Genomic DNA, 288,358 nt, shown 5'->3' with positions numbered 1-288,358 from the left:
AAACCTGCTTGCAAAAAAAGGTGGGATAGTATCATATTTTTCTTGAGAAAATTTACATTAGGGCAGTGCTACGTTTTTATCATAAACTCAATATTGACTCGGTGATTTTTAAAAAGTATAACTTATATATGGCAGTATTGATATTTTTAGCCCACCATCATCAGATGGTGGGCTATTCAAATCGCCCTGCGTCCGTGGTCCGTCGTCCGTCCGTCCGTCCGTCCGTCCGTCCGTCCGTAAACAATTCTTGTTATCGCTAATCCTCAGAAAGTACTGAAGGGATTTTTCTCAAATTTCATATGTAGGTTCCCCTTGGTGCCTTGTTATGCATATTGCATTTTGGGACCGATCGGAAAACAACATGGCCGACAGGCAGCCATCTTGGATTTTGACCATTGAAGTTTGTTATCGCTATTTCTGAGAAAGAGCTGAAGGGATCTTTCTCAAATTTCATATGTTGGTTTCCCTTGGTGCCTTGTTATGCATATTGCATTTTGGGACCGATCGGAAAACAACATGGCCGACAGGCAGCCATCTTGGATTTTGACCATTGAAGTTTGTTATCGCTATTTCTGAGAAAGAGCTGAAGGGATCTTTCTCAAATTTCATATGTTGGTTTCCCTTGGTGCCTAGTTATGCATATTGCATTTTGGGACCGATCAGAAAACAACATGGCCGACGGGCAGCCATCTTGGATTTTGACCATTGAAGTTTGTTATCGCTATTTCTAAGAAAGTACTGAAGGGATCTTTCTCAAATTTCATATGTAGGTTCCCCTTGGTGCCTTGTTATGCATATTGCATTATGAGACCAATCGGAAAACAACATGGCCGACAGGCAGTCATCTTGGATTTTGACAATTGAAGATTGTTATCGCTATTTCTCAAAAAGCACAGAAGGGATCTTTCTCAAATTTCATATGTTGGTTCCCCTTGGTGCTTAGTTATGCATATTGCATTTTGAGACCGATCTGAAAACAACATGGCCGACAGGCAGCCATCTTGGATTTTGACAATTGAAGTTTGTTATCGCTATTTCTGTGAAAGTACTAAAGGGATCTTTTTCATATTTGTTATGTAGGTTCCCCTTGGTGCTTAGTTATGCATATAGCATTTTGAGACCAATCGGAAAACAATATGGCCGACAGGCAGCCATCTTGGATTTTGACCATTAAAGTTTGTTATTGCCATTTCTGAGAAAGTACTGAAGGGATCTTTCTCAAATTTCATATGTAGGTTCCCCTTGGTGCCTAGTAATGCATATCGCATTTTGGGACTGATCGGAAAACAACATGGCCGACAGGCAGCCATCTTGGATTTTGACCATAGAAGTTTGTTATCGCTATTTCTGAAAAAGTTCTGATTGGATCTTTCTCCAATTTCATATGTAGGTTCCCCTTGGTGCTTAGTTATGCATATTGCATTTTGAGACCAATCAGAAAACAACATGGCCGACAGGCAGCCATCTTGGATTTCGAAAATTGAAACTGGTTATCACTATTACTAAGAAACTAATTAAGGGATCTTCCTGAAATTTCATATGTAGGTTCCCCCAGGTGCCTAGTTATGCATATTGCATTTTGAGACCAATCGGAAAACAACATGGCCGACAAGCAGCCATCTTGGATTTTGACAATTGAAGTTTGTTATCACTATTTCTCAGAAAGCACTGAAGGAATCTTTCTCAAATTCCATATATATAGGTTCCCCTAGGTGCCTAAATCTTAAATTTTATATATAGGTTTCCCTTGTTTGAAAAGTACTAGAGGTTTCTTCTGAGTTTACACAGATTAGTAAGACTTAGAAGAAGAGAAAAGTAGAGAAAAGATCAATCTGACATGGAACCTATGAAGAACATTCAATGGTGGGCGCCAAGATCCCTCTGGGATCTCTTGTTATATTTCGGGTACACACAAGATCGGTGTTTAGGTCGATAGTCGATGCCAGCTTCTCATGCTTCGTATTTTATTTAAAATTGGGTTGTTTTATTGACCACCGTGTGTCACATGTGTCACCCAATCTTTGAATGGACGTAGCGTTCGGCTCGAGCACATTATTTCTTAATTGATTTTAATCAAGCCTCAAACATTGTACAAAGAAGAGAATTTCTATCTGGAGTCGTCATTCGGATTCTGAAATAAAGTTCACGGCAATTTTATTATCCAATGAAAAGTTCAATTAAACTGTTCATGTCTGCAAGTATTTTATGGTTTTTCATTTAACAGTCAAGAGTTTCTGTTGGCGTCTAACAGTATGGCTAACATGTTTTATCGTTAGAGGCTTAATGATTAGTGTAATTAAAGCTTTATAAATATAAAAACAGAACCTCAAGCTCTGTGCCAACGTAGCAAATACAAATACAGCCGTCTGCACAACTGGTATTTTTTTTAATTTTCTACGATGACATAACCTTTTCGAATTGTCAAGGAAATCGCTGAAATATTACGAATGGTAAGCTACATTAACATATACTCCAGTGTACAATTACACTGATATGTTTAGTATTCACTTGTAAACAATGGTATATTGTACGATAGTCCGTGTCCTTGTAAGCCATAACATGTTTATTGATATATATTGTTCTCCTATATCCATACAAACTAGACTTGTGATCAGAATGCTAGGAATGCCTGCTTTGTCCAGTTGGCAAGAACTTTATTTATGAATGCCATCAGCCAAATGCTGTTCATCAAATTGTTTAGATTTTGTCTCGGGTTTTTAACTTTCAGGGGTTGAGGTCTGAGTTAAACACGCTGTGCTGTCTTTGCCCATGAAACATTATATGTTCGGCGTCTATACCCCTACAATACATGTTTAAACATGATTGAAGCAAAGATACATCTAATTTTTCGGCATAGCCGTATAATATTCTTTTGGCCCCGGATATGACGCGAAAGGTGGCTTTACTTGTCAAGATGTAGTATGTGATTGGTCAATGTACCGGTAAATGCAAAATGTAGATATGCAGTTAAAAACGAAACAAAGTTAAGATTGAATGCAAGCTGAATAAGTAGGTGTATCATTTCAAATGACACATTGATAAAATTATATTCCTGATTCAAATGCAGACTTATTATCACCAAAAATGATTCAAACTGATATTATTTTGTTATCCGTGCTGAAACGCATTAGTTCATTATTTTTTTCACCAGCAGTTTTACATTATAACCACCAGCATAAACTATGCCGTTTATCTGTTTTAAAGATTTTTTCTTGTTAATTTCGAATAAGGTATCTCATGGGGTGGGACTGTACGATATTGATAAAGTGAACGAAAGATAAAAAGAAATATCATCAGATTACTTACGTGAATTTAACAATATCTTTATTGTCCACAATGTTTTTGCTAAGTAGCACTAATGAATGATGAAATCTACATCCAGACATTAACCGTGACACACGTAATAGATCCTGACATGCGTATTAGATGTATAATTCAGGACATGACACTATTCCGTATCAGATTCCGTCAGTATATATAGTTGTTATGCACTTACAATCCTGTTTACGTGCATACCAGTTGTTGAAAGCTGACTATTGTTGCTACCTTTGAAAACAAACTTAATAAGTGTTGTGGTGTCTTTCATTACGCGACATATAGTGCAAGGTGAGGAAAATCGAATAACGGAAATTAAAGGATGCTATGTATCGCGTATTAGCACATTCTAGGAAGCGACGTACGGATCTGGAGTTACAAATGTATCGATATTTCACTTTCTACGGCTGTAACAATACTGTATTGACCATGAGATAAGTAAGTCTTAGCAGGTACCATCTGGAAACGCTATTTAGCTACCGGACCATAGGATAGACAACAGATGTTGATCGAGCTGAGTTCACGGGTCCATTCAAATGTTATACAATTACAGAATGGCCTCAAATAACGAGGGCATGTATCGTAATTTGTGGTTAGTTTATGACTGATGTGGTTTTTATTTTTGTGGTTAGTTTAAAGATGTCTGGTTAGATATACAATGTGTGGTTACTTATGGAATTATGTGATAATGTTTGGACTTGTATGGTTAGTTATGGAATTATGTGATAATGTTTGGACTTGTATGGTTAGTTATGGAGTTAAATAATAAGATTTTGGACTTGTGTGGTTAGTTATGGAATTAAATAATAAGATTTTGGACTTGTGTGGTTAGTTATGGAATTATGTGATAATGTTTGGACTTGTATGGTTAGTTATGGAATTATGTGATAATGTTTGGACTTGTGTGGTTAGTTATGGAATTATGTGATAATGTTTGGACTTGTATGGTTAGTTATGGAATTATGTGACAATGTTTGGACTTGTGTGGTTAGTTATGGAATTATGTGATAATGTTTGGACTTGTGTGGTTAGTTATGGAATTATGTGATAATGTTTGGACTTGTGTGGTTAGTTATGGAATTATGTGATAATGTTTGGACTTGTGTGGTTAGTTATGGAATTGTGTGATAAGATTTTGGACTTGTGTGGTTAGTTATGGAATTGTGTGATAATGTTTGGACTTGTGTGGTTAGTTATGGAATTATGTGATAATCTTTGGACTTGTGTGGCTAGTTAAGGAATTGTGTGATAAGATTTTGGACTTATGCGGCTAGTTAAGGAATTGTGTGATAAGATTTTGGACTTATGTGGTTACTTATGGAATTATATAATAAGAATTTGGACTTGTGTGGTTAGTTATGGATTATGTGATAATCTTTGGACTTGTGTGGCTAGTTAAGGAATTGTGTGATAAGATTTTGGACTTATGCGGCTAGTTACATGTATGGGCTTGATTGGCTATTTTTTGGCTTGTGTAGTTTTTTTCGGACTTGTTAGTGGTTAGTGACTTGCTTCTTGCATGCTCGATATGGCCTGATAGGCTATCACATGGTGCCGTCCCCTTGCGAATACGGCCTCACAAATAAATGATAACAATGTTTCAGTGGCATGTTTGAAATGGCATAGTTTAGAATAAAAAGAGGAAATTTAGCAATATCTACATCAATCGACATTTTCTGTGAAATATCTAGACGACAATGATTAAACATCCCTCTAAATCGCCACAGTATTTTGAATTTTCTGCACCAAAAGTTGGTATCATTACTAAACCGTTGGTTCAAATATCAATGAAAAACTATCATTAGTTATTTGTATTTCAAGTTAAACGGGATCACAAACTTAAGGTTTAGGCATTTTGATTCTAGGCCTTTTCTGTTAATCAAAAGATTAACAAAATTGACTCCTGTTACTATAGGGTTACGGTAAAAATTTGGCGATCCAAAATGACATCTTTTGATAAACAGAAAATGCCTAAAATCAAAATGCTTAGATGATATATGTTCCAATGATGAAAACCGACAAGGAATATCCTTCCAGGACCTCTCCTTACTTCCTGCGCGAGAGATTCTGCTAGCCCAGATAGTTTCGATGAGGAATTCATCTACAGAAAAAATAAAATATCAAAAGCGCTATCAATCAAAAATAAGAAGTAGTCGTTCTAATTACAATGCATGCTGTAAACATAGACATATACTTATATATGCACAAAGGTATACTAAACCGATTTATCGATACAATAAAACGATTTATAGTGTGATGTTGTGTGTAAGTATTTGAAAATCAATGAAATATTGTTTAAGCTAAATCGAACTTGCTGGTACAATTATAAAACCCAAATATTGATAAAATAAAACCTACATACAGGTACAGGTACAAGACAAAATAATGGCTAAATGAAGTAAAGGTATATATTTAGACGAGGTAGAAGAAAGGTGTATTTACAGACTACAGGACCAAAGCATACTACATGTATTTATATCTGTAAAACAATCTGTCATAAGGGTAGTAAAGTCTGATAATTCAGCGCTCAAAATTTACATAGGATAGAAAATAAGCAGCCATTTTTAACCATTCCTGAAAAGCACCGATGTTTACCTGTAATTTGTTCAAAGGAAGCTTATTATTTAGAGTACACGCACTGAGATGTCATGTAAAATATAATACTACAGAATGCTTAAATGGTTGCTTGACTAACATGCAAAACATATTCTAGGTGATATACCACAAAATATTACTCGCCTTCATCGTTCTCTTAGATAAACCACACGAACGCTCAGCGAACAGTTAAACACCATTAAGTTTTGTTTCTCTGCCTGTCTTTACTATTTCTAGTAAGTGGATATATTTAATGATCAAATTAAATGCGCTATGTCATTTCTAAAGATCTTTAGATGGTAGCACGCTACTCTGTACATAGGAGAGATATTTCGATCTATCCATTTGACATGGATTTTGTTGTTCTTCTTGCTATGTCTAAATACACCTGAAAATATTAAAATAAGCAGAAGATTTTATTTCAGTTGTACAATAATTTTCAAATCCGTATAGTTCTATAATGTGATATTCATGAAGCATTGCTATGCTTAGCTATTAAAACGGGTACACACGGACGATGCCTGCAGTGGGCGTGGTCGTGTGGTTGTCGCGTTATATCACAATGCGCATATGGTGTCGCCATGTCGTCACTGGAGGTCGCGGCATCTCCTGGGTATGTTTATTGCTGTCGATCACTCTTGCCACAATAGACTTCCGTCGCGTACCGAGCACAGCAAATCGACCATTCTATATCCAAAGGACACTTGTCATTGTCTTCGCTCGCTGTTCAATAACGGGTACACATCGCCTCTACTGATGTACCGCTTAATTGGTTAGATATAAATACCACCGCCGTATGTGCTTTGTGTTTGGAACTGTATACGTGACTGATGAATTATTGTCTTTTTAATTGACAGATAATTTCCTAACGTATACACTGTATAAGATAATGGTGTTGTATAGTTGATAGGTAATCACTATTTTATGAACAACACATCACATCTATGTACGATTGCTTATTACTGCATCGGTGCATTACAGATCAATGTTTTTTTTACATGTACAGGGCCCTCTAGCTTCTATTTGGTAAGCGGTAATTACACACTTGGTAACCAAATCATGAATATATACATATAATGTCTTAACTTAATTTTATTTTCAGAGAAAATTAACTACACAAGATCGTCTGATTAATATTGTATCTGGATCTAAATTGCTGTTTTAACTGAGATCATATACACAAACAATTACCGCTGGCCTATAGATTAATGTCAGATAGAAATTGACTCTGATACTATGTGTACTAATGTATGTACAATATATCTCCACACAATTACATGACGTCTTTCACATTTTCTCATTTCAGATGCTTTCGATGATTTCTTCATGATCTGTCCGTGACAGGGTCAGTTTGGCTTCGGTGCATCACGATGGGAAAGACACCCCCTGGGGCAGACCTACTCCAGCAGGACTGATTCTGCGCATGAAAGCACCTGACATGGATTTCTGTTTGAGGTGTCAATGTACCATCTGTGGTCGTGACCTTCGCCCGCGGTGGACCTGTTTTCAGCCACACGTCATAAGCAGTAAGCGCGTGTGAATTTGACTTTCTGATCACTGTATTTAGCGGCGCTCACCCTTGGACTGACTCTCAAAAGTTAAACAATTCACGTGCGGAACCAAAATGGCTGCCGATGCGTGTTGAAATGTGCTATATGTGGAAGTTTCTGTACGGAAGCTACGATTTCAAGTTTTCTCATCAGTACAAAGAGCGAAAACTGCAGGAACAAATTTAATAAAAACCTCCGGAATTTAACATCGACCTTCACGCGGACACGGGAAACGTTACCATCAAAAGTTACAAGGATAATTAGTCGGCACATGCTAGGACCACGACGAGAACGCGTTTGTTCAACACACAATTTTGAAAGCGAAGCAGTTTTATTTTCATGAAAACGAAGATTGATTGGTCATTAATCGATGACTATTGAGAACACATAATTTTATTTGGGGAAAGTTACTGTGCACTTTGACAAATCTCATGTGATATTTATCGAAATCAAACTTGGGGTGATGTGTTTGGTGTGTAATGTCATTTCTCAGCAGGGTCTGAAATTGAGCTCAAACAATTCTACAATTGGAAGTTGGATACGCTGCAAAATCTGTAGAAACTAATTTATTCCCATTTATCCCCACAAAAACATTGACAAAGCATCGAACATTCCCTCTTAATGGAACATCAGTGCAGGTGTTGGTAGACATTCTGATTTAGAGAATTTGATTACTCTGCTATCGGTCGCAAACGCAACCATGTTTATAATGGGATCTTTGCACCAGAATGGTGCCAACGCTTCCATACTGGGTGTGGTCGCCAGTGACACCTATTCAAGTGTCACTTTGTCCACGGTCCCTGGCCAGAACGAGAGCACTACCGGAACGGAGTTTAATTCTACAGCTTATGATCTGCTCGGTGGCAACAACGGAACGTCCGGATTCCAGGGGTTCGGCCCACAAATTAAGAGTTTAGAGCACCTCATAACGACCTCTATCATTTTGGGTCTCATGATTCTCGCGACAATCATAGGTAACGTGTTTGTCATAGCGGCCATCATCTTGGAGAAAAATCTTCATAACGTCGCTAACTATCTCATCCTTTCGCTCGCCGTGGCCGATCTAATGGTCGCCACTCTCGTCATGCCAATCAGTGTCGTTAATGAAATCAGTACTGTGTGGTTCCTCAGACCGGAAATTTGTGATATGTGGATTTCGTTTGACGTTTTATGTTGCACTGCTTCTATCCTCCATTTGGTAGCTATATCTGTGGACCGATACTGGGCTGTTACAAACATTGACTATGTAAGAAACAGGAGTGCAAAGCGGATACTCTCTATGATAGCGCTCTCTTGGATGGTGGGAATGTGCATCTCGATCCCGCCATTGTTCGGATGGAAGGAGCCGGCTAACAGCCCCGTTCTGACGGGCACGTGTCTCATAAGTCAAGACATCGGTTACACTGTCTTCTCCACGTTCTGTGCCTTCTACGTTCCAACATTAATTATGATGATCATATATGCTAAAATATTCCAAGTCGCACGGAGACGAATACGCAAGAAGAATTTTAATAAAAAAAGTTTGAAAAAGGCTGAAGAGAAAATCAAAGCTGAGCACTCATCTAAGAGCAAGCTGCTCTTCAACTCGCCTAAATTCAACGGCCACAATAGCAGTGAAAATACGGAGATAACTGTGGCTGAAACATCTTGTAACGGCATGGAAAATTTAAATGATAAGAACGAAAACTCTAAAGTTAACACAAATGGATCGAACGGATTCGATGATGCAAAATCGGTAATGCTTCCAAAAACAGTCATCAAAGAGAAGGACAAACCAAAAAGGCAAAAAGAAAAATTAGAAATGAAAAGAGAACGGAAAGCCGCTAGAACTCTAGGCATCATTACGGGAGCGTTCATTATTTGCTGGTTGCCATTTTTCATCATTGCACTTACTGCTCCCCTCGTTGGCAAGGCCGCTGAGGACATCCCCGGGGAACTATTTAGTTTTGTACTTTGGCTCGGATATGCTAACAGCTTGCTGAATCCGATACTTTATACAATTTTCAGTCCGGAGTTTCGTAATGCCTTCCAGAAAATTCTGTTCGGAAAATACTCTAAAAAATATCGGAGATGAAAATCCGGAGGGCTGAAATATCTTATTACTAAGTGCTGTTCAATGGAAATACGGTGACAAATAGCTGAGGAATTGTAGTCTTCAGTCAGGCTCTTCTTGGAAGTAACGGATCTGGTCGGATTATGCAGAATGCCGGAGCACTTGTGTTTCTGGTTCAGTTGATGCTGGTTCAAAGTACATGTGATATGAATGATAATGTATCCTAACGGATTCGAACTTGTGTAGACATACAGGTCTATAAAACTCTATAAAACAATGGTAAGATTACTAATATATATATATAACATGCAATATTTGATGTATTATGTCACAGAGGAACTCTCGACCTTGCAAATGTGGTTCTTGTCAATGTCTGTCTCCCTTGTTTACGTGGTAACAGTGCTATGAATACAACTGTGTTGCTGTATACACCGCCTTATTGAGTTCGAAATACCATTGCCGTCTATGACAGACACCCATAGATGGCGCTACGTCTGTCATTCGAGTCACAGGAATCGTATTGTATTCTCGTAACGTCATGACATCGTAACAAGTCATTTTCACACGAGAACGAGTTCATATTATCTTCTAAACATTAATAGTCTCCGCTTATATTTGTTTGGCTGATTTATTTTTAAGATGATTTACTGACAACTTTACCTCTTTCGTTAGGGTATTGTTGGATTGTTAAAATGTTAACAGTAGTATATTTTTGTCTGGACGATATGGCGTTTTGGATGCACGCTTGATGGATTTAATAGGTTTTTTGGGGCAATGTTTTGTTTAAGTTAAGTTGCACGCTGAAGTTATGAATGTAGACAATGTCGTGATATGACGCTGCACAATGATATTTTCCCTTCGTGCTTTGTAATTTTTATTGCTATTGTCAGGTTAAGCTCCACATTTAACTATTGAATCATTATTTACCATTGTCGCATTCTAAAGCTATTTTATGATTTGTATAGGTAATGTCACGTACACAAACTACGAATCAAAGTAGAATGTGTTTGTTGTTATATGACCGATATCGCGTTAGGAAATTATAATTTGCAATTCGTATCTGCAAATTCGCATTGTGACAAAACTAAAGAATATAATAATATTGAAACACACAATTAATATGTCATTAACTTCATCTCAAGGTAAAGCGTTAATTGTTAAAAGTTCTAAATTACATATTCTAATGTATTGTGGCATAAGATATTTATCTTAAGCAAGGTTACGGGGTCCAAAATCTATTCTCTAGAAATAGCAAAACAGCTTTATGAATACGTTATATCGATTTTATTAATCTAACGATAAACGGAAATATATAAAATCATATATACAATTGTTGTATATTTGTCTCACCCAGGACATTTTCCTATTCTTCAATATACATGTTTTATTGATTAAAAGTCGTCTTATTTTTATTTTGAAAATAGTAAGTCGATTTGTACCGACTTGTGTGCCAAATGGGGTTGAGTTTTCAATGTTGCATCCTGCTAGTATATAATACACCTATGGAGCTGTGTCGTGATGTTGATGATTATATTCGGAAGGCCTCTGTTGTTGACTACACTGTTGTTTGTGGGCTGCAGTTACACATGGGTAGTTTTGTTTGAATGCACAAAATAAACAAGTATTTTTTTCCAGAATAAAACGTCATCGGAATGATGTCTTCCGAGTTGATTATCATGTTGGTGCAAATTTGGTATCACTTATCACCTTGGGGTATATTACCGATTATCATTGTCCTATATATAGGCCAAGCCGACCTTTCACTGTTAGATATTATTACCCGAACGCTTGTTGTCCTCTTTCAGTTTCAATAACATCACTACTTTGAACATGTATTTCAAAACAAACCGGATACATATACTGATAAATATTTAGGATGTTTGATGAGTATAACGGTAATTACATATGATTTTATCGCAAAGAAAATCATTCGAGCTGATAATTAACCTTTAATACAGCGATACGTGATATTGTATCCGCCTCGGATATGATTATACGGACCGGAATTGTGTCCGGATGTTTGGCCTGAGACACTGTTACCGATTACCTTGTCTAGACGAAACAGCCTTTTCGTATTAATTAATTATATCTTAGTTATAGTCGCATATTATGTCATAAAATAACATCCATCGTGACGTTGATATTTTTACAGCGCTTTGTAGACATGCCATCAGCCCCCCCCCCCCCCCCCCCCCCACCCCCCCTCCTTTTTTTGCAAAGAATTGTTCAGATGAATTCTAAACCTAGACTATTCCTTCTTTATAGAAACCGAAATTATAGAGCTGAATTGTATTTTTTATTTCATAATCTAGAGATAGTTGACCAGTCTAAGTGCTCTGATGATTGGTTCTTCCATGTTTGCTGTTTGGGTAAAAATAAACCTTTGATGTATTACATCGCCAACCTGAACATCATATGGTTATCAATAATGGTCATTAAGGGTTAACAGCAGTGTTGTGTGTACAAATAATTAATCATGAACAGATAATCAAAGTCCGGACTTAATGCCATATCTGGACAATGACCTCATCAGGTCTTACTACCAACACAAACATGAAAACGAAATCAACTGATCACTTGTTTAACAATATTTTTATTCAAAATTCATTCAAATATACACACATTTCCATAATTAGGGATCGGAAAGTAAACTTAAAGCTTATATTAATTCCTTTCAACTGATCATTTCTGCAGGGGTTTCCAAAAAGAGTGGCATTTTCCGATGAAAGAACATGTATTAATGCTATATTATTCGACCTGCACGAGCATAACCTGTATGGGAATACTCTTACCTTACTTTTATTCGTATTAATGGTGACACAATAGGTATTATGTATCGATATGCACAGGAACAAATACTCAGAAGGAGTCTTCCGATTGTAGCAGTTGCTAAGCGATCTATGGCTGTTGAAAGTATATTCTTTTACGCGAACACATTAAGCAATAACTTCAAAATGATACTATATAAAATATTAATAAAGGTTTCGAGTTTGATAGCAATTACATTTAGAAGGCAGTTATTTCAATTTATTTATTTGTTTATTTATTTAGACTTTTTTAAATTTTGTTTGTTTTTTGTCTTCTTAATTTCATAGTTACGTAGCATTTACGACAACCAATACTATTAAAGCATACAAAAATGTTCTGCAAAGTTATCATTTATTTACGGCATATGATAGACTAGAAACTTGGTAAAGAGGTCGGGATTTTTTATTTTTTTTAAGTTCAGTTGAAAATAAACAAAAGAAAAGAACAGCAAAGCCAAATCGAAATAGACATTAGAATTTATGTATTTCATTATTCCATGCTATCAGATATACTGGTATTTGACATGACGTATTGCTGGTACTTGGACAGTAAGCAGCGTGGTGAGTCCTTATATCGTTTTAATATGACTACTGTTCCGGGTCAGGAAGACAAAAACCATGTATAGAACAATAAGATGACGCTAGGTTATTGTTTTCCTGTCACGTTTATAAGAGGTTATATTAGAGTTTATAACGATTTTTCCTTGCTGTTATTAGAAACTTTAGAATCACAATAAAAACATGACATGTTTACCACGCATTCCTACCTGACTTCCTGTATATATACATGTAAGTAAGTAGCGAAATGTTGCCATTTCATACTTCAGCCAGAATCATGTTTGGTCGGGGTGTAATTGTGACCCGAATTAAACTCATTTAACAAAAGTCGAAAGTCTTCATGGCAATAGGCAACACCAATATGATTAACATGTATCTGTTTATAATTTGTGTTTACTTCGATGAGTTCAGGAGTAGAATTGATTCATTAAAACGCGATTCCAGTGAAGGGTACTCGATTGGTTACTTTAATACATTTTTCACTATAAAATTAATTGGACTCGTCCACATCAAATCATGTTTCTATGGTAACACTGATTATGTTTTATGGCAACCTTGTTAATATTTCTATGGTTACTTTGTTTATGTTTCTATGATTCCCGTGTCTTTATTTCCATGGTAACCTGGTTGTTGTGTCTATGGTAAACCTGTTTATGTTTCTATGGTAACCCTGTTTATGTTTCTATGGTTACCCTGTTTATGTTTCTATGGTAACCCTGTTGATGTTTCTATGGTAACCTTGTTTATGTTTCTATGGTAACATTGTTAATGTTTCTATGGTAACCCTGTTTATGTTTCTATGGTAACCTTGCTGTGGTATACAGTATTACGTTGGTATTTTTTTTCTGATTATGTCATCACACGTGCCTTGTGTTAGTTATGTTAACACGAAACATTCATTCTGCATTTTTTTCAGTTTGCTTACTTTTTTGTTTGTTTGCATGTTTGTTTTTAAACAACTATTGATAGACCTGCTATCTTAGTATATAGTAGCAAGTTCCGAACCAATGTCGTGTACCCGTTAGGGAATGGTCTTTTAAAGATGGTGGGCACGCATGATCGCTGAAGATAGTAGTGCACTTTAAGCAACCAAATCACTTATTGATATGAACGATTTGACTTTGACAAGTACTCAGAAATAGTTTGAACTCATAATACAACATTTATCGGATGCTGTATAGTTCATAAACAACTGTGAATAAATAATAAATAGTATGTCCCGGTATATTAAATAGACCATTTTATTACTGGTAAACGACAGTGGTAATAGTGTTTCTGCTGCTAAGCTAGGCTGTTTTATTCAGTATATATATATATTTGGTCCGTTTTAGTGTAAATGTATATATCTCTTATGGAACATCACGATATAAATTGATTTTTTCATTATCAATCGAGTTGAAAACTTGGAGTGGTTCTTGGTTAATTATAAACTAAATGATCTGATTAAAACTAAATTAATAGTCTATAGTAATGATGATACTAATATAAAAATCCTCGAACAGGTGGTAGTTTATAGTTGGTAAATACTTTTTTTTTAAATCAGGATTTGTTATTGGAACGACCACCCTTGATGATCTTCTGTGTCACACTGGTTTCCTGTGTCATTTAATCTTAATGCCACGTGACAATCCTCACACGAGTGTATTTAATTCGGTAAACTTCAAATTCTATATTTTATTTCGGTACCCGTTACATCTCACTAGTGTATCAGACTATGTACAGTTCTTTGGAGAGCAAGGGGAGGTAACCTGAACAGAAAATTTAGACCTGGAGCTAAAACGGGGGAACGTTTCCTGTTTTTGTTACTAACAAGATAATTTGTTATTTTGATGCAAATACACACCTCATTGCTTAATACATTTGACCATTCACTGCTACAGTTTGTCATGTTTTGTCAACTCATTACATTAGTGGTACATCGGGCTGTAAGTAGCATTGTACTTTAGTATTGTTTCGACTGTCGACCAGGATCAATAACATCACACCATCAGTGCCATGCTGTTCAAGCCATCGCTAGTTTATTGACTTGTTTACATGTTTACAACGTTCCTCATATCATTTCAGAATATTTGTCAAATAATGTCTACTTCTGTTTTTTTTTTTTTTTTATCTTAGCAAGGCCCTTATTTTATATTGAATATTTCAACATTGAATATTAGCTGTCGATGTTCTCGTTAAACCATATGCACTTAAGGTCATTTGGAACAGTAAACTGAATACTTTATAAACTTTGTACGTTCCAGTAATGTTCTTGTGACGTTATTACATCAAACACAATCTTTGTACGATCACGGAATACTCATCATTAAACCCTGTCTAGCGTGGTGTGTACCTTGTAGGACGGACAAGGTGTCCGATACGGACACTCAGACGGACGGAGAGCAGAGCGTTGCGTTGTTTGCGACTCCCCGTCAATGTGTCGGTGCGCAGCATGTTCTATTTTTGTACCTGAGAATCAAAGAACCTCTGTATGTATATACCACTGTACGTAGAGATAATAAAATATCTATATATATATTGTAATTTTCTGGATTATGACAAATAAAATATACCTAACTCACTATCAGCTCCTGGTTTTTGTTATTCTATTGTATTCAATTATTTCTGCTCTTGGATTGTACATTAACAGATAATCGACATCGATAAACGTAATTATTAATCTAAAAAGGAATCAACATATGAATTATACATACATTCACACGAAAACCTTTACAATAGTGCACAAATAACGCGACCACAAGTTCCGGAAGGCTGACAGTTAGTGTCCATGGACAAAACTTGCAATTCAAAGCAATGTTTACTACATGTATGATGGTAATGTAGGTCAATTTCGATCTTATGTTTGGTTGATGATAGTATTTGATGTTTTAGTTTACAAATTGGAAAATTGTTGTACTCGTATGATGGTGTGTTTGTTCAGTTTAATTTGATAACATATCCTAATTTCTGATATGTTAGCCATCTTGAAATTATAGTAACAATTGATTTAAATGGTTTATGTTGATTTAAATGCCAAAGAAAAAAGTCTATTTTTTATCTACTGGTTCAGACAAGAAAAAGCTGATATCTTTTTTTTTTTTTTTTTTTTTGCGAAGAAATCCATTTTGGTGATGATAATTCTGTAGCGTTCCACTCGGGTATACACGAGACGCTATTAATAAAAGTTCGAGATGGAAGCTGACTACGGCAGGGACAACTATGACACCAGACTAAAGTTCACATAATTTTATTTACACATCTATGAAGTTCAACATATCATACATTAGGTTCACATAAATCCCATTCAGACGTACACATGTACACACTTCGCATCGAATATACACTGTTTCACATAATATCCACGGGTGATAACTTCCAGTAGTCTTATGTATTCCATAGTGAGACTAACACACTTAGTACATCCCATAAAAGTGTAAGTTAAATCCAAGTATCAAATCTTATCACAAGTTGCGTGGAGTATTTCCCAAAGCAAAACTTTATCTCCTTGTTTTCGTCACTTTCACCCCTTATATACCACTTTCATACTGCATTTTCATTGGCTAACATCTGCTCCTCCGACCTATATTTGGCTCCTCTGTCGCTCCTCACTCACGCTGATTGGTTAAGACCTGCTCCTCTCGCTCCTCCGACCTACTTACAGCTCGCTCCTCACTCTCTCTGATTGGTTAAACACTAGTTATAAATAGGACCTGTTACTAAATTTACACGGGCCTTATGCAACCTGTCAATCAGGTTGGGCCCTAATACACAGCTCCACGATGCTACAGAACGTAAACACTCCTTATAAGGAAAACTAGCTCCCTGCTGCCCCGTATATACACACACACATATATAGACCCTACACACACCCTATGTAATACATATACATAGCCCACTACTATATTACCCTAAACAATAATACAATTAAACTACATTTCTAATTTAATAAACATAAGCGTGAAATATATTTCCACGCTACAATTCTTTATTTAGATGGAAAGGTGAATGGAATTGTGAAAACCACTGGTCAAATGGTTTATCACCATCGAGGAGTGTAGCCATTTTATTTAGAAAAGGCTTAATTACATATAAAACCTAAAACATTATAATAAACTATCAAGATGGGTTACAGTTGTGTGATCGCACAACGTTCCAAAAACATCGTGCGCACACCGTGCAGACATCGTGCACACAAATGTTTACTACAGTAAAAGTATGATATAAGATGGTCGCTTTTATATATACGTGCTGCATAACAATTGTTTTCATTCATGGAACATGTATGACCTGTTAATTTTTGCCATTTAAGTACCGTCATTTTGTCTCGCAAGTATTCGTGATGTTTTCGACGGCCTGGTGATACATCTACATGTACATGTACCAGAATGGTAGACGGACATCACTACGATTATTTATCTTACTTAATACATAAATTACATATATTATGTATTTTTAAACACAACAGAAATGTTTCTATTCATAACAAGTTGTTTTATCTTTTGATTAGTTCTACATGTATTAAATAGCCTGTATGTAATCTCGCTGAATACACATTTCTTCGACTCGCCAAGGCCTAGTGGTGTCCTCGACGACGTCCGAGCAAATTATATAAATCATTTAGGTAACTTATTTAACTATACATCGGTGTTTAGTTTCAATCCTAATAATTATTGCATATATTTCACCATAAATATGGTAATTAGCTGCCTCGTAAAATGTTAATCGTTGTATATCTTTTACAATCGTTCCACACGTTTGAATAATTAGATGACGCGTTCCTCATTTTATATCGACCACGATACATATCACACATGTACCGTTCCAATCGCCCATCGTGCGCACATTTTCCTGCACGATCCGTATCGCACAGATCGCACATTGTGCGCACATCGTGCGTGCGCACATCGCACAGCGTGGAACGTTGTGCGATCACATAACTGTATATGGTATACTCAAATTTCAGCGGGATTATTTTTATAATACAAGTGTTTAACATCAGTTCATACATTTGTACCCATATAGGAAGGCTTTGGGTTCTGTCCCCTTGCCGAGACATACCAGAGTCTTTAAAAATGGTAGTTGCTACTCCTTCTTAGCGCTCAGCATATTTGGAGTGGGACGACTGGTTCGCCCGTTGTCAGTATAATGTGACCGGGTGGGGTGTGCTGCTGGGTGTCTTCGGCAGTATGCTTCAGTGAGGTAGCACTATAAATCGGCAAAAGTTCCGGCCTATCACAAGGAGACTTAACACGAACATACTGCAGCCTCCCAAAACACACATACGCACTCACCACACGCATGCATGTCGCAATCACGGGAGGCCACCCTTAAATGACCTTAGCTGTTAATAGGACGTTAAACAAAATAAACCAAACCAAACCAAACCAAATGTACCTATATAACGATACTGTAAGGAAAACATAACTTTTGTATGGTCTTATTAAACAGGAAAAGTAACCACAATAAAAAAACGGGTAATTATCTGGGGAGATATTTTAATTTTGGGATCAACACAAGGACTGCAAAAAGATGTAGCGGAATAAGAACAAGAAGATGTGGTAAGTGAATAAGACATTGAAGATATACGCAGAAGATTGTTGTTACATTAACACTTGAATGATCAGTGATGTCTCGGAGGCTCTGTTATTTGAAATCATGTCTTTTTTTTTCTCTCTTACATATTACGCAGGAAGACACACACAGGTCAAGAAACCATGGGATTCTTCCTAAAAACAATGGCATAGTGTAATTATAATCTTAACATTTTCAGCTTCTTCTTTTATGTATGCAGTTTATTAACTCGATATTACAATTCAGTAACTTTAACATACACGTTACTTATATGACATCATAACTCCCAAATTGCACCAAGAACAGCATATTCCATATAAAGAATCATGCACGTCAATTGTCACGATACTGGGAATGTGACAATGGAACCACCGGGTAGTGGTCATCACTGACCGATACACCCATACCGGGGATGTGACAACAGAACCGCCGGGTAGTGGTCATCACTGACCGATACACCCATACCGGGAATGTGACAACAGAACCGCCGGGTAGTGGTCATCACTGACCAACAGAACCACCGGGCAGTGGTCATCACTGACCAACAGAACCACCGGACAGTGGTCATCACTGACCGATACACCCATACCGGGAATGTGACAACAGAACCACCGGGTAGTGGTCATCACTGACCAACAGAACCACCGGGCAGTGGTCATCACTGACCAACAGAACCACCGGACAGTGGTCATCACTGACCGATACACCCATACCGGGAATGTGACAACAGAACCACCGGGCAGTGGTCATCACTGACCAATACATAAATGCTGGGAATGTGACAACAGAACCACCGGGTAGTGGTCATCACTGACCAATACACCCATACCGGGAATGTGACAACAGAACCACCGGGCAGTGGTCATTACTGACCAATACACCAATACCGGGAATGTGACAACAGAACCACCGGGCAGTGGTCATTACTGACCAATACACCAATACCGGGAATGTGACAACAGAACCACCGGGTAGTGGTCATCACTGACCAATACATAAATGCTGGGAATGTGACAACAGAACCACCGGGTAGTGGTCATCACTGACCAATACACCCATACCGGGAATGTGACAACAGAACCACCGGGTAGTGGTCATCACTGACCAATACACCCATACCGAGAATGTGACAACAGAACCAACGGGTAGTGGTCATCACTGACCAACAGAACCACCGGGTAGTGGTCATCACTGGCCAATACACCAATACAAAGATAACACAAAAGGAAGGAGTGTAATATTTATAATTCCGCTCAGTTTTGTGTGTTTTGGAAGCATTACAACAATCTATAATTCACTATACCTATTTCCTGAGTTTTTTTATCAACAGGTTATTGCCTCTAAGTAATTTAAGCAATGAACGTTGTCTCGAAAATTCGACAATTTACTTGTCTGTACTGTCTTTATTACTACTTGACAAATTATTTAAGCAATGTGAACATTGGTTTTAATGTTGTTATAGTCGATGTGGCAGTAAGATGTATGGTGGGCAAATGGCATGGGAACCCGTTTACATTGTTTTACAAACTTTGAAAAAAAAACCTAAACCAACACACAAAAAATCCCGCCCTTTTTTAATGTCACATGACCCACTGGGTGTTATAGCCTGAGGCACTGGGTGTTATAGGTGTATGGTGGCAACTGCCTCTAAGCATTGTGTCAATGGGGAAATGCGGAGCAAATGTAAAGATAAATATATATAGAAACTAGAGTGGATTTTTTGGGTAAAATGTACCTGCTGACATTCCGTCAACAAAGACCTAGAGTTGTATTATATGGTAGATATAATGACTAAGTTTCCATTCCCTTTTGTTTACGTTAGCTCTTTTGACAAATTGGAATTACTTGGCTATTAACATCACACATACTGACATAATTGAAATAAATTACCCTGTATAAGCAAATTATGTTTTGCCTTTATACTTTGTTGTTATCTCGACTTTTCGTGTCAATATAGAGGTGCTTTTCACAGCCACTTGTAACAGTACTGAATTATATCCGACCCAATCTGCTGTAATATCACACATCTCATACGAAGATGAATGGCACTTTTATCTAAGGTCGTGTAAGGTAGATGTATATAGATCTAGCCTGCCTTTAAACACAATCTTAACACATAATTCATCAACAGGGTACATCTGTCGCTAGGTCTGTTTGTTATAGACATAATATGTTTCCCAAAGCGGCAACAAACGTCTGTAAAGCAATGTATCAAACGTAATAAAAGTCTGATAGATAGTTTGGGACACTTTCCTCGTGGCACTGTATCATGATGCATTTGCACTTCTGGAGTAACTTTTTGTGTTTCTAAATAGACAGGCCAACACGTGCTGACCTTGTTTTAGAATATTTGAAATCATTTATCATGTGAAACAATCAAGATTAAAAAGAGGAAAAAATCAATCACCACGCCGAAGAAGTTATAATTCTGAAGAATATCTCATGCGAAAAGATTTGAAAATACTCGAATAAGTTACTCTTTGGGACATAGATCTTAGTACTAGTGTATTATTCATATACTCAGTAGCATTATAGTAGATTTGATAACAATTAGGCAATACTGTTTTCAGTCTCGACTATCCTGGTTTTGCTCATAGCAGGTTTCGTCTAGATCTAATTAACATAATTAAAGAAGTTTAAATGTGTCCTTTACGAAAAGTATGATTGCACAGCCATGTTATAAAATGGCCGCCATGGCATTCATGTTGGATTTTAGAACAAAATTAAATTTGAAAAATAAAAACACTTGATTAAGGCCATCTAAGAATCAATACTTACACTTTTCTACTAAATCCAACTTGTGGATCCGGAGAAGAAACTTAAAAAGTGTTTTTTATTGATATCGACTATCTCTTTTTTGACCGATCAAAAATTAATATTTGATCAAGACCATGTCAGCATTATTTCAGGTCTGTTTGATCTAAATCCCGTTAGTCGAACGTGGCAGGAAATTTAAAATATATGCTGTTCATGATATCGGATATGAACTGGCCGACGTATTTGCGATGTTTAACTTTTGACGGGTCCGGGGAATGTTAACACTCTGTTAGTTTTCTTTCCTGAATTTCTTCATATCTTTTTAACTCGATGACGTCATTAGAACTAGAGAAGAAGCTTAAAACGTTTTTTTTTCAAGTTTTCGGTCACGGTGGCCCTCTTGGATTTCGGACCGGCCCGAAAAAAAACATTTAAAGATTTAGAATAAGTTTGAAATGGAAAAAGTTTACGTATGCCAAGCGAATACGGACGATCATCGTGGCCCTTGCGGTTCAAATGACATACTAAAAGCACTTTTTTTTTTTTACTTTAAACCCGAATTTGAACATTTTTTCAGAACAAGTATTCAAAACCAAAAACAACGCTAAATATCTTCATTTTTAAAGGCGTCAGCCGTCAGAAATGTCCTAAAATCAAACAAAAAAGATGTGACAGTGGAATTGCAATGCAAACTAACAACTAAAATAAATAGGTTGTTATTATCAGGAAAGAATAATAAAATTTGATCCCGAATAGCAGCAAGCAATGAGAACGGTCAAATTACTAATTGAAATGTCTTCCTAATTATGATGACAATGCCATGGAACCGGCTACTGACACACCTGTTCGACCAAATTGAGCCTCTCTCTTGACAAACGTTGCTGTTCGGTTTTTTTTTTGTCTCCTACCAGGTTGAATTTTATCTACGAAAATATTTGACCTCTAAATAATAATCTAGCCAAAGAAACCTGGTTGGATTGAAAAATGTGCATGTAAACAATTCACTCAACGTCACCGTTAACTGTGTACCGGCCCATGTAGATGCGGTCAATGTGAAGGATGATGTAGGCAATGAGCTTTGCCTCACTTTAAACCGTATAATTATTTGGCGATTGAAACAATTAACATCGCGTCATCTTAGCGTATGTAACTGAATATTCACTCTCACAGTATGCTATCATTCTGAATCGCCACGTGTTCCTTCGGGCCGTGTCCGTTTTATTAAGAAGGACGAAACAACTGTATGACCCAGTTTAATTTATTTTGACTCTACTTTAACTAACCCCCAGCTTGTTTTGAATACGTGATTATATCTTGTGTCACTGTGGCTCCCGTACAATCTCTTGGGAGTTCAGGTGGTAGACGGTATATGTTTGCATAAACCTGAATATCGCGCTTAAATTCATTTGAATATTTACCTTACATGGTTTACAATATACACATATTGAAAAATAGAAATACATGTATTATAGAATAATGAGGCTGTTGTATATCTCCGTCTTCACTTCTGACACGTCTGTCTGTTGACCACTGTCCTTCACCGCTTAGTAACCAACCATTGGGGACATGACAACCACTGACGAGATCTTATAGGACGAACGGCTGTATGGTGCAGTTTAATTAATTTTGGATCCACAGTCTCTAACTCTCAAATGGTATTGAAATGTGTTAATATCGTCTTTTGTCTTCTGTTCATCTTTATATGGTACAAATAAAAATATCTCGAGGAACTGTCAAACATTAAGTTTTTGCGCCAACATAGGGAGACGGACTGTAAAACGGCGGCAAGCTACACTACAATACTAAACTTCCATTAATTTGTATTCAATAAAGGTTAATGTCGACAACATTTATCAGCTAAAATGTCTCGCTGTGAGTAATTCCTAAATAGAAAATCAATTTTACTCCCTATTTAGTAATAAACTTTCAATTTAGAAAAGAGATATTCTCTACCATTTGACGGAAGTCTAATTGGTTCATGAAAGTTCTGCTCTCCTTCAGGGTCGCATGCTATCGATTGCCTTTTTAAACGTTTTCTTATACAAGTCGAATTGAAAACCTCCATTGGGAATTGTGGTGGTCCTACATGCAATCAGAAGCAAGCGTAATCAAATAAACGTCAGCATGACCGTGTCCAACGATAATGTAGTTGTGACCTTGACATTTAAAATATTGTGTGGCATTTCAGTCGGGGAAAAATGAAAAGATGCACATGTTAAACAATATTAGGGTATTGGACGGCTTTACCTTCAGGCAAACAAAAAGAGAAACTGACCAGGCGTTCCGGACTAGTAAGCGTCTTCTACTTCAAAGACGACACCCGTCATACAAATCTAGGTCACGGCGACACCCATCATACAAATCTTGGTCACGACGACACCCGCCATACAAATCTAGGTCACGACGACACCGTCATACAAATCTAGGTCACGACGACACCCGCCAAATAAATCTTGGTTACGACGACACCCGCAATACAAATCTAGGTCACGACGTCATCCGCCATACAAATCTAGGTCACGACGACATTCGCCATACAAATCTAGATCAAATCCGGATAAAGTCACATTTTCAAAGAGAGAGTTATAATGATGGAAACGGTAAACTAGGCATATCAACAAACATTTAACACATCTGGCGTCATAAGGTCATAGAATATTTGACCCTAAAATTACCCCATGTTGTTCACAACACTGCATCTATACCTTGTCAGTCGTCGACATCTGTCGCGGATATCGTGAATCAACTGGAGCATCTCAGGTAGGGGAAACAGGATGGTACTATCAAGAAACGGAAAATTAATAATTGGAAAATTGAAAATAATGTTTGTTTAGGCCGGTACATGTATCTCCTCTGATGACTTTCACCTCTAGCATCATCTAATAGAATCGCACATGGGCCTACTCTATGGACAGGGATATAACATCCCGAATGTGAGAGTTTGGCGCTGGCTTGTACAAGGCTAGCTTACGAAAGGTTTTCCTTGCGCCTTCATCAATTTCCCATAAATGTACGTCGAAATAAGCGACGTCGTCAATTTTCGAAGTACGATACAATAGATGTTACGTTTAGATTATGGTGTTGCCAAACCTGTGGCTTGCGGTTGTTTGGCAGCTTAGTTATATTCCCCCTTTGGTAAAGCTCCCCCTGTCTCGCTTCCATGGGGGTAAATGATTATTTTTCTTTTACCTGTTTACCCTCTTAGGTATGTAATAAGGACGTTGTATCAATGAAAGTATCGAAGAAATATTGACGTGACGTGATTGATTTATCGACTTGCCGTCATTATATTGTCGCCGTGACGTCATGGTTTTGTTGACGTGACGAAATGCAATTGGTGAGAACGTGCAAAGAACACGTGTAGCTTGTTTCAACCTTGGGTGAGATTTATAGAATCTTTCAACCCTTTTAGGGTGAGATAGGGGGATACAAAACGTATCAACCCGAGGGGGGGGGGGGGGGGGGGGGGGGGGGGGGGGTGGAGAGATTGCTAAATTCCCAAACAAGAGGTTTGCCGAATGTTTTGGATCTTAGCAATCCCCCCCCCCCCCACCCCCTCCGAGGGTTGATATCCCCCTATCTCATCCCAAAAAGGGGCGAATGATTATTTTTCTCTGGCCCTGTTTTCCAATCGTAGTGTGAACCGAATCCAAACGTATGTAAATAACAACACGTGGACGGCGGATGACTGTTGTGATAAGGCTGCACCTTACGATGATGCATGATTGCAAAATATAGTTCAGATAAGCTTGTCAAAAAGAACACCAAACACTCAGTTAACTAATTAATTAATACTTATTTCTTATTTTATTTTATTTTGTGAATAATACTGATACATGCACACAGGTAAAAAAGCAGACGAATATATGCATGTGTGTGACCCCGTAGAGTAGTTCCGGATCATGTCATAGTGACGTCACCCTATCGAGAGAAGAGCATGTTGAAAGAGCACGTGTAGCTTGTCTTTTCCCTAGCGCGAGATAAGAAAATCTCACCGCGGTAAAACTGCGGATATCCCTGTCCAGGGTAAGAGAAAAGAAAATCCCAGACCGGTAAAATTGTGGACACCCCTGTCCAGGGTAAAAAAAAAGATTTGCCCAGTCCATGACAACCACGGGATCACCTTGTGAAGTATGTAAGAATGATTTGTCATATTCATTACAACGACGCCGATGTCTTGAGTCCTTCTCCATTAGAACAAAGCAATTATCTGTCTTCTGCCAACATGGTGGTAACTTTCCCTTCTTCCACACTTTTCCTCAGTAACTTCCACAGTCTCCTCAGCAGCCGTGGACACGTCTTGTAAGTTTATAAAGAATTCCTTTTGGGCTTAGAGATTATCAAATTTTTGCCTTCTTAACAACATATTGGATATCCCTTCAAGTTGGTTCCTTGGTGTCAAGTTGACAATATGAAGGCTCCCCTGCTTCTATCCGTGGACAGTCCTCAAGTGGAATGTCCCTCTCTTCGTCACCATGCTCTTCCTTTAGGTGTTGCTCTATAGCTGCTATCGAACTATTCAAACGGCCTGATATTTCTCCTCCCAGCGGTCACGATGTCTTTGTGAACGAATAAGGGCCCTTCATAAAGGACCCCCTCTTCTTTGCCCTGTCCTTCCTGACCTTCTTTACCTCCTCTGCTGTTCTGAGTCTTGCCAGGTTCTCCCTGATATCTTCTCGAAACTAATGTTTTCTTTTCCTCTCTACATCACCTGCTTTCTTCTACTGTAGAGTGGCTCTTTTCAGTTTTTGTCTGAGTCGTTGTATGGGTCCTCTGTCGTTTGTTTGTGATACGTTCGTAGAATTGCTCGTGTCCGTGTTCATGTCCGTGTTCATGTCCGTGTCCGTGTTCATGTCCGTGTTCATGTCCGTGTCCGTGTTCGTGTCCGTGTTCATGTCCGTGTTCATGTTCGTGTTCATGTCCGTGTCGTTTTCGTTATATCTGTCCTTATAACCAATAATGCTAAATATCTAAAAGATAAGTAAAGAGCGTCCTTAAATTAAGGAACATTGATGAAGCACAGACGAGATATGTTATGATTGTGCCTCAAAGCACTTAGCCTTATATTGCAATATTGAAATAAAGCATTTTCAAACATTAACCATTAGGTATATTTGCGCTACGAAAAGAGCAGCAAAATATTAATTGATGTAACAGAAACAGAAAGTTGGTGTAATTGAGGTTAGCGTAAGTCTGCATGCCTTGGATACCTGATTGAATGGTACAGGCCAATGTTTCTTTTTCTTTCTTTTTTTCTTATTTGAAGCTGCTTATTCTCACTTGAATGATGTATCTCACGCAGAAAGCTTGTTCAATTTCAAAATGTTCTCGTTTCGAATAATAGTAAATAGAATTTATAATTGTCTAATACCAGAATACCTTTAATTAGAGAGGCCTACGAGTACATTTATAACGAAATATCAACAATATTTAAATCGTCAATACTGTGAGTGAACTTTATATTTTGTGCTATGAATAGCTGTATTAACCCTGTCTGGCGCCGTTGACTGTTTACCATGTACAGGCGCTGTCATATTATAGCATTTCATTTCCGGTTATGTTATTATATCTTTATCCTGCTGAGGTAACTTTATACTCTTTATTTCCTTTGTAACAGAAGATTATTTTATAGTGTTGTATAAGATATTAATACAATAAGAACAGATACAGAGGTTACTAGTACTTTATGATTATGCGTCTGATTCCAGCGACGCAATAAAGACAGTTTCGATTTTGAGGTAGACGTATTACGTAAGTTGACTCAGAAACGAGCTATTTCTGAATTGGGGGTCGTCTCAAACATTTTTTAGATTGATATTGACTCTGTGACACCGATTATTCGACGCGGGATTCGTACACAGAGTCAAAAGATACAGGTATATACGATATTACTGCAGCACACACCTATAACAAGTATTCGGTCCCTGTGCAATTATATATGTGGCGCAGCGGTATAAGCTGCGGGTATTTCTGGCTAGGCGATTGGGTGCCGTAGATCGTGAGTTCGAGGCCCGGTCAGGGCACGAGTCAAAAAGTTGTCTTCCTTCGTCATTTGTGTTGCTAAGTTAACATATATATATATATATATATATGTATATGTATTCATCTTTTAGACGACCCCCACTCTTGCAGTAGGTCGCGTCCGAGTGCGCGTTTGTAGTCCATCTACCTGAAATCGGAAATGTCTATTAATAATGGCAAATGATACATCATGGACACCTTAATAATTATTTGTAATACCGCCTTGTAGAGCCATTGTAATTTAGATATACAAACGAATAAACTCATCACTCTCGTACATTTTTTATGATAGGTGAGACAATATCAACATTCAGAATAGATTTTTCCCATAAAAAAGTATTTCACGGATGATGATGCCCGAATGTCACAAGGATATTTAAATACATATTTTAATATAATTGTCATAATGGTGTATAAATATTAATAGAAGATACTTGATAAGTCGAAATTTATTAATAATGCATGGGTAATTTAAATAAAAGTGAGACTGAATAACGATAACATGTCATTCAAACATCACTTTTGTATGTTGAAGACGATCGCCAGGAAGGAGATAAAACACAACAGTTCTATCAACCACAAAGGAAAATACTGTCCTACAAATGCTATCACGATAACACCTTATCTAATGGGACCTCTGGCGATAAGCGAATGTCAGGAGTGATTTCAATTAAGATCGGAGGTTTAAAGGCGTTTGAGAAACAAATGCCTCCGCCTTCGGGAGAAATAGATAGAAAAAAAACGAGAATATCTAATGGTAATCTTGACTACAACATGACACGTGATATCATCAAGCTTAACATGAAATTTATATCACTTGGCAAATACATTGTAAGTTCTTTTTTTGAGGATCGGATCTGACATTTGAATTTGTTTTCCTATCTTTAAAGTACCTCATGAATGTACCTTCTTTGATAATTCCTAAACAAAGCAGAGACAGTGATTGTTGATTCGATATCCAGAATCACGAATGAATTCTAATTTTATTTTTCCACGGGAAAGTTATTCTTTACACATAACTGTCTAACTTTGCTTACTTACTAACATTTCCTCACATACATTGATAGGGTTTTGATTTCAAATTGCACTTAGTGTTTGTATATATAATTTGCGTCTCTATTGTGTCGTTGACAATCGCAATCGATTCCATGTTTAAACCTTTAAACATTACACTGCATGTTATTGAGTAGCTTTTAATTATAAGTTTTTCCTCAGTGCACTGTCATGTAAACCAACACGACCAACTCTCCGCCCAACCTCTCCGCCCAACCTCCCCGACCCTCTTCAATATAGTGATAGAACGGCTGTTAGGAATCTTAATATGGGTCATTTTACTTTTTGCCGAATGCCTGAACGAAATTTTTATTTTAATTTATGCGAAACCCTCAAAGGATACGATTGGTTTAATCATTAAATCATAGGATGAGTAAACCAAATCCAATTTTACTTATCGTTTATTAAGATATATTAAGATATCTCTACTGTCCATCTGGACATCCGAACATTTTTCAGTCAAGCAAAAAAGTCATACAAGATGGGAGTGTAACGCTTATGTACAGCTTACTTTGGATCAAGTGCTCAAGTTCTTATTTCATTTGTGGTTAAAGTGTGCTATAAACAGATATGTCTTAATTGAAATCCCTTTGGATTGGTCTAAATGTGTTATCAACTTGCATGTCTAAATTAAAATCCTTTTGGACCAGCTCTCTTGTGGTTTATTAATTTAGCCTGGTTATCTGTATCATACGTTTTAATCATTATCGACAAAGAAATTGGGTAGGAACATAATTTATCTTCTTCGTGATATTTGAGAAATATTCCGTATCAGAACATTAGTTTCGTAAACGTTCCTTTGTATTGTGTATGCCTATATTGATATTCCTAACTCTGTTATACAGATGATTTTTTGGTTTGGTTTGGTGTATTTTGTTTAACGTCCTATTAACAGCTAAGGTCATTTAAGGACGGCCTCCCGTGCGTGCGACATGCATGCGTGTGGTGAGTGCGTATGTGTGTTTTGGGAGTCTGTGGTATGTTCGTGTTAAGTTTCCTTGTGATAGGCCGGAACTTTTGCCGATTTATAATGCTACCTCACTGAAGCATACTGCCAAAGACACCCAGCATCACACCCCACCCGGTCACATTATACTGACAACGGGCGAACCAGTCGTCCCACCCCAAATATGCTGAGCGCTAATTTTTGTGGCCCTAGCATTACGTTTAGAAGGATGATGTACACAATATATAATAAGTTTGATATATGCATGATTCAAATATTTTATAAAAATGTTAATAACGTGCCAATTTCCGTATTCAAAGATGATATTCATATGCATTGTTCTTTTACTTTCATTTTTCCCAAAACAGCATTAAGACGTCTAGGATGAAGAAGAGGTTAGATTCGTTTATTTAAACTTCGTTAGTCGCCATCAACAGAATCTTTTACTTAATCAATAGAGATTACCGACCTACAGACTGGTTATCTCATCTGAATCGATAAACCAAGGTCACAGAGAGAAAGTATAAAGATAATAATGTAAGATCGTTTGTTCTGAATAGGCATGCATTGTCTGTTACATGGTAAACATCTTGTAAATCTGGGTCAAACCCGGGTATCATCACGTTCTTAATATTTTGGTAAACCAGTATAAGGAGGGTATCTTTATTCGATGTCTATTCCAAATTATATGCGTAGTCCGAGTTTCCTCTGGCCCTGATACCTTGTCTGGTGTAGGGCCAGAGCGTACTACTATATGAAAACGTGGCATTTTCCGACACCGTTTGGTGTCGCTAACATGTTGGTGCTAGGACAATAAAATCGGGTGTGACATACCACCTACCTTACATATATTTTCATTTCAACATATTTTATTGGAGATCAAATGAATTGAACACCAGGCTAAGCCTATATTAAAGTTCTCTTCATAACATATTACATTTATTTCAAATAATTAGTATCCGGTTATTAGTCAATAATGGAATTACCTTACATATCAGATAAATGAGATATTTATTTACCCCAAAACACCCTTAAAGCCCCATATCGGTGTTCTATTCTGTACGTGTAGACCCTCGCTAACCATATGCGGTGATGAGGTATACTTTCTATCCATTATTCTAAATGATATTCCAATTACATATACCTACAATTTCTGCACTCTGTAAAAAAAATCCCTAACGCTTGTGTGACTTCGTAGATTCCAAAACAATAGGCATGTCACGTGCTCGTTCAGTTGTGATAAAATAAGTATAAGATAGCGATAAGGATCTTTAAGATTTCTTATTGACACTTCCGAAGGATTTTGATTAAAACAGATTTCTGATCTTTGTAATAATTAAAGGGATAATCAGAATCATTTTTCTGTAGTATGTAAAGGATTAATCCCTCCCTCACTGTCTGGCTCATCTCTATAGTACATCAACAGCCATCAAAAGGAAAGCTTAACAGCTAATAGCTGTCAGTGGATTTGATCATACTTAATACAAATTATTATTCCTACATCTGCCTTTCGTTAAATGTCTCTGACATTGTCGTAATATTTAACATTCTGGTATCTATACAAGAACGCTGTAAAATACTATCATATGTAGCAGGTATGTATCCATAATAACTTGATATTAAACGTTTATTCTGATATCATACATATTGCAGTAACAATATGTCTAGACTCTGTTGATGAACTTTTTTGCACTTTTATCAGATTAGATTAAATTAGATAAAATTAGATTTATTTTCTGGTGCAGGATATAAATCGTCATTACCAGACTCAATGCATAATATTATGGTTATAGATTTTGCTACAGCACTGAATAGTAACTTAAAAAGTTGTGCAGTATTTATTGATTTTTCCAGTGATTATCCTGACTATGTGTATACTTTCCGCCGATGTCACTTCATCTGATAGACTGTTCCATCCCCTGACTGCCCTGACAGAAAGAAACATTCCCGTTCACATAAAGGTTTGTCCTTTTTTCAATAAAAAAATGTCCTTTCACATAAAAAAAATGCCCTTTCGCATTGAATTTTGCCCGTTTACATAAAAGATTGTCTTTTTCACATAAAAATTTGTCCGTTCACATAAAAGTTTGCCCTTTCAGATAAACTTTTGTCCTTTCACATAAATGTTTGCCCATTTTACTTAATAGAAGGTATCTATACCCGATGAAAGCACCATCACAACCACCGAGAACTTAAAAATACAGATACCGCGGTTAGACACCAAGGAAAACTTAAGCTGAGAAATATCCTAATTTTATTCTGTGTATGAACATTAATTTTAATATTTGCATTACTAATTGTAATTCATATTCAGAAATTATATGACACCAACGTAACACATGAGAAATATGGATTAACTATTTTGTATATGCTGCATTATTTATAAACTACATCAGCGTGATGATAAGGTGTGCAATTACAATCTATGTATAATTTATAGGTGAATTGCTGTATTTTAACAACCCACTATGATTCAGTAATTGATTGAAATGTTATATCCTGGTAGTTTAATGCTTGGGCACACACCAGATGAATTATCACATGAAAACGAGAAAAAAAAGACAGTAAGTCGAAATCAAAATTCTAATTCAAGTTCGACAAATATATGGCACCATACTAGAATCTAAATGAGACTCTTGAAAAAACACAAGGATAATGAGACCACGTGTTCATGAAGTGAAAGCGTTTCCTGCTTTAACATCCCATGGTAATTTGCAGGAACATACATATTTACATACCTCTTCGCTCGCTCTCCTCATTGAAGTAACTAAACCCCATCACCTCTTATCCCGAGAGTGTGTCTCGCCTTGCTTTTGTTCTGACTGGCAAATCATGTATTTTGGTATTTTGATCTATTTTGGTCTTTTCATTGTCCTGTAAGCAAAATTTGTCTGAGGACCTACTTTTATTCGCCTTCTTCGGTTAAACATGTTATACATCTCAAAACTGACTAGTATCATCTAGACACTGTTGCTGACGGTTATTACAAGGGAGCCACCATCATCACCTCACGTGACCTTGTCGCCGATAGTCGGTTCGTTCAGCACCTTATTACTTAATGAAGCTAGATTAACCAAATCACAAATCAGATGATAGGCTATTCAAATCGACCTACATCCATGGGCCATGTTTCGTCCATAAAAGATCTTTGCTATCATTATTTCTCGGGGGATGCTGGAAGGATATTCCTCAAACTCCTCATGTATGTTCCCATTGGTCCCTAGTTGAGCCTATTAAAATTTGAATCTCATCGGAAAAATAAAATATCCGACAGCTGTCCATCTTGGACTTTGATAGTTGAAGTCTGTTAATTATTTGTTGTAAATGAAAATTTATCTTGCTAATGAACGTTTTACTTGTAGGTTATCAAATATATCAACATTAAACGGTTCGAAGCATTTTAGGAACTTGTTTGGTGTGTTGCCTATGCGACCAGAGTAGCTGGCTCACTGCTTCTCCGCAGATGTGCAGACATATCACATATATAGAACAATGTTACAAAATGACGTACTCTAATGCTTTGTCCACTGATTTTACGACCTGATGACGGACATTAAAAATTGGTTACCGAAAAGAAAAGGTTTGATTTCAGTTTTGTTGCGTTCATGGAGTGATGGAGGTACGGAAACCGCGTGCAAATTGTAAATGAACTGCAAACGGCATTTGCACGATGTTCACTTCCCTTCATCAGTCATGCAAACACCAAAATTGACAGTCAATCCTGAATTATTTTCATTACCCATCGTTTGTATCCTAATACATTTCCGAGCTTTAACGATCTTGTGCACATGTTCTACTTGTCCGAACTGACAATTATACTGCACGTGTAGGCAACATTCCTTTTCAAACAGAATACATCCAAATGAAGTGATGTGTAAGTAATTAAATTTATCGCTTTCATTTATTGGTGTTCAACAAAGATAATAAAAACAAAAGATGCAATCAGGCATTGTAATGTGTGTTTATATTACGTCATCGTGACGATATCTTTACATTTATGTGCACGTGATCCACGTGCGTTGACGTGTCCCTGTTGATAGCTGAAATTACATTGCCTCTATCTCGACTAATTTATCTGAGAAACTAACCAAATTTCCTTGAACATTGCCGATACAAATAAACAAGAAACGTCCGTTTTTATTATTTCGTATTTACGGAACAATATCGAGGAGATATAGCGGATACATGTTTACGTAATTAGATGATATGAAGCAGATAATATAAACATCATCTGTTTCGTCGTATCCGCGTGGTTTCGTGTTTTCGTTTTTTGTTACCTTTGTTAAAAATCATCAATTAGTGTGTTCAATTAAATTCGTACATATCCGAGACATATATGAAACGGCTTATAACGTTAACGGCTCTTCAGATCTGTAAAAAAAACAGGTATGGATTACATAAAAGATGCGGTGTCCAAATATTTCAGAACCTCCATAACATATATCTAATATGATTTATATAGGATTAATTTTTTGGTTCAATATACAGCAGATGGGCAGAAGCATTATTAACGGGTAAACATTGCACTAGATATTGCCGTCGGGCTGTTCCCTTAACAAAGGTCTCGCGATAGAAAGCAAGACATACTGTATATCAAAATGATTATGTTTTAGTCACGGCATTCCCAAAGTCGATCAGATATAAACAACTAAATTCAAATTAAATTTCATTTTTAAATGTTTTAAAGGATGTGATGTAATTTCAAGTCTTCTTGAAGTTGAATTTGTTTTCAAACTAGAAATGAAAAGGATTTATCCCTAGCACGCTATTCGTACCCTAAATAACACAAACTGAATGTCTGCACATGAAAGGAATCTTCCTATCAAAGTCACGGAACCGGATCCGGAACGGTATTCGTCTTGCAGCTTAGATTTATCGAGTTATTTCCGGGGCTAAAAACAGACACACTAATGACAAGTGATTTTTTTTTACGGAATAAGTTATTGCCATGAAACACATTATAAAATCGTTTGGGCGTTTGACAGCTGACGTCACAGGCCCAACGCCGATCACTGTTAGGTTGATATACGAGTGCAGCAGACCCGCGAGGGGTATCCGTTTACAAATCATCAAAGACGATAACGAGAAAATTCACAGAGAATAAGATACTTCCTCTACCTAAGTACCATTCATTATAAAACATCTTTTGGAAATTGAAATTTGATTGCAATGTACTCACCATAACTGAGTTAGAGTGTACATATGACTAAATCAAAGGGCTCTGTCTGTAGGGTGGTGACATCTAAATGCATACTGGCATCAATGCTGGTAATGTTTCGTTAGATATCTATTTACCGTTGTAATGTACATGCAACAATAAAAACCATTGTTAGATGAATCATGGTTCACGATGATAACACTTAATTGTTTCCTATTAATAAATGTATATTTGAGGTTTCTGATGCCCATAGCTGTTTTGTACTTTATGATTGTAAATAAAGGTTTTAGTGGATTGTTGTTTATTGACTGTGAAATAATATCGGAAAACATGCTACCATGCACAGTATGCTTTTACGGCAGGCTTGCATTGGATTTGCGCCTATCGGAGAGGACAAATCATACCTTACGTACAGAGATACACTGGCTACCAGCCGTTTTTATAAAGAATCGACCAGCTTATTTCTTACATCTCCATCTAGTTTTAGGCCGCGACTATAGCACCAGACATATCGTAGAGACCAGCATTATAAAGCTTAACTTTATTGTATTGATGATGATTGCAATATTTCAGAGACATGGACTAGTATAGTGCAAAGAACTAAGTCGGAAATATGATGACCAAATAAGCCTCTCATCAACGTGTGTGTATCATGATTTTTTTTGTTTATTTCTTATTACTTTTGTGTTTGATTCCCGTGAGTTTATTTACAAATGTTGAAATGTTGTAAGGTATTCGCTGCATCGAATCGTTTCCAATGCGGACATCTGTTCTATATAAACTTCTAAGTGAGCTGATGTTTAAAAGCCACTAATGAAACACTTGCTGTCCTTAGAGTGATATGATTGCTACCTTTTTTCGACCTCTGCCACCTGCAATACCAGTATTTCCCATTCACGCCATAATAAATGTATACCAGTAACCTATAAACAATAGCGCCTATAATTATACCCTGACCTTACTCTTCGGAAAGTAGTCCTTTGCACACATGGCTTCCATCAGACACACTGGTTAAAACATCTGAAGTCATTTTGAAAAAAATAATAATAATAATTTTCTAAATTTTGTCGTCCTTCCTTAAGCTGATGAGAGTTAATTGTGAATGCTGATATTATTTAGACATAATTTGTAGAACAAAGTACACGACTGAGGTGCCTCGATTGCTCACCGTTACCTTTTGGCACTATTTGCTGTTTTTAATCTGGCGTGTCTGATATTTTTTGTGATGATTATTAACAGTTAGCCTGTAATATACACCTGTTAGTTTGATCTCTCTGCATTAGTCTAACAAACAAAACCAGGCCTAATTCATTACATTAGGGTTGTTGGCTACATAATGGTTTGAGTTGATAATGAGGGAAGCTCCATTACAAGTGAGAAAGGGTACCGCTCTCATACATGTCCATACACACGCATATCTTCAATTAAAACGTCCTATAAAAACACATGCCAAATTGCTTATGTATCAACTTAATTGTATCTATGCTGACGATGCCAAACAACACGTCACTCTTTATTCCAGCTATGCAATGAACAACTGAAAGCATTGCAGATGGTATGCGATATTTAGTGATGATTGTACCCTAATATATTAATTGTTACATTAAATCATACACATTGTTATATCAATGTAAATAATACCATAACGACATGGCTGTTTCCCTCTGTAGAATACAAATAATCTAAATTTAATCTATGTCTAAATTTCATTAAAACTTTTGTTTATCCAAACGTATGTCTGAAAATATATCTAATACGCCGTTTAAGTGATACAATTTCCTTAATAAATTTTTTTTTCAGTGTTAATACTATGGTCGGGTATTTCATCATTAACCTAATATAATGAGTATATCAGGAGTAACCATCATAATGTTATACAGCAGATCTATTAAATGTCTTTGGAAGTTGTTTTCTCTATAATATGAAAATAAAGAATAGTTGAAAGAAATTTTTTACGGTATTTATAGGGCATATATTCATGACAACTCTTTCCTTAAAAAGTATATCCCAGAAATTTGTTTTGTGTAGAAATACACGTGTTGCTGACATCCAGTATGATAATGTAACTAATGACACAAAACGTACGTAGTGCGATAGTTAAACGATTTAAAAATATCAGTAAAATGTTGAGCTACTTACAGTTTATCTGTTAAAATATCAGTAGAATATTGAGTTACATACAGTTTATCATTTAAAATATCAGTAGAATGTTGAGCTACATATAGTTTATCAGGCAAAATATCAGTAGAATGTTGAGTTACATATTCACAGATTCTTTGACCAACATATTCGTTACATAATCCACAATATTAGTTGAACGTCAACTAATCATTCTGCAAATATCAAATTACAATACATGTTTCAAAACAAATGTCAATTTTGGGATATTCTTTACAAATTCAACATGTGTCCAACAGAATAACGCTCAAATATCCGATAGGAAGATTACATACAAATATCAGTCCTGGGTATCAGGTATCAGAAATAGGCGAGAGAAATTTACAGGTGTTGGTAATATGGAAATATTGGCAGACAGCTTTGTTTACACTGATCAATTCAGCATGTCGACCATGATAAATAAATAACACACCAAGGGAGATTTGGAATAAAACAACATTGTTTGCTTGAAAGTTTTCTTTTAATAAAGATATACCAAGTCGTTTTGGCTTTGCAATTAAAAAAATATACATTCTTATCGTTCTTTAGGCATTCATAGATAGATTCACAGTTGAGTCGCAAACATCTTGCTATGTAATGATATATATGTGTAAACAAGTTGATGACAGAAAAATAACTATTTTGTTATGGTTACATGTTTAATCACGTTTTATGTACATTTAGATGTATAGACAATGCATCTAATGTATTGTTTACTACCTGATCAGTTTTGAAAAGTATGTACGACTAATATTTCTTTTTTAAGTATTAAAAATCAATTGTAAATAATAAAACAACAGGGATGCTATGAACTATCCAAAAGTAAAGAAATACATTTATATGTAAATTAATCAAATTAAAATGAAAACTCAAAATACTCTAAGTTTTAGGCGATGTTTTACATGACTATATTCAGCTTGATCGGAGGAAAAAGACACAATACACCTCCCGGTACAACGATCTCGTATACCCTTTACTGCATAACATATGTTTGTGTTAATTAGAATTTAATCGACTCTCAAGCTGTTTGTGTGATCAGATAACAAGTGATAGCTGTATTGTTTAAATTGACTGTACATTAGTCACATAATCAATAAATTCTAAGGTAAAATAAATTGATATGTAATAACACACCACTGGGTCCAACAGTTTGGAAAGGCCGTATTGGGTATCGTATTCCGCTTGTTTTATTTTTCTTTGTGTTTCAATAGGACATAAATCGTGTTTAAATGTATTGTAAAGTTACTGTTAATAATTTGTTGTAAATTGAAATTTAATCGTCGCACGAGCTGTTTTGGTGATCACAGGTGACAATCAATGGACTAAACAATCGACTGCCAAGAACACGTGTCTAAAGTCACCAGATATCTCTACATATGAATATGTTTTGTATATCAGATTTGATACAAAATGATCAAAGAGATTGATGAGTTAGGATAGCAATTACAATATGTAAATAAGCATGTCGTACATATTGAATAAGTATTGTTAATTGTTGCAATGCAAATTGATATACACGTACTTGTATGTAAAAAAACAAATATATCAGCGTTGTAAATTCTTACAAAGTTTGAATATAGTCAATACTACAAAGACAGTCAAAAGACAGTGTTTATAGAACGTGTTGCTCTTCATACTGCTAAATAAGAATACCATCAACCATATATCTTATATAAGAGAAATACTTCTGTCACACATTAACGATTTACTGGACGTATGCCGATGTGTGAATGCTGCAGCTGTTTCTAGTTTCTAATGTTGGCAAGAGTATTATCTAATGAGGCGGTAGAGGAAAACAAAAAGTACGCCGAAAAAAATGTCAAAATCTTAACGGGAGTTACAATAAAGTTCATAATTTCCAAAACTGGATTATTAACAAAACAGTAGCATAAGAAAAGTTTGTTATATAGTCATTTTTTTTTCCGTGACATTGTGTTGTAATTGCTTTATTTAAAAGAGCTAGTGATTTTTGACAACGCAACGTATTGTTTTTTTTTTTTTTTTTTTTTTTACTTTTTGACGCATTGTATTTTTCGAAGAGGTCTTATACGTAGAATTTCTAAGACCAACGGACCAACGGCTATTTACAGAAGGCTGTGACTTATATCAAAATAGAACATCTGCGGTTACAGGGAGTGAAATCATCAGATTGTGACACACTGAACCCTGAAGCGTAACATCACTTATTCAACACCAACAGTAAACTACATTCAATAACTTATAATTTCCACTTAGTTAGCATAGTATCTCTTAGTAATATCCTATCCTTGCTACATGTATACTGTCGGCGTTGTTAATAATTCCATATGTTTGTTTTTATTTATGTTTAGGGGTCCAACGTCCACGCAACAGCCAGGGCCATATGAGGACAAGCGATAAGGAGACACCTATAGAGGAAACAAGGCGCAAAAGGACAGAACAGTAAGACAAGAAAGGAAATAATTAAGATCCCAAGTGTTGCAACGGGACAGAATCCTATGTTTCTGTGAATCTACCCAGGTCCGCATTAGAAAATGTACCGTAAACTAGGCAATAAAGCCATTAACATGAGAAGGATCATTGATAAATCAGATGATATCAAACCTTTCGGAACACAAGCTCATCATGTAGTGGGAAGTAGAAAGGACTTCTTACAGGAACAATGGAATTATGCCCATTTCACATCAATCAATAGATTTTATTGTCAGTTTTTCACAAATGGATATTTTGCCATGTCTCTTAACAAAAGTCTCTACTTACAGGTAGCTTTCGGCAACTTCATGGTTGCCTTCTTCATCCCTGACATTGCTCAGTGAGAGTTCCACACTAATCTAAAGGATAACCCAATGTTACTAAGGGGTTATCCGATGGTATTTTGACTAAATAATAGTGACGGGGATTTGTGTGTTGTTTATAAAACAGATCACATAATTAGATACCTTAAAATATAGATCCAAATTTAGCCTACTTAAATTATGCTAACAAGACGTACCAGCTGATGACTTTACGCACAATAACGGCTGTCTTTCCAATTTGGCGGGGGAAACGAACATATGGATTTCATTGTGACAACGTTATCCCGCGGGGACATTTATCTGTCCAGTATAGACATAATGATATATGAAATGGATACGATTTGTCACCACAATCGGATTGCTACAGCACATTGCTAACGGCACCAACTCCACCCAAGTCCCGACCTCGAGGGAGGTCGCTTAACGCAGAATTTCAGGATAGTTTACAAAGACAAAATATTAAATTATTTTATGATAAAGAAACAATTTGTCTTGCAGTTTGTGGTGTGGTTGACATGGCCTCTACCTCTGTCATGACTGTTGTCGTTGGTATTTCCCGTGTTCCTCATTACATCTGATAGACATTCATGATTGACGTATCTACGGCGTATGTTGATAAGTTTCGCATTGTAAATGACCCAAACTAACGCAGTTACATACCCATTCTGGTATAAGTAAATCACCAATATATCTAGCCGTGAGGGCTGATGTAGATTCTATTATTATCAAAACACAACAATATTAGTGAATAGTTCGCATAGACATCTTCCATACACAAAACGATAATGACGTTCTTGATTTTATCCCCAAATATCTTATTAAGATGTTAACAATAATGATTGCAGTGAGAAATCGCTGGACCGAAACGAAATATATAAAAAAAAAAAACAAACGAAAAACCAATTACTTATTACTGCAGACCCGTCATTTTGATAAAACATGTCACTTTTCAATTTCAAAATATAATAAGGAGCTTACTCTATTATGATTTCTGTATTGAAACGATTTCAACTATCAATTAAAGGTCTATTTACTCTCAGCAGAACGAATCTATATTGGATATGAGAGAGTAATTACAAAACTTGACTTGTGATTTATTCCTATTCTCTGCTGCAACAAACATATTCGTTAGGACACAATTATTAGCTGAGTTTTGTGATTATACAGTAAACTCTTTGTTCTCAATTTTAATTTCAAATTTTATTGACATAGAAAGAAAGTCAATAGAATTAGACATCAGGCATAGCGTGTTTAACTCTTTGTGCTGAAGTGAATTGGATATAGACTATGTGTATAGTCAAAGCACAGAGACTCTCCAAATAAGACATCAATACATGATATCTGAAACATATAGCCATATCTAGCTCCCTTTAATTAATCTGAAGACCCAAATGATAACCTTAAGTACCCTTTCGTCTACACCAATGTCTCAATCAACAAATGTACTTTTAAAATGTCAAATTAAACATATTGTTATCTGATTGGTTGCTTTTTCTTTTCACCTGTCGATTGGATTTCATAAAGCCTTACCAAAGCACTGATTTAAGAGGTAAAATGCCGCTTTCTGTTCTTGGACGGACATCCAATATGGATTCACTGACAGTTACCCGTTTCTATAGGCTGATTTACACTACGAGATGGCAGCATGTGTGTTTATCAAATGCCAAGTGTCTGGCGTCCATCTTGTTCCTCCTAGGTATTAATCCATCGGGAAAAGTACTCGGCACACTTTTAACCCCATTTGGCACCTATGTCTGTCAGAGTATTTACGGCATAGAACTCTTTAGTTGTTTGGGATAACTTGTATATGACAGGTTACAAAATGTAATAATTATCTGTAACTAATGGATGTAATATTCATTAGCAATCATATTATACAATGCTTCGATAAACATGATTCTTAATGTTCTTAATGTTTGGATCATGTGCTTTTAAGAATTATTTACGACTTTTGAGATCTTCATACTTTAATAGTATGGGTAGAAAAGGTGGAACATACACATTAATTATTACAAAACACTTAGTGTTGGTATGACACCGCAGTATCAGTAGTAACAATCAAGAATGACTTCTATGAATAAAAACGAAGTCGTGGTCGTCTGAACGATCTAATTTACACACAATTTAATGTAGCGCAAGGCTCTCAGGAAAGAATTCTTCAGTTTTGTGGAAGATATTTTAATATATTTACATTTGCTCCACATTTTCCCATTGACACAATGCTAAGAGGCAGTTTCCATCATACGCCTATAACACCCAGTGCCTCAGGCTATAACACCCAGTGGGTCATGTGACATTAAAAAAGGCGGGTTGTTTTTTTTTTTTTTTTCAGTTTTTTTCAAAGTTGACGAAAATGGTAAGACAATTTAAATATAAGTATTGAACAGCGGTATTAATGTTGTTATAGTCGATATGGCAGCAAGATGTGTGGTGGGCAAACGTAACATGGGAACTCTAACGGTTCCCATGATATTTGCCCACCGTGCATCTTGCTGCCATATCGACAATAACAACATTAAAACCACTGTTTGTTGCTTAAATGACACTGGTAAAATAAGAACCAAGAAACAAACGACTGTAAGATTTGGCTTAAGACAGGTGACATTATGGAAGGGGACGAAAAAATGGATTGATGAAAGGTTAGCAGACCGAACGACGTCCAGATAAATGTGGGCTGTGGCGATTCTCACAAATATCCTGGTAAGTAATCCAGTAAAAAAAGAGTTACATATGCATATACTCTCGGCAACTCCCAAGAGGTTAGAAGAAGGCGATTTACATCAGATTGATAATCTCTTAGCAGCAGAATCTAATTAAAAATTGCTTCCATCGACGGGGTGGCACAATGTGTCAATGAACATATCCAACTGGATATACATGCGGTGTGAAAAGGGGCTTCTTGAAGATTCCACCTATCGACCAACTTCTGAAAAATGATTCAAAACAGATGGCTTTGGCTAATGACATATGTTGAAAGCCGTTTGGGTTTTTACCCATTTAATTCAGATTCTGTATTAAAATAAGATATATCTCTATCTCTAGCTTAGATATATATCTAATTTGAATATTGATAATCATATGATATACATGCATCAAACAGATATATCTATTAATTATAAAGATGTCTATTTTCTAATTAATACATATACATCTTTTTAAATGAAACATATTTGTAGTTCAATACAGAAATGTTTGTATTCAAAATACAGATATCTCAATTTAAATACAGATATTTGAATGAAAAAGTAAAAATCCAACAGTTTGCAAATCTAAATGTTAGTTTTTTTCAATCGTTTAATTAATATATTAAAGATACCTCTGTTTCTTGAAAAAATGTACATATCTGCATTTGAATTAAATATATCTCTATTTGAAATAAACATATAACTAATTAGCTGATATTTGTATAATCAGAATAGATATTTATTTATTCTTAACAAAGATATATGTATTTGATGCTTTAAATAGATATATTTAATTTAGAAATGTTAATATTTCAATTTTGTATTAAATACAAATATCTATTTTTGTATCAAAAGAAATCTTTACCTGAAATTCTGATGATCGTATCTAAAATATAGATATATCTATTCTTAATATACAAACATGTACTTTTTAGTATATATATATATATATACATTTACATAGCGTTCTATCATTAAATATGGCCCTGTACATGTCACGCTAGCCAGAGCCTTCGGCCCAAGCCAGCCGAAAGGTTCATGCCTGTTATTTCAACTACTACCAAAAATACTAATCTTACTGTATCTTATTGTATTTTCTAGTACTGTTTATATATCATGTGATTGTATTTGTATTATCTGTGTCTTAATAAAGTGGCGGATTGCCTCGAACATTTGACATTGTTCATGTCCACACTTTTAGAATTAGTTATTTGCCCCATATTAACATTTCAAGTAATTTTTATCCTGCAGAAAAAACCTTTGCAAGGATCCGGTGTTACACATCTCTAATTATTCAATTCATACAGATATCTCTTGATAAAAAAAAAGATGTCAGCTCTAATAAAGATATATCTCTATTGAAAATAGAGATATCAGTCATTGTATACGAATTTCTGAATTGAATAGGTCATAAGCCAAATGATCTGCCAAAGACATCGGCTTCATATACTCTATTAATTAAAGAAATACAAGACAAAAATCTTAATGATTTTTACCGTGCGAATCGCTATCACATGAACATAGTTGTATCTGTATCCAGTTATATGGTCGATGTGTGTTTTTTTTTTCTTTTTTTTTTTTACTCGATATGTTCTCCGAATCTATTTCCGAATGGAACCAACTCAACTTGACACTGATTGGTGAGGTGCATTGATCGCATTGTAATTACATCTTGCTCTTAATTTAAGAATAGTGTCAACTCTTATCATGTAAAACCATATATGTTTATTAAATGTACACTGTATGACATCGTAATGACATTTTGAAATTTTCGGTTTTTTCATTATATGACTGATATTTGATTCTGATTTTTAATTTGATATTAAAGATATAACTTTTGAAAAGAAATCTTCTGTTTTAAATTTGTTGTTTAGAATTGATTTCATGGAACTGAAAAAACCCATTGTTCATTCTGAAACAAATTACAGAGAAAAATCGTTTATACAAATAAACAAGAGTGTTACAGTCGCGTTTTTGTCAAGCTAATGTAGCTTTCTGTAAGCATGCTGCGTTAAATATTTATACATTTAGTTGTTGTCTTCCTCCCTGCACATAGAAACGTCGTGCTGGGTGCTAATTTAAGTAGTGTATTGGAAGGCCGGGATCCCCGCTAAGATGAAATGTCACACCTTTTTGTTTTAATTGCTCGACGTAAGCGTCTATAACTTCTCCACGTGAGGAAAATGCCACAAGTGAAGGTCATAAATGCAATTTCTTAACACGTGCAAAACATTTTGGCTGGCATTTACAAATAGGTAGTGATCTAGCATTTCAAACGTTTATTGGAAAACCAGCAGATCAAAATAACGATGCTTAAGCGACAGTGTCTTCCATGAGAATGCTACACTGATATAGACAAAACACAGTATGTTTGAGTGAAACGAAAAGGCTATATTCGGAAAAAATGTGGGCATACGTAAAGGAACGGTTTGAAGGGCTGATACAAAGGGAGATAATTTACAGATGTAGTATAGGGTATGATGTTCTATATGGAGGAATGCTGTGTGAATCGGTATTGAGGGGTGCAGCTGGGGGTAAAAACGGTGGTAAAGAGGGTTATAAGGAAATGCAGTGAGGAGTTAAAAGGGGTGGTAAAGAAAGGGTACAGTGAGGGGTATAAAGGAGTGGTATAGACGGGGTACAGTTAGGGGTATATAGGAGTGGTATAGAAGGGGTACAGTTAGGGGTATATAGGAGTGGTATAGAAGGGTACAGTTAGGGGTATATAGGAGTGGAATAGAAGGGGTACAGTTAGGGGTATATAGGGGTGGTATAGAAGGGTACAGTTAGGGGTATAAGGGTGGTATAGAAGGGGTACAGTTAGGGGTATATAGGAGTGGTATAGAAGGGGTACAGTAGGGGTATATAAGGAGTGGTTATAGAAGGGGTACAGTTAGGGATATATAGGAGTGGTATAGAAGGGTACAGTTAGGGGTATATAGGGGTGGTATAGAAGGGGTACAGTTAGGGTATAAAGGAGTGGTATATGACGGGGTACAGGTAGGGGATATAGAGTGATATAGAAGGGGTACAGTTAGGGGTATATAGGGAGTGGTATAGAAGGGTACAGTTAGGGTTATAACGGAGTGGGTGGTATAGAAGGGTACAGTAAGGATATAAAGGGGGTGGTATAGAAGGGTACAGTTAGGGGTATATAGAAGTGGTATAGAAGGGGTACAGTTAGGGTATAAAGGGGTGGTATAGAAGGGGTACAGTTAGGGGTATGTAGGAGTGGTATAGAAGGGTACAGTTAGGGGTATATAGAAGTGGAATAGAAGGGGTACAGTTAGGGGTATAAAGGGGTAGTATAGAAGGGGTACAGTTAGGGGTATAAAGGATTGGTATAGAAGGGGTACAGTTAGGGGTATAAAGGGGTGGTATAGAAGGGGTACAGTTAGGGGTATATAGGAGTGGTATAGAAGGGGTACAGTTAGGGGTATATAGGAGTGGTATAGAAGGGGTACAGTTAGGGGTATATAGGGGTGGTATAGAAGGGGTACAGTTAGGGGTATATAGGGGTGGTACCATAAGGGGTACAGTTAGGGCTATATAGGGGTGGTATAGAAAGAGTACAGTTAGGGGTATATAGGAGTGGTATAGAAGGGGTACAGTTAGGGGTATATAGGAGTGGTATAGAAGGGGTACAGTTAGGGGTATATAGGAGTGGAATAGAAGGGTACAGTTAGGGGTATATAGGAGTGATATAGAAGGGGTACAGTTAGGGGTATATAGGAGTGGAATAGAAGGGTACAGTTAGGGGTATACAAGTGTGATATAGAAGGGGTACAGTTAGGGGTATATAGGAGTGGTATAGAAGGGCACAGTTAGGGGTATATAGGATTGGTATAGAAGGGGTACAGTTAGGGGTATATAGGATTGGTATAGAAGGGGTACAGTTAGGGGTATATAGGAGTGGTATAGAAGGGCACAGTTAGGGGTATATAGGAGTGGTATAGAAGGTGTACAGTTAGGGGTATATAGGAGTGGTATAGAAGGGGTACAGTTAGGGGTATATAGGAGTGGTATAGAAGGGGTACAGTTGGGGGTATATAGGAGTGGTATAGAAGGGGAACAGTTAGGGGTATATAGGAGTGGTATAGACGGGATACAGTTAGGAGTATAAAGGAGTGGTATAGAAGGGGTACAGTGAGGGGTATAAAGGGGTGGTATAGAAGGGGTACAGTGAGGGGTATATAGGAGTGATATAGAAGGGGTACAGTTAGGGGTATAAAGGAGTGGTATAGAAGGGGTACAGTGAGGGGTATATAGGAGTGGTATAGAAGGGGTACAGTTAGGGGTATATAGGAGTGGTATAGAAGGGGTACAGTTAGGGGTATATAGGAGTGGTATAGAAGGGGTACAGTTAGGGGTATATAGGAGTGGTATAGAAGGGGTACAGTTAGGGGTATATAGGAGTGGTATAGAAGGGGTACAGTTAGGGGTATATAGGAGTGGTATAGAAGGGGTACAGTTAGGGGTATATAGGAGTGGTATAGAAGGGGTACAGTTAGGGGTATATAGGAGTGGTATAGAAGGGGTACAGTTAGGGGTATATAGGAGTGGTATAGAAGGGGTACAGTTAGGGGTATATAGGAGTGGTATAGAAGGGGTACAGTTAGGGGTATATAGGAGTGGTATAGAAGGGGTACAGTTAGGGGTATATAAGGAGTGGTATAGAAGGGGTACAGTTAGGGGTATATAGGAGTGGTATAGAAGGGGTACAGTTAGGGGTATATAGGAGTGGTATAGAAGGGGTACAGTTAGGGGTATATAGGGGTGGTATAGAAGGGGTACAGTTAGGGGTATATAGGAGTGGTATAGAAGGGGTACAGTTAGGGGTATATAGGAGTGGTATAGAAGGGGTACAGTTAGGGGTATAAAGGAGTGGTAAAGAAAGGGTACAGTTAGGGGTATATAGGAGTGGTATAGAAGGGGTACAGTTAGGGGTATATAGGAGTGGTATAGAAGGGGTACAGTTAGCGGGTATAAAGGAGTGGTATAAACGGGATACAGTTAGGGGTATATAGGGAGTGGTATAGAAGGGGTACAGTTAGGGGTATAATAGGAGTGATATAGAAGGGTACAGTTAGGGGTATATAGGAGTGGTATAGAAGGGGTACAGTTAGGGGTATAAAGGGGTGGTATAGAAGGGGTACAGTTAGGGGTATAAAGGAGTGGTATAGAAGGGGTACAGTTAGGGGTATAAAGGGGTGGTATAGAAGGGGTACAGTTAGGGGTATAAAGGAGTGGTATAGAAGGGGTACAGTTAGGGGTATATAGGAGTGGTATAGAAGGGGTACAGTTAGGGGTATATAGGAGTGGAATAGAAGGGGTACAGTTAGGGGTATATAGGGGTGGTATAGAAGGGGTACAGTTAGGGGTATATAGGAGTGGTATAGAAGGGGTACAGTTAGGGGTATATAGGAGTGGTATAGAAGGGGTACAGTTAGGGGTATATAGGAGTGGTATAGAATGGGTACAGTTAGGGTATATAGGAGTGGTATAGAAGGGGCACAGTTAGGGGTATATAGGAGTGGTATAGAAGGGGTACAGTTAGGGGTATATAGGAGTGGTATAGAAGGGGTACAGTTAGGGGTATATAGGAGTGGTATAGAAGGGGTACAGTTAGGGGTATAAAGGAGTGGTATAGAAGGGTACAGTTAGGGGTATATAGGAGTGGTATAGAAGGGGTACAGTTAGGGGTATATAGGGTGGTATAGAAGGGGTACAGTTAGGGGTATATAGGAGTGGTATAGAAGGGGTACAGTTAGGGGTATAAGGAGTGGTATAGAAGGGTACAGTTAGGGGTATATAGGAGTGGTATAGAAGGGGTACAGTTAGGGATATATAGGAGTGGTATAGAAGGGGTACAGCTAGGGGTATATAGGAGTGGTATAGAAGGGGTACAGTTAGGGGTATATAGGAGTGGTATAGAAGGTGTACAGTTAGGGGTATATAGGAGTGGTATAGAAGGGGTACAGTTAGGGGTATATAGGAGTGGTATAGAAGGGGTACAGTTAGGGGTATATAGGGGTGGTATAGAAGGGGAACAGTTAGGGGTATATAGGAGTGGTATAGAAGGGGTACAGTTAGGGGTATATAGGAGTGGTATAGAAGGGGTACAGTTAGGGGTATATAGGAGTGGTATAGATGGGTACAGTTAGGGATATATAGGAGTGGTATAAAAGGGGCACAGTTAGGGGTATATAGGAGTGGTATAGAAGGGGTACAGTTAGGGGTATATAGGAGTGGTATAGAAGGGGAACAGTTAGGGGTATATAGGAGTGGTATAGAAGGGGTACAGTTAGGGGTATAAAGGAGGTGGTATAGAAGGGTACAGTTAGGGGTATATAGGAGTGGTATAGAAGGGGTACAGTTAGGGGTATATAGGGGTGGTATAGAAGGGGAACAGTTAGGGGTATATAGGAGTGGTATAGAAGGGGTACAGTTAGGGGTATAAAGGAGTGGGTATAGAAGGGTACAGTTAGGGGTATATAGGAGTGGTATAGAAGGGGTACAGTTAGGGATATATAGGAGTGGTATAGAAGGGGTACAGCTAGGGGTATATAGGAGTGGTATAGAAGGGGTACAGTTAGGGGTATATAGGAGTGGTATAGAAGGGTGTACAGTTAGGGGTATATAGGAGTGGTATAGAAGGGGTACAGTTAGGGGTATATAGGAGTGGTATAGAAGGGGTACAGTTAGGGGTATAAAGGGGTGGTATAGACGGGGTACAGTTAGGGGTATATAGGAGTGGTATAGAAGGGGAACAGTTAGGGGTATATAGGAGTGGTATAGAAGGGGAACAGTTAGGGGTATATAGGAGTGGTATAGAAGGTGTACAGTTAGGGGTATATAGGAGTGGTATAGAAGGGGATACAGTTAGGGGTATATAGGAGTGGTATAGAAGGGGTACAGTTAGGGGTATATAGGAGGTGGTATATAGAAGGGTACAGTTAGGGGTATAAAGGAGTGGTATAGAAGGGGTACAGTTAGGGGTATATAGGAGTGGTATAGAAGGGTACAGTTAGGGGTATATAGGAGTGGTATAGAAGGGGCACAGTTAGGAGTATAAAGGAGTGGTATAGAAGGGGTACAGTGAGGGGTATATAGGAGTGGTATAGAAGGGGTACAGTTAGGGGTATATAGGAGTGGTATAGAAGGGGTACAGTTAGGGGTATATAGGAGTGGTATATAAGGGGTACAGTTAGGGGTATAAAGGAGTTGTATAGACGGGGTACAGTTAGGGGTATATAGGAGTGGTATAGAAGGGGAACAGTTAGGGGTATATAGGAGTGGTATAGAAGGGGACCAGTTAGGGGTATATAGGAGTGGTATAGAAGGGGTACAGTTAGGGGTATATAGGAGTGGTATAGAAGGGGTACAGTTAGGGGTATATAGGAGTGGTATAGAAGGGGTACAGTTAGGGGTATATAGAAGTGGTATAGAAGGGTACAGTTAGGGGTATAAAGGAGTGGTATAGAAGGGGTACAGTAAGGGGTATATAGGAGTGGTATAGAAGGGGTACAGTTAGGGGTATAAAGGAGTGGTATAGAAGGGGTACAGTTAGGGGTATATAGGAGTGGTATAGAAGGGGAACAGTTAGGGGTATATAGGAGTGGTATAGACGGGGTACAGTTAGGGGTATATAGGAGTGGTATAGAAGGGTACAGTTAGGGATATAAAGGAGTGGTATAGAAGGGGTACAGTAAGGGGTATATAGGAATGGTATAGAAGGGGTACAGTTAGGGGTATATAGGAGTGGTATAGAAGGGGTACAGTTAGGGGTATAAAGGAGTGGTATAGAAGGGGTACAGTAAGGGGTATATAGGAGTGGTATAGAAGGGGTACAGTTAGGGGTATAAAGGAGTGGTATAGAAGGGTACAGTTAGGGGTATATAGGAGTGGTGTAGAAGGGGTACAGTTAGGGGTATAAAGGGGTTGTATAGAAGGGGTACAGTTAGGGGTATAAAGGGGTGGTATAGAAGGGGTACAGTTAGGGGTATAAAGGGGTGGTATAGAAGGGGTACAGTTAGGGGTATAAAAGTGTGGTATAGAAGTTGATAAAGACAGGGTATACGTGTATATAATTGTAGTATGGATAAGGTATAAAGGAAGCCCTCATAAGCAAAAAGGAGTTGTATCGATAGAGACTACACAACTCGTGATTGTGTATATGATATTTCTTTCACTCGTATTATTTTTCAAAATTGTTCGTTTGTTTGTTTGTTTATTTCTTGTCACGTTGGAATACCATAAAGGTTAAAGGTCATCGTATTAACCAATCAAAACGCATTTAGAAACTGAATATCATTTACACTTTTAATGATAATTTCATGCTTTAGGGACTGAAAAACATCCCCACTCATCATCCCCTAACCCCACTCACAAATATTGGAGTAGAAATGGGGATAAAGCTAGGTGTTCCGCAGTTAATCATAGCCAAGGACACCATATAGTTATCAGTGATAAACATACATTATTTACTGTGCAATGTTTGTGAAACACAATGAAAAAACACACATATGTATCTCTAACACAATGGATATATAGATGTTACCAAAAATTGATGTGATGTCTGTAAAATGTGTTGGTTTTCATGACTACAACTACGTTTCCGTTGAGACGTGAATGCATGTTTGACTGCTCCCTGGACATGACAAATTTCCTACAGTATAGGTCGGTTTGGTGAACGTGGATGAGTCAGCAGAGCGAAAACTTTTGCTACAATGTTGTCAATTGTAAAGTGATACATGTAATTGTTCTTTATATCCAATGAGGTTGATGCAATCATTGATTCACTGTCAACTCGACCACGTCTTATCTTTCCACCAGCATATTAAACAACACATACCACTCTGTTATTTATGGGGATTTGGTTTTTGTATTGTTTTACGGCACATCGACCATTTTAGTCATTTAGGGACAAATAACACCATATTACAAGTAAATAGAAACCAAACTCAAACTGGAATGGTTAAAGATAAAAGTTTAAAAAGAATCGGCGACACCACACAAAATCACGAGATCACGAATGCGTGGGAGCGAGGAGATGAAGACATTCAGGCATGGGAGCGAGGATATGAGGACACTAAGGCGTGGGAGCGAGGAGGTGAGGACATCAAGTCGTGAGAGCGAGGAGGTGAGGACACTAAGGCGTGGGAGCGAGGAGGTGATAGCATTAAGGCGTGGGAGCGAGGAGGTGAAGACATTAAGGCGTGGGAGCGAGGAGGTGAGAACATTAAGGCGTGGGAGCGAGGAGGTGAGGACATTAAGGCGTGGGAGCGAGGAGGTGAGAGCATTAAGGCGTGGGAGCGAGGAGATGATAGCATTAAGGCGTGGGAGCGAGGAGGTGAAGACATTAAGGCGTGGGAGCAAGGAGGTGAGGACATTAAGGCGTGGGAGCGAGGAGGTGAGAGAATTAAGGCGTGGGAGCTAGGAGGTGAGAGCATTACGGCGTGGGAGCGAGTAGGTGAGGATATTAAGGCGTGGGAGCGAGGAGGTGAGAGCATTAAGGCGTGGGAGCGAGGAGGGTGATAGCAGTAAGGCGTGGGAGCGAGGAGGTGAAGGCATTAAGGCGTGGGAGCAAGGAGGTGAGAACATTAAGGCGTGGGAGCGAGGAGGTGAGAGTATTAAGGCGTGGGAGCGAGGAGGTGATAGCAGTAAGGCGTGGGAGCGAGGAGGTGAAGACATTAAGGCGTGGGAGCAAGGAGGTGAGAACATTAAGGCGTAGGAGCGAGGAGATGAGAACATTAAGGCGTGGGAGCTAGGAGGTGAGAGCATTAAGGCGTGGGAGCGAGGAGGTAAGGACATTAAGCGCGGGAGCGAGGAGGTGAGGACATTTAGGCGTGGGAGCGAGGAGGTGAGAGCATTAAGGCGTGGGAGCGAGGAGGTGAGGACATTAAGGCGTGGGAGCGAGGAGGTGAGGACATTAAGGCATGGGAACGAGGAGGTGAGGACACTAAGGCGTGGGAGCGAGGAGGTGAGGACATTAAGGCGTGGGAGCGAGGAGTTGAGTGCATTAAGGCGTGGGAGCGAGGAGGTGAGGACACTAAGGCGTGGGAGCGAGGAGGTAAGGAGATTAAGGCATGGGAGCGAGGAGGTGAGGACACTAAGGCGTGGGAGCGAGGAGGTGAGGACATTAAGGCGTGGGAGCGAGGAGGTGAGTGCATTAAGGCGTGGGAGCGAGGAGGTGAGGACACTAAGGCGTGGGAGCGAGGAGGTGAGGACATTAAGGCGTGGGAGCGAGGAGGTGAGGACACTAAGGCGTGGGAGCGAGGAGGTGAGTGCATTAAGGCGTGGGAGCGAGGAGGTGAGGACACTAAGGCGTGGGAGCTAGGAGGTGAGAGGACACTTAGGCGTGGTAGTGGGGAGGGGGGGATATTTTAAAAGGCGTGGGAGCGAGAAAGTGAGGACAATAAGGCGTTGGAGCGAGGAGGTGAGAACATTAAGGCGTGGGAGCGAGAAAGTGAGAACATTAAGGCGTGGGAGCCAGGAGGTGAGAGCATTAAGGCGTGGGAGCGAGGAGGTGAGGACACTAAGGCGTGAGAGCGAGGAGGTAAGGACATTAAGGCATGGGAGCGAGGAGGTAAGGACATTAAGGCATGGGAGCGAGGAGGCGAGAACGCGAGGCAGGGAGTAAACAGGCGAGAACGCGACGCTGGGGTGCGAGGTTCGCCCGCTACATCGCCGTCGCATTCTCGCTCTGTCAACCTGAGGTCGAGAGAACGACATTTTAAGGTTTCCTCTTTGCCTATACTGGTCACTACATTGGAAGTTGTTTGTTTTTTTCCTTTTTTCAAATCAGAGCTTATGGGTGATGGGATAATGTTCCTGATACGATCGCATGTTTGTCGCGGCGTATCCACTTGCTTTTATAGATAACCGAGTTAAGGAACTATACATACCAACTATATTGATATCACAAGTATCCTGTTTCGTAAATTAACATATCTATTTTGACAAGTATTGTGATTCTGTTAAACAGTAGTACTGTTTCAATGTTAAAACAATAATTAGGATCCACATTAAAAGTTAACAAACAAATTAAGTGTAAGTACAACTCCATGTCGAGGTCCAATTTGATTTCCCCTACTTCCCTTCTAGATTTCCATCTGTTTGACTCCTACGTTCACGTTTAGTCCTAGAAAGAAAAACACCTACGTGATGGAATTTTATATTCATTTTTCGGTATAAACTCCAAGTTACTTATAATTTGTGTATCTTTTGTCCAATCTTGTGATCAATTGGATTTATTGTAGCAAGTTCATATTTAGTAACTTTGATAATGTGTAGTTTAGAAATTGTAGGTGGAAGACACTAGTTACTACCCAGGGGTTTGCTGTAACCTTAATGAATTCCATTTGAATAGCGACACGGACCAAGCATACAATAGAAATTAAATAGTAAAATTATGAAACATATTGCAGTATGGGGTAATTGAACCTCCTGTAACATGTTTTGTTTATTTCATCGACTGTATAACTGATAATATGTTTTTTAAAGCAACTTCGTTTTTTGTTGTTTTTTTTTTCCCCGTAACTTTTCTTATGATATGGGTTACAATGCTGTATAACTATACTACCGGAGTAGTATGATATTATGAGTGGATCACATCCATATTTAATGTCTATGTATAAAGATTAAAGTCATTTTATACACAAGGAACATATATCACATTACCACTATCCCTCCTACTAAACAAGGCCATGCATCATCCTACTCCCTCGGGAACAATACTTTATGTATCCAACTTCCAAAAGAATGTGCCTGTCCATTAACAAGCCTGTTAGAATAGCTCCGCTCTTTTGACATTCACAAATAAATGTACGTCTGCATTGTGTTACTGAATTAATCGTTATCGGTATCATTATTACCTATTTTTCTTCATTGACCTCGAATGCGCCTTATTAGTTTTCCTATCTCCATTTTGAGCCCGTTCTGATGAGATTCGTGCTATAGAACGTAGCGTTTCCTTATTAACTCCTACGCTTGAAACTGCTGCCTCTATCACACTATATGATTTTTTTTTAAATGGAAAACCATTCAATATCTAATATCATAATGTTGTACGGAGTGGTTTTGAAGTTTGTAATTCAAACAGACCTTCATTGTATTATTGAATAAACACAATGACAGGATGTTTTTGAATATTATCAATGCCTGTATGTATATTTTAAATGTCCTTTTGTAAATTGTTAGGATACAAATAAACATTCTCAGGGCTTATATGCAGTATGTAACTTTTGCAATGTTCGCTTTAAGATATCCATTTTCTGCTCCATCTTTTCTTGTACATGTCTTACATTCCTTCCCCGTCGATGTCTTCAAATTTGTGTTCTGGTCAGATTTTGATCTTAAACATTTGTATGGCCATTTGATATTGCCGACATAGGGTTGGATTTATTCCACATAAACCTACATTTGAACATTAAATCTGCATACACGACAAACTAAAACAAGACTATTTTTTTTTTTAGATTTTCCTTCCCAACGTAACACACAAATACATTATCATTAACGAACTTGATACTTAGTAGTTTTTTTTTTGTTTGGTTTGGTTTTATTTGTTGAACGTCCTATTAACAGCTAAGGTCATTTAAGGACGGCCTCCCGTTTATGTGATACATAGGTAGGTAGGGGTTGTACAGGCCATTTAGACTATCTGCAAGTATTGCATCCTCAGTGTGAGGCGTTGGATGAGGATGGCCCAGCAAACAACACGAGTTATTCTGGCTAGCCAGCCTTATTCTGATTATTTATTGTTAACACCCCTACTTATATATAGATCTCATTCCGTTAGCTTTCTGTTACCAAACACAACGGCATCAATGTTTTAGAAAGTAACAAAACAAATCATTTATAGTTTTACAGAACTACATTTTGATTTGAAGCAACGGGTAGCAGACATGCTAAAAAAAAACAACAACAAAAACTTCCATTTATCTTATGAAGTCTTCAACTACATATTCTACCCCTTAGTCTTTTGTATCCTAAGTCAGCTTCTAATTGATATGCAACGTTTGGTTGTTTTTACATTTGTAATAGACGTTCTGGTGTTTATCCCCATATGCTTAAATAAAAGACAACTTGCTGGCTTCGTCTTTCCCAGAGGCGTACGCGTCGGTCTACCCTGCAGATAGGGCATAAGAATTGTACCTGATTTGCATGATCGCAAGAGGCGACTAGATATGAAAGTTTCTTTCTTCACGTTCTTCTTCCTAATGTCTCCCTTGACACTGCCTTACTTGGTTCCAATCACCTGGCCGAGGCATACCAATCTATAAAATTAGTAGTGGCTACTCCTGCTTAGCGCTCAGCACTTTTGAAAAAAAAGGACGACTGGTTCATTTGTTGGTAGTATGTGACCGGGTGGGGTGTCCTGCTGGATGTCTTCGGTACCATATGCTTCAGTGAGATCGCTCTAACAAGTTTTCAACAGTTCCACGCTGTCACAAATAGACAAACACATACCGAAGTCTCCCAAAACACTCACACATTTACCACATGCATGCAACTCGCAAACACAGGTGTCCGTCCTTGAATGGCCTTGGCTGTTGACAGGACGTTAACCAATTATTCAAAGCAAACGTCCACTTTTGAGGTTCAGCTAGTTTTCTTATTATTTTTTAAGATATGTATGACAAATACATTATTATAATGATAATAAATTGTCTATATTTGAATGTGCATTTTGTACAACCTAACTTTCTGATAGAATACCCTACAAAATATTTTTGTATCAGTATCTGTATTATGTATCATGCTTTTACAAAAATTAAAAATAAAAAGAGAAAAAAAACCTACCATTTTTGCAAAGCAATATTTACCTGATGGAGATTTAGTAGATAATTATGTATTTGATCTATGTTCCCTTTGTTCTTGAACACGAAGATGTGTTCTACCCCTGAAACCATATAGATCGCAGTCCCTCGTGTGTTCCTATGTATTTCAATGTTCGTGTTTACAATTATGTTTTAATCAATTACCTCTCTTTGATAAATAATATGATTTATCTTTCTCTTGATTGCATCAGTTCCCGAATACAGCTTACTCAATAGTGAAAAGCAAATACCAAAACACATATAAATCGCCAAATGTCGTGTAGGCTGCACGTGCTCTAACTAACGACACCTCCCCCAGCGGAGGATCATCCATCAAGCGCGCGATATCAAACTCCAAATGTTTCGGAATATCGTACAGGAACATCAAAGGAATCTTTGACGTAATGTATCTTGTTTGTAAAATTTAGCCTCGATCCTTTCGTGTTTATCGGCAAATCGGTCTTCTTTAATATCAGAAGTGGACAATTAGGAGAATGGAATTGTGAGTTATTACATGTAAGTGATCTCCCTTGATGACCGGGGCAGGGTATATGTGTATATTTTGTTATTATGTATTGCGGTTTTAATGTTTTAATCCATGATCTCACATGCTTTACAGGTATTCCGATATGTGTGCATGACTTGATACCGATAGAGTTTTATGAGTGATTCAAAAAGCAGGACAGATTCGTTTAGTTAATGAAAACTAGAAAACCAGAACTGACCCGGATGAACAAATAAGGATCAGTATCAGTTGTGATAGTGAGCATACAAAATATCACGCATTTTGTGAAAGGTTTCAGAACCCGATATTTCCACTTTGTGGTGAAATACGGGAAATGACATGACTGCTGTGACGAACGCGACGTGACGGACAGGATGTGAAGTCACCCGATATATGAACCGCCATTTTGGATATTTAATTAGGTAAGGTCAGAAAACAAACTACCGATAGACTAACATGGTCTCGCCTGCCCGCCTTGTTCGGCATTGTATACTAGCGGAGAAATATAAACGCAAGTTTATTTTTGAGAGTAATTATTTTACATGATTTCTTGATGATTATATCATGGTGTGGGTTTCTCGATTATTTTACTATTACCGAATACATTTTGATGATTTTGTGATCCTATGACGAACGGCATTTGCGTGAATACCGTTTAAACAAGGGTATCCTACGTCATTTCCTGATCCAAATCAGTAGCGCGTGTGCCCTCCCCTGGCATCAGTCGCCGCTCTTAGTCTCCTTAACAATTACTCCATCAAGGTGTTTATTGCCCTTTGAGAGATATTATTCCACTCCTGAGTAAGGGCCTTCGTGAGTTGAGCGACGTTATGGTGGCCGTTTACACGCTTCCTAACCTTTTCTGTCAGGCACGTCCCACAAATGCTCGATTGAGGACATATCTGGACTGTATGGTGGCAAATCAAGAACTGGAACGTTGCTTTGAGACTCAAGCAATACTGGGCTTCGCGGTGCCCTGCTATGACGGGAGGTTACGTTGATGGACGTAAGGTTACGTTGATGTATGAGAGAAAGAACGTGTGGTCTCAAGACCTGATTCCGATATCTTACTGGTGTAAGACTACCATCGATAACCACAAATGGTGTGTTCACTCCTTGAGATATCCATGCCCATACCATAACAAACCCACCCTCGTCAGTGAACAACACATGTCTTCAATGTGCAAAACGAAACCGATTAGGTGCATATGCAAGCAGCTACTGTATATGACGTTAACGTCGCCTGAACATAGTGACGTCGTGACCTTAAATTTGGTTTGGTTTGTTTTTGTTTAACGTCCTATTAACAGCCAGGGTCATTTAAGGACGTGCCAGGTTTTGGAGGTGGTGGAAAGCCGGAGTACCCGGAGAAAACCCACCGGCCTACGGTCAGTACCTGGCAACTGCCCCAAGTAGGTTTCGAACTCGCAACCCAGAGGTGGAGGGCTAGTGTTAAAGTGTCGGGACACCCTAACCACTTGGCCACCGCGGCCCCTTCGTGATCTTAAATGAAACTCCCGAAACCGATTTATAATCAATTGCCGACAACTTGATTTACTGCCTCCGTCTGAAATTGGTTAGGGAGGTGCGAGAGACGTATACATCTATCTTGATGTCGCGACGTAATGCGCATGCGTCCGTTCCTTGGACGGTCATCAGATCTCCCTGTGACTCGGAGACGCCCAAGTAAACGGAATATTGCTGTCTGGTGTACACCATATTGCAGGGATACATAACGTTGAGAAGGCCCCTACTTATCAGAGCAATTGTCCTATCCCTATCGACTTTACTTTGTTGTACAACGCTTCGAAAAGAAATGTTTCGTAACTGATATGTACTGTTTCAATGTTCGATGAGTTATGATTTACCAGCACATACACTGTATGGTGCAATAGTACCCCGGATGCACGCTTTCTTGCAAAATTTGCTAATATGATGCAGCATCAAGCGGGGTCACCGTCGATTGAATGTTAACTGAAAAACATTTGTACATTGCCCGGTGTCAGCTCACTGTAAAATTTAATTGAATTTAGATCCACATGTCTTAAAATCATATTAGGAAACTTACGTTTCTTTTTTCCGCTAGTATATATTTCAAACAAATTCCAAACACTGTATATCTCCTCCAAATAAAAAAGTAATGATATGGAAGTGCCCTTTAAAATATGTAGACGTTGTAGGTATGGGAAAATATTGATTTACTGAAAAAAAAATTCACAAAAATCATCAGTTCTCGAAATCAAACAAAATTCTTCTCGAACAATGAGCAGAAACTTTTCTGATATATATTACAGTAGTTGTTATAATTTAATTAAAACTAATTTTTTTTATCAATTTATGAAGCATAAATATAAGGTATGTCGCAAAAAATAAAAGGAAAAAACAAGCAAACAAACAACCCAAAATATGCAATTGCGCTATCTAGCGGACAGTACTACATTGAACTCTATTCCAGGTTTAAAAACTGGGCTTAACGTAAACGTTAGTTTGGTTTGTTTTTGTTTAACGTCCTATTAACAGCCAGGGTCATTTAAGGACGTGCCAGGTTTGGAGGCGGAGGAAAGCCGGAGTACCCGGAGAATAACCACCGGCCTACGGTCAGTACCTGGCAACTGCCCCACGTAGGTTTCGAACTCGCAACCCAGAGGTGGAGGGCTAGTGATAAAGTGTCGGGACACCTTAACGACTCGGCCACCGCGGTCCCCAATAGTGTTTAAGGAACCATCAATCATTGCTAACGGATAGGTGTCCTTTATTGTAACCTAATAAAGTTTGCGTAAACGTTAGAGTCCTACAACTATACAGTATGCTGTATCTGTAAATGAAGAGTATGTTCAGTTGTCCACTGTGTGATCTAGCTATCTCCTAGGTTTGGTTGAAGTAGACTTAAGCGACGGATCTTGACAGAGAATGTTGTCGCCATAGGAAAAGTAACCCCACTGTCACGCTTTCACGACCATTTGTCGAAGGCGATAAACCAAGGGTCAAGCGTTCTGTGATGGTCAAGTAGAAAAAGTAGACTACCGGTATAGTGAGGTATAGTGACCAACGGGGATAGCCAAACCTTATTAAATTGTAAAGAACTTTAATTTCATGAAATGTTATTGATTAAACAAAAATTGGGGCAAATATATTTGCTAGTAAAAGCCATGTGTTCCTTCATGCCCAGTTAATGTTTTACAAAAATAAAATACACGGATATTGCTTTATAATAAAAATAACTGCACTATCTGTGTAATAAAGATAAACATGGACTGTATATTAGGTACAGATTCATGTAACCAATTACAATTAAATCATTGGAAGACAAGAATGTTGTTTACAGACTTGTGTAGTTTTACCCCGCTTCGGTTCGGCAACGAGTATAATGCATTAATATCAGTTTCGAAGATTGTCATTATACAGACATTTGTACTACAGTAAAGAACAAATATACCAGAACGGAGGATATGTGTTTCAATTCAATAAATATGAAAAATATGCCCGGTAGCTATCGCAGACCAATGTAACTACAATAATTATCATTGTTATGGTGTGTATGACGGATATAAATGTTGAGACCCGCTCGTTTGAAAATGTAGACTAATATGTGTATGCTTTAATAGCTTTTGCAATGCTTTCGTCGTTTATATACATCAAATATATAACCTGTGTGAAGTTTACTAACATTGACATACGACATTCAACATTCAGTATTTTAATGTCATATGCCGAACTGTCGCAAATTATGCTACAAATCCTTCCAAATTAATGTGCGTTTACAGTAATGGTTCTACATCACATCGGGTACTGAAACTCGGTAATGGTTCTAAGTCACATCGGGTACTTAAACTCGGTAATGGTTCTACATCACATCGGGTACTTAAACTCGGTAATGGTTCTACATCACATCGGGTACCTAAACTCAGTAATTGTTCTACATCACATCGGGTACTTAAACTCAGTAATTGTTCTACATCACATCGGGTACTTAAACTCGGTAATGGTTCTACATCATATCGGGTACTGAAACTCGGTAATTGTTCTTCATCACATCGGGTACTTAAACTCAGTAATTGTTCTACATCACATCGGGTACTTAACTCAGTAATTGTTCTACATCACATCGGGTACTTAAACTCGGTAATGGTTCTACATCACATCGGGTACTTAAACTCGGTAATTGTTCTACATCACATCGGGTACTTAAACTCAGTAATTGTTCTACATCACATCGGGTACTTAAACTCGGTAATTGTTCTACATCACATCGGGTACTTAAACTCGGTAATGGTTCTACATCACATCGGGTACTTAAACTCGGTAATTGTTCTACATCACATCGGGTACCTAAACTCGGTAATTGTTCTACATCACATCGGGTACCTAAACTCGGTACTGGTTCTACATCACATCGGGTACTTACACTCGGTAATTGTTCTACATCACATCGGGTACTTAAACTCGGTAATGGTTCTACATCACATCGGGTACTTACACTCGGTAATGGTTCTACATCACATCGTGTACTTAAACTCGGTAATTGTTCTACATCACATCGTGTACTTAAACTCGGTAATTGTTCTAAGTCACATCGGGTACCTAAACTCAGTAATTGTTCTACATCACATCGGGTACTTAAACTCGGTAATTGTTCTTCATCACATCGTGTACTTAAATTCAGTAATGGTTCTACATCACATCGGGTACTTAAACTCGGTAATTGTTCTTCATCACATCGGGTACTTAAACTCGGTAATGGTTCTACATCACATCGGGTACTTAAACTCGGTAATTGTTCTACATCACATCGGGTACTTAAACTCGGTAATTGTTCTACATCACATCGTGTACCTAAACTCGGTAATGGTTCTACATCACATCGGGTACTTAAACTCAGTAATTGTTCTACATCACATCGTGTACTTAAACTCGGTAATTGTTCTACATCATAGCGGGTACTTAAACTCGGTAATGGTTCTAAGTCACATCGGGTACTTAAACTCGGTAATTGTTCTACTTCACATCGGGTACTTAAACTCAGTAATGGTTCTTCATCACATCGGGTAACTTAAACTCGGTAATTGTTCTACATCATATCGGGTACTTAAACTCGGTAATTGTTCTAAGTCACATCGGGTACTTAAACTCGGTAATTGTTCTACATCACATCGGGTACTTAAACTCGGTAATGGTTCTACATCACATCGGGTACTGAAACTCAGTAATTGTTCTACATCACATCGGGTACTTAAACTCGGTAATTGTTCTAAGTCACATCGGGTACTTAAACTCGGTAATGGTTCTACATCACATCGGGTACTTAAACTCGGTAATTGTTCTACATCACATCGGGTAACTTAAACTCGGTAATTGTTCTTCATCACATCGGGTACTTAAACTCGGTAATTGTTCTACATCACATCGGGTACTTAAACTCAGTAATGGTTCTACATCACATCGTGTACTTAAACTCGGTAATTGTTCTACATCACATCGTGTACTTAAACTCGGTAATTGTTCTACATCACATCGGGTACTTAAACTCGGTAATTGTTCTACATCACATCGGGTACTTAAACTCGGTAATTGTTCTTCATCACATCGGGTACTTAAACTCGGTAATGGTTCTACATCACATCGTGTACTTAAACTCGGTAATTGTTCTACATCACATCGTGTACTTAAACTCGGTAATTGTTCTACATCACATCGGGTACTTAAACTCGGTAATTGTTCTACATCACATCGGGTACTTAAACTCGGTAATGGTTCTACCTCACATCGGGTACCTAAACTCGGTAATAGTTCTACATCACATCGTGTACTTAACTCAGTAATTGTTCTACATCACATCGGGTACTTAAACTCGGTAATTGTTCTACATCACATCGGGTACTTAAACTCGGTAATGGTTCTACCTCACATCGGGTACCTAAACTCGGTAATAGTTCTACATGTACATCACATCGGGTACTTAAACTCGGTAATAGTTCTACATGTACATCACATCGGGTAGTTAAACTCGGTAATTGTTCTTCATCACATCAGGTACTTAAACTCGGTAATGGTTCTACATCACATCGGGTAGTTAAACTCGGTAATTGTTCTACATCACATCGGGTACTTAAACTCGGTAATGGTTCTACATGTACATCACATCGTGTACTTAAACTCGGTAATTGTTCTACATCACATCGTGTACTTAAACTCGGTAATGGTTCTACATCACATCGGGTACTTAAACTCGGTAATGGTTCTACATCACATCGGATACCTAAACTCAGTAATTGCAAGTGATTTAAGTTACATATATCACTTTTATGTAATTATTATATATTTATACTTAAACGGGTTAGGAATCACATTTAAGAGTACATCGAACTAGCGTACAGCTAAAACGTGTCAACAGCTTCAAATGCAGTGCAACGTCCTGGAGCGTTTAATAAAGACTGCGGCACCGCGGACTTTGTTATCCCCTTGGTCCGGACGGTCACGCATTACGCTGGGCCATAAACATGGCGTCACGTCGAGCAATGTGACATTCTATCTTTGACTAGTGAACTATGAACTGACATTGGACGTTTCAAACAACAAGTTGTCGTGTGGGTTCGCCATTAATGTCCAGGAAACGTGTCATTTGCTTCCCTCTGGGTGTTCATTTCCGGCATCACAGTCGCCAAACAAGCAATGGGAAGAGTTTCCGTCAAAGTACAGCCTCCCCGTAGTCCTACTGTTGACGGCTGTTGTTACCGAATCCGATCTCATGAGATTAATCCGTTTTGTTTATGTTTCTTTTGTATGTGATTCATGCACGTGCTGGCACATTTATGAAGTTAATTGATGTTCATTCACGCATGTCGTTATACGCAGTATCCGCTGTCATCAGGATAAGTTCAAACAAGTTCAGCAAACTATAACAAGCGATATGAACGACTTTGTGTTGACACGAGTTTTGTCGTTAAGGGCACCAGGGACATATCACAGACAGCTATATAAAATAATTGCAAAGATGATGTATATTTAGATTTTTAAATCATATGTTTTATCGTTGTTCGATGCACACACATGTATATATTTTATAAAACATCACTTGGATTTGTTCAATCTTTTCATGACCGGTATCGTCAATGAAACAGGAAACTATCCTAAATTTTTGAAATGCATTATTCTTGGAAAATTCATGCAATATTTGTCGGATTAATTTAATTACTTCTTAAAATTTTATTTAGTGGAAGCGGGGAAATTATATGCCTGTGGTTACTCACTGCATATCGAAAGAGACGACTAATCTGACTGCATGTTGATCGTGAAAGGCGACTATAAGTGGATATCTTGAAGAATCACGTATTTTCCTCCATAACTTATATTTAGGAGACACTGACACTAAAATATATCTTTGTCCCCATTGAAACACTTGAGATCTTAAATACTTCCTTTCTGTCCTCACTGCTCTGTATTTCTGTCCTTTTATTTCGTAATCTAGGTGTCACTTTGACACCCGTCCTCATATGACTCTGGCTGGACTTTAAACCCCTAAAACAAAACAAACAAAACATTTCAGTAATATCTCATTGTTTGTTCATATATGCTATAGAGAAGAAGGAGCGGCACGTTCGTAGAATGAATACTGGTGTTTAAAAACACTTAGCTGATAAACCATTCCTAGAATTAGTGTTACTTTTTCCATTCTTAAGTTATAAACATCAGCTAAATGTAATTTATAGTTAGTTACGATAATAATTCTCCCTGTTAAGACAGCAATGTTAAAGTGCAAAGTCTTACTGACTCCGATACAGTAAACTACAATGTACTAGTTAACTATCACGAAAAATAAAGGGAAAACAAATTTTCAAAAGCGCAACTTTAGGTTTCAAATAACAGGTTTGTGAACTTTATACAACATAATGATAACTCGGCCTACCTGAACCTTATTATATATTTTTCCTCTGGAATTTACCTTTTATGAATGTAAGTGCTGTATCTGTGATATTGACCACATGTATCGTTCCCCTTGTTTTGGAACTCTCCGAGCCTAAAGGAGATAAAGTTTCTATGACTGGATCTCGACGATCGCACCTGCTATCAGTACAGATTTAGCATATTAGGGACTGTGTCCGGAAAGGCGGATCTCTGTGGCCTTCATTTGTTTATGTATTTATGTGTTTCTGTATAATAAGTTAGTTATAGATTACTACATTACTTATAAAGAAACCAAGTAAATCGAAGCAGAAGACGCTAATATAGCAGACTACAGTAGGACAGCCTGGCAATGGGCGATTTTTTTTGTTAAGTAAATAACTCCTGTATTATGATATGCATAAACAATGAAACAAAAATAAATGTACACTATAATTGGTATATTCAATGTGAAGTAGTACATACAGGCTTCACATTTATTGAAACAAAATTTAATAAATTGGTTCGGGATTTTTAATTTCCGGATTTTCCGAAAGTGTGTTTACACAGTAAATTTAGTTTTGCCTACAGCGAAAAATGGAAGCCCACAGAAAAGGTAAGGTAGCAGGAAAACTTAATTGATAACATATGTTTAAACAAGATTGATTCTGTCTTTAGGATAGAGATATTTAATTTTGAATAGGTTTCAGAAAAAAAATTGTGCAGAGAATTGTGTCATTTTGGGTCAAATATCATAATATTTTGCAATTTTTGAGCACTTTTTAAGCTGTTACCATGGTATTCACAGCTCTAAAAATCACAGAAAAAATAAGTTAACTTATCCTTCAGAGCTTTATTAAAATTGCAAATGTTGTAAAGATTACAAATATATATACTTTATTAGAGGTAATATGTAAGGTTAACTGGCAATGTTCACATATCTAAAACATGTGCCATATTTTTTCAGAATTGGGCATTTTTACTGTACACTGCTACCTTACCTAACCGAAACTTTTTTTCTTTTCTTTTTCAAGAGTCTCCATGCAGATTTATATGCTGTTCGTAACTTGACCTTATTTTGTCGATTTTGAGTTAGAATCTCGGTTTCGTTTCAATGTCGGTATTTTTTGTCCTTATAGTACAATCAATGTGCACTTGAACTTGACCCGATCATAACGCTTCTACAGCACATACTTTGTTAAACCAACATGGCAACAGGTCACGGAGATGATCTGGATGTTTGTTTAATACATTATCATATTCCCTTGTTTCTACTACAAGTACTCTTACTGGTAGCATGTCTCATCAGATCCATCTTCCCACTGCCCAGTACCGCTAAAGCATGGGATTTAATACCGAATGGAAGACGTTGTCCTCCGCTGATTGATAAAATTTACCATTCCAGGCCAAGCCCTGATAATCTTATTTAGATGCTTGATTACACTTGGGTGGGATTAAAAGCTCTGGGAAACAATAGCGGGCGTTGTACCTTGGAGATATTGTTATCGTAACACGACACAATGAACATCCCGGCTGGGATATAGCATGGCCTTTTGTTTTAATCGATTATGTATCTACTTGTTTTACTGGTCTTATGCTTTCTGTAAAGTTTGTTGAAAAAACTGAAATCCTGAAGAGAGGTTTTAAAACCACTTTCGATTAAATCAGCTTGCATACGTTTGTTTATTTTTTTGTAGTATCACACTTGAAGGCAATCTGCATGTTTTATTCTTATCATAAGATACTTAGAAATATAAACCAAACATAGAAAAGGTGGAATAATTATAAAGAATGACTAAAAAGACAAACTGAAAGTCTCTGTTCTATCAATTATGCTTGTCAATGAAAAATCTTGGGATGTTCCTAAAAAGAAAACCGAGGTAGTTACCCTCGAAGTCATCAGCCTTTATATGTAGAAAACAATATTATGATATTACACAAAAGCATTTCGAGGAAACAGTTAAATAGCAAATTATCTGTTTTTAACAATATTGTATAAAACAGAAGTTGTAAGTAATACTGATCTCTATAGATAAATAACACATAAGGTGTCCTATGATGTAGAACAAAAACGTAAACGGACATTTGGGAACTTAATAATGCATGGAAGATACGCACTTTAACATATTCATTCCTTCAATATAAAGTCGTTTGTACACGGGGTTAATATCAAACTTCGCAATCCAATTCAATTAAATTAGTATATTAAACGTATACTGGCAAAATGTATTCATGTCAATCCAGGTCTTTTTTTCAGGTCAAATTGACCTCAGGACATTTTGTCCGCGTACATGTAATTCAACTGTATGTAAATTCTAACTAAAACACTATGTGATATGATTCCATTACATTCCGATAGTTTGTTTGAACTACATGCCTCATATCGGTTACATTGCATCTTATTCATTTCATAGTGAGATGGCCACCTTACATCATGCAATCAAACTAAAATAGATTTTGCTTTAGCGTTGGTATAATTAGGTTTTGATTTGTTTAACGTCTTATCAACAGCAGAGGTCACTCAAGAGTTATCTATGTAGCAAAAAAAAAAAAAAAAATGTTGAATTTCAAACCCGAATACATTATACCAAAATTTTGTTTGGAGATGTAGTTTCTTACAATGACTTTATGTACGTATAAATACTTGTTTTGTTTTGACCTTGAAATGCAAATGGCAACTGTGAATAGCATTACACAAATTTGGCATATATAGAGGCGTTCCAGTCAATAACAATGCTCCTATATAATACTTTTAAGACATCTGATCATAGTAAGAAGTACCTTTTTAAGACAAATTGTTAAAATAGGGGAGTTTGTGGCCTTGATTTTAGAAATTAGCAAATTTTAAGTCTTTATACCATACAAAAACAGTTCAACGCTTATATTTACATTCCTTTTGCTTTTCTATTTTCAAAATGCTATAATTCATATTTAAAATTCAAAATTCCGGCCTTACCGACACTCAGCAGATTTTTTTGTCAGTTGTTGGAACAGCCGGAACATGGTCGCGTGCTTTTTTGGCAAACAAAATAATACATGGAAAATTTGGAAAAAAAACAACTCTATTTTGTTAATCATTTTATTATCAACGTTATGGGTAAATTGGATATGTTTTATAACAAACAATGTAGACAAAATAATTAGTCGTTAAACTTAATTATCCTGGATATTGTAGTTCCGGTTTGTGTTGTATTAATACGCTGATAAGTGTAGCGCGTGATGGATGGCATTTAAACGTACATTAATGCCAGAGCTCTCAAACAGACTATATAGTGACAATGCCAGACAAATGTAAATGATGTTGTTTGTCTCCATATGGTAGCACGGAACTGATGCCGACTTTAAAGTGCTACCTCACTGAACACCAAACCCGATTACATTATACGGACTACGGACGAACCGATCGCTCCACTCCCAAAAGTGTTTTGAGCTAAGTAGGAGTAGCAACTATCATTTTTACAGACTTTTGTATATTTCGACCAGGGGACAAAGCCCAAAGCCAACCTCACAGGGGCGAAGGTTCAGCTAAAGGCCAAAAGTAAAGCAGTGTCAAGGGAAACATCAGGAAAAATTAAGCCGCTGAATATGCATTAGCCTCTTGCTTCATTTGTGTATAAAAACATAATAAGCATATGATTCACATTCGTATTACTATAGCTTCTGCAGCCAATTGTATCCATGTCCATGTAACATGATTGAGTGCTTTAAATCAAGCACATTTGCATGCATACTGTATATCCTACCAATTCCAATTACGACGTTCACTGATATAATGCGATGTCGTACATACGTTATCTCAAACCCTAAACTGGTGTCGTATTAGGAATCCCTAAACCCGTAAACAACGTCTACCAAATAGGGCAGCGTCAAGGGATATATTATCGAGTGACACGTGCGCATGTTCGAATGAATAATTGATAATCTGCTTCAAATTCTGTATGTTTTATTTTCAGTGAAGACATGTGTTGGTGTGTTTATTGCTGTAACAACAAAAGCATGTCTGCGCGTGGTGTTAAGCACGACCGTGAAATCTACTCCCACAGGAAATGGCTATTGTGTCCGCGTATTATACCACCTGATTGTTAACGCCATAAACACGGACTACCTCAGGACAGATAACCTGGAATTGGACACAGAGGAAATTAATATAACGTAGTCACATTTGTGTGTAGATAAAATAGATATATATAACCTTTATACTAATGGTGGTGGAAAGCCTAACAATTTATTTTAAATTTTGGCAAAACCCTTTTATATAATAAAGTAACAACTAAAGACCACCATTTTGTTGTACGACGTAACCCCGACTGATTTAATTGGACACTCTGTCATAGTGTATTTGTTTACTCCCTCCTTTACAGATATATAAACTTATACCATGAACACTTTTTTTCTGGCTCTTTTACCATTTTTGCATCAGTAGAAGAGTCCTAAATATATATATTCATTATCAATTATCATGATATTATCATGATAATTGATTAATTTCCAAATAAACTAGGAATATAGTATACCAGTACGGTCAGTTAAAAGTTGTGAATTATCGGGAAATAGCTTACCGAATTTAAACGCAGTACTTATAAATATTCGCATTATAAACCTAAAAAATAATATAATCTATCCCTGTCTTTTATAAAGGGGCTCAAAGACGGAAAATGGAAACGGTTTGAGCTCATTCCATGTCCACCTTTTGAGCATATTTTATCTATGATCAGTTCTAATCTCATTATTTATAACATACATTCTGGAACAATCAGCATGTATTTACATTTACAAGATAAACACAACACACCTCGTCAATATAAGGAAAATTCACCTGTGTTGACCACGCGTACTGCTATTCCATAAAACACCATAGAAATATTTCGACAACGCGTCAGAAAAAAAATATTAATGCATGATAGCTATAATTGTTTGATATGTGATACTATAAATAGCATAAGACTTTTTGATATACCAATCTGCGCTGATCCTCTGTTTAATTAACTGGTTGCACTCTCGCAATTTGCGTTAAAAATGTAAGATTCTAGAGACATGGACCAATTTTTGTACTTTAACTGCATAATTACGTCTCCAAAGTTCTCCTTTAATCGGCGATTGCTGAGCCAGGTCAAGATCTGTGTAACAGCAGACAAGGCAGCGACACTTCAATTATCGAACCTACTTGCGCAATAAACGAATAGAAAATCCAGTGGCGATAAATTGGCTGATAATGTTATGATTAGGGCCGAAGTAATTTGACTAAACCGTCTGTTGTCTAGACCTATAAGGCGTATGGCTAGTGTCCACTTGTTTGTCCCGTTCAGTTCGTTCTCGTGTTACAATGTTTTATGATATATGCTATCGTCGTCTTTAGTCCTAAATAGGGTTAACATTGACCTTTACAGATTTAAGAAAGATAAAAAAAGGCACTAGTTTATCTTAGACCTTAAAACACCAAATAAGGATGTACAATGTAATATAAGAAAAATAAGACATATAGACCGGTTGTACCAAAAGTACAAAGTACAATTGGTTTGTTTTTGTTTAACGTCCTATTAACAGCCAGGATCATTTAAGGACGTGCAAGGCTTAGGAGGTGGAGGAAAGCCGGAGTACCCGGAGAAAAACCACCGGCCTACAGTCAGTACCTGGCAACTGCCCCACGTAAGTTTCGAACTCGCAACCCAGACGTGGCGGACTAGTGATAAAGTGTCGGGACACCTTAACCACTCGGCCACCGCGGCCCCACACGGTACAAAACTGACTGGATAAAATGGAATCGCTCAACAATGTTCAATATATTACAGTTTGCTTCAGTGAGGTAGTACTATAAATTTAAAGTCGGCATTATTTCCGTGCTATCAAAACCAGACAACTTCTAACATACCGCAGCCTTTCAAAACACAAAAATTCAACACACACGTGCATTTCGCACATAGGGGAGGCGTCCCTTAAAATGGGCCGAGGTGGCCGAGTGGTTAAGGTGTCCCGGCACTTTATCACTAGCCCTCCACCTCTGGGTTGCGAGTTCGAAACCTACGTGGGGCAGCTACCAGGTATTGACCATAGGCCGGTGGTTTTTCTCCGGGTACTCCGGCTTTCCTCCACCTCAAAAACCTGGCACGTCCTTAAATGACCCTGGCTGTTAATATGACGTTAAGCAAAAACAAACCAAACCAAACCAAACCCTTAAAATGATTTTTATTGTTGATAGGACATTAAATAATGCTAAACCAATCAGTGTATTGCTGATAGGACGTTAATAATGTTAACCAATTAGCGTTTTGTTGATAGGACGTTTAACAATGTTAGCCAAATAATAATTTAATGCATTTGATGTACAGTGTATTTTTGTTATATATATTTACTATTTGGTTTTGAAATGCCACAATATGTTACTAAATACAGTTAACTGTTTTTCCGTTGTCTCGTTACACGAAATGTTTGCATTTATTGCTTATTCTTTAAAAAGGCATTTTAAAGGGTAGCATTTTGATTTGTTTGATATAAGCTTCTGTTGACTTGAGAAATAGTATCCACTGAGGACTTCATGTGGCTATTTTTAATAAAACCATGTAACGACCTATCAAAAGCCTTTTAAATGGTAAAAAAGACGGTTAAAATGAATTGCATTGTTTCACTGCCATTCGACAATTAAAGTCATTAAGAATTAAATAATACCAAAATAAAAAACACCCACAGAAAGAAAAGACATAAAACTCTAACTTGTTAAAAGGTAGAAAATCTGAAAACCACTGATGTCAACTGGTATTAAGACACATTGTATTTTTTGTGAAGTTCTATTGCATGTTAATAATCAAATATAAGCGATTCAGATATTGTATGGAATAAACATTTCATAGAGGCAACGTAAAATAAAGTGACCGAAACCTGTGTTAACAACATTCGACAACCATCGAATGTATAAAGATATAATACACATTTTATTAAGTTAACATGAACACTGATTCACCAACAATACGTGTGGTAGACTTTATTATTTCAGTTCCGTAGTATGTCGGTAACTGACGACAAGGAGAACTCCCAGTCATCTTTAACAATAATGGACCTCACTAGATGACAATGACAATACATCTTCAGTTAAAAAAGCTAGGATAGAAACATAACGATACAATTTACTCAAATACTTTCACACTTCATATTAATATCAAAATTGGAAGTTGATAATTCAGTCGTTATATCGTTAAATTCATGTGCTGGAAATGACAATAATGTAAAGATCGTGTGATTAAAGGCCATAATGTCACCAATAATATGAGTCCAAGATTAATCAAGTATACCATTTCCCATTTTAATGACCCTGCTGATTTCCCCGTCTGGCCACGTTTTTTTCTGATAGACTATCACATGACCTACAACGCGAGTGTCATCTGGCAATGCATTATCAGAGGACACCCGATAGCCCCTTTGATCCAGGCTGGTATAATACTGTAACACAATATTTCGTTAGAGCTTGACAATGCGTTAACACGGTGTTCAGTTACAACACGTCAAGTATTGTATCTGAATCCTCGACGTCACCGAGAAACACTCGACAGCTTGTTTGTCATTACGGTAGATTGTCATACTAGTGTTTAAGAGATGCCCAGATGATGATATGAACGAATATTTGATTAAAACAAGAAATATCTTTAAAAAAGATAAACGGCATGGTTTTAATGCTGGTGGTTATAATGTAAAACCGCTGGTGAAATATATTAACGAACTAATTAATAAACGGGTAACAAAATTATATCAGTTTGAATCATTTTTGGTGATGATAAGACTGCATTTGAATCAGGAATATGATTTTATTAATGTGTCATTAAAAAAGATAATCTACTTATTCAGCTTGCATTCAATCTTATCTTTGTTTCGTTTTTAACTGCATATCTGCATTTTGCATTTACCTCTACATTGACCAATCACATACTTCATCTTGACCAGTAACGCCACCTGTCGCGTCATATCCGGGGCCAAAAGAAATTATACGGCTATGCCGAAAAGCGTAATTTCTATGTTATAGACAATGCTTTGAATATCCATTATACCCGGAACGTAAATTGTAAGCATTTGTATGTTATACGGATTTTGTTGTTACTGAAGGGCACATGATACTAACATACGCTTATAACACCCAGTATGTCCGGCCCCAGTTGGTCATGTGACATTAAAAAAGGCAGTATTTTGTCCTTGTTGATTCAGTTTTTAAATTGACAAAACAATGGGAAGGAAATGTAACTCTAAGTATTGAACAGTGGTTTAAATGTTTAGTCGATATGATAGCAAGGTATGTGGTGCTGCCATATAGCATATAACAACATTAAAACCACTGTCCATCGCTTAAATGTTAGGTAAGCAAGTATATCATGATCTGTGTCAAATTGCTCAAGAAAACCGTTTTTTTTTTGTTTTTTTTTGTAGACAAAAGTTATCTCCCGTTGTAACGTAGAAAACGAAATATTGGTCGGGTTTGGTCAGGGTATAAATTAATTCTGCCATGTATTGGTTTCTAATGTTTGATCCGGGGGCAGGGTGGGGATGGGGGTAGGGATATCTAAATTCTTATTTTGATTACAGAAATGTTTGTGGAGGGCTTATGGATATAATTTTGTCAACTAAAAATAGTCAAGGCAGGGGACCAACTAGAGTGTACCACGTGATCAAAGTCAAAGATGTTCCTTGTCATTCTCATATGCAAGACCATCTGTATTACTACAGGTAAAACAATGGGGATCCGTTTCTCAGTTGTTCAATGCTAAGTGCCACATGCATTTTACCGCAATCATTATTTTCGTATTTAAATGATTTTATCACCATTTCATAAGAATATTTACATCATATTAGAATATGCTATAATTAAGATATAATTAGTTAAATACAAACATTCTTATTCAACGTTCTTCATATAATGTATATATTGAATAAATGGATATTTAAGAGTGGGTTGTCATTTATGCAGTCTTTGTCTTCCTCATTTAGCTATAAACAATCAATGCTTAACTGCGATTTTATATGTATAGTGCCAGAATCAATAGCAATTAATACATGTTTTTTAAACTAATGCTTTTCATCTGATATGTCTAATATTATTAGCAATGCGTTATATATGATGCAATGCTTTTGATCGGTTATTAACTGTTAGCAGATTGTAATAACTTACCCACAATTCATTACTTCATCCTTACAAGTAGCAATAATCATTAATTCACATCCTCGCATCTTCTCCCAAGGTCACAGTAATTAAACAATTAAAACTCGTTAAACATTTTCAAATACTTTTTTCATATTCATTCAAATTAATTATAATTTAGTTTTTAACATGTTAAAGTATTTTTCATTCAGAAAAAATGTTCAAAAATGCATCAAACGATGCAGATATTAATAAATTCCGTATACACTGTAAAATGATTTCCCAGTGGAAAACAATCAATACAGAAGGAAACCAAACAATATTTATCACAACTCTATAAATATTCTTTAACCTTATCCGGTAAGATGCCAGACGTGTTTCATGCTTGTTGATATGCCTAGTGGGTTTGTTGTCAGCACTCTAACTCTCATTTGAGATTTTGACCTTGATTTAACCTAAAATTGTGTATTGGGTGTCGTCGCATAAGACGCTTACTTTTCCGGAACTTCTGTATGTTTTCTCCCTGAACTTTTTCATGAGGTTTCATGAATTTTGTTTATATTTGCCCCTCGCTTAATCGATTTCGAGCTTGAATTTTTATTTCGTTATTTTGTCGGTATTCACCGTTTTTGTTCTAGAATTGACAACAATTATTGAAAACATAAATTCGAAGTTTTGGCTTCTCTTTCTGTTTTGAATAATAGTTTCCCTTGATTCTTAATTCAAACATACGTTATTGTCTAAACACTTTTATTGAACAACAGGCTTATGCCTACATTAACATTTTCTTCAAATATTTTCCGAATCATTTTGAGTAGTAAAAAGAAATTGAAACATATTCAGTATGTGTTGAATTAACATAAATATCCGTATATGATTATGCTTTATTCTAAATTGTAATGATAATATTTTTGCAATTGTAAAATTGACAATTTGGGAAGATATCCGTACTTGGTAGAATGGGAAGTGGCAAAACCATATCTTTCTACTTCATTGTCCATCAGGTAAATACCCAGTATTCAAATCATCAATTAATTGAAAAGTCACCTCCCTGTCGCATATATACAGTTGTACAATAATTTTTCGAATAAATAAGGCCAATCATCCAAAATAGAAATGTAGAATGGATAATTTATCAAGGACAATATTAGTGACGTGATAGTAAGGTGTTAAGCATATCAAATCGCCCGCTCTCATTTATTGTGCAACCCTGCAAGGCATACGCGTGATATAAAGAGTATACTAGCATGTAGTATAACAATAGTTGGATGCTTGCTTGTAACGATAGAAGGATATGATACCAAATACATTCATTAATACCTAATAATTAACTTGGTATAATATGATGTATGATTTGGTTTAATATTTAATTAATTACAATAAACAACTGCAACTGTTAATGTTACGATGGCTGACGAATATTAACCGCTCCCCATTATGTCATTTGTCACACTCAGCCCTCTTATTAATAACTTTAATAAGGATGCCTAGTGCCAATTAAAATATCAAACTGATAACCACAACCCTAATGTAAACGAGTGATAGAAACATAAAGGGAAAACTGCCTTGATATGGGGATCTTTCTTTTTAGTTTTGTGCCCGATATCAAAATAACGTAATGTATTATTACTTTGTTACTAGAAAATGAAATAATGCAGAACCTTCTTTAATTTGCAAATGTATCAAGTCCCTCAAAAAATACATAAAGTGAAATGAGTTCCGTGCATCAACATATGTATGTCCCTAAGGAATCGGGAATATTTTCTGTGTCTTTACATTGGAGAGATCAAAATAAAACTTCTCCCTCAATTGCAATTATTTGGATCTCAAATCTGGCCTTTCCTTCCTCACTACCGTATTCCTGTGCTTTGTTCTCTTGCTCTAGGTGTTTCCTTGACACCCATTCTCATACGGCCTGGGTAGTTGCGATGATTTAAACCCATCAAAACAAAACAAACCTATCCTACACAAAACATAGATTAAGCTTCTCCGACAATGGCAGAAATGGAAAAAGAAAAATGGCTTTATCAAAAATAACTTTCCTCCCCAGACATTTACAAATGTTTTCAACAAAATTTAGACAAGTGTCTTTGTCTCAAGCAGAAAAACAATTAACCTGGAGACATGACCGCTGAACTGTAGAAAAGTGTATCTGTCTGAACAATGACATCTGCAGAAGACAAAAACAAATTGGTGTTCCCAGAGAATATTTCAGGGCGTCACAACGACCGAGATCGTATCCGTCGGCTACATGGTTGACACGCCATCACAAACAGCCGTATATCAACACCGTATATTCCAGACAATCCATTTGATTGTTAGACAGTTTTCATTATCAGAGAAATTATATCCATTTAAAGAAAAAACACACTCGATAGACATCCTCGGATAATGTCTAATGCATGGCGTAATTGTTTTGTGGACAGAACAAGCACCCTAATACAAACTGTCTCATAATTTAAGTTTATTGCCCTATCTCAAACACGACATCCGATTTATGTAGGTCTGCACGCACTGCATCACATCATTATCTACATCTATAAGTAGATATTTATCTACAACTTATAAGTCTTCATCCAAAATTTACAAGCTTATATTAGCAAATTATTAAGAGAAGAAGGAAAAATCCTACTGTTACAACATCTAAATGCCGCTCTTTGATAACAATGGTTTAATTTAGACATTAACGTCTTTGCCGGCACATTGCGAGAGGAAGTAGTATCATTAAACAATGTATAGCTGGACGTGTTAAACAATGTGTGCAGCCGGACGTGTAAGCCAATGTGTGTAATAGGACGTGTTCCGTAATATGTGTTATTGGACGTGTTCCATAATGTGTAACTGGCCGTGTTCCATAATGTGTGTTATTGGACGTGTTAAATCATATGTGTAACTGGGCGTGTTCCACAATGTGTAACTGGGCGTGTTCCATAATGTGTGTAACTGGACGTGTTCCACAATGTGTAAGTGGACGTGTTCTATAATGTGTGTAACTGGACGTGTTCCATAATGTGTGTAACTGGACGTGTTCCACAATGTATAACTGGACGTATTCCATAATCTGTAACTGGACGTGTTCTATAATCTGTAACTGGACGTGTTCAACAATGTGTAACTGGACGTGTTCCACAATGTATAACTGGACGTATTCCACAATCTGTAACTGGACGTGTTCTATAATCTGTAACTGGACGTGTTCAACAATGTGTAACTGGACGTGTTCAACAATGTGTAACTGGACGTGTTCCATAATGTGTGTAACTGGACGTGTTCCATAATGTGTAAGTGGACGTGTTCTATAATGTGTGTAGCTGGGCGTGGTCCATAATGTGTGTAACTGGACGTGTTCCACAATGTGTAAGTGGACGTGTTCTATAATGTGTGTAACTGGACGTGTTCCATAATGTGTAAGTGGACGTGTTCTATAATGTGTGTAGCTGGGCGTGGTCCATAATGTGTGTAACTGGACGTGTTCCACAATGTGTAAGTGGACGTGTTCTATAATGTGTGTAACTGGACGTGTTCCATAATGTGTGTAACTGGACGTGTTCCACAATGTATAACTGGACGTATTCCACAATCTGTAACTGGACGTGTTCTATAATCTGTAACTGGACGTGTTCAACAATGTGTAACTGGACGTGTTCCACAATGTATAACTGGACGTGTTCCACAATCTGTAACTGGACGTGTTCTATAATCTGTAACTGGACGTGTTCAACAATGTGTAACTGGACGTGTTCCATAATGTGTAACTGGACGTGTTCCATAATGTGTGTAACTGGACGTGTTCCATAATGTGTAAGTGGACGTGTTCTATAATGTGTGTAGCTGGGCGTGGTCCATAATGTGTGTAACTGGACGTGTTCCACAATGTGTAAGTGGACGTGTTCTATAATGTGTGTAGCTGGGCGTGTTCCATAATGTGTGTAACTGGACGTATTCCACAATCTGTAACTGGACGTGTTCTATAATCTGTAACTGGACGTGTTCAACAATGTGTAACTGGACGTGTTCCATAATCTGTAACTGGACGTGTTCCATAATGTGTGTAACTGTACGTGTTAAACAATATCGAAATGATACGACAGTGCTTTTAAAACACATAAGGAATAGTCAGACGTGTTTGTTGGTCTTTAACATACCTACTTTTCCATTACCACCACCATAGTTTTCAATTAGGGTGTTTGACCTAGTCCAGATAGTGTCCATCTCGATCCTCAAGGGGTTACATTCACCCTCGCTCTCAACTACACTTCGAAAAAAGTCACGTAAAGGCATCTGACTCGGTAATTTATTGCCGCAAGTAAAACAAGAGGCCAATGGCCATGTGCCTCCCTGGGCATACTATTTCGACGACGAAGCTATGATTTTTGTGACAAGTAAAGTTTGATGGACAGTTTGATACAGACCTTTGATAGTAATATACGACCTGTCAAAGGCAGACATATAAAAACGTTATCAGGGTACTCTTGGCTTTGCTCAGTTGTCAATGACGGAAAACCTTAAATCATCTTACCTGAAGTTTTGCTGTTTCTTGCAAATTTCTTTTTCCATTAATTATTTATAAAATATGAATTGGGTATTAAATTAGTTAAGATAAGAAGATTCTAAGCTTTATCGTATTTGACCCGTGTGACTTTGGAAATATGTCAAATGTCATTGGTATTAGAGACTTCAAAAATATGCATGTATTTACTGGTAAATTATTACGCTATTTCTTCTAGAACTTGATAACCTTCTCAAAGACCATCACTACGCCATGAATTAAATTTTGTTTTGTGATTTAATAAGCTGCGGACCTGTATGGGCAGAAGTCATCACAATCTAATTATTTACACAAGCTATCATAAACACTGTGTTGTTGGCCCTGTGATGATATCAGATTTGGCCTGACCTCAACCTTAGCTTACTCACAGACTATCTAATTCCCAGACATAGCACGTCTGATAGAAATGTACTTTATACCACTGCAATTGATAGTTTGGTCCTGTATCATGTACTTTGTCAGGGATGCAAATGGATTGGATGTAGATACGACTTTATATTTTATTAATCTGAAACAGTCACATCACATACATAAAATATCAAACAGACTGTTACCAACTCTTATCTAGTAGATTAACGTCGAGTGCTATATATATATATATATATTATTAATTGTCAAGTAGTAATAACGATAGTACAGACAAGTAAATTGTCGAATTTTCGAGGCAATCTGCCCCTTTATTAAGACACAGGTAAATTACATACGATCACATATAGACATAGAACATAGAACAGTTACACAAATATAGTAGGGTATAAACAACAATAAATATCGTTATGTTGTAAAAACGATCCCCCTCGGCCAATAATTAATTCGCCGAGGGCCTATTATGATTAATTAGAAAACATCTTAGGTGGTGTACAGATGGTAAAAGTAAATGAATAAATAAATAAATAAATAATTTAATTAAAAGGTTTAACAAAATAACATCGCGAGTTGATTCGATGTGATGGCAGCGCGTGCTACATTGTATGTAGTGAATGTTTTTGTTTTTCTACGCGGTATGTTCAATTCGTCCCGCAAATCTCGGCCCAAACAGCGGGTAGCAGTGACAATATCGGGTGGTAAATCCCATATTACTGACTAAAATATTATATTTTTGGCTTCCTTCGTCACTTTTTTCCTAAGTTTTAAGATATAACAAGGCCAAAATATTATAATTTGTTTTCGCACAGGGAAACGTCAACGTTGAGTGTGTGTGACCCCAGAGGCTATTAACACAGGAGACCTGTTACCCCGTCTGTGGTCTTTATCACCAATACGTGCTCTACATAGGATATGTAGTGTCTATTTATAGTAACACGAATACATGTTTGCCGTAATTACTTGCTAATGAATGAAGTTGATGTCGTCATCGAGTTTAGCATAATACGTTTCATTGCATTTAAGCAATTGCTTCCTCTATGTAATAGGAAAGCTGAAATCATTGACGAAAGACAAAATTCCCAAAAAATGCGACCGATGATTATATCTCCCTCGGACTACGTCAAGACAGGTAAAAACCTGACCAAACGCTCAACTGACGCATTTCCTTTGAAGCTAAAAGAGGAGCGACAACCACGTTCAAAGTTTTACAGTTTGGCGACCGGCGATTCATTTGACATACATGAATGGATCAGACTAGTCTGTTTGTCTTGTCCATAAGGTAGCGTGACTGATCCTTCGGTGCATTCTAGGTATGAGGGAACGCATCCAAAAATGATAAATAGCCTGTGTTGTAATTTATTTTGAAAATTGGATATAAGAAAAGTATTTCCAGATATATTTCCAGAAATTCATCCACTTGAGAAACCTTCTTTTCTACATTCGTAATATTGCAGTCATTGTGCAGCAATTATTGACCAAAGGACACTCAAACTTTTGGGATTTTTTTTTTATTAAATAAGTAATAAATGCAAATGCGTTGCTAACAACAAAGGACGTTTTGCCACGTTTATAAGACATCCAATATGATGACACACACTTAACAATTCCCATTTCCATATCTTTCTTGGCGATCAGGTATTTCATTATTATACTATTCCTTGGAGACATCTTGATATATCTCAGTCTGTAATGGCCTAACACATTCTTTATACTTAATCCTTTTCTTAAAAGTAATATCTGCCTAATGACCCATTACGCAATTTGTTTTATTGATATATATGCACCTGCATTGTGCAATTCAATAAAACATAATGCAACACACTGATGGATGATGTGATTCCTCTAACGCTTACTTCTTTATGATTACTGATTTTGCTTTGCTTTCAGACATATGAGACAAAGTTAGGGTGAGGATATCTCGTGAGAGGCTATGTTATGTATTGAGTGCGTCCAATGACACTTTAGTTTCGGTTGTAGACTTGGTATAATAGTCATCATCACATTTATTGTTTATTTACGATCATGTTAGGTAATATGAATCCGTGTCTTTATAGGCTGATAATTCTCTTTGCTTCTGTATTATCACTCACGATAGGTTAGGAGTACACATGACTGGGGTAGTAATCTTAAGAGTCACACTTACTAAAATCTAAGATAATACATACAGCTAAATCAATCTGCTGCGCATTTGATGTCACTTGACAAAGATCATATAGGAAAAATGGAAGTGTATAATATCAAAAGTGATATAATTTATCCAACTTCTCTTTTATATGAGGCTTTAAGGAATTTTAGATATATCGATTCCAACGCCCAATTTAAACATGTGACTTAATATTGGGGTATATAGGATATAATACGGCCGTTTTTAACAAACAACTCCAATGATTTCTTCGTGCTTGAAATTTGAAGATATTGGTGTCTGCCTGTAATTCCTATATAGGTGTAAACAAGAAACAATAAACAAACCAGTAAGATATCAACAAGTGAAATATTGATACAGACAGTTTTTAAAAAGAGTGAACGGGAAATTAGACCGAGTGTTCCGGAAGGGTAAGGAGCTGGTGTTTCATTTCTAAAGGAAATGTCGCGGTATGGTAAATATGCTGATTCTGTACTTATGAATAATCCTAAATGCTGATGAAATGCAACGCCAGTAAGTTTGTTGTCATTGCATGGGTTATCGAAGTTGTAAGTTTATATAAATGTACATGTACATATGTATGTTCAGTAGTTATACAGCGCTGATTGGTTAAGTAAATATACCATGCCCAGTAGGCATGGCTCAGTAATTCTTAAATACGATTCCGGAATATGACAGGGAAGTCCTGGTATTAGATCTAACATTGAATGCTAGATACATCACTGCCAGACTTATTTTGCCAATAATATTTACACAAATACATGCGAGGCGAATACAGATGATCTTACAGGACTCGTTTTTATTCGCCAGATTTCTCTCCTATCTATACAAACCTACTGGCAAGCATTTGCACGAAAAACAAAGTAAATATACAAGATCTTGTTAAATCGAGCTATTTTCTATCAAGAGGAATATGGATTCAATTGAAGACATACAAATGCATAAACGTAGACAAATTATGAGGATACGCATGTTGCAGGATTAAATACATATACATATTTGCCACCCTTACATAACATATCAAAAAGGTCTTACTAAAATGAAAATAAGCGGTACTTTTCTATTACCTTACCTGCAGGAAAAAAACCCATTATTGCAACATAGGCTGTGCTGGATGTCTTTAACATTTTTTCTTTCATCAGAATGCATCCTTGTGATTTTTTGCTTGATTTACAGCGCTGTAAATAACCAGGGTCATTTCGAGGCTGAGACTCCTTGAAGTAACTCGTGACTACTTCACTTAACCAAATGAAAACTCCTCACATACTTTCCAAAGCAATTGAGATAGAGAATCTCGCCCAAGGGCAAATACCATTGCAGCATAGGACGGTCCTTGACTGCAGCTTCCCGAGACCCGCTTACCGCCCGTAAGGTATCGAATTACAATCATCCAGACGCTAGAGAAATAGACACGTACCTCAATAAGTTATACAACATTCCTAATCGTGACAAAAATCCTTATAAAATGTCAGTGCGACTAGTTTCACAATTCAGCAGAAGTCACAGTAATAAGTGAACACGAATACGGCTCCAGTTAAATCAAACAAGGAATCGATGTATGTGTAGTGTATGCCCATTGTCATGAATTAAGAAATACTGAAAAAAATCACTGAATTAAAAGAATAATCAGAATAGTTGAAGCAAGGCCAAGATATGGTAGATATATATTTACGTAGGTAACTTTGAAAACGTAAACGGACAATAGGATCACGTTATGTGATAGGGTAAACATCTCTACCCCATCTACGATATTCGCAATGTCAATGTAGATGTAATTCAGGACGTCATGTCAACCTCTTAAAATGAGAGGCGGGTTGGTGACTGATAGATTCTTTGGTAGCAATGGTCATTTTAACCAGACAACATTTAGCTGGGGTGTATTGAATTTTGAAGTCTATTTGATATATAGAATTTTAAAAACTGACATGGTTAAAATCATATTACAATAGTTACATGAAAAAGTGGATTAAAATAGTGGAGATAAAATGTCAAAACAATAATGAATGATTGATTGTCAGTTGCCGAAAGATGATTATGGTGTGAAAAATCGAGAAAGAGTTATATTTTTAGATTTATTACGTTCATTTATACAACATTAGTGAGCGAAGTTTTCATAACTGTAACTTGGAAGTATTTGTCACGAGTATATTTGAAATATGGGCATTTGATCATAAAACGCCCAGCGATGAATGAGGAGTCACATGGATATCATACAGGAATGTCTTTCTTTTTTTAAATGTGATTAAGATACGTTTGTGCAGTACGAAGTCGAGCGTGGACCAATTCATCCCCGTGATGTTTTCGTTTTGGATTGTGCACACCAATACTTGACTTGATTTCGAGTTGTTTATTTCAAGAGACCATTGCTGGTGTCAATGTTTCTGTATGGTAGATGGAATTGTCAGTTTAATATCTGTCAATGTTTCTGTATGGTAGATGGAATTGTCAGTTTAATATCTGTCAATGTTTCTGTATGGTAGATGGAATTGTCAGTTTAATATCTGTCAATGTTTCTGTATGGTAGATGGAATTGTCAGTTTAATATCTGTCAATGTTTCTGTATGGTAGATGGAATTGTCAGTTTAATATCTGTCAATGTTTCTGTATGGTAGATGGAATTGTCAGTTTAATATCTGTCAATGTTTCTGTATGGTAGATTGAATTGTCAGTTTAATATCTGTCAATGTTTCTGTATGGTAGATGGAATTGTCAGTTTAATATCTGTCAATGTTTCTGTATGGTAGATGGAATTGTCAGTTTAATATCTGTCAATGTTTCTGTATGGTAGATGGAATTGTCAGTTTAATATCTGTCAATGTTTCTGTATGGTAGATGGAATTGTCAGTTTAATATCTGTCAATGTTTCTGTATGGTAGATGGAATTGTCAGTTTAATATCTGTCAATGTTTCTGTATGGTAGATGGAATTGTCAGTTTAATATCTGTCAATGTTTCTGTATGGTAGATGGAATTGTCAGTTTAATATCTGTCAATGTTTCTGTATGGTAGATGGAATTGTCAGTTTAATATCTGTCAATGTTTCTGTATGGTAGATGGAATTGTCAGTTTAATATCTGTCAATGTTTCTGTATGGTAGATTGAATTGTCAGTTTAATATCTGTCAATGTTTCTGTATGGTAGATGGAATTGTCAGTTTAATATCTGTCAATGTTTCTGTATGGTAGATGGAATTGTCAGTTTAATATCTGTCAATGTTTCTGTATGGTAGATGGAATTGTCAGTTTAATATCTGTCAATGTTTCTGTATGGTAGATGGAATTGTCAGTTTAATATCTGTCAATGTTTCTGTATGGTAGATGGAATTGTCAGTTTAATATCTGTCAATGTTTCTGTATGGTAGATTGAATTGTCAGTTTAATATCTGTCAATGTTTCTGTATGGTAGATGGAATTGTCAGTTTAATATCTGTCAATGTTTCTGTATGGTAGATGGAATTGTCAGTTTAATATCTGTCAATGTTTCTGTATGGTAGATGGAATTGTCAGTTTAATATCTGTCAATGTTTCTGTATGGTAGATTGAATTGTCAGTTTAATATCTGTCAATGTTTCTGTATGGTAGATGGAATTGTCAGTTTAATATCTGTCAATGTTTCTGTATGGTAGATGGAATTGTCAGTTTAATATCTGTCAATGTTTCTGTATGGTAGATTGAATTGTCAGTTTAATATCTGTCAATGTTTTTGTATGATAGATTGAATTGTCAGTTTAATATCTGTCAATGTTTCTGTATGGTAGATGGAATTGTCAGTTTAATATCTGTCAATGTTTCTGTATGGTAGATTGAAAAGTCAGTTTAATATCTGTCAATGTTTCTGTATGGTAGATTGAAAAGTCAGTTTAATATCTGTCAATGTTTCTGTATGGTAGATTGAATTGTCAGTTTAATATCTGTCAATGTTTCTGTATGGTAGATGGAATTGTCAGTTTAATATCTGTCAATGTTTCTGTATGGTAGATGGAATTGTCAGTTTAATATCTGTCAATGTTTCTGTATGGTAGATTGAAAAGTCAGTTTAATATCTGTCAATGTTTCTGTATGGTAGATTGAAAAGTCAGTTTAATATCTGTCAATGTTTCTGTATGGTAGATTGAAAAGTCAGTTTAATATCTGTCAATGTTTCTGTATGGTAGATTGAAAAGTCAGTTTAATATCTGTCAATGTTTCTGTATGGTAGATGGAATTGTCAGTTTAATATCTGTCAATGTTTCTGTATGGTAGATTGAAAAGTCAGTTTAATATCTGTCAATGTTTCTGTATGGTAGATTGAAAAGTCAGTTTAATATCTGTCAATGGCAGTGCCTTTATTGTTATATGCTTAGAAAGGGTCTCAATATAGGAAGCGACAAGCTTACCGCACAGCAGAACAAGTTACATACTATCTTACATAGAAATATGATTTGCATCACCTTCTGAATGGTAAGGTACTAAGGTGGTATGCTCTAACGATCATCTTTCACTACATAACTGTTTGATGTAGTAAGAGTTAAAGGAATACAAGTATCCAGGTGGAAGTCTCATTTCAACAAATTTTATTGACATTTGATGTTATTTGTCAAAGGGATTAAATAACAGGCTAAGCCTATATAAATTTTCTCCTAAGTGGAAGTCTCCAACTTAATATTATAATTAGCACGCCTACCATTTAAGAAATCGGTTGAAAAGTGTCGGAAGAGTACATATTCTAGAAATAAACAAAGGGCAATCATTTTGCAAAACATTTCGAATCGATATGGCTCTCAAGGAATCACAGCTACACATCCTAATTACAAAACCGGCCAGGTCGCCAGGAAATCGGTCCAAAAGTGTAGGAGATCTTTGGCTAACAGTCAAATACTTGTAAATAAACAAAGAGCGATCACCTTTGCAAAAATAGTCAAATTGAAATTCCTTTCATATAAAAACAACTGCATCATAACCATTCTGCATACAAGTTTCCAAGAGATAGGTCATCAAACGAAGGAGATTTCCAGACGATTAAGTCAGACGGAAGGACGGACGGACGGACGACGCCATATATTGTCCCATGTGTTTGTGAACTCATTCACAATTCGCTTGGAAATTCTTTCCACTATAGATATCACAAATTGTTTATATTGAGTGGAAAATGAAGATATTCCTGTTTCATTCAATGCAATGTATCATTGTTATAATCATATTGGCATTGTGATTGTTCGTGACTTTATTTCTCGTTTTTTAGTTATTTTTTCATAATAACTGTGTGTAGTTAATGATTCAGGGTGATTCCAACAACAATAGAAATCATTATTTATAATTCCCGAAGACTTTCCTAGAGGAAAACAAAAATATCGTGTCTAACTCCCGGCGGTAAATCGCCATCAATCTTCATTGCCGAATTGTAATTAGGCCTGACAATCACAAGTGTGAAGAATTGCTATATTTTGATAGATATGAAGAATTTCAAACACTATTGCCTATTCACGCACGATTATGCAGATATAAAAACCTTTGACATGCAAGGAAAAATCATTTTGGAGAAGATAATTATTGTACTAATGATTTCTATGTTGACCGGGCAACGAAATAAACATTCATCACATTCGGCTATCTAAGCGATCCTGACGTTATAGTTCTCCTCAAAATGTGTCTCGATTACAATGTTAATTTCTCTCTACCGAATGCACATAACCACCAAACAGTGTCTTTGTATCAGTATATTGTGAAATATCACCACTATACACATTTAAATAAATGTTAAAATACCTCTATGTCAGAAGTAGGGTACGTGGTAAATAAAATATATTGTAGTGCCTATATTGCATAAGCGTGCAATATTTGTGTTTATGTTTTTTGTTTCTGGTTTTTGTTTTGGTTTTTGCGACTTTCATACAATACTTAAGTAATGATATATGATATATGTAAGGTGGAACACATTTGATTGTGGCAAATATTGGCATGAAGTTATACTTTGGAATACATTAGGAATATGAGATAAAAATGAGATGGATTTTGAGTAAACACATGCTCTTTTTATTAAAATTATTTCACGGCAGAAAAGACACCTTCCAATTGCAGTCCATCCACCATGATATACACATTAAGGTTCGGCGGATAACAGGGTGGTCATTGAAGCGACACACATCAAATCCAAAAATCAACAGTTTGCACAAATGCTTAAGCTATTTCTCTTTGAGCAGGGTTAGGATAAGTAATAACGCTCTGTATACGCTAAATAATTTTAAATGAACTGAACACGGAAGCAATTCAAATGTCATTTGTTATAAAATAATTTTTCACAAAACGATTAAAACATAAATATAATCGGCAGTATACTGACTCTTTTTGTATTTTGGAGTGAAGTTTATGGCTCATATTTTCCTATTTCATTAAAAAAAAGTATTGAATATTTTTTTGTGGCAATCTGCGTTCTTAGTTTAGCCAAGGGAACCAACTTCGATGGCACAGTGCAAGATATCGCTGAATGGTCTTTAAGTGTTAAAATCTTTAAGCAGATCCCCTATTGGAAATTAACATCTCTTGAAATCCAACCTTTCACTAGCATTGTCACAAGTTTGCAATCCCATATAAACAAAGTGTTTGCCAAAACAAATATAACGGATTGGTCCTACAGTAAATGTTAGTTTTTATTGATGTTCAGTTACATACATAAACTTTTCTGACTAGCCTTACATTATATAATGACAGTAACGAGACAGTATGCGTTCCTTTATCGGGTTCGTACCAGCTGTACCAATAGGTACGATATTGTTAAATGGAACGCAATTGAATCTCAAGCGAGTTCCTAATATGGCGGCCGTCGCTCGCTTCAAAGATACAAACCAGTTATTTTCCTGTTTTTACATCGTAACAGATGAAAAATCACTACCTGAATGGTTCCGTGACACATTGACATATATGATTTATAAGATTTAATCGCAAATTTAGAGTTCCCATTTCGTTTTTAGCAAACATAACATTAGCGTGACATATGAAGAATCACAGTTCTGCCATCTTGGATCCAAGTAGTACGTTTGAAATAACGAATACAGGATAACCGGCTCGGTTCTGCTGGTTTTGGTTTGGTTTGTTTTTGTTTAACGTCCTATTAACAGCCAGGGTCATTTAAGGACGTGCCAGGTTTGGAGGTGGAGGAAAGCCTGAGTACCCGGAGAAAAACCACCGGCCTACGGTCAGTACCTGGCAACTACCCCACGTAGGTTTCGATCTCGCAACCAAGTGGTGGAAGGCTAGCGTTAAAGTCTCGGGACACCTTTATCACTCGGCCACCGCGGCCACCCAAATTCTGCTGGTACAGAGCGTTCCATAACGAGTACATCAGATTCGTACCGATACAACTGGTAAGAACCTTATAAAGGAACACATGGTAGGTGTTAACAATTAATGTAGGATTGATTTCCTGTGGGTCATAAATACATGTGCGCTTATTCTTCGTCTCGTGAAAACATTCATGACTCAAATAGTTAAAATTTCTTAATAGCTACCATCTCTGTAATTTAAAGTTTGTCACAAATAATACTGGAAAACGATTTTTTTGAAAATCTTGTCTACTTAGTACAGTCATACCTGTTTGAACGGTCATGCGGCCAGTCTGCGGTCCGCCCGATGAAAAACAACATATAATGAACCATAAATAACCGGTTGCCAGTCTATCGCAGCCAGCGGTCAAAACAATCTGTCCCGAGTCGTTGTATTGTCCTGTATTGAGCGACCATCTTGTCCCGACGTGGACATCCGCGATGATCACATGACCAATGTGACAATCGTCACGTGATTTGTTTTGTTTACGATAATCCCCAAACAGGGCCCTCAACACTGGTCAAGACTTTGCTAGATTTACAAGTTAGACAGTATTTTGAACGTATTAATTACGTTCTACCCGTATGATATATACATTGTATATATCACTTTATTATCGTGTTTCGAATGAGATAGATCTTTCACCGAGTAAACGAAATGTTTTAACTCTAAATGGTCGTCTTTAAGTCATGGATTCAAAATAGGAAGAATTTGAGTTCAAAACAACTTAAAACGTAAAATTGACGTAATGGTATACCTAATAGATTATTATGTAGAGTTGTATAAAGCAAATTCCCAAAACCAATTGCGTGTATTTTTAATGATCTAGTAAAATTTTACGGACCAGTGTAGGGATGCATGGTTTATACGATAGTATACAGCAGCTCGACATTTAATTTCCTGAGCCAAATTCTGCTATAGATGGTTTCTAAACACACAGTACTAATGAGCAGTAATATTGTCAATACTATTAGAGAAGTATTCTTTAGGTGTTTCAATTTATTATTCAGGTGAAATCTAGGATCTTGGAACTATTGAATCGATGTGATCTCTTGTCGATGCCACGACGAATCAATTGTAGTTCTGCGCCCTAAAATGAGTTTCCGTGAAAACATTTTTAAAAATACTGTTAAAAGGTTGTAATTTAAATTTGACTCCACCATATCATCATTACTCTTCTCCATTATAATGACACGCATGTCAATCTGTGTTGACTGACTGTAAATTACGCTAGTCCCAGATCTTATAAAACAAACAATTAACATAGAATTCTGCAATTTAGAATCCTTATTTTTGTTGGGTGTTCATTTCATTTTACATGGAATGCATCTGATTATTCAGGTTCTAAATACTTTTTTGCAGAAGACAAATGTTTTACAACCAGCTCGTGTATCACCCTCGTGTTAGGGTCGTGTGACGCGGTCCAATGCATCAGGTATTGCAATCAACATCCGAGCTCGCCATTATTTGCATCACTTGAGTTTTTTTCTCTTTCTGCACAATTATCATTGATTCACGAGTATTGTACGTCCCTGAACTGTTCATGTCGCCACTCATACATGTAATTGAGAAGTTCATGCAATTGTCGTGATTCAATGTTTAATTTGCTCAGCAGGTATCATAGTTTAATGTTGATATTCCTGATTAGAACACTTCCACATACAAGTCTTTATTTGGTGCTATCATATATACATATAACAAATGTTACCCCCTCTATTAGCCTTTACGGATAGCCTGACTACCAAACTCGATGACATATTTGACGAAGGGACATGCTAATCATCAAGAGAATACCAGCTTGTGAACTAAAATGTAATTGTAATTCAAAATGTATTAAACGAGGCCAACATATGATCAAACGACATATTTACACGCAAATCTGTGGAGGGGTGTGCTGTTCTCATGGGTATGCCAGTGATCTGTATCGTACCATCAAACTGCAGGAGGACACCGGAGCGTACACACGGATATAAAAGTCACGCGAAGGAATCGGACACAACTATATGCCCGTGTGAGCATGTAATACTACGGTTGCAACGTGTCAATCATTGCGTGTGACGTGTCAGTACCTGTGTCTGACGTGTTGATCCTTGTTTGTGACATGGCGATCCTTGTGTGTGACGTTTCGATCCTTGTGCTGTGACGTGTCGATACTTGTGTGTGACGTGTCGATCCATGTGTGTGACTTGTCAGTACTTGTGTGTGACTTGTCAGTACTTGTGTGTGCTTTGTCTGTTCTCATGTGTGACATGTCGGTCCTTGTGTGTGACGTGTCGGTCCATGTTTGTGATATTTCTGTTCTCATGTGTGACGTGTCGATCCTTGTGAGTGACGTGTCGATCCTTGTGTGTGACGTGTCGATCCATGTGTGTGACGTGTCGATCCTTGTGTGTGACGTGTCGATCCATGTGTGTGACGTGTCGATCCATGTGTGTGACGTGTCGATACTTGTGTGTGACGTGTCGATCCTTGTGTGTGACGTGTCGATCCATGTGTGCGATGTAACGATCTTTGAGTGTAATATGTCAATCCCTCTGTGACTTGTCTATTATTATGTGCGACTTGACCGTTGTGTTTTACATGTCGATCATAGTCTATACATGTGTGTGAAGAGTTGATGCTTTGGGCATGACCTGTTTATGCGCGTGTCTGAAGTGTAATATTGGCTCAATATATACATTTATACCACTTGACAAGACAAACATTTCGGGTGTTCCTGATTTACGTGTCCCACTTTTGTAATCTTAACCTGACACCGTTTGGTTACATTTGATGCTTCAGCAAGCAGTTACATTTCGTTATTGGACGTTCTTTACAGGGGCCCACGTCAGGGTGTACTGAAATAGACTCCCACACACACCTCTAGTATGTATGACTGCCAAAGCTTGGTGTAGTACCAATGAGAGCTAAAACAAGCAATATGGAATAGAAACGCGAGACAATTATTTTGATATTTTATCATGCTTGCCATTGGCATTTCATTAAGACAGGAATGACATTAATTATGATAGTATTGGCATTTAATGATAAGACAAAGTATCCTTAATTACAGCAGATATTAACAATGTACATTTACTTGTTGCAGATATTACCATGCAAATGCATCAATTTTCGTTATTGTTTAACGTCCTGTAATAGGAAAGTGGCTTGTACGCTCCCATTTTACAGTCCTATCATGAAAAAAATCCAATGTGTGCGATATGCATGTGTATGGTGAGTATTTGTGTTTTGGAATGTTCGAGTTTTTATGGACCAGTCATCTCACTAAAACTATTGACCGTTGGGTGTGTAGTAATGAATGATAGTACGTAGGGCAGAACTTAAAATTATAATGCTTAGGACCTTTGACGAGGTCGATGTGGTCGTGTTATGTCGACCTGGTAAAAAATTATTAACCTCGCCACTTGTTAACTTTTTTCCTTGTTAATAGAACTCCATATTGACCTCATTAAATGTCAATATTTGATAAAAAAAAATAGTTAACTGGCATTACATAACAAGGCATATGCAAAAGGGGAAAAATGTCCTTTCTACAATAATAGAGTAAAACTCTTTGCATTTAGACAAACTAACAAAGCTATGTTTTCATTTCTATTGATCCTACAAGAAAACGCCATTGACTAGCATGTATAAAGTGTGCCCCTGTTGGGCACCTCCAGTCGAAGAAGCGAGTGTACACATGCGTGCAAACTTTTCGGCGTACGTACCGTCATGTCAATACCTATATACGGCAAACAGTCCGGAGATCTCGTGTATATGGTTCTCTGGTCAGTAGTTCAGTGACAAGTTAATATCTCACGACTCTAAATGGAGGAAAGTCATTCATCCATTATGTACATCACACGTTTCACTTCTACTCAATTAATATGATGGCGCACAGGACTAGCCTCTCCGTTTCAGAATTCGTGTTATATGTCCATACGATTGCCAATATTGCGTGCTGTGTTAGGTTAAGTATACATACTGTTGAATTCGTGTCCCATTACAATTGTATCAATGTGGTGACAAACTCGGCACCAACTGTCAAATCAGATCGGATATATTTCTTATTATATGACGTCTTGGTTTATTTTTATCTCAGCATATCAACTGATAGTTTGCTTAATTCGGTCAGTTATTTGTTCTTAACGGTCAATCAACATCTTAAATATCAGTAGGGCCAAAAAATGTAAATAAAATGGGTTTTGTTCGTTTGTTTTTAGAGGTTTAACGTCCTTGGCAACAGCTAGGGTCATACGATGACTGATGTCAAGGAAACACCAACAGCCGGGTCATATGATAACTGGTGTCAAGGAAACACCAATAGCCAGGGTCATACGATGACTGGTGTCAAGGAAACACCAACAGCCGGGGTCATACGATGACTTGTGTCAAGGAAACACCAACAGCGGGGTCATATGATGACTGGTGTCAAGGAAACACCAACAGCCAGGGTCATACGATGACTGGTGTCAAGGAAACACCAATAGCCAGGGTCATACGATGACTGGTGTCAAGGAAACACCAACAGCCAGGGTCATATGATGACGGACGTCAAGCAGACACAGAAGGCAAAGCAGAGAAAAAAGAAAGGACGTATTGAAGATCCCAAGTGTTGCAATGGGGACAGAAGATCGATTTTGGTCTCGTCAATATCCCTTTTAAAACAGACACAGAAGAGAAATGAGTAAACAAGAAACAACTTAAAACATGTAACATGTTTCCTTCAGCAAGTCAAACTTTTTAGGAGTATGATGTGTTATGATTCTTAGGGACATTTTCGGGGGTTTTTTCGGGTTTTTCGGTTTTTTTTTTCCAAGATCGAATTCTTAGATCAAATTAGAATCTATGTACACTTTGGCATTCTCCTAACATCTTGGTGTCATATAGTAAACACAAAAGACTAGCGTACTTTTAACTGTCCAATCAGATTTTTTGAATCTGTTAACAGTAAACCATACATCTTAACCTCTGGTTTTGTCTGGTTTAGTATTTTTTAACGTCCTATAAACAGCTAAGGTAATTTTAGGACGACATCCCCTATTTGCGAGATACATGTGTTAAGTGTATGTGTATCTTGGGAGAATGCGATTTATTACATTTTTACCAGTGAAATATCAAAAATTATTCATTCTATAAAAGTGATATTTTTCACTAGTGAAAAATATCACTTTTGCTGATTTGACCAATCAAATTAATGATTAGAAAATACCAAAATAATTGACCAATCAGAAAGCCCGACATATATGTCAGCACCTGGACAGGGGAAACTACTTTTTTTGTTTACACATTATCGCTGTAGGCCTAGTTAGCATACTGGGTAGGTTTTTCGTTGATAAAAAATGTAATAAACAGAATATCTAACAGTGTCTTCAGTAATACCAAATATATTTCACTCGTGTGGCTAATATTTTGATATTTTGCACTCGTGCTGCGCACTCGTGAAAAATATCAAAATATTAGCCCCACTCGTGAAATATATTTGGTATTACTGAAGACACTGTTAGATATCCTCTATATGTTCGTGTTTGTCGTCTTCTGATAGCGATAATCTGATGTCGACTATTTAGTTCTACCTCACGGAAGCATACTGCCAAAGACACCAAGCAGAACATCCAAGCCGGTCACATAAGTAACAACTGGCGAACCAATCGTCCCTGTCCATATTACAGTAAATTACTCTGGCTAATTAGAAGGCCACACATGAGTTCTCTTTCATACATATATAGCATACAACAGGTTCTTTAAAAATCATAAAAATCAGCATTCGTGAGATATTAACAATCTAATATTCGACCACTTTATAACCAATTTCAATACTGGCTCAAGAATGTCCTCGACCCATTCTTCACCGTGGTTGTATATGTTATCAAAAATCTAATCACATGGCTCTTCCTGTTTTATCCTTTTTTGAGTGCGATCATTGCCACTTAATATCTAATAATCTTTTGGAGGAATAACAACTAAACAAACAGAAAATAATGACGTGGACATACTAATCGTCGAGAAAAAACAATTAATGGCCAATAGTTGGTCAATTTGGGTAGGAAATCACAGATAATTGCAATGTGAAAAATGTGACAAATCTCATTAGTGTGTCCTTATTATATCGCTGGTACTTGATTGGGTAGGAAGGATATTGTCATATCCCGTAATCAACGGTCAATTGTCACGCGATATGGGACACTGTACACCGTCACTAGAGACGTCACGGCTAGCACGAGTCCGACACAATTTACGACTACCATCACAAGCTGTATTTCACTTATACTACTTTGCTTCTAACATCATTACGCAGTCTGTATGTTTCACATTTCAAAAGCTGTGTTCAAAATTAGATAATATGTCATTAAATATAAAGCTAGGAAAGGATGTATAGAGGATATCTAACAGTGTCTTCAGTAATACCAAATATATTTCACGAGTGGGGCTAATATTTTGATATTTTTCACGAGTGCGCAGCACTATTCTGTTTATTACATTGTTTATCAACGAAAAACCTACCCCGTATGCTAACTAGGCCTACAGCGATAATTTGTTAACAAACAAAGTAGTTCCCCCTGTCCAGGTGCTGACATACATGTCGGGCTTTCTGATTGGTCAATTATTTTGGTAGTTTCTAATAATTAATTTGATTGGTCAAATCAGCAAAAGTGATATTTTTCACTAGTGAAAAATATCACTTTTATAGAATGAATAATTTTTGATATTTCACTGGCAAAAATGTAATAAATAGGTGAAATCATTTTGTATCCGTATCAGTCATTTATCTTCCATAGTAGTTATTGAAACAATCGTGCAATGTTACGTCTAACACCTTGTACCACTGTCAAGACTTGTATTATTTCCATAAGTATGGTCTACATAAGTTGAATTATATTTATCTCTACTACACATAGTTTGCAATTCTGATGCAGAATTAATTAATCATTTACCATATATAATACTGCTTGATTCCCATCTAATTTTTATTTCATACTCCGTATTGTTGTTTCAATTATTGTCGACATTCGTATCACATCATTCATGAAATATCTACGTCGTAATTAATTCCATTTGGTTTGTTAACATTGTTTTATGCGTACATTTATATAATGATACTTATCGTTTAAAATGCAATTATTGGACAACGCATTTTGTTATCACCATCAGCAGGGATGTTGTTCTGTGTCATGTACATGCAAGTCGTTTGTTTTTTGACCAAGAAACATTAATAAATTTAATACGAAACACATCAAGCCTCAAATAATTAAAAACTATTTTGTATTATGCAATTTTCTGAAAATCAAATGTAAATGGGTTTTTAAGCATTCGCACATATTCACGATTTGAGTACATAGTATCTTGGTAGTGGTATTTCTCTTCATTTCATATTATTTCAATTTCTACTCCATTCGGACTCAATGAAACTACAAAAAATTGATATGTTTCAATTGTACATTAATTTGACTAGATTAACATCAATATTCGCGTATGAAAACATATAGTGCACCAGCCGTCAGCATCTGTGTGATCCTGTAACCCAAGGTGGAAATTAATATAGGCATGGAAACAATCTCAGTAGGCTTACTGTAGAGCTCTGGGTCAGATATAACATTTATACGAGAATATCAGGGCTTTAGAGGAAATATATCGGACTGTTCTGTTATATCTATTTATAGCCCTCATGTTAATTAATATTTCAATGAAATTTTCAACAAATTACGTCACATCAGGTCAAGGATAAAAATTTACAATCAAAAGAAATGTATAATCTTAAATGGTCCAACTTTACCCCGATCCTTTTAATCGTCCGATTGGACAGTAGGATGAGCATTCGTGTCGGGTCAGTATGTTTAGGCGGTCAAAAAAGGACGCCTCCATCAGAAACCATATCTACAAGGAAGTTAAAATGATCAAAACATAACTATCAGTAAACAAACAAAAAAGCTTAACTTTTTATCGGTTTAGACCTCGTATCAAGGTCAAATCAAACTTCGTAGCATACTTCCTAAAAAGATGGCTGTTCAGCTCAAATCGAAGCGGAAGACAACCGGATAACACAGCCTATGCATTATTCTTCCGCGCAGCAGGCGGGGTATTTTCATAATAATTTTCAATTGAACAACAAAATAAATATTTCGATCAAATTATGCTACTTTGTTATATTGTATTATGGTTAATGTGTTGCATAATAGTATTTTTGTCTTAATCATACCGTTTGGCCATCCTCTAATCTACAATTTTTAACACCAACCAGTAGACTTGGACAAGTTTTAGTAAGTGAAGACCTATTGTACTTCTTTAATTGGTTAGGGAAATGTGTGCAAATTACAATATAAGGATTGGATGTTACTTTGGTCGATTCCATAGGGGTGCTTGGCAGTTCGTTAAATTTGTTTCAAGGGCAACTCAATTAATCACCATATGAAATCAACCAAAGCAACATTCAATACATAAGAACATTACATTGTATTGTTTTATGACTCATCGACAGTTTTAGTCATTTAGCGCCCCAAAACTCAAGATTAAAAGAACATAGAAAAAAGCAAATTAAACTCTAACTAAAATGTTAAAAGGTGACAAAATCTTAAAATCACTGATATCAACTGGTTACAAAACACACATATCATTGTTTATAGTCTTTACTACGTAAATGAACAATTATAGAAATGTGATGAAAAGGTGTGATTGCTGTATCGAATGGACCTGATTTGTAAGGTAATGGTTGTATTTTAAAGTGCAGATATATACAACCCTAATGAGTTAATGTAAAACCTACCGCGTTGATTACACTGTGTCCAGAGAGTGTCTGGGAGACCCGACTGACGGAAATACCACTACAACATAACTATTAATTGTGTATGAGGTCGATAGAATTGTACTCAAACGCTTGTAAAATGGTGATCAATGATATTGTTTAACGTCTACAAGCCTCTATATTATCTTATTGTTTTTATAGTTCATATTTCATGTTTTTGTGTATTAATATTGTGATGGATTTATAATTATGCCTGAAATATTTTGGCATACCATACAAAAGGCCTATACTTGAGTTCTGAAATATTCCCGTCAACTTGTACCATCAGCCCCTGGGGGTCAGTCAGGGCCACCATGCACATACTATAAAAATTGGCATTCAATATTGATAATCATAACTAAGCTTGTGTTATTTTCAATGACATATGCATGCTTTAAATGTGATTTCAAATATAAACTATAGTAAAGTTAACGCCCTCTCCAGGGGCAAACGTGAGACCCAAGGGACATGAAATTCACAATTTTGGTAAAGCACCTGAAGACCCTTCCTTCTTTTAAGAGTATTTGATAAATATTTTTGAATTCTAGTCAATTTATCCCGTTGATGCCGATTGAGATATTCAAGGCCAACAAGTGCATGCCATCAACCCGTCGTCTGATACTGATAATTCTAACCACATTACAACTAGTTCGAATAGAAATCAACCAATGATAGTCAAAAAATGTGTTTTTCCTCTTTGAACTATAGCCATATTAATAACTTCCTATGGGCAAACTTGACAGCCTAGAGTCATGAAAATAACAATTTAAATCTTCCACCAATGAAAAGTATTTGTTCTACCTTTTTAGGCTGTTGAGAAGAAGGTTTCTGAAATTCAGTCACTTTGACCTTTTTTGCCCCGCTCTCGTGGTTAAGGAAAAAATAATTCAATATTACGATTGAACTTTGTCCATGGAAGGATTTTTAATTTTCATTGAGATTAGTTCAGAAGAAATTGAAAATGATTTTTGTACCGACGGAGGACGCACAGCGATGATTAGAATGGGTCAATTGCGCTCTGTCTCAGGTAAACTAATGATATATTGGATTTGTACACGTTTTATCAATTTTCATTTCAATTTTGATCGAGTCACTGGTCCAGATTGACCCCCATGAGCTGATGGGCGGGGCCGAAAAGGTCACACTGAAATATCTTCGTAATACCCAAATGGGGGAGAATGAAATCCTCTTCATGCAATAGTTTGTTTCCATTCTCATTATCGTAATTAAAGAGATATAGTCGGTTCTTTTCCAGCCAACTCATGATTATGGTATGGATATTAATTTATTACCAATTTTTAACATACCGAATTTGCATTTTCGGCATAATATACAATTATACTAGGTAAAAAGAACTTTTACATTTCTTTCGGTGTACATTATACAGTAATCATCAAATAAAGCGGGCAATGTTTCATCGTTTAAAGTTAGTCCACAAAATGTCAATATAGTGACGTCCGGTTATAATGTGTTGCAAGGGTAAGACGTAAAAGTGAACCTACTGACGTTTGGTTTTATTTTCAGCTTGACCTTTAAGTACGCGGAATAATTGATGTGGACGAAGTCTTGGGTGCTGCACTGTTAAATGTTATCAATTCCAAGTTGTAGTCAGATCGATCCTTTATTGAGACGGAGACGACCTGTACTGGACGGAACGACCGACTGGTGATTGATAGGGAGAAGGAACTATCGGCACAGTAAATGTCTACAGCCTGATCACAAATTTCCAGGTTTTAAAGTTTTTAAAGACGTCTCTCTTGTATTCGTTTTTCATGCATGGCTAGGTTCCTGTAAAAGTGTCAATAAGTTTCATTGTTGCGACACATAACCGCATTTCTTCGGTTGCGAGTGGAAACAATCTGGTGTTCACCCTGTTTAATTTTTACTATATGAGGTAAATTTGAAATTAGTAAAGGGAACGTATTTGACTAATGATAACGTAGATAACAGAATGTAAAGAGAAACTGATGCGTGTATGTTTAAAACCATAACATTATCAATAGTATACAGGTATATAAGATAAGTAAACAAATAAAAACAAGAATTGTAAGTATGCCTACCAGATTTTACTGTGACCAGACTCTTAGAGACTTCACGGTATGACAGTGAGTTGTTTGTTTCAATCTTCTAAACGCTTTAAAGCATTAATTTTTGTTACCGATAAAAATTACCATTACAGCATATTCCACAAGAACATTAAGTACGGTGTTATTTTCAAACCAGAATTCTACTTTGAAAGTTAATTCTTTTATAGGTGAACCTTTCAGCGGCATAATACTGTTTTACAGATGTGACGAAGCCGCTTCTGTTATGCACGATACAGCAAACCTTCTGTATAACGTGGCTATATTATACCTTTATGGCCTTTTGAAATGGAAAAGATTCCTTCGTTTATTATACATCACTACTCGTGAAGTTTAGACGTTTCTTTTATCAGCTCGTTTTTCTATTCTCTCTCTCTCTCTTTTAACTGCATATAAAGATGTTAGGATCACGGAAAAGGAAGGACATTCACACGATTTACCACAGATTGATTCAATCCAAAGACAACTCAAAGCAATTGAAGCAAGTCAAGGATGATTAAAAGTAACAATAAAATGAAACAGTGAATCTTTTATTGTTATTGCATCAATGTATATAGTTTTACGCATGCTGTTGTTTTTGCCTGTGACAGTATTCTTTTTCAAAACTGCCATGCAATAACAGCTTTGCTTTGAGATTGTAAAAAGCTTCATTAATCATTCCCTGACACATAGAGCGATCCCCGGACTCCTTCACTCATATTGTTGGCCATTTCCATAATTACAAACCCATGTATTTCCTCACTGACTGACGTCAAACGATCAATTTCAAACTGATGCTATAATTCAACCATATTCTCTTTCCATACCTCCAGAGTGCATGAAAGGCGCGTGGTAAATTGGGCAATGTCTGACGGATGGCCTTAGCCATCTCTGTATTTTTCTCGGCCGGAAGTGGCCGAGTTGAGGTCGTTTACCTGAATACCCCTTCAGTATTGTTTGTGTGTTTCGTGTACTTTCGTGTAAATTAAGATGTATCGAAGCGTTCTGAAAATGACAGTAATTTATCAAGCAGATATGTCTAAACAAAATCCCCTTCCCCTTATCAATTTACACTCACCAGCACGGACATATAGACCAATCAGTACACTCTATTAATCATCAATATAACTTACAAACACCAGAACTTCTCTTACAATGGCTAATTGACTTCTGCTTTAGCGTATCGTTCTAGTTTGGTAGTGACGGACGTATTAAAGTATACCGTCTGCGTTTGTCCCCCGGTTCGCTTAGTTTAGTATTGTTCAGCGTCCTACAGAACAGCTAAGGTCATTTAAGGATGGTCCCTAAGTGTGTGAGTTGCATGCGTCTGTTGAATGTGTGTGTCCAGGGAGGCTGTGATATGTTTGCCGCCTTGTAATTATACGGAACTGATGCCTAATTTATAGTGCAACCTCACTGTAGAATATTGCCAAAACATGAAGCACGAAACCCAACCCGGTCAAATTATACTTACAGCAGGTGAACCAGTCGTCACCCTCCGGGAAGTTTTGAGCGCAAAGCAGGTTTAGTAACTTCCATTTTTCTGGCATGTCTCGGACAGGAGACAGAACCCAAAGCCTTTTAAAAGAGGCGAACGCTCAAATAAGTTTTTGATGGCGGCTAGCTGAAAATAACATTATATACTTCTAACACATAGTTTTTACTGCAACTCTATTATACTATAAAGAATCTATACTTTTTCATAAAGTATCTACTAAACAATTCAATTAATTGTGAAACGCCCAGCATAAAAATATCATAGAAACAAAACCATCAGAACAAACATTTTATAACGTAGACATGTACGTGGCTACTATATTCCATATATATAAATATATTTATGTTTCATGTAACCCTTTGCAGTGCTCTTGGTTCCCATCATTGTGTTTTCTTTCCACACGTCACATTGGACATTTTTAGTTTATGTTTTGTATCATTGGATCTTGTTTCTAATTGGTACCTTTTTAATGGTGAGCCAAGCCAAACATTTTATATGTCTTACGAGTACATTATGTAACTTCCATATCCTGCTATGTCTCCTTATAGTAACTACATATCCTGATCCACTTTCTTTGTCTTTAAAGTAACTAAAGATCATCCTGCCCTTTTTGCCGTAAGATGCATGTAGCTGCAGATCCTACTGCGCTATTATTATCCTTAGAGCTACATGTATTATAGATCCTGTGGCGCTTCTTTTGTCTTTAGGGTAATTACAGACTCTGTTGCACTTCTTTTGTCTCTAGCGTTACTACAATCCTGATGGGCTGCTTATGTCTGAAGAATAACTGCAGATCATGTGGCGCTTCTTTTGTCTTTGGGGGTAATTACATATCCTACTGCATATCTTTTGTCTTCAGGGTAATCACAGATCCTGTTGCGCTTCTGTTGTCTCTAGCGTTACTACAATTCTGATGGGCTGTTTTTGTCTGAAGAATAACTGCAGATCCTGTTGCGCTTCTTTTGTCTTTAGGGTAATTACATATCCTCTTTCGCTTCTTTTGTCTTAAGAATAACTGCAGATCTTTTGGCGATTCTTTTGTCTTCAAGGTAATTACAGATCCTGTTGTGCTTCTTTTGTCTCTCGCGTTAGTACATATCCTATTGTGCTTCTTTTGTCTGAAGAATAACTACAGATCCTGCTGTGCTTCTTTTGTCTTTGGGGTAATTACAGATCCTGCTGTGCTTCCTTTGTCCAGATGGGCTTCTTTTGTCTTTAGAGTAATTTCAGATCATGTTGCTTTTCTGTATATTTTAATTTCTAATACGACAGTTCGAAGATTATTAATGTTACAACTCTTGTTAGTTATATTCTTTCTGAGTTTTCCTTTCCTTTTTGTTTGTTCTTTTTATCCGTTTAAATTGGCATTTATATATGTGTTGTGTGTGACATTGATGCATAGTTGATATATTTGTTAAAGATCTCTTTTTCGTTTTTGTGACGTCACCTTCGGCATTTCCTTTCCTATTTAATGATAACGAAATTCCATAAAATATTTTTTTAACATTTAGATTTAAGACTGTTAAACTTATAAATCGTATATATTTGAACTCAAAACTCCTTGTTTTATGGCAAAGGAACAAAACAAATAGAACTTTAATCACAATGACAACATTTCCGTTCTGGTTGACACTTTTCTGAACGACCATGGGAATGAAACATATTGGTCAACAGGAATTTTAGATTGCCTGTATAAGATTCTAATCAGAAATGAAAACGAACGAACAGTTTTTTAAAACAGTAATTTCATCACAATCTGTAATGATATAATTATGGTATTAATAAAATGACGAAAACAATATTTACAACGTATTTTTAGATACACTGCATATAGATTACACAACAAAATCCTGATGACGGTTAATTCCTAATAAAGATGTATAGGAATTTGGGAATGAACGCTACATCAGTACGGATACGATAGATGGTGGAATTCAATATCAAAACCGTCTTAGTCGTGACCTAATGCGATATAAACTTGCCAGATAATGTCCCGAAATTTAATTATGACTGGATGACTTAAACCTTTCAAAGTACAAGCGTGGTAAAAAATGTTGGCCCTCACTCATAATTAACAGCAATCAGATCATGATTGCCTTTTGTGGTTTATCAAGGATAACTTTGACGGAATGGAGGTACCATTATAGATATACAGCAGACAAGAGTTGGTACCTGTTACTGACGAGAACGAGGCTGGTGACACATGACCAATCCCTAGACAATCGGTTTACTTGGCTTGCGTAAGTCTCGAGACTGTCAGCATATATGAGCGCTGACTGATTTACACATATTTCACGCCCATTCAGTTCAGATTTACTGTAAGTAATTCTTGTTTATGGGATGTCGACCTCAAAATCATAAGCCTAGCTCTTTCTTTTGGACAAGGGGATATATGGATTGTCTAGTAAATGATTACAGAATGGCATTAACGACATAATATTCACTTTTGTTAATATCACTTTTTTTACGGTGCCGATACTATCATCCATACACGTCTAATATAATCCCAATATAAACATAGCATCGTTGCCCATTATTCTTCATTTACGCATTTTTATACACGACATCAAAATTAGAATATATATATTTATTACATTTTTACCAGTGAAATATCAAAAATTATTCATTCTATAAAAGTGATATTTTTCACTAGTGAAAAATATCACTTTTGCTGATTTGACCAATCAAATTAATGATTAGAAAATACCAAAATAATTGACCAATCAGAAAGCCCGACATATATGTCAGCACCTGGACAGGGGAAACTACTTTTTTTGTTTACAAATTATCGCTGTAGGCCTAGTTAGCATACGGGGTAGGTTTTTCGTTGATAAAAAATGTAATAAACAGAATATCTAACAGTGTCTTCAGTGATACCAAATATATTTCACTCGTGTGGCTAATATTTTGATATTTTTCACTCGTGCTGCGCACTCGTGAAAAATATCAAAATATTAGCCCCACTCGTGAAATATATTTGGTATTACTGAAGACACTGTTAGATATCCTCTATATATATAACTGCATCATCTATTTGATGGATCTTTCTAAGATTCACTAGTGAGACCAGCGTCCTGAATAATATAATTAGTTAATAACTTAATAAGTGAATACATGAGAACCCAGGACTGAATCAATATGGAATATGTTCGATGCCGGATAGGTGAAAAAAATAACACGAATTAAATGTGTGCATACTGAACAGATGTCAATATTGAGGAGTATTGTCAATCTTGTTGTTGGCATGGACTGATGGAAGGGAAGCGAACCTCGTGCAAATGGTGCATGAACTGCTTGAACTTCATTTGCATGTGGTTTACGTCCCTTCACCAGCCAATAGAAGCAACAAAACTGACTTTAAGATAACAAATTTAAAATTTACGCCACCAGATTGATGTTGTGGTATGACATAAGTACGTCGCGTTGCATCATTGTTCTATAGTAAACACACATAACAAGCGTTTGCCAGCAACTCTCGTCGCAAAAGCAACAGAAATATAGTTCCAAAGACCTTTTGACCATTTGCATGTTAGTACTCTTGAATATGGCATTCTCAAGATTAAAAGGCTTAATAATAACAAATATTGATTTTATTATGATCATAAACACTCCCTCATATTCCAATCAATACTGATTAAGTTGCCAATAATACAGTATAGTACAACATAAATGTAAGTAGAGAAACATTTATTTGAAAATTGCCGCTTTTCGTCGGTCTGGAATTTCTGTCCTCCATTGTAGCATGTCGCACGGATTGGGATTGTTTTTGGTGTTGTCTTATCAACAGCGAAGGTCTTGTAAGAACGGCCTCCATATGTGACATATGCATGCGTGTGTACGGCTTCACCGTATGGCGAATGTGTGTAAATACATATATTGGTACACTCAAATATAGTTTGTAATGAAAAACATGGCTATAGTTACTCACATATTGTAATACAGACCAACAGCTTCTAGATAACGAGATGCATGCCGACTTGATAGTGTAACTCCACGGCTTGTCCAAAGCTTTGTCTAACTCACCCAGCAAGACTTCGATAATTCTATCGTTCTCTTTATGCTATCTAATTTTTATACCAGCGTAAAACAAGTTAAGGTGTAGATCCTAACAAAATAAGGTCTAGCACTTAACAAAATAAGGTGTAGAAAAATAATAAGGTGTAGAAAACAAGAAAATAAGGTGTAGCACCTAACAAAATAAGGGGTAGAACATAACTAAATAAAGTGTAAAAATAACAGCATCAGGTTATAACCTTAGAAAGTGTCGAACCTAACAAAATAAGGTGTCGAACCTAACAAAATAAGGTGTAGATAATAACAAAATAAGGTGTAGAACATAACTAAATAAGGTGTAGAACATAACTAAATAAGGCGTTGAACCTAACTAAATAAGGTATAGAAACTAACAAAATAAGGTGTAGAAAATAACAAAATTAGGTGTCGAACTTAATATAATAAGATGTAGCACCTAACAAAATAAGGTGCGTAAAAATAATAAGGTGTAGAAAACAACAAAATAAGGTGTAGAAAACAACAAAATACGGTGTGGAAAAGATAATACGGTGTAGAAAACAACAAAATAAGGTGTAAAACCAAACACAATTAGTTATAGAACATAACAAAATATGATGTCGAACCAAACAAAATAAGGTGTAGAACATAACAAAACAAAACGTAGAACCTAACAAAATAAGGTGTAGAAAATAACAAAATAAGGTGTAGAAAATAACAAAACAAAACGTAGAACCTAACAAAATAAGGTGTAGAAAATAACAAAATAAGGTGTAGAAAATAACAAAATAAGGTGTAGAAAATAACAAAATAAGGTGTAGAAAATAACAAAATAAGGTGTAGAAAATAACAAAACACATTAAGTAAACTTCATTCCAGGCTCGTGTTTTCTTGTCGATTTATGGGTTTCTAATAAATCTTCATAAAACAAAGTTGTTTAGTTTCAAATCGAATCACGTGAAAGAAACTCATTCGACTTCATCATGTATGGAAAGCAGACAACATAATGCAACATATATGATATCAATCTGAAAAGTCAAGCAAACAAAATATTTAGTAAATTATTCGTCTGAATTCTCTTTACAACAGATTATTCAGCAATTATTGGAAAAGAATGACAGCCATTGTGTAAAATATAAAAAAAAAAAAGGACTGAGTACCAGAAATAGTTCTTCTAATATTGCCTTAATACCTAACAGATTGCCTGGAAGCTGGAACCATGGTTTTGTAGACAAGATGTATTCGTATTTAAAACTCACTAATTGTGTTCGCCTTACCATCGGTCATACTTTCTAGCCACGTCCGTGCCTACAGCGTTGACCTTTTACTGCCACAAGTGATGGGGACATGAACATCGTTCCAGAAGAGGTTCGTTATGCTGGCCGCAGTCCGCCCAGGGATGAATTACACAGATCGGGGTCCGTCACCCACAATCAGATATAAAACTGCCCTGTATTGCTCATGTCTCGTCTTGTCTGCTATCTCCCCAGACGATCGTTGGCCGAAATAGAAAAAATAATGTCGATAAGATTGGGTGTTTTATTTTGAGGCCATTGAAGGTAACACCAGCTTTGGGAGAGAGAATCAGGTTTGAAATGCTACAGGGAAGTAAAAAGGTGAAGATAACAAAAAATACTCTACTTCATTAAATTACCACATAAATGCCTCGTTTCGGAAGATATAGACTGATTAATTTGTCAAATTAAAAAGTGAGTTGCATTAATAGATAGCTGCTTGATTGTCAATATGATGTATCAAGATCCCCCTCTACAACCCCGCTTTAGCAGGTCTTAATATCCGTTGCGTGTTACGGGTCATTTCTGAAAATCTTGGAAGCTGTTTGCTATCTTAATGCCGAAATGTGTTAAGGATCTACATCCCTGTGGACCTGAGTGTTGTGATACGGAAACATTTTTAGTATTGAACTATTCAATGTGTCTATTTTGATTGGGAGAGAACAACACCAGTCCCGCTGTTTTGAATGATTGACTTCAGAAATTCCCCGACTAAACCAATTGATGTACCGACACTTTTTGTATTCAAGCAGCTTTTGTGACATACGATCCTAGATTAACAATGTATTTGTAGCACATTGCAGACTAGTTTCCTTTGACTTAATTTGTATTGTAGATATAATATAATCATCAATGTTTATAACGATGCCATTTTTGTCAATTGCAGGTGAACCGTTTTTTTGTTGTTGTTTTTTTTTTTTTGCATTTACGTGAAAATGTTAGCAGAATGATGCTCCTTCAATGACCGTGACATGGTTGCCACATTAAGTTTTCTTAATTGAGGCGATGTAAATGCTCCATTGACCTGAAAGGGACACCGCAAGGTTAACATTACGCGAGTGATTTAATTTCTTAACCCTATGTGTTCTGTTCTGTGGCGCAATTTCCAAATAAATTATTGATAGTCAAAGGAAAAAACTGTCTATTTCTTGCTCCTTTTCTTTGTTTTTATTTTCCCGGTGCTACCAAAGACTGCAAAGTATAAAAAAAAAAAACAACTTTCCGGCGGCTGTCAAATACGCATTTTTTTTAACCTTGTTCTTATTTAAACCTATTATTTTTTTTTATGATTTTCGAGTGATCTTTCTGTGATAACTAACAAAAAAGTACCCAGAATAAAATAACTGGCATTACGAATTAACCAATTCTTTTAAAAGACCCACATGGTCGGACATGTAGCCTCCATACCCAGGAAATGAACTCCGGTCGCAGTGTGTTACCACTGTGTCACATATTTTGATATTCAACAGATCATTCACAGTATCAGGATTTCAGTGATGCATGTTATAAGCGACATAGTACCAACAGGTGCAAGTTGATACAATTTGTTGGTTAGTTTCTATTGATAGTCAAATGGTATTCGAAATGCTTTATGTTTGTTTCCGTGAAATCTGTATCGTACATCATCCCGTTATTATATTTACTTAGGAAACACTAGGACAGCCTCCCTTGTGTGCAAGAAAAGGACATATTTATGATCATAAGTGTCGCAATGGACGCACGTCTATTTTGGTCACTTCAATTTCCCATAGTTTTTGACACGTTGGTATCTGTGTCGACACTTAAGATTATTCTATTACCATAAATTGTCTGAAGTAATTTCTCCTAATTTATTGACACTGCGCGACATATCGCCATTTTGTATTATAACACCATATATTGTATAAATTCAGAATTTTGTATGTATTGCATGTTTGGTTTGTATTGTTTAACGTCAACAGAGATAGTCATTTAAAGACTGCTTCCCCTGTGTGTGATATGCATACATGTGGTAAATGAATGTTTTTGGAAAGCTGTGGTTGTAGGTCATGTTCTCTGTCAATAAATTCTAATGCCATCAACATACACAACAAAATATTTTACCTTTTCTGATCAGGATATATGTATATGTTTGATCCTCACCTTTTAATTTCTACCAAATGCATTGTATTATCTACCTCATCATACTTTTTTTGCTTTGTTTTACATTGAGGTAGCACTATAAACTATAATGTTTCTCGCTATCACAAAAAGACAGACATGAACATATTGCAGCCTCTCAAAACACACACACACATTCAACACACGCATGCATCTCGAACACATGGGAGACCGTCCTTAAGTGACCTTAACTATTAGTAGGACGTTAAACAATACTAAACCCTATTTGAGAGAGTTTGAGTTTAAATAACATCTTTGTTTTAATGACATTCTCTTAGCACGGAGTCATAAATATAATGGTAGTTGTATCTAATGAAAATGGCCTGACCTAATGCACAAGGATAATAAAACAGACGAACATTCACACAACTAAATACACAATGAAATAAATAAATAAATGGCGCCTATATCCATGATAGTTGATAAATGGCGAATATATCCATAATAGTTGATAAATGGCGAATATATCCGTAATAGTTTTTACCCTTACCGATTAGACCTTACAAATTGCGGCCAATATATGCTTTTACATAAGGCACTATTCATGCATGGTAATACTATCAAATACAGACAAGAATCCCCTTTTAAACTTACGTAATCCAAGGGTCCTGCATGTATTAGCGTCCGGGGGATACTGCCATTTGCTATAATCATATCACGATGTCGAGTTACATACTGGAAGAGAACGATCTAATTAACATTTATAGAGCATTGATTAAGTTATGAGGCTTTTACAAATCACACCTTTTTGTCGTTTAGTCTTTAGATAGGGGCTAATAAAGACATGTGATCAACCTTGTCAGCTTGTGTCGTCTGGGTATCTGTAGGTGACATACATGTATTGTACTAAGTGGTACACAATGTACATAATTGAAATAAGGGTTTTGTAAGAATTCCGGACAGCTGTGATAGATTATATGGATATTTATATAAATACAGAACTATGGTACACGCATATCAAAGCGGTGCTATATAATAACCGAAAATGGGACCATGCTTAATTCACATTGTAAGCGTGGTATTTGTTCATTTCCCATACAATATCGTGATTCGTGACCATGATTATGTTTCCAATATCTCATGTCATATTTCTCAAATATTATACGTAATTTTGTCTTGTCTGTTGTGATTTGTCAGTATAGTCAATTCGAAACAAATACAAAATTCACTAAACTTTCTGGGTTTTTCCCCCATAAACAACCGAAGAAAGTTCCTCTTTATATATATATATATATATATATGTATGTATTTATGTAAACATCAATGTATTGCAAAAGACATAAAAAATGCTACGAAACCACTTATTCTCAAATTCATCTAAAGATAAAAAAAAATCCTCACTTATGAACAAAAATACGCATTGAATATATTTCAATCTGGAACCGTTCGGATATTTCAAATATACGGCTATCAGACCCAGGGGTCGATCATGATATCGATATTATATCGATTTCGTTTTCAGAAAAATGACCTGATTTGAGGAGAAAGGTTGATGTATTTGTCGGCATTAGCATGCTTAATCTGTTTCAATCGAGGCTAAAAAATATGTTATGCTATTATACTGCTGACTTCCACGTTTGTTAGGTATTGGTCATCCTGTACCTATGGAATATTGGGACATTTGTATAATCTGTTCGCACATCGATAAATAGGGCTTCATTGAAGACACAAATAATAAAATATCACCAGCGCGGGCTATTACATTGCATGAGTTTAGCCAAAGGTTGTTTTTGAGAAGTACTTTCAGTTTGCATACATTGTAGAGGAGACAACAAGGAAAGTTTAATGCTTGATATTGAAAGAGCATAGTTTTTTCTTGAAATACACGTCATTGATGCTGGATTCATTTACGTTGACACCAAGAAGAAAGTACCGAAGACGACAAACACTTACTCCATGGTTTAATTTGTTTTGATTTTTAATATTTTTTTGGTCATAAAACAAAAACTTGATAATGTTTGTTGCATACTGTGATATATATTTACTTACAATCACTTCATAACTGGCAAAGACAATTGCCTAAAACAACATATTCAGTATTAGATACCCATACTCTGCTGACAGTAGATACTGATTTAGCTACACGTCCCTATAGTGTGTTGCTAAAATCACAGTATTCACATCAGAAGGGCATGTTCGGTGATGAATAACCAGATAATCAGATAATTCGAATTTCACACGACGTCAGGCGTAGACATTCCTCCTCTTTGCGTTTAAAAGCAGCAATCATTTAAAACCGATCCCCATGAAAAAGAAATATATCCAATGGAGTATTAGTTAGCCAATGCGATCGGTGTCCCGCTATTACAGTTAACAATCCAATTTACTTTGTCTATTTCCGTACACGACAATCGCCTACTTTCCCTACGTAAAATCAATCAATTGCTTGCCAATCCCAGACACCCCCTGATCTCTTTCACAAACTAATACCTGTCATGGAATAATCAAGGACTGGAGCGAGAACAACTGTAAATGTTGGCACCTAGAGCTCATCCAAATATACCTACCTGGCCCTTATCTTAGTAAGATAGTGAACTGTTACAAGATGCTAGTAAACATTCGATATGAACATAATCTGGGTGCCAGGTAAATATAATGTCAACCATGCTAATATTTAAATTAATAGTGTGCGACTTTCGTTTCAAAAGATTAAATGTCTAATCGGTCAGTTCAGCGTTGCTAGTTAGCAGACAACGTTCACGGGGGTTCGGTTTCTGATTTGGAGTAAGATAGTCTTTGACATTACTTACAAATCCTGTGTGTATACACAGCCGAAAACTATCTTGAAACCCTGATTCTCACTTTTTTTCATCAATGTTGAATTCAAATGTTGTTGTACCTTGCATTTTTCAGTTCCAAACCGAACTCCTGTAATAACGTTGAGAATTTGATAATTTCATACCTAGAATAGCGCTTAAATAGCGACTAAATGCTTACAAATTTTGAAAGTTCAAGGGGGGGGGGGGGGGGGGGGGGGGGGCGACTAGATATGGGTCCCCATGCAAGGTACAACAACATTTGAATTCAACATTGATGAAAAAAGTGAGAATCGGGGTTTCAAGATAGTTTTCGGCTGTGTATACACACAGGATTTGTAAGTAATGTCAAAGACTATCTTACTCCAAATCAGAAATCGAACCCCCGTGAACGTTGTTACTACCGATAGTAACTGGCAGTAATATGCAATCTCATGACTGCAATTAGGCAAATGCTTATGCATCACAAAACGTAAAAATTACTGTAACGCAATTGACCATGTGGAAACAAACGTAAAAGTTTCTGTTTAAATGGGTGTAACGTCCTCGCAACAGAACAGAAGGCATTGGAGAAACCACGCCGACCCAGCAGGGGACCCATATCTAGTCGCCTCTTACGACAAACAGTGCGATACACAGTAGGCATAATCTTTTCCCACTCCTGCTCAAGTAGAAAACACATTATTTCTCCCCATATGTACTCATTTATTTGTGTATAAATTTTATACGCATCTAAATGTTAATCATGCTAAAGAAAAAATATCTATCATGTACGTTGTACAATGCTTATATGCGATCAGTTCCGCGTGAAAAAATATTTCGCTGCAAAAATTTCTTGCTGTTATGTTACTTTTCTAATGACTATTAAAACTATTTTCAGCATCACAAATATCTATCATGTGTTTACTTTAAACATGCGAAACCAGTGGGAATGCTCCGCCTAATAAAAATTCAGATCGCATAAATATTGAAAATTTGGGAATCAGGAACTGAAGGCTAACACCATACAACGCAAACTTGTTATGGCTACATTAGGGCAGTGTGGCCATTGGTAAACCTCTCTAAAATGAACAGCATAGGTTTATTTATATGGTAAATGGAGGCGTACGATTTCAAAAAGATGATAACTAGGTGATTTTGTATATTTGTTCATAAATAATTATTTAATGAAATCCCAACTTGTGTGGATTATTCCACCAAAAAGACATTCCGCGATAAAAACTTCACATTTCGTATGCATTTTATTCTATAGATATGTAACGGTTCAAATTCACCTATAACCCAGGTTCTTAATTATACTTAATAGTACCGTACTTTGAATGTATAAATCACACAACAACTAGATACAGGTCCTACATTTATTCAATAATCGATCATTGGCAATATAAAACAACTAGTAATCATGACTATTTACAGCACCACAGAATAAAACCATCTTCCACACTATCATACACAAAGCAGCTATTACCCCAAAACATAGACTGAGAGACTGAAAGAAAGTAACCAGCCAATGGCTTCTGTTAAGTGAAAGGAAAGTGTAGAAAGGAAAGAATAGAAGGGAAGTAAACAACCAACTTGTATAGAGATACCAGCCAATGGCTTCTATATCTTCTACAACTTCCCACACATACCTGTTACATTCACACATATAAACTAGCAACCTTTTCCATTCACAATGGTGCACATAGATTAGCATACACTGTTTTCAATATAAAATACACAATCATAGTTACTCGCACTCATTCCCCAACTAAATACATACTCTCATGCTACATATATTTTACATTCTGAACACATATATTTACACTCACAATTAATAATTCAACTATAATTCAACAAAATACTGTCATACATACACAAATATATACTTCTACTAAGGGACACAACTCTCAAACAAAGGTACATAACTCGCAAAATCCATTCCCGTTACAGATATATAAGTATTAGTATATTTAGTTTCTGTTCATAATTCGTAGTCTGGATGCATCATGACTTAAACCTAAGTTTGATAGCATCTTAAAATCTAAGAATACACGTAACATATAATATTAAGTCTATGAAACATGACTTTGGATTCCTAAACATTATTGTTAATACATATAAGTTAGTTAATTCTTAACGGCCCATCAACACTATGAAAAGTTATTCGGGCAAAACAAATTTTGACAAAAAACGAAACATTATCAAACAAACATAAAAACGCGTATAAATATTAGTACAATTCCGTATAGTTTAAAATGAAAAAGTGGATCAAGTAACTGTAAGTGTTTTGATACAGACCGACAGCTTTCAGGTAGTTCAAAATCTTGTTGATGTTGATAGTACTTTTAGACTTGCCATGCGGTTATAAAACTGTCTCTTGTACGTTGTAGATCAATGCAATCTAATAAAATGTATTTAACTTTTAATGGTTCCTTGCATGCTATACACGGAGGCTGGTCCTCACGCTATGTTAATATCGAAATGTGTCCAGATAGGGCAACTATTAAATACTGTATGTAGTAGAACTTGACTGGGCTGAACTCCGGTGGCCAAGAAGTTAAAATGGTTAGACCGTCCGTCTAGAGTTCGGAGGTCGTGGTCTGGCATTTGCATTTTCCCTCTCCTGTTAAATTTGGCGCCAAACTTAGAACCCACATAGGTAGTATAGGGTCTAGTATGTGTCTTCGGGTCGAAAACTTTGTTGAAGGAGGAAGGAATGTAGCAGAACTGGACTGGGCAGAATGCCGTTGGCCAGGTAGCTCTATAGTTCGAAGGTTCCGAGTTCAAGTCCTTGTCTGGTTGTTGCATTTTCCATCTTGTTATCCTAATGTCCAAGACGTATGATTGCACAAAACGAATGCAAACAATTTGCTTGCATTCTATATATATCGGCGCTTCCAATTTCAGCTTATTGTCGTTGTTTTAGGTTAATCTGGTAATATTTATAGAACAAATACGTATTTGTACCTACTAACCTCCGTAAGAGTGCTATATAGGAATTTATCAAAATGATACAAATTATGACACAATTTATGGACCTAAATATTTTATCGGATACATATAAAAGTATAATCAAATCATAACACAGCTGGTTCATGTCAGGAAACACTTGGCTGAATAATACTTCATCTCCTACTGAAGTGTAACTGCGGTTTCACATGAAATGTGATTATCTAAATAAGCGTCAGAACGTTTAGCATTCAAATCGAGCTCACACACTACATTACCAAAGTGTTTTGTTATTCAAAATTATGTTTTGTGCCCTCCGACCTTCTAGTCCCGATGGAAATCTTCCAATTATCAAAGGACAGTCATTTTAAAATCAATAACGAGTTCGAAATTTTCCGTTTGAACGTTCATGTCTAGTTCCTTTATATCTCCTAGAGGATGACGCCAGAGACTCATATAGTAAATATCACACCACAGGATTGTGCATCGATCACACATCTTAATTTTAAGTTCATGCTGGATATTAAATGTTTAGGTTTAATATATCAATTAACATACTATTGATAGCAAAGGCCATTTGAAGAAGGCCTCCCCTGAGTGCAAGATGCATGCGTGCACTGATGTACTTTTGGGGGGAGGGGCTATGGCATGTTTGTCTTTGTGATAACCCTGAACTGATGCCGACTTCATAGTACTTCCTAAAGGAGGTATACACCCGAAGACAGATATATTCTCGGTCATGGGACAGAACCCAAGGTCCTCTTCACATGGACGAACATTCCACTAAAGGCCTGAAGTGAGGCGGTGCCAAGGCGGTGACATTAGGAAGAATAAAAAGATGTCAAATTAAGTCGCCTCTTATGATAATGCAATTGGGGTAGCAGGTTCAATTCCAATTCTGTACCTGCAGCGCATGGGTATCAGAGTTCGGATGCTTCTTATGTGTGTGCCCTCTTGTGAAATATTTTAAACATACACTTCAGAAATAATTACAGTCGTATGTATCGTATAAAGTAAAATCTGAATCCCGTTACGTATCAAAACCCGTGCAACATACTGAAAGAGTCCGTGCAGGGCGAATATTTCCGATCTAACCTGTCTGTAGCGAGGTGTTTGTTGCAGAGCACACAACACCATACACATAACAGAAAGACACCCTAAAAATACCCGTTGTAGTAAGGGACATATGGTGGTTCTTGCGAATACATTTAATCTGAACTCTGCTGTCTCACCAGTTAAAACAAATATTTAAGATATCGTAGCATTCCACTGTTATCTATATGGCATCAGAATGTCAGCAATAAATGTTTGATATAGTCCCCTGCTGGTAGTACCTGCTGACCCCATTGCATGATAAGTCTTACACTTGACAGCCCTCACATTTGTCTTTCTTCATTTTAGTTTCGTATCTTTTCATTTCACGTCAATATGCGCATGTCACGTTATAACAATACAACACGCTTTTTGGCTGCGATCATTACAAGACGCAAGCCCTGCATGCTCATTTTGCTACTTCTGAAATTGAAAGAAGGCGAAAGTAGAGGACAAACATGGCGGATATAATCGTAAATATAAGTGAGGCTGTTATGCGTTTTGCGGAAGATAGCGTTTTCCCCCTGAGTGGAGTTAACCCTGTTGCTTAGGGGGTTTTGGCGATATCGATGCAAGCATATAATGTCACACCCTTTAATAAAAGTCCAGTATTGTTTACGATGAAGTGTCGATAAACAATGAATACCGGACCTATTCATTTATGGTGTGTCCTTTTCGTTTGAAACCGGTTCGTAAATTTCTTATTGTAACGTTTCCGGTTTAAATCTTGACGGACCTGCAGATATGTATGCTAAAATCATGTCTAAAATTAGCATCTCGAGTTATGTATATTACTGGAATATCATGCGTCTTCTGGAAATACAAACCGTTCATTCTTCGCGTCCTATAAGTCTGCTCACAGAAACGATTGACGATGATAAAAAACAAGGTGTTTTATGTGATATAATGAATCATCAGTTATGACACTGACGCAAACTCGAATTGTTTTCAGCCATATGTTACTAGACACTCAGACTTACAGCACCATTTTTCTATAGTAAAAAGTGTGTGTGTGTGTGTGTGGGGGGGGGGGGTGGGGGGGGGGGTGGTTAGGTGTTAAACGTCTTCGCAACAGCAGGGACCACCATATGCGGACGTATATCAACCTACACAAGAAAACAAAAGTACATAAAGAGAGTACAGCGAGGACAGAAAGGAATGACTAAAGATCCCAAGTGTTACAATAAAGCAAAAGATATATATTGGTCTCTCCAATGTCCCCTAAAAAGATCACACTAAAGAATGTCCAGAATTCTTCATCGACCCACGTTTAGTCGCCCTCTTCGACCAACAAGCAGTGTCTTTAACAGATAGGTTTGATATTTCATTCTCAACTTTCAATGACCACAACTGAAAAATACCGGATGTGTATTTCATATGACTGTTTGCCCTCAAGTACTACTGTTTAGGTGTAAGGCTGTAAGTCACCTGTTATCCCGTAGTATTTGAGTTGGCACTGGAGACGTTTGTGAGGGACTTTGTCAAAGTTCACAATGATGGTGTATGTCTGTTGATGTTGTTGTTTTACATTGAGTATGAATGTGATGAGCTGTGTTTCACAGGAAATAGAAGTTCTTAGGGCCGTGTTGTATTTCATTTAGTATGTTCCCCTCCTCCAGAGTCATTGTGGAGCTTATTATGATGTATTACATGGCTTTACATGTGATGCATTCAGTGACATCGGTCTATGATTTTTCTGTAGTGTAATTATTATCTCCTGTTTTGTATACTGGGTTGACATTTGCATGTTTCCAATTTGATGGTTGTGTTCCTGTATTGAATGAGCGGGTGAAAGTTGTTTGGGGATGGCTGGTGTGACGTCACATAATTCTTTAAGTATCCTATCGTGTAAACTGTCGGGTCCTACTGCTTTATGTGGGTTAATGCTGTTGAGCAGTGTACTAATGATTTATTGTGTACTATGTATTCCAGGCATAAGGGGACGTGAAGAAGGTCCTTTGTCTGGTATCGGGCAGTCCTGTTCTGTCGTGAAGTCATATTTAAATTGTTCGTTTAGTATGTGTGCCTTGGATGTGGTGTCAGTTTTGATAACTGTCCGTCTGTACGAAATGCCGTTACGTCAATGTATTCTTTTCTTGTGTTTTTTATGCAGGATAACAATATTTTGGGATCCAATGTTTTGCTAAGCGAGGGTGAGCTGGGTTTGTCTATCGGTAGGTTTATTATCATTTGTTCTATGTAGTTTAGAAATGCGATGCATGCCTTTTTTATAGTTCTGATTTTGTTGATTTGTATTTCGGTTTTATATTGCTTTCCTTGTGCAATTGTTTACATTTTAAGTAGGAGGGGGATGTGGTATCCGTGGTATTTTAGATTTATATGTGTTGTGTTTTTGTGGGAGATTTTTTTACTGAATTATTAAGTGTTGGTTTAAACATGTTCCATAGATTGTCTTCTGTTTGTTTGGGGTTTTTTGGGTTTTTTTTTTAATATTTTTTTGTCTTTAGAAGTGTCAGATCGTGTCTAATGTTGTTCCCTTCAGCTTTGTTGTAGAGGTTTGTGTTTCTGGGCCCTCTTCTTATTCTATTTAGTCGAACGTCAAGTTCATTGAAGGCTATGTCATGGTCAGATTTGTTAATAGTTGTTGTGGTTTTTAGTATCGTTGATGATTGATTGCCTGTTTGTAAGTGTCATGTCGAGTATGTGGTCTCCTCTGGTGTCATTATTTGTGTGAAGGAATTGTTGTCTATGATGATCGATGTGGCGATATAAGTGTGTTTTCTGTCCACACTATTACTGTGATCGTTGGAATACATGTCAACCTACATAAACAGGTAAATTCACTGAATTTATAATCCATCTCCCAGTTTTCAAACATTTCGCGGCCATATTTGTAATGTGAAACACGTGATTAGTGTCTCACAGAAAACTGTTTTCAGCGCGAGGAATTATCACGTGACACGTGAAATCTCGTTCGGTCACATGAACGCAATCATTATAAATATTATATTACAAGAGTTATGATGTTAGTTAACATGTTTAATTTTCAAAAGTCCGATTGGATATCAGAAACCTTCGGATTAACTCTCCCCAATCACGGATAGGTTTGAAGATATTGTTTGCGATTTGAAGGGTTGGTTGGTTTTATGACATCTACTGGACATAAAACATTGAAATATAAGAATGTACCGGTTCTTATCTTCGATGTCAGTACACGCTGATGACGCTGCTGACACCGTTATGAAACACGAACAAACGATCGTCACAATGTCTCATTCGTGGGCGGGTTATCACGGAAGCCATCGAATAGTAATTAATTACAACGAGATACTATTTAACATTTTCATTCTTTTTCTTTTTAAATGAATTTCCGGTGGATAATTTTACTGCGATTAAGCCTGGTTGATACCGGTGCCGCTTCACGGAGATATTCCGAACGCCGGAAGTTGATATCCCTGGAGGTTTGTGAAAGATTCACGATATGTTATACCGATAAAGTTATAAAATTTTATTGGTCCTGATATATTAGACTTTATGGATGATGGAATCTTTTAATCACTTCATCAGTAAATTTTTGTTAAGACCTTTAGAATAGAATAATGCCCCAGAATTCCAACAGAAATTGTAGTTACAGGAAGTCTTTTACATTAGGCGAGTTTTTGTTTTGTTTTTTTTTTTTTGTTTTTAAATATGTCTGTATCGGATCCAAGGATTCATTTTCATTTTGAAAAGTTGTTTAAGTATGTCTGTTTAAGATCCAATAACTCCTTTATATTATGTAAATGATTTAAATACCTGGGTATAACTGAATCAGATCCAAGAAATTCCTTTCATTGTGCGAAGGTTTTTAAGTATGACTATGTAGACTCAACACATTATTTTCATTATGTGAAGAATTTTAAGAATGACCATATCAGGTCAAAGGAATCCTTTTTATCAGGTAAATGTTCTTAACTATGTCTCTTTCACACTTTCATGTCCAAAGATTCCTTTTCATTATATGAAGGTTTTTAAGTATATTTGTATCTGGTCGACAATAAATACAATAACATTACTAACAAAGTGATATTATACTTCATGTTGCCTATCACTAAATTACACCACACCTCTAACTCTTATACAGTATCCTAACTTAATATATGAAAAAAAACTTTTTTCTTTCTATCAATATGCTCCAAGCATTAGCGTCTACAAGTGCACTTTGTATCCATAACACTTCTAAATGGCAGCAGTCAATCTGATGCGGTAGCCCTATCACTAATGTTAACAAAGAGCTAGAATCGATATTTGACGTAATGATCGGAAATCCTTTCTTAGAATAAACAATATCATAATTCCACATGAGTTAGGTTCGGTTCCTTAGGAAAACGTAAATAAATTATGCCGAACCTTGTGAGCGTTTCCCAGACCTACATAGAAACTTACTGCACTAACCGTAGTTGAGTCGTGACTATGGGCTGTCAGTACTCCCATAAATAGCGGGAGCCGCGAATTTCACGTGGTGGAACCAAACTGAATTAGGTTGATACCAGCAAAGTATAGAAGCATAAACTTGCTGTATCAGCCATGCGCACAGACCAACCGCCGACAATACTGATTTTGTCTTAAATATGTTTTCCAGATATCTGATCTTCTTGTTTCCTGATTTTCTTCAGTTGCTCACATAGCTTACATTTATCACAGGTTCTTCTTGGCAATTCATCAGCATTGGCATAAACTCGTCAAGATTGTTGGTGCATTTGACAGTTAATTTATCCAGCTACCTTGCTGGTTGTCCTTCTGAATTTGTAAACGTTCGTATCCAATCCAATGCCCTGTTAGCTACGGTTCGAAGGACAAAACGAATTTCTTTCACACTTATGTTGAGGCCAAATGTCATTCAATTCGGTTTTCGCTGGGTTCGAGGAAGGAAACTCTTTCCTCCTTGACCAGTAGAAACTGCTTTGAGGATATCTTATAGCATGCATCACAAGTCTTTCTCAGTTAATCCAACCATTCCAAATGATGTTCAAAGCCCCCGAAATTGATGCTATTTCATCAACATATCTCAATCATGAGTTGAGCTGCTCTTGTCGAATAGCACACCCCATAAGTCGCTCGAAGGTGGGTTCTGCGTTACAGAGTCCAAACGGCATAGCCTGAATTTTATACAGACGACTTGTAATGTCGAAAGCAGGTCTTGGTCTATCCCAAGTCTCAAATTTCACCTGCCAGTATCCACATTGCAGATGTCGCACCGAGAGGCAACAGGAGCCCCTAATAATGTCTAAGTAACCATCAATCCTTGGTAACGGATACGTGTCTTTTATTGTAACCTAGTCAAGTTTGCGGCTGCCAACGCAAAAACGATTTATCTGAATCCTTTGTATTTTGTGTTTAGATGGAGCTTCCCTTGTCGTTAGTTTGTGTTTCACAGTTGCCGTTTTTCCAAATAAAAAACAAAAAACAAAAAACAAAACAAAACAAAAACAAAATATTTGACAAACTCTTCGTTTCTTAAGCAGATTTGCCAGATATATCTAAGATAGAATAGAACCCTACTACTAAAAGCTCGACCTCTGAAGTGTCGAAAATCGTAATTGTATAAACATACTAGAACAAAATGTAGCACGCATTCATAAAAAGTTCATGACAGGTCACCTTATTCTTTTTTGGATTCCAGGTCAAGTCCGAATTATAAGAAATGAGAACGCTGATAGGGCTGCTACAGCAAAACGACATTAAACTCCAATATTTTGATTTTAAAGTATCGAACCGAATTAAATATTAAACTAGCGATGTTTAGGATCTAGCGGGCACGTATAGTTAAAGTAAAGCAAATCTTTGAGAGGTAGTTGCTCTCTTGCCTTTGTCCAATGGTCATATATACCTCACCCATATTTATATTTACATGTTTATCAAAAGGAAGATAAGTTTTTTTCCTGCCTGAGATCAAATTTTCCCATTCAAGCATTCTATGAAAGAATGCTTCGATTTCAAATAGACTCGCGATGCCTTTGTTAACATTACGTCTATGAAATGCTTATTTGTTACAATTCTAACATCATACCTGAGGGCTGTAGATGTGGACGGATGAAATGACGAACTGTCGAACGGACAATTCGTTGAATATCTCTTTCAAATCATCAATAATAGAGAAACAAATTTCTACAAATCTGGCCACAAAATAGCTAGCAGTACCTCTAGTGCCTCTAAACACTAGTAAACAGTGTCCATTACACTTTCACCTGTAATTTTTTTTTAAATGTGAAAACTTAATCATTCCTGCATTGTACTATTGATTGCGTTTGTAATGATCGATCAGTATGGCTCTTCACTTTCATAGTACACTTGTTTTTTTATCAAAATATATTGTTTATTAAAAGCTTTGGAAACTATGGAACTTGGTTGTGATGGAGGACAGTATATAACATTTGCTTTATTGCCCTTACAACAGCTTAGGTCATGTGAGGAAAGGTGTATGGGGATATATCAACGCTAGAGTCATATGAGGATGAGTATGTATGGTGATATCAACCGCCAGTCTCGTGTGAGGACTAGTATTTAGGGATAATCATATAAACAATTAGGGTCTATGAGGACGGCTGTTGGGGAACATCAACAGCCAGCGTCATGCGAGGCAGGTGTTGGGGAGACAATGCGAGAAAAACAATGTTAGAGTTTGGATTTTCAATCGATCGGAAGTCGTGTTATTTTGATTAAAGTTATATCATACACATATAACAAAACCACCCCGGATGGAAGATACTTAGGTAGTTAACTAACCGAGCTAAACAGCTATGTAGGAAACACATGTTGGGGATCATTATGTCAGAGCAGGAAGACGTGGTGTTGGAATGGGTATCACAGAGGCTTGGGTCTGGTTGTGACGTTCCAATCACAGCTTATACATTATCGTCAGTGTCATCTAGTGCAGATTCACAAGACATGACACTATACATCAGGGCTCCGGTTTTGATTTAATGTATATATTGGTACCACGGCCTCAAACTCGTGTCTCAGCTGTAAGTTAATTTGTTCACTTCAAGGAGAATCACACGCTAATGACATTTTTGGTCGAGAAACATGTTTTCAAGTAAAAGGAGGAAAAACTTACATATGCAAGTTTAGAATAGACGAATACAATTATGTGTAGAAATGTATACTACAAAGTATATTAATTATTTCAAAGACCATACTTGTTATTGCGTGGAGACATTGCCGTATATACTTGTCAGCTTATACTATCAGCTTTCCCGGCAAACCCAAATACATGAATAAGCAACTCGGTCATGAACAAGAGCGGCAGAAAGTAACATGTGATCAAAGGATAGCAGATTGCTGTTATACAGTATCATTCTATAAAAAGTGGGAAGAGGTATACATTAGTAATCTGTGTTGTACACTAGTTTCGTATTTAATCACAAGCCAACGTGGGAACTGATGGTAAGGCAACATGATTCAAATTTCATAAAAATCCGATTTTGATTTAAAGTTTCTATCCTGACGACACAGTAAGTCCATATCCTATGTCGTACTATTTTATTGTAAAGGGCTAATGTATGTTGATATAACCCACTTGCTTTGACGACTACTTTCGTTGTTAGGTCTTTTTTTTTCTTAAATTTTAGTATGTGTTTAATCTTTATCTAAGACGATGGTCACTTGATAATGTTGAAGTGAGACGGTGTTACGTCGCTTATGCCGTAATAAACAAGAGTTAATGGGGGACAGGTTACCATTCTAAATACAGAGAGATGGCGGCTACCTTGCACATGTGGGCGATAGGACACCGTATTAACCGCTGAAGTAATGTGAGGATTTCATGAGAATCGCCGCTATAATCACGACATAATGTTTCTGTTAACGACAAATCCCGAGGTATGTCCGAGTTGGCCATACATCGTAAACTATCGAAACCTTGAACTGCAAATTAGGCACATAAAATGTATAGCCTGAGAAGGCGAAACGTTGTGAGCCTGTAACCTCTCGGGGTTATAAATTCTGCCCCCGGATGAATTACAGTATGTCTAGAACAAATGTCAGCAAGTAATTTCTCTGGTGAAGAAGTTGTTACATGAATGCGTAATTAACCTACTTTTATAATGATTGGACGCCACACTTTACTATAAACCAAGAATAATTGACACTGTTTGTATTAATAATTCAAGGTCGTTTAATGTGTTCAAGTATACCTGTCTTTAAATTGCGTCCAGCACAACCCTTCACACCGTGTACACTTTCCTGACTCCTGAACGATCACTGAAGGTAATAAGTAAATGCTGAGTAGAAGTTAATCACAGACCCTGCAAATCCACATGTTTATACATTGTCTTTATTACAGTCCTTTGGTAGTTTCAATGAAAAGAGGAATCAATTTCATGATTTGAAATGAAAAAATTGCAACGTTCTGTTGTTCAGACTCAACTCTTTGAGACGCAATTACAGATGTATCGAATGAATTATTTTTACAACTACCGTGCCATGTTTAAATTTTAGGAATATGCATCAAAGGTTGAAAGTACATTAAATTTAAAGTTAAACTATTTTACTCTAAATAGATATTGTTAATTGATTTAAAGAAGAAAATCAATAGTATTATAATTCATAAAATGTGAATGCATCGTTAAATATATCTATGCATACTCAAATAATACATGCATTTTACAATTGTAATTGCCTATATTTGCAATTTACAAATGCATACATAGAAACATTTCCTCGTTTTTTGTTTGTTTTGTTTATTTAGGTTGCTTTTAGTATATTCATTATGAAGGTGCTCCAATCATCCATTCACTTTCTTCTACTGCTGTGGTATCTAGGAAAGAAGTAAGCATATCCACAAGCGCATACACACTTCTATTGATCAATTGTTATGGTCCCATGTTTCTAATTGACAATGTCATCTATTTCCTTCCGAATTAGGGCTTTCCTTAGCATGTGTAACTAGTTAATCGTTAACCGACTGAAATTGCATTCATATATAGAATAATTAAGTAATAAAATCAAGTTAGATGCATTTTCTACTCCCATACGATGCGTAATTGTTTTGCAGGGAATTACATTTGTTACTTTCTTGTCTGTATGGCATATACGTTCAATGTTTCAATTTAAAATAGAGATAGAAATATACGAGACTGCTAATATGGATAAACTATCATGAAGCCCACATTATCTCTGTCATCTCTTCACACCTCCGAAACAACAATACTACTTATATTTCAATGGAATACATAGAAGTTGTAGCGCTTGAAGACGTATGTCAAAGTCGATTAGTAGAAACCAGTGTGAGTGGCGCTGTAATGCATATCAGAAACCTATACAATACAGTGATAAATTCCTGATGAAAAACAAACCATTGGCAATTAATTGTAATTGGATATAATGTCTGTTGAGATGGTTGACACGTAAATTGAGTAGAGAAGCCATAGTGTGTGATGAAATGAACATTCTATTTAGTGTGATATACAGTTTGAGGCCACTAGGTTTCCTTCCGTAAGATAAGAATGATACAGCCGATAGATCAATATACATCATACATAGATTTAGTGTTTTGCTTTTTGACACCCCATTTTGTTTACTTCAGGTCATTAACATCACTGACGTTTTACCTCGGCTGTTTGAGAACCAACGATATGACAACTGACCCACCAGTCACACCTACAAGTATCGACAGAACGGACGTCAAAAGTAAAACATTCAAATGGTTTATCAATTTGCCTCTTTTGAAAACTATGTATTGTAAGTTTTAGATAAGGACGCAGGCATTAGAATAGATGTCTAAGCTTTTTTTAACAAACAAATCACGTCGAAAATAAACCCAATCAAACGTTCCTGGCTTGCGAGTATCAAGTTAAACTGAGACGATGTGCATTTAACACAAAATTGCTCTACAAGAATTCACGTTTTCCACTGATATGTAACATAAATGATATTGACAAAATTCCTATTATATAGAAAGATCAATGCACAAAAAGTGTATAACATCGATTGGAGATCTTCTGGGTTTATAGCAACTATTTATCTTGCTTTTGTTTTACTTCGTGGCATGGTTGTTCCGGAAACTCGTTAAATGTAATATCAATAATTCATCCACTGCCAGGCGATATCTCAAATATTAGGCACCGCCTTTCAATAGGAGCTAAATTAATTTCCAGTCACCAAATTCCCACAACAGATGACATTTATAAAGGTGTTGACAAGGTCGTCCAGCACTGTCAACACCGTCGGAGCCCCTATGATGTCGCAACACGCCATGATGAACCAACTGACCCTCACGATGTTGGTGATAGCCTCCACAATCACCCAAATGACCTCCATGACTGCCAGATCTGCTGTCAATCGCGCCAGCCTGGACGTGACAGTCCTATCTGCGTCAAACAGGTGTGCTAATGAAAGAGACTAATTGACCTGTCTTGTAGTTTGTTTTCACGAAATGCTGCGTAGTGATAATTGTAATCGTACCCGTTAACATCTGTTAATCATATAACCATAACAGTAGATGGGGACATGTTAAGTTTTAATCATATCATCTTGACATAAAACTGTGTCAGTTTTCAAGATTCATGCAAACTATATTAAATATTGATTAAAAGTGGTCACTTTTAAATAATAAAGGTTTTACCGACGGCTGCCACTGTATTTATAACGATTATGATTGCCATTAACCGTGCTATGTAATTTAAATTAAGATATTCAATGGATAAACATTCCAATACTTTATACACGTATAAGGTTTTTTGACATATAAAAAATAATGCGTGATAATGCTATTTTTTCAACTGATATCATTCTCATTAATCGAAATCACGAAACTTATCCTCTGCAGTAGAGTCCTTTGATTAAAAGTCGATATGTTCTAAATGTGCAGATACAGTGGGGGAAAATGTCTACAGTAGCTCACTGCTCGTCATATGTGGCGACTGATTAAAGGACCCCTGCAGCACAGGGTAGCGGGCGTTTTCCCTGTAGGGGACAATGCGACCAAAATATATGTTTAATTCCAACACTGTGGATCTTAAATCAGCATTTTCCTCAGTGATCTGTCGTCTGATGTTGTTTTTTTCCACTATAACTTTTTGTGTTTCCTAGGATTTGTAAACTTGTTTCTTTTACAACAATTGTGAAACAAGTTATATCAACTTTGTTAGTCATTCATGTTGGCCCGATTGAAGCTCGCGAGGGTGTTACTGTGGGAGGAAACCGTGGTACCCAGGAAAAACCCACCTCGTCGAGCAGCTGACCCTGTACCTAATTACGTCCGACCGGGGTATATAACCCCGGCCGTCTAGGTAAAAAAGGAAGTATGTTTCCAATGTACCACCCGACTATCCAACACGAATTTACATTCTGCGCCTGACTGAGAAATAACAGCATGTAGAAATTGTAATTTAGTTCAGCATTTTGGATTGGAATAACCGGTTCGTCAGTTGTCAGTATGATGTGACCGAGTTGGGTGTAGTCCTAGGTGCGCGCTACCAGAAGGCGACGAACACAAACATACCGCATCCTCCCAAAACCCAAACATACATTATTTGTTGATTGGGCGTTCATTTTATAAAAAAAAAAAGTGCTATTATGAAAGGATGCTAACTATTTCTTCCTAATTTAGAATATGAAATATGCACACCATTTATGTTAGTTTTGTTGTCATCTATTTCCATATTTCGAATATGATTTTTGCACTGATCATATGTTTGTTGCCGTTTGGTTGCTCTTTTCACTCACAGATGAAGACTCGGCTCCTATCGACATGCAATAGAGTCTCTAAAGAAGATGAATACGATTTTGGCAATTTGATTACGAACGGGCAACACAATGATTTGTCAGCGCGACACATGACCAAATTAAAATGAGGTACGGTCATACGTGAATGCATCTCATTACAACCAATAGTACCAACTTTGAAGTTAACATCAACGTACAAAAATATGTAAAAACAAATATTAACTGTTGTGAGATTTTGACAGGATTTTTTGTTCTGAAGAGCATCTTTCGGAACCCAGTAGTCACCGATAGCTGACTGTATGTCAAATTGGCCTTCGTTGCTACTCACAATGATTTTTGGTGATTGACACCCGGCTGGACGTTTTCCTCATGTTCCCGGAGGGGTGTGATTTACATAGACAAGACATGACACTGGGCCCCCTGAGAACTGGCAGGTGTTTCTTGTCTGGACAAATCGTCACAATACCACAAGGATGGATGACAACCTTTAATGACTAAAAGCCCAACAATCCAATTTATACAGGCCATAAAAGGCTATTTTACCTACCATGGTATATAACCTCGGACTGATGAACTAGCCTGATAAAATAGAACATCTCCGGGGTATATCAATATCCATCCACTAGAAAAATAATATCAAATTGATGAAAAAGCCGGTGCCTTCGATGGCGATTCAATTTGTATACATCATATTAGGGGAACGGCTGTCGTGCTTTATTTCGGATATGCTGATATAGACTGACAGTCCCGGGCGTCTGAGGGAATACAATTGTGGAGAATATTAATCTTAGTCAAATACGAAATTCATCATCGTTTGGGTTTTCTACATCCAATGTAGGTAATGTGTGGAGGAAGTTTCTATACTTACCATTTTTTTCAATAAATCCTAACAAAAAAGAATGACACAAAACAATATCACAACTTGTGTTTTTATAGAACAGCTCGTTGTTGGGCAGTCGCATGAATATTCACAAATGCAATGTTCAAATACATAAAATTTGTCAGAAACGCAGCTTAGCAATTGAAATTAGCAACAGTCTCATAATTTAATGATCGATAGCGTGACTAAATGCTCATTTCATTATTTGTTCAGTGATATTTAATTGTATTTATTTAATTTTAGTTATTTGATGAAGCTAACGAGTTATGTGTTCAATCATATCATCTGATAATAAAAAATCTGCAATTTCCGATAAAAGCAAAGTTTAGGTCTCAAAATGGCCTAAGAGGCAAACGCGATAGCTTGTATGTGTTATTGGTAGTCTCCGTAGTCCTACGTTAACAAACATAAGCATACATGTACGCAAGAATATAGCGCCTTTTTTGTGCCAAAAATGGAATAAGGGATGGTTTTGGAAGGAAATGCTACATTATCAATTAATTGGCGTGACAAAGATCAAAGCCAAAAATCCACACTTTGCACAGACGTTAAAGATTTGATCTCTAGGGAGAATTGGGGTAAGTGATAACGTTTTCTATACGCTCAATAATTTTGATCCAAAATGTCATTTGTTCACAAAAAAATGGACTTTTTTCACAAAATCCGTATAGTTTTAGTATTTAGGTATTAAGTTTTTGGTTCAAACTTACTATTTCGTTAAAATCAAATAAAAAAAATATCCATTTTATGAGAATCTGCGTTCTAAGTTCAGTAATTATGTTACGTTATTAGTTAAATAAGCAAGTGCATCGTCGATTAATTTGACTTTAATGTAAAGCAAAGGGAACCAACTTTGATGACACAAAGCAATATTTCGGTGAGTGGTTTCTGAGTTTAAACATGTTTTAGGCCGACCCCTATGAGAAATTAACATTGTTGGTAACCCCACGTTTCATGATATTTGTTTCAAAAGTAAGCCTCTAGTCGATTACGTATAAATGTACAAAGAGAGGAAGCAATGTACATGTTGTTATTAATTGCTTCTGTTAACCAATATGCTGAAAACAATCTTTGTATTAGCAAATTGTCTTTTACAGATCCATTCATGACGCATGATCTACTCCGCAGTGTGTTTATTTGCTCTGAAAGAGCGTGGCGAGGTCACCCATGCAATAGCTGTTGAGCACATTTTCGTATGCAGGAGTTTTGTTTTAATTTTGAAAAGTATTTTCTAAAGCTATGGTCATTGAACAATGGTCACAATGGGTAATAAATTGTGCGACGTTCAGCTTTAAGTGGGTACTTGTGGGAAAAATGAGAAAACCTTTGAGAATAAGTTGTCCTCCCGCGTTTGCGCATTGGCCACACATATATCATCCACACTCATAGTTCACGAAAGGAAGATTCTGTTTTTTGCCACGCATGCCATCAACTTCTTATTGCCAAGTATTTTTGATTGATTTCTTCTATTTCATAAGGAAATGCGTATTCTATACCATGTATGCATCGCTTATATTTGATTATGTATATGCATCAGATCTATACAACAAACATCTTTTAAAATAAGTTCGTTTTCAAAAAAAAAGAGTTTGATGGGGGTTTTTTTTGTTTTTTTTTTCTTTTGTTGGTGTTCTTTTAACCTGGTGTTGTTTGGCCCTGAATGACTCACATTGTCAATGGACTGTAAACATTTGATACATTTAAGGACGGCCTCCAATGCGTACTGTATGTGTGTGTTTATGAGGCTACGGTATGTTCGTGTTTGTCTCCTTGTGATAAAGCGTAAATGATATCTACTTTTTTGTGCTTGGTTTAGATTAAGATTATAATTGTTTAACGTCCTATCAACAGCTTAAGTCATTTTAGGACGGCCCGTTGTGAGTACAATCTGACTTGGTTGATTGTCCTGCTGGGTGTCTTCGGCAGTATGCTTCATTGAGGTAGTTCTTAAAGTCAGCATTCAGTTCCGGGCTATCACAAGGCGACACACTCAAATATACAACAGTTTCCCAAAATGCATATGTAAACACTTACGCAAGCATCTTGCACACTCGGGAAGCCGTCCTTTTATGACCTTAGCAGTTTATAGGACGTTTATACTAAATCAAACTAAACCATGCAGGACGGTCTCCCCTGGGTGCGATGCATGTGGTGCCACCACCCTGAAACATACTACCGAAGGTATCAATTAGGACACCTTACCCGATCACATTATACTGACAACGGGCAAACCAGTTGTTTAACTCCCAAAATACTGAGCGTTGAGCGAGAGTAGCAACTACCATTTTTATAGACTCTGGTATGTCTCGGTCAGGGACAGAACCCAAAGCTTTCCTCACAATAAAAAACAGAAATCCAGTCCTTCAACATTCCATTCCTTTGAGATAATCTCTGCTTCTACATTATATCCCGGATGTTCTGCCTTCTTATGTATGACGAAGGCATCCTCCCTATTGAAAGTATTCTTTCCCATTTTACAGTAGTACCATACAGCATGGATGGCATACGCATGGTCTGCATGTCTCGTCGTATTTTCTGATTTGCGTATGTTTTGTTTTATTTTGTTTAACGTCCTAGTAACAGCCAGGGTCATTTAAGGACGTGCCTGGTTTTGGAGGTGGAGGAAAGCCGGGGAATCCGGAGAAAAACCACCGGCCTACGGTCAGTACCAGGCAACTGCCCGACATAGGTTTCGAACTCGCGACCCAGAGGTGGAGGGCTAGTGGTAAAGTGTCGGGACACCTTAATCACTTGGCCACCCCGGCTCCTTTGCGTATGTCTTACCACAACGTAAACATGGTATCGTCAGATCACCTGCTGCATTCTCATGGACCATGGTGTTTATTTTCATCATTATAAAATGATATTTATGCCCCAGGACTCGGTTGTCTTCAATGTTAGAATCCACCTCTCCTTGGTTCTCAGCCTATCGGTGACGTCACTCACGACCGTGGTTATTCCCGCCACTTTGATGTCGTTGGCATTATGCTGGCCGACGTCAAATATATACTGCTGCTGTACCTATCTTTGTTTTTATATCATAAAGATGACTTCTGATTCCCATGTTCAATGTGTTTGAAGTCTGACCCATATGTTGAAAACCTTAGTTTTCACATGTTGCTAAATAATCTGTTGACACTTTGGCAGTTCACGGCTCTATTACTATATATCTTTCCCGTATTGTGACTTGTGAAATACTGGCTAGAAATGATGTGGAGACATATTTTACAATTTAGCACTGATTTACCACCGCGTTTGTCCCTGATGTTCCTAATACACATGTATTACTCCTGACCAGTATATTTGTAGAGGTTTAGGAACAGTAAAAGTGTCTGTTTCCGGATCGATCTCCAGAATGATTGTATGCTCCCTGATGATCTTCGCCATTGCCACCGCCAAGTTGTGTGGGCTATTATAAGGTAATATAATTGATAGAGTACTCCTTGTGTGATATGAATACATAGGTATTTGTTCAATATTTATTATAGGTAAAAATGTACAATTGAAAATCAACAAATAGTAATGATATAGCTCCTCACAAAATAGGTACAAGCCCTATTTATTGTATTTTGCGTTACTGTACATGCAATACAAATTACATCAATATCGAAAGCATTGTATTAACAACAGGAAAAACGGAAAGGTTGGTTTGTTTGATTAAAATTTTGGTAACATCAAAACTAAATTAAATATTTGACAAATTATAGCAATATGGATAGCATTGTATTAAAAGCAACAAAAACGGAAAGGTCGTTTGTTTGATTAAAATGTTGCTAACATCAAAAATAAATTCAATATTTGACAAACGAAGGATACCATTTAATTCAATATTCTACTATATGCAAATGTTAGCAACAACTATGTAGAATAGATTATAAATATGTTGAGTAACAATAAGATTATTAAAAACAACATTAATTAATGTTACGTTTAAATAAACTACTGTTTCATTAAGGGTGGTTGGGTTGTACAGTGGTTACACATTTTTTTACCTAGTTTCCCAGACATCTGTCCTGAGTAAACAAATACTTTACATCTGGTTTTGTCTTTTAAAATAGCACGGTTTAGTACGTACAAAAATATTAATGTTTCTTGAGGGGTATTAATAGCATTTTTTTTTTTTTTTTTTGCAAAACTTTGTGAATCTTATTAATCGGAATGAGAGAAGATTTAATGGTTTATCAATATTAAGAGACATAACAATTTCCTCGCTGCCAACGGTAAGTGATATCCAACTACTACCGCCTTCGCGTTAATTCATCAAACCTCGGCATTTCAGTAAAATAGCATTTTAGCTCCTAAATTGTATACATAAGGAACCTGTATAATGACAATAATAAACTATCTACAACTGGTATTCATACTCTTTTGAAAAGTGCTTATACTTTACAATGACAGATAGGTAATCAAAAGTGCTTAGGAATGCCTGCAATTAACTCGTATACATAATAACGTTTGGGCTTTGTATTTTGAATGATATATACTTTATGATGTCCGTTTTAAAATTGTTGTTTACATGTACAATTTATCATTGATCAACGTAAACCAAGACGCTAATGAATATGAACGTTCGTCGGCGAGAAAAACGATACTATACTATTTGCGTCCGTATATCATTATCAAACTTATGCAATATCTAAATACTAGACAAATATACAGTATATACCAAAAGTATATTATTACGTACAAGATGAATATATCACACTGTTCTAAACAGTTTTTGTAGCATTACATTGGTCTATTTAAATAGGTAATTGCTGTTCCTGACCGCGTGGGGTGTCCTGCTGGATGTATTTGGTAGTATGCTTCGGTGAGATAGTACTATACAGTCGACATCAGATTCGCGCCATTACAAACACAAACTGCAGCCACCCCAAAACACACAAATATTATTTATGCATCTTCGGTCCTGTCACAGACAACAAAATGAATGTACAGATTGAAAATGGCCCCCATATATGGCATATGGTGACATTTAATATCAATTCTAAACATATTACAAATTAACAATACAAAATTAACATAGCATAACACAATAATTAAAAAAACGTCCAAAAATAAACATCTAAAAATTACAATGGCAGTCAATTACAACAAAAGCCTGTGTGGGGGTTGCCAAACTCCGCCTTCAAACAGGCATGTGAAACATCATCCAATATAGTAGAAAAGAATCAGGGGAGGAAGTGGGTGGGTTAAGTGTGAAGGCCTAAAAAAAATTATAAAAATAGTAGAAAACTTCCAATTACAAAACTCTGTTGACAATTTTTTAATGGCGCGCGTCGAAAGCTGCTACCCATAATTCCTAGCTGCTTGACAGGGGCAGATAAGTATGTATGGAAATATAAGTTATAAAGGGAAATAACTCGTGTATAATTTGTAGCAAAATAATACGAAAATTTGGAAATGTGCAGGCCTTCCGATGCATAAATTAAGCTAAGTGCTTAGCTGCCCTTTATATACACTACACGCGTACAGCTCCCACGAAAGGGAACCCGTCTTTACATGAACTTAGCTGTTGATAGGATGTTAAAAAACCAAATAAAGTAATATGATTGTGTAATATTTAGTGTTAAATTGAAATACTTGACAGTATTATTATATCCATTAATGGCAATATATGCCTTTAAGAAAAGGCCTCTCCGTCAGTTCTGCCTTGAGCCTTACAACCCCTATATGATACCCAATACTACAAAGGCATCACCTGTACCCATGGTCACAATTTTCCTGTATCATGTTTCTCCAAATATTGTATCAAAGAGTGAAGATGCAGACGTTCTGGAACAGCGGTGGCCGAGTGGTTAAGGTGTCTCGACACTTTATCATTAGCCCTCCACCTCTGGGTTGCCAAATCAAACCAAAACAAACGCACCTTGTATCTGTTCTATCAGCCTTACAATTATGCTTTACATCAGTAAAAAAGGTTAAATGGTGCATCAACACATTGCAAATCATGGGCAATGATAAACAATGTAGAAAATAATCGCCGTTGCATTTATATGATTACACAAATTTGAAGGTGCATTGTAGTATGCAACTACCAAAGTCCCTACCTCTAAACTTTAAATTCTAAAGGAATGAACATTATGGTCCCGATGAGTGTGAGCCGATTTCGACAATAATGAATGGCATGATATAAAATAATTCGTAACCAAGCTGTTGCAGTTATGATTGATCTGCTTACCCGCCACTTCATAGTCGACCGCGAGTAAAACAATCCAGTTTACTTAGGCGAACAGTCAGTGGAACCATGATGGAGTAATGGGTAATAAAGGAGATAAATAGAATTTCCTCCGCACGGCTTTTTTGTTTTTCTTTCTCAGGATCATCACTAGTAGTCAAAAACTTTTAGCAGTATTTGTATGTAAGTCATGTATTCCCTATATCTGTTTACTACACCACACCAATCTGTTACAAACATCAACAAATGGTCTTCATCAGGTGGACATTCCGAAACAATACACATTTTTTAAAGAAGCCGTAATACCAACAAATTTGTAATTGCTCAGAAACTTCGAACGTTTGACGAAGCCATCACTAACCTACAAAGAACACCCCTGCAGATTGTTGATTTTTAGACTTTACCAAACAATATTCCTTCGGAAATAGAACCAAGGACAAGCATGCCGCTACGTTTTCTGGTATTTCCTCTCCCTCAAAATTCGTATTGATACTGAATCAAATTCTCTGCAATCTTTGTTTTTGAGGATGGCGGTAAAGTTCCCATCCAACGGGAAATCGACGTTTTCAAAGTAAGGCCATGTCAAGGGCGACATGAGAAGAAGAAAGTTCATGAGATAGAAGAGAAAAGATAAGCCCCTTATTGAGCCACGTTTTTCGATTATGCCTTTCGGCAGCAGGTACTTTCCCACGCTGGGCAATTATTCAGAATTCCGGTGGGTGCATTTGTGTATATGCACCCGAATACAGATAAACTTTTATTACTGAATATGACAATAAAGAATAACCGCTGGTATCTTGGACATTGCAGTATAATAATTAAGTTGCATTATTGTGTTTCACGACAATTAAAACTAATTTCTGAACTGTGATGCTTTAGTATGATTTAACGTCCTATCAACAGCCTAGGTCATTTAAGGACAGCCTTGTGAGATGCATACTTGAGGTGTATACGTGTTAACATTTTGATCCATCATATTTTGCTGTATATGTATTTCTTGGTTCATTTCGGCATCGGCGTAAATAGGACATGTAAATATCTGATTTTTATATATGATGTAAGTAATGTTTGTTCTAGGCTTCCCTGTGTTTAAAACCTGATTTTGGACGTCATACACCCTAGTAATACCGAAACCCCATCTGTTTATACTATCAAAACAGTTAAATCCAAAAAGGGCATCCTATATTCCCAGCCAATATGTACTCTCATTACACTACCAAAGGTCTTAAATCCTTAGACTGACGAAGCGAACAATTAAGCCTTCCTGCCTGGTAATAATTAGGATATGACTGAAGATACACGGGTGTAATAGACATCTTGCTTTGTTTTTTTAACTGCAAGATGTATTTCTAGAGTTGACATTCCATGATTTTTGTATTTATTTATGTTCGTTCATGTTTGGTATCGTTCCGTGAAATTTACAAAATGTACAATATACATCATTATAGCGATACTTGCCCATGAATAGAACTGCAGCGTAGATCTAATTGGTTCTGATAAATCGACGCAGAATACAGACCTAAACTAATTGTTATTTATGTCAGCGTAATTGTGATGAAGTATCTGTGCTTAGCATCCAAAGCTTGGAAAATGATGCTAGATTAGGAGCATTTGTTTTTCAGATTTGTAATCTACCTGGTTTATTAAAAGCAAACGAGAAAGAAAATAGTTAAATGATTATGAATTATTTATTTCTAGTTGTACAAACATATACATATAGTAAATATCACATATTTGCTCTCCTTTGCTATTTTATATTAATGGAGAAATGTGGATATGATAAAGAGAACAAAAAAATCATAGCTTATATAGAGGAAAATAAACGAGTAATATTAGGAAAGAACTAAATCAACTGCAGTAAAACACGCTCCCGAAATATCATGCCTTCTGTAATATTGCTTAATCAACGTTATATTAATCATTGGTAGTTATAATACCCTTAATTGACAGCTCGCTCCATCAGAATGGAGAAATATGATCAGACGTTGGATATGACAAATGAAGGATGATCCGGGGGTCTACTAGATCATTGTTCACTGACGCGATCACAGATTCCCCGGTACTTGATAGATGTGATTCTAATTGGTGGATGGTCATTAGCCTGCAGTGTAAGGTTTTATCGGTCACTGACAACCATCTTGTTTCTCCAAGTCTATAGTTCTCAACATTATTCAGGACGAGTTGTCTTGTTTTCTATGTGTAAATTGTTCAACAAAGTTATAAACAAGTAGTCCATTGTCTAAGTGTACACTGTTAAACAACATAAACAGGCGAGTTGTCATGTTTTCTCCAATATGGGACCAACCAAGTTATCGCCCCTTCTGGCTGGAACTCTTCCCTTTATGTCATACAACGCCACCATTGTATGAAGCACGCATCGCTCTCCTACTGACCTTTACAGTGTTGATGGGCCGTTAGGAATGAAATAATAACCCCTGTAAACAATCAAGGACAGTTACAGTTTATCAAAATCCCCCCCCCCCCCCCCTTCTTCATAGGGAGGAGTACGCTTTCAAGCAATTACTTTTGTGAGTATGTTTGCAGTTCTGTCTTCGATAGTACAAAAGAAGCATTTCCTTGAAACCCTTCAGTCCCTCAAAATACTCAAATGCCACGAACTTGAAGTAAATGATTGAATTTCCTTTTAAGTTTGCTGCTTTCGTCAATGTCCACTAACGCATCCTTTTGCTTTTGTAGAAACATATCCGTACATATTTCTCTTGCATAATTGTACATATCTACGATACTGTAGTTCTAATTGACATATGCTAAGGTGCATGGCAAACAAAGTCCTAGTTACATCTATACGCCCAAAATATGTCAAGCAAACCTTGTTTTCAAGTATCAAATTATGGTTTGACATCTTGTGTGACTTTTTTATCGCTACAACGCCAATTATTACTGGAATACGAACTGTTTTTTCTGATTGCAAAATGACCTTTTTTCACAAAACTCAATGGTACGGTACGCTTATCCAATAAAGATCATGTTTCTACATTTAGACACTTTGATGCTTAATATCGTAAACGGAAAAGTATTGTTAGTAAAGGCACCCGACAGTGTTAACATGTTTGATCAATTATAAACATGATATGCGCATGCGCCGCATATGCCGTCCCGTCAACGGAAGGGAAATTCTTAATTTTGAACTGAGCAAATTCAATATATAACTGACCGATTAAAAAAAATGATGGTTTATTTAGATTCCTCATTGACTGCTGTGGGGATAACTTGCACCATGGCGAGTGTTACTTTGAGAGTCACAACAATACTCAGATGTATATATTAAGGAAGACATTGGTAACAATTCCTCTTGAAACCTTCGTGTATCACAACTAAAGAAACCCTAACGTGGAGTTATATTACTATGATAATACATGAGAATGTAGTTGTCAACTTAATATTTTTTTCGAGGATGAAAAGCTCTTCGGCAGACAACTATTAACAAGTAAATAATCATATCATTACTGAAATCGCGATAACATCCACAGCATTTTATTCTAAGCATCCATTATAAATATTTATTGCATTTGTGCTTTTGATTATAAGATTTTTGGTTTTTGACCAATCAGAGCGAACCTTTGCATTCACGGTATTGAAACTTGCCGATTTTTCCAATCGGAGCGAAGATAGAAAAAAATGAGTTATTTTGCTGTATTTCTGAAGTATCCCGACTAGTTTTCCACAAAATACTCACTTGACGTTATCCTTTCATGCACAGATTTTCCGACAACAGCAGAAAACGCTTAGATTCAATGATCAGTCCTTTCAAAATGACACCGTCATGTTGAGGTGGAGTAACGTCACAAAGATAGGAAGTCATGAATTATGTCACTGATTCCCACACTTTTTGACACTATTAATTTTTCGATGTTTTTAATATTGTTTTTATCATAAAAAAAGAAATAAAAAGAAAGTTGAATGGTTTTCCCGTTGAATATAACCTGTAATGACAGAATATTTCGATATTTTTCACTCGTACTATGGCCGCGGTGGCCAAGTGGTTAAGGTGTCCCGACACTTTAACACTAGCCCTCCACCTCTACTTTCTTCGTATCATCGGCAGTATGGATCAGTGAGTTAACCTTATAAGGACATTATAAAACACACACTCGGCACACGGATGCCTCTAGCACACGAGGAGGCCGCCCTTAAAGGGAAATAGTTGTTTACAGGACATCAAATGCTAAACCAAACTACAAATAGTATGGCTCAGAAGTGCCTTACAATAAGAACCGTGTGCAATGTTAATTATAACCGTTTCTTATACACATGACAACAAATAAAATAGAAATGTTCATAGATTAATGTTAATAGATTTCTGCACATGTACATACATTTACAGATAGAGGCATTTTTTTTTATAATTCTCCAATCATATAATTTGTATTCGCGTGTTTTTTTTCCAGAAATTGATATTTCTTTTAAAACTACGTACTCCATCATTCATCTTATTTTAATATCTAATAATGAGTTACAATGCAGTTGGAACATAAAATACAACTTTCTGCATAAACGAGAACAATTTATATATGCTGAATATTGTGGGTCAAAAAATTCCAAGACTTCTTGTCTAGAAATAATTCGGGGTTAAAATTTCGCCATTTAGACAATCTTTTGTCTATGCATTAATGCATATAGGGTTGTTTGTAAAGACGATGATAACTACAGAATGCTACAATATAGATAAACAATGGCATGGAAATAAGTTCTAGTACATACAACTCGCAGCGAGAGAGCTTAATATAAAATAAATGATAAAATGTCATACTGAGGTATTCGCATATCACCATTAGCACTGTGCAATAATATAACATCGAAGATCTATTTCCATCAAGTGAACGAATTACACAAGACGGTTTCAAGCAGATCTCCACACACAATACTGTGGGACCAAATTCACTTCGCGGTTTTACGTTGCGAAAAAAAAAAAAAAAAAGAGAAAAAATAAAAGATGTACTATCACTAATTTCCCTCAACCGAAGGACCAGCATTGCCTTTTTGATGGAGCAAGAAAGACAACTCGCGTAAAGCAAATCCGATTTTCACTCACTCAATAATGATAAAATAACCAGAGGGCGATAAGGAATAATTAACAAATAAGTAATGGATAAAATGATGCTGAATCACTGTTTAACAAAATGAACAATCACTTTAAACGTACTAAATTACTTAGACACACTCTTTTACCGCAAACAAGCGACATGATGAATTGGCGCTTCTTTAATGCATGTAATAGGAAGCAGAAACTGCAATAAGCATATTCATAATTTAGCGGAATGCTCTCAAATAACAATATTGTTAAATATCGCAAAAATGAATTAAGCATGTATTGACCCTTATGTAATTTTCTGTGATAATGGTCCTCCAAGTAGTATAACGAATCGTTTAAGGGAAACATCAGATTGTACGATGTTCTGTAAATATTGTAGTTAAGTCGTTTAATACTTACATTGACATTTTCTTATATAATGCTATGACGAATCGTATAAGATTTAACACTATCGATGAAACAGCCATTTTGACATCAATTATAAACGTCAAATCGAGCTAGCGATATATTAAAAAAATCATGTAATATCGTAAGTGTTTAGGCGTAGAAGACTGATTTGCAATAATTGGGAACGGACTTCGTGTCCTGATGTAGGAAACCTTTTCTTAATACTATATGCACAATCATAATGACCGTAACTGTATCCGTCAATGTTTTATATATTGAGCTTATAACAGTGTATAAAGCTTCCTATGTATTGACGAATCCATGTATATTAAAATAGCCCAATATTCAAAAATAAATGGCTACCTTCTGACGCACAAAAGTCAATTGTACTATGGTTTCCTTAGAATCTCGACTTTTGTAATATCGAAACACTGCCACCATACGCAAGGGCTTTTTTAACTAATAACAATTTGGCAGTTGCAGTTTTTTCGTGGTAGAAAGTGTATAGTGTTACAAGTTAAAATCGTCATGCTTTGTCTTAGCCAGGGTAACAAGAGTTTGAGAGCCTTTTGCATCACCTATTCGGTACTTATATCGCCGACGAGAACGCCTTGCACCAAGCACTACAAAGACCACACAGAGAACAGACAGAAATAGACCAATAGCGATTACGAGGGGTATCACACATTTATAAACATCACAGGAGCTCTTGTTCTGCTCCTGTGTATCCACGGTTTTCCCTGACTCCATACTATTTATACTATTTATAATATCTTTTTTTGTGTAAACGGGTGAAGTCGTCAACTTTGAAACACCTGATGAATCAACTTCTGTACTACCATCAGACGTTAACGTTTGAGTTACATCAGATGTCTGTGTTTCCGTGATATCAGACTTGGTCGTAACTTCGGATCCAGTTATATTGAGGGATGCTTTGTCGGATTCTACCTGTGTTGTCGTTTTTGTTCTATAACCCGCATCTAATGTCGATGTAATATCCTCTTCTGTTGACATTTTGTTTTGCTTTGTATAGATTCCTTTGTCTGAAGAAGTCTCCGTTGTAGACAAGAGGAAATCCATTGAAGACATAGTTGTCAATGTGCTTTCTGTTGTTGACATGGCTTCCTGTGAAGGCAACAATGTATGTTCTGTTGTCAATGTATCGTCTGTTGTAGACCTGGTTTCTTGTGTAGAAAATAATGAATCTTCTGTTGTTGACATGGCTTCCTGTGAAGGAGACAATGTATGTTCTGTTGTCAATGAATCTTCTGTTGTAGACCTGGTATTCTGTGTCACAGCCACCTTATTACTATCTGTTGCTGGTGCCTCATCTAAAACAGACATGCTCTCCTCTGGTTTAGACATTCTATCCACTGCGGAAAGTTCCAACCCCGAGCCCATTAATTCTACAAAAGAGAGAATGTAAATTATCCGTCTATATATAATTGTCATATTTATGCTTTCCTCGAAAAGAATGTTTTCAAAAATCTGACCGTACGATTTGACACAAATTGGAGGCAAAAAACAAAAACAAAAACAAAACAAAAAATGTTTTTACACATTCATTATGGAATACTGGATCCCCACACCGTGACTAAAACAAAAACTACATTATATCTATTCACATATACACAGTATTCTAAGCTGTTTGCCATGTATACTTAGACAGGGTGTAAAATTTGTACTTGCTGAACTATTCGTCAGGGACGACTAAATTTAGGATCATATCTTTTCGTTCTCTTCTCATGTCTTTTTCCTAATATCGCCCCTAACACTACCTCACTGTTGGTCTTTGGGTGAGAGCTCGACCCTGTAATGAAGGCTTTTGGTTCTGTCCCCTGGCCGAGACATAGCCGAGTCGTCAAAAAGCTGGGCACTCATCATTTATGGAAGTGGGGCAGCTGCTTTGCCCGTTGTCAGTATAATGTGACAAGACTGGGTGCGTTCTAAAGGGCCCCGCAGGTAGGGCGTACGAATTGTACCTGCTGCCTCCATTGCATGATCGTAGAAGGCGACTCAATTTGGGATCTTATCTTTTCTCTTCTTTCTTCTCCCTTATGTCTCCCATGGCAATGCCTCACTTTTGGCCTTTAGTTGAGTGTTCGCCGCTGTGAGGAAGGCTTTGGGTTCTGTCCCCTAGCCGAGACATACCAGAGTCTTTAAAAATGGTAGTTGCTACTCCTGCTTAGCGCTCAGCATATTGGGAGTGGGACGATTGGTTCGCCCGTTGTCAGTATAATGTGACCGGGTGGGGTGTCTTCGGCGGTATACTTTAGTGAGGTAGCACTATAAATCGGCAAAAGTTCCGGCATGTCGCACGCACGGGAGGCCGTCCTTAAATGACCTTAGCTGTTAATAGGACGTTAAACAAATTAAACCAAACCAAACCAAGCGTTCTAAAGGATGCTTATATGAGGTAATATCAATTTTGGACACATATGGCATATTATTTCCCTGCTACCTCTTGACATATTAGTACAGTGACAAATACGTCTGTCAGTAGTCAAGCATTCTTGAGCTCGTTAATAGGACTTTACCATGAAACAATACTTAATCAAATCACACGCACTGTAACGAAGTAGAAATCCGGCGTAACTGGTATCACCGTCTGATATGAAAGTCAATCCAACACTTCCCGTGGAGACGAGCTGTACAGGGTCAAACTTCCAACGTCCAGAATACTTTATCGGTAAGGTTGAAATATCTGTAACATTGAATTAATTCTATAAAGAAATGCCTGGGAAAAGAACAATACACACACATTGCAAAATGAAAACTGAAGGGGTCTAACATTCTCGAGACAGCATTGGTCATACGAGTGACAAGGGGACACATAAAAAGGGGAAAATGTACAGAAAGACAAGATTAAAGACCCCCAGTATCGGAAGATGATTGTTCAGGGGTTCAGTAGTCGCCTCCTACGGTCAACATGTGATAGGGTACAGTAGACTTTAGTCAATGGCTATGTTGTTAAACGCCTTAAATAAATAAAAATATTCTAGGACTCGCTTATGTCCCCTGGACAGAAGATATTGGAGAAACCGGCATGTAACAGGCTTTTGTATGGATGCTCATTTGTAAAGATACATATTTTACAAGGAAAAACAATAAAATGATGTTTATCTTAGTAATGGAGTTATCCATATAGCCAAGCCAGCTCCCTATTACAAACGATGTTTCCTACAGGTGCGTTACACCCTCTACCTATATGACGTCACTTGGAAACTTGACTATATTCCATTATCATGTTAAGGTTCCCTACAAAACTAACATTATTACAAAAGTATGCACAGTCAAAGACGGAAAGAAATGTATTCCCATTCAAAAGTGATAATTCAAAGTAATGGCATATGTTATAATGTAGAGAAATATCAAATACACCCGACATGTAGTTGTTGACTTACTCGCTATTTCGCGTATCTGCAGGAAATCCACTGGGTCTTGTGGCGGTGTGGTTGCATACTCGATGTCGTATATGTCTAGATTGACCTGAATTGCATATCCGGGTTTAGACACAATCCTCCACTGACAGTTTAGATTTCTGTTGGATCAAATATTTTCTTATGTATCGCATAGGCTCGATCTATTTTTAAAATGCATCTTTCACGGCATATTGGCAATAAGTCACTTAAAACCAAAGTTATTTAAGCAGGTCAATTGGACCTTTTTTTCCATCTATATGAAAGTAGGCTACGACCAACAGTTTTTAATCATCATTGATGTTGTTAATAGTTTTTAAACATTCGGACAACATTTTGTTTTCGATTTATTTTCAACACGAAAATATCAACAATCAGATTTTTTTCTGTTTCGCATGAAGTAACTGTTGTTTTAGTTAGCTTTTGAAACATCTAGACCGTTATCAGGTCTGGTTTTGGATTGTTTAATGTCCTAACAACAACCGTGGTCACCCAAGGATGGCCTCCTGTGCATATACCGTGTTTTTGGTTATGCTTGCTTATTTTAAATTGACGAGCAAACCGGTCGTCCAAATCGCTCAAACGCTGAGCGTTAAGCAAGAGCAGTAACTCAATTGTATAGACTAGTTTGTCTATCCCAGGGAACAGAGCCCACATCTTTTCTCACAGAGGCGAACTCTAAAAGAAAGGTCAAAAGTGAGTCAGTGCCAGGGAAGACATTAAGAGGTTGTATGGAAAGAAGAGAAAAAGTAATATCCAAATTTTAGTCGCTAGGGTCGACGGGTCTTTCTTTTTCTATTGCTTATGGGATATATGAGAACCCGATAGTAAAGCCCGTTGTATATCAAAACATGCTGATGCCGTCCCCCCCCCCCCCCCCCCCCCCCCCCCCCACACACACACACACACACACACACACACCACCACCCCTTTCCCTCCCCTCGAAGAATCGTTTCTTCTTTCTAAGGGACATTGAAGTAACCAAAATAGATATCATGTCCCCGTTAACTAAGGATCATAACTCACACGGAGACAGACACTAATACATCGCAGCCTCCAAACGTAAACTTGCATCTCGAATACAGGGGTGACCGTTCCTGAACAACCATAGCTGTTGATAGGACGTTGAACGATATCAAACAAAACCATCAGACATGCTGTACATCAAAATATCAATCACTATCAAGCAATAACCTACAAGTAATATACAATTTGACCATATCACTTCCGGTTTAAAACAATACGTACGAGGGGTACTTGTTTGGAAAGTTTGGGGACATCAGCACTTTGGTTTTCTTCTCGGCTTGAAGCTCGACTTCGTTCTGCGATGTACAGGAATCGACATCTGAAAAAACAGGAACTTTATTATAATTTTCTTGCAATGATACATTGTGTGGCATAAGATACATATACAAATATAGTGTACCACAGTATCAACACACAAACAAATCAATATTTGATTATCCAATATAAAAAGACGAGGAATTACGTTATCGCTTGTCATATTATTTAGAGGAACATTCCAAAGAACAAACCTGTTCTCGATGTTATAACACAAGCAATCTTTATCTATGTGATAAACCATCTACAGTCATCACGGTGTACAATATCATTAGCAATCAGATTTCTGATAAGTGTCATGCATATATAAAGCATTTTTACATAAAGTAACGTTAAGATCAGTCTCCGCGATCACATGCATTGGAACATTTAAGGATTGATTATCAATTTGATGCTTGTATGGACCGATAAGGAGAAATAAACCATCGTCGAAATGACGTAAACTTCAGTGCACGTAAGATCACTTTGGTTGAGCGTTGTCAGTATAATGTGACCGCGTGTGTGTGTTTTGGGAGGGTGCACTATGTATTGTGTGTCTCCTTGTGATAATTCGAAACTGATGTCGACTTCATAGTGCTACTGTAGAGTGGAATGAGTTCCAACCAAGGGAGATAACTCTCCCGATTTTCACTACACTACCTCACGAGAGCATACTGCTGATGACACTCAGCAGGATACCCATCCGGTCATAGTATACAGACAACAGGCGAACTAGTAATCACACTCCCAAAAATGGACTCTGATATATCTTGGACATCGGACTGGATTCAAAGTCTTATCCTCACAAGGGCGAACGCTCAACAAAAGAAAGATAATTGATTTCTAAGATGACGTTCCAGGCCATTGTTTGTTTTTCTGTTCAGTTTCAAAATTAAACATCAGCAAAAAGGAACAAAGAGTCCCTACATATGAAATTTCCAATAACAAAAGGAACTTCATGAACAGTAGCAATAACAATTTTAATTTTCAAAATACTACCATTTTACTTTCTGATTAGTCTGAAAATAAAGGGAGTCTTACAAATGTGGGAAAGATACAGAGAGACACTATCAGTCTGAAATTTACAATTAAGGATTATGGACGATTAAATCAAGGACAAAGAAATATTTTAAGGTGGGCTAAAACTCCGTCGTATCACACAAGAATACAAACGAGATTGTAAATGTACAAATTTTAGAGCTGTTTAGAAAGAGTCTGAATTTTTACACGTGTGGGTGAATTATTCTGTTATAAAAGCGCGTGCTTACCCGAACTTGGTTTCGGAATACTGGTGACACGTACACGGAATCCCTTGTCGTTAAGCCTTTGTACAGCATTGGTTAAGAACTCAACCTTTAGACCCTCGGATTGAATGTAGACGTCACTTGTAATAGCATCCCCACAAAATGATACTATCTTGGTGTTCGTCTTTACTGAAAGAACACAGTAAGTCAGTACGTACATGTAGGGTATAGTACAACATATATAGAGTTTAAGTAATCAAATGGCAATGACATTTAGGTTCCGTTACAACAAGTTTACCTCCAATAATAGCATATATTGTTATGTACACACCCTGTATATACTGAGTAACTCAGAACTTAAATTTATAAAGACAGCAATAGTCCGGCGCTATCATAAGGAGACAAACATAAAAATACCGTACACTCCCAAAATACACAAGGGAGACCGTCCTTAAATGACCTTAGCAGTACATAGTATACCTGGATTATCCATTGAGAAGATGCTTTTACCCTACATCACATTTGTTGAGTAAATTGAGTTTACTTATATCGCTTGTTTTATACCTACTGAATGGAATATGCTTTGGGCAGTTTTGATATTTGTTATTGTTCTGTGTTTTTTTGTTTGTTTTTTTCTCTCTTTCTCTCTTTATGATGTAACCATCTATATGAAGTAATTTCTTTCAATCTATGAAATTATCATATTATTTTCAAGAGTTGGTGTAACCTTACAAATCAATATCATAAAAATATTTATGTTCAGCCAAATGTCAAATCTGTATATACTACCTTAAACAATATTTAACAACTTCAAGAAGTTACTTCCCCTTAAATATTATATATGTCTGTATTTCTTACCACATGTTGTTACTAAGGGGATGTCTAATCCTATTAACTTCAATAACATTTGTTGAAATTGAAATTGAAATGACCTCAGCTGTTGAAAGGACGTTAAACAATTATACCTATTATAAAAATGGAAAATCACATACATTTAAATCTGAGAAAGTACTGGAATATACATTGTATGTTGTCAAATACGAAGTTGATGCCTCAGATCTTTTCATTCATGGGTCTCCACAGTTTTCACACACTTTGCATTTGTGTAATATTCTTTATGTTTGTAATGAGTCTATAGCCATCATTCTACTTCAATAAAGCTAAGTAAAATGGAACTGATATATGATAGTACACTACGCCAGGCCCTTGTATAACACTTATAAAACATCTTACATGCTAACTTATCATTAATATTATTATATATCTAATGCTATCTACTGATGGTTATGCTTCAGAGCAGTTTAACACAATGTATTACACTTTAATACAATTTAAGTAAATCTACTTTTGTGCAATACTCAAATTCCGGCCATGTATTGCGAAGCGATTTGGACTACTAATACCACGAGTAGGTGCTTTGAACCGTAGTGTGTGTTCAAGTGATACTTCCCCCACAAACACTTGTTTCTGTGGGACTGATTTTCTTTTGTTTTGTTCGACGTCCTATCATATTCAACAGCTAAGGTCATTTAAGGAAGTCTCCCCTGTCTTCGAGCTGCATGCTGCATGCGTATGGTGAGAATTTGGGAGGCTGCGGTATGTTCTTGTTTACCTCCTAGTGATAGCGCAAAACTGATGTATTGCTACCTCACGGAAACATGCTGCCGAAGACACCCCCCGCACGACGCCTCAGTAAAATAAGGAAAGGAAAGAGAGATTGAAGATCCCATGCGTTGCAATTTGAGCAGAAGATATGTGTTGGTCTATTCATTGTCCTCTAAATACACGGAGGAAAATCCCTTCCAGGGGGCGACTTTGAGTCTCCTTCTACGATCAACATGAAATGGGATACCGCAGACCTTATTCTTGGGTTTTCCTATTTCCCCTGAACAGAAGCCAAAGAAGGAACCGCGTCTCCTACTATATGCAGCGAGATACAGCAGGCATATATTATTCCCTCGCTCCTGTACGAGTAAGATGCTGGTTGAAGACCATGCGACATAATGATCCTATTGAAATAAAAACAGTTTCCATGTGCAATCAGGTTTGTTGATATGTTTATTGGGTCCGTTATCACCACTCTTACTCTCATTATTTGAGATTGTGACTAAAACCCGGGTTTCACCTTGTATTGTTTTAGGCGTCTCTATGCAAAGATATATTTATCGTTTGCATTTTTCATAGGTTTTTAATCCAAGATATAATTATGGAATCGTTTTAATGTTGATAAAATGTTGTTTTTAATCATGGGTTGTTTGAAGCAATATGTATTTCAGGATAAAATCTGCTTCAGAAAAACACACAAAGACGTAGGTGAAATCGTATACTTACATTCTTTTAACAGGAGTGCGTCCCCATTACAGTCCACGAAGACATTTTCTAACCGTACGAACAAAATGTCCGTTACAGCATCAGAGCTGATTATCCATGAGCAGTTTAGATTTCTGAAAAAAATATTGATTTCATAAAAAAAACTTGCATAGTATTTTGTTAATTTCATGTTATACTGACCAAGTATCATCAAGTTAGCATATGGATACCACAGGACTTGACCTGTGTAAGTTTATATAACTATAGCTTTACATTCACATGGATAGCATTTACATTTTCACCGAAAAGATATATGATTTTGATTAAAAAACAGAACTAGATAGTGTTCCCCTTGATTTATGTAATTCAACTTCTTCTTGATGTCTGTGACAATAAACAACGGGTGTTGCCCAGTGTCAGTGTGACGTCACAACAACAATCTGCAATACTACGTGACTAAACTTACCAAGAACATCATGATGACCCAACATTCACATATATAGAGGATATCTAACAGTGTCTTCAGTAATACCAAATATATAGAGGATATCTAACAGTGTCTTCAGTAATACCAAATATATTTCACAAGTGGGGCTAATATTTTGATATTTAAATATCAAAATATTAGCCCCACTTGTGAAATATATTTGGTATTACTGAAGACACTGTTAGATCTTCTGTTTATTACATTTTTTATTAACGAAAAACCTACCCCGTATGCTAACTAGGCCTACAGCGATAATTTGTAAACAAAATCAGTAGTTCCCCCTGTCCAGGTGCTGACATATATGTCGGGCTTTCTGATTGGTCAATTATTTTGGTATTTTCTAATCATGAATTTGATTGGTCAAATCAGCAAAAGTGATATTTTTCACTAGTGAAAAATATCACTTTTACAGAATGAATAATTTTTGATATTTCACTGGTAAAAATGTAATAAATGTTCCACTTGCTGGTTTTTATCAGATTATCAAGGTGAGAAGAACGGAAAAGTAGAGAGAAGATCAGTCTGACATAAAACAAAGATTATTAAGTGGTGGGTGCCAATATCCCTCTGGGATCTTTTGTTTCTCGGGAGATATAGCATTTCATGATTGAAAAGGAATGTTTTACAATAATCACTGACATATCCAGGTGAACGATACAGGCCATCAACTCCTCTTGTTTACTGTGAAATGTACAGTATAGATATGTTGTATTGTAAAACCACGCCATTGATGTAGGTCTGTTTACGTTATTTGGGGAACATAGGTCAAAGTGCGGGCCACTCAGAAATTCCTGCGTATGCTAAAATACATGCTGTTTTCCGTCATAACCGAATACAGCAAAATTATATGTGGTAGGTTAATTCCGACAGTGGCAGCACCGTTTGTAGGATAGACGGTCGTTAATAGGACTTTAAACAATACAAAATCATACGTATTGCCAACAATATTGTATTTACATGTAAAACAAAGGCGACTTATTATAAATGTTGTATTTTATTAAAAAGACATAAACACGAAGGACGGTGACGAGTGAATCTTACAGCTGGCCTACACACATACAAATCTAGCGCGCACACAGCAGACTAACTAATCCACATAAAACGATGAAGGCGAGGAGTAAACTAGCTTTAACTTAACTCCCGCAAGATATAAACCAAATGAGACCACTGTAGAACTATAAAGATTGATTTACTTTACAACAGGTGTATTTTATTATCATTGTTACGGTTATAGAAATATGGAGCCCTGTCCGCTATAGCTACATGAGCATGTTATAGTGTATAATGCTGATCAGTTTTATGTTTACTATCGGAAGACAGCCAGGAGATGTCAAAAGGTCGTTGATAGTGTATCACTTTCAAAGAAAACACCAGTGATCACGGATTCTTTATATACGGATACTTCTTTCAAGTATTGAGCATGCACTGATATAATTAGTTTAAGGATGTTAGAATATAGTATGTATGTACGAGAGTGTCTTTGGTAGTGACTTACATGCCGTAGTTTGCTGGATAGCCTGGGCTTCGGATGTCTATGGTTTGATAGTAAGGTACGTGGACGGCAACAGGCGTGTTGTCACACTGACAACTCACGCAGACAACTACAACAATGGCACAACAAGAGATTTTAGAGAGACATGGATGGCAAGAGAGCTGGGATAAACAGACACGGTAGAGATTCCTCGAGAAAGACGAGCGCCACACGTGCAAAAACCAAACGTGCTTAACCGATTGATAAACAAACAATAGTACAATACATATGGAACGTGTTCAATGATTGCATAACGACATAATATAACAATGCATCTTATCAATGAGTTCAAAGGGCATGGTCATTGTCCGTTAACCTGTAGTATTAATGCCACAATCATATTACTTATAAACAGGCACAAGTTATACACTCCTTATCAACTTAAGGCTGATATTTGTTGATGAAAACTGTACATAATTACATTAATCGTATTTATCTTTTAGATGACTATAATAGAAGGCATATCTATAATATCGTGCAATGTTTTAGGTAAAGAGGATCATAAGAAATACAGCGTCATTTCGCGATGATTACTTGCCTTGAATCAGAGTGACGATGATGTTAGATAGAGTTCGTCCTGGGAATGCCATCTTCTTGTGACAATGGATATTCGACCACGCAGACAGTATAGTGAATGTTCATCTGTCACTTAAAAACATTGGCGTTGTATGATATATTACAGAGCCCACACACGCCCCTCAATATTGCCAATCATTGCATTTGTATTTCGTTGACGTATTCCAATGTGTCACTTGATATCTTTAATCACTAAAAACACACAAACCACAGAAGAACTATTCTTAAGTATGCCTCGTGATTCTGAGCACATTACAAAATATATGTGTTTTTCAGCCACGCCCGAGATGACGTATACATCAATGACATTTTATATGTTTTGTTTAAAGAAAAATAGCATTATCAAAATTAAGGATTAACACAGAATAACGTACATTTGTAATATTGACAAATTGAAGTTAAGTGCATCCATTATACCGGTTCTTTAATCAAATTAAAACGCTAATTATGTTATAAAATACCTATATACATTATCATGTTGATAGAATACAACTGATCTTGAGTTACTTCCCCTTATGTGGTCAGACGAACGATACCCACCAATGATGACGTAAACAGCTACTAACACAACAGATTCCGCCTGTTCCAAAGAGCACCAGAGCTAAGGTGACATCTCATTCCACGGTGATTAGGTACGTTGTTGATTGTGGTCACTCCTCGGGTCCAGACAGGGTAATCTGTTGCAGCAATTTAGTGACGTTGCGACAACAGTCGACAAAGAGAAAACGCTTATCCAGAGAGGTTAAAGATATTGTAAATCCAGAGAGGCTATAGACACCGGAATAGGTTATCTACACTGACAATACGGGGATATTATATAATCTGTCAGTCCGGAGAGTTCATCAACACCGTCTGTCCTGAGAATTAATTGACGGATCCAATACAATGCCGCAATGGCTGATGTAGTAAAACTGTAGCTAGGCAATGGACACTTACAATCGAGAATTTACAAAACACAGCCGTATGTAGGACTCCGGATGCGATAAACCTTACGGATGTACGGTAATCCCACCGTCTGTAAGGAAAGTGATTTGATAACGCCCTGCTCTGAAGTATTACACTAAGCACTCGCCCACAAGTATATTTCATCAAGTACGTGCATTATAAGGGCTTGGACACTAAGCTAGTCCTTCCCAACGCGTTGCGAAATTCCGAAATGAAAAACCTTACAATAGTGACCAGGGTTTGGGAGGGGGTGCTTCAATGCATAAGAGAAGTTTTTAGTATAAAGACATGCATACTTCACGGCATAGTTTAAAACCTGATCTGGTCTGGCCTGGTTTAACTTTAAATTTCTGTTTCTTTTTCTTCTTTTATTTACTGGAAATCAGAGCGAGCAAGGGAAACCAATACTTCAATATTCTGTTCTGGTGACAATTGTTTATTAGACACAATATATATAAATGAATGAATCCAATCGAAATGTCAAACTGTTAGGCCATGCTACCATTTCTAAACAAGAAACCTCAGAAATATGACGAATTTAATTATCGGTATAACTTTATGATAGGGACGGGTAACAGCACCAACCATCAGTATTTATACATAGGGACGGGTAACACCAACAGTCAGTATTTATACAATTCAATTATCGGTATAACTTTATGATAGGGAAGGGTAACACATACAGTCAGTAGTTATACAATTTAAATACCGGTATAGCTTTATGAAAGGGACGGGTCACAGCAGCGCCAACAAACAGCCAGTATTTATACAAACCATACTACCAATTAACTCTGACATATCTACCTTTCATGCTGCATTGTAAAACAATACGGTCAAACACACTATGAGTAGCACAGTCTAATTGGTCAATGTACAGAACGTGCCATTTTAAGGGGTACGTAAATATGGATATACACAATTAATCAGCGATATATTTCCCTCAGAATTAAAGCTGAGTGCACGTTAAAAGCCTTCCAATTGAGTTTTTAAAAAATATACGAAGTTTCAATATTCAGAAATCTTTGAAATGAGATATACCCCCTGATAACATCATGTTTTTGTTTTAGCTTGCACTGTCAGCTTCAAGGTCACCGTTTTGTTATCTAAATAGCGTCATATTATGTTACTAGTATTCGTAAAATAAGAAGTATCGTTATACTCCTGTGAGGCACGAGGCTCCGTAAGGATAAATATGATTGGATGATTACACCTGTAATTCTGTAAACGAGTCATACATTTCTAATTACAAGGCATATTATTTGATATGTTTGGTTGGCATTATTTAACGTCCTATCAATGGAGAGTTCTTGTGTAATTGGAAACGGTGGCATATTCGTTCGTCTCCTTGTGTTAGAGCGGATCTGATGCCGACTTTATAAGGCTACTTCACTGAAGTATGGGGTTGTATATTTCGTATTATTTTAGGGCACGTTGCTGTATCACTCGAACTTTATGATGGTGTGAGATGCAGGGACTAAGTGTAGCTTTATTTTTTCTGTAACTTCCTATATATTTCTTTTTCAATTTAACTGTGCTGTTGAAAGGCTGGCCTTGTTTGAAAATGAATGCGCATTATATTTATCTTTAATATGTAATCCGTGGAGTGACCGATGCGTGCTAGGGGGTTCGGGGACATCCCACAATCCAGTAGAAATATTGTTTTTGCAGAAAATGCACATCATGCAAAATATGTTACCTTATATTGTGTAAATGTCAATGACTGAACTGTATATCAATTAACCGCTTTGACATATTCAAGAGACGAGTTAACTTGGCATTAACAGTTTTAGACAATAACCATTATATATAGGCTTAGACTAAGGATAGTGTTAATGATACTTAAGTTGTTTTTTGATTCAGTGTTCCACGTGTTCCTTCATTGTTAGAGACGAGTGCATTACAGCAGTATCTCAATTTGACAAACAATGAACAAATGCAACTGTATTTGAACAGCCTAGAGGAGAATAGAATAATTTAGAAGTAACTGGTGTGGTTTAAAACATCAAGCTGCTTCCACGTGAACCTGTGTCGTAATACATGTACACTTTGGTTTGATTAATATGCGGCTATCTTTCCAAATCTGACATATCACGTTATGTTTGTCCGTCACTCGATGGCAGCTATTGATAATTTTATTTTTCATCTGTAATATAGGTTAATGTCTCACAGTAAATTGTGTACCTAAAGTACATAGTGATATTATTACCACGTCTGTGCAAATCGTCTGCCAAAAATTTCTTTACAATGAAGTAAGAGCCTCATTACATATGATTTATTTTCTGATTAATAGGAAATTGCATTTACCTGTTATTTGTATTCGCGATTTATGAATGTTTTTGTTTAAATAAACGTATTGGAATCCGTATCGAGGTTCGAGGGTCTTCGGTCCGTCATGGTCTTACAGTTTGAATACGCCTATATTATGACAAATAAACGCATACACAATTGGTGAAATGGTATTGGCGCAACAATACGTTACCCAGCGGAAGCTTTGATATTAGAATAGAGGTAAATGGCGCGAAGAGAAAAAATACAAAATTGTGTTATTTTCTATATGTAGTTAGACTTTACGAGGGCCGTTCAGTGATTAAGACATTAGTGACGTCGTTAATTCCATGTATGATTTATATTGTTTATTCAAATGTCACAATCTATCCCTTGGCAGATACGCTGTTTTTTGCTTGAAATAAGGTATTAGCGGAAGTCTTCCTTTTGTATACTGGCGAAATTCTTATATATTGTAAGTCACTTTGATTTCGCGAATGCTTTATTTCGTGAACTTACTTTTTCAGACATATTCGTGAATAACTGATTTCGCGAACGCTGATCCAGAAATGACTTTTAATATGCAAATTATAAGCTATTAGAGTATGGATTCTGTAAAGTCAATAACTGTTTTGTTATATTAATCGATTTGTATACCACTGATAATACTATTTTGCTAAGTTCTGAATTTAAATCAAACTTTAAGTTAAAGATATATATATATAGTTCAAAATTAACACGTCTAATAAAAAAAAATCAGCACAAAATTGCAGAGTTGTTTTGGCATTGAATTGAAAAAAATGAAGCTTTCCTTTTTTCCAGTTTAAGGTCGCCGAGGTCAGGAAATGCACATGTCTGTTGCCTAATCGGGAGTTGCTGCTGTCATACGTAAAACCATCCCGATATTCTTTCCACGTATTGTAAAACGCAAACTTGCTGGAAAAGTGGCGATGTATATAGATCTGGGGAGAAATAGCACTGAGAATGGTGGAGGGGTTGTCGAGGGGTGGGCGTACTTCTCTGTTTCGTCGTTGTACGAGGACGAGCTTATTACAAAACAGTTGGAATACAGTACAGTGTACATATTAATATCAGCTTTTATAATTTCTATGTTTTCGTACGAACACATGATATTTCGCAGTGTACACGCTAAATATTCCCCGGTATATCAATCAGATATGTAGCTCGCCATGTCACCTATCAACAACTACAGGTATTAAAGTTGCATTTTGTGGAAAACAAAACGAAAGTCATTATGTGAGTAAGTATGTGGGTGAGTGGGGGATGGGCGAGATATGTATGTTTAACGGCCAAAACGTAGCTATGGTTACTCATATCATGTGGTATAGACCGACATCATTAAGTCATCGTATGTAAAACAAACTCATGCTGACTTGTTAAATATCGGGGGGGGGGGGGGGGGGGGGTGTACATTTACACGTACGTATAGTTAACTGTGGTTATGGTTATTAAAATGCTGCCGTACCACCCGACAGTTTTTAGATAGTTCAAACATTTTGTATACGTTGACATTTTCGAAAAGAAGTTTAGATTTGATATGCTGCTATAGAATTTCTCTTGTAGGTTGAAGGTTAACATGTGTTTGACTGTAAATGGTTCATTGCACGCGATACACAGGTGTTTCAGTATGTAGGAATGCGTTGAATATGTAGGGCCCACCTAATTAGACGGACAAGGACAACCTCTAGTCCATTCACGTATAGATTTTTTAATTGGAAGTGGAACATCATTGCTTTAGATCATGTATTGAAATATCTTCCTTGTAACTGGAAATCACCTACATGTATCTGTAAAGTGAAGCTAGAGATTATTTCTTGTTTAGTCGTTGATGACTAAGAACCATTCCTCGTCGTACAGTGTAGCATACGTAATAAAAGGCATTTGAAATCGTCCTTTCACCATTTCGGTCACCAGAATTCACTTATTTCCGTCGTTTAGTAAATAAGGATATGTTAAAATTCACTTATTTCCGTTGTTTAGTAAATAAGGAGATTTTAACATTCACTTATTTCCGTTGTTTAGTAAATAAGGAGATTTTAACATTCACTTATTTCTGCCGTTTATTAAATAAGAAGGTGTTAAAATTAACTTATTTCCGTCGTTTAGTAAATAAACAGACGTTGAAATTAACTTATTCCCGTCGTTTATTAAATAAGAAGGTGTTAAAATTAACTTATTTCCGCTGTTTAGTTAATAAGGAGGTGTTAAAATTCACTTATTTCCGCCGTTTAGTTAATAAAAAGATATTAAAATTAACTTATTTCTGCCATCAAGTAAATAAGGAGATATTAAAATTCACTTAATTCTGCCGTTTAGTAAATAAGAAGATGTTAAAATTCACTTATTTCCGTCGTTTAGTAAATAAACAGACGTTGAAATTAACTTATTCCCGTCGTTTAGTAAATAAGGAGATGTTGAAATTAACTTATTTCCGTCGTTTAGTAAATAAGGAGAGGGTTGAATATAAGATATACTTATGTCTGCCTCATTCTATAGGACATTCACGCGCATTATTACGTTTTGTAAATTTTACGAATTCCATACAGAATCCGCTAGAATAAGACCCACTCCGTAGATATATCTAGGGGTGCTCGCCCTTACTACGGGGCTGTGAAGAGTCTGGTGTATTTCGTCAGATACAATATAGTGTACAAAGGAACACAGGCGCATAACCTGGTCACCTGGTCCAAGTACAGTGTGTAACAAAAGCCCGAGCTATAATACAGTTCTACTTTCTGTAAGGAGTCCGAGATTCCGTTATATATATTTTCAGTAAAACCTGAACAACTGTGTCTAGATTAAGACCAATTAGATCAGTTCAAACATTCAAGGGAAGTAACTCTTATAGATAATATTTTTGATATAATTAACCACGGCTGTGTCCTGTTTGGTCCCCGATACTTAGGACATGTACGTACAATTGTATATACAGCTTCCATTTTGAACTTGTATGGAACTTTCTGCATTACAATTGTATGTACAGCTTTCGCTTTGTTTAGATATCGACATTGTTAAAATATCTATTTCAAGTTTGTCTCAACAATCTGTCTCAAATAGGCGGTGTTGTATAAATGTTTAATGCATGCCGTAAAAGGGCGATCATTAACGTTATCAGAAGATCTGTGTAAACAACAAGGAAAGTTTGTACAGATATCAGAGATAATATTGATTTTCGTCTGTGTTATCAACATGTACTCCAAGTACCGTTAGCTACAAAATGTATGGTATTTTAGAAGTAAGAGTCGTTCCTCCGCGAGTCTTACATGGCTGAATAATCTCCTAAGGCAATTAACACTTTAACACCTAAGTAGTACTGTCAATAATGAGACCGGTAATTTTTTGAATCTACATATTTACATTATTTGTATAATCGATAAGCCTCTTTGTAATGAGCTGAATGGGCCTGACATGATGTATATACAAACCGGACCTCGCATGGTTAGTATATTATCACTGGGGAATTTAAAGTAATGTCTTTTCCTGGTATAACGTTCGTTGGGACATTGCGGGTATTTAATTGTGTGTGGATGTCGGTATACAGACACATAGGTATACCCGTCAACTGGCTACCTGTGTCGGTTGACGATAATTATTTCACTTATTCGGGACCATGCCACCGACACGACAGCAGCGGTACACTTGTCAGATATCAATAGGGAGTACCCGTAAATCTCCCGGAACAAACAGTACTGACCCTCCGGATGTTGTCCTGGACTCGGAATGGAGACAGATCGAGGGAAACACTTACACAGGGCGAACAGACAACGGACAGACAAGTCTTCAAAGTGTAAAACAGGAAAAATCAGTCAGTCCTGAGCTTGAACAGTTTAAAAGAGGTACATGTACGCAAACATATACAGAACGGACAGACAGACAGACGCATCCCAATCATGTACAACAGGAAAACAATTCGAGATCAGCGAGTCCTGAATCTGGACAGTTAGAAGGAGGTATAAATGCAGTTATAACAGAAAAATCATGGTCGAGTCCTCTAAGTGAACAACAGACTGATAATTCAAAATCAGCGAGTCCTGAACCCGGACAGTCAGAAGAGGGTACATCCGGAGGTAGGACGGACGACAAAGGAACGAGTCCTGAACTCGGACAGTTAGAAGGAGGTACGTCCACAGGTAGGACGGACGACCGAACGAGTCCTCTAAGTGTACAACAGACTCGCAATTCAAAATCAGCGAGTCCTGAACCCGGACAGTCAGAAGAGGGTACGTCCGCAGGTAGGACGGACGACGGACGGACGAGTCCAATAAGTGTCCAACAGAATAACAATTCAAAATCAGCGAGTCCTGAACCCGGACAGTTAGAAGGCGGTACATACCAGAACGCAAATAGAACAGAGAAAGGATGGATACATCCTGAAAGCCTACAAAACGGAGTTGATTCAGTTAGTCCAGATCCCTGGCAGTTAAAGGAAGTTATAAACTCAGGTGTAACAGATAGCGGACGGACGCGTCCTATAAGTGTACAACAGACTGATAATTCAAAATCAGCGAGTCCTGAACTCGGACATTTAGAAGGAGGTACGTTCACAGGTAGGACGGACGACGGACGGACAAGTCCTCTTAGTGTACTACAGACTCCCAATTTAAAACCAACGAGTCCTGAACTCGGACAGTTAGAAGGAGGTACGTCGGACGACGGACGGTGTGTACAACAGGAGGAAAATTCAAAACCCCTCACTCCGGAGCTCAGAGATGGAGTAGACGACGGACGGGCGCACCTGCAAAGTTTACAGTGGAAAGGAAGTTCCAAACTACTCAGTCCTAAACTCAGACAGTCTTATTTAGATTTCTTCAACAAAGCGGACATTTCCCATGTTGGTCAGTTGACTGTCCACCAGTTCCGAGATGCAGTGGTCAAGCTTGGCTTCACCGGAACAACTTTACAGATTGCTGTAAGTACAGACATCTATGAAATGGTTGGTTATTGAAGGTTGTCTCTAAGAATAGGTTCAGTTAGCTTGAACTTAATGCCAGGGAGTATTTAAACATGAATGTTTTATAATATAATTTACATGTCTAAGAATAATAAATATATGACTATTATTCATAAATGGGTTGGTGGTCGCAACTACAAGGAGGCGAGAGTTTGGATGGGAGGATGTAGGGAAACATTATGAAGAAGGAAGTCGCCAAGGTGGGGATGTGGGTTGGGGGAGGGTTCACTTAAACCTTTTACGATCTATGTTACGGGGTCTGCCATGATTAAAACTAATATAAATATGAAGTTCTTTATACCGTCTGAATACTCGCCTCTCAGCTCTTGAATGGTCTAGACCCGAGATGACGTTTATAGATATACCCTTGAATGGTCTAGACACGAGATGACGTTTGTAGATAGACCCTTGAATGGTCTAGACCCGGGATGACGTTTGTAGATAGACCCTTTAAAGGTCTAGACCCGGGATGACGTCTGTAGATAGACCATTGAATGGTCTAGACCCGGAATGACGTTTGTGGATAGACCCTTGAATGATCTAGACCCGGAATGACGTTTGTAGATAGACCCTTGAATGGTCTAGACCCGGGATGACGTTTGTAGATAGACCCTTGAATGGTCTAGACCCGGGATGACGTTTGTAGATAGACCTTTAAATGGTCTAGACCCGAGATAACGTCTGTAGATACATAGACCCTTTAAAGGTCTAGACCCGAGATGACGTTTGTAGATAGACCTGTAAATGGTCTAGACCCGAGATAACGTCTGTAGATACATAGACCCTTTAAAGGTCTAAACCCGGGATGACGTTTGTAGATAGACCTTTAAATGGTCTAGACCCGAGATAACGTCTGTAGATACATAGACCCTTTAAAGGTCTAGACCCGAGATGACGTTTGTAGATAGACCTGTAAATGGTCTAGACCCGAGATAACGTCTGTAGATACATAGACCCTTTAAAGGTCTAAACCCGGGATGACGTTTGTAGATAGACCTTTAAATGGTCTAGACCCGAGATAACGTCTGTAGATACATAGACCCTTTAAAGGTCTAGACCCGGGATGACGTTTGTAGATAGACCCTTGAATGGTCTGAACCCTAGGTGACGTTTGTTTTTCTATGCTAAAGATATCAAATGCATGTAGTACCATAATGACGATCTGCCATTGCCTTTACTATCTGGATAAAAGATTTTATATATTTATACGATTATAATAGACGGTCTATTTATATATTCGGGTCAGGTAATTACACCGTCCAGAACATGTCCAGACACGACCTTCACATTCCTAAACAAACCGACAAAGTAGTGTTCCCTGATCAATGTGGACCAATTATTGAATAATAGAATTTTAAATAGAACGTGACACTTCTTAAGGCTGGTAATGTTGGGTAGTACGAGACTACTTATATATGTATATAGACTGTCAATTAAATCTCCCCAGGTATACACCGTGCAAAACTGTAATAAAGCTCTGTTCACCAGGCCTTTCATACCCAGACCAAACACTCGCAATAAGATCGATTTATAATTTCGGGACTTATTTAAATATGTACATTTCAACATCAGATAGCACGGTAAGACCGTCGTGTAGGCTTTTATAATTAAATGTATCTTTTATACGATATAACACAAACGAATGCAATACTGATATTATATTTAAGAATAATAAAAAAGTTACATGTATACAAGTGTATAAAAATTATGTGTACTGATCGCTCTCCGTGTTTAAATGAAAGCACGCGAGGGGATTTGAAATGTGAGGAAACCAGGATACCCAAATAAACAAACGTGGTCCGACAGATGACCTCCATAAACTTTTCGATATTGATCTGATAACCGATAACTGGTCGCCTATAGAAAATATATATTATGTAATCCTACTGACTCCTCCTTCTGTTTGTAACCCCCTATGTACATAGGTGTTAATGTTATGTCATTTTGAACATTCCGAATCGTAGAATCATCAGACGTATATGTATAATAAAGGTAATGATCTTTAAAGTCAGTCTGAGTATGTATTACATACGTTGACTTTATCACGTCGGTCTGTACCACAGGGTTTCAGAAACCATAGCCGCATTTGTCATTTTAAATTATATACGTGATACCAATATATATTTAATTTCATTTTTGTTTATTTAATCATTTTTATTTCTTTTTTTTATTTATTATTATTATTATTTTATTATCATTATGTTTTTTTTTTCATTATTATTTTCATTTTTTTTTATTTATTATTATTTTTATTTTCTAATTATTTTTTATCATTTTTTATCATTATTATTTTTTATCATTATTATTTTTTATCATTATATTTTATCATTATTATATTTTATCATTATTATTATTTATTACTTTTTTTATTATTAATTATTACATATTTTGATTGACGGTGTTTCGTTTATGTCCGATTTCCACTCACCTCCTCTTGACCTTAATGACCTTTACAGTGTTGAGGACCGCTAAGAACATAATAGCTAACTAAAATTAACCATCCCTTACCCGTCGTCCTCCACACGTAATTGTTGGTCAACAACACTGTACTGGAGGAAAGTTGAACTTATCAGTGTAAAAGTTTGGGTTTTGGGGTTTGGGGTTTGACCCGAATCATACGGGGTCCATTGTGGCATGTGTAGGACGCCGTACAGTCCCGACATGTGAGGAGGAATCCAGTATTTTTATATAATTATTTTAAACGAGTCAAGGACACAATTCCCCAAATTTTGATAAGTCCAGATACTAAGATATATACATGTAGGTGAGTACTCAGAATTTGATTGAATTCAACAAGAAAATGAGTTAATGACTCGATATTCGAGCCCCTAAAATCACTGAGGTCATGTGGTGATGTTCTCCATTTGCTATAATGCCATCGATCCCAATAGCACTCTTCATTGAATAATTCATCTTTTTAAATCTCGTATAAAGTTCGTGGTGTACATTCGGTTTTATTAATACTGAACGCTTATTCTCGGGATTATACCCATATTTGTGTATGTTTCAGGCGATGTTCGCTGATTTAAATCCTAACGATGACCTTGTCGTCACCTTGGACGCATTCATGACGGAGATGTGTAAATCGGACAGTAGAAAATGGACGTGAGTATCACTCAAAATGTTCGCTTTAGATATCAAAATACTCCGAAAATATATCAAACAACACGAATTAAACAAAACAACGAACACGTGATGTTAACACAACACAAGGAAAATTAATTTGATTTAAACGTATTTTATTTGTCAAAACACAAATGGGATTAGACATAAGTATAAAACTTATAATCCGTCTTTTCCCTTATAACATAAATGATGAAATGAATATACATGACCGAAAATAATCAGGACAGTTGTCGATGATGTGAACATGTCAAAAATAGCTATAAGATCAAATTTACCACATACATATGTCATATTATGAAGTCACTGTACCCGCATGTCTAAATTGAATATGAGTCAAGTTACAATGTAAAGCTATGGAGATACATTTTTTAAATGCATTTAGCTAAATTGCTTGCTCTAATAGAATTTTCAAATAATGTTCATTGTTATTAGGATCAACAATAGTGAATGCTGCACATATACACAAAACGTGCTGCATGTATTACAAATAAACTTCAATTATCAGAGTAAATAACTATATTACTGATTAACATATTCATATGTATACAATTACAGATAATATAAATAAATATACAAACATATTGCCAGCTTCGATAGACTTAGAATATTGAAATACATTGCAGAAAATTAATGTGAACACACTACAATGAAAGTTAATATAAATACACCAAGTAATAAGAAAACCTCAAATGATTAAATATCTGATCAGCACATTAAAATAAAGTATTTATTGTAAGTAAACAAACAGCACGTTCTGTTACGAAAAATACGTAAACACCAATTAAACCGTATGCAATGGAAACACCAGAAAATATGCAAACCTGTATATAAATACCAAAAAATGAACACATGCGAAATCAAGTCATATACATGCAACACAACCAAAGTATAATAAAACTATCAATTGTATCCCGAAACAATTTAGCCAATATGCTGTTATACAATAGATTTCCGTACACACGTGTTGCAAATAACTGTCATTATTTTAGGGTGATTTACTAAGAATACTTTCTGACGACCCATCCATATAAGACAATGCGATGCCTTACTTGTATATATTACCCATAAGGAATTAATATTATATTTTAGCCCACAAGACCTAGCGGACATCTTCCACTTCCTGGATGTAGACGGGGATGGTCTGATCACAGAGAAGGATATCGAGACGTCATTGGAACGCCAGGACAAGGTCAAAATGGACGACATTATACATCGCATGATCCACGAGTACGATTTCGACCGTGACGGCGCGCTGTCACTTCAAGACTTCCAAAAAGGCTGTCAGCGCGACCAGCGGAAGCATGTATCGTCGGTAATAACACCTGCCCACACGGATTAATTATATAACGCTCATATGAATAATTGTGCTGCAAGTTTCACGAAATCAGACATTTAATTTTTGTCCGCACGTGACGGATTTACACGTACATTACAATGTTCTGTGCATGACGACTGTCATTAACATGATATATCTTCAAAACAAGATAATCGATAAAGTTGACATTGTTGTACATTTTTGAAAACGTCTTTTATCCTTGACAGAAATGAACACAATCGAGAACCATCGGCACTTTCCGTAAACGAGAAAATACCCTGAGGTGTTTTCTCGTTTGCGGTAAGTCCGACGGTTCCCTTTGAAATGAACAATCAACTCGGAATTTTGAATGAACCATGATACAGAAACAGCTGTTGTTTCAAATCGTCCTATCAAACCACCGGGACTTAAGATGAATTCCTCTCCCAAGGTTCATGTATAAGATGTATCAAAGATAACAATTCCAAAAAGAGAAAACCCGAATAAGGACTTATCCTATATTATTGCATGATATGATGTAAACATCAACGCAAAGATATGTTTCTAATTTCAAATATGTAATCACAAAAAAAACCACTTAAATATTGAGTTAATTAAAAGATGAAATGATTTTTTTAAAATACGTACAATGTAGATTAGGCTAGGTTGATAATCACTGATGGTTAGCTACATATCATCCAATACAAGTATAGATACAAAATGTATTTGCCGGTTGTGGTGCAGTCAACTATACCAGATCAAATCCACATGCCTTACTGAGATATTAGTATAACATGTCGTTCATAAGAAAATCGTTTATGAATAAACTATCTACATCCGGTCGGGGACTCGAACCTAGTCGAGTAGGTTCCGTAAGCGACCCCCGCGGACCAACCTATGATAATATAAGTATGCATACATTTGATTTAAACATATTTTTATTGATAGATATGACAACAGGAATGAGAGACAACTTATTGCAACTCATACACGTTTTTCCCCCATTAATCATTATCCTCAAAAATATAAATCTACAACAAAATATAGTGTATGAAATTTGTAAACGACTTAAGAAGAGAGAGATACAGAAGGACAGAGGGAGATACAGAGAGAGAGAGAGAGAGAGAGAGAGAGAGAGAGAGAGAGAGAGAGAGAGAGAGAGAGAGAGAGAGAGAGAGAGAGAGAGAGAGAGAGAGACAGAGAGAGAGAGAGAGAGAGAGAGAGTCAGAGAAAGGACGAGGACTCTTGGTTTCAGAACTCGTTCTATTATGAATAAAGGAATTACAAGAAAATTACTGAGTCAGTCATGCATTTCAACGCCCAGGAGACACTGTCGGAATATTGTTTTTCTAAAGCAACAAGTTTTTTTCTTCCATTTTTTCTATGTTAAGCCGGGGTTTCAAAACAGCCTAAGAAGAAAATATTGATAGCGTGTATGTGCTTTTTGTAGCCCCTGTAGTCCTACGTTTACAAATAAACATTTAAGTATGTTTTTGTAGAGAATGCTACAATATAATTTCATCTTTATTTTAGCAACTGAATATGAACATGCTGATACTAACATATTATATATCATATATGCAAAGCAAGAAGTTACATTATGGAATACATTAGGAACAGGATATAATCATGTGATATATTTTAGTAAGAACATGCTCTTTTGACATTAAGCGATTTTTTCTGAGGGTCAAAAATACAACTTCATATTGCAGTTCATTCGTATTATGTGCCAAAAACATTTCCAAACTGTAATAAACAAATTGCCCAAAAATAGTAATTAAGAATTTTGCGCAAAGTAATTATAATTGATTAACAATATTGCTATGTTATTTTAAAAAAAAAACGAGCATAGGGTGAAATGTTTTGCATTAAAATAGTGTAAGGTAAATCGAAATAAGTTGTTTACACATACTTGGTTTTATTAGTACATGGGGATTGACACCTACAGTAACAACCAATTAAAATAAAATTTCCACTTTCAAAATGACGATCATTTTCCCTGACAAGCACAAATACTAAATGTTCTTACAATCGAAGAATCAATTTTCTGGCAAAACCTCTACATGACAAATGTATGTTGGTTAACACGTCCCGTGCTAGAATCTGATTGGTTATGTCAGTGTTGGTCTACATCGTAGTACTAATTGTCCAAGTCGACCATACCTATTACCTGGAAGATGACTGTTGGTAGCGAAGTCTACATTACTTGAGGTTTGTCTTACACCTTTTGGCTTTTGGATGCAAAGGCTTACTGGTTTCAAAATACATGTAGTATCCTAAATAGCATAGGATACTGGCTACGTGGGCACATACCCCCATGATTCTCTGTAAGTAGGACACATATAATAATAATCCTTTATGGGATTAATGGTGTCTGAGCAGTCATGCTGGATCCAAATATTGTACTTCATACACTCTCTTATACCTCGAGTGGATCTGACATCGTACAATGCCCCGTGAATGCTGATAGATCTAGGTCTCATAGTCAACATCATCATTGCGTTGCTCACTAATGTAGCCAGCTGCCAGTGATATTTGGTATGTGCCACAGGAAATTGTCCGAAGGTATTCCATATGTCTAACTTTGGAAAGTCACAATTATCCGCAGCCGCATCCATCTTGTTTGACAAATATTGACACCATTGAAATACTAAAGTTAAATAGGTGGAGGCAACTTGTGTTTTAAAAAACAGCCGGTGCATGAATCGTCCGTGATATGACACCACTAGCCATCTAGATTTAGTTATAGGTCTAACGAGCTTAGCTTATAGGTCGTCATGTTGAGTCTGTACATGTTATAGATAGGACGGCAGCTTTGCTGTCATGCAAACTACGTGATTCCAAGTCTTGCTAATCATCCCTAAACCCTTGGTCAACATCGACATTGTCATCTTTCTCAAGCAAAGAGAGACTATCAATTATGGCTTTTGTAATCTTTGCATCATAATCGCTTCCAGGAAAAAGTCCTGCTGTGTGAAGAATGTAACCATCAGGCAGGGCTATGCACATGAACTTCAAGTAGTTCTGCTTCTTCTTGCCACAGTAGGAGATTCTCTGGAGCTTGTGATCAGAACTCTTCGGAATAACGATATGTGTACTGTCAAGTACGACAGTTGCCCGCTTGACACAAATTCTTCGGAGAACACGGTGTTGTGCTTCTCTCTTGTTAGATGTGCATGTCCAAGGAATAATGAAACAATAGTTATGTCTGTTGTTTTTACTATCGAATGAAGTATTTTTACATACTTGAAACTGACATGTTAAATAGAGTTGAACACCCTTTCCACGATATCTCCATCTCCACTTTTATCAAGAATAGCAGTAGTGTATCCTCGTGGTTTGGAGTATAAATACCAGTGTTAATAGAGGACGAAAAATGTGAAAGAATTTCTAGAAACTATGTTCTAGTCCAACCTGTCCAGGCTTTAATCTACATCATCCAGAGAGGAGAAACGCAGAATAAAGGAAGATTCCTACCTTGATACCATATCTATATATGTGTGTGCTATCTCCAAAAGATCATTAATGATTTCCTTTGATCTGGAAGGTAGCTTGGAAGTCAACATTTCTATTTCATCAGTATGAATTTCAACGTTAGGTTTACGGTCTTTCCCTGTAAGATGATGTGAAAAAAATCATGAGGACCAAACTTGGACACCACCGTGTGTGATAAAAGATGAGTTGGGTGTTTTGCGCTCTTTAGCAAAATAGTCGAGTTTTGACTGAAGCTCTCCACACATAGTGTGCATTTGGCGTTGGAAGACTGGCCATAACATAGTTCTTCTATGGGTAATAATGGGATGTTTCACCGCGTACCATCATCAACACCAACGTTTTTATCTTCAGGTTGAGGTTTTCGTTTCTGATAATTCTTGAAACACTTCGCGCACACGTCAATCTCTTCATCATCATAAAGAAACCAGTTATGCTAGGCGTATCTAGCAGATAGAGTTCTTGGTTTTAATGTCTGAAGACAATCTTACATGCCTATCTCTCATTATGAGAACGGTACTGTATTAGCCTATCAGGTGTATAAAATATCTGTCAGTATTGATTTTATAAATAGGATAGAAGCGCTTTAATGTAATATTTCAAATTATGGACATAGTAGTTATTTACTTGAAGAAAAAGTAAAGTCAAAAAGAACAATGAGATCGGGGAATATGGGGTATATTGTTGCAAGATTTGTTTAGTCACTATCGGTCATGTAATATATCGTATTTAACGTCCTCATATTAATTATCAACGGTGGTCATTAAAGGATGTGGCCTATATGTCAGCATTACTTGTGTGCGTGCTACGGGTTGTTATAAAGGTTTGGAGTGTAACAAAGTGATCTGTTATGGCCACTATCGTTCAACAAGTCATCGGGGTGACACACATCAAAGCAAAACAATCAACACATGGTAACAATTTAATCTTTGGGCAGGATTACGGTAAGTGATAAAGCTCTCTATACGCTAAATAATTTTGAATCGGCTAAATTTGGAAGACATTCAAAATGTTATTTGTTCATTAAAAAAGGGGTTTTTTTTCTTCGGAAAATGCTAAAAAATAAATATTATCGGAGGTGCAATTACTGTTTTGGAATTTTGTATCTAGTTAATGGTTCATAATTTCCTATATCGTTAAAATAAATAATTATTTTGTATCTGTGTTGTAACAATCTGGGTTTTTAGTTTAGTTATATAAGCAAGTGCATCATCGATCAATTTGGGTTAAATGTATAGTCAAGGGAACCAATTTTGATGTCTCACTCGGTGTCAATCAGTGAGGACAAGGATGTCGCTTTCCGTCAGATCGATTAGGTGATAAGCGAACGCTACAACACATGAATTTGGATTATTTGTCCGAACTCAGCGTTTTTATTCCAGATCGATACCATATTGGTCCCATCAAAGATCAAAATTGATAGCTATGCTAATAGATGTTTTATTAATTAAAATATATATGTATAAAAAATATTACTATTTTATATTTTTCTTTCATTTGCATGTTTCTCCCTTTCTGAGTTGCATATTCGGCCTTGTATCTGATTTACTAATGCATATGTATCTTTAAGGAAACAAAAAACAAAACGCAAAACAAAGACAGAATTTTTACTCTGTGTACATACTGCAGTAGACGAGTTACTTCCCTGGGGGCCGCGGTGGCCGAGTGGTTAAGGTGTCCCGACACTTTATCACTAGTCCTCCACCTCTGGGTTGCGAGTTCGCAACATATAGGCTATACGTGGGGCAGTTGCCAGGTACTGACCATAGGCCGGTGGTTTTACTCCGGGTACTCCGGCTTTTCTCCACCTTCAAAACCTGGCACGTCCTTAAATGACGCTGGCTGTTAATAGGACGTTAAGCAAAAACAAACAAACAAACAATCCCTGGAAGTGATTTTTCATCGCGGCGACAAATCTTACTAACAGTGTGATAAAAATCGGTTGACTTCTTTTGAAATAGATTTTTAGTTTTTCTATTCAATGCAAATATATTTGAATTAATGTACAGAAATGAAATGGTTTACTTACGGTGTAAATGATCCCATTCCGTATTTTAGTGTGACCGTTTTAATCCGCGAATGATCTGCGCCAATCCTTATTTTTCCGTACTTTACCCATTACCTTCCAAGATGGCAGCCTCCTTGTGTAACGTGTTGTGAAGGAGATCTGAAGTTTACATATTCCGCCTACTAGAGAGGTAACAGACATTTTATCTCTTTGGATATATATATATGTGTGAATTGAAAGTGTTAATGCTGACAGTATGCTATAATCCTCAGTGTATCCCATAATCATTACAATAGTGAAACTGCCGCAAAGGTTGAGCCACAGGGGCACGGTACAATATAGCCAGAGTTTCCTCTGGCCCTGACACCAGACATATGGTGTCAGGGCCAGAGGAAACTCGGGCTAGGAACAATAATAATGTATACATGAAATGAATAAAAATATATGTGGGTCAGTATGAATATAATATGTTTATACTGACCCACATACATTTTTAATCATTTCATGCAACATTAATATTGTAACGTGCACCGGGTGTACCGGGCTTGACTTTTTACTCAAATACACTCAAATATACTCAAATACACTCAAATATACTCAAATACACTCAAATACACATAAATATACTCAAATACAAATAAAATTCACTTTTATACCATCATTCTGTACGTGATGTGGCCATTAATGTGTAAATATTACAACATAACGTCTGATAAAACAAAACAAAACAAACATCGTTGCAAGGGAGGTAACTCTTTTTCCTATACAAGGTCTCGCACAAGTAATTATTTCACTATATGTTATTACCAAAGACACAATCCCCTCAATTGCTCATTTGAATTTCAAATATTGTGAAATACATATCAAATTAAAAGTTGAAGATTTTCTTACCAGAAAAATGATGTTATTGGATAGGTTTTATAACATATAAGAACACACCAGTACTTGGAAGACAGTAACCCTGATATTTACAGTGGACAGGGGAATCCCCACCTAGATTCCTACATCTTTCTATTTATACCTCGATTGTTTATTTTTTTATTTTTAAAATTTCAAGACCCTACTCTTTAATCTTGTATTTATAAAGTACCCATTGTTTGTTATTAACTTAGGAAAGAGCTACAAACTCAAGAAACACATTTTCTGCAGGGACTTGGTTCAGTGTGGCTGAATTAGTTGTGAGACCTACAACCCATAATATTATTGAAAAAGATATACCTATTGAAAACATAATGGTTTTTTTAAGGCTTGACTCTTTCCTCCATATATATGAAATTATTGTTATTTTAAGGATCTTAGTCTGCCTGCCTCTTTCTACTATATATATTAAATTACATGTATTATTGTTACTCAATAAAAATACTCTAGATTTCTATACATAAACCATGAAATACTATGTATACAAAGAATGTTTGCTCATGACAAACATTTTTTTAAGTTGACGAAATCTCTGACTTGTTTGTCTGGTTATAGTCACTTTCAGCATTGAATATATATAATTATCATGAATTAAGGAAAAGGTTCTGTATGTCTTTGTCTTAGTGTCACTTATAACAATACTAGTGACTGTGTTTGATGCACTATTGTTATATGTGTTCTTTTACTGGAGGCATTTACTGAATACTATACTTCAAAAATGGGACATGCTGATTTCAGAGTTATTTTTTATCTGGCATTAATGACAAGTGTTGATTATGAAATTAAGATTTTTATTAGAAAGACCGAATATGTTTGTTCCGTCTCATCTATTTTTATGGCATGCTGCAGTACATCCATCCTCTGTAAGCTATTTGGATTTCAATCTTCTTCAAATCTAATAGGCGAATTATAAAATTTACCAGGTGCCTGAGGGTTGGGACAAAAACATAAAAATGGTGTGATCTTATGACAATCACCTTCATTAACTAGCATTGTTTTGAATTTATAAAGTATAAAGGAAATTTGTTATGACTTCATATAATGTGTTCTGTGACCTATGGAGCCCCAATAGGAAAAAATCCTTAAAGCCTTCCTTTTGTAGGAATGACATGGTATATCAGGTCCATACAGGTGCCCTATAGTAATCACTGTGTCTGTTTGTTTGTCTGTTCATCCACATTAGTTCCTTAACTTTCATTCTCATTGACTGATTGACATATACCGTACCTAATGAGTGACCAGGGAGTAATGAGTGTCCAGGGAGATACTTTTCACGCCCAGGAATTCGTTAATGAAGATTTTTTGAAATTTTTTTCTGTAACGTACATATTGTCCCATTATCTACCACCATGCAAAATCTCACTTCGATCGGACCAGTGCATATTATTAAAATGCACCGATGAAGTTGCAGTGCAGCGTGCACTCGGGTGTCCCGGGCGTATTTTACACGCCCAGGAAGTCGTTGATTGAAATTTTTTGATTATTTTTTCTGAAACATACAGATTAAACCTTTATCTAACATCATGCAAAATTTCACTTCGATCGGACGTGTGCATAATACTAAATGTTACCATTAATCTTACGAAGTTACGATGAAATTGCCCTGTATTTCGGCTGCGGTCAGCACGTGAGTGTCCAGGGCGTATTTTTCACGCCCAGGAAGTCGTCGATTTATATTTTTTGATTATTTTTTCTGAAACATACATATTATACCTTTATCTAACATCTTGCAAAATTTAACTTCGATCGGACGAGTGCATAATACTAAATTTTACCATTAAATCTTACGATGTTACGATGAAGTTGCCCTGTATTACGGCTGCGGTTGGCACATGAGTGTCCAGGGAGGTTTTTACACGCCCAGGAAGCCGTTGATTTATATTTTTTTATTATTATTTCTGTAAAATACAGATTATACCTTTATCTAACACCATGCAAAATGTCATTGCGATCGGACGAGTGCATAATACTAAATTTTACCATTAAATCTTACGAAGTAGTGTACTCCAAAGATTGGAAGGGAAGTAACTCTATTGTTAAAACAAGAATGTTACCAGACTGCGATGAGGACGCGGTTCTACAAAGAGTCCATTATTTATTTATTTTATAACGAGTATAACTAATATATTGGCTATATGTAACACATTTACTTTATTTTTTTTGACTCTCCATAATTTTATTTTATTTCTTAACACTAAGATATTGTTTATGATAAAGTTTTTCAAGTATAAAATCAGAATATACTATTTGGAATAATTTCCTCACTTTGCATTAAAACATTATTTATTTGATTATAGATGAAGATGTAATTTATTATAAAACTTATATTATGTGTATTTTTTACTGAATAATGTCACAATGTTTGATGATGATTTAATATCTTAACCAATTTCTGCATTGTACTTTGCATAATAGATATTGTTGTAACTCATAATTGATTCATCTATAATCATGTATTATTTTTTATGATATCTATTTATTAAATGTTTGATAATAACTTAATATCTTAACCAATTCATGCATTTTAATTTGCATAGTAATTATTGTAAGTCATGATCTATTCATCTTTATTAATGTATTATTTTTTATGATATTTATTTATTGAATGCCTTTACATGAGTTATATATACTAACTGTTTTAGACTTTTAGTTAATTTTTGTTGTTGTTAGTTACTTAGTTATTGATAAATTGTTCAATTGGATATTTATATAATTACATTTTTTAATAAACTGCTGTAAAACTATTCTGATGTGAAAAATTTAGTATTATGCGATCGCCTGATCGAAGTGAAATTTTACACGATGTTAGATATAGGTATAATCTGTATGTTACCGACAAAAAAATAAAAAAATCTTCAATAACGGCTTCCTGGGCGTGTCAAATACGCCCCGGACACTCAAATGCACGCTTTAATGCACCTTCAGTGGTGCATTTCCGTATTATAAAATCATTTGATCGAAGTGAAATTTTGCATGGTGTTAGATAATGATGTTATTAATATGTTACAGAAATTTTTTTTTTAAATCTTCATTAACGAATTCCTGGGCGCGCCCGACAACCGAGTGCACGCTGCACTGCAACTTCAGAGGTGCATTTCCATATTATGTAATCATTCGATCGAAGTGAAATTTTGCATGGAGTTAGATAATGGCCTCATAAGTATGTTACAGAAAAAATTATTAAAAAATCTTCATTAACGAATTCCTGGGCGTGCAAAATGTCCCTGGACACTCCCTGGTCACTCATTAGGTACACCGCGTGCACCTGTGGTTGAGCTGTAAGTGTAGATCTAGAGCAGTTTTTTTTATAAAAATGTGCTGAGAAAGGAAACAATTTTTTTCCCGCTGCTGTTGTGCATCTGTCAGAATTTCCAGTGACGTAGGCAGGAAATTACTAATGTAATTAAAAATTAGATGTTCAATTATCCACTCTGTAAGCAAATCCCAGAACATTGATACAGGCCCCTGCGATAGAAAAAACTTCTGCAAAGTCATAAGGTGGTTAATTGTTAATCATCTCGTTAGTTAAAATTGGAAGTTAAAAATTGATGGTGATTTATGTATAATCAGTCTTGACTAATGAGCATGCTATACATGTGTTTACATATATTTGATGATTTATTAAATTGTATAATATGTATATTTACAATACATCTTCCAAATAATTTTAATGTACACTGTACATGAAATTTTTTTGCAGGTCCCTATGGCAACCAAAATTTTAGAATGGATGAAATCCAATAAGGTGCTTTTAACCGTGTTGGGAAATGTTGGTATCCTGTATGGGGTAACAGTGGCACCAGGAACAATCAGTCTAACCACATACAGACAGTACTATCAGCTGAGGATAAAACAGCCAACATCAGACACACCCACTGTGTGCTACCCTGATGAGAGACTGAGGTCTTGTATTCATGAGGTAAGACTAGGAGGTGACTGCCCATTACAGAATTCTGTTTTTGTATTCCTTGAATCATAGCTCTTACATTGTGAATTGGTGTAGTTTCAGATTCTGTTGTCGAGCTTCTGAGCCAAATTTTCCTCTGGTCCCAATACAAGATATCAAATATTTGATGGATAAAAGATGTACAGCATCTTGTACCAAACATAAATCCATCAAAATATTGAAGATTTGGTGTACACTGTTGAAGCCAGAGGAAACAAGGCTTCCCTCAAATTTCATTTATTGGTGTATTATGTACTGGTCTGCTTTCTGTTGTACAAAGCTAGAATAAATAGGATTTGATCAAAGTCTGAATGTAATGTTTTTTGTTGTACATAGGTGAAAATGGATTTTCAGGAATGGAAGGCAAAACAGAACAGTGAGGTAAGAATCATGAATATTCATGATGGAAAAAAATGTCAAAATTCAACTTTCGACAAATAAACATATACATTTGTTATTAACTCATTCTAATATCGTCAAAGACGATTGTGTGTCACTCTTGTGTAGAAAGGATCTGAAGTTTGTTATATGAGATTTGTGAAAAAAAGTCTTAAAAATGTTTCATTTTATCAAGCTCTTATTCATATGGATTGAATTAAAACCAACATTATAACATGTAGCAATGGAATGTATGCAAAATTTTTGAAAAAGAGCTTTTTATTAGATTTTTTTTCCCTGAAAATTCTCTAAGTACTGTTTACTATTTAATTCAGGTGAAAGAAGACTTGGAAGAGGAAACAATATTGAAGGATAGAATAAAATTCATGATAATTCCAGGTTTCCATCCATGTCATAAAGGCAGCATTGATAGTAAATTTGGATGTCTGATAAGTATACCTCATTACTTCATGAACTGTATACCGGAGCATGTTGACAATGTGCGTTCACTTTCCAAAGGGAGATTACTCACTGTGCTATCAAAAGGTCAGATAGAGAGGACTCCTAGAGTACCAGTGGATGTGAATTCTGAAGAAGGTATTGCACTTAAAAAATCTCTAATCTTGACAGATGAAGAAAGAAAATTTGTTTTGATGAGAGAGTTGCTTTCATGTCAAAACAATCCTGATAACATGATCGCTGCCCTCCGTATTGTTACTGCGACAACGTTTCTAGGTCTAACGTACTATGCCAGGGAGCTCATGATACAAAATGTTGGAATGCGATTCTCTGCGCTGGCTAAAACTGACTTGCATGAGATCTCAAAAATTTTTGCGAGAGGACCACTCTATGTGTTTATCCTCGGGACAGGTTTAGTGACATATTTTAGTTTGTTATTTTTGTACAAGAATCGTTTGGAGAAACAGTCGGACAGGACAGTTGCATCAATGGACAAGAGCTATGCTGAAGCGGGGAGGGACTATTATCAGCGTATCATAGCGAGGAATCAAGTTTGTAGGAACATCCTGGGTACTAAAGATGGAGACTACTTGTTCACCGCAAAGGGTGACACGAGACCGTGGTTCTTTTCACAGGAGACACCAGTCACAGAACGCCTTGTCATCATGGAGAGTTATCTGTCTAAATATGCTGAGGGGAATGACAAAAGCCAAGTAAGAAGTGAGGATCAGACAGCTGTAAATTGATATAAAATCGGCATTTTATATGAATGTTTTATCTATCATCATAAAACTGACATCACCAGTTGATGGTCCGCCTAGTCTATAAAATCTTTTTGAGAATGTCTTTTGTTTCAGATTATGAAATACTTTGACTATATTTGTTACTAATATTGAATGTTGACAAAAGTGTGAAAAGGAACTATTGGATCAACCACAACCAAGAAAACTATGGTATAGTAATAATGTTGACTCATTATATATGTTTTATATTAAAACTTTTGATTCAAAACCAAAATGTAAATCATTTATCTTTTTTTATATCTTCAAAGAGTCATATTTCTGTGGTCGTTTTTTGTGTCGCCTATGTCAGTCACTTAGGAATCACTTATTACCTGTCGTCAGACATTATCAGTCTAGTAATAAAACAATAAAACTTGTGGGACGCTGGTGACACAATCACATCTGTGTAAGTCTAGTATGACTTAGATCAAGGTGATATCATATCACAATGGTGTTCACACCATATAAGTCATATGACAAGTGTGCCCCCAAAACAGTCAATGATATTACAACAGGATCCACACAGCAATTAATGACATGATATCAAAGTATTCACAATAGTCAACGACATGACAACAGGGTATACACAATAGTCAATGACATGACAACAGGGTATACACAATAATCAATGACATCACAACAGTATACACAATAATCAATGACATCACAACAGGATATACACAATAGTCAATGACATGACAACAGGGTATACACAATAGTCAATGACATGACAACATGGTATACACAATAGTCAATGACATGACAACAGGGTAAACACAATAGTCAATGACATGACAACAGTGTATACACAAAAGTCAATGACATGACAACAGGGTAAACACAAAAGTCAATGACATGACAACAGGATATACACAGTAGTCAATGACATGACAACCATGGTATACACAATAGTCAATGACATGACAACAGGGTATACAGAACAGTCAATGACATGACAACATGGTATACAGAATAGTCAATGACATGACAACAGGATATATACAATAGCCAATGACATGACAACAGGGTATACACAATAGTCAATGGCATGACAACAGGATATACACAATGACATGACAACAGTGTATACAAAATAGTCAATTGCATGACAACAGGGTATACACAATGACATGACAACAGGGTATACAAAATAGCCAATGACATGACAACAGGGTATACAAAATAGCCAATGACATGACAACAGGGTATACACAATAGTCAATGACATGACAACAGGATATACACAATAGTTAATGACATGAAAGCAGGGTATACACAATAGTCAATGACATGACAACAGGGTATACACAATAGTTAATGACATGACAACATGGTATACACAATAGTTAATGACATGACAACAGGGTATACACAATAGTCAATGACATGACAACAGGGTATACACAATAGTCAATGACATGATAACAGGGTATACACAATAGTTAATGACATGACAACAGGGTATACACAATAGTCAATGACATGACAACAGGATATACACAATAGTTAATGACATGACAACAGATTAACACAACAGTCAATGACATGACAACAGGGTATACACAACAGTCAATGACATGACAACAGGATATACACAATAGTCAATGATATACAATAGTTAATGACATGACAACAGGGTATACACAATATTCAATGTCATGACAACAGTATACACAACAATCAATGACATGACAACAGAGTATACACAATATTCAATGTCATGACAACAGGATATACACAATATTCAATGACATGACAACAGGGTATACACAATAGTTAATGACATGACAACAGTGTATACACAATAGTCAATGACATGACAACAGGGTAAACACTATAGTCAATGACATGACAACAAGGTATACAGAATAGTCAATGACATGACAACATGGTATACACAATAGTCAATGACATGACAACAGTGTATACACAATAGTTAATGACATGACAACAGGGTATACACAATAGTCAACAACATGGCAACAGGGTATACACAGTAGTTAATGACATGACAACAGGGTATACAGAATAGTCAATGACATGACAACATGGTATACAGAATAGTCAATGACATGACAACATGGTATACAGAATAGTCAATGACATGACAACAGTGTATACACAATAGTCAATGACATGACAACAGTGTATACACAATAGTCAATGACATGACAACAGCATATACACTATAGTCAATGACATGACAACAAGGTATACACAATAGTCAATGACATGACAACAGGATATACACAATAGTTAATGACATGACAACAGGGTATACAAAATATTCGATGTCATGACAACAGGGTTTACACAAGAGTCAATGACATGACAACAGGGTTTACACAATAGTCAATGACATAACAGGGTATACACGACAGTCAATGTCATCACAACAGGGTATACACGACAGTCAATGTCATCACAACAGGGTTTACACAAGAGTAAATGACATGACAACAGGGTATACACAATAGTTAATGACATGACAACAGTGTATACACACTAGTCAATGACATGACAACAGGGTAAACACTATAGTCAATGACATGACAACAAGGTATACAGAATAGTCAATGACATGACAACATGGTATACACAATAGTCAATGACATGACAACAGTGTATACACAATAGTTAATGACATGACAACAGGGTATACACAATAGTCAACGACATGGCAACAGGGTATACACAGTAGTTAATGACATGACAACAGGGTATACAGAATAGTCAATGACATGACAACATGGTATACACTATAGTCAATGACATGACAACATGGTATACACAATAGTCAATGACATGACAACAGTGTATACACAATATTTAATGACATGACAACAGGGTATACACAATAGTCAACGACATGGCAACAGGGTATACAGAATAGTCAATGACATGACAACAAGGTATACAGAATAGTCAATGACATGACAACATGGTATACACAATAGCCAATGATATACAATAGTCAATGACATAACAACTGTATACACAATAGTCAATGACATGACAACAGGATATACACTATAGTCAATGACATGACAACAAGGTATACAGAATAGTCAATGACATGACAACATGGTATACACAATAGTCAATGACATGACAACAAGGTATACAGAATAGTCAATGACATGACAACATGGTATACACAAAAGTCAATGATATGGCAATAGTGTATACACTAAGGTCAATGACATGACAACATGGTATACAGAATAGTCAATGACATGACAACATGGTATACAGAATAGTCAATGACATGACAACAGTGTATACACAATAGTCAATGACATGACAACAGTGTATACACAATAGTCAATGACATGACAACAGGATATACACAATAGTCAACGACATGGCAACAGGGTATACACAGTAGTTAATGACATGACAACAGGGTATACAGAATAGTCAATGACATGACAACATGGTATACACAATAGTCAATGACATGACAACATGGTATACACAATAGTCAATGACATGACAACAGTGTATACACAATATTTAATGACATGACAACAGGGTATACACAATAGTCAACGACATGGCAACAGGGTATACAGAATAGTCAATGACATAACAACTGTATACACAATAGTCAATGACATGACAACAGGATATACACTATAGTCAATGACATGACAACAAGGTATACAGAATAGTCAATGACATGACAACATGGTATACACAATAGTCAATGACATGACAACAAGGTATACAGAATAGTCAATGACATGACAACATGGTATACACAAAAGTCAATGATATGGCAATAGTGTATACATTAAGGTCAATGACATGACAACATGGTATACAGAATAGTCAATGACATGACAACATGGTATACAGAATAGTCAATGACATGACAACAGTGTATACACAATAGTCAATGACATGACAACAGTGTATACACAATAGTCAATGACATGACAACAGGATATACACTATAGTCAATGACATGACAACAAGGTATACACAATAGTCAATGACATGACAACAGGATATACACAATAGTTAATGACATGACAACAGGGTATACACAATATTCAATGTCATGATAACAGGGTATACACGACAGTCAATGTCATCACAACAGGGTTTACACAATGTCATGACAACATGGTTTACACAAGAGTAAATGACATGACAACAGGGTATACACAATAGTTAATGACATGACAACAGTGTATACACACTACTCAATGACATGACAACAGGGTAAACACTATAGTCAATGACATGACAACAAGGTATACAGAATAGTCAATGACATGACAACATGGTATACACAATAGTCAATGACATGACAACAGTGTATACACAATAGTTAATGACATGAAAACAGGGTATACACAATAGTCAACGTCATGGCAACAGGGTATACACAGTAGTTAATGACATGACAACAGGGTATACAGAATAGTCAATGACATAACAACTGTATACACAATAGTCAATGACATGACAACAGGATATACACTATAGTCAATGACATGACAACAAGGTATACAGAATAGTCAATGACATGACAACATGGTATACACAATAGTCAATGACATGACAACAAGGTATACAGAATAGTCAATGACATGACAACATGGTATACACAAAAGTCAATGATATGGCAATAGTGTATACACTAAGGTCAATGACATGACAACATGGTATACAGAATAGTCAATGACATGACAACGTGGTATACAGAATAGTCAATGACATGACAACAGGGTATACACAATAGTCAATGATATGACAATAGGGTATACACAATAGCCAATTACATGGCAGCAAGGTATACAAAATGGTTAATGACATGACAACAGGTTATACACAATAGTCAATGACATGACAACGGTGTATACACAATAGTTAATGACATGACAACAGGGTTTACACAGTAGTCTATAACATGACAACAGGGTATACACAATAGTTCATGACATGACATCAGGGTTTATACAATAGTCAATGACATCACAACAGGATATATACAATAGTCAATGGCATGACAACAGTATATACACAATCGCCAATGACATGACAACAGTGTATAGTTAATGACATGACAACAGGGTATACACAATAGTCAATGTCATGACAACATGATATACACAAAAGTCAATGTCATGACAACAGTATATACACAATAGCCAATGACATGACAACAGTGTATACACAATAGTTAATGACATGACAACAGGGTATACGCAATAGTCAATGACATGACAACAGGATATGCGCAATAGTCAATGACATGACAACATGATATACACAATAGTCAATGTCATGACAACAGGATATACACAATAGTCAATGACATGACAACAGGATATACACAATAGTCAATGACATGACAACAGGATATACACAATAGTCAATGACACGACAACAGGGTATACACAATAGTCAATGACATGACAACATGATATACACAATAGTCAATGACATGACAACAGGATATACACAATAGTCAATGACACGACAACAGGGTATACACAATAGTCAATGACATGACAACAGGATATGCACAATAGTCAATGACATGACAACAGAATATGCACAATAGTCAATGACATGACAACATGATATACACAATAGTCAATGTCATGACAACAGGGTATACACAATAGTCAATGACATGACAACATGGTATACACAATAGTCAATGACATGACAACAGGGTATACACAATAGTCAATGACATGACAACAGGGTATACACAATAGTCAATGACATGACAACAGGGTATACACAACAGTCAATGACATGGCAACCATGGTATACACAACAGTCAATGACATGACAACAGGGTATACACAAAAATCAATGACATGACAACAGTATATACAATAGTTAATGACATGACAACAGGATATACACTATAGTCAATGACATGAAAACAGGGTTTATACAATAGTCAATGGCATGACAACGGGGTATACACAATAGTCAATGACATGACAACGGGGTATACACAATAGTCAATTACATGACAACAGAGTATACACAACAGTCAATGACATGACAACAGTATATACACAATAATATTCAATGACATGACAACAGGGTACACACTATAGTCAATGACATGAAAACAGGGTTTATACAATAGTCAATGACATGACAACAGGATATATACAATAGCCAATGACATGACAACAGGGTATACACAATAGTCAATGATATGACAATAGGGTATACACAATAGTCAATGACATGACAACGGTGTATACACAATAGTTAATGACATGACAACAGGGTTTACACAATAGTCAATAACATGACAACAGGGTATACACAATAGTCAATGACATGACAACAGGGTATACACAATAGTCAATGTCATGACAACAGGGTATACACAATAGTCAATGACATGACAACAGGATATACACAATAGTCAATGACATGACAACAGGATATACACAATAGTCAATGACATGACAACAGGATATACACAATAGTCAATGACACGACAACAGGGTATACACAATAGTCAATGACATGACAACATGATATACACAATAGTCAATGACATGACAACAGGATATACACAATAGTCAATGACACGACAACAGGATATGCACAATAGTCAATGACATGACAACAGGATATGCACAATAGTCAATGACATGACAACATGATATACACAATAGTCAATGTCATGACAACAGTGTATACACAATAGTCAATGACATGACAACAGGGTATACACAATAGTCAATGACATGACAACAGGGTATACACAACAGTCAATGACATGACAACAGGGTATACACAATAGTCAATGACATGACAACAGGGTATACACAACAGTCAATGACATGACAACCATGGTATACACAACAGTCAATGACATGACAACAGGGTATACACAAAAATCAATGACATGACAACAGTATATACAATAGTTAATGACATGACAACAGGATATACCCAATAGTCAATGACATAACAACAGGGTATACACTATAGTCAATGACATGAAAACAGGGTTTATACAATAGTCAATGACATGACAACAGGATATATACAATAGCCAATGACATGACAACAGGGTATACACAATAGTCAATGATATGACAATAGGGTATACACAATAGTCAATGACATGACAACGGTGTATACACAATAGTTAATGACATGACAACAGGGTTTACACAATAGTTCATGACATAACATCAGGGTATACACAATAGTCAATGACATGACAACCGGGTATACATAATAGTCAATGACATAACAACAGTATATACACAATAGCCAATGACATGACAACAGTGTATAGTTAATGACATGACAACAGGGTATACACAATAGTCAATGACATGACAACATGATATACACAAAAGTCAATGTCATGACAACAGTATATACACAATAGCCAATGACATGACAACAGTGTATACACAATAGTCAATGACATGACAACAAGGTATACACAATAGTCAATGACATGACAACAGGGTATACACAATAGTCAATGACATGACAACAGGATATACACTATAGTCAATGACATGACAACAAGGTATACAGAATAGTCAATGACATGACAACAGGGTATACACAATAGTCAATGACATGACAACAAGGTATACAGAATAGTCAATGACATGATAACATGGTATACACAAAAGTCAATGATATGGCAATAGTGTATACACTAAGGTCAATGACATGACAACATGGTATACAGAATAGTCAATGACATGACAACATGGTATACACAATAGTCAATGACATGACAACACTGTATACACACTAGTCAATGACATGACAACAGGGTACACACTATAGTCAATGACGTGACAACAGTGTATACACAATATTTAATGACATGACAACAGGGTATACACAATAGTCAACGACATGGCAACAGGGTATACAGAATATTCAATGACATAACAACTGTATACACAATATTCAGTGACATGACAACAGGATATACACTATAGTCAATGACATGACAACAGTGTATACACAATAGTCAATGACATGACAACAGGGTATACGCAATAGTCAATGACATGACAACAGGATATGCACAATAGTCAATGACATGACAACATGATATACACAATAGTCAATGTCATGACAACAGGGTATACACAATAGTCAATGACATGACAACAGGATATACACAATAGTCAATGACATGACAACAGGATATACACAATAGTCAATGACACGACAACAGGGTATACACAATAGTCAATGACATGACAACAGGGTATACACAACAGTCAATGACATGACAACAGGGTATACACATTAGTCAATGACATGACAACCATGGTATACACAATAGTCAATGACATACAATAGTTAATGACATGACAACAGGGTATACACAATAGTCAATGACATGACAACAGGGTATACACATTAGTCAATGACATGACAACCATGGTATACACAATAGTCAATGACATACAATAGTTAATGACATGACAACAGGGTATACACAATAGTCAATGATATGACAACAGGGTATACACATTAGTCAATGACATGACAACCATGGTATACACAATAGTCAATGACATACAATAGTTAATGACATGACAACAGGGTATACACAATAGTCAATGACATGACAACAGGGTATACACATTAGTCAATGACATGACAACCATGGTATACACAATAGTCAATGACATACAATAGTTAATGACATGACAACAGGGTATACACAATAGTCAATGACATGATAACATGGTATACACAAAAGTCAATGATATGGCAATAGTGTATACACTAAGGTCAATGACATGACAACATGGTATACAGAATAGTCAATGACATGACAACATGGTATACACAATAGTCAATGACATGACAACACTGTATACACACTAGTCAATGACATGACAACAGGGTACACACTATAGTCAATGACGTGACAACAGTGTATACACAATATTTAATGACATGACAACAGGGTATACACAATAGTCAACGACATGGCAACAGGGTATACAGAATATTCAATGACATAACAACTGTATACACAATATTCAGTGACATGACAACAGGATATACACTATAGTCAATGACATGACAACAAGGTATACAGAATAGTCAATGACATGACAACAGGGTATACGCAATAGTCAATGACATAACAACAGGATATGCACAATAGTCAATGACATGACAACATGATATACACAATAGTCAATGTCATGACAACAGGGTATACACAATAGTCAATGACATGACAACAGGATATACACAATAGTCAATGACATGACAACAGGATATACACAATAGTCAATGACACGACAACAGGGTATACACAATAGTCAATGACATGACAACAGGGTATACACAACAGTCAATGACATGACAACAGGGTATACACATTAGTCAATGACATGACAACCATGGTATACACAATAGTCAATGACATACAATAGTTAATGACATGACAACAGGGTATACACAATAGTCAATGACATGACAACAGGGTATACACATTAGTCAATGACATGACAACCATGGTATACACAATAGTCAATGACATACAATAGTTAATGACATGACAACAGGGTATACACAATAGTCAATGATATGACAACAGGGTATACACATTAGTCAATGACATGACAACCATGGTATACACAATAGTCAATGACATACAATAGTTAATGACATGACAACAGGGTATACACAATAGTCAATGACATGACAACAGGGTATACACATTAGTCAATGACATGACAACCATGGTATACACAATAGTCAATGACATACAATAGTTAATGACATGACAACAGGGTATACACAATAGTCAATGACATGACAACAGGGTATACACATTAGTCAATGACATGACAACCATGGTATACACAACAGTCAATGACATGACAACAGGGTATACACAATAGTCAATGGCATGACAACAGGGTATACACAACAGTCAATGACATGACAACCATGGTATACACAATAGTCAATGGCATGACAACAGGGTATACACAATAGTCAATGACATGACAACATGGTATACACAATAATCAATGACATGACAACAGTATATAAACTATAGTCAATAACATGACAACAGGGTATACACAATAGTCAATGACATGAAAACAGGGTTTAAACAATAGTCAATGTCATGACAACAGGGTATACACAATAGTCAATGACATGACAACAGGATATATACAATAGTCAATGACATGACAACAGGGTATACACAATAGTCAATGACATGACAACAGGATATAGACAATAGTCAATGACATGAAAACAGGGTTTATACAATAGTCAATGACATAACAACAGGATATATACAATAGTCAATGACATGAAAACAGGGTTTATACAATAGTCAATGGCATGACAACGGGGTATACACAATAGTCAATGACATGACAACGGGGTATACACAATAGTCAATTACATGACAACAGAGTATACACAACAGTCAATGACATGACAACAGTATATACACAATAATATTCAATGACATGACAACAGGGTACACACTATAGTCAATGACATGAAAACAGGGTTTATACAATAGTCAATGACATGACAACAGGATATACACTATAGTCAATGACATGACAACAGAGTATACACAACAGTCAATGACATGACAACAGTATATACACAATAGTCAATGACATGACAACAGGGTACACACTATAGTCAATGACATGACAACATGGTATACACAATAGTCAATGACATGACAACAGTATATACACTATAGTCAATAACATGACAACAGGGTATACACTATAGTCAATGACATGAAAACAGGGTTTATACAATAGTCAATGACATGACAACAGGATATATACAATAGCCAATGACATGACAACAGGGTATATACAATAGTCAATGACATGAAAACAGGGTTTATACAATAGTCAATGTCATGACAACAGTATATACACAATAGTCAATGACATGACAACAGGATATATACAATAGTCAATGACATGAAAACATGGTATACACAATAGTCAATGACATGACAACAGAGTATACACAACAGTCAATGACATGACAACAGGATATACACAATAGTCAATGACATGACAACAGGATATACACAATAATCAATGACATGACAACATGGTATACACAATAGTCAATGACATGACAACAGAGTATACACAACAGTCAATGACATGACAACAGGGTATACACAACAGTCAATGACATGACAACAGGGTATACACAATGGCCAATGACATGGCAATAGTGTATACACTATAGTCAATGACATGAAAACAGGGTTTATACAATAGTCAATGACATGACAACAGGATATATACAATAGTCAATGACATGACAACAGGGTATACACAACAGTCAATGACATGACAACAGGGTATACACAATGGCCAATGACATGGCAATAGTGTATACACTATAGTCAATGACATGAAAACAGGGTTTATACAATAGTCAATGACATGACAACAGAGTATACACAACAGTCAATGACATGACAACAGGGTATACACAACAGTCAATGACATGACAACAGGGTATACACAATGGCCAATGACATGGCAATAGTGTATACACTATAGTCAATGACATGAAAACAGGGTTTATACAATAGTCAATGACATGACAACAGGATATATACAATAGTCAATGACATGAAAACAGGGTATACACAATGGCCAATGACATGGCAATAGTGTATACACTATAGTCAATGACATGAAAACAGGGTTTATACAATAGTCAATGACATGACAACAGGATATATACAATAGTCAATGACATGAAAACAGGATATATACAATAGTCAATGACATGACAACAGGGTATACACAATGGCCAATGACATGGCAATAGTGTATACACTATAGTCAATGACATGAAAACAGGGTTTATACAATAGTCAATGACATGACAACAGGATATACAATAGTCAATGACATGAAAACAGTATATACACAATAGTCAATGACATGACAACAGGGCATACACAATGGTCATTGACATGGCAACATGGTATACACAATAGTCAATGACATGACAACAGAGTATACACAACAGTCAATGACATGACAACAGGGTATACACAACAGTCAATGACATGACAACAGGGTATACACAATGGCCAATGACATGGCAATAGTGTATACACTATAGTCAATGACATGAAAACAGGGTTTATACAATAGTCAATGACATGACAACAGGATATATACAATAGTCAATGACATGAAAACAGGGTATACACAATAGTCAATGGCATGACAACAGTATATACACAATAGTTAATGACATGACAACAGTATATACACAATAGTCAATGACATGACAATAGGATATACACAATAGTCGATGACATGACATCAGGGTATACACAATAGTCAATGACATGACAACATGGTATACACAATAGTCAATGACATGACAACAGTGTATACACAAAAGTAAATGACATGACAACAGGGTATACACAATAGCCAATGATATACAAAAGTTAATGACATGACAACAGGGTATACACAATAGTTAATAACATGACAACAGGGTATACACAATAATCAATGACATGACAACAGTGTATACACAATAGTCAATGACATGACAACAGTGTATACACAATAGTCAATGACATGACAACAGGGTATACACAATAGTCAATGACATGACAACATATACACAATAGTCAATGGCATGACAACATATACACAAAAGTAAATGACATGACAACAGGGTATACACAATAGCCAATGATATACAAAATAGTTAATGGCATAACAACAGGGTATATACAATAGTTAATGACATGACAACAGGGTATACACAATAGTCAATGACATGACAACAGTGTATACACAATAGTCAATGACATGACAACATATACACAATAGCCAATGACATGGTAATAGTGTATACAATAGTCAATGACATGACAACAGTGTATACACAAAAGTCAATGACATGACAACAGGGTATACAAAATAGCCAATGATATACAATAGTTAATGACAAGACAACAGGGTATACACAATAGTTAATGACATGATAACAGGGTATACACAATAGTTAATGATATGACCACATCGTTTACACCATTGTGTATGACATACTAACTGGGTCAACACAACATAATGGCATGCCAACAGGGTTCGTACAACAGTCAATGATACGACAAGAGGTCGTACACAACAGTTAGTAACACGAAAATATGATCCACGAACAGTTTATGATAATAGTGTGTCAACACAACAGCTAAGGTCATATAAACGTGTCAAAACAGCATTCAAGGTCATACGATTGTGTCAACATAGCAGCTTTTGGTCATGTCAAGATAAAACAAGTCCATTCATCAGCTTAGGTCAAATACCAAAAAAGGTATCGAAGAAAGTATAACTCCAGTAAATTGCAATCATTGCCTAATCTGTATTTTATTCAAGAGTTGACAGCAAGCACTGTATATATAATTACAAACATTTTCATTGGAAGTGAAAAACAGGCTTAGAACTTAGCTCGCGAAAATAGATATACATACAGATAAATAACTATATACAGAGAAATACATATTTTTTAGATAAATAAACATATATGTAGGTAAATTAGTATGTACATGTGTATAGGTAAATATGGGTCAAAGAAAAAGTATAATCGGTAATTTTGTGGATAACAATGGATCCTTGCAAACTTATGCAGTAGGATACGAATTACTTAAAATGTTGATATGGGACAAAGAACTAATTCCAACAGCATGGACAATGAAAAATGTCTTTTTTTTAAGTCAATCCGCCCCTTTTTCAAGACACAAAGAATACAAATACAATCACATGATATATAAACAGTACTAGAAAAAAAAATAGAATGAATATATACAGCAGCATTAATAGTTTGGTTTATCTATATATCCAGTCGTCTACACGTAGTTGTACATGTACATCTCTCATTGAGATTTGCACTAGTGTAATGTTTACTAGTTCATTGATCTAGTTTCTCGCATACAGGGACCAATGCCCCATCGCAGTAATAATCATCCCAAAGAAAGCCATAGTACTTCGGCATGCTTAGGCAATCAGCGTGACGTCCCGGTCTGCTAATACCGTTCGGCTCTCCTACTCTCCAGTCATTGTATATTGATATCGAAGAACCGGAAGTCGTCCATACCCAAGTGCCTTCCTCAACAATATCGGATCCGCCCAACCACAAACCAACTAATTCTATGGAACAAACGGAAAATCAACATTCATACATGTGTGTTACCCAGAGAATATTAATATCATATATAGCAATGACTTAATTATGTTTCAGGTTTTAATATTTTCTGTCTTAGTTTCTATCTCATTGACTAAAATTTGTACAACGGAAATAAATGGAGTCGACTTACTGACACTGACATGTATCTTAATATACAGATTTCCTAACACGGGTAATCAGAGAAGCGAAGGAGAGAAAGGGGCGCTCATTGTCAAATGTTTGGACCTAGCAAACGCCTATGGTTCAATTTCACACCAGCTGATATCTGACTTACTCTGGAGTGGAATTATGGGACAGGAAAGATATGATATCTGTTAGAAACTACTTCAACATACAGACAGCGGCTGTGGTTCATAGTTTAGGACTTCACAACCTTGTGACAGCGGCTGTGGTTCATAGTTTAGGACTTCACAACCTTGTGACAGTGCCTTGAAGAGGGAAAAGTCACAGGCTGTATAGTGTTAGTGATCCATTTCTCTGCAGTCAAGAATGTAATGGTGAAGTCTGTGCAAAAGATGAGTAGAAACGGACCAAGTACAAAGATCTGGTGGCAGACTGTCGGTAGCGAAGATCAAAAGTGTGGCGCCTTCCAGTGGAGGCGGGATGCCGGGGATTCGTTGGGCAGTCTAAGAGAAGGTTCAGCGGGTCAATGGTATCATTGACGCAGAGGGACGGAAGCAGATAGGACGTCCAGAGAATCTGGTAAGGCATCAATTTGGCGACAGAGGAAAAGAGATGAACAGTAGAAAGTGTAAGACCAGTGACATCTTTTTCAATGAACACGCCATGGAGACATACAAAGTGTATTGCTGTCACAACAGGTGACTAGCGGACAGCAAAGTTATTCCAGGCTGGGACTTGATCACCCCAGTCGGCGCACCTCTGGAGATTTTTGTTTAATGCGCCGGAACATTCGAAGAAGTATCGTTAGAGATGACACCATAACAATCACATACTGAAACCAAGTTAACAAGTAACTTACTATACTTTAATATAAATGACAAATAAACACAAGCACCATTTGTTTAGACTTTGGTTTTTTCATTCGGTAAACAGAGCTTTTAACCCTCCTCTCCTAGAAGGACCCTCGACACCACGACTAAATGTTCTTTTTCTGGTGGGGCGCTCAATACCACAGCTAGATGTGGGGTGTGGCCGATGGAGAGTGCAGTACGGGTATTTTGGACACTAAAATACATTTTCATTTTTCAAAAAGGGGTCTAAGATCGGAAGAATAGCGTGTTGAATCTAGCATGTTGTGACAAACCATTGCAGTTCAACAAAGCAACTTTGCCAAAGGTCCACTGTCTCGTTACGTACCTGATCTAGAGACTGCGATTTCCCGAAGAAAGGTTGCCTTCGGTTCATTGTCTACCTCGGCCAGCCTGGCGTCCCATTTCTGGCAGTATGTCTAGGTAAAGTATAGATAATATATCACAGTTATCAATTATTAAGGAGATGATAGTCAAGGTATATTCGATACACCAAAAAGGCAGTAAAAGTCGGGTTTCCTTTGGCTTTATACAATGTATATAGTTTCCACGTAATGATCAAAGCGTAGCTTTGTTTGTCTACCTTATGTCAGCAGCACAACTCTGTTTCAGCGCTTATATCGTAACAGGACAGGTTTTACCATTAATCTTTCTTAATAAAGAAGGGAAAAAAATGAAGCGTGGTTATGATACTGATACAGTTGCTCTACATTGTAACCAAAATACAATCATGCCATTCCATACCAAAACAGACTGTACGACAGTCCTATTCATAACAGATGGTTTTGTTATAGTGTATTGAAAGAATATTCCTACCACAGATTCCGCCCAGTTCATAGATACGTCGGCAAAGAGGAAACATGACGCTTCAAATCTGTGCCATCCGAGTGGACAGCCGACATCATTCCCCAAGGTATGTGGCGTAGAAATATTTGATCCTTGCCAGACCACTTGACGAAATAACAAAAACAGTAGTTGCAATCTGAACTATCCCGGTGCTACATATATCAGTTTCAGTTCTCCTTGTATTGGTCATATAAAACTAGTGAAAAATACTAATGAATGGTGTTTGATAGAAAAAATTCTTGTTCTTACATGTTTTCTAGAGAAATGTATTCTCGGTTGTTATCCGTATATTTTCAAATATTACCACGAAACTTTGCCTTATATCAGTTGTAATTGCTTTGATTTAGGATCCCGAAAAGTGCTAATGAATCTAAACTGATTGGAAGTTGAAATGTCTGAACGAATTGACATTAATACATTGTAGAATATTGTCAATACAATATAATGCAATCAATCAAGTTGTTAAATTAAATAGAAAAGAATAATGAACATTTTCAATTAAAATGGTTCTGCTTCTCTAGACGTTAACACATGTAAAACTTCTTTTCGAAACCTTCATTTTGAACTACAATCGAATATATCTAAATGGTGTCTGTCTGAACCATAAGATATTAAAAGCAATAGTCACATACGTGAATGAACCAATACAGTTTTTTTTTTTCTTCTTTTTTACATACTGTAAACGTGATTATTTTCGCGGGGGATTAATTTCGCGATTTCAATATGTAAACTATACGCGTGGGTGGGGATAATTTTCGCGATCAATCCACTTTCGCTTGTAGTTCAAGATTACGCAAATTGATATCAAAATAATACGCGAGGGGGGAATTTTCGCAAACAAAAGGAGTCTGCGTAATTAGCGTAAATTTCCCCCTCGCGTAAATGTCAACGTTTACAGTATTAAATTTGTTTGATGTTTCGTTTCATTATCTTCCGTAAATGACATGTGATATGCATAACGTATTATCCGTCATAACATAAAACCAACGTACTTCGACTCCAGACAGAAGAGGAGTTCTGCGGTTGGTGTTCTAACCATTTTCTGTGGCGTACACAGACGGAAGTGACAGCTATATAGGAAATAAAATAGCATTCGTCCGTCATTAGACATTGTGTCATACAGTTGAAAAGAGAAGAGACTATCGTTGAGACGTTTTCGGAGTCAAGTAGATAGTTCCGGAGTAAAGGTGCTTCTCTCCAGTAGCCCTCAAGACAGCTGACGTATCGGAATATACAGCACAGCAGAAATCCTGTCATAAATATCAATAGATTCTACAATAAAATGAAGAAAAATAAAAAAAAAAATAAACTTTAAGTAAGATAGATAGGTATATTTGTGTCTTCGTATTGATTGTCGGGTTTATCGTAATCACCCAGGATCATTTTAAGGCTAGGTATGCTTGTAGTAGCTGGTAGCTACCTTACCGAGTAACAACATACGGAGCGTCGGATCCCCGCACCTCGGATCTTCACCTGGGGCTACAAAGGCCAATGATCTAACTGAATGAGCTCCCGCAGGCAAACAGGTAGGCTGGTGATTTCAGTTTATTGTAATTGGGCTTAATTAGGGCACTACACCAACGTTTAGCGGATTATTATTTTTGACAGATTAGCGCAATGATGAATTGTCGCACCCATATTAGTTATTATAGAACTAGTTTATTGACATGGAATTTGCATTAAACGCAATTATAATTTAGCGCAACGCATTCAGCGGGAAACAAGATTACCGCTAAAATACACATATGTATCGTAACAGCACACCCTCTCTTCTCTTTTTCTTTGTAAACTTTATCTATTTTTCAGCAATTTCGAAACAAGTTTTATCAACTTATATTTATCACGCTTGTTGATCCGGATTGAAGCGTGCGATATGACTCACTGTGGGAAGAAACCGGAGAACCCCGTGAAAATCCACGTGGTCGGGCAGGTGAGCCCATGCCTTTTCAGGTCCGATGGGGTAATCGAACCCCGACCGCCTAGGTGAAAGCCAAGTGTTTTACTACTATTTCTACCCCAAAACGTCATCTCTATCCAGAAATTCCATACTCGTATTACACTGTTTCGGGTTCGTTAGACTATTCCTGTGTATCATTAGAGTTTCGATTATGACTTACCTTTGCCTAAACGGTTTGTTGACGCCTAATACATATTAAATATTGATATCTTGTTTAAAACACCTGTACATAAATGTTTGTAACCTTCTAATGATGAAAAAGAATCAATAGTCTTGCTTTGTTTGCTGGTTTATTACCCCATGAACGACAAAGGTTATTTTTGAGGCGAGGTATCCTTTTAGTTTTCAAATTATTTAGTGGTTACAATCTTCCGTTTTTAGCATACAACAATATTAAAGTGTACAATAACACATACAGCAATTATATTGTATTTGTATTTCTGGTCCCCTACCGACCACGAAAACAGCGAAAGTTTATACACAACGAATGTTTCATGCTATACAGTTCAGTTCGTCATCATGAAATCTTTAAATGGATTTATATTTTTCAGGTAACACACCAAAGGAAAACTGAGACTTCTCAAACTATGAGCAGGTTACATCAGTTTAACGCATTTGAGATCGAAATCTAAGAATTAAAATAACCCACCAACTATATAAATTTGATATCAGTGTAAAACGGTGTGTTTATCCTGAGATACAGGAAAAGTTAAAACATACTTACCTACAAGACGGGATGCTGTAAGTAATTGGTATATAAATGCTATCGCCGCCATACTGTTGCCAGTAGGACCACTAGAAAAACAAGTAGAAGTTTATATATGTTTCTACACTGGTAGTATTTATGTGTAGGTATCTGAGTCCACCAGTTTCTGTTGTAGGAAACATCAACGCTGTCAGCCAATCAGTAAACATTTAATTACAGACTCACAAGTCTTTGAACTGAAAATAACACATAAACTGCATGAATACTTTGTATAAACTTTTATATTCATTTTTAAATATTAATGATTTTGATGCGGTTCATATAATGTATATTAGACATATACTCTATTTTGTTACACATAACCAATGACACCATGACACGCTGTTGAAAATTCTTATCGTACTTCTGTATCTTACAATGTTCAATATTGATGAAAACTATCTTGGTTTATTTTTGGAAGGCTTATTTTAGCTAGAACACTGTATATCGAATTAACTTTCGAGTATAGGTTATCAAGAGGATGTCTCTCTGAATGCCATGTCTTTAAGTTCTATGGAGGGCAATTATTATTCAAATATCAAAAAATACCGACATGATAACGAAACCATAATTCAAACAAACAAAATAATTAACTTGGCAAAAATTAACAAACATAAAGATTTTCATGGAGACGCCTGATAAGACAAGAGTTCCGGGACAGTAAGTGCGTTCTGCTTCATTGAGGACACCTGTCATACACATCTAGGTCAAATCCGGGTTAAATCACAATCTCAAATGAGAGCTAATGTGGTGAACATGAACCACTAGGTATGTAAGCAAGTATAAACAATTCATACTGCATAAGGAAATAGAATATTCCTAAAACATGCCAATAGTCTACATCAACCTGTTTCTCTGAAAACCTTGTGTTGGTAATTTCTCCCTCAGTAGTAATCTGTCGCGGTAATTATGATAATGAAACAATGAATATTGAATCAAATAAGACATGAAAACAGAGTGGGTAAGGAAAACGAGGGTGTTGCTAAAAAGAAATGGAAAGTAGCAATTTGGAAATCGAATTCATCGTGCGTATCAAACACCTTAGTTGTAAGCTGTGTCATTGTTTCCGTTGTAGCACAGGGCCATGTCTAGTCTTATATTAAAAAATAGCCAGAAATACCTATATATTAAAACAAGGGAAGCATCTGACCACCATTGAAATTCTTACCTCCTTTTTTTTCAAACTAATTTTTCCGTACAAAATCTCCACCTACCTACATAATCCTACTGCCAATCTGTTCAGAAGACTTCAATCTATCGGCTCATACACATTTTATGTATCTAACATTCGTCGCAGTTGTTAAAATCTAACTTTAATCGGGGACATGCTACAAAACTTCCAGCCTCCAACAGGGCTAGTTGGACAATCTGGTTGTAGATAAAGATCAAGGTTAGTGTCTGATGTTGAAGAGTCTGCCCTAACCTTGATTTAAAGTTTTACAAGGTATATCCGATTGATTGGTCAATAAAGTTATTGTTATGTAAAGATAACACATCGTCAATATACGTATATGTGACACTGAAGGAATTCATTTTCCTTGAATGATTCTTGGTGCTAAATAACTGGACAAGTTATCTGTAAACTCACCTAATGGCAATAAGGCACAGTAATTCTTGAATTTTCTCGAATTATCTTCATTTATTATGGTAATACGTTCGAATTTTCAAATGTTAATACGTTTTATTACGGCTTTCCAAGTATTATAAGAAAGTAATTTATTTTGTCATCACATATCTCTTTGATTAGCCATAACTGCACAAACTACGTATACATTTTGCTATCCTGCATTTGTAGTTAATATTATTTGTCTTTATTTAAGATATGTTGTTATTATTTTAGATTATGTGTGTGTGTTACTATGCTATACATCTAATTACTTACATAATGTATTATATTAACTTTGTTTTGTTGCTCCGAAGATTAAAATTTTAATTCCCTATGCGCCACTATTTGGGGGGAACACAACCACAACACAGCTCGTAGTGCGAGAGGAACATTTAATAATAATCCGGAACATGAGGAGGGAGTATAAACAAGGGATCAACAAATAGATCCGGACTGCAATCCGGAATGTACTAAACGTTACTGTTCTAATACTGGCGTCACCACTTTCTTCTTTTTGAAGACAGACATATTTACTGTAACTAAAAGTTATAGAGGATTGTTGGTTAGTTTAACAGAAACAACACAACCTTACGAACACAATTAAAAACAATCATTGGGTAGACTGCCCTCATGTTTTGGGGATTATTCTGCCCCGAACACAACACACGTAAGATCATATTAATATACTGGATAAACACTTGCAAAATGTCACTTCGGAACTGAAGTAGCTGTAACGTCTATTTAGGATAGCACTACTTAAGATATATAGTCATCAAGCCATTTCGGCGGTCTCCGTTCCCGCCGTGGTCTATCAGAGGGCATCGAGTCTGGGATATCAGTACACACATCCTTGGTAGATGCGGGTATATCGGATATGACACCAGGGATATCGGGGAGTTCTTCAGGTTGAGGAAATTCGTTCAAATGCCCGTCGGGGGGAAACTGATCATGTTCATGAGTAGGTAGTGAGGTGGAAGGCGGTTCACTGAGAGGTGTATCATCTTCACCGGAGGATTCCGAGACGTTGGATGAAATACATTGCTTTTTAGATCTGGTACCTCCGAGTGCAGGAACAGTGTAAAGATCAGAGTCTTTGACACGGTATGACGGTCGACGCAGTTGAGATCCAGCAAACTTTCGAACATTTCGCCAATGACCATCACATGAAACAACGAGATATCGGTCTCTTCCGACAGATTTGTTACGGTCATTGTTGAGGTAGACAAGATCGCCAACTTGAGATTGGACAGGACTAGGTTCATGGACAGATGGTGACTTCGATTTTTCGCTGTAAGGATGATTCTTAAGTTTCAGTTCATGTTGGCGCAAAATCATGTCCTGGTCTGTGACAGGTATTTGGCTATGAGAAAATTGATCGCGCTGTGCCACATCTCACGAGCTGACAAACCTCGGTTTCTTAAGCGGGAATTCATTCTTGCAGTGGCGAGAGTTAGAGAGAGTGAGGTTACAGCCCTGCAACCTGGGTCTTGGCGGAGTATTTCGTCCTCAAGTTCTTGGATTGCTCTTTCAGCAACTGGGTTTTTATTTGGATTTTTGACGCGACCAATGTCGATACACAACCGATGACGAGATAGTTCGTTGTTACTGGCAAGAGATGTGAAACCGGGAGCCCCATCGGTACGTATCATGGCATAAGGCCGTCTAATGGGTGCATTCCCGAGCAAAGGTGTATCAGTCCATCACGCAAAGAGTCACGCTTTTCGTTCTCCAAAAGTAGCGTACGTGTATACGATGTGACGTATTCCCTCACAACTAAAATAAGTTGTCGCTCTCGCCTTAGGACGTCGGCGGCAAATAGAAATCCCACTTTGTCCGGAGGATCACCAGAAGATTGAACCTGTCTATGACGATGGACTTTACGAAGGGACGCACATTGGTAGCAACCAGATGATGTATTCTCGAGAGCTTTGTCCATATCCAGGGCGTAGAAGTATCGCTGAACAACGGCCTTGAGTTGATGTTGGGACGGATGATCCAACTTGATGTGTAGAGAAGTAAGTAAACCTTCCAATACACTGCGCGGAACTATGATGCATTCCCGCTGAGATTCGAATGGAATATCCTTTCTTACAACAAGAAGTCCATCCTTAGCGATAGAAGCACACTGAAGGTAACGTTTGACATCCTTGATGTTAGTAAGTTTTTTTGAAGGCCTTGTGCCTTGTTTCAGGTGTGCATGGGTGCGACGTAGATCAGGACATTCGCTTTGGAAAGCTAGCCACGTGGGTCTACTAATGAATGGAAGTTTGATGGTATCATTCAAAATGTCTTGGGTAGAAATGTGGCGCACAACTGAGTCATCAATCGACCGAGCAAAAGTGCAGATTTGGCAGTTAGGGTGCTCACATTCGGCGGCGTTTCTACTGGCAAAGTCGGAAGGTAATATGGCGGCACCAGCTACGTGTCTGATGGAAACCTGGAAGCGGCTGGCCGTAGACAAAAATGTAGATACTCTTGGGCTCGCAGAGAACTCACCTCTACACAACTTCTCGTAAGCCTGTACACACGGTTTACTGTCCGTGAGGACGCATGCTTTAGTTGCGGATTGAATAATGTAAGGGCTGAAATGTTTAACGGCAGAGGCAATTGAGAGAGCTTCTACCTCACACGGAATCCATAAGCTCTGGTTTTTTCGTAGTTTTGCACTGAAAAATCCTGCCAGTAACACTCTGTCGTTACGAGTAGTGTAGAGAGTAGCACCGAGACCTTTGCACTTCGCAGCTCCATCGGTGACTATCCATAACTGGTCGCTCGAACGCGGTAGAGTAATTGACTTGTTTGAAGAGAGGGCATCCTGAGCTTTCTTGAACGAAGTCAAAAGCTCCTCAGACCACGAAATAGAGTCTTTCGAATCACGGCCTGCAGTAACTTCGTCTAGTGGCGAAAGCAAATTGGAACAACCTTTAATGACGCGTCCGAGAACTTTATAAGTTCCTATGAATGATCGGAGCGAAGTGACAGTGGTGGGAGGTTGGCATGAGGCAAGAGATGAAATACGGTGTGGGGACGCTCTGATTGACCCTTGATGCCATATCCACCCAAGGATAGGAATTTCCTTTGGCGCGATGACTGTCTTTGAGGCAGATAGATTAAGCCCTGACTGTTGTAATGCCTCTAATACGCGAGAAAAGTTTGTGAGAAGATCTTCAGCTGAGTCACCCCCACAGTACAGATCATCGGCAACTTTCGCAACGACACCCTCTTGTACAAGATGGCCGAGGACTCGACACGTTAACTCCTCTAGAGCAGTTTCGGAACCAGGCATGCCCATTGCTGAACGCGCGTATACGCGAACCCCTCGATAGGGGGTAACAACGCCACAGTATTTCATGGATTCCTTGGCGAGTGGGATCTGGTAGAAAGCCTTGGTAAGATCAGTAACAGCGATGAAGTTCCACTGAGCAATTTGTCTTAATGTAGAATCAATGTCCGGCATAAGAGAAGGTTGGGGTTTGCTATATCGGCCAACGTCTGCAAATGCAGTAACGAGGCGGAAATCACCACTGGACTTTTTAATAAGAAACGATGGGTTAACGTATTCGACATTGACAGCAACGTCCTCTGGCCGACGAAAGACACCCAGCTCTTCCAGCTCATCGAACTTCTCGTGAAGTTGGTTCATTTGGTTTTTAGAGTACTGTGGTATTCTTCCTTTTCGTTGAGGCGGTTGTACCGGACCCATATTTACGTGGGCCTTAAGGGAGCCCGCAGAACCGTTGTATCCAGAAAACGTGGGCTTGAAAACAGTGTCATGTTGGTACAATAACTGTTTGAAACGGGTCCCCATCTCCTTGGGGAGGATGCCGTCCGGGTTAACGCGCACATTTTGAGAAAAGCTTGTAGGTTTTGTTAATTCGGTTTTGTGTACAGGAGGTGGTGCTGCACTAGATGTTTCAGGACAGAATGTTGACCGAATCCTGCAGAAATGCTCATGACGTTTAATAGTCTGTGGTTCAGGTGTGAGGTTTGGAATGCGAATGTTTCCAGATACACTTGAAATAAGGCCAGGTGAAGGCCATGAGCTGTTATCAGTCTCATGAGGCTCAATACAAAATGTGTCATCATTGGGTGCGATTTCCCGAGGCAGCTTGACTTCAAGAAATTCGCCAGGCCATACTGTCGTCGCTTCCAAGACAGGACCACGGAGGACGTGTGCGCGCCGGATAACATGGCGACCATTGTTGTTCGTTTGTATGCCGTATGTATACACATATTTGCCCGCTAGTACAACCTCGTGACATGCAGGTCGAATAGAAATGTCATTCCTCTCCATGAAGGGAATACCTGCTAAAATGTCTGTATCAATATTGTCAACTACAAGACCCTCAAAATATAAGTCATATCCATTGTGATGAAATGATAAATGAGTTTCGCCGACCACATGTAACGGAGATAAACCGTCGGCCTGGTGTGCGGATTGTGCGGTTTTTTTTATAGGCGCACCTAATCTAGTAGCTACTGTAGAACGGATCATATTCCCCGTTGCTCCGCTGTCAATAGTTAAACGCACAGTATGGTGACCATAGAATACGTCGATATAGGGAGACTGTCGGATTTGTACTCTACGGGCAGCTTGACCCTCCGATGGTTCGTTGGCCTGCTCGTACCCATTATCATCATCCTCGCTGGAATAGTCATCGGTCCCCAAAATACGACGAGCTTTCGCGAGATATCGACGGTCCTGTGCGGGTAAAAATGAGCACTTACTGAGAAAATGGTTGCTTGGTCGATTAGCCTCCTTACACAGAGGGCACACTCTAGTAGAACTAGATAGACCAGAACGTGTTGAAAGTTTAGGTCTCACAGGAAGCCTACTGTTGGTGACAGCGGTTCTCAGAGTTTTAGCATCATCACTCGATCTTATTTCTTCAAGTAACGACTCTAATGCCTGCGATATTTCAGGTTTGATAGAAGCGAGAGTTCTACTGCGTAACTCTGTTCCATATCTTTGTTTCACAAGACGCGGAAGGTCTGAGTGGATTAACCGTAGCCATGTGAGAACAGCAACATTTTCTAAGGTGGGAGTCATTTCCTCATCGTCGTTTATGGCTGCACCATTATGAGTTATTCCCATATCGCGCCGTAGAAGGTTATCATCAAAGAAGGCCATTATTCGCTGAAATAGGTCTTCTGGACGTTCGTTCGGTTCAAGTTTTATTGACGCTAGATCAAGGAAGTGAGCGCCGGTTGATTGAAATCCAAAATGGAGACGAATGGTTTGCCAAATAGAACTTAATGAGACAGAGTTTTTGACGATAGTGTTCCTCGAAATAACCGGACAATAATTTGCAATTTGTCCAAGCATTAATTCTAGCAAGTTGACCTTTTGTTCACGTGTGCGACGCCTGGGCTGTGCCACCCCTTCCCCATCATTCACAAAGCCTCTAAACGGTGCATCTCTAGATTTTTTTAACCACGTAGCACCATCGATGAGAAAAGGGGCGAAATTTTGGTCTAATGAGAGAGTATATGTCAAGTTCTGTTTCCAATTTTCGAATGAGTTTACAGTTTCGATTTTGCTTAAGCACCACTGTTTCGGAGCTCTGTTTATGTTAGCCATATTCGTTTGGCTGGAAGTTACACACTACGGCTGCGATCAGGGTAAACTTTTTCTACGCTGTGATTTTGTCATGCATACGGTGTTACCTTGAAATATTGTTCATCTGTGTACTGAAGAAAAGACGTGAGATCGGGTACCGCTGCCACCACGCCACTATTTGGGAGGAACACAACCACAACACAGCTCGTAGTGCGAGAGGAACATTTAATAATAATCCGGAACATGAGGAGGGAGTATAAACAAGGGATCAACAAATAGATCCGGACTGCAATCCGGAATGTACTAAACGTTACTGTTCTAATACTGGCGATGGATTTTTTACTATGTTGATTATGTATACAATTCGCATCCATGTAAGTATATACATTACGATCCAAGTATTCATATCATCTAATGGGCGATTTGCGACTATGATCATGTCAGGATATCGGACCGACCATCACTGAGCCATTGAAACGTTCTTTTTAGAACGATGATGTGACGCAGCGTTATTCTATACGGGTATTTCTTGCTAGACGATTAGGTGTTCATGACCCAGTCAGGGCGCGAGTCAAAATAAAATTGTCTTCTTCATCATTTGTTATACTATATGATATATATATTTCAAACTATTTTTTTTTATTTAGTGTTGGGTTTTTTTCGAACAAAGGTTTTTTATTTTCATTTTTTTTTAATTAATGAGATATACATTGTACCACTGAAATGAATATTTTATGAATTGTAATTAAATAGATAATATGCAAGTAGAATGAATGTGAAAAAAATGAATGACGTGTGCAAGCCCTCCTGTGAGAGGACATACGTTTGTAATGTATATACACGTTTTGCCTTAGTAAAAAGATATTAATAAAAAAAGAGATTTAGTGTCGAGTCAATTTTCTTAAATATCCACAGATACAGAAAACAACGTGAGATTATTACACATAAAAGCCGGCATGAATGGTAATTGTGCCATATGCTATGCCTACATTACCTGCACATTATGAACTATGCTGTAATTTGGTTCAGGTTACACTAATACATGACCATCTCGCAATGATAATGTAAACTTTGGTCATGGCATTAAATGTTTATGAAAAATAGCAAATTTGTCCTGCAATGATATTTCAAACATTCTCCGGGTTCTGTTTTAGAAAGATATATATGAAAAGTGCCAAAGTCCAAAAATGCACAAGCACAGCCCTTTATACTAAGGTCCAAAGAAAATTTCCTGAAAAAGGCATCAATTTGTTGATGATGCTCATATCGTTTACTAATCAATAGTTGTATAACCTTGTCGTTCGATGTATTTGGCTGATGCATACAATCTAAGTATTTCGATCTATTTTCTCTGTTTACTGAAAGATATCTTATTTTAGCGAAATAAGACCTCTATTTTGTATTCTGCCTTCCTTTTCTGTTTTTTGTATGTGCACAATAATTCAAATTTGAAAATCTTCCAATTATTTTATTCAGATATAAACACATACACATGAAAAAATAGAACTTAAGTCTGATAACTTTAAACCTTGATGGTGATGTCTCAGCTTGTGAGCGTATTGCCTAGTTTCACCGGTCTCCGTTTTCTGTGATAGCATCAAGAAGATCACAAGTTCATTTCCATGATATCCGTTATGTCTACCGCCTATTCTTGTCGCAGTTATTCCCCCTAAGCTATTAGAGTTCGATTCATTATCGATAATAGCAGTTCGATTGTGTACAACTGCCCCTCACAATTTGCTTTAGTTTTAGTTTGACTGTACTGAAGTCAATATCGCTTCATAGAAATAAATTGTACAATATCACATGAGAGACACGTTTAATATTTTCGAAAGAGACTGAACACAAAAAAAATGATCGTCAATCAAATCCATATTGTTTAATTTAAGCTCTTGTGCGCATATCCTCGTATTGAACAGCTATGAGATGTCGTTGGATTTTTCTATTCTTTTTTAGTACGACAAAAGAAAATTACATATGAGAGCAGTTAGGAAACTCCAGGGAACGATATCTCATATTTACGATGACTGGTTCCTCTGGAGAACATGTTTCGGAGCTGTGACTGAAGCAGTAATGTGTATCTGCACACTCCCATAGACACGATGAGGACGGATTCTGTCTGGAGTAAAATTAAGTGCCGTCTTCCTAGTCAGTTATTACAACAAAACCAAAGGAATGAAAAATATGTACGAGAAAATCAAGAAACTACAGCATCTACTATTTGTTTTATTATCGAAGAGACCTGACGACCTTTGGAATATTAAAAATCTTAAGCATTTAAAGGGGCATTCCTTCGTTTGAATAAAGTTTAGGTCGTCAAAATTAAACTTACTGGAAAATATGTATTTTTCCACGTAGTTAAAGTTATAATCTTAACAATAAAAAGACAGTTTTACTCTCAAGATAAAACAAAGTTCTTTGAGTATTGCGTCCTGAACATTCTTCATTATACCTGAAGTATCACTAATTACCGCAAAGACACACGGCATTTGTATAAGATACGCCCTTTTCTTGTATATTTTGGCGTTAATTCCATTACATGTAGGCACAGACACTCATATGATCATTGTTCGGACATATATTTCATCAAAACAAATTGTGCACCTTTCTGATGTCCGAACGAAGGAATGCCCCTTTAGATATTTGTCTTTTTTCCCATTGTTGTCCATATTATTAAATTTTGCGCTGTCTGTGACAAAGCTGCATTACATTTCTCTTGAAAACTAGTTTAAAATCAACATTCAGATAAAAAGAACTGTAATACTTATGTCCGATTTCCGTAAATACTTATTTGAAAATAGATAGTATAATTCAGTAATGAGAAGAACTATATCTAAGGAGGATGTTGTGATGTCTTGTATGGTGTTTCCAGTAGAAAGACTATATGACTGGTTTCTCACACACAGGGGCCTGCTCCTCCCAGCAGTTACAGTCGTCCCAATAAAACTTTAACCATGACCCGATGCATATGCAGTCAGCGTTTTCCCCCTGTCCGCCATAATTGTTTGGGTTGGTAGGAGCCCAGTTATCGTATTTTGTCATCGACAAATTGGAAGCAGTCCACAACCAGGTATTTTCCTGATCGCTATCGGATCCACCCAGCCAAAAGCTTCCGGATGCTACGAGAATTTAAAACAAAGAAAATGATGATAATTAATATCTTTAAATTTATGATTTATCTGTTGATTTTATTTGATAAAAGTAAATTACAATAATACTATCACCAATATTTCTGACATTAGAGGTAGAGTTACATGTGAGAATAATGTGTAAAGTCTTGAAACAAAACAAAAAAACAAAAAACAAAAAAAACAAAAATCCACTGTTACATGTACGATAAATAGAATGACGTCAGACTCTGGGTGTAAAGAGGCGGATATTCCATATGTTCAGTTTCTCCTTCCAATAAAACCATCAGTGTGACTGACTGTTTGTCTAGTACCGGTGTGTTTTAATGCCATAAACCTGATCCAATTGCATATTTTTAGGAAGGGGAACTAAGTCGTCAGTCAACATTTTCTTTAAAACCCTACTTGTCTTGAATCGCTGATTGGATTTTGATAAAATTTAGTCTTTAGCATTATACAACAGAGGGTCCAGCTCCTATGTATCTAAGCGCCGGACCTTAGTAGCAAGCCGAGGTAAATTGTCTTTTATTTGCCCGGTTCCATGGGGTCAGGTCCAATTTGGTCCGGGGTATGATTTGGTGAAGTATACTTAATATGTATGACAGAGAGCGTGATTATCAAGGGAATGGAACAGCGAACCCTACAAGGCATTAGACGAATGATTTAGTTAGTTCCCCTACTTCTATATTGGTAAAGGGAATTAACTCTAATCTAATCTAATCTAAGTATTAGTAGGGAAAGAAGACTCAACATGTTTTGCAAACGAATTATCTGTCTCCCCTTGAGTAAAGGTAATCCGCCCTATAGGGAAATGGAGGTAGATGAATTAAAGCCCTTCTAATTTGAATGTAAACATATATTGTGACTATCTCATTCCTGGGTTGAATTTTGGTTATAAGTAACCAAGTAACCGGTATAAGTACGTTATAAATACACGTGTGATAATACTACTGTGGTGTTATGTCGTCACAGATTCTTTATGACCTCACAATCAATCTATGACGTCGCACTATTGTCTCTGTAGAGAAACATATATCCTCCAAACTCTTCTGTGTTACAAATATAGAAGTTGAAAGTTTCGCTCACATTCTCTTAAATATAGTTGATGCGATAATCAGAATACATACTCATGTCTGTGCAAACTCGTTAAATATTTTAATATGCCACTTGCCTGTGACATATAAAGTTACAGTATAATAAAGCTCACATTAAATATAGCCACTCATTTATTAAGTTCCTCTATAAATGTATATGAAAAGTCTACATACAGCGAACAATATTATAACTCGAAGTCGATTTGGAAAAGAGCAAATGACGATACATTAGCAATTTTGGTTAGCATTTTACAATACATCGGTAGGTAAAACAAAGATAACAATGTTATCATTGTATACACACACCTCGTTACAATATACGTACTAGTGGCTGCGATTCCTCGAATGAAGGAGTCCTTTTTCTTACTGTCCGCCTCGGCTAGTCTAGCATCCAATATCCGGCAGTATGCCTTAAATATACAATGGCAATTTAGTTTAATAACAATATTTATTTAATATAATGGTAATGGTAGTTTAGTATAATGATTTATACGGTGAACTTTTTACTCACAATATCATCAAGGGATTTTATCCTCGATTTTTGTATGTAATATTTCACGTTTATTTCAAATGCTTTGTTTCGAAGACGATCTTGACTTAGTCAAAGTCAATACAATAACGCTAGAAGTAAAACTGTTTGTTTAACTGAAATAAATACAGAAGTTTTCCATTATGGAACTATATCATAATGAATTAAAGGCATCCCACTTTTTTGTAAATCTAGAAAAAATACACTTACAACGGAGTCATTCCATGTCATGTAGATGTTAGTGAAAAGAAAACACGATGCTTCGAATCTGTGCCATCCACAAGGGCAATTGTCATCGTTTACTTGAGAACATATACATAGTATGTTACTGAAGTTGACTGAAGTGACTGGAAATTATCATGATTTTCGATGTGGTGTCATTATTTGTAAAATCAGTTGTAATTTATTTAATATATACTTATATATAAGTTAAAATTCCTTGCATGTTCTTGACACGCATGGATAGGTAAGTAAAACTGTATTAGGAAATATGTCAAATTGAATCTCTTTTCAGCCTCAGGATTTGAATGATAGTGAAAAAAACTAATAGAACTGGCATCGTTGATGTAAGTGACTGTTATATTCACCCTGCGGACGCAGTGAATTAAAAATCATGCATTAGGTTAGTATCAAATATTTGTATTTACTTTCCAGAATGTAAATAAAAATTACATACTGATATACCAGACGGATGACGACTCTTGCGACTGGACATTCCCCATACCGAGATGACGTACACAGGTGGAATTGACTGTTACATAGGAAATAAAACAACATCCGTCCGTCATTAGACATTGCATCATACAGGCATAATGACTAGACGCTGTCGTTGAGACGAGTTTGGAGTCTGGTTGATAGTTTCTGAGTGAAGTCGATTCTATCCAGTAGCCCTCAAGACAACTGATGTGTCGGAACAGGCAATACAGCAAAATTACTACAGAATATAAACAAGTCATTGTATTATCGAAAAGGTTTATGTTAAACTGCTGAATATGGTAAGTATTTATTGGCCATTTTACAGCTCGTAACTATGACAATGTCTTTTGGAATATATTTATAAATATCCAAGGTGATCACGAGCAGGTAATTGCCTGTAGATTGGTAAAAGTTAGCATTACCAACACCCTATGTAAATCCAGATATAATCCTAATGATCGTTGTTCTCTATGCAGGGGGTAGTGATCATAAAAATGTCAACATTAGCAAGTCTCAAAACCTGGCACGTCCTTAAATGACCCTGGCTGTTAATAGGACGTTAAACAAAACAAAAAACAAACAAAAATCAAATATGTCAAACATGAAATCACGCAGTGAAATTGAATATGTCACAATTAGACCATGACGTCGACCATAATAGTTATGGTCTTCATAGTCCATCGACCCTTTGTTGCATTTTTTTTTCAAGTAGATGTCTGTCACTGAAATTGTACATTGGGGGAAATGGGATATATATGACTTTCGCATGGTTTTTCAATCTGTTAAATTATCCGGTCTTGTTTTCCTCTTCCCATTCTCTTTCTCCCGCCACAAATTCTTCTTTATTTCACCGATTATTGATCTAAGGTTGTACCTTAACGTTTTTATGTGTTTATCAATGCTGTCGTTAGCAGAGTCGTGGGCGGCAGGCACGATGGGTAAACAATTCCTGCAGCTTCATCAATGGTTTACACGATGTTAGGATTCGGTTCAACACATGTTTAAGTTGAACATTAACCTTATAAAGTGCCATGTGATGACAACCATCAGAGTGTGCTTTCCATAGCTTCAACTTGTTGTTATAAGGACATTATATGAGTCGCAAATATCAATATTCTTAATTTCTCTGTAGCTGTAGCGATACTTTCTAATACTTAAGGTATCCATCATTAGCAATCTAAGCGCTCTGTATAAAAAGGATTTTCTTTAGGGAGACGTCAAATGATCCTGTTGTTCAAGTCCTTTATCCTATCATCGTAGGTAAAAAGAAGATCTATGTCATAGTCATACAAATAAATATTGATTATAACTTGAACTCAATTTGATGTTGTTTACAAACAACCGTTATTTTTTTAATACTGATACCGTAGCTTCTTAGGCTTTACCAACTGTGACTCGATAATCTAACAGGTAAACAAATATATTGGTTGTGTGACGTCACTTATTAGCTACTAATTTCTTCATAGTGGCATAATAAGAAATTGCGATTATGAATATTAATTGTCTAATTAAACGCTCGAAGAATCATATCGATTATATCAAAGAGCTTATTTGAACAGGTAAAAGCGACTTTGCAAAATCCTTCAATTTCACTTACAGTTAAAATTGACGATGTGTTTTGATCTAGTAACAGAAACTTTATTGCCCATGTCGATAGAATGATTTTAAATGCTCAATTGTTAATTGTCCATGACTAGTTAACAACGTCAAATTAATGCATTCCCTTACGGAACATTAAAAGCACAAGGTTTCGCCAAATTCAAGACAATGGGAATATTGAATGGTTGGCATCATGGTATAAGTTCGTTATATTCTACTTCCCTATGCAATATGAATCAGACGTGTTTGATGATTGTTGACGTATACCAATTAGTTCCGATGTCAACATTCTAACTCTCATCTGAGATCGACGACGTTTACTCTTAATATTAACTTTTTTCTCCAAGCGATTCCATGTTATTTTTTATAATTTGACAACGTTTAATCGACTTTGAGCTAGAATTATGGTTCGGGTTTTATGTCATTTTATTTGGGGGGGGGGGGGGGGGGGGGGGGGGGGGTTCGTTGATTGTCCGTTTGAGTGGCATACATGAATAGTCAAGTCTGTCTCTCTGTCTCACTACATAACATATTTTCCAGACAACTTATTCCTTTACTTGATCCATTTGGTAACCCGACTTCAAGTGAATTGTATAACTGCCCTGTGAAGTCGTACTTCAGAGTATTATCTTATTCATTTCTATAATTTTACAGTTTTCAGTTTTTTTTTGTTTTTTTTTTTTGTCGTCATAGCTACCCAGTAGTGTTCTAAGCCTGGTGAAATTGTTGTTTTACCCATAAAATCTATTCGGAACTGGTATATGAATGTAATGGAGGGTGTAACACGTTTTTGTCGCCATGTCAACCCGAACCAAGTTTTTTCTTGTTAAAATTAAGCTCTGTCTTGCTACTTAAAAACTGGTACATCGAAGTTTCGAAATATTAATAGTGGAACTGTTCCTTTTATAATAACCTCTTTTTGCCGAAATAAAGACAGTTAAGAGCATATATGACATTTGTTGTGAAATCACTATAACTTAACATCATCATGGCGGTTGTAGGATGTAAAGCACGAAATCTTTACTCCTCCAGAAGATATTGTTTGGTTCTATGAGCATTTTAACAAAGCTCTGTACAAATATTTCCTTTTATATATATATGGTTTCACTGGGTCTAACAATAATTACTCTTCACATTTGGTTTATAGTATTATAATTGCCTTCAGATGTCATACTATTTGCGCCTGATGGACTGCCGACTGCACAATTTACAACGCCTACAGAGAATACTGACATGCCAACAAAACCTCAAATTTATCTCTAAATTTATTTTAACGAGAGAAAAGTATTGACTACAAAAATGAAGAAAACGTATAAATTAGAGCATATGCATAGAGAAAAGGACAAGGTGTTTCGGAAGGGAATATCTATTTCCTTGATCACATTAATCAATATTTTTTAAATGACTAAATGTAGAATACAGTGTTTGAGAATATTATCGGGCGTGATATCTAAAATATTATGACTAAGACTTTCCCTATATTACGGCAATTAAATGTGTCCGCAACCGTGTCTTAGAAAAACCTTAATCATTCCAAAAACGTTTCAATTCCATAGGTACACATGTACTGCAAGAATGCATCTGTTACCAGGCTCTCTCAGTGTAGCATTATTTACAATGATCAACAGAAGTAAATGGTGTTTCAAATGTCGTAAAGATATATTTACAAAGCATTTGTACGGCATAGACTCGGATATCCGTATTTCTTCAAAACACTTCACTTTATTAAGAAGATATCGCCGTGCAATGAGCATGGCATCTATAGCTAAAGTCGTTTTTAAAAAAATGTATTTTACGTAATAACGAGAGTATATTACTCGAAATTTTACAACATATAATCGAAAATGAAATTAATCCGCAGCCATGTATTGTACAATGAATTTGTTAACCTATTTTAATATTATTATCTTTATTAAAGTGGAATATTTGAAATTGATCTGTAATAAAAATAGATAAATGAATAAAAAAAAAGACATACTTACCTACAATTTGGGATACTTCAAATGCTCGATATAGCCATGTCGCCGACGACATACTCTTTTTGTGATTGTATATATTAGTATATTAGTAATACGTATCAATGAACGTGATGTGTATGTGAAGGAATCCGTGTCTTCCGTTGATGAAAATATCCTGTTTTATGTTAATGTAAACAAGTTATATTGTGATAGTTTGACCTTCCTTTATCTTTGTTTTCAATAACAGAGTCATTGGTGCATAAGATGCGGCTATTGCTTCAAAAATGTACATGCATATAAAATGCCTCTTTAATAACCCATATAGTTTGCTGTCGTGGTCTAGAGATAACATAATATTTACATTAGTGTTCCATTTTTTAAATATAATGAAATCATGTCTTGACAAGCATTTACTGAAGGCTATAAAGTTTAATAACAGGTTGAAAACATAATTCATAAATGGAAAATTTAATCTAATTTACGCTTGTAACGACTCGTCCTTACCCGCCTATACAATGTTTACAAACATTCGATAGAACCTTTGTTTTTAATTTCTGGGCATTGGTAAACATGTATCGAAATACGGTGTCTAATAAAAACGGGTAGGTCATGTAAATATAACTACATGATGTTCCATTGTTTTATTGCTATGCCTGATTAATAAGTATCAACATGCTATTAGAAGCATTTGAAAATGTAAAAAAAAAATACAACTGCGAATCAAATTATCTGCTATTAGAAGCATTTGAAAATGTACAAAAAAAAACTGCGAATCAAATTATCTACACTGACATTGATAATTCCTGTTTGTCTGGGTTGTAGCAGGTCTGTCGGACTGTTCATCCCATATCTTTCCACGTGCGATCGTGAAAATTCGAAAGATCTGTTGACTATGCACAGAAAAATATAAACTGCAAACCGACAATCGTGCATCAATACGGCACTAAATGACTCTAGTACGAGCACAGATGTAGACTGTAGACGTTATCATGTGATATCTGGGAACAATAGGTTCTTAAAGTGGTAGGTTAGGGAGAGCTCTGTAAAGTTTAACATAAATAACTTTACTGCTCAGATAAAGGTAAATGTGGGTCCTAGGTAAGTGTGACAGTTGGGTAAAGGTGAGTGCTAGCTAAAAGTGAGAGTTTTGTAAACGAGCTACGTAAAAGTGAGAGCTAGATAAAAGAGAGAGCTAAATAAAGTGAAAGCTGAGTAAAAATGATAAAGGTGAGAGCTTGGTAAAATTGAGATCTAGGTAAAAGCGTGAGCTAGGTAAAAGTGAGAGTTAGGTCAAAGTGAGAGCTGGGTAAAGTGAAAGCTGGATAATAGTGATAGCTAGGTAAAAGTAAGAGTTGGGAAAAAGTGAGAACTTGGTAAAAGTGAGAGTTTGGTAAAAGTGAAAGCTAATTGAGAGTTCAGAATTGTGAGTGGTCGGCAATGGAGTTATAGATTGATCAAAACCACTTTATTTAGTAGCTCTACTGTATGACATATATTCAATACTATGATCATATCCATGAAAAGGACCGTTCTTTTTATATGGGACACACTAGGTTACTTAGGATATTATAATGTCAAATCGGATATACATTTTTATGTGTGTGCATATCTTCATCGCCTATTCAAAATACCATAAATAGGTTTAATGAACTGATATTACAGAGTAGAGCTGTAGACAAGCTGTTCATATGGTGATATATTTACACTGAAATACAGATAACGTTATAACTAATTAAGAGGGACAGTAGTGATTGATGATAACAATGTAAAAGTCACTAAATAAAAAAAACAATGAATCGGATTTAACATTGAACAATCAATCTTTATTTAAACGGCATAAAACACACTTTGTCTTGTAAAACAAATGAAACAAATACATGTTTACCCCATCTGCCAAAGTCTCGATGATGTCACCTGCATACACCCCTCTGTCAAACTTTTGCTGAGGTTACCTGCATATACCCCTGCCAGAGTTTCGATGATGCAAACTACATACCCCATCCCCCAACAACGCTAAACTCTCGATGATGTCACTTACAATTACCCCCCCCCCCCCCCCCCCCACCCTTACCCTCCCCCTACCAAACGATCCATGATGCTACCTTCATATATACACATCATTGTATTATAAATCCTGTGTTATACGTCATGAGAGCAACAGATTTCCTGTCAGTCATGTGTAGCGATGGTAACCCTACATCCAGGGTTATACGTCACGTGTAGCCATGGTAACCATCTATCTAGGGCTATACGTCACGTGTAGCCATGGTAACCATCTATCTAGGGCTATACATCACGTGTAGCGATGATAACCCTCCATCTAGGGCTATACGTCACGTGTAGTGATGGTAACCTTCCATCTAGGGCTATACGTCACGTGTAGCCATGGTAACCATCTATCTAGGGATATACGTCACGTGTAGTGATGGTAACCCTCCATCTAGGGCAGATTTGATGTTTCTTAAGTACTGGTTTGGTCACTCTACGCCACCGCTGTAATAAACAGAAAATTATGTTACTGTTATGATTTTAGATTGAGTACTTTTTATACAATACTGACACGGTACTGGAATATCCGAAAACCCAGGCATGAGGAACAGTAATTGATTAAAATCTTTTATCAGTGTTAATGACACTTACAGATTCAAATTTCTATGAAATTTATTTGATTCCATGATAAAGGATGATGAACGATAATGGAGATGAATAATATTGTTATTACGTTTTCTAGAATTTTTCGTCAAATTGAGAATCTCACGATCGTATTCATTCTCATTTCGGTTCGTGTTTATTTAACCGGAAACGAAACTTACAGCAAGGTTATCTATGTAGTGATAATGAAGCGCAAATGTAGTAAGGGATTTCAGTACAGATATGAACTATTTTGCCTAATAATATATAAAGCAGATTATATAAACACTTTTGAACGATATTTTTGTAGGGAACATTAAAATGTTAAATGAAGTTACATGTAGATACAATAGTAAAATAAACTGCTAGCCCGTAATTTCCCTAGGCCGGGTATATCATTAAGAATTACGATTGTTTCTATAGATCCTTTGTATTTTCATTTCGTTTAATATCAAAAAAATACAAAGGTATATTATTATTATTTAAGAGAGATACATTGTATACTCTACCTGAGCCAATGATCCTTCAGCAGTGACCAGCTTATAAAAACCGTATAAGGGGATGCACAACATGGAGGACAGTGATAGCATGATGCCAAAACCCTGAGCCCAGTCAGGGTAGTCGTAGGTCTTGTTGTACTTGAGGGGCCGGAACATAATCAGCTTAGCCAGCAAAAGACCCTTTTAAATAAGACATTTGACATATATATGTATCGCATATAGATTTAGCGTCCATTCAGAGTGACATATACATATAGCGTCCATTTAGAGTGACATATAGATTAAGCGTCCATTTAAAGTGACATATAATTGAAGCGTCCATTTAGAGTGATATATACATGTAGATATCGCTTCCTTTAACGCTACCATTAACAATACACGTCTATGAGATGACTTTGTTTTCGTCGAAAACAGATGAAACCATTATATTAAGTGTGAATTTGATGTGTTAATCAATAATGACTTTAGCGTTAAACTATTTGTTGACATCTTCCACTGGGATTTTCATCTACCTCTTTATAAGACATATATGTGTATGTTGTTACAAGTGCGCTGTGAAACTAGGACCTTACTGACCAATAATGATACGACAATGGTTTGTATTCAGTTGTATTTACCTCATTCCTTAATCAGTAATATTTATATTTCCACTTAATTCAGACTCAATGAACCTACCACAGTTAACTCGAGTCATTTTTCAATGAACTATATCAAGTCCGGCGTAGGAATACATTTGTCGAGCTTGGACTATATTTTTTTTACTTCCTTTTAAAGTGATCATACGTCTTTAAGAAAAAATTCTTTAAAACTAATATTTGTTTTAATTTGCTATTAAGTTTGTTCACGAAAGAAATCCTAAAAGTATTAACCATATGTAGACGAAGAGTGATTACGTACATTTCGGTAGGTTCTGTGGTAGACTTGCACAAGTCCCTATTTGTCAAGGACAAAATATTGTACAAAATGTAAAAAAAAAAAATATAAATATAAGGATTGAATAAAGTGATGTTGAGGTGTATGGGGGTATAAACCTCAATAGGTCTTGAGACAAATTTATTATGAACTGCTTCGCAGGTTTATACCCCCATACACCTCAACATAACATTATTCAATCTTTAAATATTTACCAACACAGAATACCAATCCGCCTTAAAATCTGCGACCGAATGCATGATATTGCACTAGATAATATATCGTTATAATGCATGCAGCCATTAACACAAGGTGTTTACTATGTATGTACGATCTGCGGTAAGCACATTTATGGTGCGCTGTGTGCATCTGACAAATATATAATAAACATTAATATTAATACATTAGAGTAAGCCTTTATGTGAATACAATTTTTATCTTATCGATATTACCAGACATAGAAGAGGTGATAGATATTTCCAGCAGACATATAGGTAAGGGTTGATCCGGGATCCTATCATCATCTCGATCGCGTCATAGAACCGATCGGCACCTTCAGATCAAAGGAAATGCTAACACACCAAAACACACATGAGTTCATATATTAGAAATGTCATTTTTTCACGTTTGTCATTTGGCAAATTAACGTGCAAAATATGTTGTCGTTCTGTGAGCAATAGTATTCATACATAGTACAGAAACATAGCACACCTGACTAGTACTTTGCCTAAGCAAGCATTCGTGATACTCTTTTCATAGGATTTCCTTTCAGAAAAATATTCTTTCAGAAATTTCCCTACTGGCCAGAACATACCCCTCTGACTGATTTGTATGTCCACTCTTTTATATATCGCTTACTACATCAATAAAACTCGCGAATATCTAAAACATATCAAGGGTTTCATGATATTCAGTATTAGATACAACGGTTCATTGACAATACTTCTTATTTTATAAATGACGTCCAAATTAATGAAATAACAACTTTATGAGAGTATTGGGCCACTTTACACGATGAAAGGTAAGGAAAGTTATACAAGTAAAATTTGATATATACCGAATACCCAGCCAATAGCCACGAGCTCAAATAATACTATCCACAGAACGACCATTCCACTGCAGGAGTAGTAATCGAACAGTTGGAAAACGTATATTCCACCCTGAAAATAGCACATGCGTATTACAGGTAGGTAGGGTAATAATGAAATTCATCCTACATTTCTCATTTCATAGATATATATAATACATATAGGATATATTAGGAGAATAGGTTTCGATCCTGGCAGAATTAATAATCAATAGTAAAAGATATGTTATTGACAGGGTGAAATAATGAAACTTACATTTACTAATTGACAGCAATGCCTTATAGGTATAACACAGGTCAATATGTGCAATTAACACCTTGGGAAACATGTACTTTACACGTATTTCATACTATCATCACACTGTTCAAAGTGTTCAACTTATTGAGAGTAAAAAGTATGCTTTTAAACACATATTTACCAAAGCATATCATATGTAAATTTAAGTTTATTGTGAATATAACCTTTTTTGAAGTTTTCCTTATCTTCAACAAAAATGTAGAAAAGTCAGTTCATGCGGGTTTATTACCTTGTAACCATTTGATAAGATTTCCTCGTTGAGAAAGACATTCAATCAGTCCTTTGCGATTAAGAATTATATGAAAGGATTCATGGAGCCGGATTTTATTATTGCACCGACGTTTTGTTGAATACGGTTCAGTTAGATAGAAATAATTTAGAAATCATAAAGATACCTGTGTTTTTTCTGAGATATATACATCATTTGGTACCCAACTTACCCTTGAAGCCATGGATAGGCCAAAGAGGAACGAGATCAGACAATATGCGGCCAATAGTATCAACCGACGATTCTTCTGTCTCATTAAGCTCGGGAAATAGTCCATGATTGAGGTAACAATACCTTCAACTGCAACAAACTTCAAAAAGGGAATCTGATAATGATGGAAGGATGACAATTCGTATCTTCAATCTTTACATAATTTGGTTAAAATACATACAAACACGTTTTCGCTTGTTACTTCCCACACCTTTCCCCGTTTGTTTCAATTTTTAAAACATATTGGAAATATTATTCTTGGTGGTTTGCTTATATCTTATCGGAACAAAATCTGAATTGATCAGATTTAGATGCAATGATATTATCTAGATTTAATTTTTGCTACCGCTGAAGACGCTTTGCCTTCTTGAACACGTAAGCTTAATCACAATATACTGTAAATCACAAAATATGATCAGTGCGATGGCCGCGCGGTTAAGGTGTCCCGAAACTTAATCACTAGCCCGCCACGATATCCATGTGGGGCAGTTGCCTGGTACTGACAATATGCCGGTGATCGTTTTTCCGTCCTCCATTCCTGGCTGTTAATAGGACGTTACAAAAAATAAAACAATAAACCAAACCTGGTGGTGTTAAGTTTAAGGTATATACGGATACATGTACATACCTGACTGTCTAGCCCCAGAAGAACTATCATGAAAAAGAAAAGTGCCGCCCATAGAGGAGAAATCGGCATCTGTGTGACGGCGTTAGGGAAGGTAATGAAGGCTAATCCTGGACCTAGAGTTGAATCAAAGTGTTGATGGTCAACCAGAAATTGATGTAAATTATACATACATTTTTGTAAATAGAGCAGGATCTGTGCAACCAGATTAAAACGCACAATCCTACATTAGACATAGTTAAGAGTAAAAATGTCGAAAATAGAATACCTATCTTGCTAACTTTAGGTAAGGTTTGGATTAATCCAGTTTAATGGGATAAATACGTTACATAAATACACAAAAAACGTTACCTGCGTTGGCCACATCTTCTATTGGAAGGTTGTGTTGTTTGGCCATGAATCCTAGTACAGAAAACACGGCTAATCCCCCGACCAGACTTGTACCACTGTTGATACACGATAACAGGATAGCGTCTCTGTAATGTAAAAATTAAAACAGGATAGCGTCTCTACAATGTAAAATTAAAGCAGGATAGCGTCTCTACAATGTAAAAATTAAAACAGGATAGCGTCTCTGTAATGTAAAAATTAAAGCAGGATAGCGTCTCTACAATGTAACAATTAAAACAGGATAGCTTACCTGTAATGTAAATATTAAACAGGATAGCGTCTCTGTAATGTAAAAATTTAAACAGGATAGCGTCTCTCTGTAATGTAAAAAATAAAACAGGTAGCGTCCTCTTGTAATGTAAAAATTAAAATAGGATGGCGTCTCTGTAATGTAAAAATTAAAACAGGATAGCGTCTCTCTGTAATGTAAAAAATAAAACAGGATAGCGTCCTCTTGTAATGTAAAAATTAAAACAGGATGGCGTCTCTGTAATGTAAATATTAAACAGGATAGCGTCTCTCTGTAATGTAAAAAATAAAACAGGTAGCGTCCTCTTGTAATGTAAAAATTAAAACAGGATGGCGTCTCTGTAATGTAAAAATTAAAACAGGATAGCGTCTCTGTAATGTAAAAATTAAAACAGGTAGCGTCCTTGCAAAGGGGATATACAGTACATTATAGTCTATAGACTGAGTACCTTTGAAAAGCCTATATTCTGTCTATTTACTTCGGCGCTTACTACAAAACGGTAAATTTGCGGCGACGTCTTAGCGATTCAAACAAATTATTTTAACGTACTTGTTATTTTTAAATTGTATGAATAACTTTGTGTTTTAACTAAACTGTATATTTTCTCAACTACAGGTGTGTGATCGCACAAAGTTGCACAACACTCACGGTGGGTGCACGAAGTCTGCACGGCGCACGATATGATAATGCGTGATTATATCCTACAGGTAAATGTACGCACGATGGACGTATGATGGCGTGATAGTTATTGTGGTTGATGTAAATTTAGAAATTGGTTTAGAATAATCTTAACGAAAAGATTTTGAGGATAAGATTGCATTAGGTCTGTGTGTTGCAATATCTTACATGAAAATAAATGGTAGCCGACGTATTTAGAATTTATTTTATGAAATCAAATGTTGTGGAAAATATTTGATCAAACAGATCTCAGGAGAAGATTGTGATCAAAATGTTGTCCATCTTCGAGACATCATTTATTTTATCACTCGCCAATTCAGGCGGAAAATGTCGGGCGTCAGACATAAAAACCAAACTGACCATCACATTTAGTGTCTTTTCCACGTGCGAAGATTATCAGAGACAACTTGATCAATTGATGCCGTGTAGTGTTTTAATGACAATAAAATCGTCGATTCTGCAATTAAGTCAATCAGCAATACTGCAATTCATCTCCTGATCGGCGGTTATATACAATATATTAGACCCTAAAATTAAAACAGAAAACTTATTACTCCTGATAAGTATATATGTATATTCGTCAAATAGTTTTTTTTTTTGTCAGGTAAATGAGTTTGTGTTTTTTACTTCACGTGGAGCATGTCCTGATTTTGTCATTGTGCAATATTACTCACAGCTACGATAAAACTAGCCTGAGTTTCCTCAGGCCCTGACATCATGCCTGGTGTAGGGCCAGAGCGCACTACTATAAGACAATGTGGAATTATCCGACACCGTTTTGTGTCGCTAAGATTTTGGTGAAAACAAAATATAATCGGACCAGACATGGTGTCAGGGTCAGGGGAAACTCGGACTATGACGAAACATGTGCTTAGGTGCCAGGGCCAGGGGAAACTCGGACTATGACGAAACATGTGCTTAGGTGCCAGGGCCAGGGGAAACTCGGACTATGACGAAATATGTGCTTAGCTTCAGAGTCAATGTATTTGCTTATGTTTACCTCGAATTCAGTAGATAAAAAATGATATAACTTACCTGTAAAAATTGCTTTTAAATTTGTTGTAACTTCCAAGAGTTACCATAGCATTGATGGCAATGGCGTATGAGAAAAATACCTGTGTGCCTCCATCCACCCAAACCTTTAAAAACAAATTTGTACGTCTTAACGTACAAAGTCATGTGTTTTCACCAAAACAACGGAGTATAATTAGTGTGTGCTTTAGATGGGGACGGATGTTAATCACGATGGAATAATAAATTGCTACAGTAGATAAAGTCAAATCAAGAGCAGATCTGTACAAAACCAAAATATTTTAAATATTGCTAGCATGCCAGCCCAATTAGGTAAACGGCAAATACTGTTACGAAATTAACGTGTGATCATTATGAAGAATATTTTATTTCATATATAGGCAATTAATATTTCATTTATTTATTTGTTTTCTATATATTTTTTTATTTTGTAATATAATTTTGGCGGGCTGTAACGTAAAAGAAATCCTCTGAACAACAATATGTGGCGCCTACATGAAAGAGACATTTGTTTCAACCTTTACATATATGTTCATAAATTTTGATGAAAAGGCAGCGTAACAGGCACTCAGTTTTACTATATCTAATACTCTGTAAGACCTGGCACTGTAATTGCTTTCACACATTGGCAATATGTCGTAAATTAACAATTGGGACAACTTCTCGGTTCCCTATGCTAGACAGATGAGAAATAATGGCACCTTGTTTATGTTTGAATACGCTTTGTTGCTGAAATGGCCACGCACTTAAATAATTTGTATCATTGTGTTGAATTAAAAAAATCAATGTGCATAAATGATTTGACTGATGTTGTCATAAATAAAAATGTTTAAGTTCATAAATTAAGATAAAGTTCGGATTTACTTGTACACCAACATTACAAGTTTGAACTGCAGTTTATTTTTAGCAAAATATAAAAATCCCCATCAATGATGACTATACACCAAATAAGGCCCTGATAAGACAATCGTTTTGGTGTGGAAATGGTTGGCAAAATATCATCTTAGTTAGGATATATTGTACAATAATAAGCAAACCTGTATATCAGCCAGTCGAGACACGTCCGGCTTAAGTAAGAAGGTTATACCGTCAATGGAACCATCTAATGTTAATCCTCGCACCAAGAGCACAAACAATATGACATATGGAAATAAGGCCGTGAAGTACACAACCTGAAAGGCACAGGAAAAAAATAATCAAAACGTACTTATCTTAGTTAATATTTACAGAGAGAGAGAGAGAGAGAGAGAGAGAGAGAGAGAGAGAGAGGGGGGGAAACAGACAGACAGATAGACACGGTAGGAAGGTTTTCTGATGATCACATTCTATAAAAGATTGTCGTCAAATGTCAGCTGCTTATATGTATGTGCTTCCGTTGACCTGTTTCACATTAAGCCTTTAAGTCTTTACACACCTGTAAAATGTGATTTACAGATATTGTCCTGAATCATTTAAGGTCGTTTAGAATGTACGTCGAAATTCATATTCATGAAATGTAAGACATCATACAAACATGTGAGGAAGCGCACCGCTTTCAGTAAATGGCTAGTCAATCAAACACTGTTGTCTGGCTATAATTTGATGGCTATCCAAGTGAGCGAGTTATTACTTACCTTACCTGTCCATTTGACTCCTCTCCAAACACAGAAGTAAACAGTTACCCATACTAGTAGTAAGGATAGGGCTAACTGCCAGACAATTCCCACCGCCTTCTGTGATTTCATTACTCATCTGCAGAACGGCTCGTCTGTAGGAAAAATTCTTCATGTCAATTCGCGTAATATCCTGAAATAAGTCTACCTTCGGGTATGGGAAGTTGAAGGATATTGACAAATCTGTATTAATTGTTTCTTACATGGGAAAATAAGCTTAAGATGTTCACTTTGAAAATCAAATATGTAAATACGTATTTAAAAAGATAAAGATAACATGCACATATATAATAGTGTAGAACTGCCAATATCTTCGACTTGTGATACATTTTCAAATACATGATTTTACGTAGAATTAAAATAATTAAGTCTTACTCCCAAAACTCAACAGCAGGATCAACGACCTGGTCACTAGAATTCCCTAGAGATGTATTGGTTGATGAGATGTTGACGGCCTCATCAAAAAGCGAACAACTGTAAATGAAATATGCAGCTTTCTGTAGATACATTAGGTCAAAAACGGTTCAAAAGGAAGACAAAATCACTAAAGTATCCATTACAAGTGATACACAATGCATAACCTGTATTTCTTAACCTGTTATGGTAAATATGCGACCCGTATTTGGTCAAAACTAAATAATAATCAGAATTAAAAACAGAAACACAGTAATTATTCAGTTAAATAATAAGTTGCCTAATATTGTGAAATAATATCAACTTCTTGTGATTTACCAGATGATCGCGATATTGTAGTACGGATATACATTTGTACCTTGGTGTGTTCCAATCGTTGTTGCAGTTATACCAAGGCAGTACAGATGTTAAACTTAACACGAAGTAGTAGGCAGCCCAAGCTAGAACCATGATATAGTAGATGTTGCCAAAGAAACACGTGAGAACGGTCGAAAATCCTATTCCTGGAATAGACCAGCATACAAAAGTTAAAATATATTGACATCATTAAAGAAACTGTATGATGGACAGACGGTTCTGATGCATAAATAAGACAAAATCAATATCAAGGTTTACATATTTTCTTAATAATAATGAAGCAATAAGGATACATAACCTGACAACACAACCGGGATACCTGATCATAACACATTAGTTCTTTTCCAATTGTCAATGTATTTTGTTTCCTAACCGCCCTCGAAACTGTGATTCTAACTGATAATAGACAAAATTAGAGGAAAATGTGAACAGTGATGTAGATCCGTGCGGAGATAATGAAAACAGGAGTACAAGGATTAAAATAGGCATATGCTTTCCCTAAATACCTTTCTCTCGATATGATATATTAAACATTCTTACTTTTCAGTTTATGTTGGGATATTATTACTATAAATTGCCTCTCTCACCTGGATATTTCAATAACCATGACTAAATAGGTATTACCGATATTTTCCTACTTTTGAGTTGCCTTTCTTAAAAACAGAGCTCAAACCAAATGGGGACCGAATCCTGCCATTCTTAAAAACGGAAGATGGATTTGAAAAAAAAGTCAAGGCATTTTCCTATTCTGGAGCCCGCCTCTCCGGCACCAGAAGAGTCACTCAATTCACTTTTACAAAACTGGCTTTCCTTTCCCCAGAAGAAATTACATCAAATTCCGTTCTGTCGTTCAGAACAAGTAACATGTAAAGGACTTACCTCAACTTTACCCATTAACCCCCGTCCCTCCCGCCCCAGGAAACCGCACCCTCCATTTATGCAAAACTTGTTTTCCTTTACCCAATCATGCTTCTGACAAAAAACGATCAAAATCCATTCAGTCGTCTAGGACAAGTAGCTATTTAAAGGAAATGTTGACAGACGACGGACACTGCGCCAAGGCATAACCACAGTGGTCTTTTGAAGCTAAACTGAGAGCACTGTATATGTATGACAGCGGGAAATAATTCATTGACTGAAATGAATATTTGCAATATGCAAATGAAATAAAAAGAAAGAAAGGATAAATAAAAGAGCAATAGAATTGATATTATTTCATGAGTAAGGCAGTAAAATGTGAAAATCACATGGTTAAAAATAAATACCTTGGAATACAGGACATATTGCCCATGCCTTAATTCCTGAAAGGCCCATGTACTGTCCCAGTCCCAACTCCAGCATGTACATTGGGACGCCTCCCAACAGGATGAACACCAGGAACGGAACGAGGAAGGCACCTGAAATTGGGAAATTAAAGATCATTATTTGTCACCTTTCTTGTCTGTATTTCCATCAAGAAATACTGGATATTGTGCAACACATTTGTTCTTGATGTTGTGGTACTTAACAATTGCTTGATACAATACCATGTGTATTTAGAACTTTGAAATTTTGTACCTTTTGTTCAGAAAGTTGAAGATTTACATTTCCTGTTGTAGTAGTACTGTGTCATGTTATTTGTGTACAATTTACATCTGTATCTGCACATACATTGCGATCCAGCTATTCATAACATCTAGTAAACGATATGATCATGTCAGTGAATCAAGCCGATCATCACTGATACATCATTTTAAAAGAACGTGGATGCGACACAGCAGGTATTTCTGGCTAGGCCGAGGCCCGGTCAAGGCACGAGTCTTACTTTGTCATTTTCGTTATTATGTATAATGAAGAACTGAGATTCAAGAGGAATTTATTTCTTTTGTAATTGATAATTCTACTAACCTCCTCCATTTTTGTAACATAAATAAGGGAACCTCCATAGGTTACCGAGGCCCACTGATCCACCTACACATGCGAGAATAAAGTCCAAGTTTTTGCTCCACGTCTCTCTTTCTATTTTATCTTCCTTCTCTTCGATGAATCTCTCAACCACAGTTATGTTGGAGTCATCTCCTGAAACGATGTAAATGGAGTCTGTATTTTTGGTGAATAAAAGAACGCTTTATCTAGTGTCGTTTCACTTACTGAAACAGTCAGAATTGTGTTAAATCTAAACTTTATTTATTTTTCAACAATTGCGAAACAAGTTATATCAACTTAATTAATCACGCTTGTTAGCCATGGATGGAAGCGCGCGAGGGGTCAAAACCAACATATGGTCGGGCAGGTGGCCCATACATTTTCATGTCCGATCGGGGAATCGAACCCCGACCGCCTAGTTGAAAGTCAATAGTGTTACCACTGTGCCACCCGACCACCCAAGTGAAATGTGTTAATGTAGGACTAAAGGTTGCTGAGAGCAACAAAGACTAACCAGTTATCAATGGGGATAATGTTTTTACTTACTTAAAACCATTTAAAGCATGGAGGAGTAACTAAGTTAATTTTGCCGTGGAATGTAGATCAAAAAGACGTGCATTGATGAATATTCTCATTTAATAAAGCCTAATAAAACCTACAACATAATATAAAATATAGATCAAGATGAAATATATTAAACAATCCCTGTTTATTGGTACATCCACCAAAGATATAGAAAGTATTTAAATAACTTTGCCTAATTTTAACAGCCCAGGAACACAAGCAGGTGATGACAATTGTCTATCCCCACCTGTACACCTGATATCTTTATCTATGAATCTATTTCATAGATTGACGTATGTGACAATATCCCTTCATTCTATTCAAGTAAAGTAATAAATCCAACACAGTTTCAGTCCAGTGGCTCTCAATGCTGCAGACGAAAGGTTAGAAGTCGAGAGACGGAACAGATATACCTGTCTAAAATGGGGCAATATACATAAAAAAAAGGGAGGTGGGTATGAAATGCATAAAAGTGTTTAAACTCTATCACATAATCGTCTTGTTATCCAGTTAATGTGGCTGTGTAATATTCTTTGCATATGGCACTAATGTAATATATGTCCCTTCTACATTATAAAACCGTGCAAGCTCTTGTTTTTTATTCCCCGTCCCCCTTTCTAATTCACTGACGAGTCCTATAACTGACAAAACAGCTGTGAAGTCGATCCTTGTTCATGATTCGACATAAACCTGTGAATTAATGGTGTTTTATTCAAACAAAAATCCTGATAACATCTCAGTAAAGAGGAGGAATCGGAGTCGGGGAAACTATGCTTAATGATATTGGAACACCGGCATCTGATTGCACATATACACAACAGGACAGGTAACGTGACAGACCGGTTATTTACACTTAACACTGTATACTTATTTAGTTTTTTGTCATTTTGATATCATAAACAAACCGATGTTTACACCAATACAGCATGACAATGATACAACAAGGGCCGTCTATAGACGGAAAATAATATTGAATTTTAAAAACGAACAAATATCCATAAAATTGTTCAGTTTGTAGATGGTGTCAATGACTTTGTGGTAAGATTCAGCATTAAACAGTTATAAGTCACAGAAAATAATTAAAACCTGAAATATAACCATACCGTTATACTTACATGTATATATAACACAGCAGGAACATTTATTTGACCGAATCTTATGTGTTTACGTATGGAAACTGATATCGGGTGTGAATAACATTAGACAAATATGGCATAAAGGGAGACATTTCAATCCATAAAACGTTCCTATTGTATGATTTTAAGACACCTTCACAGAAATGTCTTATCTCATACTCAGTGGTTGAACAATTTCCCCTAAAAACAATTTATTCTGCCATGTTCAGAGTCTAATAAGAACATTTCTGGTGTTTGAAATACCTCCATACAAGCCATATTGTGTGGTATTGTTCAAAACTGCAATTTTCAATGTAAAAATAGAATCAGTGTTTATGTGTTCAAATTCAAATCCGGTCGAACAAATGTTCCTAATGTGTGTCATAGACACTGGTGAGCAGACGTATTCAGTTTATTATATGTGATACGAAGGAGCTAATTGTGTTCCCCTGAAACATACATTTTTTCCTAGTTTTTTTGAATTATTAGCCTGAAAGATATCACAGGATTTGTTATCTAGTTAACTATTTAGAGATTATGATCAGTGTACAATTGTCGAAAATACAAATGTAGCTCAACTAAAGCATTTCATTTTAACGCAATTTGGCACCAAGACAATGTTCAATAGTAAATAGTAGATAGTAAAGTGTAATGCTTTGATGGAATGATACATTTAAATTTACTGCAATCAGGCTTACCTGGTTTATCGCTTATATCCAATGTATGAGACATTCTGGCCACGTCTACAATCATGTAGACGTGGCAAACTTCCTGTTCTACCTGGCTGAGTGCCTTGGGATCTGAACCCTTGAACGGAACATTCCTAAGTATATATCCATGTGAGTGGGTCTCGTATTTCAATATGCATCTTTAAATTTATATACCTGAATTCACCCGGCGGGACATTTGATATAAAAATCACATAGTTGGTTTGTGTTCTATTTTTAGATAAAGAATATAGATACTTTACTTATGAATAGTAACTGAGCATTTTGACGGACATCAAAATTGAGAATGATTCAGACACGACATTGCATCAATCCACTGAGCACCCAAGAGGCAAATATAAAGGTGGCCCCTCCTCTCCAGAAAGAATGGGGGAAGTGAGAGGAAACATCAGCACAGGCATGCTGTATGAAGGAACGAATGGCTCTCCTACCTAGCTCTGATTTTCTCTTCCCGTGTTTCTCTATTTGTTAGACTTGCCTGGAATAACTATATCTGACCAAAGGCGACCCATGTGTCGAAAGGCTGATACTGGGGACATGGATGTGACGGAAGTGCAGGGCTCAAAGTGGCACCTATTTAAGTGGATAAGACGCCTTAAATTCACCATTAGCGACCATATATTGACCTAATTGGTTAATCTTTCAAAGGTTGCACACAGTCAATGCTAAAATGATGTTCATAATCAAAAAGGTTACGGAGATGTTATACTGATCTCAAGAATTAAAATTTTTGTTTCAAATTCATGACAACTAGGCTAGGCGATTTACCTTTCCAATTGGCTCCTAGATTTGATGACTTGGTAGCCAAATAGGCCACCTGACAGGAACAACATACGTTCGCCACATTAGATTGTTTTAACCACATGAGGGGCAACAGCAAATCTGGTCAAAACACAGATACTTTTGAAAAGCCTATAAATCCCTGCTATGGTGCAATTTAGCAGAAATAACCATATGATGTGTTAGCATGTATTATGCCAAACCGCGCAATGGGACTTACTGGTGGCATGTAACTTGTTAAGCTGTTTGTAAATTTCAACAAAACATGCGAACAATGCACGTTTCAGGGGGACATAATTAGCTCATTTGTATAGCATATATTACACAAAATAACCATGTCGTTTTGCTCACAAGTGTCTAAAGCACAAAATAGGAGCATTGGTTCAATCAGATTTGACTTTTATAAATACTGTTTTCATTCTGACATTGAAATACAAATGGCGGTTGTAAATAATATCACACAAACATGGCATATAAGGAGCGAAACAGCTTGGCTGTTTTTCGGGTTTGGTTATTTGTGTGACTTAGAATTATTCCATGCTTCATCTTACCACAAAGTAACTCTATAATAACAGTTAACATCTACAGCAAATTATTGGTGATTGTAAGAAACTATATGTCCAAACGAACATTGTACATTGTAAGTTGCTATTTGTATCCTTAGCAATGACCGCCTTAATCAATACATAGACATCAAAGTTTAACTGTTGCAACTTCAGGTCTGTAAAAAAGAAAACAAAAAAAAACAAAACACAAAACAAACAAAAACAAAAACAAAAAAAGACAAGGAAACGTTAACCAGTGTGTAGTGACTATTAGTCATGGCAGAATCGCAATATCTCGGAATTGATCAATATGTTTTAGATACTCCTATCCCTGGCCATGTCCTCAAATTTCCTTCTAACACCCACCGGAACAAGAGATCTGGTTCTCTGTAATCCAACCATTGGCATCGGACAACTCTCAACTCCCAAAAACCGCAGGACCCAAATCTCCCGGAAACAATTATGCATGAAGGAAACACTTGAGGACTTTGCATTTAAAACTGCAGCCTCGGTGTCACACATAATTTTAACACGCTTTAATACCGATGATTTGAAATCTACAATCATTGGCAACGACTCTACAGCTTTGATATGCAATTCCAGAATCAAAATCTGAGGAGGAAAGCACGGAGTGAATACACTCTCATATAACCTTTTAAACTAACATCTTCTAAAGCTACCACTTAATCTAGGATCGCAGATGATCCAATTGTTTTTTTGTTGTTGTTTTTTTGGTTTTTTTTTGTTTTTTTTGGGGTTTTTTTTACGAACCGAGACCACTATAAAATGCCAAACTTCTGAGGCTATCTGAGGCCCCCTGTCTCTAGATTGTTAAAATTATATATAAAATTCAGCTTCGTGATTTTGGTTTCTATGATATGTCTGACCCTAGGTTTCAAACAAAGGGGAGATAATCTAGTTTTATTAAGCTGAGTAAAAAAAAAAACCAAGGGGATGCTGGTCAGTCTTAATGAAACAGGAAGTGTAACTTTTCAAGCAAACTTGGTATATCATAATTAAGACAAGTCATATATTATTCTAACTATTCTGAGACAAATTCCAGTGTGACTTTTATCATACTGACAGCGTGAGCTCGACCGTGTTACCACAAAAAAACGCCATGTGCACTTCCTGACACTCTCCCAGCAAAATCATCTAAGAAATGAACTGCCTGATAATCCTTCGACTATGATCTCGAAAACACTAAATTGGATAAAACGTCTATTCAGGGTGCGCGGTTGACAAGGAAATGGCCAAGACATGAAAAAGGCAACACTTATTTTCTGAAATAAAAAATTATCATTGTCCAATAAAAAAGGATTATATATATATATATGTATTCACTTAACAACTGATGAAATAAGTCCATGTCCACACAACCGAAGCAGACTTGATATGTACTGCATTAATCATTCTTAGAGGCCTCCCTATATTACATTAATCATTCTTAGAGGCCTCCCAATATTTCATTAATCATTCTTAGAGGCCTCTCAATATTACATTAATCATTCTTAGAGGCCTCTCAATATTACATTAATCATTCTTAGAGGCCTCCCAATATTACATTATCATTCTTAGAGACCTCCCAATATTACATTAATCATTTTTAGAGGCCTCCCAATACTACATTAATCATTCTTAGAGGTCTCCCAATATTACATTATCATTACTAGAGACCTCCCAATATTACATTAATCATTCTTAGAGGCCTCCCAATACTACATTAATCATTCTTAGAGGCCTCCCAATATTACATTAATCATTCTTAGAGGTCTCCCAATATTACATTATCATTACTAGAGGCCTCCCTATATTACATTAATCATTCTTAGAGGCCTCCCAATATTACATTATCATTACTAGAGGCCTCTCAATATTACATTATCTTTACTAGAGGCCTTTCAATATTACAATATCATTCTTAGAGGCCTCCCAATATTACATTATCATTACTAGCGGCCTCCCAATAATACATTATCATTCTTAGAGGCCTCCTAATATTACATTAATCATTCTTAGAGGCCTCCCAATATTACATTATCATTCTTAGAGGCCTCTCAATATTACATTAATCATTCTTAGAGGCCTCCCAATATTACATTATCATTCTTAGAGGCCTCTCAATATTACATTAATCATTAATAGAGGTCTCCCAATATTACATCATCATTCTTAAGGGCCTTCCAATGTTACATTATCATTACTAGAGACCTCCCAATATTACATTATCATTACTAGAGGCCTCCCAATATTACATTATCATTACTAGCTGCCTCTCAATATTACATTATCATTCTAAGACGCCTCCCAATATTACATTATCATTACTAGAGGCCTCCCAATGTTACATTATCATTACTAGAGACCTCCCAATATTACATTATCATTACTAGAGGCCTCCCAATATTACATTATCATTCTTAGACGCCTCCCAATATTACATTATCATTACTAGAGGCCTCCCAATATTACATCATCATTCTTAAGGGCCTTCCAATGTTACATTATCATTACTAGAGACCTCCCAATATTACATTATCATTACGAAAGGCCTTTCAATATTACATTATCATTAATAGAGACCTCCCAATATTACATTATCATTACTAGAGGCCTCCCAATGTTACATTATCATTACTAGAGACCTCCCAATATTACATTATCATTACTAGAGGCCTCTCAATATTACATTATCATTCTTAGAGGCCTCCCAATATTACATTATCATTACTAGAGACCTCCCAATATTACATTATCATTACTAGAGGCCTCTCAATATTACATTATCATTCTTAGAGGTCTCCCAATATTACATTATCATTACTAGAGGCCTCCCAATATTACATTAATCATTCTTAGAAGCCTCTCAATATTACATTATCATTACGAAAGGCCTTTCAATATTACATTATCATTCTTAGAGACCTCCCAATATTACATTATCATTACTAGAGGCCTTTCAATATTACATTATCATTACTAGAGACCTCCCAATATTACATTATCATTACTAGAGACACCCAATATTACATTATCATTCTTAGAGACCTCCCAATATTACATTATCATTAATAGAGACCTCCCAATATTACATTATCATTACTAGAGACACCCAATATTACATTATCATTCTTAGAGACCTCCCAATATTACATTATCATTAATAGAGACACCCAATATTACATTATCATTCTTAGAGACCTCCCAATATTACATTATCATTAATAGAGACACCCAATATTACATTATCATTCTAAGAGACCTCCCAAAATTACATTATTATTACTATTATTGTTGACATTGTACTTTTAATTCTTTTTTTTTATTAAACTTTTACTTATTAGACTAGTTTTACTTATTTTATGTTAGTCACCTATATAAGAAACATAACTAATGCCCTCACTCCCCACCCCCTCCTCCTCCACCACCCCCACCCCCTCCTCCTCCCCTCCTTCTCCCCCTCCTCCTCCCCCCACCCACACACTCTTTCCATCCCACCTCCACAAAAGCGGCACATCATCCGTGCCAAGTACCATTGTACCAAGCCATACGGAGTTGTCTCCCGTGTAACACATTTTCGTTGTGTGATGTGTACATGTATACACCATCACATTCACTGTCACGTGACACGCCTACACCAGGCGTCATTTGTGGGTCTGATCACTCGACCGAATGTATTTATAATACACACACATGTACATGTGTGGTGTGGTGTGTGAGTAAACACCATTCGGAAGTTGTTTGGTATTGTCACTCTCCTAGCTGTCGTGTACACAGTTAAAAGTATCGACTCGGAGTTATCATCACCCGTTAACAGCTGGCGTTAACATCTGATAAAACATTCACAAGAGCGTGATTCGAGTCGCTCATCCTGTTTTATCTATTCGGATCGCCTATCATACACTGGTAAATGAAAAAATGTTGGTTTTATTGTAATCAATGGACCGCTCTGATAAGTCGACTTGGTACAGTACTATCTCGTGGTGTTTATTTATACACATGTCCATAGTGTTATCGGTAGTAACTGGTCTTCCGGGCCTGGACAGGGAATTTGAGTGCGCAACCTCTGGACCACTATATACTGCCGGGGACTGGTGAGTACATGTACATGTAGTCTAATTTTGACAGTAACCCATCACAGTACGAGGTGGGTAAAGTGACACTGTCCTGTATATAGAAGCCGGCGGGACGTGAGATTACATATTACAAAAAACAACCCCTGTATGGCATGTGTTTGTTGACAAGCGGCGTTCCCGATACACGTCTGTACTTTAATTGTATTAGTCATGTTGAGAGAAATCGAAGGTCACTTTCTCTTCCGTTTCAATGTAATTCACAATTATACGCCTTTAGATATATATTGACATGTATATTGAGTTAAGATGACACTTGAATAACGAGGGTATTTCGTAAGACTCTATTTCCTTATAGCCGTTATACAAATGTATGTATGTATGTATGTGTGATATAGACGTTATACAAATGTATATATGTAAGTGTGATATAGACGTTATATGTGTGTGTATGTATGTATGTGTGATATAGACGTTATACAAATGTATTATGTATGTGTGATATAGACGTTATATGTGTGTGTAGTATAGACGTTATGTCACCATAACAGTACTGTTATAGATTAACTACGGGGATAGATAGATTTTATTAATCTTTCTGATATCGTACTAATATATCGGTTGTAGGAAAACGTATTAGACTGTCTATAATGTATACATGTCCGTCGTCAGATTATCGCAACATCTCGGGGGAAATTTCCAGATTTTCCGGACTTTTGGAAATTTCCCCCAGACGTGACGATTGTGTAAGTAGACTAAATGATTGTATCTAATGTATATGTATACGTGGCGATGAACATCTCCAATCAAGTCGACTAACAGATACCCGTTATCACGGTCTGCAACAGAACTTGAAGTTTATTTGGCAAAAAAAATGCTTTTGAAAGACTAAAAACTTTAAAACATAGTATGTCCACACACAAAAAGAATGAACATAACCAATTCGAGGAAACAATGTCCGTTGAAAATGTTCAAACAATGATACGAAGTTTTCCGACAGGGTAAGTCTTCTTTATGGATAACGCATGCCTAGTAAAATACATTTAGATTGATGTTGATAAACTCACCTGCCCGAAGGGCAAGTGAGCTAATGCCATAGTACAGCGTCCGAAGTCCGGCCGTACGGCTTCAACAATTTCTTTTCAAAACCAAGAGTCCAAGGGACTTGATATTGAGTCTGAAGCATGTTTGGATGAAGGGCTACCAAGTCTGTTCAAATGAATGACCTTGACATACTTAAAGGTACATGTAACTGCAGTTAATTTTGCCAAAACCTTTTCACAACTTCTTTTCAATGACCAAGAGGTCCAAAGACATGTAACTTAAACTGCGTCTGTAGCATTCAAATGAATGACCTTGACCTACGTTGAAGGTCAAGGGGATCAAAAGTGTTAAAATCACGCCTTACAACGTTTATTATGGCTTGGGATGCAGTTGATTTAATCACAGGATTGTGGGCCATGAAGGGGTATCGCTGTAGGCCACATGAAAAATACATTTTTTCATGTACACATTTTTCATGTAAATATTTTTCTAATATGCATGTATAAGGCGACAGCTGCTGTCGGCCGGCGTATTTTTAGTGATTTGTTTACTGTTTACATAATACGTTGTTGTATGTGTGGATTGTGTACAAAATATATACTCGCTATGATATTTAAAAAAAATACTGATATCGCAATTACGCCCAACACAAGAGCAACTCTTTCGTACACATGTCGGTAGATAAAAGGGAATTCAGACATCATGTTTTCCAAGGACTATCGGCCCGATATCGGGTATCGCGACCATCGGTAGACTAACACCATGTTATATACCGGATGTTCTTTGTATGGGCATGCCATCTCGCGTGTTTTGTTGGAGTTCTGGCCCCTTTTTTTACCTCGCCGTATGTTTATCTGACAGGTGTACGTAACAGTCATATCATGATTATACAATTGCCCACATTTTTTATTTGGGAAGGACACATACATGTACTATATCATGTGGTGGGCGGCAGTCTGCGGTAAGACTTTCAGTTCCAGTTTGTAACCTTAGCATACGCCATGTACGTGAATCTGTACTGAAGCTTATAGATTAAATCGCCGTTATCCGACTTGTTGATTACCTAGGTCAGAGTGAGTCTTTGGAATACACCAATATCACGCACCTAATCCGTTTACCAGTATCTTCACGTGCTGTGCGTGAACACGGATCAAGGGTTATCCATTCGATGTGAAAGTCACGTTACTTAGCAAAGTTTGTGCCTTTCTGTGATCAATTTCAGGACGTACTGTTTCACAGTTTTGAAGTTTAGAGTGATAGTTTTAGGGATCTTTAGAAAACTTTGCCAGGTCGAGGAGTCTTTAGAAAACTTTGCCAGGTCAAGTATACCTCTAACTGAGATTGGTAATGATACAAATTTCACCGTGTAAGTATATATGTACATGTATATTCTGTTTCAGTCCCCAATTATACCTGATCAGTGTTAATTATAGATTTATAGTTCATTGTGAAGTTTCGACTGTCTCATTTTGTTGTCGAGTATTTTGAGACCTTTCTCCTTTGTCGAGTATTATATTAATAGTTTTTGAGACCTTTCTCCTTTGTCGAGTATTATATTAATAGTTTTTGAGACCTTTCTCCTTTGTCGGGTATTATATTAGTAGTTTTTTAAAACGTTTCTCCTTTGTCGAGTATTATATTGATAGTTTTGAGACGTTTCTCCTTTGTCGAGTATTATATTAATAGTTTTTGAGACGTTTCTCCTTTGTCGGGTATTATATTAATAGTTTTTGAGACCTTTCTCCTTTGTCGGGTATTATATTAATAGTTTTTGAGACCTTTCTCCTTTGTCGAGTATTATATTAGTAGTTTTTGAGACCTTTCTCCTTTGTCGGGTATTATATTAGTAGTTTTTGAGACCTTTCTCCTTTGTCGGGTATTATATTAATAGTTTTTGAGACCTTTCTCCTTTGTCGGGTATTATATTAGTAGTTTTTGAGACGTTTCTCCTTTGTCGAATATTATATTAATAGTTTTTGAGACCTTTCTCCTTTGTCGGGTATTATATTAGTAGTTTTTGAGACCTTTCTCCTTTGTCGGGTATTATATTAATAGTTTTTGAGACCTTTCTCCTTTGTCGGGTATTATATTAGTAGTTTTTGAGACCTTTCTCCTTTGTCGGGTATTATAGTATTATGACATGTATATCAATAGTTTTCCTCTCCGTCCGTCCATTTATTTTCCACATTTTTCTCAGCCATGCTTCAAGGTATATTGGTAAAAGTTAAAAGTTATGTTCAGTATAAGTAGCTACAAATCAAGTTGGAGTTTCAAGGTCAAGGTGAATGTCATTGTTACTATTTTAACGAGGGGACATACATGTTTAAGTGTACATTTCTGCTACTCGCTGATTCAAAATGTCAGTTTAGTTGTGTCTTTACGATAGATGTATTGGTCTACCACCGACATTCCTTACGGGCTTTTTAAAGTATCTTACGAAAAGTCGAGCCACGAACAATTACATAGAAAATGACTCGGTTAATACCTGCTCGTTTAGGTTTTACTTGGATACAGTAATACGTATTACAAACAAAGTGGCATTTAAATTGCCTCTTCACAATAAACTATTCATAGCCTGCAGACTTAGAGTTAAAGGTTTGCTAATCATCGCCTGATATTGAATACACCATTTAAAACCGTTAGAACTCATTTTCTGCCCGTGTTAAAATTTATAGAAAGAATATTCGTTTATGGGACATGCAAGATCTCAATTATGTACGACGTATAGCTGTAGAGAAGTGAAAATCATGGCCCGAGGTTACATAAGTGTTTCACGTCACCAGATTTTAAAGCCACCGGAGACAAAGTCTCAAATGACCTATTGTGATCGCCTTTTGTCCATCTTTTGTCCATCGTCTTATGTCCATCGTGCGTTGTCCGTTTGTAAAAAAAACAACTTATTCGCAATAACCACAAGGAACATGGTACGATATTCGACCAGTAATATGTTGCGATGAAGGGTACAAAGTTTATTCAAATGAATGACTTTGACCTTCTTTCATAATCACAGGGGTCATATATGTTAAAATCTTTAAGCGGCTTCTTCTTACGCAATGAGCATGAGATTGATGATCATGATATTTTGGCCAGTAGCATGATGGGATGAACGGCTTTGACCTACTTTCAAGGTCATAAGGTAAAATGAGTTTAGATAAAAAAAAAAAAAAAAACTACATCTACTAGTATAACCAAATCATTAACTGATCAGTAGTATTGTTCATATACTTCGAAAATGCGTCTAGTCAATTTTAGATAATATCATGTAATGTTTAAGCAATTTAATGTAATTCCTGACAACATTCATCTCATTGGACACGAAAGCAAGTGTAATACGCGACGCATTCGAAGTTCTAAACGGTATAAACAGTTAATCAACTTTTCAGATTAGATATTATAATGTTGAATATTTTAGGTGTAACTTTTCTGTTCTTTGTTGATAATGAATATCACGGTATGTTATTTGTATATTTGTGATATCAAAGTCTATAGATGCCATGAAATCGTTTGGGATGATTAAACCAGTTGAATGCGTTAAGCGGCTACTATGACAGGTCAGATAAGAGTAGAAATCGCAGTGGGATCGAAAGGTCTTACGCCACGTTACACCGCTATAACTGGGTAGAGTGGGTTAAGTATACTGGTGATCCCAATGTATACAGATTTAATTGAGGATTTTTCGAGCATGAAGTACAGAAGGGAATGCCAATTCCGTCAAGATTAGCTTGTCTATTTTGACATTTATTATTGATATAATGACCTGTTGAAGTGTATGTATGGTCACGTCTGTCACTCAAACGTTTGCTTTGCTCTCCATGGTAGGTGGGGCAAAAAAAGCACCAAAAGAACGCTGAATCATTTGCGGTCATCTGTATAGATCTCAGTTTACGTTGTAACATAAACGTCTGGTGTATCACCAACTGGTAAAAGGAGCGCTGTAGGTTTCTGATAACTGAGTAGATGAGACGTTTCCACATCGGTAATTTGACTTTATCATCGAAACATTGCTTTTGATATTGCCTTAAGGAAATGTTCGGGTGTCTATTTTAGCATTGGTAGATTTGTGGTAGGGTTGTTTGTAATTGTCCGCCACAAAGCTCTCAATTGTGTGTGCTCGTGCACGTTGTTTTCCTCCTTTCCCGGTTTCAGATATAGGTGTTATTGTCGGCATTAACCTCGCAAACACCTGAGGCAGGAACGTCAGGCACAGTTCCTTCCTATAAGGACCTTTTGACACAGGTTAGGATTCAGATTTAGTTCAGTAGAGCCACAAATTGAGTTGTATCATACAACAGTTTCCTCCTTCAAAGTGGGGTCAGTGGTGTTAAAGGCCTAATGCTGAAGAGACGTCTGCAGAAAGTCAAATAGATCAAAAAAATGTCAAAATCTGGACCAGGAGGTAGAGTATCCCCATTATTAGATAATTTAATAGTTTTCAATATTGCATTGTTAATTCTAAGTAATTCAGCACAATTATGACGATCCCCGCGGCTCTAGATTTGTAGTCTCGGGACATGAACCTTGCCGCTTATCGTTAGATTCAATATTGAATTTATATCCGCAACGGAGAGAAGCAAACCAAACAATGGTAACATACTCCAGTGTTGATCTTTCTCTCGACATCTATGATGACCTTCAAGTCGTTGTATGGCAATGATAAAGGTTGCGCCTACAGAAGCCATGCGTTTATGCTGACTGTCGACGACAAGCACTAGGTTTAACAGCAAAACTTGTACATAATAAAAAAAAATAGAAACTAATGCCGCTCTGGTGTAGGCTTTGCCGCAACAAATGTATAAAAAAGGAATATCCAAAGAAATAGTTTCATCAATCATTCTGCATTATATCAAATCAGACATATGCTGTGTAATACCCCCCCCCCCCCCCCCCCCCCCCCCCGGTCATGCTACATCCTTTTACGATCACTGTTTGTGGAGTGTATGAGGAGAGTACTTAAAACCAATCTACGCGTACTTCAAATTCTACTTAGCATGTTCCAAACCCACGTAGGTATGTTGTCATTAAAAACCTTCCATGCGTTATAGCCCTCCTTAGTAATTACTAGTGTGACGGTGTATATATACCAGTATTTATAAAAGAGAAAACAAAATATGAACTGTACTTTGTGACGTCCGAACTCCACTTTGTGTATGAAACGTTATGTGTATGAAAAACACATTACTTATTTCCCAAGTACATTAAAACAACATTTGGTATGTATATTTTTCAGGCGAGGCATGCGAGGCTATCTAAATGATGACGTTTTATAAGAATGACGGTCAGTTGGTGGAAATCAAGCCGTTTGTCCATCAAGTCGGCGGGCATACGTGTTTGTTTGAAATAACACAGGAAACAGTATGTAAACCATACCAGGAGCGGGAGTTCCAGTTTTACCAAAATCTTCCCGAGAATATGAAGGACTTTACTCCACATTACAAAGGTATGTCTTTATATAGGAACATTTACATTTTTTATCTTCCAATAGTCAATTAAATCTGTATTGTATTCATAGGACTGTACATACATTTAACATTATTTGGCAAGAATATCCTGACGAATTATAACTTTCGTTCTCGCCAAAAATTGATAAAACTAGATATAATACATGTTAATTACATGATATAACTAATACATGATATAACTAATCACATGATATAACTAATCACATGATATAACTAATCACATGATATAACGAATACATGATATAACTAATCACATGATATAGCTAATCACATGATATAACTAATAACATGATATAACTAATCACATGATATAACTAATACATGATATAACTAATACATGATATAACTAATCACATGATATAACTAATCACATGATATAACTAATAACATGATATAACTAATCACATGATATAACTAATACATGATATAACTAATAACATGATATAACTAATCACATGATATAACTAATCATATAATATAACTAATCAAATGATATAACTAATCACATGATATAACTAATCACATGATATAACTAATACATGATATAAATAATCACATAATATAACTAATCACATGATATAACTAATCACATGATATCACTAATCACATGATATAACTAATACATGATATAAATAATCACATAATATAACTAATCACATGATATAACTAATACATGATATAACTAATACATGATATAACTAATACATGATATAACTAATCACATGATATAACTAATACATGATATAACTAATACATGATATAACTAATACATGATATAACTAATCACATGATATAACTAATACATGATATAACTAATCACATGATATAACTAATCACATGATATAACTAATACATGATATAACTAATCACATGATATAACTAATCACATGATATAACTAATACATGATATAACTAATACATGATATAACTAATACATGATATAACTAATCACATGATATAACTAATCACATGATATAACTAATACATGATATAACTAATCACATGATATAACTAATCACATGATATAACTAATACATGATATAACTAATCACATGATATAACTAATAACATGATATAACTAATCACATGATATAACTAATCACATGATATAACTAATACATGATATAACTAATCACATGATATAACTAATCACATGATATAACTAATACATGATATAACTAATCACATGATATAACTAATCACATGATATAACTAATCACATGATATAACTAATAACATGATATAACTAATCACATGATATAACTAATACATGATATAACTAATAACATGATATAACTAATCACATGATATAACTAATCATATAATATAACTAATCAAATGATATAACTAATCACATGATATAACTAATCACATGATATAACTAATACATGATATAAATAATCACATAATATAACTAATCACATGATATAACTAATCACATGATATCACTAATCACATGATATAACTAATACATGATATAAATAATCACATAATATAACTAATCACATGATATAACTAATACATGATATAACTAATACATGATATAACTAATACATGATATAACTAATCACATGATATAACTAATACATGATATAACTAATACATGATATAACTAATACATGATATAACTAATCACATGATATAACTAATACATGATATAACTAATACATGATATAACTAATACATGATATAACTAATCACATGATATAACTAATACATGATATAACTAATACATGATATAACTAATCACATGATATAACTAATACATGATATAACTAATCACATGATATAACTAATCACATGATATAACTAATACATGATATAACTAATCACATGATATAACTAATCACATGATATAACTAATACATGATATAACTAATACATGATATAACTAATACATGATATAACTAATCACATGATATAACTAATCACATGATATAACTAATACATGATATAACTAATCACATGATATAACTAATCACATGATATAACTAATACATGATATAACTAATCACATGATATAACTAATAACATGATATAACTAATCACATGATATAACTAATCACATGATATAACTAATACATGATATAACTAATCACATGATATAACTAATCACATGATATAACTAATACATGATATAACTAATCACATGATATAACTAATCACATGATATAACTAATACATGATATCACTAATCACATGATATAACTAATACATGATATAAATAATCACATAATATAACTAATCACATGATATAACTAATCACATGATATCACTAATCACATGATATAACTAATACATGATATAAATAATCACATAATGTAACTAATCACATGATATAACTAATCATATAATATAACTAATCACATGATATAACTAATCACATGATATAACTAATCACATGAAACGTTAATGCAACGCTTTGTACGTCGACTCGGATAACGACTACATGTATTTGTTTTTGCATCAAGAATCCAATTGATTCAGGAATTCCAAGAAGCTATACCAGTTGATAAAAACTTATAACTCTCTAACTTTATCAAATTGACAAAAGTTGAAAAAAAAATTATGATGCTACATGTACCATAGCATTACTATTTGATTTTTCTTTCTATTTTCTGTGTTGTTTACCATTTAGCCCGACCTCTTTGTCAAAGATATATAGCCTGTCGAGGTCGTTGTAACATTAGTAAGCCTAACATGTAAATCCTGTAACCCAAACTTAGGGAGCTTAAAAGTCGTGGTCACGCAATCCAATATTGTTATTGCCATTTGCGAACAAATGTTCAACAATACATCCTTGTTACCAGAAAACGTTTGAAACAGAAGTAAATAGAAAAGTTAACAGGAAACTTACACAATACCACAACATGGCTTGCATATCTGTTGAGGTTAGGAACAGTTATATTATATTGCTGTATCCATATAAATATTACCTGGTGAGTTGCCATATGAACGGAATCTTTTCCTTAAAGTGGCATTTCTTCGTTTGAATAAAGTTAAAGTCGTGAAAATTAAATTTACTGGAAAATATGTACTTTTTTCAAGTAGTAGAAGTTATAATCGTTACATTAATACGACAGTTTTACTCTCAAGATAAACCATAGTTCTTCGAGTATTAAATCCTTAAAATTCTAAATTCGACCCGAAGTATCACTAAATACCGCAAAGACATACGGTACCTGTCTACAATACGCATTTTCCCGTACATTTCGGCGTTAATTCCATTACTTGTAGACACAAACACTCATATAATCATCGTTTGGACATAGATTTCATGAATAGAAATTGTGCATGTTTCTTATGTGCGAACGAAGGAATGCCCCTTTAAATATTTAATTATATTGCAAATACTGTTGTCAGCCTGGGTAAATATTCAGTAGTTTCCTTCTTCCTTATCTCCAGTCAACCGTATATTGTAGTGACGTAATACTAACTCTGAATCGGGGTCAGACACAGAAAAATAAACACTGGACTTAGCGGTGTTTAGTAATCAAATACTGCCATTGTTTACCTGTCCTCGTACTGATTGATATATTTGTTAAACTAATTTCGGAGTTCTGAAATCAATGAAATATTAATTTATGTGCTTGTACATTCAGCATATATTTTTCGGAGTAATACATGCTTCCATTTGGTGATTCAATTATCCCCCGCTTAAAATATTCAGACAGGAAATCTGATGTTTCTTCTAAAATAAGTAATAAAATGACAAAAGTTACTGTCATGAACATGTTTTATATAGGTTAAATGTTTTCTAAAATGACATAATACTCTTTTCAATTATGGACGTTTGTTGAGGAAATTATGCCGTATTATTATCATAATGAATAGTTACTTACCGAGATGAGATGCTATCTCTTGTAACAACAAATGGACCCAGCTGTATATCTTAGCCGTAGCGTTTATAATGCTCTCACAAAAAAATGTATCGAATGGCACCCATAGTATAGAAATATCTTAATTAACAACCAGGAATGGAAGAATAATTGAAGGAAGAGTGTTCGTAAAGGCATAATCTTTCACCCTTTTCCTGTTAACTCATTTTGATTTGATATACATGTATTAAATGTGAAAAAAAATGAAAAATGATAGCAGCTTCCTGATATCGCTTATAAGACCGAAAAAATAGAATATGAAACTTTCCGGTGATGATTATGCTGTGAAGTATGCAATTTTGGTATTATATAAGATAAACAACAGCCTACTTCTGTTTTCAATCGACCATAATTTCTGTTTGTCTCATATGTAGCAAACATCTTTAGCACTAACCGATACTATACGTGACAGGGGACATCGTGATTTAATAATTCATGTGACACGATAAAATCGATATAAACACACGGTTTCTAAAGCAAGTAGAATTCGACATGATGATGGTTTGATTTAATATCGAATCACGTGACCACATTTCAGCCAAGCAGAGCAATATTGACCTTACCTGTGTAGTAGTTTACTGTTAACATTTATTACTAATAGTTCGTTTCAGTTCCTCTTAAGTTTCAAATAATGACTCAGTGTGTCAAGTCATTGAATAACCAAACCAAGCTCTATATGAAATCCACAAACATCTAAATAATCTTGGTTGAGAAGAAATACAGGTGAATGCTATGATTTACCGCCATACAAAAACAATTCTACCAATCTATAATAATAGCACATAGAAAGACATTCTATGTCGGTATTAGTGACCTGGTTCTTGGTTCACTGCCTTGACACTATGCGTCGTGTGATAAGTACAGAAAACCTACGATTTTGTATTTAAGCTGATTTCAGTGTTCTTGTGTACTTGGTTGACGAAGCGCAACCTATTGTTTGCTATTCTTAGTATATTACTGTAATGAGTTAGACACTATCTCACATTATGATCGATAAACCCTCTCATTAGCTTTCATTGGATCCTGATCACGTATTGTTTATTTCTCGAAGGTCTGGTCGGTGTCAAGTGTTGTCATGACAACGACAGTCCAACGTTCTACGCTGAAGTACCTGGGTATATCCTTCGGAACACTGAACAACAAAGGTACATGTAAGTCCAGAGACTACCCGAATACAACATTTCATTCTTGTTGGATTAAAGTTGTCAATGCATATAGTACGTACCTTTTCAGTTTTGGTGTGTGAAGTAAATTGTAACTAGACTTCAGTTTTGTGTTTGTGAAGTAAATCGTAACTAGACTTCAGTTTTGTGTTTGTGAAGTGAATCGTAACTAGACTTCAGTTTTGTGTTTGTGAAGTAAATCGTAACTAGACTTCAGTTTTGTGTTTGTGAAGTAAATCGTAACTAGACTTCAGTTTTAGTGTGTGAAGTAAATTGTAATAAGACTTCAGTTTTGTGTGTGTGAAGTAAATTGTAACTAGACTACAGTTTTGATGTTTGTAAAGTAAATCGTAATAAGACTTCAGTATTGGGTTGTGTGAAGTAAATCGTAACTAGACTTCAGTTTTGTGTTTGTGAAGTAAATCGTAACTAGACTTCAGTATTGGGTTGTGTGAAGTAAATCGTAACTAGACTTCAGTTTTGTGTGTGTGAGGTAAATCGTAACTAGACTTCAGTATTGGGTTGTGTGAAGTAAATCGTAACTAGACTACAGTTTTGATGTTTGTGAAGTAAATCGTAACTAGACTTCAGTTTGTGTGTGTGAAGTAAATCGTAACTAGACTTCAGTTTTGTGTGTGTGAGGTAAATCGTAACTAGACTTCAGTTTGTGTGTGTGAAGTAAATCGTAACTAGACTACAGTTTTAGTGTGTGAAGTAAATCGTAACTAGACTTCAGTTTTAGTGTGTGAAGTAAATCGTAACTAGACCACAGTTTTGGTTTGTGTGAAGTAAATCGTAACTAGACTTCAGTTTTGTGTGTGTGAAGTAAATCGTAACTAGACCACAGTTTTGATGTTTGTGAAGTAAATCGTAACTAGACTACAGTTTTGTGTGTGTGAAGTAAATCGTAACTAGACTTCAGTTTTGGTTTGTGTGAAGTAAATCGTAACTAGACTACAGTTTTGATGTTTGTGAAGTAAATCGTAACTAGACTACAGTTTTAGTGTGTGAAGTAAATCGTAACTAGACTTCAGTTTTGTGTTTGTGAAGTAAATCGTAACTAGACTTCAGTTTTAGTGTGTGAAGTAAATTGTAATAAGACTTCAGTTTTGTGTGTGTGAAGTAAATCGTAACTAGACTTCAGTTTTGTGTTTGTGAAGTAAATCGTAACTAGACTTCAGTTTTAGTGTGTGAAGTAAATTGTAATAAGACTTCAGTTTGGTTTGTGTGAAGTAAATCGTAACTAGACTACAGTTTTGTGTGTGTGAAGTAAATCGTAACTAGACTTCAGTTTTGGTTGTGTGAAGTAAATCGTAACTAGACCACAGTTTTGTGTTGTGTGAAGTAAATCGTAACTAGACTACAGTTTTGTGTGTGTGAAGTTAAATCGTAACTAGACTACAGTTTTGTGTGTGTGAAGTAAATCGTAACTAGACTACAGTTTTGTGTGTGTGAAGTAAATCGTAACTAGACCACAGTTTTGGTTTGTGAAGTAAATCGTAACTAGACTACAGTTTTGTGTGTGTGAAGTAAATCGTAACTAGACTACAGTTTTGGTTGTGTGAAGTAAATAGTAACTAGACTACAGTTTTGGTTTGTGAAGTAAATCGTAACTAGACTACAGTTTTAGTGTGTGAAGTAAATCGTAACTAGACTACAGTTTTGTGTGTGTGAGGTAATCGTAACTAGACTACAGTTTTGTTGTGTGAGGTAAATCGTAACTAGACTACAGTTTTGGTGTGTGAAGTAAATCGTAACTAGACTACAGTTTTGGTGTGTGAAGTAAATCGTAACTAGACTACAGTTTTGGTGTGTGAAGTAAATCGTAACTAGACTACAGTTTTGTGTGTGTGAAGTAAATCGTAACTAGACTACAGTTTTGTGTGTGTGAAGTAAATCGTAACTAGACTACAGTTTTGGTGTGTGTGAAGTAAATCGTAACTAGACTACAGTTTTGGTGTGTGAAGTAATCGTAACTAGACTACAGTTTTGGTGTGTGAAGTAAATCGTAACTAGACTACAGTTTTGTGTGTGTGAAGTAAATCGTAACTAGACTACAGTTTTGGTGTGTGAAGTAAATCGTAACTAGACTACAGTTTTGGTGTGTGTGAAGTAAATCGTAACTAGACTACAGTTTTGTGTGTGTGAAGTAAATCGTAACTAGACTACAGTTTTGGTTGTGTGAAGTAAATCGTAACTAGACTACAGTTTTGGTTTGTGTGAAGTAAATCGTAACTAGACTACAGTTTTGTGTGTGTGAGGTAAATCGTAACTAGACTACAGTTTTGGTGTGTGTGAAGTAAATCGTAACTAGACTACAGTTTTGGTGTGTGTGAAGTAAATCGTAACTAGACTACAGTTTTGTGTGTGTGAAGTAAATCGTAACTAGACTACAGTTTTGGTGTGTGAAGTAAATCGTAACTAGACTACAGTTTTGGTTTGTGTGAAGTAAATCGTAACTAGACTACAGTTTTGGTGTGTGAAGTAAATCGTAACTAGACTACAGTTTTGGTTTGTGTGAAGTAAATCGTAACTAGACTACAGTTTTGGTGTGTGAAGTAAATCGTAACTAGACTACAGTTTTGTGTGTGTGAAGTAAATCGTAACTAGACTACAGTTTTGGTGTGTGTGAAGTAAATCGTAACTAGACTACAGTTTTGTGTGTGTGAAGTAAATCGTAACTAGACTACAGTTTTGTGTGTGTGAAGTAAATCGTAACTAGACTACAGTTTTGTGTGTGTGAAGTAAATCGTAACTAGACTACAGTTTTGTGTGTGTGAAGTAAATCGTAACTAGACTACAGTTTTGGTGTGTGAGGTAAATCGTAACTAGACTACAGTTTTGTGTGTGTGAAGTAAATCGTAACTAGACTACAGTTTTGTGTGTGTGAAGTAAATCGTAACTAGACTACAGTTTTGTGTGTGTGAAGTAAATCGTAACTAGACTTCAGTTTTGGTGTTTGTGAAGTAAATCGTAACTAGACTACAGTTTTGTGTGTGTGAAGTAAATCGTAACTAGACTACAGTTTTGTGTGTGTGAAGTAAATCGTAACTAGACTACAGTTCTCTGTGTGTGAAGTAAATCGTAACTAGACTTCAGTTTGGTTTGTGTGAAGTAAATCGTAACTAGACTACAGTTTTGTGTGTGTGAAGTAAATCGTAACTAGACCACAGTTTTGGTTTGTGTGAAGTAAATCGTAACTAGACTACAGTTTTGGTTTGTGTGAAGTAAATCGTAACTAGACTACAGTTTTGGTGTGTGAGGTAAATCGTAACTAGACTACAGTTTTAGTGTGTGTGAAGTAAATCGTAACTAGACTTCAGTTTTGTGTTTGTGAAGTAAATCGTAACTAGACCACAGTTTTTGTTTGTGAAGTAAATCGTAACTAGACTACAGTTTTGTGTGTGTGAAGTAAATCGTAACTAGACTACAGTTTTAGTGTGTGTGAAGTAAATCGTAACTAGACTACAGTTTTTGTGTGTGTGAAGTAAATCGTAACTAGACTACAGTTTTGGTGTGTGAAGTAAATCGTAACTAGACTACAGTTTTGTGTGTGTGAAGTAAATCGTAACTAGACTACAGTTTTGGTTTGTGTGAAGTAAATCGTAACTAGACTACAGTTTTGGTGTGTGTGAAGTAAATCGTAACTAGACTACAGTTTTGTGTGTGTGAAGTAAATCGTAACTAGACTACAGTTTTGGTTTGTGTGAAGTAAATCGTAACTAGACTACAGTTTTGTGTGTGTGAAGTAAATCGTAACTAGACTACAGTTTTAGTGTTGTGAGGTAAATCGTAACTAGACTACAGTTTTGTGTGTGTGAAGTAAATCGTAACTAGACTACAGTTTTGTGTGTGTGAAGTAAATCGTAACTAGACTACAGTTTTGGTGTGTGAAGTAAATCGTAACTAGACTACAGTTTTGGTTTGTGTGAAGTAAATCGTAACTAGACTACAGTTTTGTGTGTGTGAAGTAAATCGTAACTAGACTACAGTTTTGGTTTGTGTGAAGTAAATCGTAACTAGACTACAGTTTTGTGTGTGAGGTTAATCGTAACTAGACTACAGTTTTGGTTTGTGTGAAGTAAATCGTAACTAGACTACAGTTTTGTGTGTGTGAGGTAATCGTAACTAGACTACAGTTTTGTGTGTGTGAAGTAAATCGTAACTAGACTACAGTTTTGTGTGTGTGAAGTAAATCGTAACTAGACTACAGTTTTGTGTGTGTGAAGTAAATCGTAACTAGACTACAGTTTTGTGTGTGTGAAGTAAATCGTAACTAGACTACAGTTTTGTGTGTGTGAAGTAAATCGTAACTAGACTACAGTTTTAGTTTGTGAGGTAAATCATAACTAGACTACAGTTTTGTGTGTGTGAAGTAAATCGTAACTAGACTACAGTTTTGTGTGTGTGAAGTAAATCGTAACTAGACTACAGTTTTGTGTGTGTGAAGGTAAATCGTAACTAGACTACAGTTTTGGTGTGTGTGAAGTAAATCGTAACTAGACTACAGTTTTGTGTGTGTGAAGTAAATCGTAACTAGACTACAGTTTTGTGTGTGTGAGGTAAATCGTAACTAGACTACAGTTTTGGTGTGTGTGAAGTAAATCGTAACTAGACTACAGTTTTGGTGTGTGTGAAGTAAATCGTAACTAGACTACAGTTTTGTGTGTGTGAGGTAAATCGTAACTAGACTACAGTTTTGTGTGTGTGAAGTAAATCGTAACTAGACTACAGTTTTGTGTGTGTGAGGTAAATCGTAACTAGACTACAGTTTTGTGTGTGTGAAGTAAATCGTAACTAGACTACAGTTTTGTGTGTGTGAGGTAAATCGTAACTAGACTACAGTTTTGTGTGTGTGAGGTAAATCGTAACTAGACTACAGTTTTGTGTGTGTGAGGTAAATCGTAACTAGACTACAGTTTTGTGTGTGTGAAGGTAAATCGTAACTAGACTACAGTTTGTGTGTGTGAAGTAAATCGTAACTAGACTACAGTTTTGGTGTGTGTGAAGTAAATCGTAACTAGACTACAGTTTTGGTTTGTGTGAAGTAAATCGTAACTAGACTACAGTTTTGTGTGTGTGAAGTAAATCGTAACTAGACTACAGTTTTGTGTGTGTGAAGTAAATCGTAACTAGACTACAGTTTTGTGTTTGTGAAGTAAATCGTAACTAGACTACAGTTTTGTGTGTGTGAAGTAAATCGTAACTAGACTACAGTTTTGTGTGTGTGAAGTAAATCGTAACTAGACTACAGTTTTGTGTGTGTGAAGTAAATCGTAACTAGACTACAGTTTTGTGTGTGTGAAGTAAATCGTAACTAGACTACAGTTTTGGTTTGTGTGAAGTAAATCGTAACTAGACTACAGTTTTGTGTGTGTGAGGTTAATCGTAACTAGACTACAGTTTTGTGTGTGTGAAGTAAATCGTAACTAGACTACAGTTTTGTGTGTGTGAAGTAAATCGTAACTAGACTACAGTTTTGGTTGTGTGAAGTAAATCGTAACTAGACTACAGTTTTGGTTTGTGTGAAGTAAATCGTAACTAGACTACAGTTTTGTGTGTGTGAAGTAAATCGTAACTAGACTACAGTTTTGGTGTGTGAAGTAAATCGTAACTAGACTACAGTTTTGGTGTGTGTGAAGTAAATCGTAACTAGACTACAGTTTTGTGTGTGTGAAGTAAATCGTAACTAGACTACAGTTTTGTGTGTGTGAAGTAAATCGTAACTAGACTACAGTTTTGTGTGTGTGAAGTAAATCGTAACTAGACTACAGTTTTGTGTGTGTGAAGTAAATCGTAACTAGACTACAGTTTTGTGTGTGTGAAGTAAATCGTAACTAGACTACAGTTTTGTGTGTGTGAAGTAAATCGTAACTAGACTTCAGTTTTGTGTGTGTGAAGTAAATCGTAACTAGACTACAGTTTTGTGTGTGTGAAGTAAATCGTAACTAGACTACAGTTTTGTGTGTGTGAAGTAAATCGTAACTAGACTACAGTTTTGTGTGTGTGAAGTAAATCGTAACTAGACTACAGTTTTGTGTGTGTGAAGTAAATCGTAACTAGACTACAGTTTTGTGTGTGTGAGGTAAATCGTAACTAGACTACAGTTTTGTGTGTGTGAAGTAAATCGTAACTAGACTACAGTTTTGTGTGTGTGAAGTAAATCGTAACTAGACTACAGTTTTGGTGTGTGTGAAGTAAATCGTAACTAGACTACAGTTTTGTGTGTGTGAAGTAAATCGTAACTAGACTACAGTTTTGTGTGTGTGAAGTAAATCGTAACTAGACTACAGTTTTGTGTGTGTGAAGTAAATCGTAACTAGACTACAGTTTTGTGTGTGTGAAGTAAATCGTAACTAGACTACAGTTTTGTGTGTGTGAAGTAAATCGTAACTAGACTACAGTTTTGTGTGTGTGAAGTAAATCGTAACTAGACTACAGTTTTGTGTGTGTGAAGTAAATCGTAACTAGACTACAGTTTTGGTGTGTGTGAAGTAAATCGTAACTAGACTACAGTTTTGTGTGTGTGAAGTAAATCGTAACTAGACTACAGTTTTGTGTGTGTGAAGTAAATCGTAACTAGACTACAGTTTTGTGTTGTGTGAAGTAAATCGTAACTAGACTACAGTTTTGTGTGTGTGAAGTAAATCGTAACTAGACTACAGTTTTGTGTGTGTGAAGTAAATCGTAACTAGACTACAGTTTTGTGTGTGTGAAGTAAATCGTAACTAGACTTCAGTTTTGTGTGTGTGAAGTAAATCGTAACTAGACTACAGTTTTGGTTTGTGTGAAGTAAATCGTAACTAGACTACAGTTTTGGTTTGTGAAGTAAATCGTAACTAGACTACAGTTTTGGTTGTGTGAAGTAAATCGTAACTAGACTACAGTTTTGTGTGTGTGAAGTAAATCGTAACTAGACTACAGTTTTGGTTTGTGTGAAGTAAATCGTAACTAGACTACAGTTTTGGTGTGTGAGGTAAATCGTAACTAGACTACAGTTTTGTGTGTGTGAAGTAAATCGTAACTAGACTACAGTTTTGTGTGTGTGAAGTAAATCGTAACTAGACTACAGTTTTGTGTGTGTGAAGTAAATCGTAACTAGACTACAGTTTTGGTGTGTGAAGTAAATCGTAACTAGACTACAGTTTTGGTTTGTGTGAAGTAAATCGTAACTAGACTACAGTTTTGTGTGTGTGAGTAAATCGTAACTAGACTACAGTTTTGGTGTGTGAAGTAAATCGTAACTAGACTACAGTTTTGTGTGTGTGAAGTAATCGTAACTAGACTACAGTTTTGTGTGTGTGAAGTAAATCGTAACTAGACTACAGTTTTGTGTGTGTGAGGTAAATCGTAACTAGACTACAGTTTTGTGTGTGTGAGGTAAATCGTAACTAGACTACAGTTTTGTGTGTGTGAAGTAAATCGTAACTAGACTACAGTTTTGTGTGTGTGAGGTAAATCGTAACTAGACTACAGTTTTGTGTGTGTGAAGTAAATCGTAACTAGACTACAGTTTGGTGTGTGTGAAGTAAATCGTAACTAGACTACAGTTTTGTGTGTGTGAAGTAAATCGTAACTAGACTACAGTTTTGGTGTGTGTGAGGTTAATCGTAACTAGACTACAGTTTTGGTTTGTGTGAAGTAAATCGTAACTAGACTACAGTTTTGTGTGTGTGAGGTTAATCGTAACTAGACTACAGTTTTGTGTGTGTGAGGTTAATCGTAACTAGACTACAGTTTTGTGTGTGTGAGGTAAATCGTAACTAGACTACAGTTTTGTGTGTGTGAAGTAAATCGTAACTAGACTACAGTTTTGGTTTGTGAGGTAAATCGTAACTAGACTACAGTTTTGTGTGTGTGAAGTAAATCGTAACTAGACTACAGTTTTGTGTGTGTGAGGTAAATCGTAACTAGACTACAGTTTTGTGTGTGTGAAGTAAATCGTAACTAGACTACAGTTTTGTGTGTGTGAAGGTAAATCGTAACTAGACTACAGTTTTGTGTGTGTGAAGTAAATCGTAACTAGACTACAGTTTTGTGTGTGTGAAGTAAATCGTAACTAGACTACAGTTTTGTGTGTGTGAAGTAAATCGTAACTAGACTACAGTTTTGTGTGTGTGAAGTAAATCGTAACTAGACTACAGTTTTGTGTGTGTGAGGTAAATCGTAACTAGACTACAGTTTTGTGTGTGTGAAGTAAATCGTAACTAGACTACAGTTTTGTGTGTGTGAAGTAAATCGTAACTAGACTACAGTTTTGTGTGTGTGAAGTAAATCGTAACTAGACTACAGTTTTGTGTGTGTGAAGTAAATCGTAACTAGACTACAGTTTTGTGTTTGTGAAGTAAATCGTAACTAGACTACAGTTTTGGTTTGTGTGAAGTAAATCGTAACTAGACTACAGTTTTGGTTTGTGTGAAGTAAATCGTAACTAGACTACAGTTTTGGTGTGTGTGAAGTAAATCGTAACTAGACTACAGTTTTGTGTTGTGAGGTAAATCGTAACTAGACTACAGTTTTGTGTGTGTGAAGTAAATCGTAACTAGACTACAGTTTTGTGTGTGTGAAGTAAATCGTAACTAGACTACAGTTTTGTGTGTGTGAAGTAAATCGTAACTAGACTACAGTTTTGTGTGTGTGAAGTAAATCGTAACTAGACTACAGTTTTGGTTGTGTGAAGTAAATCGTAACTAGACTACAGTTTTTGTGTGTGTGAAGTAAATCGTAACTAGACTACAGTTTTGTGTGTGTGAAGTAAATCGTAACTAGACTACAGTTTTGGTGTGTGTGAAGTAAATCGTAACTAGACTACAGTTTTGGTGTGTGAAGTAAATCGTAACTAGACTACAGTTTTGTGTGTGTGAAGTAAATCGTAACTAGACTACAGTTTTGTGTGTGTGAAGTAAATCGTAACTAGACTACAGTTTTGTGTGTGTGAGGTAAATCGTAACTAGACTACAGTTTTGGTGTGTGTGAAGTAAATCGTAACTAGACTACAGTTTTGTGTGTGTGAAGTAAATCGTAACTAGACTACAGTTTTGTGTGTGTGAAGTAAATCGTAACTAGACTACAGTTTTGTGTGTGTGAGGTAAATCGTAACTAGACTACAGTTTTGTGTGTGTGAAGTAAATCGTAACTAGACTACAGTTTTGTGTGTGTGAAGTAAATCGTAACTAGACTACAGTTTTGGTTGTGTGAAGTAAATCGTAACTAGACTACAGTTTTGTGTGTGTGAAGTAAATCGTAACTAGACTACAGTTTTGGTGTGTGTGAAGTAAATCGTAACTAGACTACAGTTTTGTGTGTGTGAAGTAAATCGTAACTAGACTACAGTTTTGTGTGTGTGAAGTAAATCGTAACTAGACTACAGTTTTGTGTGTGTGAGGTAAATCGTAACTAGACTACAGTTTTGTGTGTGTGAAGTAAATCGTAACTAGACTACAGTTTTGTGTGTGTGAAGTAAATCGTAACTAGACTACAGTTTTGTGTGTGTGAAGTAAATCGTAACTAGACTTCAGTTTTGTGTGTGTGAAGTAAATCGTAACTAGACTACAGTTTTGTGTGTGTGAAGTAAATCGTAACTAGACTACAGTTTTGTGTGTGTGAAGTAAATCGTAACTAGACTACAGTTTTGTGTGTGTGAAGTAAATCGTAACTAGACTACAGTTTTGGTGTGTGTGAAGGAAATCGTACTAGACTACAGTTTTGTGGTGTGTGAGGTAAATCGTAACTAAAGACTTCAGTTTTGGTGTGTGTGAAGTAAATCGTAACTAGACTACCAGTGTTTGGGTTTGTGAGGTAAATCGTAACGAGACTACAGTTTTGTGTGTGGAAGTAATCCGTAACTGAAAACTACAGTTTTGTGTGTGTGAAGGTAAATCGTAGACTAAGACTACAGTTTTGTGTGTGTTAAAGAAGTAACTAAAATAATTTTAAGTTTGTATTTTAAAAAAAAAAAGGAAACGTAACTTACACATTTTTTTTAAAAAAATAAATTTGGGTTTTCAATTTTTTTTTGAAAAATTTTTAAGAACTACATTGTTTTCTCGGGGAAAATAATTTTAAAACTATTTTGGGTGGGTAAAAAAATTTTAATTTTTGGGTTTTAGGTTTAAAAACCCCGGTTTTCAAAAATTTCCCGGTTTGTTTTAAAAAAATTAAAAAAAATTTTTTTTTTAAAAAAATATAAATTTTTTTTTAAAAAAGTTAAAATTTTTTTAAATTTTTTTAAAGTCAAATTTTTTTAAGTTTTTTTTTTTTTTTTTTTTTTTTTTTTTTTTTTTTTTTTTTTTTTTTTTTTTTTTTTTTTTTTTTTTTTTTTTTTTTTCCCCTTTTTTTTTTTTTTTTAAAAACAAAAAAAACTTATTATTTTTTTTTTTTTTAAAAAACTTTTTTTAAAATTGAAGTGTAACTTCAGTTTTGTGTGTGTGAAGTAAATCGTAACTAGACTACAGTTATGCAGTTAATATTCAAATTGATGTTATGTTTCATATATGCTGATATATTATTTTAAGTTAGAGGTGGTATATAATGGATTAAAGGTCACAAACGTACATATAACTAGCATAATGACATTATTATCCTTTTAGCATGAGCACTGGACCTAAACTGACTTTCGAAATATTCAAGGATTAGCTTGAAAGAACTTGTTCACGTTACGGAGCAATTACATAGATTCTACTCTTATTCAGCAGTTGTTTAAAACGAAAGTAATGATTTGTTAACGTAAACACTTAACAGAATCATTGAAGTAAATCCTCAGATTTAGATTTTTAAGATACGGTCTCAGCCACTGATCTATAGCATTAAAGTACATATTGTAGGTCAATCCGTACAATTTCATCTTGTGTTAACAGACCACGTGACACTTCTCAACATTCTATATTTAAGATATATGCTATTCTACCAACCAATCAAAAGATATGTTATAAACTGTAATCTATGACAACATATTATTTAAAGGAATATATACAATGTTGTATGTACTAATTATTATTTTACTGTAATTATTTAGATAAGTAACGATACACCTACTGATGCTACTGGTGATACACATACTAGTGTTAAAACGTATCTTCGCAGCTGATGATTAATTATTGATTATAGTGTTAAATCGCGTTAAGCAAATTTCTCCTTGTAAACATTACCTTCCCAAAGTATATATTTACAATGTTATTCGAAATCTTAGCTCAGATATATTTAGTCTTTCTCTAAAACAATTATATGAGAAATCTTAGTTTGAAGTATTAAGTCTTTCTCTTAAACAATTATTCAAAATCTTAGTTAAGGATTAATTAGTCCTTCTCTCTAATAACAATGATATTCGAAATCTTAGTTTAGAATTTAGTAGTCTTTTTCTATAGCAATGATATTCGAAATATTAGTTTAGAAGTAATGAGTCTTTTAATAATGTCAAATTATGAATTCGTGTTTGGTTATGAAAACAATGGACAGATGTAAGAAAAGTATTATTTGTTCTGGTATATAAACGGTTTTGAACTTGACTAAAATTCGCAAAATTCTTGTTATCATTGTACAAAATAACATATATTCATATGAACACAAAATACCACACAAAGACAATACTACACTCTAGCCACAGTCTATTTTAACAGATAACGTCAGTAAATAACAATACTTTACTGTATACTCCAATGCGTATTACACTATAGTTATTTAGTTGTAGTTAAAACTGGGCTTTAAATGACCTTGGATGTTGATATGACGTTAAACAATACTAAACATATGCCTGCAGTCATCATTCAAGTTATTATATTTTCGGAAATGATTAGTGAATTGAACTGTAACTGAACAAATTTAATTAGGAACGAATGGCGTTGGAATAAGATCACAGCTCAAATATATTTATTACAGCTAATCCTTATGTTTTTAATTGTTTTTATATCCTGCAGGCAGAGGAGTGATGAGGTGAAATCAGGACTAAACAACTGGAGTGTATCCTGTATAGATAGACAGATACAGCGAAATGGCTTCTGGTCCGACAATGGTGACCAAAGTATCCTTTATTAGGCAGTCAGACAGTTTCAGATACAAGTTCTTATTAGGTCATCTGACCCAAAGGGTCAGGATGACCTATAGTCATCGTGCTTCGTCCGTCGTCGTCCGCCGTGCGCCGTGCGCCGTCCGTAAACTTTTTCTTTCAAAACGCTACTCCTCCTTAACGCTTGGGTGGATTACTTCCAAATTTGGTTTGAAGCATCATTGGGAGAGGGCAATCATATTTTATATAAATGAGGCTGGTCTGACCCCTGGGGCCAGAAGGGCGGGGCCCCAAAAAGGGAACTTAGGTGAATATTACTATAAAATCCTACTCCTGCTTTACCCTTGGGTGGATTACAACTAAATTTGGTGTGAAACATCATTGGGGGAGGGCGGTCATATTTTATATAAATGAAGTTGGTGTGACCCCTGGGGCCTGAGGGGCGGGGCCCCAAATGGGGAACTTTGATGAAATTTTGCTATAAAATCCTACTCCTCCTTAACCCTTTGGTGGATTTCAACCAGATATTGTGTGAAACATCATTTGGGGAGGGTGATCATATTTTATATAAATGAGGCTGGTGTGACCCCTAGGGCCTGAGGGGTGGGGCCCCAAATGGGGAACTTTGATGAAATTTTGCTATAAAATCCTACTCCTCCTTAACCCTTTAGTGGATTTCAACCAGATATGTTGTGAAACATCATTTGGGGAGGGCAGTCATATTTTATATAAATGAGGCTAGTGTGACCTCTGGGGCCTGATGGGCGGGGCCCCAAATGGAGAACTTTGATGAAATTTTGCTATAAAATCCTACTCCTCCTTAACCCTTTAGTGGATTTCAACCAGATATGTTGTGAAACATCATTTGGGGAGGGCGGTCATATTTTATATAAATGAGGCTGGTTTGACCCCTAGGGCCAGAGGTGCGGGGCCCCAAAAGGGCAACTTTGATGAAATTTTGCTTTAAAATACTACTCCTCCAAAACCCAAAAGTAGATTATTACAAAATTTGGTGTGGAACATCATTGGAGGAGGACAATCATATTTTATATAAACGAGGCTGGTCTGACCCCTGGGGCCAGAGGGGCCGGGCCCCAAATAGGGAACTTTGGTGGATATTTGCTATAAAATCCTACTCCCCCTTTACCCTTTGGTGGATTTCAACAAGATATGGTGTGAAACATCATTGGGGGAGGGTGGTCATATTTTATATAAATGAGGCTGGTGTGGCCCCTGGGGCTAGAAGGGCAGGGCCCCAAAAGGGGAACTTTGATGAAATTTTGCTTCAAAATACTACTCCTCCTAACCCCCATAGTGAATTATTACCAAATTTGGTGTGAAACATCATTGGAGGAGGACAATCATATCTTATATAAATGAGGCTGGTTTGACCCCTAGGGCCAGAGGGACGGGGCCCCAAAAGGGGAATTTTGGTGAATTTTTGCTATAAATCCTACTTCTCTCTAACCCTTGGGTGGATTAATACGAAATATGGTGGGAAACATCCTTTGGGAAGGGTGGTCATATTTTATATAAGCGAGGCTAGTGTGACCCCCGGGGCCTGAGGGGCAGGGCCCCAAAAGGGGAACTTTGGTGAATATTTGCTGTTAAATCCTAATCCTCCCTAACCTTTTGGTGGATTACAACCTAATTTGATGTGAAACATAAGGTGACGGCAATCATATTTTTTAATGAGACAGGTCTGACCCCTGGGGAAAAAAAGATGGGGCAAAAGGAGCGCTTAGGTTAAACATTTCTTAAAAATGCAATTCCTCCTTAATGCCTTAATTGATTACAACCATATTTAGTATGAAACATCATTGGGGAAAGGCAATCCTAATTGATATAAATGAGTCTTGTCTGACCCATTGAGACAGAGGGGCATGCCCCAAAAATGGGAACTTGGCTAAAATTTTGTTTTATGATGCTGCTCTTCCTGCACAAGCTAAATGGATAAAAACCAAATTTGATCTAAAACATAACTGGCTGAGATAAATAATTTATGGTAATAATGCTGGATTGAGGGGTGTGTTCCTGCTGTAAGTGTAAGTGTTTGTCAGATGACCGTTAAGGCCCATGGGCCTCTTGTTTGTTAAATTGTGTTACTGTACCTCATTTACAGGACAAGACATCTCCAACACTACCAGTGCCCAGTCTAGCATATCATGCATTACTCACATACGCATATAAGTCGAGGGTTATTAACACATACAAACACACACACACTTGCACATGCATTCGAATATACAACACACACAGTCATATTTACAAACAAACACACTTTCATACAGATTAATACAAACAACATCATACATATACCCACTCACCTTTGTATAGAGATATTCTCATACTAACGGGAACGTACATATTTATGTGTGAGTACGTACACAAATAAAAGAAAAAGAAAATGTACACTCTCCCTATCTGACCAATGTATGCTTCACTAGTTTTAAAACCGCTCGTTACATCAGTACAGATAATGGCACTGACTGAATATATACAATATCTGTCTAATGCCAAAAGTATTAAAAATCCTCAAAAATAATCGCTTATACATGTAGGATTAAGAGTTAGGTACCAAATATAGTGCGGAGCATATCTAGTAGTTTTAGATTTAAAAGATGAAAAGAAATGCTTAAAACTTTTGTTTGGTGCTTATAATATCTATTCTTGTATTCAATCGATCGTAATTTCTCTTCATCACAGATGTAGCACCTGTAAGTGTATTTTATTTCAACACCAATATCGGACGGATATGTTTATATACATATTTTATCTACATTTGCCTGTAAACTACCTAGTCAAGTATCTGATAAATGTTCATACATGCTTAAAAATATTTTTATCATTAAGTGTAAAATCATCACATCCTGATATAACGGCGAAAATAATTGCTAAGGATTTCTGATTCGGTCAGGTGCTGAACTTCCCATGGTATTTACGTACATTGTTGATAATGAGAAAGCGTATAGCCAAAGTTCACATAGGCAAGTTTTATCTCTTGGGAAATCTGGTTATTGTGACAACGCCCGAAACAGCCGGGCCTCCATAAGGGAATTCGAAGTATACCACGCAGTTAACAACATAGCTTGTGTACAATAATAACAGAGGCAAGGATTATTTATCAATAGCGATTCACATTTTTTTTATGTGGAGTGGCTTTATAAACCGATTAAGAAAAATATGCTCGTGATTATGAATACTACATATATGTTAACAACGGATGAGATATGTCTTGTTTCTTACGGAGGTCAAAGTATGCCAAGCCTATTAGCATGTGATAAGCATTCTCTTATTAGTAAACAAATATCCCATTGGAAACCATTGTTTACATCTCAATATGATTTTTTTATGAAGTTAGTCAAGAAGAACTTTCTAATTTTCTGAATACCCTAAATCAAACAGTGATGGATTTACAAAAATCGGACAAGCGAATTGCGCCTTTATTATCAAATATCAAATAAGTTTTTAAAAAATAATGAATCATTGGTTTGATGTAAACTTCTGCATTTAAAGTTTGTTTCAGGCCAGCTCACAAATATGATACAGTAAAATATGGCACGGACAAGTATTAATATTTTGGTATTATTTTGCAACAATTGCAAAACAAGTTCTATCAACATATATTAATCACGCTTGTTGACCTTGATGGAAGCGCGCGAGATGTCTTAGTGTGGGAGTAAACAAAGTACCCGGGAAATCCCAACTGGTTGGGCAGGTGATCCCCGTACCCAAAATAGATATGATACCTGATGAATTGATAGTCCTCATCACCGTAAGGTTTGCTTGGTGTAAGCTACATGTGTGACAACAAGCCTAAAGTAAGATTTTCTATCCACGTATCCTTAACTTCCGTAGAATTTATCATGCTGGGGAATCTTGTTGGATCACTGAGGATGCCTTGTATATTGGACCTCAAGATGGGAACCAGACAACATGGAGATGATTCATCAGAGGAGAAGAAAAAATTGCTAAAAGATCGATGCGCACAGTCCACATCTGCTACCCTAGGTCTTCGTATCTGTGGCATGCAGGTATGTTTTCCTGTACCGTGTTGACTAAAGCAGTTTGTTTTTCAAAATTGGAAGGCTTCAACTGATTCTGTTAAAATAGTAAATGATAATTTGTATTCATATTTAAATCAACGTAAGGCAAAAGAGCACATCAACCGTGACGTGTATGGGGTATGGACAATATATCGACATTCTGACAGCTGTAAGCTTGATGGTGTAGACCGGGAATCTCTCATTTTTGTCTGCGTCGGTCCATCCTAAGTGATGGTTAAGGTTTCTGATAAAAGCTTTTAATTTCCAACTTTTTACTTCATAGATATTTTAATAAGTTCATGCTTCGCAAAGACATTAGGGGATCTTCATTTATGTTTCAGATTGAAACTGGAACAATATTATAATTTTTCTGATTTTTTGGCATGTTTGGGACAATCGTTTGCCAATATCGTTATGGCAAAATTCATTATGTTAAATTTTCGGTTAAAGTTTTGTACTTGTTCATCATTCATAAGTACCAGTGATAAGTTTATGTCGGTTATATGTTGTCTTTTGATACCATTGTCTACTAGAGTATTTGATTTTCTTTATATCAATATTTGTAATGAAACACAATGCACAAAAACTGTAGTTCAACGTACAACCGTACTAAATGCAACTATTAGTGGACTAACACTAACGTGAGAAAACTGTTTACCTTTATGATGAATATCTAGCTTCTATAGAACAGTATGTCGATTTTTCTTGTTGACAGGTCTACCAGGCAGAAACCAATACCTACCTTTCTTACAACAAGTACCATGGTCGGGCCTTGGACGACAATGGTCTTCGTCAAGATTTACGGCAGTTCTTTCACAACACCGGCTCTCTAAATATACGTGAGGTGTCCCGGATGATACAAAAACTGCGCAGACTCCATCATGTGCTATCTACACAAGATACGTTTTACTTTTTCTCCTCTTCTCTGCTGCTTTTTTACGACGGTTATATTGAGGATTATCAGAATTACGACCAATCAAAACAAACAACTGCATATTCTGAACAAATTTCTGACAAATCAGAGGAGGATTTGTCCGTCAGCAGTTCATCTCGTGATCTCCCCGAAGGATGTAAAATGGAAAAAGCTGATGATGGGAACTTCTACCCGTTTGGTTGTGACGACGTTTCAGGCACGGCAGATGCCCGGATGATTGATTTTGCGCACACGGTTCTGAGGACGGACGTACAGGAACACCAGGCTGGCGTAGAGGAAGGAATTTTATTTGGTTTAGTTAATCTTATAGACATACTGCAGTCAATCGCCGACGGCTAATATGTACCTGTTATTGGGTTTTTAAGTTTTATTGAGGAAAATTTATTGCCACAGGTTGCCTTGGTATTGCCTACTTAATTTTTCCATATTCAAAACGCATGTGGAATTTTACATTACATCTGGTAAACTATTTAGATGTTAATTGAAAATGTCTAATTATTAACGATTTTCAAAAAAAAAAATAAGATTTAGACACATTTTTTTCAATCAATTATCATTCCGTGAGAATTAAAATAACATTGTTAATCCCTTTATTATCTCTATTTTAAATCTGCTGAAAGTACCCCCACTGTAATGCAACTTTGTGTTTTATTTTACCAAGTATTGTTTTAAATATATCTTTAATGTATTAACCATGTTATCGGGGTAAGAACAGATATCATCCTGCTGATTTGCTATTTTTTTAATCTTTTGAACAAATGAAATAGCTTAAACATGAGTGTTCAATTTTACATGACATTTTCAAGGATGTAGAATATATTTACATATCGAGAACAGAAGTCGTTGTTATGATATTCATGTGTACATATATTATTGGCAGCACATGTAATATTTTTCCATATTGATACAATTGTTATATTTTGGAATTTGAATTTTTACTTAATTAACTTTTACATACCGAACAGTGCTGCCATTTTGGAATGCTATGAGAAATGTGGCAATATTTGTAACATTGGGACCTCTATGTACTTGTTGATCCAGTGATCGTGTTATGGTTAGCCGCACTCACGATGTATACTTCGCCTTTTAACTTGTAAATAACAGAAAACTGTTCTAGTTCCCATTGACAGTGTGTGTGACTCACGTGACATTTTCATCGTACAAACCGCTTCATGTTTGTTTTATTCCAACGTTCGGTTGCAAAAACATATTTATATACCATATTTGTACGTTCTAACCAATGTTTGCGACACACATTCTCCATCTTCTCATTGATAACTTCACCAGCTGGTTTTGTAGGCCACTTTGGTGGCTGTTTCCTGTCAGTTAGTTGAGTTTCACTGAGAAACAACAGGGGGAATCTGGGATGGTATCACAAACATAAGTTAGTAGGTACAAGTTTGATAGGCAGTTTAGGCTATATATCGTGTAGATAATATGTTGCTGTGAAAGAAGCTATAACATAAAACATACCTGATGCTGCTATCAGCATTTCATTTTGTCACCCACGCACCGATTGAGGTCATTCCAGTTAGGAGTAAATGTTATTTTGCGAATATTAACACACACAAGTTGGCTGGGCATCAGAATGTTTTGGAAAAAATGTTACATTGTATTCATGATGGTGACATAGTTGTTTTATTTTTGTATTGGGATGAACGTTTTCCCAACAGCTGACGTTTTTCAAACACGTGTAAACATTAACAAAAACAAAACACAGATTACGAGAGATGGGTTACAAAAAAACGGAAGAAAATATCAATTGAATGGACAATGTGATAATGTTAGTTTTTCTGTTTGGCCCCGAATATCCTAAAGGGGCCCATATCCCTCTCCTTTTAAAAATACAACCATCAAGATTCAACAGGGGCCCCATATCCCTCTCATTTTAAAAACACAACCATCGAGCTTCTACGGTGGTCCATATACCTTTTCTTTTAAGATACACAGCAATGGAATGCGGCAGGTTTTAATGCATATTTTTCCATTGAATCTTAAAACAGAAAACATGGAGAAAACAACCCAGGTTCTGCAGGTGCTTCCATATGAGGAAACCAATATGTAGCAGCACATTCGATTTTCTATAATGGACGTATATTTAGCAGGTTGTCTCTTTTTAATCAATACGTTCTCCTACTAGTAAGATTTTTAATCGATATAAATATATTCTCTCTAATAAGTTAGAATAGGGATACCTAACTTCTTGTAAATAAACCCGATATTTTTATGTCGGAATCAAATGTTAACAATATTTTTACATTCGCATTTTGTGCGTATGTGGTATTTACTGCATTGATCTATGATAATATTTCCATTATTTCATTGTATCAAATAAATGTTCGGTGCGTCTAGCTGTAAGGTGAAAGTCCATACGGTAATCTTGCCAGAGTTGTCTCCCATTAATGATGCAGTCCTAACGTGCCTGACGTTAACGATAACCATGTCTGGCTAATCTTCCAGTGCATGTCATACAGCTTGCCAGTTATGCATCAATTAATTGTCAACGCATCCTTTGTTCTTTTTCATAACCAGCAAGTCTTAATTAAATACACTTTTTTTTAGTAAATTAACGACATGAATATTGCTCAATTAAACAGGGTTATTTTTCCAAGCCAAGTGTACTTTTTGTTTAAACTTGGAAAAAATTAAAATGAGATAATAACTATTTCATATAAGTTTGTGTTGTTCATGTTATACGTATGATAAAAGTTGAATTAAAAAAGTAATTTTGGTAAAAAGTTACATTTCTATCAAACTTTTTTATTGATATTTAATTGACCAACTCAATGTGCATCATTCCTTTCTTTGTTATGTTTAGACAGTTTTTATCTCTTAGATAATATTTTATTTGTTTGTTGTCATTAAATCACATTTTTTTTATATTTTTCATTTTTTACTTCGGCCTAAGCAGAGTATCAAATAATGTATTGAAGGGTTTAAACAGTTCCTAGTACAAACGTTTAATAATATATAATCGTAGACATACTGAAACACTTTAACCATTTACGCAATACTAAGTATGTCTTTTTATAGAAACACCACACGTGTTCATTTTGACGTTGGAATAGTATACACTGTATATGGTTTATGTATTTTTAGTCTGCAATTTTTCATTAATAATTACTTATGTTCACGTCTTTCTTTTTCAATCAATGTATTGTTATTTCTAAACATGCTATGTTTCAATGTTGATAACTTTATTGTTACTGTTTCAAACATATAACTCTATTTTACTGTAATTATATAAAGATTGTACTAATGACAATGATTTATTCTTATTCGTCGTAATATCAATGATAAATGAATTTATTAGGTATATTTTATACAAATTATAAAGTAATATTATTTATGAATATTCGCGTAATTGAAGATATTTGTTGACATTCATTTTAAAACCATATTTTTATAATATGTTGTATTTCCTTACACCATAGTGACAAAACAATGCGAAACATCTAATTGCTAAGACAAACAAACACGTTATTTTCATGCATCATTGGAAAATGATGATTTAAATATGTCTATTTTCTACCTGAAATGAAATAAAGTCTCTTATCGAAATATGGTGTGTTACTCTTTCTTGTTGGTGGTGATAATGCGTTTGCTGACTCCCGGAGGAATGAATGAGCTATTTTGTATTCTACCATGTTTGCTATGTAACTGCGGTTTTGATTGGTTTAAAACCATGTATTATTTTCCAATAACCCACGCTCGTGCCAATAATACACGGTCGTGAGTCACGGCTGTCACAATTTTAAATATCTAATATTCACCCGTTTCATAAAAGGTTACTATAGCCGAGTGGGCTAATGGGATAGCAATATATTTTTATCACGACGCGAGTTCGAATCCTACGGAGGCCCTCCTTTTTTTTTTCTTTTTCTTTTCTTTTTTTATCCTTTTTTTTTTTAATTTTCAAAATCAATGCCATATGATAGATACTCTTGATCGTAGTACTGTATTGCCTGTATATTTCATCAACAAATAATACAATACTCAAGAAATAAGGTTTTCCTGGGGTTTCTTTGCTGTTTTTCTATTAGAAAGAGGTCGATCTCAGAACTAAACAGTACATGGTAGAATAGAAATAATCAACTTTGACTCGTGTATTGTTGCAGGATATACAACTCTGACTCGGATATTTTGCAATTTTAATTAATAACTCTTGCCTGCGGCCTTCGTTATTAATTTAATTGCAAAATATCCTCGTCATCGTTGTATATCCTGCAATAATACACGAATCATCGTTAATTTTTTCTTAAATAAGATATTTGTTGATATAGATTATTTGGCTTGACAGCTTTGTAAGAATAGGAAAGGATATACCAGAAATTCAATGTTACGGTGTGAAAATCATTAAATTTAATCTTACTATATGGCGCTTTAAATTTTAGCCTGACTCGGCAATCAACGGACAACTTTACCATTTGCACCATTAACGACACTAATTGCCAACCATTACATACCATGGACGTGGTTGGTTTAGTGGTATCCTATAAGTTAATTGTAAATTGACTTTAATTTGTTACACGTTTGTCAAGTAGGTCATGAACAAATATACGACGAAGTATATCGAATGAGATCCGTATGAAATCAACCCAATGCTAGTACGAGGGATGATTGATATGTTGTCAGCGTCGTATTGAAGGAGGTACTCAAGTATGTTCTTTTTACGTCCTACTATTCTCTGACTATATAGGGACGTGTACCCAAGGACTGGTCTCATTTAGTTAGTTTATATCGACGGGGTAGCAATCTAGAGTGAACAAGACAAGCGGCTTTTGCAAAATGGACAAAATCTGTAAAAGAGCAGTGATCCAATATTTTCATTAAAAAGGTTTAACACCTGAGGATATCCATATTGATATGGTAGCAACACAATGGAAAGATACCCCTTCATATGCTACAGTAACAAGATGGGTAGCGGCATTTAACCGCAGCCGACAGAGCCTTGAGGAAGACCCCCATCATGGAAGGCCTGTCAATGTTGCAACCCTAGGAATGGTCACAAAAAGATATATAGCCAGTAAAGTCGGCATTTCACAGGCAAGCGTACATTCCATTCTGACCGAGGATCTTGCAATGAGAAAACTTTCGGCCCGTTGGGTACCAAGACTTCTGACAGTTGATCAGAAGCACACCAGTCACACATTATCGCGTGCTAGTCTTAACTTGTTTAGGAAGATCCTGCCAACTTTCTTCCGAGAGTTGTCATTATGGATGAAACATGCGTCCATCATTTTATCACAGAAGCCAAACAACAATCGAAACAAGGAAAGCACCCTGGCTCTCCCCCGCCAAAGAAGGCGAAGACAGTTCCATCAGCTGGGAAGGTTATGACCTCGGTTTTCAGGTTTGCAGATGGTATTCTGCTGATAGATTATCTCTAAAAGGGACAAATAATGGCACATACTATGCTTCACTTCTGAGGCAGTAACGGGGAAATAATGTTATTCCATCAGGACGATGCTCCTGTTCACAAGTCTGTCCTTGCCATGGCTGCCATTCACGATTGTGGCATTAAATAGATTGAGCATCCGCCTTATTAACCTGATCTCGCTCCATCAGACTTTTATCTATTTCCAAAACTGAAAACAGCTATTTCAGGGACCCACTTTCAGACTGATGATGACGTCATACATGCAGTGGATGACTTTCTGAACAGCTAAGAAAAGGAGTTCTATGAAAAAGACATTGAGGCCCTTAAACACCGCTGGCAAAAGTGTATAGAAACTGAAGGAGATTGAGTTGAAAATCAATACAAAATGTCCGACAAAACTCAAATCCTTCAATATGAGGCTCACAACATATCAATCAGCCCTAGTATACCAGTTTTAATATATGTCGTCACATTTTACTGAATACGTATTTATATTATGGTGCACTAAAATTTTCGCGCATTTCCAAATTAAAACAAATTAGCACAATGAAGAATTAACGCGTTTCTGTAAAAAAAGCACATAGATAATGGAATTGTGCAATGCTTCTAGAGCGAAAAGCGCAAAAGATGATAACCGCTAAAACATGTACGTTTACAGTATTAATACTTTGGATCTCACTTTTATTTATCTTTAATCACAAGTCACGGGTACATTCTGGTTAACACACCTCTGAAATGCTGATATTCTGGTACCATATCGCGAAACGTTACGTTAACATTTGCAGGTCGAACCTGGGAACACGCGATAGCGTTGTGTCAATCATGTAAATTAATGAAATCGTACATGGGTCTGTTCTGTGGACAGGGAAGAGATCTATATCTCGACCCGATTGCAAGAGTTTGACTTCCAAGCACGAAGTTTGCCAAGTGCTGGCAAGCCAAACTCGAGGGTTGAATGCTGGGAAGAGTTGGTATATGACATTCCACACAGAGAAGTACATGTAGGTACGTTACCATCATCATCTCCCAAAAAAATCTCCAGACACTTAACCGTACACACTCCATAGGAACACACCAAGGAATGTTCCAGTGTGCAAGTACTTGGGAGTTTACATCAGTCAGGACTTATCTTGGGATAAACAAATCATACGGACAGTTGCGAAGGCCACCAGATCTCTCGTAAACCCCTGCGACCACTATCGCAGCAGAGAGCCAGGATGGTTTTTGATTTAAACATATTTTATTTGTAATTTACAATTTGTTACAAAGGGATTGGACACAAGTTTTCCAATTTATATTAAGCCCTCTCCCGATACAATTTTACATTGAGAGAAAATTCACATAATGGCAGTTTTATTTACATATTTACAATCTAATTTTATAAGAAATAGAGAGAAAGAGAGAGAGAGACATAAGGGGAGGGAGACGGAGAGAGTGACGGAGAGAAAGGGGAAGAGAGGGGGGAGTTGGAGGGGGAAAGAAGAGAGAGAGACAGAGAGAGATTTTATAAAATATTGATACAAATAATCTTATATATATGGGATATACATGTATATCTAAATACTTCATAAAGACAAATAGTTTTGTGGTAGACCTAAGCGGACTCGGGCAACAATCACTTTGGTACACAATTCGACTTTCCTTTCGTTCAAACTTGTCTAATGTCTATGATAATCCATGCCAGTGGTGTCTTCCTCCTTTTTTACTGGTCCTTCCTTTATAACATTTCACACACACCCGAATGTCACCCGAGTCCGCAAAGACAAAAATATAATGTACATTAATTTCCAATAAAGATATTTTTAAAATCTATTTGTATTTTTAATAAATAGTTGGGTTGATTGGCATATAGTTACATTTTCTTGATGTGAAAGTTCATTTTTTTCCGAATAGCAGAAGTTGCAGGTCTAGTGGGATGAATAATTTAGATCACGAAACAGTTGCAAACGCTGAACAGAGTAATTAATACATTCAAAAAAGAAATGATATGCATCTTCAACAGGGTGTCCACATTGGCAGTGTTTAAAATTAATCAAATTTGCATGAAATAAATCGTTGTTTAGAGTACTAGATCTGTTTCTTAATCTTGCATGCATAATGTTCTGTTTTCTGTCACCAATTTGATAGTAGAAGGGAACTTTTGTGTCTGTAAAATTTTGAAGAGAATGTTTAAAGGCCGAGTACGTAACACTTTGTCGGATTTCGTTATCTAAATGATTCCATAGTTGGATAGTAGAGGGAAAGAAAGATGAATTAGTAAGATGTAAACGGTAATTTGGTAACGAGTAATTATTGGCATTTCTATGGTTATATTGAGAATTTTCTGATACTAAAGGTGGAAGAAGTGATGTTAGGTAATTTGGAGATAATTTATGTTTAATTTTATAAAAAAAAAAAAAGCTGCAATTTTCGCCTAGAGCGTCTAATAGCAAGAGGTTCTAAACCACTTTCAGAATATAATGACTGTATACTAGTGTAAGATGGTAATCCCGTAATCACACGTGCAGCTTCTAGTTGAAGTTTTTCTAGTTTGTCTGAGTCAACGAGACTACACCCATCCCATACCTCACAACAATATTCTAATAATGGTATAGTATACGAAGTATATATTCTATATAAAGTATGGCGATTTAATATATATTTAAGTTTACGCAAAACACTTATCTGTTTCGATACCTTTTTACAAATACCATCAATATGACTAGTCCATTTACAATTTCCGTCCAATATAACTCCCAAGTACCTATGATTTTCCACGAAGTTCACACTAACATTATCAAATTTAATATCAATTGCATAATCTAGCTCAGAATTATGGATAAGCAGTGCCTCTGTTTTGGAAGGATTAAACTTTACTAACCATTTATTTGCCCAATTTTGAATGTGCTCTAAATCGTTGTTGATTACAGATTCAACATTTTGAGGGGATGGATTAGAATATAATAATTACGTATCGTCTGCAAACAACTTTGAAAGACTTTGTAGATTATCGGAAATGTCATTAATGTATAAAATAAATAACAAGGGACCAAGTACAGAACCTTGTGGAACGCCAGCGTTAGTAGTTTTAACAAGTGATTTAGAGTCACCCACACAAACTTGTTGTTTCCTTTCACTTATATAATTTAAAATCCAATTTAAAAGTTTGCCGCTAATACCATAGTTTGCTAGTTTCACCTCCAGTCCCTTGTGCCACACACGATCAAAAGCTTTCGATATATCACCAAAAACTAAACATGTAGGATGTCTTTTTTCTAGATTTTCACATAAAGTGTGATAAATTTCAATAAGTTGATGTCTGAACGGTCTGATTTATATAATTTCAACAGTCTATTTCTTTTCCTAATTTCCTTACGTAAAGTTGAGTCAAACCAAGGTTTGTCATTTGATCTGATCGTCACAGTCCGGGTCAGTATACATTCTCTGGCTATGTCGAGGTATCTACATGTAGTCGTAAAAAGATTACACATATTATCTGGTGAATTAGCATTCGCAAAAAAGTCAACCCAGTCCGTCTCGTCTAATATACTATTGAATAAATCATAATTTGCATCATTATAGCATCTAATCTCCCTGTCATACGTCCTTCTGAAATTCGTTCTAACAGTCAATTCAGCAGTTGTCGCCTTATGGTCCGAAATGTCACTTTCAACGTCAATAATATCTGCATAAGTAAAGTTACACGTGTCGGACAGTATAATGGGGTCAAGTAAGGTCGAGCTAGTGCGACCTACACGTGTCGGTCTATCTATAATATTCGAAAGGTGAAAGGAGTCGAGAATATCAACAATTGCATGATTTCTACTAACAGTTAAAAGATCTACGTTTATGTCACCAACAATTACTACCCGTGAAGTTTCATTAAGAGCAATTTTAATAGAGTGTCGGAAATAATTCCAAAAAGTAAGAGCACTTTGTGGAGGTCTATACACTGTACATACATAGAAGGTATTTTTGCCAGGATGTTTAACCGCCATGCTGCAGAAATTCCTTTGTACCTGTGCTCACGATCGGATGGGAACCTCTGGGAATACGTCATGCTAGAGCTAGACCTGTCAGGTTGTACAAGATTGTGCATCACTAAGTTGCCATTCCACTTCATGTTCGCTAATGCCAGGAACATAAGATTCTCACTTAGCCAATAACATTCGGCACATACCATCCAGAACCGACACTTATAAGTCCTCCTTCCTGTTCAGAACTATCATCATATGGAATGGGATAGCAGCAGAGACTCGATCCAAACCAAAAGTCGAGGGTTTCTGGTCCGCATTACAACCAACGGATTCGACCCCATGGGTAGTCTCAGGAGAAGAAGAAGAAGAAGAAGAAGAAGAATCACTCAGTGTTTACTACACTAACACGTGCTTTGTACAATGTGGGGGGAAACCCCGAAATACACGGTTTATTTGAAAGATCGCAAATCAAATTGACGTATGCACGGCACGGCAATAAACAAATCATACAATACAAATAAAAAAATCGTATTGAAAATAAATTAAAACATGATACAATAGTATGTAAAATTTTAAAGACATAAATAACGTTTTTTATGATGCAAATTAATCAGTTATAGAATACAAGTGTGATTTATAGGATACAAATGGAAAGTTCCTGAATATAAAAAAAAAACATAATTAATACAAATGTGAAATATAGAATATAAATAGAAAAATATACATTATTAACAGGGACGTACCATACATGTATGTAGTTATTAACAGGGACGTACCATGTAGGCACATAAATATGGGAAATATACAATATATATGAAAACATTAAATATAGACATAAAATTATTGAATAATGCATCGTTTGACATACCATTTGCGGTTAATTCACCGTTGTCAGTGGATCCTTAATTGTTTATAAGGCAGATTAAAAAATGTATTGGTCCGCATTAATTCGATATTAAGAAGAAAATAATTCAGAAATAAAACTTAGGATTTATCCTATAATAAAATGTATCACTTTAAATAAGAATTGATATAAAATTTTCCCTCCAAATCGATACACCAACTAGATTCCGGATATTTTCTCCGCTTTCAATTTGTTGTCTGACAATTTATAAATTACTTTGTGTCAGATTGGAGTGATCTCCCTTACATCAAAATGTCGGAAGGATTGGAAGCGCAGTTAGCTGTGTTAGCAAATGAAAATGCTTTTCTAAAGAAATATTTTTCGCTTAGGAAGAAATGTGAACAACTTCAACAGGTACGTATCACGGTACATTATTCAGACGTGTTTCTATCTAATTAAATAATCGTTTTGATCATTGTTTTTAAGTTTGTTGCAACGAATCGTCAGCCATCCTTTTTACATCGAACTATCAACAGCATGATGATAGGCTTAGCTATTGTTGTCACATATAAACCGTTCAAATGTTATGATGATATGTAACATTAGTTGATCATTATATACACCGTTAAATATTTAGGATAGATAGGAATCTGAACAAATGAAAAAGTGTGTGTATGGGGAGGGGGAGGGGGGTGGGATTTCCTGCTGATCATTAGTAGTCGAACCCCTGTGGTCGAACCCATATCTCTGGCGTGATAATCCACGGTAGAATGAGAGAAACAGTACATGTACCGGTAAATTTTTACATATGGCCACGTTTTTCATGAGCAAATTCCATTTTCCCTCCATGTTTAAATCATATCATTAATTGGCATGATAAATCAATTTAGTAAGTTTGATCATCAATTATTACAACTTATATTACAGGCTAACGAAAAAGTTGTCAACAGGATTCAGCATGTGAAGAAGCTCATTAAAAGATGGAAGAGAGAACGAAGGTATTATGTATTAAGAAAGCAACATTTTAATAACTCTTTTTGTCTTGTTTAACAGCTTGATAGTATCAGAGACATATATACAGAGAGATTGGCAGCTCTCTATTTGCCCTTGTGTTTACATAGTGGCCCCTGGCCTTCCCACAATCCTTTGCGGTCGCTCGATTCAGTCTTCGCTAGACGCCATATTGGAGAAAACTTGAAAACCAGACACATAATTATCGATAATTTCTATTTGAAATCATCACCAAGATCCAATTATGTGCTTTTATTTTATTAATATCAAAGTGCAGAAGTGTCATCAATATGAAATATATCACAATTTGCTGTCCAAGTGTTTGTATTTTGAGTATGAAAGTCAAGCACAACGCAGGAAAGATCGGCGGGAATCTCCAATTTTCGAAAAGTCCCTATGGGGTTTTCGAGAATACGGATAAATGACAACAATGTGCATGATAATCAAGACCACATTCCATAAGTATGATAGTTTTTGGTTAATGTGGTAACTTTTGTAGTGGCCTAGATAAAACAATGTGCTTTTTGTGTGCGTTTAAAATTGACGATGTTTTGGTCGGACGTAATGGCTGCTTAATTACAAAACTTGGACATGTCGAACAGGACCCAATGGATTTTAGAAAATACGGATAAATGGCAACAATATGCATGATCAATAAGACTATATCCCATAAGTATGATAGTTTTTGGTTAATGTGGTAACTTTTGTAGTGGCCAAAATAAAACGATGTGCTTTTTGTGTGCGTTTAAAATTGACGATGTTTTGGTCTGACGTAATGGCGGCTTAATTACAAACTTGGACATGTTGTATAGGACCCAATGGATTTTAGAAAATACGGATAAATGGCAACAATGTGCATGATAATCAAGACCACATTCCATAAGTATGATAGTTTTTGGTTAATGTGGTAACTTTTGTAGTGGCCTAAATAAAACGATGTGCTTTTTGTGTGCGTTTAAAATTGACGATGTTTTGGTCTGACGTAATGGCGGCTTAATTACAAACTTGGACATGTGGAATAGGACCCAATGGATTTTCGAAAATACGGATAAATGACACCAATATGCATGATCAATAAGACTATATCCCATAAGTTTGATAGTTTTTGGTTAATGTGGTAAATTTTGTAGTGGCCAAAATAAAACGATGTGCTTTCTGTGTGTATTTAAAATGACGATGTTTTGGTCTGACGTAATGGCGGATTAACCAGAACATGTCGAATAAGTTCCAATACTACGATACACACATGCGCATAGCCCGATATTACCTGCGCTCGCGTGTGTTTGATAGGAGACAGGACGCTCTCGATAAGGGATATGCTTGAGTGGTCACGAATAAAGGGAGCCACTATGTGTACGGGGAAATAGCGATGTTACTAATCTCTCTGTATATATGTCTCTGATAGTATATGTTTTAAATTCCCCAAAATGAGATTTGACTCTCAGGTTTGAAGGGAAATGTCTGCATAGACTATGATTTAAGCCTTCAAATTTCAGAAAAACAGTTATTAAACTTATGAAATAGCTTAAACCTATTGGTCAACTGGATGCCCTTTAGCATGTACTCAATATCATTTATATGTATAGATATGTATATGCATTCATAACATGAAAGAGAAATGAAAGTAACCTTTTGAGGTCAATAATCAAAATAAGCCCAGAAGAAGTTTTATTACGACACGGATAAGGAACAAGTGTTATTTTGGATTTTAGAGGAAAACTTCCGGGGTGAAAACCAATGTGCCATCGATAAAGAAACAATAAACATCATCCCCTGCCACCAACGCGTCTCAAAACCCATCTTATATGGGGGGGAGTGGTCTAGATCTGAAGCTCACACACAACTGCACTCGCTACAGCATTCTACTGTCGATGCATTAGTGATCACTGCTACCAATGATACGTAATAACATAACAACCTTCAATTCTCTATTGGTAATTTGTAAACTTACTACAGTTGTGTGATCGCACAACGTTCCAAAAACATTGTGCGCACATTGTATAGATGCCGTGCGCACATCGTGCAGACATCGTTCGCACAAATGTGCAATGTGCGATACAAACCACACAACTGTGCGATGTAAACCGCACCGCTAAAGATAGGTTTATAAATATTGCGAAATAACTAGTTATAAGAAATCATATACGAAAAAAAAATATATTACGATATAAGATGGTCGCTATTATATATACGTGCTGCATAACAATTGTTTTCATTCATGGAACATGTATGACCTGTTAATTTTTGCCATTTAACTACCGTCATTTTGTCTCGCAAGTATTTTTGATGTTTTTCGACGGGCTGGTGAAACATCTACATGACGTACATGTACCAGAATGGTAGATGGACTCCACTATGATTATTTATCTTACTTAATACATAAATTACATATAATATGTATTTTTAAACAAAAAAGAAATGTTTCTATTCAAAATAAGTCATTTATATAATCTGTTGTTTAGTTCTACATGTATTAAATAGCCTGTATATTATAATCTCGCTGAATACACATTTCTTCGACTTTCCTATAGCCTAGAGGTGTCCTCGATGACGTCCGAGCAAATTATATAAAGTTTTTTAAAAATAATTAGATAACTTATTTAATTATACAATGGTACATGTATTTAGTTTCATTCCTAATAATTATTGCATATATTTCAACAATCATATGGTAATTAGCTGCCTCGTAAAATGTTAATCGTGGTATATCTTTTACAATCCTTCCACATGTTTAGATAATTAGATGATGCATTCCTCATTTTATATCTACCACGATACCTATCGCACATGTACCATTCCAATCGCCCATCGTGCGCACATTTTCCTGCACGATCCGTATAGCACATATCTCACATCGTGCAGACATCGCACATCGTGGAACGTTGTGAGATCACATATCTGTATTGACTCTGCTGTTTCAGATATCTTGCCAACAAGTTAGATGAGTATGGCGATTCTTACCAGGACTCACAAGTGCCCCTCATGTGGGAGGTAAGATACCTTGTATAGGTCTACATTCATTTAAGAACCTTTCAGATGTGGCTGAACCCTCTCCTTACTAATGTATAGACTCAGTTTAAAGATAGGTGAATCATTGATAGGTTTAAAATTTAAACCAGGAAAAGTTTATTTTGGATAAGATTTAGAAAAAAATGATGCAGTAATTAATTGAAATCCAGGTAAAAGTTGTTTCTTGTAACAATCCAGGATTCTATTTATCTAATGCCACATGTCTAAACTTTCAATTAACCAACCTCCTGATGTGTTCCCATGTAAGATTTCCTGTTGCCATGAAAACGCTTTTATGAACATCTCTGATCACACTTCCTGTTCCCCAACCCAGTTCGAATATTTAGTGTTCTAATGTAAGAGCAAATATCATGATATTCTTTAGGAGGATCAAATCTTTAAGAGGGTACGACCAACAAAGAATGGAGGGGAGCTCATTCCAGATACAAGTCCACCAAAAGTAAAACAGGAGCGTCCTGTGGCAGACATTTTATCAACAATAAATCCGATCCTGGCTGCTCATGGTATGGCAGAAGTTGGATCTCACAGTAGTCCAACAGCCACATCTTCTGGAAAGCCCAAGAAGGGAAAGTCAGACAAGGAAAAGGACCCAAGTGCTCCTAAAAAACCAGCTAATGCCTTCCTCATGTTCTGTCAGCAACAGAGAACGACTGTTCAGGAGACATACTTCAAGGTCGGTGAAAGTGTCAGTGCAGCTATTTTTGTGTCTCAATATTTGTAAAGTTTCAGTCATATTTATTATTATACAAAAAATATATTGGAATGTTGATTACAAAGAAGAAAAAACTTTACCCACAACTCAATATGAAGCTATCCATGTGCTAGTTGATATGGTTAAAATATTCAAAAGGTTTCCATGGCTTCATTGATGACATTTACTTTAATTCAGAGATCCCAAATAATCATTTAGATGGGTTTTTTTTAAATGAGTGATATGTACGTCAAGTGTTTTTCTTTCCCTTATAAAGTCCAGATCTTAAGCAATCTTGATGTAGAAAAATAAGTAGGTATTCGTTAAGTATTTTCCTGTTAGTAAGGTAATGACTTTCATTGTAAACATTCGGTTAGAATTAACAGTTTTTTACCATCACAGGAAAACAAAGAGGAGATCTCCAACCATGAACTGACTAAAAGATTGGCTCATCTATGGAACAGTTTAAATCCAGAACAAAAAAGGGTGAGTTGGGGATTGGATGAAATAATATTCATTTTCATTTTATCTATGAGATTAATGAAAACTCAAAATGATGATACTGATAGACAGCAATGAACTGGAGTTTGTTTCAGGAAAGCTAATCTGTGATCTTTAACTTGTGTTCACTTACTTTGATCAAATTTGAATTGTATTTTTATATTCTGAAAATGTTGCGTTAATTCATAATCATCTTGAAACTTGTTGGTAATCAATATATTGTATAAATTTTATGTACATTGATCATGCAGAAAACATTGTACATTGTATAACCAATATACTTATGTTGTATTTGTTATCTATTCTGTAAGTGGACCCCCGGGTCTGTTGAATTGGAAATAAATCAATAAATAATTGTTCAGCAATTGTTCATCATTTAAAAAGGAATTGGATATTATAATTTGGAAACGACCGTTTGAAATGTTTGTAAAAAATGGAAATTATTTGTGGATTTATTGATAATATACATTGATCAAATGTATGTTATATTCAGTATTTTACATAATATTAAGGTTTTACTCATATTATTTGCTCTAGTTTTGATTTTGTTCTTCCATGATAACAACAAAACAAGTTCAGATTGTGAAAATCTACCAAGCAAGGATGTTATATAACTCGCTAGACTATCTCTGTCTTTATAGCTCAAATGACATCTGTAATTGATTATTATTTATTCTTTGTTACAGGTATTTTATGATCTGTATGAACAGGAGAAAGAACGATATGACCGCGAGGTAAAAGAATACCATGAACGAGAGGGAAACGTAGTGGCCGACAAAGCCGCCAGTGAGGCGAGTGCAGCTGCCATGGCGACCGAGGCCCACAGTGCCGTTAGTGCCATCATTATGGACTCGTAGAATCTCACATGTGTTCAAACTGAAGTCGGTTGTATTTTTGTTTGTGGATATGGCTTGAAAATATTAATTTTTTTACATGATTTGAAAATATTTGCTAATATCCTGTCCATCAGATTCATTTCCTACTTTTTCATCCTACATGTAAAAAGTGCAATACTAGTACAAGCAAAGGTTGGTCATTCATTTGAATTATAAAATTCTGTTTAATGTCTGCAGTTCAACAGCTTTATATCAGTTACAGATTCAGAGGGGAAATAGAAAAATGTTTGTTTTAGATATTTCTAAGAGAGTCATTCAAAAAGATTTTTTCTGGAGTTTTGGAAGTCAGGAATAAGTCATACTCTTAATTTAGATCATTTCATGTTAAAGACAAATTCCTGGTTGTTTTACTACCTAAATTTGCTTTCCATATCACCAGTTTTCTTTCCATAATAAGACAAAACGACAAAACGACAATACTTTAGTAAAAAAAGATTGCACAATGAACATTGCTCCATTTGTCCACCATTTGATTGTGTTTTAATCTTGACATATGGTGTGTGTGTGTGTATCGTGCAAATATCAGCTATACATTATGTAGTAGCTGACATTGACAAATTTGCAAAAGTACTGGTAATTCTCAAGATAGATGATCGCAAAATTTCAATCAGTTGTGCAAGTAATACCTTATATAATAGATTTAATTATTCCCAACAATTTCCCAAAAATAATCTATCAGTATTCATTGTATTTTAAAGTTTTGGAACTATTCAGTATGGTTTCTTAAAAAGTAAACTATTCTGTTTATATTGTTGCCCCCCTGTAGATATGTACAATGGAGCTTTGTGTATAATCTGCATAGGCAGACTAAAACTTAAAGTTAAACTAATAAAATGTAAAAAAAGAAAAAAGGGATAGAGCCACAAAATAGCAAATACAGTCCTGAAAAATCATACAAAATAAAGGCAGGACAGGAAAAACTGAGTATGAACAGGCATTGTAGTTCAGCAATGAAGTGTGAAATCAGTAATACAGTATATAAAACGATCTACAACATCCAGAATCATTCCAGAATTATCAGCTTTTTCGCAAAATTTCATAGTTTTGTGAAGTAAAATCTGATTTTGATGGTATGCTCTTGGAACAATGATGGCATTTCAGAAATTACCATTTTTCGCTATGATGTTTTTGCCCCAAAAATTCTGTGGTATGTATTTTATATCAAGTTAACGATTTTCCCACTTTTGTTATTTTCCAAATGGATTTTAGCATCCCATTTTGTGATGATATTTTTACCCCTTGTGGCTCTACCCCTTTATTAGGTGATACATATTTTATATCAAGTTAACGATTGGCTCTACCCCTTTTAAGTTTATCAGGTACATGGCAGCGTGAGGTTTAAATTCTTGAGGAGAATGAGTGTCACATGTATAACCAATGATTGTGTTCCCTTAGATTCCTGGCTATACTGTTAATATTAGGCTACATGTAGATGTTTGTAAGTAGAGACTTGTAAGTGTTAGACTAGAGTGTTAAAATATTCGCCTATATTTTGTGATACATATTTTATATCAAGTTAAAGATTGGCTCTACCCCTTTTAAGTTTATCAGGTACATGGCGGCGTGAGGTTTAAATTCTTGAGGAGAATGAGTGTCACATGTATAACCAATGATTGTGTTCCCTTAGATTCCTGGCTATACTGTTAATATTAGGCTACATGTAGATGTTTGTAAGTAGAGACTTGTAAGTGTTAGACTAGAGTGTTAAAATATTCGCCTATATTTTGTAACATGGTTGATTATTTTAAGTGATTAAAGCTTTAGGCGTTAAACTATTATGTAGTCTGTTATTCCCGTGTGTTTGATATAAGTTTACCAGGACAGTCATTTGTACTTTAAAAGTTGAAAATTTGTTCCAAACCTAAATAAAGTATTTTCGTTGTGTTTTTCAACAACTGCCTGTTTTAAAATGACGAATTTGTTTTGTGTTCATTTGTAATACGTACAGATATTTACATAAAAAGCTTGAATTTAGGTGAAATAAATGAAAACAGATGTCTGTATACGGACGTTCCCATGGCCACCAGAAAACTAATATCTGTTCAGATGCAATCCAGTATTCTTGAAAAAAAACCTTCAGATTTTCGAACTTATATAGAACATGAGAGTGAAGAAATGCAAAGCATTTTAAGCTGTTTTGTTTCTATAAAAACTTTGACTTTTCTAAATTTCTTTGCCTACCTTCTTAGTTAATACTCGTGGTAAACCTGAATGCATAGCTACATTTACCCCACAGGAGGAAGGACAAAGGCGTATGCCCCAAAACACCACGTGATGTATATGTTGCCATTCGAGAGGCTGTGACAATCTTTCTTCAGTTTTCCAGGCCTGATATAAGTGGTCAGGAAACATTAGTTGTCAGGAAATTAAAACCTTTTTATTATGTCTAGTTAAATAATTGGTGTAGAATGTTGGAGACTTTGTCCTCGGCTGTTAACACCATCACTATCGCAGTGGAATCTTCATAGTCCATGTCAATGTACTTCCCTCCTAATCAAACAAGAGAGGTTTTGCCGTTCACGTTTGAGTTGAAGACATTCGTATTAATTGCAATCGAGAAAATGAAAACTTATAAACGAAGATATGGTCCAATGACGTACCTCGGTCCAGTAGCAGTGTCACTATCCCGGTACAGTGTGGAGATTGGAAGCTTCGTGGTCGATGTCCACCTACTTCCCCTATCCGTTTATATGTCTTTTTTGGGGAAAGTTGAAGACATTCGTACAAATTGCAAGCGAGAAAATAAGAGGATTATCGCCCTTATTGCTCTTACCGGGTGCTCAAAAGTGCCGATGTAGGATATATTCTGAGCATGCCTTGCTCAAAGAATGGCAGCAATAATATGTACACACACCCTTACTGAGCAGAACTGACTAAAATTATTTACAGATATCAGCTAGGCTAAAATGTAGAGAAAGGGCAAAACGTTTCTACCTATAAACTTGCTACTTATTCATTAAGCAACACTTAATATCAACTATCAATATATAAACTATATGGGAGCATGTAATATACAGCTTTCCTAGGGACCCAGTATCCCATGTACAAATAAACAGCTGGAAAAGTGAGAACGTGCCTGTCACAAAATTTATGAAACTCTAGCTAAAATAATAACTACGGGAATCTTGACAGGATTTCAAATTAGCCAAAGTAGAAGTACATACCATGTTTTGTTATATACCTCCGATAGGATAAGTATGTTCGCAGTTTTCTTTTGTTTGGCAGAATTATATGAGTTTTTGAAAATGTGCGTTCGCGACTATCCTTAAAGGAAATTACTTCAATGATTTCCAAAGTTTTGGTCCTTAGAAAGAGTTAAAACTTGTGTGGTACGCAAACAGATTTGTTCATCCTTACAAGTGGAGCAGTTGCCTGGTACTAAATGTAGCCCAGTGTTTTTGTTGTTTTTTCTCCGGGTACTCCAGCTTTCCTCCGCCTCCAAAACCAGACACGTCCTTAAATGACACTTGCTGTTAATAGGACGTTAAACGAAATACGCCAAAATGTCATCCATACATCCGAAGCAGCATCACATACGTGGTTGTTTCCCTTGTCTGGCTATGGTCGGCTGTCTAATGTACAGGATCGCTCACAGTAAACATGACGTAAGCTTTCAAGTTGTAATCGCCGACAAATTTTGAGTGTCTGTTTGTTCTCCACTCCACCGTAGATCAACCCACAACTACCTTTGTGGACAAACCTTTCGGAGTCGACCTCTCTGAGGTGAAATCCAGTCTGTTCTCCGAGTGAATCATTCATCTTTCGCGCATGTCTGTGGATCTCTTACCGAAATCGAAAAAAAATACTTACTCGCCCTCCTTCACCCATAGCTAAATACCCACATTGTAGTACGTCAATAATTATAAGGGATCGTACAAAAACATCATATGTATACACATTGCAAGACAAATTGAAACTTTGTACAGTGGAGCCAAATCTAATTAAACTGCCCCATGTAGTTGCTGATATTAACAGGTGTTGATCAGAGGAATCGATAAAAATATCCAAATAGGCCGAAATAAAGGTGAAATTATGGGTCCAGTTGTTCAAAAGGTGATTAGGCTAATCACAGTTAAACAATGATTTTAAAATTCCGATTAAATTATTTTTGGCAAAGAACAAACTTGGCATTTTTCTATTGAGATCGCCTTTTGTCCGGCGTCGTAAACAATTTACATTTTCAACTTCTCAATTACCTAGCAGGCCCAGATACCTGATATATTAGGTCTGCTGTATGCTGGGATGAAGGACTACCAAAGTTTTTTTTTCAAATTGATGACATAGATCTCCATTCAAGGTCACATGGGTCAATATGCTTAAATCTTTAAACGACTTCTTCTTGATAACCGAAAGGTCCAGAGACCCAATATTAGGTCTGTATTATGCTGGGATGAAGAGCTACTAAGTTTGTTCAATTGATGACCCTGACCTTCGTTTATTCAGTTATTAAATGAACCTATAGTCATGCCAACGGCTATCAAAGGAACCTATAGTCATGTCAACGGTTATCAAAGGAACCCTTAACCATGTCAACGGCTATCAAAGCAACCTGTAGCCAGGCCAACCATTATCAAAGGAACCTATATCCATGCCAACGGTTATCAATGTAACCTGTAATCATGCCAACGATTAATATTATCAAATGAACCTGTAGTCATTTTAACTGTTATCAAAGGAACCTGTAATCATGTCAACGGTTATCAAATGAAGCTGTAGTCATGTCAACGGTTATCAATGTAACCTGTAATCATGCCAACGGTTGATATTATCAAAGGAACCTGTAGCCATGTCAACGGTTTATCAAAGGAAATTGTATTAATGTACATGAGCTGGCATCAGACATGATTGGTGTACGTACATATCGGTAGACGCATATTGTAATTTTTCCATTGGCAGTCTTCGTGGCTATGCATTGCAAATGTTGAGACCGTAGTAGACTTTGACAATATGAACAATTGGGTTATAAAATATAGATGTCTGCAAGGTTGTTTCTGTGTTTGTATTATTTTGCGCAAACGTTGCCTTTAGAAGTGTACAAATATAAGATATTAGCATCCTTCAAAACATATTGAAAGTTAGATACAGTAGAGTCACAAGGAAATACATATGTAAAAATATAGATCCTCCCAAAGCATTCATAGCACGCATATAGAGAACCATAATTCATAGTTATCGATTAAAAACAATTTATACAAAAAAAAAGATCAGATTTATTTGACAAAACTATTCGAAACTACATATATTCTTTACAGTATGAATCATGTACGGTTGACAAGGGCAATCCCGGTTTTAGAGTCCTTTTCACTTGAATATTTCGTGTACCACACCATGATAAGTGCATTGGTTAGTATAATGCAAGATTCTCCAAAATTTATATAACAAAACCACATCATTGATGTCTCCATCATGAATCCCAGAAATAACGGACTTATCATCGCCCCTGTAAACGCCGAAATGAACATCGAGCTAGATACTTTCCCGGTGACGGGTATAAGATTAGTATTAGTCCAACTGACAAATCCGGGCCAGAGTACACCGAGGGGAACGCCAATCACACATACGGATATCCATATCCCAGTGTCAAACCGGACAGCGGCACAGATAGCGAGTCCTACAAACCCTAGAGTACACACAACCGTCGATAACATCAGTAGTGCATGAGAACTTAGTGCACGAACAGCAAAAGCACCAAATATCCTTCCAACAAGTTGTGAAAATAATATCAAAGAAGTCAAAATAGCCCCGTGTATCTTTTTCCAGTTCAGATACCGGACACAGAAGACTGTCAAATATCCGCCAAATGTTAGATCGATAGTGCTGAACACGGCGGAAAATACCATCGCGTTCAGGAACTGGAAGCATTTCAAACTTCGATGACGATTTCCTATGAACTTACTCTTAACGTGTTTCTTGACTGTGATGATAGAACACCGAGCACCAGATCTCAGAAACAAAATAAGGAACGGAAACGTTACTATAACTGTGAGTCCGGCAGACATAGAATAGGCTATATAAAGTCTCGATGTTTCCTGGATCGCCATGGTGGCGTTGTCACTATGCTCTGATTGGTTGTTGCTAAGGATCATATTGACAGGTAATGACGTATTGGTGCTGTTCCAGGATACACCTGTGGTGTCAGTTGGGAGTAAAAATGGCGCCGTTGCCATTGGAGCAAATATACCGGAAACTGCAAACGCTGCGCACAGGATCTGGAAGTAGGAGCGACCTCTGTCGGAATCTCCCCAAATAGATACTCCTTCCGAGGTGACAGCTTCAAACAAATGAATGATAGTAAGAGCATTTTTAAATCAGAAGAGTTTCAAAATATCATGTTATAATCAAATTTCAAACAAAAGTTTAGCGAACAAGATTCTGATATGGTATAACCGCTGTACCTCCTGATACATAAAACCTTACTCAAACAAGGTGATTATCATACTTGTAATTGGGATTTGGCATCACATAGAATGTCATACAATTGGATTTATTTGGAAATAGTCAGACGTGTACGATTCTTGCTTACATGCCTATCGTTTCCATTACCACCACCCACGATAACTCAGCCGTAGCCTTAGGTGAAGGTCCGAGGTGCGGGGTTCGACACATCATACCAGTGTCGGTTTGTATTTCTCGGAAAGCTCAGAAACAGACTATAGTGGTTGGGTCCTTGAGCATGACATTTTACCCTTAATACTCTGGATGGCATACGATGGGCCTCCCGTATGTTGTTCAGGGAGGTAGTCACCAACTACTACAAAATGACCTCGCCTGAAAATGACCCTGGCTGTTCACGGGTTACCAAGCAGATAAAACTAACACACAAACAGTCACCTCCCTATTTTAGCTGTGTGTTGTCGATGAAGCAGAAGACTTTACCCTCCGGAACACCTGGTTCTATTCTAGAACTTTTTCACGTGTCTCCTATCAAATTTGTTTGAAATTATCTTACTTTTTCACGTGTCTCCTGTCAAATTTGTTTGTACTTATCTTACTTTTCATGTGTCTCCCATCAACTTTGTTTGTACTTATCTTATTTTTCATGTGTCTCCCATCAAATTTGTCTGGTTATCTTACTTGTTCACGTGTCTCCTCGCTTTGTTCGTACTTTGCCCTCGTCTTGTTGATTTTATGTCAGAATAACTGTTTCATTTACGTGTGTTCTCTGATGTTATTGATGTGTATCCATACTGGTTAATGACATTCGTTTACGTGTGTTCTCTGATGTTATTGATGTGTATCCATACTGGTTGATGACATTCGTTTACGTGTGTTCTCTGATGTTATTGATGTGTATCCATACTGGTTGATGACATTCGTTTACGTGTGTTCTCTGATGTTATTGATGTGTATCCAGACTGGTTAATGACATTCGTTTACGTGTGTTCTCTGATGTTATTGATGTGTATCCATACTGGTTGATGACATTCGTTTACGTGTGTTCTCTGATGTTATTGATGTGTATCCAGACTGGTTAATGCCATTCGTTTACGTGTGTTCTCTGATGTTATTGATGTGTATCCATACTGGTTAATGACATTCGTTTACGTGTGTTCTCTGATGTTATTGATGTGTATCCATACTGGTTAATGACATTCGTTTACGTGTGTTCTCTGATGTTATTGATGTGTATCCATACTGGGTAATGACATTCGTTTACGTGTGTTCTCTGATGTTATTGATGTGTATCCATACTGGTTGATGACATTCGTTTACGTGTGTTCTCTGATGTTATTGATGTGTATCCAGACTGGTTAATGACATTCGTTTACGTGTGTTCTCTGATGTTATTGATGTGTATCCATACTGGTTAATGACATTCGTTTACGTGTGTTCTCTGATGTTATTGATGTGTATCCATACTGGTTAATGACATTCGTTTACGTGTGTTCTCTGATGTTATTGATGTGTATCCATACTGGTTAATGACATTCGTTTACGTGTGTTCTCTGATGTTATTGATGTGTATCCATACTGGTTAATGACATTCGTTTACGTGTGTTCTCTGATGTTATTGATGTGTATCCATACTGGTTAATGACATTCGTTTACGTGTGTTTTCTGTTGTTATTGATAAGTATCCAGACTGGTTAATGACATCGTTTACGTGTGTTTTCTGTTGTTATTGATAAGTATCCAGCCTGGTTAATGACATGTGTAACTGATCGGTAAGTTCACTGACATTTACGGCCTGTCAATTAATCTTTATCGCAATTAAACCGAAAATTGCGAAAACAAAGGCTTGATACCTTTGTCACACTCACTCCTCAAAGAATAGCTTATTCAGGAGCAATGTTGATCCGAAACGTTTTAAAAGATATACAGATATTGTATCATTAGATAAAACACTGCGTCAGTGATATACTAGTACAATATACTCGTTTTCGTACGCTAACTAACGGTATACAATTACCGACGTCAAGTACTCCTCCAGATATACCATGGAGAGCATGCGCAGTCATCATCAGTTCATACAGGATACACCAAGGAATGGCAGCGACGGCAATGGCGTTCACAACCATGGCGACCACAAATATTAAATATCGGTTCATCTTAGAATGTATAGCTCCCGCTAAAATGGCTCCAACCAGACGCCCAGCAAAGTATGACGTCATAAACCCTGACCCCCTTTTCAAGTCTGTGTTTGATATGACCAAGAGATCTAGGAATGCAGGTCCAAGCTGTCCTTTTGACCAGCCCTGAAAACAGGCGCGTGTAATAGTATTAGCAAACCTTCTATTTCTGTACAAGTATCTGATTCGACGGGCTCAAATAAAAAACATAATCACATTTGTATTTCAGTTTCTTGACGCTACAATTAACAACGCTTTGCTTTATTTCCGACAATTAATCGCTCTAAATTAAATAATTAAATAAGAGACTGTGGTGCCAAATGTAAATATAAGATAATGGAAATTGATCCAAAATCAATTTCTCAAACATTTTTTAAACTAGCTAACGTCAATAGAGATCTACACGCTTTACAGTTCTGACCATTAACATGCATACATATAAATACAATTGGCGATGAATATCATTTTTTATTACATTTTTACCAGTGAAATATCAAAAATTATTCATTCTATAAAAGTGATATTTTTCACTATTGAAAAATATCACTTTTGCTGATTTGACCAATCAAATTAATGATTAGAAAATACCAAAATAATTGACCAATCAGAAAGCCCGACATATATGTCAGCACCTGGACAGGGGAAACTACTTTTTTTGTATGCAAACTTTCGCTGTAGGCCTAGTTAGCATACGGGGTAGGTTTTTCGTTGATAAAAAATGTAATAAACAGAATATCTAACAGTGTCTTCAGTAATACCAAATATATTTCACTCGTGTGGCTAATATTTTGATATTTTTCACGAGTGCGCAGCACGAGTGAAAAATATCAAAATATTAGCCCCACTCGTGAAATATATTTGGTATTACTGAAGACACTGTTAGATATCCTCTATCTTTTCAAATGTGAACATGTAGGTGTTAAAGAATTCAGGCAAAAATGCATTCCTAATTATTACAATACTAATCCTAATATCAACAATATACGAAGCCTTTTTACCATATGTAATATTAAAGTTTTGTCAAATGGAAAAAATAGAGGCATTACTTAAACAACATTAGAACAATTACTTAAACATATTATGTATCGCTATTATTAATAATACTGTATTATATATCACTATTATTAATAATAATGTGTGGCGCCAAGTACCTTGGAAATGTAGGACCTCTCAATTTCTCGAACTTATATCAATATGTTTCCTTAATTATATAAACAACTGAATACGAAACTCAAATGATGATTTAGCCCATTGCTTTACACGCAAAGCCCACAAAAATATGATGACTACTAAATTACGGTTTATTGCGGTGGAAGGTTTGAAATAAAGGGTTTAACCCATTGTCTTTTCAATGTAAACGGATGTTAGATCTAATTCGCGGTCTTTATATCAATATCTTGTCCAACATAGAACTGTGCACTAGAATAATGATTGTTCTACAAAGAATATATATATATCAGTTCACGCTCCTCTTTTACATCACACGCCCCCCCCCCCCCCCCCTCCCCCCCCCCCCCCTTTTTTTTTAACAAAATCAAAACTGTCGGGTTGAGGCATTGATATCGGAGTTAAGATAGTTCTACTTACACTCCTAGGAAGGCGATTGAGCTGACTTGACATAAATCTACCTACCTGAACCATATAGGCCAAACATACACAGACACTGAGGAGGGCACTGTGCCTGGTAGCCATGTTGTTCTTCAGTTCGTCAATGAAAGACGAGACATTACCGAAAAAGGCTGGCCTAGGATGTTCGAGAGTGTCGTCATGGCTACCAGGTTTAGATTTGTCATTTTCAAATTGACACTCGATTTTATTGATGTCCTGTAGGGGTATTACGGTCTCAGTTTCCGTGTCGTCGAGTTGTTCAGTCTTCATTGTCATCGTTTCGTCGTTGGTATTAAAATTTGTGTCTGATGAGAGAAATAGAATAATGTTGTGTTAGACATCCTGTCAAATAAATGGAATTGTTCCCTCAGGAATATAGTTGAACAATTGATGGTCAGTTTAGTATACATTGTTCATTCAAAAATAACAAACAATGTTATAACAATAATTATATATATCATACCAATATATCTCATGCAGCTACTAAGTATTATGTCAATTGAAGTATGTCACGTTCCCAAAGTAGGAACCGAGGCAAGAAACAAGAAAATGAAGAACCAAAATTATTAACGCACATTTTTTTTTCAAAATAGCTACAAATATATCCACTTTATTGTAAGTATAATGAAAGGCATTTACCTGGAAATGATCACGTGTATGTTGATTCAGAATTAAAAAAAAACCATGTAATATTGGTAAATGGTACGTACAGCCCAGACACAAAATCGGGTGAGCTCTCCCTGCCAATTAGTGGTAACAACACGGAACGAGCACTCCCTACCAATTTGTTGTAACAAAAGGGAGCGAGCACTCCCGGCCAATTTGTGGTAACAACACCAAGCACTCTTGGTCAGATTGTGGTCACAACACAGAGAGAGCACTAATAGTTGGTATCAACCTGTCAACATCAATATCACTGTGCAATGTCAAAAGGAAAGACAATTGAACAATACATCATGGGATGTCCATGAACCTGCTATATATCGTCATCGTAATACCAAAAATGGGCAATCATACTACATACTCCATTCATAATCACGTTTTTAAGAAAGTGCTAGAATATCATATTCTATACTCCTCGCGACAATACAGCGGTCCATGTTCTACACTCCTCACGACAGTACAGACCATATTCTACACTTCTCACGACAGTACAGGCAGACCATATTCTACACTCCTCACGACAATACAGACAGACAATATTCTACACTCCTCACGACATTACAGACAGACCATATTCTACACTCCTCACGACAATACAGACAGACCATATTCTACACTCCTCACGACAGTACAGACCATATTCTACACTCCTCGCGACAGTACAGACAGACCATATTCTACACTCCTCACGACAGTACAGACAGACCATATTCTACACTCCTCACGACAGTACAGACCATATTCTTCACTCCTCACGACAGTACAGACAAACCATATTCTTTAATCCTCACGACAGTACAGGCTAGACCATGTTCCCCCACAGTTCACCAATTTATCTCTAGAGGTGAAAGATTTCTCGGTCAACCCTAGGGAATGACAGATTGCACGCGATAACCTTCTGAACCGGGATTACATCTGGAACTACTTTCGAGGGACATCACTGTACCCCCGCGTCGTTATTTAATGCGCAAAAGACACACATTTTATGAAATGACAAAATATACTGCTGTTAATATCAGAATAGTATCAACGATACCTTATTTTAGTGTCTGTTTGAATAAATATTGTGAATCAATTTTAGACCTATCTTCTTGTGTAATGATATCGCGGTTTGCATTTCTTGTGGATTGTGATGGTTACTTCTTTAAATGAGGATATTCATACGCCGACCATGTGCATTTGTTTACAAACAGACCTTGACCACCGATAGGATATTTAATTATTTAAGAGAAAAATAATCATTCCCTACTTAGGGAGTGTGACAAATAAATCTCAACCCTCGGGGGAATTAATGAATGTTCAACCCTCCGCAAGCCTCAAGAAGATTTTTAACCTGGAGTACCACATGTAAAACCGACTATCAGACACTTGGGTCAGACACTCATCACGCGGCCTGATCTACCGCTTGTTTATATCACGGCAAAAGCCTGTCTTGAAGATTATGATATCCTAGGATATCGTCAGACATGGTGTCAGGGCCAGAAGAAACTCGGGCTAAACTTCCTGGCTTAGTCGTTTTGATGCCGCCGCGATAGAAGTCAGGAATAAGTCATACTCTTAATTTAGATCATTTCATGTTAAAGACAAATTCCTGGTTGTTTTACTACCTAAATTTGCTTTCCATATCACCAGTTTTCTTTCCATAATAAGACAAAACGACAAAACGACAATACTTTAGTAAAAAAAGATTGCACAATGAACATTGCTCCATTTGTCCACCATTTGATTGTGTTTTAATCTTGACATATGGTGTGTGTGTGTGTGTGTGTGTGTATCGTGCAAATATCAGCTATACATTATGTAGTAGCTGACATTGACAAATTTGCAAAAGTACCGGCGGTTCAAAATTTCAATCAGTTGTGCAAGTAATACCTAATATAATAGATTTAATTATTCCCAACAATTTCCCAAAAATAATCTATCAGTATTCATTGTATTTTAAAGTTTTGGAACTATTAAGTATGGTTTCTTAAAAAATAAACTATTCTGTTTATATTGTTACCCCCCTGTAGATATGTACAATGGAGCTTTGTGTATAATCTGCATAGGCAGACTAAAACTTAAAGTTAAACTAATAAAATGTAAAAAAAAAAAAAAAATGGATAGAGCCACAAAATAGCAAATACAGTCCTGAAAAATCATACAAAATAAAGGCAGGACAGGAAAAACTGAGTATGAACAGGCATTGTAGTTCAGCAATGAAGTGTGAAATCAGTAATACAGTATATAAAACGATGTACAACATCCAGAATCATTCCAGAATTATCAGCTTTTTCGCAAAATTTCATAGTTTTGTGAAGTAAAATCTGATTTTGATGGTATGCTCTTGGAACAATGATGGCATTTCAGAAATTACCATTTTTCGCTATGATGTTTTTGCCCCAAAAATTCTGTGGTATGTATTTTATATCAAGTTAACGATTTTCCCACTTTTATTTTCCAAATGGATTTTAGCATCCCATTTTGTGATGATATTTTTACCCCTTGTGGCTCTACCCCTTTATTAGGTGATACATATTTTATATCAAGTTAACGATTGGCTCTACCCCTTTTAAGTTTATCAGGTACATGGCGGCGTGAGGTTTAAATTCTTGAGGAGAATGAGTGTCACATGTATAACCAATGATTGTGTTCCCTTAGATTCCTGGCTATACTGTTAATATTAGGCTACATGTAGATGTTTGTAAGTAGAGACTTGTAAGTGTTAGACTAGAGTGTTAAAATATTCGCCTATATTTTGTAACATGGTTGATTATTTTAAGTGATTAAAGCTTTAGGCGTTAAACTATTATGTAGTCTGTTATTCCCGTGTGTTTGATATAAGTTTACCAGGACAGTCATTTGTACTTTAAAAGTTGAAAATTTGTTCCAAACCTAAATAAAGTATTTTCGT

The 288,358-nt window shown here is 36.3% G+C and overlaps 9 protein-coding genes and 1 pseudogene across 13 annotated transcripts in view; 5 read left to right on the top strand and 5 right to left on the bottom strand.

The window, feature by feature from the left end:
* Positions 1–11,708, top strand: part of LOC117343234 (5-hydroxytryptamine receptor-like) — a 23,790-nt gene extending 12,082 nt beyond the window's left edge. Inside the window, exon 2 of the mRNA XM_033905571.1 lies at positions 7,217–11,708. Coding sequence (XP_033761462.1) covers positions 8,161–9,534 — 1,374 coding nt within the window. The 5' untranslated portion in view covers positions 7,217–8,160 and the 3' untranslated portion in view covers positions 9,535–11,708. The remainder of the gene's footprint in view (positions 1–7,216) is intronic.
* Positions 11,709–136,401: 124,693 nt separating this feature from the next.
* On the bottom strand, positions 136,402–148,912 carry LOC117343233 (CUB and sushi domain-containing protein 1-like). Its single transcript, XM_033905570.1, has 7 exons — positions 148,638–148,912; positions 146,677–146,789; positions 144,370–144,534; positions 143,030–143,126; positions 141,767–141,903; positions 140,932–141,066; positions 136,402–139,768 (listed from the first exon to the last, which is right to left on the bottom strand). Exons 4-7 carry the CDS (start codon positions 143,059–143,061, stop codon positions 138,873–138,875), a joined length of 1,200 nt encoding a protein of 399 aa, XP_033761461.1. The 5' UTR covers positions 143,062–143,126; positions 144,370–144,534; positions 146,677–146,789; positions 148,638–148,912; the 3' UTR covers positions 136,402–138,872.
* Positions 148,913–155,968: 7,056 nt separating this feature from the next.
* Positions 155,969–163,138, top strand: LOC117344011. Of its 2 annotated transcripts, XM_033906605.1 has the most exons (4): positions 155,971–156,805; positions 157,121–157,389; positions 160,442–160,536; positions 161,647–163,138. In XM_033906605.1, exons 1-4 carry the CDS (start codon positions 156,091–156,093, stop codon positions 161,894–161,896), a joined length of 1,329 nt encoding a protein of 442 aa, XP_033762496.1. In that variant the 5' UTR covers positions 155,971–156,090; the 3' UTR covers positions 161,897–163,138. The 2 variants fall into 2 exon arrangements, with proteins under 2 accessions (XP_033762495.1, XP_033762496.1); XM_033906604.1 differs by having other exon boundaries at positions 155,969–157,389.
* A 4,324-nt stretch (positions 163,139–167,462) lies between these two features.
* Positions 167,463–174,085, top strand: LOC117344225 (transmembrane protein 177-like). The gene is made up of 4 exons (XM_033906895.1): positions 167,463–167,541; positions 171,970–172,188; positions 172,552–172,596; positions 172,929–174,085. The coding sequence occupies exons 2-4, from the start codon at positions 171,976–171,978 to the stop codon at positions 173,796–173,798; spliced, it is 1,128 nt and encodes a 375-aa protein (XP_033762786.1). The 5' UTR covers positions 167,463–167,541; positions 171,970–171,975; the 3' UTR covers positions 173,799–174,085.
* Positions 174,086–187,272: 13,187 nt separating this feature from the next.
* On the bottom strand, positions 187,273–191,671 carry LOC117344329 (perlucin-like). The gene is made up of 4 exons (XM_033907056.1): positions 190,897–191,671; positions 189,875–190,008; positions 189,387–189,477; positions 187,273–188,029 (listed from the first exon to the last, which is right to left on the bottom strand). The coding sequence occupies exons 1-4, from the start codon at positions 191,159–191,161 to the stop codon at positions 187,791–187,793; spliced, it is 729 nt and encodes a 242-aa protein (XP_033762947.1). The 5' UTR covers positions 191,162–191,671; the 3' UTR covers positions 187,273–187,790.
* Positions 191,672–201,226: 9,555 nt separating this feature from the next.
* On the bottom strand, positions 201,227–208,921 carry LOC117344340 (perlucin-like). Its single transcript, XM_033907075.1, has 5 exons — positions 208,801–208,921; positions 205,200–205,457; positions 204,734–204,825; positions 204,320–204,404; positions 201,227–202,891 (listed from the first exon to the last, which is right to left on the bottom strand). The coding sequence occupies exons 1-5, from the start codon at positions 208,850–208,852 to the stop codon at positions 202,653–202,655; spliced, it is 726 nt and encodes a 241-aa protein (XP_033762966.1). The 5' UTR covers positions 208,853–208,921; the 3' UTR covers positions 201,227–202,652.
* A 1,925-nt stretch (positions 208,922–210,846) lies between these two features.
* LOC117343899 lies at positions 210,847–224,487 on the bottom strand (annotated as a pseudogene).
* A 4,927-nt stretch (positions 224,488–229,414) lies between these two features.
* LOC117343111 (inositol hexakisphosphate kinase 2-like) lies at positions 229,415–261,876 on the top strand. Of its 4 annotated transcripts, none has more exons than XM_033905422.1 (6): positions 229,415–229,623; positions 236,062–236,271; positions 241,223–241,322; positions 253,247–253,350; positions 257,194–257,369; positions 258,097–261,876. In XM_033905422.1, the coding sequence occupies exons 2-6, from the start codon at positions 236,085–236,087 to the stop codon at positions 258,652–258,654; spliced, it is 1,125 nt and encodes a 374-aa protein (XP_033761313.1). In that variant the 5' UTR covers positions 229,415–229,623; positions 236,062–236,084; the 3' UTR covers positions 258,655–261,876. The 4 variants fall into 4 exon arrangements, with proteins under 4 accessions (XP_033761313.1, XP_033761312.1, XP_033761316.1 ...); XM_033905421.1 differs by having other exon boundaries at positions 229,415–229,811; XM_033905425.1 differs by having other exon boundaries at positions 229,416–229,811; positions 241,223–241,316.
* Positions 261,877–268,787: 6,911 nt separating this feature from the next.
* On the top strand, positions 268,788–276,537 carry LOC117343110 (FACT complex subunit SSRP1-like). The gene is made up of 6 exons (XM_033905420.1): positions 268,788–268,909; positions 269,423–269,493; positions 272,428–272,497; positions 272,901–273,209; positions 273,630–273,713; positions 274,415–276,537. The coding sequence occupies exons 1-6, from the start codon at positions 268,808–268,810 to the stop codon at positions 274,583–274,585; spliced, it is 807 nt and encodes a 268-aa protein (XP_033761311.1). The 5' UTR covers positions 268,788–268,807; the 3' UTR covers positions 274,586–276,537.
* A 3,268-nt stretch (positions 276,538–279,805) lies between these two features.
* Positions 279,806–283,288, bottom strand: LOC117343109. Its single transcript, XM_033905419.1, has 2 exons — positions 283,035–283,288; positions 279,806–280,895 (listed from the first exon to the last, which is right to left on the bottom strand). The coding sequence occupies exons 1-2, from the start codon at positions 283,234–283,236 to the stop codon at positions 279,883–279,885; spliced, it is 1,215 nt and encodes a 404-aa protein (XP_033761310.1). The 5' UTR covers positions 283,237–283,288; the 3' UTR covers positions 279,806–279,882.
* Positions 283,289–288,358: the final 5,070 nt, after the last annotated feature.

This window comes from Pecten maximus, chromosome 15 (assembly GCF_902652985.1).
Source record: "Pecten maximus chromosome 15, xPecMax1.1, whole genome shotgun sequence".
NCBI lineage: Eukaryota > Metazoa > Mollusca > Bivalvia > Pectinida > Pectinidae > Pecten > Pecten maximus.
The sequence above is the reverse complement of the archived record's forward strand: the minus strand, read 5'-3'. Positions and strand labels throughout refer to the sequence as shown.

Excerpts from the sequence above, each read along its gene's own strand:
- LOC117344340 (XM_033907075.1), bottom strand. The coding sequence starts at position 208,852 with ATGTCGTCGGCGACATGGCTATATCGAGCATTTGAAGTATCCCAAATT. Across the intron at positions 205,458-208,800 it reads TGAAGTATCCCAAATTGTAG|TAATTTTGCTGTATTGCCTG; the intron begins GTAAGTATGTCT and ends TATATTCTGTAG. Across the intron at positions 204,405-204,733 it reads TGACATGGAATGACTCCGTT|GCATACTGCCGGATATTGGA; the intron begins GTAAGTGTATTT and ends TGTATATTTAAG.
- LOC117343111 (XM_033905422.1), top strand. The coding sequence starts at position 236,085 with ATGATGACGTTTTATAAGAATGACGGTCAGTTGGTGGAAATCAAGCCG. Across the intron at positions 236,272-241,222 it reads CTTTACTCCACATTACAAAG|GTCTGGTCGGTGTCAAGTGT; the intron begins GTATGTCTTTAT and ends TATTTCTCGAAG. Across the intron at positions 257,370-258,096 it reads TTCGTATCTGTGGCATGCAG|GTCTACCAGGCAGAAACCAA; the intron begins GTATGTTTTCCT and ends TCTTGTTGACAG.
- LOC117344011 (XM_033906604.1), top strand. The coding sequence starts at position 156,091 with ATGCCACCGACACGACAGCAGCGGTACACTTGTCAGATATCAATAGGG. Across the intron at positions 157,390-160,441 it reads GAACAACTTTACAGATTGCT|GCGATGTTCGCTGATTTAAA; the intron begins GTAAGTACAGAC and ends TGTATGTTTCAG. Across the intron at positions 160,537-161,646 it reads TCGGACAGTAGAAAATGGAC|CCCACAAGACCTAGCGGACA; the intron begins GTGAGTATCACT and ends ATTATATTTTAG.
- LOC117343109 (XM_033905419.1), bottom strand. The coding sequence starts at position 283,236 with ATGACGTCATACTTTGCTGGGCGTCTGGTTGGAGCCATTTTAGCGGGA. Across the intron at positions 280,896-283,034 it reads TGGAGGAGTACTTGACGTCG|CTGTCACCTCGGAAGGAGTA; the intron begins GTAATTGTATAC and ends ATTTGTTTGAAG.
- LOC117343233 (XM_033905570.1), bottom strand. The coding sequence starts at position 143,061 with ATGTCCCCAAACTTTCCAAACAAGTACCCCTC. Across the intron at positions 141,067-141,766 it reads GCAGATACGCGAAATAGCGA|ATATTTCAACCTTACCGATA; the intron begins GTAAGTCAACAA and ends TCAATGTTACAG. Across the intron at positions 139,769-140,931 it reads CGGATTTCTACTTCGTTACA|AATTAATGGGCTCGGGGTTG; the intron begins GTGCGTGTGATT and ends TCTCTTTTGTAG.
- LOC117343110 (XM_033905420.1), top strand. The coding sequence starts at position 268,808 with ATGTCGGAAGGATTGGAAGCGCAGTTAGCTGTGTTAGCAAATGAAAAT. Across the intron at positions 268,910-269,422 it reads AATGTGAACAACTTCAACAG|GCTAACGAAAAAGTTGTCAA; the intron begins GTACGTATCACG and ends CTTATATTACAG. Across the intron at positions 272,498-272,900 it reads AAGTGCCCCTCATGTGGGAG|GAGGATCAAATCTTTAAGAG; the intron begins GTAAGATACCTT and ends GATATTCTTTAG.
- LOC117344329 (XM_033907056.1), bottom strand. The coding sequence starts at position 191,161 with ATGACAGGATTTCTGCTGTGCTGTATATTCCGATACGTCAGCTGTCTT. Across the intron at positions 189,478-189,874 it reads TGAACTGGGCGGAATCTGTG|ACATACTGCCAGAAATGGGA; the intron begins GTAGGAATATTC and ends TACTTTACCTAG. Across the intron at positions 188,030-189,386 it reads AATCGCAGTCTCTAGATCAG|AATTAGTTGGTTTGTGGTTG; the intron begins GTACGTAACGAG and ends TTTGTTCCATAG.
- LOC117344225 (XM_033906895.1), top strand. The coding sequence starts at position 171,976 with ATGGCAACCAAAATTTTAGAATGGATGAAATCCAATAAGGTGCTTTTA. Across the intron at positions 172,189-172,551 it reads TGAGGTCTTGTATTCATGAG|GTGAAAATGGATTTTCAGGA; the intron begins GTAAGACTAGGA and ends TGTTGTACATAG. Across the intron at positions 172,597-172,928 it reads AGGCAAAACAGAACAGTGAG|GTGAAAGAAGACTTGGAAGA; the intron begins GTAAGAATCATG and ends TATTTAATTCAG.